At 38.0% G+C, this 288,358-nt stretch overlaps 10 protein-coding genes across 23 annotated transcripts; 5 read left to right on the top strand and 5 right to left on the bottom strand.

Moving 5' to 3' along the window:
• Positions 1 to 9,518: 9,518 nt before the first annotated feature.
• Positions 9,519 to 12,030, top strand: sox11b (SRY-box transcription factor 11b). The gene has a single exon (XM_079433755.1). It carries the CDS (start codon positions 9,575 to 9,577, stop codon positions 10,670 to 10,672), a length of 1,098 nt encoding a protein of 365 aa, XP_079289881.1. The 5' UTR covers positions 9,519 to 9,574; the 3' UTR covers positions 10,673 to 12,030.
• Positions 12,031 to 120,279: 108,249 nt separating this feature from the next.
• Positions 120,280 to 139,187, top strand: LOC306880705 (putative E3 ubiquitin-protein ligase RNF144A-B). 6 transcript variants are annotated; one of them, XR_013785098.1, is made up of 10 exons: positions 120,280 to 120,567; positions 133,108 to 133,261; positions 133,781 to 133,885; positions 134,003 to 134,063; positions 134,602 to 134,812; positions 135,115 to 135,262; positions 136,911 to 137,000; positions 137,788 to 138,107; positions 138,524 to 138,690; positions 138,784 to 139,183. XR_013785098.1 is itself a non-coding variant. In XM_079434428.1 (8 exons), the coding sequence occupies exons 2-8, from the start codon at positions 133,127 to 133,129 to the stop codon at positions 137,917 to 137,919; spliced, it is 882 nt and encodes a 293-aa protein (XP_079290554.1). In that variant the 5' UTR covers positions 120,336 to 120,567; positions 133,108 to 133,126; the 3' UTR covers positions 137,920 to 139,187. The 6 variants fall into 6 exon arrangements, 2 of the variants coding, with proteins under 2 accessions (XP_079290554.1, XP_079290555.1); XR_013785099.1 differs by lacking the exon at positions 120,280 to 120,567 and adding an exon at positions 130,900 to 130,980; XR_013785100.1 differs by lacking the exon at positions 120,280 to 120,567 and adding an exon at positions 130,900 to 130,980 and having other exon boundaries at positions 138,524 to 139,183.
• A 26,034-nt stretch (positions 139,188 to 165,221) lies between these two features.
• id2b (inhibitor of DNA binding 2b) lies at positions 165,222 to 168,795 on the top strand. Its single transcript, XM_079434037.1, has 3 exons — positions 165,222 to 165,974; positions 166,262 to 166,322; positions 166,944 to 168,795. Exons 1-2 carry the CDS (start codon positions 165,639 to 165,641, stop codon positions 166,316 to 166,318), a joined length of 393 nt encoding a protein of 130 aa, XP_079290163.1. The 5' UTR covers positions 165,222 to 165,638; the 3' UTR covers positions 166,319 to 166,322; positions 166,944 to 168,795.
• A 699-nt stretch (positions 168,796 to 169,494) lies between these two features.
• On the bottom strand, positions 169,495 to 193,212 carry LOC306880480 (kinase D-interacting substrate of 220 kDa B). Of its 4 annotated transcripts, none has more exons than XM_079434013.1 (30): positions 193,056 to 193,212; positions 191,022 to 191,175; positions 190,828 to 190,926; positions 188,708 to 188,806; positions 188,489 to 188,587; positions 188,261 to 188,362; positions 187,840 to 187,938; positions 187,055 to 187,252; positions 186,844 to 186,942; positions 186,548 to 186,646; positions 186,366 to 186,464; positions 186,097 to 186,274; positions 185,403 to 185,567; positions 185,025 to 185,204; positions 184,691 to 184,856; positions 182,589 to 182,740; positions 182,199 to 182,488; positions 181,955 to 182,095; positions 180,202 to 180,439; positions 179,378 to 179,472; positions 178,903 to 179,047; positions 177,791 to 177,953; positions 176,525 to 176,703; positions 175,634 to 175,854; positions 174,626 to 174,748; positions 173,593 to 173,622; positions 172,413 to 172,550; positions 172,221 to 172,319; positions 171,318 to 171,548; positions 169,495 to 171,229 (listed from the first exon to the last, which is right to left on the bottom strand). In XM_079434013.1, exons 2-30 carry the CDS (start codon positions 191,151 to 191,153, stop codon positions 170,099 to 170,101), a joined length of 5,190 nt encoding a protein of 1,729 aa, XP_079290139.1. In that variant the 5' UTR covers positions 191,154 to 191,175; positions 193,056 to 193,212; the 3' UTR covers positions 169,495 to 170,098. The 4 variants fall into 4 exon arrangements, with proteins under 4 accessions (XP_079290139.1, XP_079290140.1, XP_079290141.1 ...); XM_079434012.1 differs by having other exon boundaries at positions 169,498 to 171,229; positions 173,593 to 173,625; positions 193,056 to 193,201; XM_079434014.1 differs by lacking the exon at positions 173,593 to 173,622 and having other exon boundaries at positions 188,471 to 188,587; positions 193,056 to 193,201.
• Positions 193,213 to 194,043: 831 nt separating this feature from the next.
• On the bottom strand, positions 194,044 to 227,681 carry mboat2b (membrane bound O-acyltransferase domain containing 2b). Its single transcript, XM_079434177.1, has 13 exons — positions 227,399 to 227,681; positions 214,433 to 214,578; positions 212,717 to 212,794; positions 210,113 to 210,208; positions 209,971 to 210,026; positions 207,148 to 207,202; positions 206,739 to 206,922; positions 205,477 to 205,669; positions 202,527 to 202,630; positions 202,377 to 202,441; positions 201,269 to 201,401; positions 195,393 to 195,544; positions 194,044 to 195,295 (listed from the first exon to the last, which is right to left on the bottom strand). Exons 1-13 carry the CDS (start codon positions 227,480 to 227,482, stop codon positions 195,139 to 195,141), a joined length of 1,503 nt encoding a protein of 500 aa, XP_079290303.1. The 5' UTR covers positions 227,483 to 227,681; the 3' UTR covers positions 194,044 to 195,138.
• Positions 227,682 to 228,491: 810 nt separating this feature from the next.
• Positions 228,492 to 234,126, top strand: e2f6 (E2F transcription factor 6). Of its 4 annotated transcripts, none has more exons than XM_079433946.1 (8): positions 228,492 to 228,926; positions 229,967 to 230,106; positions 230,200 to 230,261; positions 230,362 to 230,563; positions 230,708 to 230,851; positions 230,937 to 231,051; positions 231,778 to 231,952; positions 232,632 to 234,126. In XM_079433946.1, the coding sequence occupies exons 1-8, from the start codon at positions 228,555 to 228,557 to the stop codon at positions 233,084 to 233,086; spliced, it is 1,665 nt and encodes a 554-aa protein (XP_079290072.1). In that variant the 5' UTR covers positions 228,492 to 228,554; the 3' UTR covers positions 233,087 to 234,126. The 4 variants fall into 4 exon arrangements, with proteins under 4 accessions (XP_079290072.1, XP_079290075.1, XP_079290073.1 ...); XM_079433949.1 differs by having other exon boundaries at positions 228,496 to 228,926; positions 233,123 to 234,126; XM_079433947.1 differs by having other exon boundaries at positions 228,501 to 228,926; positions 232,767 to 234,028.
• Positions 234,120 to 254,349, bottom strand: LOC306880445 (arf-GAP with SH3 domain, ANK repeat and PH domain-containing protein 2-like). The gene is made up of 29 exons (XM_079433945.1): positions 254,306 to 254,349; positions 253,942 to 254,076; positions 247,822 to 247,894; positions 246,344 to 246,489; positions 246,085 to 246,159; positions 244,261 to 244,310; positions 243,633 to 243,762; positions 243,134 to 243,219; positions 242,969 to 243,044; positions 242,795 to 242,881; positions 242,598 to 242,701; positions 242,436 to 242,505; positions 241,902 to 241,989; positions 241,737 to 241,785; positions 241,439 to 241,605; positions 240,858 to 240,991; positions 240,688 to 240,779; positions 240,352 to 240,541; positions 240,016 to 240,101; positions 239,808 to 239,923; positions 239,489 to 239,556; positions 239,228 to 239,335; positions 238,634 to 238,859; positions 238,415 to 238,507; positions 237,674 to 237,932; positions 237,453 to 237,532; positions 235,658 to 235,725; positions 234,713 to 234,832; positions 234,120 to 234,619 (listed from the first exon to the last, which is right to left on the bottom strand). Exons 1-29 carry the CDS (start codon positions 254,315 to 254,317, stop codon positions 234,545 to 234,547), a joined length of 3,063 nt encoding a protein of 1,020 aa, XP_079290071.1. The 5' UTR covers positions 254,318 to 254,349; the 3' UTR covers positions 234,120 to 234,544.
• Positions 254,350 to 254,718: 369 nt separating this feature from the next.
• Positions 254,719 to 261,436, top strand: LOC306880469 (cleavage and polyadenylation specificity factor subunit 3-like). The gene is made up of 18 exons (XM_079433992.1): positions 254,719 to 254,922; positions 255,137 to 255,200; positions 255,278 to 255,375; positions 255,450 to 255,578; positions 255,683 to 255,860; positions 255,942 to 256,031; positions 256,168 to 256,318; positions 256,397 to 256,572; positions 257,230 to 257,388; positions 257,489 to 257,635; positions 257,710 to 257,862; positions 259,105 to 259,213; positions 259,301 to 259,399; positions 259,472 to 259,566; positions 259,649 to 259,736; positions 260,691 to 260,757; positions 260,835 to 260,931; positions 261,022 to 261,436. Exons 1-18 carry the CDS (start codon positions 254,852 to 254,854, stop codon positions 261,121 to 261,123), a joined length of 2,073 nt encoding a protein of 690 aa, XP_079290118.1. The 5' UTR covers positions 254,719 to 254,851; the 3' UTR covers positions 261,124 to 261,436.
• Positions 261,437 to 261,440: 4 nt separating this feature from the next.
• adam17b (ADAM metallopeptidase domain 17b) lies at positions 261,441 to 272,683 on the bottom strand. Of its 2 annotated transcripts, none has more exons than XM_079433990.1 (19): positions 272,275 to 272,683; positions 270,875 to 271,007; positions 270,651 to 270,784; positions 270,476 to 270,564; positions 270,214 to 270,400; positions 269,878 to 270,005; positions 268,775 to 268,861; positions 268,577 to 268,687; positions 268,156 to 268,300; positions 267,984 to 268,075; positions 267,759 to 267,911; positions 267,476 to 267,675; positions 267,161 to 267,264; positions 266,046 to 266,180; positions 265,802 to 265,932; positions 265,590 to 265,668; positions 265,424 to 265,512; positions 264,464 to 264,520; positions 261,441 to 264,392 (listed from the first exon to the last, which is right to left on the bottom strand). In XM_079433990.1, the coding sequence occupies exons 1-19, from the start codon at positions 272,357 to 272,359 to the stop codon at positions 264,003 to 264,005; spliced, it is 2,529 nt and encodes an 842-aa protein (XP_079290116.1). In that variant the 5' UTR covers positions 272,360 to 272,683; the 3' UTR covers positions 261,441 to 264,002. The 2 variants fall into 2 exon arrangements, with proteins under 2 accessions (XP_079290116.1, XP_079290117.1); XM_079433991.1 differs by having other exon boundaries at positions 261,447 to 264,392; positions 267,786 to 267,911; positions 272,275 to 272,506.
• An 860-nt stretch (positions 272,684 to 273,543) lies between these two features.
• ywhaqa (tyrosine 3-monooxygenase/tryptophan 5-monooxygenase activation protein, theta polypeptide a) lies at positions 273,544 to 283,612 on the bottom strand. Of its 2 annotated transcripts, none has more exons than XM_079433988.1 (6): positions 283,357 to 283,612; positions 282,292 to 282,700; positions 277,440 to 277,563; positions 276,508 to 276,671; positions 274,799 to 274,894; positions 273,544 to 274,617 (listed from the first exon to the last, which is right to left on the bottom strand). In XM_079433988.1, the coding sequence occupies exons 2-6, from the start codon at positions 282,583 to 282,585 to the stop codon at positions 274,558 to 274,560; spliced, it is 738 nt and encodes a 245-aa protein (XP_079290114.1). In that variant the 5' UTR covers positions 282,586 to 282,700; positions 283,357 to 283,612; the 3' UTR covers positions 273,544 to 274,557. The 2 variants fall into 2 exon arrangements, with proteins under 2 accessions (XP_079290114.1, XP_079290115.1); XM_079433989.1 differs by having other exon boundaries at positions 273,557 to 274,617; positions 283,193 to 283,385.
• Between the last annotated feature and the right edge of the window lie 4,746 nt (positions 283,613 to 288,358).

The raw sequence follows: 288,358 nt of genomic DNA, 5'->3' as shown, positions 1-288,358 counted from the left end.
TAATGGTTATGCCTTTTTTATTTCTTATGAATTAAGAACTTAATTATTTGATATTTTAAAGGTGGAGTAGGGTAAAAAAAAAATATCGCCTTACCCAGTTTGTTTGATTACATTGATAATTGCAAACATTTTTGTATTGCAAGTTGTTAGGTTAAAATATTTAATGAAAATATTTAATGAAATATGCGCTAATTTGCATACATATCTAGTACAAAAATGTAAACACTGGATGAAGTCAGTTTCAAAATTCTGTTGTTTTTTTTGTTTTGTTTGGTTTTTTAGAGGAAATACTGAGGGAATTTTGGGTATCTCATTTTTGTCACTCCATAATTCAGAAATACTTAGAACAGACTGAAAACAATAAAACATACAAATAAACAATAAAAATATACAATACAACATTGTATATAATAAGCAAATTATATATGAACAAATCCCTCTGTAAAAACCTTCAGGATACAGACGGGAATAGAAATGCAAGTTTGGTGTGTGTAAGTGCTACTAAAGTGGAGATTTATTGCTATAGGAGAAAAAAACTCATTTTAAGAAAACGGCCTTTAAAAATATGTACTGTAATTGAAATCTATTGACACAAATAGATCGAGTGCTATAAAAGAAATACTTAACAGTGTCTTTTGGATGTTTTCTTTCCATTAGTCTGAAAAACCAAAAAGCCCAAAATCTCAAACTTGACAGGTGCATGAAAAAACAGTGTTAATCTAAACTGTGATCATTGGGAAAGTACTTTATATAAGTATTATATAAACATCAACAAAATATAGTTTTTTCTAACTGTTTTCCCCACTGAAGAAACATTGTTGTAGAAACAATTTTCACTCAAAAATTTCCAATTAAAAAATGACAACGATCTGACATGAATGATTCATGGATGTAAATTACGACTTCAAATAACTAAACAAAATTTCTGTATTTTCCTTAATCAAATTAAGGCACAAGTCATATAGACACCTTTTCTGGTGCTTTTGTGTTATTTTTAAAGCTTGAAAGCTCCAGTCCCTGCGCACTGTAATTGCAAGGCAAACAGTCTTAGAAACGTCTCCTTTTGTGTTCCACAGAGCCAATGATGACAAGAATGTAATTTTTGAGTGAACTCTTCTTTTAGAGTAATTGCATGCTCAACACCATGGGAAAGCCGTTCAGCTTGTAAATCTGTAAAACTAGGTCAAACATTCTCTCCACACAATTTAACAGCACAAACTAGTGGTTTGGTTTCAATAAAACACCTGAGGCACAACACAAAATGATCAGCATGAGTATGTTTATTATTTATACACCTTACCCATTTTTGTAGCAAGATAATAAAGCAACATTGTCTGATTGATGCCTTTCATCTTGCCCTTTGCCACCACATATGCATGAGGCCTGTAGCTATGACATGAAATCGGCTCCAGTAATCGATAGTTTGAAAAGGGCACACACACACGCACAGAAATCTATGTCCACCCTCACCTTGTCGAGCCTTCCTGTGATGTCAAGAAAGAAAAAAAAAACTCTCCCTCAGGCAGTGCAATCCATCAACACAGGGCCTGGCCTTCAGACTAAACACACTCTCATTATAGTGGGTCAGGGCCCCACGAGAACCTCTGAATACATGTTTACTATTGCTGTAAAAAAACAGCAAGCAAGTGCGCCGTACACAACAGTGCTCAGTTTTATGCTGCTGCTTTTAGGGATGGTTCATCAACGGCCCAACAGCCAACTAGTTGATTAGTCAGCTCGAGTAGTTTATTTACATTTCCCTTGTATAAATTTTTTGTAGTTTTGGTGCTTTAATTAACACGCTGACATGTTTTTAAAAAACACATCTGCATTCTGTTCCACTTCATTGCACACAGTCAAGCTGTTTTTTAATGCAAAAATGCATTTTGTATAAATGCCCCCTAAGAATGTGTTCAATCGGTGTCAGATGGGCCTAAAACCAGTCCATTTATGCAGCTCTAACTTTAACCCTATAAAGCCTACTGTATCATATTTGATACACAAATTAAAAACATGATCAAAACTTTTCTGATTAAACTTTTGTACAAAATGGTACATACCTTTTAATTAATAGTTAATACTTTTTAGCAAGAAAAAGTACTGTTAATATAATTCTACAAATGTCCACTTTCAGGTTGTGGTACACACGTCTTTTTAGTAACATAAGAATAGCTTTTATACTGTTACTATTTAAAGATGAACAGACTGAGGCAACTTAGGTTTACTTGATTATCCATAAATCATTTATTATGAAAACATGTTAAAACTTGAGTATTAAATATGATACATCAGGCTTTTGAGGAACATTTATTTCCCTCAATCATCATTGTATTGCATTGCATTATAAATATGTTTTTCCCTCCACAATGATCTTGATTTGATCTATGATTTGATCTTAAAATTAAGCACTTAAATATTGTCTTTCTAAGACATAATATTTGAAGATATAGGGAGTGACAACTGATATTTATATCCATTTTATGTAAGCAGACTACTATAGTATTATTAAAAAATAAGAATTTCATCTTAAATTTTGGCCATATAAATGAAATGCATGTTTTTGCTTAGCTTGGGCCTCTGAATAAAAGTGAGGTGTTTTTCAAGTATGAGCGCCATATTACCCTATATCATATTATATGAGCCATAAAAGCCTTATCAAATTTGACTTTTTTGTCATTTATTATCATTTATATTATTATTGTTAGTTATATTTGTATGTAGGTCAAATAATCTGTTCCCAAAACAAAACAAAAAATATATTTTCTTACTTTTATTTTATATGTCGTCCTTTATAGGGTTAAAACTGACTAGTTGCCTTCTCTTTCAGGTGACCCACCAACTAGTTGACTTTGAGCACATGTAGTTTTGCACATTCTTTGCTTGTTTATGCATTATTATAAAACAAGTTTTGTTAGACGACTGATGGCAACTGCTTGATTTTACGCTGCTTGACAATACAACACCATATACATGCAGGTTTTAACATAAATTGAGCTGGTAACTTTTTTCAAAGTCAATAGTACTGTAACTTGAGAATTGTAAGTTGTTTTTGGTATTTATCTTAGTACTTTCATCATTTTGACAAGGAGGCACTGAAGAGAATGTTGTGAAATCCTGTAAATAACTTCAACAGCCACCTCCAATTCACATAAAGATGTTTTTGTAAGAATACGAGAACAAGGTTACGGTGTTGGAGTGTAATCTGCCATTGCATTTGCTACATTGACAACGTCTAACACAAGCACACACCAGCGTGTTAAGTATTCTCTGTTTATCTTCTTGTGAAGTCACTCATGTCTGCCAAGCATCAGACCTTGAAAGTGTGGAGACATGGGGTCAATTGCATTACAGTATGTATTCCACTTCAGAGGCTCCTTATCTAACCCTGATAACAAAATCCTTTACTCTCCCCAAATCACAGTGGTATTTTCACTAGAGGATGGGGAAAATGTTTCGGAAACAACAGAATTAGATCAAATATCATGCATGGTGAATTGAGGAAATTTAATGTCCATAAAATAAAGAGCAAAATGACAGAAAAAGGGCTTCCTCTAGACATCTTTGAAAATCATTTCATACAACATTTTTTGTGTGCAGGCTACTGCTGACTTCCATATCTTGTTAACAGCTTGAAAGTAAAGACCTGTTTAGTTTCTAAACTAAACGGAGAGAATTGTGTAACCAGGGGTTTTCAAACTGGGGCCTGCAAGATTGCTGGAGTTCTGTGAAAAATGTATACTATTATTCTAACATTAATGGTTGACAGAAAAAATACACTGTGTACTTAAATATTGCATTTACTGTATAGTATCGCACAATATTATGTATTATATTCATAGATTAATGGATACATGAAAATATATAGAAGGGGATTCCTTGAAAAGTAATTTATTTGAGGGAAATTTGAAATGTAATAAGTATGTGGGATAAATAAAAAAATAAAAAGTGTGATAGTGTTGTGTGTTTCATGTTTATTGTTAAGAGTTAAATGTTCATGAGCTGGATTGCCTGAGGGAAGAAACTGTTTCTATGTCTGGTCGTTCTGGTGCTCAGAGCTCTGTAGCGTCAACCAGACAGTAACAGTTCAAAGAGGGAGTGTGCTGGGTGTGAGGGGTCCAGAATGATTTTACTCGCTCTGGTTAAATACAGTTCTTGGAGAGTGGGGAGGGTTGTACCAGCGATCGCTCAGTAGTCCGGACTACCCTCCGTAGTCTTCTGAGGTCAGATTTGGTAGCTGAGCTGAACCAGACAGTTAATGAAGTGCAGAGGACAGATTTACTGATGGCAGAGTTTAACTGTTTCAGCAGCTCCTGTGGCAGGTTGAACTTCCTCAGCTGGCGAAGGAAGTACAACCTCTGCTGAACCTTTTTAACAATAGAGTCAATGTGAATGTCCCACTTCAGGTCCTGAGAGATGGTGCTACCCAGGAATCTGAATGACTCCACTGTTGTTACAGTGCTGTTCATGATGGTGAGTGGGGGGAGAGCAGGGGGGTTTCTCCTGAAGTCCACGATCATCTCCACACTTTTGAGCGTGTTGAGCTCCAGGTTGTTAAGACTGCACCAGACAGCTAGCTTCTTAACCTCCTGTCTGTAAGCTATGGCTGTAGTCAAGTCCACCTTTGTCGAGTCCAAGACAAGTCCAAGACCAGCACTATCGAGTCCGAGTCAAGACCGAGTCCAAAGAGATTCGAGTCCAAGTCAAGTCCAAGTCCAAACAGAGAAAGAAAATAAAAGCATCTTCTTCAAAACCACATACTATTGATAATTAATGTGACACGAGAGACAGCATATCTTCTATTCTAAGATAATAATTTTGCATTATTATTTGTAATTATCTAAAAGCATGTGCAGCAACACTGTAGGATCAAATTAGGCTATTTTATTTACTTTAGATTTAGCAATTTCACTTAGCAAAGTCACATAAGCTGAAGTGCAACTTCACATTTTCAGCATTTTTATTATAGTGTAACAATCACATTCTGGGCTGCCAATGGAAAATATTACAAAGAACAAGCAGCATAAGTCTAAAAAATAAATCAACATGTTCCCATTCTTGAACTTGTTACTTGTTCTAAAGCAGGGTGTCCAAACTCAGTCCTGGAGGGCCGGTGTCCTGCAGAGTTTAGCTCCAACTTGCCTCAAAACACCTGCCTGAAAGTTTCTAGTATGCTTAGATTAGCTGTTTTAGGTGTGTTTGATAAGAGTTGGAGCTGAATTCTGCAGGACACCAGCCCTCCAGGACCAAGTTTTGAGACCCCTGTCCTAAAGAAACCATAGTACAATGTAACCCTCCCAAGCAAGGCTGTGTGGCATATAAACACCTTCAGCTCTGTGTGTCTGTGTGTGGCCGTGTATGCATTTGTTTGCTGTTTACCTTAGGCCACCGACAGACGGAGGTGGGGACGGAGAGCTGAGTTAGTTTGGGCAGGAGGAGGTTTGGAATGATAGTGTTAAAGGCCGAGCTGAAGTCCACAAACAGGATCCTCACATAAGTCCCTGGTATGTCCAGGTGTTGCAGTATGTAATGCAGTCCCATGTTGACTGCATCATCCACAGACCTGTTTGCTCTGTAGGCAAACTGCAGGGGGCCCATTAAGGGTCCAGTAATATCCTTCAGATAAGCCAAAACCAGTTTTTCAAATGACTTCATGACTACAGATGTTAGAGCCACAGGTCTGTAGTCATTAAGTCCTGTTATCTTGGGTTTCTTTGGGACGGGGATGATGGTGGAGCATTTGAAACATGAAGGGACTTGCTTCAAAGAGCTGAAAAAATGTAAAAACTGTAACTTGAATGCAATGTAAGTCGCTTTGGATAAAAGTGTCTGCTAAATGCATAAATGTAAATGTAAATGTAAGGGACTTCACACAGCTCCAGTGATCTGTTGAAGATCTGTGTGAAGATGGGAGCCAGCTGGTCAGCACAGGATTTCAGACAGGCTGGTGTCACACCATCTGGGCCTGGTGCCTTCCTTCTCTTGTTCTTTTTGAAGACCTGGCGCACGTTATCTTCTCTTATCTGCAGTTCAGGTGTGGGGGAGAGGGGGGTTGCAATGGTGTTTTTTCAAACCTGCAGTAGAACTCATTCAGATCGTCTGCCAGTTGTTGATTCTCTACAGTGCTGGTGGATGGTGTCTTATAATTGGTGATGTCTTTCAGACCTTTCCACACTGAAGCCGTGTCACTGGAAGAGAATTGGATCCTTAGCTTATTGGAATAATTCCTCTTTGCCACTCTGATCTCCTTTTCCAGTGTGTATTTGGCCTGTTTATACAAGACTCTGTCCCCATTCCTGTAAGCATCTTCTTTGGCCTGACGAAGCTGTCTGAGTTTTGCAGTGAACCATGGTTTGTCATTGTTGTAAGTTAAATGAGTCTTGGTAGGAATGCACATATCCTCACAGAAACTGATATATGATGTTACAGTCTCTGTGAGCTCGTCCAGATTGTTTGCAGCAGCTTCAAAAACACTCCAATCAGTAAAACTAACAAAACCACTAAAACAACTGAAGAGCCAAGCACAATGGCTGCCATGCGCGGCACCATCTTGAGAAAGAGATTTATGATTTTTTTAGGGATTTATGTGAATGTGGCACTCCACCCATTGCAAGTGTCCCTCCAACCCTACAGTCACCTAATCTGACTTTGGCCTTTTGTGTGCTGTTGAGATTGAAGGCGTATTGAACTAGCCCTTCCAGGGACCATTCAAAAGGTATACGTCCCTGCATCTTCAATATCAGATAGCTCCTAGTCAGGACTGCCTATCGATCCATTGCTTTAGCACTTCTCTAGTGGGAGAGTGGCAGCTCCTAGTCTAAGGAAGATAAACGCCATGGAGGAGATGAGTCATTCCTGTCTGGTGTGCTCTTCTCTGTCTCTCTATCATCTTCTCTTCACCTCTTCTCTCCACCAGGTCCATTTTACCACTGTACAAGCTTCATCTAATTTACTGTAATGCACCACTGCTCTGAGAGCAGGAGGGTGTTATTATAAAAATAAAATGGGAAATGGGTGCAGCAAGAATTGTTGAATGTTCCTGGCTTGAAGCTTAAAGGAATATTCAAGATTATACTCATTTGACACCATTTGTAGCATAATGTTGATTATCACAGAAAATAATTTCACTTCATCCCTCATTTTCTTCACAAAAAAAATTTTCTTCACAAAAAAAAAGGCTAAAATTGAGGTTACAGTGGCGCGCATATAATGGAAGTGAATGAGGCCAATTTTTGGAGGATTTAAAAGCTGAAATGTGAAGCGTATCATTTTATAAAACCACTTACAATAAAACGTGAACTATAACGCTGTTCTAGTAATTTTTTAGTAGTTTTAAGGTTTATGGTGTTGCATTGTCAAGGCAAAGTTGTAAAATTGGATATAATTTTGCACAGAAATGGTTAGTAAGCAATTTTCACACTATAATCATGTTAACGTGCATTTTGTACACGTCTTGTTTCTATACTGAGCAATTTAATGTTAACCGATTGGCCCCATTCACTTCCATTGTAAGTGCATTACTGGAACACAGATTTATTTTTCTTTTTTTTTAAGAAAACATGAAACAAGTGGAAATTATTGTTCGCAAGATGGATGAAGTAGATAATAAGCTAATTTTGTTCCTTTCGTACATTGTCAGCGTGTCAACTTTTGGTAACTCCAGGTCTTGGGGCGACATTGTCAGATTTAAATTAGACTATACAAAGTAGCAGAAAAGGCAGCATAATATTATGATGCATGGCTCAGAGTTGGAAAGACATGTGGCTTGTGGCAGACAGCCCTCGGAAGCAGCCAGTCTCAGCAGGAAGACGTGACAGGAGGGAAGGTGGTGGTCTGGTCTGTAGGAGACGCTGCCCGTGAAAATTAATCTTAGGCTGTATCTCAATATCTCAATGCAAAACTGCCCAACAAAATCCTCTCACTGCATTTCTAATGTGTCACCGCTTGAGTCTGAGGTGGGGGAGGAAGTGATGCGTGGGGGCAGGGCAGGACTGATTCAAAGGGGTAAATGATTGCCCTCTAGGGGAAGGAGAAATGAGAGAACGGCAGAGGTTTATCAGAGAAGGAGCTGGCTGTCAGCCAGAGCTGTGGTATAGGGTGACCTACAGAGAAAGAGAGAGAGAGTCACTCACCTCCTTGACACAGCAAATCTTTGCACTCTGTCTCCTGTCTGCTGTCTGGACACATCATATTATACAGAGAAATATGCAAGGTAAATATGTAGGTCAAGACGACCGAGTTGTATATAACATCATTATTCTATTATGAGCTCAGGCTTCAGAGTAACAACCTACATACATTTTCCTTGCATAATATAAAGTAAGTGGGACAGGGGGTATAATCAACATTAGCATTGACATTACATTGTCAAAATGTGAATCATTGAATAAAGTCAGCACGGATGTTGAGAAGTGTGCCTCCAACATATTTTTCTAATTACAAAAAGGAAAGAAAAAATGAGAAATTAGTTTTACTGACCCTAAATTTTTGTGTATTAATCTGAATATTTTCAACCAACCTGCACATGTGTTGCAACACATTGTCAAGATGTGAATGTAAATGTAGTGTTGAAAAAATCTTAACTGAGGGAGTCCCATTTTATTGCATTAAAAAAAAAAAAAAATTTCCCCAAAGTCTGATTAGTGATCTAAAATTTATTTTCTGTGGGAAAATATTAAGCACTGTGAAGTTTGCAGATTGTCATCTTAAAAAACTGATAAAAAAATTGTTTTTCAGATTATTATTATTATTCTATACTAGTTGCACTAGTTATAATTATTAACAGGTATTTTATAAGTAATGCTTAAGTAGCTTAAGACATGCTCTGATCTTTTAAATGCAGATACACTAAATGTTTATCCTCTCACTTTATCTCTGTCCCCTGGTGTGTCGCACTGAACGAACCCGGTGTTCATTCAATATGCCTGTCTCGCACACGTAATGAAAATCCCTCCCACAGGCGTGCACACGAATGCAATCTTGGGCTGTGTACAGAGGCAGGATGGCAACAAGGCATGTCCGAATCCAGTGTCTGCATAGCATGCTGTCTAGTAAGATGCATTCATCTGGTTAGTTTTTGATAGCAGCATCATTCACTATTATATATCACAATCCTGTATGTGCAGGAAAGAATGAAAAAGCATTAGATGGAGCATTCAGTTCATTTATAAATGCACATTGTTTATTTTTTTTAACTCACAACTCAATTTGTACTGAGAACACAAGCAAATAAGCATAGTCTTCACTTATTTGTTTGGTTAATTGACTTGAATTTGTTTTAGATCAGTAAATATGACATTGTAATGCAATAGTAGGACGTCTGTTCTCTTAACAGGCAGCATTTTGGTTATGAAGGCACGATTTAAATCACTGCCTAGGCAAGGTCTGGTTGGACGCGAAGGGTTAATGTCTAGGCTTGTGGGCGGAGCCGCGGCACGCTATTGGATAATTATTCGTGACGCAATCGACATGATAAACCTAGGAACTAGTTAAGAAGGCAGTCGGTAACTTTGAAAAGAGGTTTGTCTTAGAGTGTGGCAGCTAGTGAGTCTATCAAGGGAGAAAAGTATCTTTGACCATGGTGCAGCAGACGGAGCACAGCGAGACAGAGAGCAGCATGTCGCGAGAGACCACAGACACCGAGGAGAACGAACTGATGGCGTGCAGCCCGGTGCCACCGAAACCGGACTGGTGCAAGACAGCCACTGGCCACATTAAACGACCCATGAATGCCTTTATGGTGTGGTCCAAGATCGAGAGGAGAAAAATCATGGAACAGTCACCGGATATGCACAATGCCGAGATTTCCAAAAGACTGGGGAAGCGGTGGAAGATGCTGAAGGACAGTGAAAAGATTCCCTTTATCCGCGAAGCCGAGCGGCTCAGACTCCAACACATGGCTGACTACCCCGACTACAAATACAGACCCAAGAAAAAACCAAAGCTTGACACAAGTTCTTCGAAACCAGCGGTGCAGTCGCCGGAGAAAATCGGCAAAAGTGTCAAAGCTGCAGGGAAGAAGTGCGCGAAACTCAAGCCGAGCAAACCGGGGAACATTACCGCGAGAGCTTCTTCGCAAGACTGCAGGTTCAACTATGTTTTCACAAACTTAAAAGTGACCAAGTCTATCAAAAGGGAACTTACTGACGACGAAGATGACGATGACGACGACGACGACGAGGAGGAGGATGACTACGAGGAAGAGGAGCACGTCAGGCTGCACAACGTCCCCGCGAGCCCCACGCTGAGCTCCGCCGCGGAGTCCGAGGGCGCCAGCATGTATGAGGAGTCCGGGCACGCGAGCGCGATTCCTGGCAGCAGACTGTTTTACAACTTCAAGAACATTACCAAGCAGAGCGCAGCTTACCCTGCCTCGGTGTCACCAGCATCCTCTTTCAGGTCCGTCTCTTCTTCGTCCAGCAGCTCCAGCGAGGACTCAGATGACTTGCTGGTGGACTTCAGTTTGAACTTAGCGGCGGGCTCTCATACGATGGACTTGGGCAACACTTCAGGAAACCTTTGTCTCTCTCTGGTGGATAAAGATTTGGACTCTTTCAGCGAGGGCAGCCTCGGTTCTCACTTTGAGTTCCCGGACTATTGCACTCCCGAGCTCAGTGAGATGATTGCGGGAGACTGGCTGGAGGCGAACTTTTCAGACCTGGTTTTCACTTACTGACTCTCAAACTCCTCCAGAACCAAGGAGGCATCTCGCATCTTCAGGTTATTTTTTGACTCGGCCTCGGCGGTTGGCCCGGTTAAGACGGCGGAACCTGCGTTTCGAGATTTCTAACGTAGAAAAAGTGACAACATGGTCAACATTGACAGGGCTGTATGTGTATGGCAAGCGCTTTTAACATGTATTCCTTAAAACTCCATAGCTTCTACTTTTATCTGACAAGCAGTTGTTTTTATCCATGTAAGCCATTAGTTGGTATTTTTTCAGTTCACTGTGAATTGTCTTTGCTGCTAGTCACAATGCCAGTAGTAACAATGTGCTATTCCATTCCAAAAGTTACTAGTATAGGATAATAACTAGTAGGAAAAAATGTGCATATAAATGATTGATTGCTTGAGAAACTGAGATGCTAACCACTATTGAATCACTTACTAGTAATTAAAATAACTACTAGTCACGTGGAAATAGAGACCAGTTAGTTTAAAGCAATAAATGTTAAAGTAGCTTGCCATAGTGTGTGGTTATTCTGTGGGGTTGCAGTGAAACTGCTTAAACTGTGGTGGAGCACAAAATGTAAAATCTGAACTATGCATTCCCATCCCACCCATATCTCTACAGGGAGCTGGACCGAATTGAGGCAATTCTGAAACGCTGTTCAGGATGGAACTTTTTCTGTGGTCTTATGTAATTTATGCCACAAATGTTTCTTTTTTTTTGTGTGTAACCGGTTCCATTTGCCTCCAAGTATGGGAATATTCGAGCAGATAACCACTCTAGAACGCACAGGTATGGCAGGAAGCATTTTGATACATGACCAACATACCTCATCTTTTAAAAAAAAAAAAAGAAAAAAAAGTAAAATATTTTCTGGCATATTTTTGTACAGTTAAAGGGAATGTTCTTACTGTGCTTTAAGTGAGGTTTATTCAGGCACTTCAACCTGGTTTCATTTGTAAAAGCATGCAAGAATTAAACTGAGAAGTCAACTTGCATTTAAATGCCTGGTTATTATTTTACTCCAGGCAAATGTACAGCTGTAGATCTGAAGCGTTTCTATAGGGAAGTGTACAATGGAATTGGGGGAACACATGAGCCTCATTTCTGGTACTAGATTGAAGATTGTATATGTTCTGTAATATAGTAAAGTTAGGAGTTTATGTATATCTGTGTGAATGGGTCCCAAATAGCAGGTGTAAAACTGGATTTTGTTTTGCTTTTTTTTTTCATCACGGCACATTTGTTTTTCATTATTTTGTGCAATATACTCTCAAAATGGACCATCTGCGTTTTGTAGCAAAGGAAATGAGTTACATGTCGTCATGCTGAAGTCTGTATCTGACACAAATAAATCAGCTGGAACTGATAAGAAAATGTATGTCTGGTTAATGGCATGTGTGTTTGAGTGATCAAAGCAAGAATATTTGTGATCTTTCCATTGGGCTCCTTCAGAAGGGTTGGTGTTTCCAGATGCAAGCAAACATGTTCCCACCCCACCTTTCAAATTGAGTATAATGCCTTTATCTTTTCCTTTTCCACTGGACCGGAAAAAAATCTGCTTCTTTAAGAAATCAAATCTCACGCTACCGGATGAGGCTCATTTTGATTGGTGTAACCATGACCAACACCCCACCCCCCAAAGCTTCCAAAAGGGCTGCCCCTCTTTCTCTTCTGAACTGCATTCATTCAGCAAGCCTCTCACTCTCTAGAGTCTAGACTAACTTGCCCAGCCTGATAAGAAGAATTTAGCTCTGGAAGTGCATAAAAACTTGCAATCATTTAACACAACTTTGTTACAAACTGCATTTTGTACTGATATTGCACAAAACAGTTTTTTTTACACGTTTTCTGAACTAATAATATTCAAATGGAGAGCCTCCTACTTGGATAGATAATAGGCCTGTTCCATCACTGCATGTTATTAATGATTGTGCCATTGCAATCTGGCTTTGTATGATGCAATATTACCTCAGCTTTTATTTTAGTGAGTGGCAGAGGATCTACTAATAGGCTGTAGGAACGGTCATGCTTCTGGCACTCAGTATCTATTTCTGCATAACTCATGGGTTGTGCCACCCAGCCCAAACTGATGGTACGTGGGTTGCAAGATTAGTTTACAGTCAAGGTAATGATGAAATCATTGTCACTGTTAGCATGTGAAGAAAACTCAGCTCTAAAAAAAACAATTCAGCATGTGCATGACTCCATTTTGATTTATTTATAGCCATATAATATCCATAAAATATGCATGCTTGTATTTTTCAGTTTGTCACATTAGGTCTTGACTTTGGTATTATTTTAACACCAGGTCTTTCCAGGGCCTTCAGTCTGAGCAATTATCCCTTCTCCATGCTCATAATTAAATATAATGATTTATACTTGGATTATTATCTCTGGAAAGGGATCTTATGGAAGCAATTCTGAGTCTCCCTGCTTTGAGGGGAGGGAACAAGCTTGTGGGATAGTACTCCACAGCGCACTTATTTGGCCCATATGTTAATCTACAGGAGGAAAGTCATTCACGAGACGGCTGCCAAGATACATGGGTTTGATTATACATTCTCATGTTCTGTTCAGGGAGGTGTGTTACCATTTTGACCTAAAAGCACTTTTCTTCTCCTCCTTTCTCTAAGTCTACCAGGCCCATCGACTTTATAAGAGTTATATATCCTCTTTGAGGATTCTGTTCTGATTTAGCATTAAATAATAAGGAATACACATCTACGTTGTTCACCTAATCAATGTTTTTGAAAACTGGCTTAGATATTCAGTTTTTCTTTTTCCACTAGTATATTTTCAATCCTGTAGTTTGGCTACATATACTGTATATTCTCACTGTTGGTCAGGAAGTGCTGTCAGTCGGGCAAATATGAAAGTTTTTCCGACATCTGGCCTGTTGCTTGATTCAAACAGGAAGATTAATTATGGCAAGTTTTGAGTTGAATTTCTGTGTGCCACATAATACCTATAATAGGAATCTCTGCAAAAAAATCTCATGTTAAATCACAGATGGATTTTCTATTCTTATCTATTAAAGAACTGAAAATGAGCATTCCAGATATTAATTATTGTGTTTGATGTATAATCTTACCACAGTGAATATCACCAGAAGGTGTGACTACATTAAGAGGTAGAATACCTACATGTGACTAATTATGGCATAACAAAGATGAGAAGAGACTTCCTGAATTAGAATCTTTAAAGGTTAATGAATATGAACAGTCATTTGTGTATTAAGCAGAGGATCCATCATAGCAAATCTTAGTTGCGAACCTGATTAATTCACTGTATTCATATGTATAACATTATTAAATAGCAGTGATTGATTTTTAGTATATTTTTGTTAAGTTTTGTCTGTGTAATCTAATGTATTTAGGTTGATTTAGTGATGTTAAGTAACATATTTGTATATTTATAACACAATTGTTTTTTTTTTTAGGTGCATGGTGTTGGTCACTTAATGGCTAGTGTAAAATCTGTTGAGAAGCATTGAGGTAGAGTTCAGTTCATCCCTCAGCTGGGTGTCCCCACCATCTCCTCCCCTCAGATCTTTATTTATGCTTGTGGTTTTCTTAGTCTTACTCAGTTGCTTTTGAGCTGTATCTCTGAAAGAGAATAACAAGCAAAGCAGCTTAGACATACTCATACAACACAAAGTATGTGTCTGTCAATGTGCTCACCTCCCACTATCACAGATGGCGGTCTGGTGTGAGGATATACTGTCGTTTATGTCTCTGCCATTAATTAAAGCCAAATAGGGAGACAAACTGGATTTGCAGCTTAAACCGTGTGCCGCTGCGCTTTATTGATTAAACTTGGGATCTGCACACACTGTGCTACTACAGTACATGTTTAGTCTGGACTAGTTGAAAGAACTCTGTGGTATCAGTTATGAGCTCATAAACTATATGAATGGAAGTTAGAGTATTATTATAAAAGTTTATGTATATTCACAGTGGGAGGCTTCTGAAAAGCCTAAAATTAAATGCACACTCTTGAGTGCTAATTTGACAATCTGCATAAATGAATGAAAGCATTAAAGTTTAAACTTTTCAGCTGCTCAAATGATCATAGCTGGTTTAACGGGTATCATGAATTTATCACAAAGAACTTGAGGACTTTCTGAAGCTTTAGGTCTTTACAAGGAAATTTCCACAGAGTCACAAAGTCATTTTATGGTACAGATATGATCTAAACAGATCATGGTAGTTTTCATTAAGCCTCACGAAGATGAGCAATATTAATTAGGAGATTCTGTTTTTGTTCAATAATCTTAGAAACAATTCTAACCACATTTTCATTAGTCAGTTAAAAAGAGTTTAAACCTTGCAATTCTGACATACTTGTACAACTCACAATTGTATTGTTTTTCTGCCACAGAATAAAAATGAAAAAAGGTAACTTTTCACAATTCTTATTTTTTTCTTGAAATTGTGGTGTACATTTCACAGTTCTGACTTTTCTTCATAGAATTACAAGAAAAAAGGTCAGAGTTGTAATATATAAACTCGCAATTGCAAGAAAAAAACTGAGAATTGTGAGATTATTATTTTAATTTTTTTGTATTTGTGTTTAATTTAATTTTACCATCTAATTCACTGTGGTGAATTCTGGACCATGTGAATTTTGCAACACTGGATGTCTATTAGCATGGGTCATTTGCACCTCTGACCAGTACCATAATATGTAAATGTAAATATGAGAATGGCAAGGCGCCCAGACTTTACCTCCATTAAGTCCCATTCTGAACATGTTAAAATACCTTTTGGTGGAAATCGGGAGTTGTCATGCAATCGAATAAGCTGAAGACTAATCTGATTTCCCCCCCTTTTTGCTCTTTCCGTTGACGCCACACAGTGTCTGCACACAATTTGCTTACACATGAGTAATTTATACACTTCAATGTAATAGTGTGTAATAGTATTTGATACCTGAAACATGCTTTTTACTTGTATATTGGTTTATTCGAAGATGCTTTCATCTGAAGATAGATGACATCATCAATTTTAGATGAAGGTCCAGAGTGTGTTTATCCATGTTTCTCCTTAATAAATCTTCTGATTGACACTTGCGCCTGAGACACATACCGTTGGACTTTATTTTTGTAAGCACACAGACATCCTGGCCTGTCATTGGTCACATATGTGGGATGAATGTTCAAAGAAAGGTCCCTCAAATAAATGTAACACAACTGGAAGAGCAAGACCACATGCTATCAGACTATTTATTAGTCCTATGATCTTTTCTTTCTGAGAGATTGTTTTTTTGTTCAGCCAGAAAGCCTTCAGAAGTCATTCCATTAGTTACTAACCAGCGCAGCCCTCATCTGTACGTCTGCATGTCTTGGATTTTCTCTAACTGACTCAGCAATTTCTGTTATCCTCAATTTCCTGTAATTGAGCTTGTCATGTTTGTGCAGAGAGATGTCACATCAGATCACATAGTGCTTTTTGAGTAGTCTGAAAGAAAGAAGGTCATTGGTCTTTCCAACTTGAGGATCTGCCTCATGTGCAGTTTTTGGCCCAGTTTTCTAATTGCAAATTTTGCATAGCATTTCGTACGTCCTGTTTGTCCCTCACTCTACCATGTCTCAAGACGTTTCTTTTGTTTACAGATCCTCTGTCATGTCAAGGCAATTGGCAAATTCTTGCTAAGTTTTAACAAAATCGAAACTTTTTTTCTTTATTTTTTAAATAGTGGCCTTATATATTGAGTTGGGTAATCAGTGGTTTGAGCACATCTGAATCAAGCCTAGAGAAGTCGTGTTCATGTGATATTACATAACATCATGTTAAAAATTGGACTTTTCATAAGGTCATCTTTTATTTTATTTATTTATATTTTTAAGAAGTCTCTCATGCTAACCAAGGCTGCATTTATTTGGTCAAAAATACAGTAAATACAGTATTTTCAATATAATTTCTTCCTTTGATGGCAAAGCTGAATTTTCAGCAGCATTACTCATATATGCTGATTTGGTGTTTAGTAAACTTTTCTTTTTATTAGAGTTGAAAATGGTGGTGCTGCTTAATAATTTTGTGAATACATTTTGTCTTTGGATTCTTTGATGAATAGAAAGTTCAGCACAACATAATTTGAAATAAAAAATCTTTTGTAACATTATTAATGTCTTCACTGTCACTTTTGTTTAATTTTTTCTGGATAAAAGTCTGGATAAAATATTGTTACAATTTAAAATAACCCATGCAAATAAAATTTTTTACTTAAAATTCATATTAATTATAAAGTTTGTCATCTACTTTTGTTGCAGTGTAGACAAAGTATTGTAGTCAGTAGCGATCAATATGTGACCCTGAACCACAAAACCAGTCTTAAGTCGCTGGGGTATATTTTTAGCAACAGTTTAGCAATCAAAATTATCAATTTTTCTTTGATGCCAAAAATCATTAGGATATTAAGTAAAGATCATGTTCCATGAAGATTTTTTTGTAAATTTCCTACTGTAAATATATACAAACTAAATTTTTGGTTAGTAATATGCATTGCTAAGAACTTAATTTAGACAAATTTAAAGGTGATTTTCTCAGTATTTTTTATTTTTTTGCACCCTCAGATTCCAGATTTTCAAATAGTTGTACCTCGGACAAATATTGTCCTATCATAACAGATGTTATTCAGCTTTCAGATGATGTAGAAATCTAAATTTTGAAAAATTTACACTTATGACTGGTTTTGTGGTCCAAGGTCACATATGTGCTTTTTAAAGAAACCTAGTGAAATAGCAACTGTACATGGTTATATTTTAAGTACTGAGGTGTAGTAATTAAGAGATTAGATGAACTATTGATTATCCATTGCATTGTACTTGATCAACAAATTGTTTTTGATGAAAGTGGCATACAGAACTAAGAAGTGCCGTAAATATTGTGTAACCTGTATCACATATAAGGATCCACTTTCATTAATTTAAGAAAAAAATAATCTGCAAATAATTCCCATTTTTACAAAAAATAAATATCAGTGATCGGATTATGTATTTTTTATGCAACTGCATGTTAGTTATGTAATGCCATTACTAGTATTAATTTACTCTGCAAGCCTTGCGTCCTGTGGCATGTTTTCACCCCAAACAGGACGACTAACTCTAAACCTCCTCCTCATCGCCTCCTCAGCCCTTCCCCCAAATCTCCAGACCAAAACACAGATAAGCCTGGCTTTCTGTTACTTCCTGCTGATCCCGTAGACTGATAAGTATTCAGTGCTGCTGCAAAAGCACTAAGCCACTGAGGAAGATGTCATTACCTTTATTGGCCAAAGCTATCGCTGTCAATCACTTAGGTGTGCTTTTCCTTCTCACACTGTTGCAGTGAATAGCTCTTGTATATCTTAGAATTCTGAAAGAGAGCAGAGGTCTCTTCTTTTCAAAACAAGGCCTTCAAAGCAAGATGTCAAGATGTCAGTTTCTGGCCTCAAAATATATCTTGCAAAACTCATTTTTCTGATAGATGGTTGTTCTCAAATACACATTTCTGTATTTGAATGGGTTTATAGTGACGGTGACACCAAGCTTTCAAAGATGCCAAGACATCTAACCTAGATGTGTGTGCTTAAGTGCGGCCCTCAAGTCAATCTATTCTTGGAAATACGATGGGCTGGTGTGCCTTAGATATAACAGCTCTGCGTTTTCATGCTCAGCATGCCTTTTTAAATGTAAATACTTACGTAAATATTCCCCTCACAGAGCCGTTCTTAAGCCTTTATAGGTTTTTGATACATCTGGTGTTGTGTTTACCATGCAAGTCACACAAGATAATGGCCGAATGCTCTTAAATGAGTACATGTATTACCCAGCTAAAGTTTTCAGGCACTTATGGATTCTGGTTATTTGTTTTCTCTGCTCTCATATCTGACAACATAATTGAACAATCTATATTTCCTCTACTCTCCCCTGCCAGAGAGCCATTGTGGTCCGGTGGATTGATTAGATTGATTCTGCTGGAATATATGCTTCGTTCTCCCGCAATGTAAACTTTCTCTAGGTTCTCACTGGAGCCGCACTGCCACGAGTTTGCAGATAAATGCACTGTAAGAGCAGTCATTTTTCTTGTAGCACTGTACGTTGTATTTTTCTGGGTGCAACAGGAGCTGATAGCTGGGGAATTTGCAAAGAACGAAGCGGATCTGCTGATAGCATTGTTTATTTGAATGTAATGTGTGAGTTGTTTTAGTAATTGAAATTAGTTAAACACTTAATTTAGTATGCAAATCACCAAATTCAGTATGCAAATGAAATATTGGTGCAAAACACCTCACAATTTTGCACTTGATGCAGCTTGCACGAGGCAGTTCTAATGTAGTGGGTTATTCTCGGCAGACTATTGCAGTCTTGTGTACTTTGCTGTTTGAGTTGTATTAGCAATTAAAATTAATTGTGCATAAATTAAAAATACAAATCACTAAATTCATTATGCAAAAAAGGTATTGGTGCAAAACACCCCAAAATTTAGCACTTTAAACTATTTGCACGAGGTGATTCTCAGCAGTATACTGTCATCTTGAGCACTTTGCTGTATAAGTTGTTTTAGTACTCTAAATTAATTTTGCACAAAAATATATATTAAAATCACCAAGTTTATTATGCAAAATAAATATTGGTGCTGAACACCCCAAAATTTAACACTAGTTTGGCCAGGACAGTTCTCATGTCCAAGCAATCCTCAGAAGACTACTGTGATCTTGTTTACTTCACTGTTTGAGTTGATTTAATACTTGAAATTAATAATGCACAAAATTATATGCAACTCAAGCTTGCAAAAGAAGTATTGGTGCAAACATCCCAAAAATTTGCACAAGATGTGATTTGCATGGGGCAGTTCTCATGTTGTGATTGATTTTCAGCAGACTACTGCAATATTGTGTACTTTACTGTGATCATTGTTTGATTAATTACTGCTGCCATGATAACTAAAAAAATGTACACAAATGTCTCTTTTAAGTCAAATTCAGTTTACCGCTTTTTGGAACGTTAATTGGGCTAGGCAATCAGTGGTGAATTTTGTGAATAAGGTGCCATCTATAATGAGCCTCATTTGCATAGAAAAGAGCTGTGTGACTTAATTTAAATAGGCTATTTTAGTGCACTTAGAGCCTGATTAAACTGGATCGCGAGCAGTTAGTGAAAAAGACAGGTTTTTGCGGTGAAGTAGGCCTACTGTCTGTACCTTCATGTGTTGCCTGAGCTACCTAAAAAATAAAATAAGAGTTTAGTTTTTATTCCTATGCTGTTTACTCTCGTTAATGTAACAATATAGCAGAGAGAACTCTCCATGTTTTGATTCACCATGACAGTAAGTCAGAGCTTAGAGTTAATTAGATTCCTGCACATGCACACATATAGGAACATACAGAGACAGGCCCGAACATACAAATGGTTATGCAGAACTGCATCACAAAATCCCTGCATACAGATCACCAGATTCCCTGTCAAATTAGGAGAAGTTGAGAATTTACTTGCTGTCAAATCCTTGTTGAAGCTCTGCTAACAAGAGCAAACAGAGAGGCAATGAAGGACATTCAAAGCTGAAGAAAAGCCTGTCAATTTTTTGGGTGAAATATGCGGTGACAGAGGAGGAGAAATAATAAAGAGGGGTTGGAAATCAGTGAATTGCAATTCTGCTATAATTAAAGCATCAGTCTCTCTTTCTCACTCTCTCTCCACATCACCAGCTTCCACTTTTCCTGCTTATTTCTCAAATGAATGTGTGACCTGCACAATGCTCCCAATGTGTGAAATGACTAATTGGCTGGTTTAAAGTCCAATCTTGTGAAAGGAGCTGTCTGCCATGTTCCCCCTTTCCCCCGTATGCTCCGTCTTCTTCCTGCGCTACAAATCATCATGTGCACACATGCTAATGGCTGAAGTTTTCCAGAGGTCTTTCGATAAGTGGCCCAAATGCTCTGCCTGCTTCTCGAGCGAAGATTGGCTCCTAATGGGGACTGTTATAAACAGCCGTGACTGGTGAGTGAGTCAGGGTCACATGCACTTACGAGGCCTCAGTGAAGAGGTGTTTTAGTGGGCTATATAATGTTCTTATTGCACTGCAATTTTTAATTATGGATGATTGACAGAGCTTTTGTCATTGTGAATGTTCATGAACTTTCACAATAGATGCTTTACATAGGTGTAGATTGTGTCCCCCTCAGTGCTCTTAATTGAAGGAGTATACCCTCAATCATGCCTGTCTTGATTGTAATCATATTCTACATATTTTTTAATATAATTTTTTTAGTCAATGCAGGATGGGGGACTGAAAATATGTAAATGGTGTAACATCACATTAAGGGCCAGTTTTACTAAACAGGGCAAATTAGCACGAGAGCGCAATTCCAAAACAGCACCGATGGGAGGGGAAATTTCTGCGGGTGATTTACTTTCAATGCACAAATTAGAGAATTTACATATCAACCAACGCAATATACCAAGCACAGCACAAATTAGCATAGTCGCAAATAAGAATAAAGAAATAAAGAAGCCACAGTATGTTGAAAAGTGAAAGTGACGTGACATACGGCCAAGTATGGTGACCCATACGCGGAATTTGTGCTCTGCATTTAACCCAACCAAAGTGCGCACACACACACACACAGCAGTGAACACACACACACACCGTGAACACACCCGGAGCAGTGGGCAGCCATTTATGCTGCGGCACCCAGGGAGCAGCTGGGGGTTCGGTGCCTTGCTCAAGGGCACCTCATTCGGGGTATTGAGGGTGAAGAGAGCGCTGTACATTCACTCCCCCCACCTACAATCCCTGCCGGCCCGAGACTCAAATCCACAACCTTTGGATTACGAGTCCAACTCTCTAACCATTAGGCCACAACTTCCCACCGGAGGCCAAAAAATTAAGGTTTTTCAAAATCAGCATGGCTTGGCAAACGATATGATATGCAAACGAAATGTGTTCTGGTATTCAAAATAAATTAATACGTGTAGAAACAATCCTCTCCCTTCTACCACGCGCTCTCTGTTCTCTGCGGTGCCTCCTCCTAGCAACAATAATTGCAGCCATTTCAAGCACAAAGTAGTTTAAGCTTTGCTTAAACATGCTTTTTTGGGTGTTAAATAATGGTGCAAATGCCAGTAATTTGACGAGCGCAAACGTTAGTAAAACACGTCGCGTGATTCATTTGACAACTCTCCTCCCATAAATTTTGCGTCTTAAAGGGAAACTCCTACAAATGCATATTCAATAAGGTCAGGTGCAAAAATAACTGTGTCCATGACTTTTCAGCACCAATTCGTCACTGCGCGTCTTTAGTAAAACCTGACAGTACAATTTTAACGACAAAAGACGGTTTGCGCTGGCCCAAGCTGTTAGTAAAACTGGCCCTAAATATAATTTTAATGTAAAATGCGGTCAAATGTATGATTTTTGCAAGTAGAGACTATGAATTAGCTTATAATTTGTCGTGAAAAACAAAGTAAATGCCCTAAAGTTCCTGTTATCAAATGTGATTAGATTTTATATAAATTGCTTTGTTTGTTTTGTTTTTTTCTGTTATCAATAATGTATATTAGGGTATTTTGTGTCACTTTTTCCATCTTACCCTAAATAAAATAGTCACTGAAATTGCATTTGCATTGAACTAAATATTACCATACAGTTATCCAATGTGTAAATATTGGGACACAGTTTATCACAACATGTTAACTGCACAAGCAAATGTCAGCATTACTGCGAATAACATTTCAATTTCGGCTTTATTGACAGTGTGGCATTGGTTTGAGATTATTGATTTGCATATACATATGTGTGTGTCTGTCTGTGAATTTTTTAAATGAAAGCTGGTGAGTGATTGTGTGTGTGGGTCATTGTGTGGTCGTCTGAATGAGTGGCAGCATTCATGCATGTGCATGTCTACATGCGCGTCTGTCCCAATCTTACGTCAGCTTCTCTGCCAGTGCGCACTCCCCAAGTCATCGTCAGTCTTCTTTATCATATCTTTCATTGTCATCCAATTAGCTAGAATAAAGGGAAAAACAATAAACATTATACCGAGGCAGGAGATTACAGGCTCTTATGTTTCGTTTAGTGGTGAATACTTTCCATTCCAGAGGCTTCTCAGATGTAGGCCCTCTCCGATCCCTTTCCTATGATGCCATCTCATTATGACACGATCGTAGCCCATATCAAAGCCAGCAGACATGTTCGGACCAAGGAACGAGATGTCATAATAAGATACTTCACCAGCATAATTCGAACTATAAAGGCACCGAGGGAGAGCATTCCTCATTTGATCATGCAGCAAAGATGACCCCGGTGAACTAGCATTACGTTGCCCAAAAAAACATGGTGCTTCTTGTTTCCCAATCACAAATGCATTCTTTTTCATGTGTGCGTAGGGGCTTTGACTTCTTAGCCAAATTGTTTTTCAAAACTGTTTGGAAGGGCGAGGTCAAACTGGAATCAAGGAGGCCAGTGCCTGCCTGGAAATCAACGGATGCATTATTTTAAAAGCCTTTTTTGTTGTGTGTTTTTGCAGCATCTGTGTTCTGAGAAATCCGATCCAGAGAAAAAAATGAGCTGCAGGCTGTAATACATGGTTCTGCGACCAGCGTACAATAGCAAAGTGTGAGAGAGGGTAGAAGAGACAGACAGGAAAAGAAGGCAGACTATTGAACGAGTCTGCCTTCTCTCTCACACACACATACACATTTTTCTCAGTGGATCTTAAGAACTGGTCTTAAACACAACAGCTTTGCTATCCTTCACACAGTAGCTCATGTATGAAGGGATTAAGCATCTCAAGTTCCTGACCGCATCTGCGGGGTCAAAAAGAGACTGAAAAGGCCACTTTTCCTCCAGGTGTTACAAACACTCAGCCATCAGAACAAATTTCGGAGGGGTTACTTATGAAGGTGACAGCTGACGTATGTGAAAATTGATGAACTTCACTAATTTATGTTACTCTGTAATGTGTTGTAATGGTTTTTCCTTAAGTTTAATGTCCAATCCTATGTATGTTAGGGTTATCCATAAAAATATTTTTCTCATTTATAATAAAATCAACCTTAATTATAAGAAACTATTGTAAAATGAACTATTGTAACTGTTATTATATTATATTATTCTTTATTAAATGAAAAAAATATTTCATTATAAATTCATATGTTACATTTTGGAGTTCCAGCCAGGTCAATTTTAGTAGCTTTAAACATATTTAATATATTTCTCTTAATTATACTCATACACATAATAAGATTTATGATATTCATATACATGAAAAAAAATCTATATATTTAAATTTGTAACTTAATAGTTTTTACAAATAAAAATTTTTTATAATAATTTGCTTTAATCGCCCTCCATATAAAGGTTTAATGTCTGTGTTCACATTAAATATTGCAATTAAATAATGTAAATATGTCATTTAAGTCTCTGGGACCTCAAACATAAAAATAGTTAAGTCTCAACAGAACATGAGTGTTTTGTCTGTCCTGAGGGGCCATGGTTCTTTCACTTCCTCTCATTCTGGTGTCAAAGCATTGAAAAATTAGTGTACTTTGACTGTAGAGGTTTCTGGGCATGTTTAGAAACAAAGAACACAAAGTTTTTCATCCCTTTTGATCTTCTCAGCACCTGTGGTCTCCTAACCACCTACACAAAACACAAACAGACCAAAGGAAAACGGCATGTTTCTCTGTGTGCCAACTCAGAAAAAGGTTGATGAGTGCAACCTGTTTCTGTCTTAAGAGTACACGTTGCCCGTTAGTGCATGTCACCATCATGGCGAAGTATGTGTGAGTGATGCCCCCAATGTCTCATCTGCTGACTCATGGAGCTTATGTGTTTTTTGCTTGCTCAGGTTTTGGGGGCATGAGGAGGGAGGGAGGGACCCTTCCCTGTCATACCAGTCCTGTGTTTATCCACAGGCAGACTGTGGCTTTTTCAGATCTGTAATGGTGTTGCATTTATGTTTGGGAAAGGAAAAGTTACTGGAATACTGAGTTGATAGAGGTAGAAAGAAAGAAAGAAAGAAAGAAAGAAAGAAAGAAAGAAAGAAAGAAAGAAAGAAAGAAAGAAAGAAAGAAAGAAAGAACAGTTTCAGCAGTAATATGAGGGTAGGTCCATTACTTCTCAGAGATAAACATGTTTTGTACTGCAAAAGCTGGAGAAAGTTTGTCAACCCTCACAGGCAATCCAGCAGATGTCAATGATCAAGGTTTGCGTGTATGTGTGTGTGTTTGTGTGTTCCTGTAGCAGGAAGCTAAACGATCCACCTCACAGACAAATTAAACCGAAAGGAACCTAGAGATTATAGGCCACCAGTACAGAAACCACAGTTCAAATGAAAAGACTACGGTGCAGGGTTTAACACGCTTAAACATGACAAGGAGACATTCTTCAACTCACTTCCAGTAAAGTCTCTTGTGCTTTTCCATGCACAAGATTTTTCTGGTCACATATCAGTTATTTTGTGTAAAACATCTCTTATTGCCAATCAATTCAGATTACTTATCTCAAGAGATTTTTCACAGGTTTTCTCCTTTTATAACCTTCATATAGACTGATAGGTGCTGCAGAATGCTGAGATACTGTGGCTGTTTGTCTGTGGTTGTGGTTGTGCAGAGGTTTTATCTTATCACCACATATCACATCCCTGTTTTATCAGATTGTGGCTTCTGGTGCATTCTTGGCATTGGGCCATTTGAATGTGCTGTAGCACTGATGAGACATTTTTATGTCAGATTGATATGAACATTCTTTGGTGTATATTTTATATAAATGAAGAAAATGTGTTATCATCTTTATCAGAGTTCTGCTGGATGACGGTCTCCTCCTCTGCTTGTTTTGATAAATAATACTGATGTGGAGAATCAGGTACGTCATGCACCAATCTTTTGAGGCACGATAACATCTTAGTATTTTATTATTGATAAGTCAGATATTTTAGTAAAACACGTTTCAATTAGTGTGCAAGGGGACCTGGCTTCAAATCCTAATCTTGTTTATAATTTTCTTAATAAAACCAAGCAAAATTGCAACTGAACTGGAAAATAGCAGCTTTGACAAGCAGGTTTTTTTTTTTTTTTTAGTAACTGGAAACATTTTTAAAAAAACAAATTAAAAAGCCATACAGGTTTTGAATGGTGTGATGATACAATTTTCAGTTTAAAGCAATTTATCTGCAAAGATGCGACTTGATTGGATTGATCAAATGTAGAAAACAAAGTGCGATTTAGACTGTTTTTTATCTACAATAATCATAATTTAAATCATCATCATAAAGATATGAATCAGTGTGAATATGCTAAAGGCTTTGGGGCCGCTGACAGTATGATTATTTATTTATTTATTGACTTCAGTCTCAGCTTTTAGTATGCGCCTACAAATCTAAAACGCATTTTAGCACTTCAACACTAATCAATTCACATAGCATATCAAGCACACTTTTTTAACAATAAAATTGAGTTTAGAACTGTTTAGAAGCGTGGATAGGATTGATTTGTTGTGATTATAACACACATGATGCATAAATCAACTAAACAATTGCAAAATTAGTTGATTCATACCAAGGTTAAAGCAGATCATTCCCCCATGGACACAGCTTTCCTTCCTGTTCTCTTGTCATCAGATGAGGAGAAGTGAGCTGTGGATGTGCCAATGGCTGTCTCTGTGTGCTTGGATTTCCATACAGACTTGTTGTGAGGCAAACTAGCATGTTCCTAAAGGTCAATGGGTACAGAGGCATTACTGTCAGTGTGGATAGATTGTGATGATCATCTTCATTAGCTTTATGTATTGGACCTGCAGAGAGAGAGGAGGAAAGATCTCGCTTGCTGACTCTTTATGGATTTCCAGACGTGCTTTGTTCTAGAGGAGAAATATATTGCACTTTACAATATGCTTGTATGTTGACATTCATTAAATGCATTAGTTAACATGCATGAGCTAACAAAACATACAATAAAATAGTGCAGGGTTTAACATAACAGGCTATTTCTAGTTGTAATCTTTCCCTTGAAATGATTGTTATTAGTCAAGTAGATTCAGTCATAACAGGAAAAAAACAAATGTTTGGGGTCTGTAAATTTGTCAATCTGTATTTTTTTTTTGTTTTATGGCTGCATTTATTTGACAAAAAGTAAAAAATAAACTGTGTGTGTGTGTGTGTGTGTGTGTATATATATATATATATATTAGTGCTGTCAGGCGATTAATCGCGATTACTATAATAATATAAATTATATAAGTATAAATACCAAAACCAAAAAGTAGCATACTTCAAGTTTATTTTAAGTATACTTAAGTAAAGTTCAAGTATATTTTTAAGTATACTTCATGTAGTAAGTATACAAATATCAGTGTACTAGTAGTATACTTGTAAGTGTACTATATCAATACTCCTTGGGACTAAATTGGCCCACTTTCTAGTACATAAAAGTATACATTTAAGTATACTTTGAGTATAAAAGTAGTAAACTTTGAGTACACAACTAGTTTACATCAATGTTTTTAGCTTGTACTACAATTATACTAAAAGTGAACTTATAGGTATACTGATTTTAGGTTTACTAATTAAATACTTTTATTAGCATTGTATTAGCATAGTATAGTCTCAGTAAACTACTAGTTTAGTAGTTTTATACTGAAAGTATACTCGTAGTTATTATTTTAAGTGAACTTTATGTCATACTTTAAGTATACTGTCCCTATTAGGTATTAATTTATATATATATATATATATATATATATATATATATATATATATATATATATATATATATATATATATATATATATATATATTGTTATATGTATATCTGAACATACAAAACATCAAATGAAAGAACAGAGTATCTGCTTGTAAACAAAAACATTTTATTCTAGCTTCATGCATTCTTTTTTAAACACTTGAATGTGGGTTTCATAAATAAAAAATAAAGAAATAAACAACATTTTGAACAAAAAGCTGAAAAAAGACTATGAATTGGATTCAGAATGATAATCATGACATAGATGGAGTCAATCAACACCCCAAAGCTTGACAGTCATTATTACCTCTTCATTGGTGATATTTTATTCCATAACGTTACACAACGTTTGATGCTGTTTTATGTCTATTGATCATGTTAGATTACATGTGGAAGCATCTGTTGTTTTGGTTTCTTCTTCACTTGTGTTGTTTTGGAAATTCTGTACAGAAGATGTGTACTAACACCCCCTATCAAATAACAATGAAAACAGGGGTTCTAGGAGCACAAGTTTTTCTATGTCAAGTATAATTAAATGTCATTTTAAGTATATTTCTGAGAAGTACATAAAGCCCATCTCTGAGAAATACATAAAAAGTAGACTAAACGTATACTTTCCTATTTTTAGTTTAAAAGAAGTAATAGCACACTTGAATAAATTATATATATATATATATATATATATATATATATATATATATATATATATATATATATATATATATATATATATATATATATATATATTAGGGGTGTAACGATACGCGTATTCGTATTGAACCGTTCGGTACGAGGCTTTCGGTTTGCAATACAAGCTGAACGATTCGTTGGACTAATCCTATAAAAATATTAACACTGCAGTCATCATTAAAAATAAATGAAATAAAAAGCTTTTATTTCAATCACCGACTTTCAAAAACAGCCTGTTTAACACGAAATATGTTTCTTCTCTCTCTTTTTTTTTTTCACTATGTACGGGCCTGAAGAGAAATATTAAGGAAATAAATGAAAACAGCTATAGGCTATAATGTTATCAGCATGTTGAAGTAGATTCGTCTCTTTGTCTCTGAGAGAATAAGCGGGGTCAGATGCCGAATGCTCCGTCATTACTCCATCATTCCGTTTTTACTTTCACTTTCTGCTTATAGTGAATTGACTGAGATTAAGATGTTCACCAGCATAAATCTTGTGCAAACCCTGTTGCAAATGCGTGCTTTTGTGATATCCATTGGCTCGCCTTCATGGTGTAATACAAAAGTATTTCCAACATTGCACATAACCAATTGCCCCCCCCCCCCCCGTATCGAAAGCGTACCGAACCGTGACACCACTGTGTCGTATCGAACCGAACCGTGAATTTTGTGAACCGTTACACCCCAAATATACAGTATCTCACGGAAGTGAGTACACCCCTCACATGAGCAGGTGTGTTAAATTTGGTATTATCGCTGTCACTCTCTCATACTGGTCACTGGAAGTTCAACATGGCACCTCATGGCAAAGAACTCTCTGAGGATCTGAAAAAAAGAATTGTTGCTCTACATAAAGATGGCGTAGGCTATAAGAAGATTGCCAAGACCCTAAAACTGAGCTGCAGCTTGGTGGCCAAGACCATACAGCGGTTTAACAGGACAGGTTCCACTAAGAATGGTCGACCAAAGAAGTTGAGTGCATGTGCTCAGCGTCATATCCAGAGGTTGTGTTTGGGAAATAGTCGTATGAGTGCTGCCAGCATTGCTGCAGAGGTTGAAGGAGTGGGGGGTCAGCCTGTCAGTGCTCAGACCATACGCCGCACACTGCATCAAATTTGTCTGCATGGCTGTCGTCCCAGAAGGAAGTCTCTTCTAAAGATGATGCACAAGAAAGCCCCCAAACAGTTTGCTGAAGACAACCAGACTAAGGACATGGATTACTGGAACCATATCCTGTGGTCTGATGAGACCAAGATAAACTTATTTGGTTTAAATGGTGTCAAGCGTGTGTGGCAGCAACCAGGTGAGGAGTACAAAGACAAGTGTGTTTTGCCTACAGTCAAGCATGGTGGTGGGTGGGAGTGTCATGGTCTGGAGCTGCATGAGTGCTGCCGGCACTGGGGAGCTACAGTTCATTGAGGGAACCATGAATGCCAACATGTACTGTGACATACTGAAGCAGAGACTGGGCCGCAGGGCAGTATTCCAACATGATAACGATCCCAAACACACCTCCAAGATGACCACTGCCTTGCTAAAGAAGCTGAGGGTAAAGGTGATGGACTGGCCTCAAACGGAAGGTGGAGGAGTGCAAGGTCTCTAACATCCACCAGCTCCGTTATGTCGTCATGGAGTGGAAGAGGACTCCAGTGGCAACATGTGAAGCTCTGGTGAACTCCATGCCCAAGAGGGTTAAAGCAGTGCTGGAAAATAATGGTGGCCACACAAAATATTGACACTTTGGGCCCAATTTGGACATTTTCACTTAGGGGTGTACTCACTTTTGTGGCCAGCGGTTTAGACATTAATGGCTGTGTGTTAGTTATTTTGAGGGGACAGCAAATTAACACTGTTATACAAGCTGTACACTCACTACTTTACATTGTAGCAAAGTGTTATTTCTCCAATGTTGTCACGTGAAAAGATATAATAAAATATTTACAAAAATGTGAGGGATCTGTGAGATACTCTATGTATATATATATATATATATATATATATATATATATGTATATGTGTTATGAGTCTGTCTGTCCTTCTCCCTCTCCAATCACAACGCACGCCCTCACCTGGTTTCACCTAATTATTGATTGAACACACCTGCACGTCATCGGATCCTCATCACCAACCACTACAAAGTCACACACCTCACAGCACTCCAGCGTCTGATCTTGTTTGGTTTATGCTTATGTTTCATTTCAACGAAGTGGACTCCTTAAATTATCCCAGTGACTTACCTGTTTGTTTACCTACCTCCTGTGTCCTTTCCAGCGTCTTGTCCTCCTATCTCCTGCATCAGTCTCCTCCAGCAATCTCCAGCCTGGATCCCAAGTCATCCAGTGAGGTGTGTGCTTCTCCCTGCTTCCACAAGTTCCTGGCTAGGCAAAGACATTCTCTCACGTTCTGCTGTTCAATAAACGCTTCTGTGATTTATATTAATCCCTTGTGAGTCTGCTTCCCGTAACAATATGTAATATATATATATATATATATACACTGACCCTACATTTACTGACTATATATATAACATTTATTATTACTGTATCAACTTGTTTAAAGGTTGTCAACAAAAAACATTTTAATGGTCAGTTTCAGATTAGAACTAGAAATATGTAACCATAAAATGAAAGGGTAACTCACTTCAGGACAGGAAGAGATGCAGAAAAAATGAGCGAGAGAGAGCATCCTTTACCCAACCCCCCATCGTGCTATTTTTTCCTCTGCTGGTTGTGCCCTCTGCAGTGGCATTAACCACAAATGGTGATGTCAGCATGTCTCAGGTGTTATCAGAGACTCAGACAGACAGAGAGGAAGATGGGCTGGAGAGAAAGCCAAAGGATCAGAAGTCTGACTCTCCCACCAGCGTATCGGATAACTTAACACTCACACATACACAAGGCTGAATCATGATGCGATACTGACTCCCAATCGTAATACCCATTTCTATGAAATATTTTCCATGATGTAGCAGACTCGTTTTACATTTTCAGCACTACGGTCAATACCCACAGACTGGCATTCCTGCAAATTTAAATGATCAAAGACAGATGAGAAAAATGCTCCAGCTTTAGGCCTGAGATCTGTGCTTGGTTTACCTTAAGCTAAAGCAGTTGCTGTAGTTTAGCGAAGCTAATTCCACACTACAAGACTGAAGCTCATCACCCTTTGATGTTTGAAATCTGCGACTTGCTTGCAACAAAAAGCAAGTGCGTGCTGTGCGAGCACTTTTACAGAAAGATCAGCATATCCACATGACCACTTACAGATATTTACTTTGCATGATAACAGTGGTGTTGGTTGCTTATGCCGATGCAGGTCAGGTCAAAGGGTGCTTTCATCGGCACCGAAAACATGATCAATAAAAGCGGTTAGGTCAATAGAAACAGTGGGGAAGATATCTTTGTTCAGGGAGTGTTGAAAGAGAGAAAGAGAAAGAAAGAGAAGCTCATTCAGTACAATCAATATTGTAGTCAGAATCCCCTACTGATCTGTATCTAGATGCTTTTTTTTAAACTTGTGTTTGCATTTGTGTTCCTTTTTCTCTTTTTATCAAATGTAGGTCTAATTTTTTTCCCTTTCTCTCTTTTCTTGACCTCTACATCAACAACTCTCTCTCTTTCTGTAGCATGACGTATGACCTTCAATGCACCATGGGAGACTGTAGCAAGTCAGAGGTTATTTTGCACTTAATTGCCGTGGTGACAGTGCTGCTGAAGGGTAGTCTTTAAGATTCTGCTGTAACATCATAGGTCAGTGACATGGCATTTCATGTCTCCTAAAGCTGTCATATTACTACAGCAGGCTGCTTAAGCCTCCAAACCACAATTCCTAGCAATTCTCTGAGGAAAAACAAGGCCATAGCATGCCTTTCCTGAGATAACCCAACATTAGTTATGTAGCGCCTCTCTATATCGTTTCACTATAATGAGAGGTGGCTATCCTGAGTTCTTTAAATTTCTTTTCAATACCAATATGTGAGTTTCACTAATAAATGTATCAGTATTAAACTTGTGTGTGTGTGTGTATTATCACAGTGTATGAAATACTCTTTTCCGTCTAAATCACTATTTAAGCAGTAGTATTTACACTTTAAACAGAAATGCAATGTCTTTCAAATACTTTTATCTTATAAATACTCTCACATTTAACTCAAAAATCACCCTTTTCCCTTAGTCAACTTAAAATATCAGTCAGTGACCACAACAGTTTTATAAAAATGACAGATTTAGTTAGAAAAGGTGTATCAGAAAGTAAAAAGGTATTAATAATCTCACTTGTCAAATCACAAAGGTATTTAACTTCACATTCAAACAATGGGGCCCAAGAAAATAAAATAGCCGGCAAAACTCTATTTTAAATGGAAAATACCCTTCAAATGTTCAAATGATGCAGGCCTGAATGTAGCTTGAGTGCGTTGTAGCCTTAAACGAAATGGCTGCTTCACCACACAGGCCAAACAAAAAGTGGTACCTTATATACTTAAAGCCGATGTAAGCGCACGCGGACAGGATCAAAAGGCATCAGAACAGGAACCAGGATGAAGAGAGTTGAAGAGAAGAAGATTGATGAGGAAAGTCACATGGTCCACGATACAGCAAAGTCCACACTCGGTAACACTATCCGGCTCCGTCGGGGTCTTTGATTAACGTCACTCTGACAGTTCCACACAGACTTAACTACTCGAGATCGCTGGCCGCTAGCTTGATAGCAAAGTTCATGCAAAACACTAAGCACTAATTTCAGTCTTCGCGTGCGGAGTATGCCACTCACACTGACAGAAATATCACCATTAAAGTGAATAAAAGAGTCCTTGTTGAACACTTTCACTAAAACAGGTGCATTAGCTACATTAACTTTAACCACATTTTTCTTCTCTCCGTACACACACACTCACGTCTCTCTCGCGTCTCTCTCTCCTCCTCTCTTGTACTTTGACCTCAACCGTGATAGGCTCATTACAAAACTTTCAGAAATACAAGAAATTCGAAAAACATTTCTGTAACCCTTTCTTTCTATTCTTACCGACATCATTAAAGCATCTTCACAAATATTATTAACCAAAAAATATTTAACCTTTTAAATGTAAAACATGAACATAACACAATAGGCTTTTTTCTTATTTCTTATTCTCATTACTGGTCAAGGATTCTTAACTTTTTTAACCTCAAATTCCCTTTATCAAACTAGGAAATTATTAATCCCAATTTATATAACTTATACTAATGATAATGATTTCAACAGGGTTACACCCTCCCCCTTTTAAATGTCTGTGTGTCCTCATCAGACACTAATAAACAAAACAAAAAGAGTCATAAGGGTATAATAACTACGGTGTCAAGTGTTTTCCTATTTTAATGACTATCCCTCTGTGTACAATAGTCAAAGGCTCATCCCTTGATCTACCAGGCTCATCATAGGTAAGTCTAATAGTTGGCTTGGCAGTTCTCTTGGGTCTAGGCTCAGATCGGGGTTGCGCTCTATCCTCTTGGACCTCAGATACTGCTTCTTGCTCAGACTCCGATTCAGCTTCACTAGTTCCTTCCAGAGCTACTTCTGGATCACACTCTTCAGCTTCAGGTCCTGGTTCATAGTTCTGTTCAAACTCTTCTGAGCCTGAATCATTTTCATGTTCTGTTTCAGGATCATCTTCTAATTCAATTACTGGCCTAGCATTATGTAGCACCCTCTGGTCAGGCTCTCTCCGATTGCAACGGTGAGTGACATAATATTCCATGTCAGAGGACGAATCAGAAAACTCCTGTAACTCTTGAATCTCTGGTCTGGAGTCCCTTTGACTTCTCTTACGAGTGTCCGCTCTAGTCTTGGGTTTCTCAGGCGAATCAACATCCTGGTCAGTGAACGGCATTCTCACCAGCTGTCCAATCGGAAGAAGGTGATCCCTGTGTATAGTCTTTGTCCCTAACCTTCCATCCTCCCGCTTGATCTTGAACACAGGTAGGTTTGCCATCTTTCCAACGACAACATACGGGTCAGGACTCCACTTGCTTTCCAGTTTGTGCTTGCCTTTTAAACCTAGATTCCGGAGCAGTACTCTGTCGCCGATGTCTATGGACTGAAAGGTAACTCGACGATCATACAACCTTTTGTTTCTCTGATGACGTTTGTTTGCAGCATCAGAGGCTAACTTGTAAGCTTGCTTCAAGTCTTCCTTCAGCTTTGTGACATATCGGGTGTGAGACGCTTCTTCTATGCCATCTGGGGACGTTCCAAAGCACAGGTCAACAGGAAGTCTTGCCTCTCTGCCAAACATTAGATGGTAAGGTGAGTACCCTGTGGCATCACACTTAGTACTGTTGTACGCGTGGACCAGGTAAGGCACATGTTGACTCCACGTACGCTTCTTCTCCCGGCCTAACGTACCAAGCATAGAGAGCAGAGTTCGATTGAACCTTTCTGGCTGCGGGTCTCCTTGCGGATGATACGGCGTTGTCCGCGACTTGCGTATCCCCAGTAAGGTCAACAGCTCTCGTATCAGACGGCTCTCGAAATCTCTTCCTTGATCCGAATGGATCCTAGAAGGCAGTCCATAATGTATGAAATATTTCTCCATCAGAACCTTTGCCACAACATGGGCCTTCTGGCTTTTAGTTGGGAAAGCCTGGGCGTATCTCGTGAAATGATCCGTGACCACTAACACATTACTTATGCCTTTGGAGTCAGGCTCCATGGAAAGAAAGTCCATACACACTAAATCCATAGGCCCCTGACTCACAATCTGGTGCAATGGAGCAGCTTTCTGTATGGGGGTCTTGTGAGTGACACACTCCCCACAGTTCTTAATGTATTCTTCCACATGCTTCGACATCCTAGGCCAAAAGAATCTACCTCGGAGCAAGTCAACAGTTCTTTCTTGTCCAAGGTGCCCCACGTCATCATGCATGGCCTGCATAACCATCTCCCGGAACTCTCTTGGCAGAATGAGTTGACTGACCACTTCTCCGGATGGTCTCTTAGTGTAACGGTACAGCAATCCATCGTTCATGGACAGCTTCCCAGCTTCTCTTTTCAATATGGACAACTCAGGACTCGTGTCCCCCTTCTCTGGCCAGTGTCCACTCTTGATGGCTTGGATGGCCGGTCCAATGGCTTCATCCTCTTCTTGAGCCTTTCTGAGACTCATTTTGGACATGAGTTCCAGGGACTTTAACTCCATGTGTGTTGGAAACGCATATAGGTCAGGAACACAGTGGGGAGATGCTCCAAGCTGAGCAACACAAACTGGAAAGCTACGTGCAGACTCTGGGATGCAGACTCTCTGGCAGATAGTTTTCACTCCAGACTGAGGTATAGTCACCCAGCCATTGTCATCCTCCTCTGACATGTTCCTGGACAACAGGTCGGCATCAATGTTCTGTCGGCCTGGGCGATACTGCACCTCAAACTCGTACGTTGATAGGGCAGCTAGCCATCGATGCCCCACCGCATTGAGCTTGGCTGTGGACAGCACGTACGTCAGGGGGTTGTTGTCAGTACGTACGGTGAATCTTGCCCCATACAAATAGTCGTGGAATTTGTCAACTACTGCCCACTTGAGAGACAAGAATTCCAGCTGATGTATGGGGTAGTTTCTCTCTGCAGAGCTGACTTTTCTGCTTGCAAAGGCAACTGGTCTCAAGCCTCCAGGGTGTTCTTGGTAAAGAACAGCACCCAGACCCTTCAAGCTTGCATCCACATGCAGGATGTATGGACGTTCTGGATTAGCAAATGCCAGAACAGGCGCATGTGTCAGGCAGTGAATTATGTGATGAAACGCATCCTTACAGGATTTGTCCCATCTTTCCCCGAACGGTTCTGATTCTTTCAAGTAGACTTTGTTCACATCTGGGTCATACTTCTTTTTCTTCTGAGTTGGAGCATATCCCTTTGTGAGCTCAGTCAGTGGTCTTACAATTTCAGAATAGTTCTGGATGAATCGACGGTAATAACCGCAAAATCCTAGAAAAGATTGCAACGTCTTCAAGTTTGTTGGCATCGGCCATGCAGTGACGGCCTCAATCTTGTTTGGATCTGGGGCAACTCCATCTGCAGATACAATGTGCCCCAGGTACTTGACCCTTGGCAGACAGATCTGGCACTTGTCCACTGAGAGCTTCAGCCCAACTTCACCGAGACGATCTAGGACCTTGAGCAGTCTCTCTTCGTGTTCCTCAAGAGTTTTTCCAAACACGATCACGTCATCCAGGTATACCAGCACTTGTAAGAGGTTCATGTCACCGACAGCCTTTTCCATCAACCTTTGAAAGGTTGCTGGTGCCCCAGTGATGCCTTGAGGCATTCGTTCGAACTGAAAAAATCCTAACGGGCAAATGAATGCCGTCTTCTCTTTGTCCTCTTCAGACATGGCTATCTGGTAGTAGCCTGAACGCAAATCCAGTACAGAGAACCACTGACTTCCGGTTAAAGCATTCAGCGCATCTTCAATGCATGGTGTAGTGTACTGGTCGGGTATGGTTCGGCTATTCAATAGTCTGTAATCTATGCACATCCTAATAGCCCCAGTCTTCTTTCTAACTACAACTATAGGGGATGCATAGGGGCTCCGCGACTCTGTTATGATCTCAGCCCGCAGCAGTTCTTGTAAATGCTTTCTCACGTCTTCGATATCTGCTGGGGCTAGCCGGCGTGATCGTTGACGGAAAGGTCGGGAATCAGAAAGTCGGATTCTGTGCTCTACTCCTCTTGCTAATCCCACGTCCCACTCGTGCATTGAGAAAACATGAGACTTTTGGGCTAGTTTCTTACGTAATCTGTTCCTCCACTGTTCAGAGATGGGGGAATCTCCAAAATTGATCATGCTCTCATCAAAGTCAGAGGAAGCAGTCTCCTTAGGGGGAATCGTCGCCACTGAATCAATGTGGTACACACATCCAATCACTGTTCCCACAGGTATGGAAGTTTCTCTTGAAGATTCGTTTTTGAGTAGTATTCTCAAACTGTTGACATCCAATGCCCCACTGGGCACAACCATGGGATGAAAAATCACATCAGCAGGTAAGGCAGCTGCGGGTGAGGAGTCAATCATCAGGATTTCTTGAGCAACAGGCTCCCTCAGCTCGACTTTGCACACAACCTGAGTGTCACCATCTGGGGGTAAGACCAAGGGGCCTGGACCCATCCATCTGACACGGCCCGCCTCCTCCTCTTGGACCGGGACTGCAACACCCTTTAGAGTAGGTTGATCTTCCTCCACATGAACACGAAGACCTAGTGTTCGGGTGACATCAATGCCATTGACTTTGCATTGATTCACCAAGCGTCTAACATGGCTCGCGTTGGTGCCCACAATGACAGACGTCTTATCTTCACTCCTGGGGTTAGGACATATGAGAGCTAGGACAGTTACAGTCTGACTGGTTCCTAATACCTCAGCTGGATACTCCATATCAACTACCACGTAGCCATGGTACGGGTAGCTAGCTCCAGACTCACTTAAACCCCACAGGGAAAGACCAGCTACTGGCTGAATGGGGATATCAGACAAGTACTTCTGGTACCAGTGTTCAAAAATTATCGTCACCTGAGAGCCACTATCTAATAGAGCAGTACAGGGTTGTCCATTAACCTTCAGCGGCACCAGGCTAGGCGGCCCAACTAACCCATCAGGAACATGCACACTCTCAAACATGTCAGCTGTACTTTCCTTAACGGAACAGTTAACTGCATTTGTGGTGGCATCACTTGACGACTGGTTGTTCTTGGACAACTTCAGAGCTTGGATAAGTCTCTTGATAACTTTAGCCTGGTTTTCTGGGCTTTGACACTTCCTGGCGAAATGCCCACTCTCACCACATCGATAGCAGAAGTGTTCCTCCGATACTTTGAATGATCGTTGTGGGGAGCTGGCTACTGGTTTGGAGGTATTCACAGCTGAAACGGCAGCTTGAGGTTCGGCTACTTTATTTGTGACTTTCTGTTGCAAGCGCTTCATTTGTTTCTTCAAAGCTGCTATCTCACTGTCCGAACTGCACTCACTGTACACTACATTTGGGGGAATTTGTTCACTGCTAACTGACGTGTCTTGAGCTGGCTTAGACACAACAGCAGCAACCAAGGCCTTTAGTTCTTTGATCTCCGACTTCAAGTTCTGAATTTCAGTCTGTTTCACATCAGCATTCTGCCTTCGATCTCCACCTTGCAGGACAGGAGTTATCTTCTTTCGTGAGGCCTCATATTCCTCTTCTGTGCGTATCTCCTTCAACAGCTGGAGAAAGGTGGGGGGCTTTGCTCTTCTCTCTCTCAGACGAAGGTTAACTAACATCAGATCAGAGGCTATCGCACCACGCAACAACTGGTCCAGTCTTGCTTTATCTGCACATCCAAGGGGGAGACCATCTCTCTGCACCACCCTATTTAACGACTGTTCAAGACGTCTGAGGAAGTCAGACAGCTTCTCACCTGGTTGTTGCTGCAGTAGACGAAATGCAAAATACAACTCTTCTCCTGACTCTGCTGTCCCAAAAGCATGCTCTAGTGCCTCTAAGCAGTCTTCAGGGCTCACTTCAGGATCACTGGCTCGTATTGCTTTTACAATGTCAAGCGCCGGGCCTCTAAGACTTTCCATCAGTCTCCTCCTCTTCTCTTTGTGAGAGCAGTCACACTCTTCCACCATGAGTCGTGCTTGACCCAACCAGTGGTCAAACTGCTCTTCTCCAGCGGGGGTGGGCAACATACCAGAGAAAGTTCGAAGACGGCGATAGCTTCCGTGCTCACTTGATGACTTGGACGTCTTGTCCAGTAAATCACTCACAGCTCGCAGAATGGCCTCTGTTGACTTAGCAGCAGCCCCATCTTCAGGGAACAATGTGCGAAGGTCTTCAACATGTTTACCTGGAGCTTGTTGCATTCCGGACATATCAACTTGTGTATTGGCTCGCGCTGCATCCGCTATGATGACAGGCCACGGCCCTCCACCATCAATAGGAAGCACTTCAACGGGAACGATTTTGCCTTTTACTACTTCCTTGCATTCACACAAAACCAAGTATCGGTTTAGTTGTCTGTTGAAAGTTCGCCCTCTGACTCGCACACGTCCCAAACACTTCACTGTTTGCATTGTCTCTTCTATTGCACTTATGTCTACTTCTTCTCGAATGAGCACCATGACTGCATGAGCCTCATCTAATGCCTCGCCACGGCACCATCCCTTTAAGTCTGATACTAGCTCTTCCATACTGTCCATTTTAGCTTAGTAGTTAGCACTATTTAAAGCTTCAGAATGCTAATTTTCAATGTAAAAGGTACAACAACAAGAAACCCACATTAAGGATCCCAGCGGTGCCTCCAATTTATGTAGCGCCTCTCTATATCGTTTCACTATAATGAGAGGTGGCTATCCTGAGTTCTTTAAATTTCTTTTCAATACCAATATGTGAGTTTCACTAATAAATGTATCAGTATTAAACTTGTGTGTGTGTGTGTATTATCACAGTGTATGAAATACTCTTTTCCGTCTAAATCACTATTTAAGCAGTAGTATTTACACTTTAAACAGAAATGCAATGTCTTTCAAATACTTTTATCTTATAAATACTCTCACATTTAACTCAAAAATCACCCTTTTCCCTTAGTCAACTTAAAATATCAGTCAGTGACCACAACAGTTTTATAAAAATGACAGATTTAGTTAGAAAAGGTGTATCAGAAAGTAAAAAGGTATTAATAATCTCACTTGTCAAATCACAAAGGTATTTAACTTCACATTCAAACAATGGGGCCCAAGAAAATAAAATAGCCGGCAAAACTCTATTTTAAATGGAAAATACCCTTCAAATGTTCAAATGATGCAGGCCTGAATGTAGCTTGAGTGCGTTGTAGCCTTAAACGAAATGGCTGCTTCACCACACAGGCCAAACAAAAAGTGGTACCTTATATACTTAAAGCCGATGTAAGCGCACGCGGACAGGATCAAAAGGCATCAGAACAGGAACCAGGATGAAGAGAGTTGAAGAGAAGAAGATTGATGAGGAAAGTCACATGGTCCACGATACAGCAAAGTCCACACTCGGTAACACTATCCGGCTCCGTCGGGGTCTTTGATTAACGTCACTCTGACAGTTCCACACAGACTTAACTACTCGAGATCGCTGGCCGCTAGCTTGATAGCAAAGTTCATGCAAAACACTAAGCACTAATTTCAGTCTTCGCGTGCGGAGTATGCCACTCACACTGACAGAAATATCACCATTAAAGTGAATAAAAGAGTCCTTGTTGAACACTTTCACTAAAACAGGTGCATTAGCTACATTAACTTTAACCACATTTTTCTTCTCTCCGTACACACACACTCACGTCTCTCTCGCGTCTCTCTCTCCTCCTCTCTTGTACTTTGACCTCAACCGTGATAGGCTCATTACAAAACTTTCAGAAATACAAGAAATTCGAAAAACATTTCTGTAACCCTTTCTTTCTATTCTTACCGACATCATTAAAGCATCTTCACAAATATTATTAACCAAAAAATATTTAACCTTTTAAATGTAAAACATGAACATAACACAATAGGCTTTTTTCTTATTTCTTATTCTCATTACTGGTCAAGGATTCTTAACTTTTTTAACCTCAAATTCCCTTTATCAAACTAGGAAATTATTAATCCCAATTTATATAACTTATACTAATGATAATGATTTCAACAGGGTTACAGTTAGTTTTTTAATTCACACATCTTTGATTCTGGTGTCTCTTTTCGAAGCAAACAATTTGTTTGCTGTTAAGCAAGGAATAGTTCTTCTAATAACAGTAATAATAGCTGAAACTTTCCTCAGGCTGTCCAAGATGAAGATGAGTTTGTTTCTTCATCAGAACAGATTTGGAGGAATTTAGCATCACTTACAGTCACTCTGCAGTGAATGGGTGCCGTTTGAATGAGAGTCTAAATAGCTGATAAAGACATCACAGCAAACCACAAGTAATCCACAAGTGCATAGCATCAATTAACGTATTGTGAAGTGAAAGTAAATCCATCATTTAGGCATTTTAACTTTAAACCATATTGCTTCTGGCCAAAATAGGAGTCCATAATCCATAATAATGCTTCCTCCAGTGAAAAAGTCCATGCCCTGTTGGCCTCCCACATCACAATCCATCAACACATTTTCTGTTTTCGCTTGTAAATGGTGCTTTATCTGTGTGTATTTCTCTCCTGATTCAGACATGATTATATTGGTGAGCAGGTGATGTAATGCTAAATTGATCTAAATCTGTTTCAATAGAAACAATTAAATTCATCTATATTGTGGACGAATCCACTTGCACTTTCAAAACAATCTTCAGATTATGATTCATCATTTGTTGCCATTGCCTTTTGACCACACACAGAAGATATGTTATGGAGGCTATCACATATACAATTAAAGAGGCAATTCTCCTAAAATTCTGTCATCTTACTTACCCTCATGTTGTATCAAATATGTATGACTGACTTTGTTCTGTGAAACACAACCATTTTTCATGCAATGAAAGTCAATGTTTCAAAACAACACTGGACCCCGCAGACTTATTTTATGGACCAAAAAAAAATGCATACAGGTTTCGAACGACATGGGAGTATGTAAATGATTACAGAACTGTCATTTTCAGGTGAGCTATATTCTTTTAATACAACAACATAACATCAAAACAGCTATTTAGTGCAAAAGATGTAGATGTAGAGGTAATTATGAGGTTTATATTAATGACTGATATCAGTAGAGAGGCTTATTGTCATTCATTCCTGCTGAACAACCTTGATCTTAAATCTCGATTCTCCTTGAAATCTTGGAAATGACAACTCATTACAGAAAGCATTAGACTCTCAGTAATGGTTCAGTTCAATTTCTATGCTTTATGTTCAGTAGAAAAACAGCTGTTTCCACTGCTAGTCTCTTGTATTGAAACTCAGATGAATTATGCAGCATACCTTAGAGCCAACTGAACCGTGCTGTGCCTCTAATTGGGCTGATTTTCACTGAGAGGTTATCAATAGAGGTATTTCATGCACATTTGTTAGCAACTCAGTGAGACAGTCTGAATATTATTGCCTTATACATTTGCCAAAAATAGAGTCTGGAGTTGAAGTTTTTATTATTAGTAGTATTATTATTATTAAAGTTATTGGTTTGTTATGGTTTTATCAGACATTATTATCGCAAAATATTATTTCATATCTCTAAATGAATTTGGAATTTGTTGATAACATATGCTTGATACAATGCACAAGTTTGCAAGTCAAAAAGTTATATTTATATACAGGAAATATGCAAACTTGTTGGCCGGTCTTCACTCTTTGCAGGCTGAGTTGGTGAGAGTTGCTTATGCAAAAGAAACCTGAACCTGAACTGAATTAGTATTTATAAGTAGTTACATTGTTTATACATACATTTTTGTATTTTAAGATTTGCACTGAAACATACAATATGGACGCATTAAGTCATTTACTAATACACATTTGCAGACACAAATATTTCTAAATTATTTTTTTATTATAAATATACTTAAATTTATAGTTAAATTTTATAGTTTTATAGTATAGTTAAATTTTGCTGTTAAAAAAAATGTATAATTAAAAAAATAAAGGATTAAATATCAATCCATTTAATTTTAACATTTTAAGATTTAGAGTTTGGAATACAGCACCAGAAACAGAAAGAAACTGTAATAATGTCAAATGAGATAAATGCACTTTATTTTAAGGTGTCTTTGTTACATGTTACATGTACTTGTTATTATAATAACAATAAATTATGCATAATTACATGCAAGTAACCCTAATCCTAGCCCTAACCATATAGTAAATACATGTCGTTAATTAACATTACTCAGTACTTAAATGTATAATTACACTGTAACAAGGATACCTTAAAATAAAGTGTAACCAATGCATTAAATACATGTGATGGAATTTAACATTTTTATTAATATCATTGATTACATAAAATGAAATCAGCCTATTAATTGCATAGCAAGCATACAAAAATGTATGTGTAGGCCTACTAGAAAAATTTAATCTAAAATATGTTTCTTGTCTTTTCAGTTTTAAAGTATTAGTTCACCCAAAAATGAAAAGTTGTATCATACAGAATGGAATGGCATGATGTTGAGAAAATTCTGACATGTTTTTGTGTGAACTGTCCCTTTAATGATTCTTCCCTCTATAGTGACCATAAAATACTTGACTAATGACTGTTCGCAGAAGTAAATCAGCTATTGTGATAGATGAAAGTAGCTCTTATATGCACAGTTGCTTCACAAGTACAACCTCGGATGTCACAGAAAGAACAGACTAAAAGCACTCCAGACAAACACTGAAAGAGAGAGAGACACTGGTAGAGAACCAGCCAGCCATGAGTCTGTGGATTGAAGGAAATTGAGAGACATAAAAGGCTAAAGGAAGGAAGGGGAAGAACGCTGGGTTTGATTCTGTTTCAGAGGGGCATGTGGTGCCACTGACTGGTGGGCCGGCGATTAATGAGAGTTTGATTTAAGGGCTGTTCTCAGAGCAGCCGTCCCCGGCACAGACTCTGGCTTTGGTGTGGTTGCTCTTGCAGACATGTTAATCATGGCTACAGATGATTCTACCATACACTTCCAGCAGGGCTGCAGTCTGCACGTTGCTCGGCCCATTAATAACCTCAGAAGGCACGGCTGCCTGACTGCATGCTGGCGCAGGAGTCGACTGATGCCCTGTAAGTGAATGAGTGAGCGAGTGAGTGCGCTTGAGGCCTCACATGAGCAGTTGCTGCCGCTGTCTCCACAGATGAGATTTTTAAATCAGATTTTCACATGGTTTCATTTCGGTTGCTGTGTTTCATTTTGAATTTGGATTTGATTTTAAAAGATAGGTTATTGCAATATACAGTATATAGATAAGTCCAAACGTCTGATAAGACCAGTGAAAATGATTTTGTTTTGCTTTTTTTTTTTTTTTTTTTATTATAATAACAGTTATTGAAAATTTACGTTCAAAAAAAAAAATTATGAAAGTCTTCGTTTTTGATTGTTTTCCTTAGTCAAAACGTTTTTACTTTTAATTTCCATGTTTAAATTTATTTTAATGTGGTCTCAAATATTTGGACCACAGTCTAAATCAGGCCTTAATGTTTGCAGCAATACTGAAGCTTTAGAAAATAACTTTGCCAGGAATTTATTTATTTATTAGTACAGTATCAATTTAAAGGGATAGTTTACCCCAAAATTTTTATTTTGTCTTTATTTACATTCCAAACCTGTATGAGTTTCTTTCTTATGTTGAACATAAAAGACGATAATTTGAAGAATGCTGGTAATCAAACAGTTAATCTTTCCCTACAATGGAAGTCAATGGGGAGCAACAACTGTTTGGTTCTTCAAAATTCTTCAAGTATCTTCTTTTGTGTTCAGCAAATAAAAAAGAAACCAGGTTTGGAACAAAATGAGGGTGAGTAAATAATGACAAAATTTTCCTTTTGGGGTGAACTATTCCTTTAACAAATGTATTGTTAAACTATCAACAGTTTTGAAATATATATTTTTTATATGCATCAAACAATATATATTACGCTCTGTCTGCCTGTCTCTTTGTCTATCTGTCTGTCTAAGGTTTATGTTTAGAGTACAAAGACTGAACATTCAGCCCTCTCCATTTACCCATATCCCAGTGTAAGTAGAATAAATGTTTAGAAGGATGTTTAGAAGTCAAACTTTAGAAGTTTGACTGCCTTGAGACTTTCCATTTTCCTGAAGGCCAATGAGCTAACCTGCTGGGCTCTGTACGGTTTGTGATATCCGTTTTAGGCCGAGCCTATATAAATTGCTCATGTACTTACTAGCAGGGGACACTCAGATGTCTTCCATCCAGTGGAACGAGTGAAATATACTGTGTGAATGCTGTTGTGATCTGTCTGTCTGCACGCTGGGCTAAGTATACCAGAAGGCCAGGCCTGAAAGCTTACACTGCAACACCCACAGCTCTGTCATCATGAAAAAACATACTTTGCCGTGTTTGGCTCGGCTGTTTTAGTGTTCACACAAACAACATGAGACCAAAACAGCGGTCTCAAGGGCATCAGGGGAGTCCTGCGCTCCCCTTACGCTTTCCTTAGCGGGAATGCAGGTCGTGTAACAGCTCATCAGGGCTGGCATGCAGTCAAAGAAAGAGTCTTAGCAGAGCAAAACACACAGAGGGGAGAAATCAGCCAAGGTCAGACAGGGCCAAATGCCTGCTTCCTGAACACCTCCCACCCCACCACCCGACACCCTTCCTCCCTGCTCCCTGCTCGCCTGCCTAACATTACGACCAGCTCGCTGATGGCTGACCTCATCTGAGAGAGCAAGGGTTCGGCAGGGTCATGTGCATGGCTACAGACAGCCCAGCGTGATCCCTTCGGCCCAGGGGCCCTGGCCCTCTGGACCCAGTCGGCAATAGCACAAACAACTCAGTGTTATGACGCTTCTCAAGCTTCCAAGCACTTAATGTAGGACACATTTACTGATGAATGCGGTGAGGTGGGATGGGTTCAGATGAGGCAGATTCTGCTTGTCTGATGTGATCGAATACTCCGCTCCCAAGGGAAATCTCCCCACAGGATGATCAGCACCCCATGCAAACCACCTTTCTCAAAACAAATGGACTTGCTTGTAGATGGGGAGCGGGGCGTCTCTCTGGCCCAAACATCCTGGAGTACTTCGGTCTCTAATCCCAGACTGTTTGGATGTTTTTATTAGCTGTTTATACTTGTCGATGTATCACTATGTTTGGTAGTTCACTTAATTATTTATCATATACTTTCAGCTTGCAGTAGAACCACAGTGTTCGGGCTCTCAGATTCTACCCTGAGTTTTATTCAACCTAGGCTTGCAAAAATACATGCCTGTACATTTTTGAAAAACTCCAAATACATACCCATACATATAATTCACTGCAGCTGAAATGCCCACTAGTAAAAGTAAAACACCAGCAACTTTTATTCCTTTTCACACAAATCATGAATACAGGGGCGGATTATTAATTAATAAAGACTATTGATCATTGATTAATATTTTTACACAGTTCCTCAATACCACAAAACATTTTTCCCATAATGCATGATTTGTAAACTAATGATACATTTGAAGTTTGCATCATAACCAGCTCCACATGAATGGCTTTTCTGACATTCTGTAAACTTGCTTGGTAGCTCACCTGGTGCAATATTACACTTGCAATGCAAAAGATCTCAAAGGCTTGTAAAGCAAGCTAAAATTGCATGGTTGCTTCAGAAAATGCATTTTATCTCACATTTGCTTTTGTTCAGTCAGTCAGTTTTAGGGTAGTGTTTAGTGTAGGTGGTACGTTATATTTAAAAGCAATAGAGCATTAATCATTTTGCACCACTAGCTGGACATTAAATTTCAGAGCTGCCACAATAAAAACAAACAGTGGAATAAAATGTTGCCAAACTTACATTCCTCTGTTTCAGAGAAAACTGAATATGCATTTATCGCCACTACTGACCATTTAACTTTGAAAGTGCATTTAACTTTGAAAAAATGCAAGAAACAATGTAATATCACTTTGCAGAAATGTTGCCACGGGCACGTTTTTCCAATGAGACTGGGTTGGTTTTATTTTAACGTCACTGCCAAGGTTTTAAACACCTTTTCATGAAAGAGATTCATGATGTTGTTAATGAATTTTTGTTATGGCACAAACATGGATCACTTGACGCAAAGTCTATTTAGCCACTGATTTTTGAGACGTATTAGCAGGCTCTGTGAAGCCCGTTTCTGGCAAGCGCTCACAGACTTAATCCCCAATTTTTTAAAGTCTCATTAATATAGTGCTGACAGCCCAGGGGAAGCCCAAAACACACTTTTTTGTGTGTATTATAAATGAGGATCTGAAAAGGAAGGTCTCCTTTTTTGAGTAGACACTGTTTTCTGAATTTAGCATTTGCTATCTTTCCTATCCTTTGAAAACTAGAGCCCATCTGCTACCCAGTGCAGAAAGATCTCGGTCATTAGCTGTACTTAAGCTATTGGGTAGAGAGAGAAAAAAAGGTCCAGCAGGAAAATTTAACATCTCCCATATGCTTTCTAAAATCAGCCATTTGCGCTCTGAGCCAAATGGTGGGTTGCACTATTTGTTCATGTGCTTAGCCTCTGCTGCTGGAGTCATTTTTCCAATCTGTGTTGAGCGTCTCCTGCTGAACTTTCCTTCACACAATAACGTAGCGGCACAGAGGCCACAGAAGAGAGCTGGAAAGCCCCACCCTAACCTCTGAAGCTAATGACAGGGTTGAAAAAGCACTCTGTCAACCCCAAACTAGCACTATGCTAACAACTGATGATATGAATGTTCATGTTTCCTGTTTATGACACAAAATTATAAAAAGCTGTGTAGTGTTTTGAATGGTAGGCTATGGAAATCATCTCCACCTCAGAGAATTTGGTTTTTTTTTTTTAAATGAGATAAAGTTTAAAATAGGCATATTGGGAATGATAAAGTTGCAATTATGAAAAATAAAGTTTCATTTTTGAGATATTAAGTGGCACACATTTTTGTTGCGCTTTGTTTCCCTTATTTCAATTCAACAACTGATTGAGAATTGGTACATAGCAGCTTGTTTAGTTTATAAAATATGCTGCTTTCTGAACCACATTTATGTGGGGAGCACGGAGTTAAATAAGCCATTTATTTGCTCAATCAAGCAGGGAAATTGAAATGGTTGACGCGTTTTAACTGCAGGGCTGATTGCTGTATATTTTGATCTTCTTTTACAGTTTACTTTGTGAATTGCTCTCACCCTCCCTTCGCTCCTCGCTAATTGAAAGTGAGTGATTACCATGGACTGCTGGATGTGATGACATCCCCCTTTTCAGTGGAGGAAAGTAGCCTTCTGTTTTGCATTTGTTAAATTGATAAATTATTCAAATCTCAATGACGAGGAACCAATCAGGACGGAATACTGAAAGCTCTTATTTCATCAGTGCACAAAACAAAACAAGATTAAATCAGAAGTACTCTGAATGATGCCCAGAGGCCTCGGGCTGAACATTTTATTTTCTGAGAACAAAGTACATAACTCATATTTGATGCAGTTCCTATGCTTGCAAATGTTGCCATTATTTACTCACCGTTACATTGTTCCAAATTCATATGACCTTTTGGATCAAACACAGAAGGTGATTTTTCACAGAAGAATGTTTTAAGATTTGGAGTATAGTGTACAAGTCAGATGGGCTGCTTTTCTGAACATTTTCTGTCTTGTTGAAGTGTGAAAACTTTAGACACTTTACTGCTTTTGTCTCATTATCATTTTAGTATTATTTATATACCATTATAGTATTTCTTAATATTTTAAATGAATTTTATTACATTTTACTTCAGTTTAGAACGTAGACAATTTATGTTAAATGAACGAAAGACAAGTCTTAATAGTTTTAGTTAATAATAAAAACCCTGCTTTGTGTCAGTACAGGTTTGGAACAACATGATGATGAGTAAATTATGACAGAATTTGTATATTTTTAATGAACTCTGTTTTTAAATTCCCTTAAAAGCTGTGTCTAATTTCCTGTGAAAATCCTGTTTATTTCAGTGTCTTTACTGCTTTACTACAGGCTGGCTAGATCTTCTTTTTTTTCTAAAAGTATTTAGTTGTGAAGAGATGAGAAAAAATAGTCAGTGGTGCAGACTGGAGGTGGACTTGAATAATTCATCGGTCTGGCCGTGTTCCTGCTCTTCTCTGTGTGATAATGAAAGGGACCCTCTGGGACCTCAGTATCTGCCGGTCAGTGATTCACATAACACCCGGCAGACAGATAACCTGCACACAGAGGCAGGCCTTTGATTGTTTCTACAGTTTTATATTTTCTGCACTCTATTAAATATTTATCCCAGGCAGTTGCTCGAAAATTATCAGTTGTGGCCATTGCCGGCTCTCGCTCCTGCCCGTGGCATTCGGAAAAAGGTTACATTTGTAGCTTCTTGCTCCGAGAGAGTGTTGTTTGGGTTTTTTCCCTCGTTTTGCCGCAAGCCTGGGGTTTGATGTCGGCATTGGCTTTGACTGTTAGGTGCCTTGTGTCAGAGCACACAGTAATTCCTCCTCTCAGGCACTTCAATCACCAGCACGGTCAATCTGCACTCCAGAGATGAGTCTGCAACAGCTTCCAGATATGGAGTGCAGATTTTCTCCCTCCTCTTTTCCCTACATAAATACTGTGTTCCTTGTCTGCACTTGAGGTATGTGGGGTTGTTTTGGTCGTTTTCCATACTGACTTGTTTGGCAGTCTCGCCTTCTCTGTTAGTGGAGCTGAGTGGGCCTTTACCCCCACCACTTGGTTTTCTGTGTGAATGTGAAAGCCACACAGTCCTGCCTGTGGTAATTAAACCTCTTGGGCAGCAGGAGGTGAACTAAGGCTCAAATCCACACAGTGTGTCTGCCAATGACCCCCTGCAATCTTCGGTAATTCAACCACCCCCTCTGGCTGTGAGAGTCCTGTTTGGATACACATCACCGGCTGGATAAACAAAACTGTATACGAAGATGAGAAAGGAGGAGCAGTGGAAACACGAGGGAGGCAGTCTTATTAAAGGGCACCAGAATGTGGCTACAGCAAACATAATGTAAAATTCCTGTGCACCTCAGTGAAACATCAGAAACTTTTGCATATCGCTGTTTAATGTGGTTATCAGACAGTGAAAATAAACTCAGGAACTTTTAATTGAATGAAGGCAGTTGGTATGTTTGCCTTGTGGCTTGACTGCTTGCTCACTTCCTGTTAATGAAAAGAGTCCCAGACACACTAAACACTACAACTGCTGAAGATTCCGTTTTGCCATCACAGAAATAAGCTAAATAAAAAATAAATTAAAAAGTGATATAGAAAGTAGTTATTCTGCATTGCAATAATATTTCACAATATTACAGTTTTACTATTTTTGATCAAATAAATGCATACTCAGTGAGCATAAGAGACCTTTTGCAAAAACATTTAAAGGCTTATAGACCCCAAACCTTTTGAACAGTATATGTAATAATTTTTTTTTTTTTAATCTATCGTCCACTTTGCATGTTTATATTTGTAGCTCTAACCAAACTATACAGCAGGTTTTGTGGATTGGAGCAACAGTCTTCATGTGTCTGTCAAGTATACATGACAAAACGCATAATCAAATATTTTAAAGAACACAAACATATTGTGTATACATGCGAGAAGCCAGAATTATCCAGGTCTGTTATTCTGACTTTGCAAAACTGGTACAAGTTCAATAAGACAAATTATTGCTGTAGTCCGATCATCAAACCATTAAAGTGCACTTACTGTGGAGCAAAGAAGAGAAAAACACAGTATCTTGAAAATAGTGTGTTCTGTGAAGGTTTATGGCCAGTGTTGTAATAGACACACTCTGGAATCGTTCATCCTTACCATTCAGCACTCAAGCAATCAATACAATGTCCTGTGCAGTACATTTTTACGTATTGTATATCTTTAAAAATACAGACTTGTTTTAAGCGATCCTGTTCCTGTTTCCTCTCTACCAGCATTTGTCAACGAAATGAAGAGGTCACACTTGCTCACCCTACAATTGTACCAGGATGTTAGCAGTAAAACTCAGGGAGTTAACACAATCTCCATGATTTAACTATAACCCCTGCTATCTTTCTGTTTTTAAATTAAACAAGCAACAAACTCTGTGAACTGCCTCATGTAAGCAGCTGTTTAATGGATGTATTGTTTATGTGATGCTTGTGTGCTGTTGTCTTTCTAACTTGCTTAACCAACAAGACTTACTTGGTCAATGGAAAAGCATGACCTTTTTCAAATCTTGCTAGTTAAGCTAGTTAAAGGGGTCATATGATGCTTTTTTAAAGATCATTATTTTGTGTATTTGGTAAAAAAGAAAAAGATTCTCTATGGGGTTCAGGTGAGCGAGTTTGCTGGCCAATCAAGCACAGTAACACAATGGTTATTGAACCAGCTTTTGGTACCTTTGGCAGTGCGGGCAGGTGCCAAGTCCTGCTGGAAAATGGAATCAGCATCTCCATAAAGTTTGTCAGCAGAAGGAAGCAAGAAGTGCTCTAAAATTTCCTGGTAGATGGCTGCGTTGACTGTGGACTTCAGAAAACACAGTGGACCAACACCAGCAGATGACATGGCAGCCCAAATCATCACTGACTGTGGAAACTTCACACTGGACTTCACGCAACATGGATTCTGTGCCTCTCCACTCTTCCTCCAGACTCTGGGACCTTGATTTCCAAATGAAATGCAAAATGTACTTTCATCTGAAAGAGGACTTTGGACCACTGAGCAACAGTCCAGTTCTTTTTCTCCACAGCCCAGGTAAGATGCTTCTGACGTTGTCTCTGGTTCAGAAGTGGCTTGGTAGCCCTTTTCCTGAAGACGTCTGAGCGTGGTGACTCTTGATGCACTGACTCCAGATTCAGTCCACTCCTTGTGAAGCTCTCACAAGTGTTTGAATCAGCTTTGCTTGACAGTATTCTCAAGCTTGCGGTCATCCCTGTTGCTTGTGCACCTTTTCCTACCCAAATTCTTCCTTCCAGTCAACTTTGCATTTAATATGCTTTGATACAGCACTCTGTAAACAGCCACACCTTTCAGTAATGACCCTCTGTGACTTACCCTCTTTGTGGAAGGCGTCAATGTTCGTCTTCTGGATCATTGCCAAGTCAGCAGTCTTCCCCATTATTGTGGTTTCAAAGAACAAGAGATACCCAGAATTTATACTGTAGGGATGGTCATTAATTGAAACTCAAATATAAATATTCTAATATTTTGAGATACTGATATTTGACTTTCATGAGCTGTAAGCTTTAATCATCAAAATTAAAACAAAAAAACTTTTGAAATGTTTTACTTTACATGTAATGAATCTAAAATATATAAAAGTTTCACTTTTTGAAATAAGTTACAAGAAAAAATTAACTTTTTCACTGTATTCAACTGTATTATGGAGTGGTATTTTGGCCAGAAGCAATATTTTAAAGTTAGAATGCCTTAATAATGGATTTGTTCCTTACAAACATACAGCTTTTCACACAGTTTTTAGGACATTAACTGATACTTGTGGATTATTGTGATGTTTTTATCAGCTGTTTGAACTCTCGTTCTGACGGCACCCATTCACTGCATAGGATCCATTGGTGAGCGAGTGATGTAATGGTAAATTTCTCCAAATCTATTCCAATGAACAAACAAACTTATCCAAATCTTGGATGGCCTGAGAGGAAATTTCATTTAGTTTCCATTTTTGGGTGAACTATTCCTTTAAAGGTGTATTTCACCACACAGTCATTTACTTACCATCATGTCATCACGTTCTTTCTGTGAAACATAAGAGAAAATATTTTTAAAGATTTCTAGACAGTGAAATACTTTCATTAAATAGATAAAAATGGTTCCTCAAAATATCTTATAAAGTTGAGTAAATGATGACAGAATTTTCATTTTTGGGTGAACTATCACAGCTAGACCAGAACTAAAGCAGCATAAACCAGTCTAGAGTATGGAAACACATACAGGTCTAAGCTTATTATTATTAATAAACTCATATTCATGAAAAATCTTAGTGCTAAGACTTGCTCCTAGTAACAAAATTCTAAGAAACTTATTAGAAATGTGGGTGTTTCCTCTTAGAATTAAAGAAAAGATCATAGTAAAGGAAAAAAAAAGTAATTCAGAAAGCATCTTAACCCTTAAAGGAGGTCTTATGGTCCAAAATTGTTAGGAGTACAGATGAGGACTTTTAAGAGGCTTAAGAGTTTCTTTAGCAGTGGAGAAAATGGACGAAACATGAAGAGGGAGAAGAAATGTGTTGCACACAATGCATAACAGTGAGTTAATAAAATGCTACACATCGTGCAGGGATCATGTTTGTGACGATCTTATTAGAGACACGCTAACATCTCCGACACCGTGCTGAAATGCCATAGCGCCAGAAATGAAAGTACTCACTACATTAACTACATTAACATACTTGGCAACTAGAAAAATGCAGCTAAAAAGTAAAGTAAACCGTGACGTATTGTCAAGTATGGTGACCCATACTCGAAATTGGTGCTCTGCGTTTAACCCATCCAAGTGCACACACACAGCAGTGAGTAGTGAACAAATGCACACACACACACACACCGTGAACACACACCCGGAGCAGTGGGCAGCCATGCTGCAGCGCCCGGGGAGCAGTTGGGGGTTCGGTGCCTTGCTCAAGGGCACCTCAGTCGTGGTATTGAGGGTGGAGAGAGAGCGCTGTACATTCACTCCCCCCACCTACAATCCCTGCCGGCCGGGGACTCGAACCCGCAACCTTTCAATTACGAGTCCGACTCTCTAACCATTAGGCCACGACTTCCCCACAGCTATGCAGCAGTGATGATTTGGGCCTGTCACAACCTTCTATAAGCAAAGTGATCACACAAACAATTACAGCACTTTCAGAACCTTATTGTGTCACTGTTCATTTCCTATAAAATATGTTAAGCATGACAACATGGTAAATAAAAAGAGAGAGAGAGTACGTTAAAACTTTAAAAACAAACAAATTATTCCTGTAATTTCAAAGTGAAAGCTTATGGGGAAGTCGTGGCCTAATGGTTAGAGAGTCGGACTCGTAATCCAAAGGTTGCAGGTTCGAGTCTCGGGCCGGCAGGGATTGTAGGTGGGGGGAGTGAATGTCCAGCGCTCTCTCCACCCTCAATACCACGACTGAGGTGCCCTTGAGCAAGGCACCGAACCCCCAACTGCTCCCCGGGCGCTGCAGCATAAATGGCTGCCCACTGCTCTGGGTGTGTGTTCACGGTGTGTGTGTGTTCACTGCTGTGTGTGTGCACGTTGGATGGGTTAAATGCAGAGCACGAATTCTGAATATGGGTCACCATACTTGGCAGTATGTCACTTACATAATAGACCCTACTCTTAAAAGTGCTCTTTTATTTCCTTCTTGGACAACCAACCAATCACAGTCTTCAAAAGACTGTCATAGCTAGCAACGGGGTCAGCCCCGCCTCCTTACTAAGATAAAAGTTTTTGTCTTTTCCTCGCTCAGTTGCTCTCAGATTGGTCTTGAATCACTTTTAAGCTAAGACCCCTAGTTAGAAATTTTTAAGCTAAATTAGGAGCTCTCTCAGAGGATTCTTAGAATCTTTAAGAATACGGGCCCTGGTCATTACACATTCCTGATGCCACAATCCAAATGTGCCACATGCCAGTCTTATTCCCTCTTCTGATAGGCACAGCTGCAAATATCACATGGATATGATGAAAGTTGCATGTTCGGTCTCTTGTCCAATGAAATATTTAAACAGAGAATCCTCTATTCTTTATTTCTTGTTTTCTTTCCTATTCTCCACTCATGCCCATGGATATAGCTATCGCATTACAGGATGGAAACATCCGAGAAGGTCTCTGAGGGCCTCATCACATCTCTCTCTTTGTCTCCACATTGAATCTCAACTCTAATCAATATTCTGCAGCCATGGTCCTGGAGCTGGAATGAATACCCTGAGATCATTTCTTATGAGAGACCACAGGTGTCAGTTAAGCTTGTTCAGTCTCTCTCGGTCTATGCATATCTCAGCAGATGGCCAGTGCTATTTACCTGTAACTCCTTATTTGCACACAGAAATTTTAAAGCAACAGGTTTTAAAATTTCTGGTCTGTTCGATTTATATTTCAGTTCAGTTTAATCACGTGGCTCAAATTTCCCATTCACTTCAGTTGATATTTCCAAAGTAGTCACCATATTAAAGTGGCATCCAAATCAACACAAAAAAAATGTAGATTTCTCTTTCTCATGAGCGCTGTGATTCGCTCCACATTGACTTGCTAATGTGGCTGAGAGGAAGGGCACCAGGCACGGCACAGCAGATGGAAGACTGCAGCAGCAGGGGCCCTGCTGGGCCACAGAAACACAGGCGCAAGTGGCATGGGGCTGTGGAGGAGGGGATACAAGGGATGTAGGAGGACTCAGAGAGACCCTAGGTTCAGGGTTCCTGCTAGCAGCCACTGCTTAAGACCGCAGGGGGTTAAGGTGGGAGTAGGACCTTGCCCCATGCTGAAGATGAGTGTGATATTGCAACCACCAGATCAATAGAAACCATGTTGAGAGAGAGGGAGGGCGCACGGCTACAGATGTGGCCTCAGGGTTTTGTCATTCAGGAGGGCCTGTTGGAGTTGTATAATATAATGGAGAAAAAGGGGCTGGAGCATTTTTTTTTTTCTTCACTAAACATTTATTATTTATGTATACTGAGTATATACATTTTTATTTAGCTCTGATCAGTCAGCGTTTTTGCTTTTGCTTTCAGTAAGGCCAAATGCTGAAATGCAAAAGTTACAATATGGTAAATGGTTTAATTTGCTTGAGAAAACATTCTGAGATGGTGAGATACTTCGGGGGACCAACAAATTGCGCTTGTAAATGCACATCTTTTCTCCTGGAGGCCAGATTTGGAGCACAGGCAAATTCAGACAGCTTTACGGCTCAATTTGTGATAGGTTATTGCCCAATAAATATGTTTTACAGCGTTGTGTTTCTCTGTTTGTGACCGTTTATATGTTGTGTAGCTTATTAATCTGATACTTCTGATTCAAAGTGACATGCTTTGAATCGATTTTCTATTGTGGGCAGACGTGGCCTAATGTTTAGAGAGTCGAATAGTTCGAATCTCAGGTCCGGCAGGAATTGTTGGTGGGGGGAGTGTATGTACAGTATGTACACGACTGAGGTGCTCTTCCAAATTCCAAGTATGGGTAACCATACTTGGCCACATGTCACGTCACTTTCACTTTCGCTTTGTTGTAGTTCTGTGGGATAATGTTATTAAAATGAGGAAGGTTTTACTGGCCACACACATCAAATGTTAATTCAGGTTTTTAAATGGTTCTCTTTCACTGACCATGTGTACACACTTATTTGTGTGTAAAACCTGTGTGGGAGCGTTTTCAAATCATGGTTCATTAATAAGTTCATATATTCAATCATTTTATTAAGTGTTTTCAAAACTGATGATAATAACAAATGTTTTGTTCAAATCAGCAAGTCAATAATTTCTGAATGATTTCTAAAAATTCAGTTTTGTCATCACAGTAACAAATTACATTAAAATATAAAAATGTAGCTTTAATGCATTAATTATGCCATATAATTCACCTTATAATCCACTGTACAATTTCATGAATAAATGTAATCACAATTAATACATTATAACACTTATCAGTGTTGCACTATGCATTTTAAATTCAGCATAAAAATAAGAATAATAAGATTGTTTTAACTTACATTTTTATTTCAGTTAACAAAAAAGACTCAATATTTTATATGTCCTGCACAAATAAGTATGCAACTTCAACTTGGTTTACTAAATGAGACCCTTTTTTCATTTAATTGATAGAAAAAAAATGTTCTCGGATATATTCTTTTATCACATACTTGGCTTGTGTTTTTTTATAACATGGCTGTTTTTTACAAAATCTTTTAAAACATATGTATATCAGAAGAATCAGAATCAGAATGAGCTTTATTGGCCAAGTATGTTTACACATACAAGGAATTTGTTGTAGTGACAGAAGCTCCACAGTGCAACAGAAGGACAGTAACAGGACAGGACACAGGTAATGAAACAAAATAACAGGAAATAGCCAATGACCAATGTACAAAGCAGCAAAAAAAAAAAAAAAAAAAAAAAAAAAAAAAAATATATAATATATAATATAGGCGACTATGTATGTACAGGTCAAGTATGTGCAAATTAGAAATGAGAAAATAAAATAAGTGAGTGTGGTGAATGGATAATGTATTAGTTGTGTGTTTTACGTTTATTTATTGAGTGTTCATGAGATGTATTGACTGAGGGAAGAAACTGTTCCTGTGTCTGGTCGTTCTGGTGCTCAGAGCTCTGTAGCGTCGACCAGATGGTAAAAGTTCAAAGAGGTTGTGTGCTGGATGTGAGGGGTCCAGAGTGATTTTACCAGCCTTTTTGCTCACTCTGGATAAGTACAGTTCTTGGAGAGTGGGGAGGGTTGTACCAATGATTCGCTCAGCAGTCCGGACTACCCTCCGTAGTCTTCTGAGGTCAGATTTGGTAGCTGAGCTGAACCAGACAGTTATTGAGGTGCAGAGGATGGATTCAATGATGGCAGAGTAGAACTGTTTCAGTAAGTCCTGTGGCAGGTTGAACTTCCTCAGCTGGCGAAGAAAGTACAACCTCTGCTGGGCCTTCCTGACAATGGAGTCAATGTGAATATCCCACTTCAGGTCCTGAGAGATGGTGGTGCCCAGGAATCTGAATGACTCCACTGCAGTCACGGTGCTGTTCATGATGGTGAGAGGGGGGAGAGCAGGGGGGTTTCTCCTGAAGTCCACGATCATCTCCACCGTTTTGAGTGTGTTAAGCTCCAGGTTGTTGAGACTGCACCAGACAGCCAGCTCCTTAACCTCCTGTCTGTAAGCAGACTCGTCACCGTCCTGGATGAGGCCGATCAGTGTGGTGTCGTCTGCGAACTTCAGGAGCTTGACAGAGGGGTCTTTAGATGTGCAGTCGTTGGTGTAGAGGGAGAAGAGCAGTGGGGAGAGTACGCAGCCCTGAGGAGCTCCAGTGCTGATGGTTCGAGTGCTGGATGTGAATTTGCCAAGCTTTACTAACTGCTGTCTGTCTGTCAGGAAGCTGTTGATCCACTGGCAGACGGAGGTGGGGACGGAGAGCTGAGTTAGTTTATTTTGAAGGGTTTCCGGGATAATGGTGTTAAAAGCAGAGCTGAAGTCCACAAACAGGATCCTCACATAAGTCCCTGGTCTGTCCAGATGCTGCAGGGTGAAGTGTAGTTCCATGTTGACTGCATCATCCACAGACCTGTTTGCTCTGTAGGCAAACTGCAGGGGGTCCAGTAAGGGTCCAGTGATGTCCTTCAGATGAGCCAGCACCAGTCTTTCGAATGATTTCATGGCTACAGACGTTAGTGCCACAGGTCTGTAGTCATTAAGTCCAGTAATTTTGTGTTTCTTTGGGACGGGGATGATGGTGGAGCGTTTGAAGCATGAGGGGACTTCACACAGCTCCAGTGATCTATTGAAGATCTGTGTGAAGATGGGGGCCAGCTGCTCAGCACAGATTTTTAGGCAGGCTGGTGACACACCATCTGGACCAGGTGCTTTCCTTCTTTTGTTTTTCCTGAAGACCTGGCACACATCGTCTTCGCTGATTTGAATTGTAGGTGTGGGGGAGAGAGGGGTTGCTGGAGGTGTGAATGGTTGTGTGAAGAGGTGTTCTGGGCGGGTGTGGGGTGATCGTTCAAAACGACAAAAGAACTCGTTTAAGTCGTCTGCCAGGTGTTGATTCTCCAGAGTGCTGGGGGGTGGTGTTTTGTAGCTGGTGATGTCCTTTAATCCTAGCCACACTGAAGCCGGATCGCTGGAAGAGAATTTGTTCCTGAGCTTGTCAGAATAATTCCTCTTTGCCACTCTGATCTCCTTTTCCAGTGTGTATTTGGCCTGTTTGTACAAGACTTTATCCCCCTTTCTGTGAGCATCTTCTTTGGCCTGACGGAGCTGTCTGAGTTTGGCAGTGAACCATGGTTTGTCATTGTTGTAGAATAGATGAGTCCTGGTAGGAATGCACATGTCCTCACAGAAACTGATATAAGATGTTACAGTCTCTGTGAGCTCGTCCAGGTCATTTGCCGCAGCTTCAAAAACAGTCCAATCAGTCAGGTCGAAACAGGCTTGTAAATCCCGCTCTGTTTCGTTAGTCCATCTTTTAACAGATCTTAATACAGGCTTCGCAGACTTAAGTTTCTGCCTGTAGGATGGAATAAGATGAACCAAACAGTGATCAGAGAGTCCTAAAGCTGCTCGTGGAACCGAGTGATATGCGTCCTTTATTGTTGTGTAACAGTGATCCAATATATTACTGTCTCTGGTGGGACATGTAACATGCTGTCTGTATTTTGGCAGTTCACGGGAGAGATTTGCTTTATTAAAGTCCCCGAGAATGATTAAAACAGAGTCCGGGTGTTGTTGTTCACTCTCTGTGATCAGATCAGCGAGTTTCTGTAGAGCTGTGCTCACGTGCGCTTGCGGTGGAATGTAAACACTCACGAGAATGAACGAACAGAACTCCCGCGGCGAATAGAACGGCTTGCAGTTAATGAAGAGCGTTTCTAGATCTGAACAGCACATCTTCTTTAACAAAGTTACATCTGTACACCACCTCTCATTGATGTAAAAGCATGTCCCGCCGCCGCGCGATTTCCCCGTTGATTCTGTGTCCCGATCTGCTCTTATCAGCTGGTAATTAGGCAGATGGATCGCGCTGTCCGGTATGTCGCCATTCAACCAGGTTTCCGTGAAACATAGAGCAGCAGAGTTAGAAAAGTCCTTGTTTGTCCGGGAGAGCAGAAGGAGTTCGTCCGTTTTGTTGGGTAGAGAGCGGAGATTCGCCAGATGGATGCTAGGCAACGCCGTTCTAAATCCGCGCTGACGAAGTTTCACGAGCGCGCCGGCTCGCTTTCCACGTCTGCGCCTCCTGTAGCGTTTGACCAGAGCTATGGCTCCGCCAACTACAATGTCCAGCAAAACGTCCGAAAAATCAAAAACCGGTAGAAGATTTTGTGGTGTGTTCTGCCGAATGTTCAGCAGATCATCCCTGGTAAAGCTGATCTTATTTGAAAAACAAAAAACAGGAAAAACAAACAAAAACAATACAAACACGGAGGAGCAACGCACAATAGCTGCCATCAGCGGCGCCATTTTGTAGAGTTTTTATTTAAAAGTATTTAAGTATTTAAGAGTATATATTTTTATTTAAAAATTTTTTTAATGTAATTTATTCTTGTCATGGCAAAACTATATATATTTGCAGTGAAATTCAAACAACAAACTCACTGGGTAATCACAACCAAAGCATGGAAAGTGGTGGTTGAAATCTAGTCGGAAAAGCTAGGGGAGCTTTTGTTTCAAATTGCCCATATTTTACTTCCCCTTCCTCGCTCTCCTCCAAGCTTTGATAAAACACAGGCTTGATTCACTAAAGACTAGATGGAGAAAAATCGCTTGCTCCCAATTCCCCCTTCCACAATCCATCCAACCCCAGATGTGGGTTGACCCCTGTGCCTCCACCTGCACCAAATCTGAAATGAAGGCCACGCTGAACAAATACATCGATGTGCATTAAAGCAGCACCTTAAATGCATGCCCTCTGTCTCTGAAGACCCCAACCTCATTATTTCCTTCCAACCTGCCCCTTCTGCTTTGAACTGCTCAGCAGTTGTTCTATGATTTTACAGCAAATCAGCCATCAATGAAGTCAGAGACCATATATTGTTTAATTGACCTTGTCTTTAATAGGCTCTCTCGCTTTTAATGGAAAGTCTTGTAGCATTGTTGTAACAGCTCTAGTGGCCATAAGTCACACAGGAAACCGTATTGCCATAAAGGCCGCATAGGATAAAACCTTGCGGCCTTTATAAAACCTCCCTTTTTTTCAGTCACCGGCTTGTCAATAACCTTCTGACAGCCATTAAAATTTGTTGACCTTCCGAATCGGTGAACCGGCTATAATTTATTTGCATTGCAGTGATGGTGACTGTCGGGACGCTGCTTGTGTTTGATCCTTCTGCCACTCTGTAAAGAATGGGTCATTCATATACAAGGCTATCGTGATTCCTGTGGGCCATAAGGTAAAAAAAAAATATATGGAAGGAGGAAGAAGAAAATCCAGGGAACGGCTATAAATTTTCAGCCCGACAGCTTAGTTTGTATGAACTTGGCATTGATTAATCAAAATCTCCTGAGGCTACTCCATAACTCAGGGATGCAGTTGTGCAGAGAGGATAAGACTGTTACACGGACCATCATGGCTCCCCAGCCTCCTCAACAATGCACCTTCGTCCAAAAGCACAACTCTGGAATGGCACTTCAGGCAGGATTGTGTGTTCCTGGAAAACTATGCAAGGTTTTATAGATATTTAACTTTTAACTCTGGGTTTGGCTTTATGATCAAAGTGTGAAATTTGTACTATTTAGAATATATAAATAAAATATAATTATATTTATGCCCAAGCTTGTTTATCAAAGTCTGGACTGGAGGACTGACCTTTTCCTGTTTTGTTGCATTTAATATTAACCTGTTACAAAAACAAACACATCTTTAACTGTTTAAAAATGCGCTGGCTCCAGCTGTTGAGGCTCACATAAAAATCCTTTCCAGCCAAAAAGTGTCCTGCCTTATAGAAAAACAGCCAAAGCTATTTTTGTTCGATTGTTTGTTTTGGGGGGAAAACATAATAACATTTATCCAGCAGTTCACATCTACCCACTTGAGGGCACTTGTCCAGCTAGTTAAACAGTCACAACTGATGTAGACCATAGATGGGAAATATTTGTTTCCATTGTCCTTATGTGCATTTGTCTGATGAACAGGGCATCCTGTCTATAATTAGAGTCACCCCATCCTGCTCCATTTCTGTCTGTCTGCTGGGTCAGAGGTCAGCGCTTATAATTATAGTCTAGAGGTCAGGGGCCAGTATAGGTTGAAGTTGAGACTAGATCCCTCCAAAAGGCCATTGTCTGTTGTAGAGTCACATACATATTGCCAAAAGTATTGGGACACCCCATTCTTTAGAACAGAAGGCGGCACTTCCAAAACTGTGGCAACAAAGATGGAAGCATAATTCACGTATTTAAAAACTGTATTTTCATCTCTGTTGCAACAGTTTTGAAAGTGTCTAAAATGACTGTACCCATATACAAGTCATTGGTGTTTGGTGATGAGTTTTCGGCTCAAGGTCTGCATTTAAAGTCACACCAGAGGTGTTCAGCTGAGGTTAGGACTTTGCTTTAAGCAGACCAGTCAAGTTCTTCCACACTGACTGAATCAATCATTTCTTTTTGAACCTTGCCTTATACACAGAGGCACTGTCATGTTAGACTAGAAAATGGTTCTGTCCAAACTGTTGCTATAAAATTAGAAGCACACAATTCCCTAGAATATCATTATATGCTTAAACATTAAGATTTGTACTCATGGAAATTACTAAAGTAGTCAAACCTGTTCATTAGAATACCCAATACTTTTGGCAATATAGTGTGGCTGTTTGTTAATGGCTGTGATCATTTGCTAAAATAATGTAAATATTACTATATATTAGGGGTGTCCCCGACTAAGGATTGTCATAGTCGAATTGGAAATTTCGAATCTTGCCGATAGTCAACTGATAGTCGAATCATATGTTTGGCGGCGGGGACAAAATACATCACATTCCACAGTCATAAATACTGACGTTAACACACAGAGAAAAGGTGTAACGGACGCCTCGCAGATAATGTTTTATGTTTTGATTAAAAGATAGTTAACATTAAACGTAAGCGAAACCCTAAGAATTCACAACATTTTTTACAATAGTGCTCTCATTATAACGCTAGCCTATGTAAATGACAGTAGTTATTAATCTTCTGTTTTGAGCTGCGCGTGCTGAAGATGACCTGGGGTGTATTCCAGAAAGCAGGTTGTGTGACATACCCGGGTAAGTTTGATGAAGCGAGCGGATAAACTCGGCTTTCGGTTCCAACATTGGAGGTTACTTTTAAGGTATGTACAGTAAGTAACCATAGTAACTTGCTCTCTGAAGATAACCTGCTCCGGAGCAGGTTATGTTCAGGGTTAGTTCACTTATGTTCACACGCGTGACACTGAGCAGCCTTCAGTGGGCCTGACAGATATATGTATATATATATAAAGCGCTAATATAAGTAATAAATAAGGTAATATATTATTCTAATATGGTTATTTTATTTATTTTATTGGCATATATAACCGTTATCTGTATAAATTATAAAGCACTATGACCAGGTAATGTTTAATTTATTATATTATATATTTATTACATTTTCTACATTATCATCTCACACATGGACTGGCATTTTCTATAGTGTATTTCTATAATAAAAATACATATCTGATATGACTTAATATATAATTAGCATCAAACTAAAAATATAAGTCATATTCTCAAGGATTACATTTACATTTATTCATTTAGCTGACGCTTTTATCCAAAGCGACTTACAATTGCTATATATGTCAGAGGTCGCACGCCTCTGGAGCAACTAGGGGGTTAAGTGTCTTGCTCAGGGACACATTGGTGTCTCACAGTGGATTCGAACCCGGGTCTCTCACACCAAAGGCATGTGTCTTATCCACTGCGCCATCGCCACCCCTATTAAAGATTAAACATGAAAAAAATTATTACACAACCATCAATTAGGTGGCAATATGCACTGAGCATGTAAATGACCATTGAATAAAAGAAAGAAACAGCATGGTGCGCTTTTTCTTAGCGTCCGTTTCCATAGTGACTCGTCGATTCGTCGCTCTGTTGAGAATGTCTTGAGTCTTAACCAGGAACATACTCTGTGTTGAATGAACTTACTCCCGGACGCGTTTTTGGAGCCACATCCCTCGAGTAAGCAAGGTTTGGGCTTAATCAACCCGAAGTTCAGGGTTTAGCTGAAGGTAAGTTAACCGTGCTTTCTGGAATACACCCCAGTAGAGTGAAGCATTTGATAGCATGTTTTTAATATAAATACTCCTGTCTTGTTCAGACTCAGTTCTGGTTTCGTGTTGGGGTACGGACACTCACGCTCCAGGTTTGTTCTTGCTGTAGGAGTGTGCGGTCTCGAGTTCTCTCAGGCCGTGCGCCCCTCTGTGGCTGTGTGTGTTTGTTTTGTTCGGCACGCGGTTCAGTTTCGGCCGCGTGCTTTTTCGTTGTGTTGCACGCAGCTCGTTCTTTGGCTGCTGCTTTCTCTTGTTTTGTCTTGTTCTGTGTTGCACGCAGCTAGTGTTTTTTTCACTGGCTGCGTGCTTTCATGTTTGTCATGTTTTGTGAACGCGCAGCTTATAAGTCTCCTCAATAGCTGTGTGTTCGTGTCCTGTTTTGCACATGGCTAGTGATTTTTGTTTTGCTGGCCATGTGCTTGTGTTTTTGTTTTGTGTGAGCACATGGCTTGTCTTGTTTGGTTCTATGTGCCATGTGCTCTCATGTCAATTGTCTTGACCCCACCCACCTTGTTTCCTGATTATTGGTTAATTTGCCCCACCTGTGTTTACTTGTTACCCTCCTCATTTGCTCCCTTTATAATCTCCTTGTGTTTGCAGTCCTGTGCCGGTTCGTCGTCGCTGTTACCCTGTGTGAAGGCCTGTCCTGCCTTGTCAGTCTGTTTTCCCCTACGGGGTAGTTTTTGTTTGTTTATTTTAGTTTTAATAAAGCCCTATTTCCTCCTGCAAGTGAGTCCTCGCTCTCATCCCTTCACCCACACCTGACAGTTCTCATTATAATGTTATGTATATGACAGTCCCAGTCATAGATATTAACATTATGCATTGTTATTTGTAGTGTGCGCGCTGCGCACTGAAGAGATAATCACCGTTTAGTAGGCTACAATGAAGCGCTTACTGCAGTTTATACTTGTACTCTTATACGAGATAAATAATATATACACAATATATAAACCGGCTAAAATGTTTCTGATGTGTCTGAAATCACTTGTACCCTACCTGATCGAAAAAATCCAATCTTGGATTTGAGTCTTGTTAAAGATTTAAATCCCTACCGCCAAGATGCTCCTCTGTCGGTCACGCATGGAAAGTGAAACTTACGGTGCTTTCACATCTGTAGTTCGGTTCATTTGGTCTGGACCAAAGGCAAAAAATTATACATTGTAGCTATTTTTAGCCATTTCGGTTCCTTTTCACACCACACTGTTTGCTCTGGTCCGAACCAGCTGAAACAAACCAAAATGCAGTCACGTGACAACATCCGCTTCACTTGTTGGCTAGATGTGTCTCAAGATTCAAGATTCAAGAGTTTTATTTGTCACATACACAATTATACAGAGTATAACCAGCAGTGAAATGTAGGTCAGGTCCGCTCCAAGGACAGTGCAATTATAAAGTATACAAATATTAAGAGAAGAAAAAATAAAAAAAAATAAAATAAAATAAAAGAATAAAATAAAATAAAAAGATAGATAAAAAATATAAATATAAATGTGCAGGTCAGTATGTTGTTGACTTAAATAGTACTAAGAGGAATGTGCAAAATAATGTGCAAAAAAGTTGTACAGGGTATATAATAGCAGCAATATGAGGTAGAGAAAAAATATGAATAGCTTATTGATATGGTGATATTTACATGGAGTCAAGTGATGTTATGACACAGAGTTAGAGTTTAGGAGCCTGATGGCCTGGGGGAAGAAGCTCCTCCTCCATCTTTGAACGCGTTCCCTAAACTGCTTTTCGATTGGTCAGAAAGAGCGTGCGGAAAAATTTATATGGTCATCAGATCAAATTTCTATGAGCCTCCGCACCTCCTCACAACCCCAAGTTTGTCCGCGACCTGCCATGTTAAACTGCAAACTATCAACAAACACTTCCTCATCCTATAATGCACAGCGCAGCTGACTACGGCAGCTGGTTTAGTCCAAAAATGCGCAGTTCTTTTTGCAGTTTGGTCTGTTTGAGGTCAGATCGCGTTCTCACCACAAATGAACTGCTCCAGGGTTCGTTTGAAAACGTGCCGAGACCACCTCTTCAAGGAGGTCTCGGCACGCTTGTTTGGTCCACGCTTGTTAGTGCGCACACGAGTGCAATTGCTGCATTCTCACCTGCCCAAACGAACTGCACCAAGAGGGAAAAAGAAACCTAATGCGATTCAACCGAACTAAATGAGGCAGGTGTGAAAGCATCCTTAAATCTATAGGGGTGATTGGATTTATTCACGCACGTTAAAATATTTATTTAAAGCTTCCTTGTTTTCAGATTCTTATTTACAGCATTATCTTAATAGACTGTATATTAAATTATTGGGAGAAAACAGGTAGTTCTATGTGAAATTAGACATCTGAGCAGCCCCATATAGCCAAAATGGCATGATCATAACACCCCGCGAATATTCGACTGTGAGACTGGGAGTCGAATCAGTCTCCTCTTATCGAAGCATCGAATCGTTGACTATTAGGGGTCACCCCTACTATATATTATTCTTTATCAAATAAATCAATAAATCAATGCAGCCATTTTGGTTCTATTGATTACATTTTATGTGGGTCATGTCGTAATTGGAAGGTGAGAAGACGAGGCTGATTTGCTCCATATGTTTCTTATCAAAGCTCTCACAATAGAACTTGGCACTGTGAAGTAGAGATCCTGTTGCTGGTCCCACAAACAGCTTTCTGAGGATGTTCTCTGTTTATGCAGCTGGGTCTTAACTGCCAGATCACTGTGATTATCATCATTAACATCACTTACCTTCAACCCTTATCCTCAACCCAGAACCATGTGCTTCACTAGGACAGCGTGTTCTTCTAAGTTCAGATATCCTTACCCAGACAAGGTGGTCCAGACATTTGGCCTTTGGATGTTCCTTTGGTAAGTAGTTATTCTTCTTTCAGATAAGCAGATTAAATTGTTACTGCTAGCAGGTTAAATATGTCTTTAGTGGAGTGCTGTGGAGGGACAAGAAATCCCCAGGACACCCTGACATTTCATTCAATGTCATTTCTTATTAGATTTACCCACACATTTACGTGCCATAATGACTCTCGCTTTTAATGCAATGCGGTAAATATGTTTAGCATGCAGATGTCCATGGACTTGTGGGTAAAAAAAAAAAGTTTTGGAAAAGAAAAACATGCAGTCCTTGCTCCTTTGAAAAAAAAAAAAAAAAAAACCAGCTGAGGTTGCTAGAACTTGCATTTTAGGTTTTACAGATTTAACTTAAATATAAAAAAGTATATTGCACTAACTGAATTTTAAAATCTGTTTTACCTTTATAATATACTGACAACCACTTTCTAAACACAAGTGATAAAGTGAAAGTCAAATGATGATCACAGCCTTTCCATGAGATATATAGATATTATATAGATATTAATATATAAACGGTGAGCCGTGTCACAAACACAAAACACTGTCATGGTAACACACATAAAACCCGAATTTACATTGCTGATAGGAACAAACGAATGCCTAGTTCACACTGCACGATTTTCAAAGTCATCGGATCACCGTTGTTTTCACACTGCATGATTATCTGGGGTAGCATTCAGTCGCTGCTGTGTTCAAATTGCACAATGGCTCGGCGACAGGAGGTTGCAAACTGCATGACTTTACTTAACGCGTCTTTGATAATTCACACTGCGCGATTGTCACTCGCGTGAACGCACCGATTTGCCTCTGATTTCTGGCATTTGTCAGCAATTTATCAAAACCTGTCGGTGAGTGAAAAATCGGGCTATGCAGTGTGAACTTGGCATAAGAAGAAACGCAAAGTTATGTCATAAAACTCTAGATAGCACAGGCCGATAGGGCCTAACTATGATATAATCACATCGTCATTTACATGGCGCAGCTCATTGGTTACTTTTCACATAAGCAGCCAATGAGTTTACTGCTCAACATTCAAATACTTGGCTAGTACTTACTTTAACAGTTGCAGTGTGCTTCAGAAACCCTCCACCTGTATAGATCTGCTATACAGACATTTCATGTATGTTATATGGAGGTTATTATATGTTTTATGTACAGCAGCAATATTTCTTACATGCTCACAGCAGCTTGTCTGTGGATGTATTGGCAGTAGCAAGTCTCGCTAGTTCCTCTACCGCAACATTGCCTTGTTTATTAGCATGCTAAACTCTCAGAGAGGTGTCATGACAGAAAGATAGTTGTTTGAATGAAAAAAATAAATAAATCAAATGTGATGAGTCACAGAGAGAAATCTGTGTATGCAAGTGTATGGTTTTTCACTGTAAATTATAAGATGACTTCTTTTTCACTTATATAAATTGTATATTTAACAGTATATTACTGTGAAATTGCATGAAGTGTCCCTTTCGATCTATTACAGTTTTTTCATAGAGTAAGAGAACTTACCTTTAACCAATTAACAGGCTTTTACCAAAAAAATTTTACAATCTTTTTCCATTAAAATTATGAACATTTCTTAATCTTACTCCAAAAAAACAGATAATGAATGTGAATATTGAGAGATAATTTATTAAAAACATTAAAATGGGCAGGCATAACAAACCCCCAGATATTGATGCAAACAGCTCTGACAGCATTTATCTGTGTAAAAGCACTTGAAGGTATGACCGAAATTACTGAAATGCTTTCAAGCGATTATCTGTTCATTTCCACTTGGCTATTTACATGTTTGCTGTTTTTCTACATTGAAAGGCTATTTACAGTGTGAGTCTTGCCACATGTTCATGCTTACATTGTGGGTCACATGATGCAGGCCACATGATAATGGGCTAAAAATGGTTTACAAAATCCCATGTTGTAGCTGCATGTGTGGAAACAATCCAAGGGCCAACAAGAGAGAAACGGGAATGGATGACAAATGAAGAATGTGTGATCGGTGCTTTTTATAACAGCATATAAATGAATAGCTCTCACTTACTGGTGAGTACCTTGGTTGCTTTTTCGTCATTCCCCACTACAATCAACATTAAGGATCCTTAGCAGCCAAAATGACAATAGCTGGACTGATTACTCTACTTGGACAGCCAAGTGAACATAATCATAGCTACATTTGTCTTTTCTGTTTCCTTTTTCATTTCACTTATAGACTACCTGAAAGCTATTTTTTCTTGTAAAATGCTCTCTATTTCTCTAGAAACAACTACAAGTAAGATATTTATTATGTTGATTTATTATATTATGTGTAAACACTGTGGCTCTATCAAAATATTATTCTGTTTAAGAATCTCGACCAGCTCGATAATGTAGCATGGAGCCCCATTTGTTTGATCCAGCCAATCATTCTTTTTTTTTCATTTGTGTTTCATTTTCTTTAACATTACTTTAGTGGTGGTCACATTTTTCACTCACAGATTCTCATTTTCCTCTCACTTTTCAATCTCAAGTAGCCATCGCTCATTTACTGTGGGGTCTGTTCTGACCTCTTAAAGTTTTTGTGATGTTATGTGCTCAAATGAAAATGTCTTCATAGAGGAGACCCTGGACTTGTTGCTAAGGAACAGGTCTTTGATTAGCAGAGGCCCGACAAGTCTTTCGTGACTGGACCTTCCATTAATTGACAGCTTCCTGCCCTCAGGGTCTCAACGCATCACCCAGAACTCTCCTGGAAAAGGTAGCTGCCAGGTTAAGAAAGAATAAGAGGACATGTGTGTGTACTCTGCTAAGCTGACTATAAAAGTTTTTAACAGAATATACAGTCTTGGTATGTATCTTATCAGTCGCTCCAGTGGACCACCACTGAGCTGAATGATTGCTTTACATAGCTCTATTCATGATTCTTTTAGTACTTTTAAAGAATAAAAGGAAATAAAAAGGAAAAAAAGGAAATCCACTTCCAATGCCAAATGATGACAGTTTCATTAACTGATACACAGTTTACACAGATCTGTCATTACTTTTTTTATAGTGTTTTAGATGCAATACAATAAAGCATAAACTATATAATAAATATCAATACTAAACAAATAATCCACCCCTATGTCCAACTGTCTTGAGCGCATTCACAACAGCCGGCGCATGACGGTGTAAACAATGAGTGACATATACACACGACAGATTGCTTCCTACTATGCCAGAGCACATTGACGCAACATGTGCCGGCTGTTGTGAATGTGCTCAGGACAGTTGGACATTGTGGTGGATCAGAGGTAAAAAATTATATAAATACTGTTCAGATTCTTGAACAGACCAATCGTTTCGTGTCTTAAGACCTCAATGTATCGTCACGAGCCGAAGGGTTTAATTTGGTTTTGTCGGTGTATGTTTTTTTTGTACTCTCAGAGCCGTGGGTCCCATTGACTGCCATTATATGACTGACAGACTGCAACGGTTTGAGTTAAAAATCTTCGTTTGTGTTCTACTGAAGTAACAAAGTCACCTACATCTTGGATGCCCTGGGGGTAAACGGATAAACATCACATTTTCATTTTTGTTTGCATTATCCCTTTAATTAAGAAAAAGTGGCTCATAAGAGTCATTTATTCAGAAATCAGAGTATACTGATTGCGTTTTTGATTCACAAAAAATATCCAACTCATAATCATTCATTCGGGGCTAGTTGGGCAATCCGTTTTGCTCAGTTTCATGCTTTGTAACGGTGTTGCATTGATGTTGAAAAAGTAAAAAGTAAATCCTTTAAAAGAACCGAACGTCATTCAGTTCCAGTGTTTTTTGTTTGTTTTTGTTTTTTTAATGGAAATGGTTCTAAATAAGAACCTGTCTTTGTAGCATGGCCTGTCTACAGCAAATCATTACGGGGTAGATACAAGGATTTCAGTCAGTGAAGAGCATTGATAGAGGGCAGCCCAGTGGGACTCTAGTACAGGAGTGAGATATGATATAAGTCTAGCAAGTGATTTCAAACAGGGCAGCAGGGCAAATGGTCCCTATTTCTGCTGCTGCTGTGTTTGAGGAGCAATTTTTCATTTGACCCACATAAGAAAGCAATTTGTTGCAATACTATCAAACTTACACAGCATGCTTTTGATGGGCTATATTAAATAGCCTGTCCATCTGTGTTTGATATGTTGGTCTGTGCTTTGCTTCCTCTGTGGGATTGTGTGAAGTCAAATCAAATCAGTATCATGCTCAGAGTAAGCATAGCCAGTGTTTTGTACATATCCTGGCTTATTATTTGTGAAGTTTGACAAAATGCTTTTTTAAATAAAGAAATAAAATGGGATGCGTGTTGTGAATAATATTTTGAATAGACACTGAAGGCTCACAAGAAGGCCTTCGCAAAATACATTTGAAATTACGTGACCCCATTTAAAAATGTTGTCACATTTTCAGTCTGAATGAAATTACATTTCTGTGCATGGCTGCGATAAAACCATGACATTTCCAAGTAATTATCTCCACATTACTGCTGAATGTTTGCTAAAAGGATTATGTTCACCCCGTGAGCTGCCCTAAGCCTGAGCGTTCTCTCTCTCGGTTAGTCATTTCCAATGTGTTGTCACCGAGTTTGACATTGTCATGAGCTTGGCGCTTGTCCTGCATACAAATACATCCTGCCTCTCTCCCCGTCGCAATAGCCTAGGTCATTTAAAATGGTAATGCTTCATTTCCTGACAGTGAAGATTGGTTCTTGTTAAATGCGAAGTGTGCGATTGGGGGAAAACCATATACAGATGACTGCCTCCAACCCTCACCTCTCTTTTTCAAGCTCTAATTAGAATTGGAGAAGTGGCTACTTACTCCCATTGAATACTTTATCAGTTACATGATTCAAAATCAAGGACAACGGGTATAAAGGACTTTATAAAGGATTCATTTGCACTGTAATTAATTGGGCTAGTGGACACCCTGTGTGAAATTAAAAGCAATTAGGCTCTGATCGCCCTCAATAACCTATTTAAAAGCCTCTGTCTCCACATTTCAGTTAATTGGTACCGTCAGTTTCTGGCAGGATTCTTTTGATTTCATCTTTTTTGAAGGGACAAATTTTAAAGGGACAAACATTAATATAACAGAAAAACATAAATAAAATATAAAAATATTGTATTGTGTATTATATTGACCAATGGTGTTGAGATAAATAGTATAGATAGTATATTTTCGAATATTTTAGGTTTATATATTAAGGTACTTATTTTTCAAATCTGAATTACAAACTTTTAAAAAAATATTATATATTCTGTAATATATTGGCCGAGCTTCCCATGATTATTGTCAAATTTGTTGTTTCCATATAGTATCAGAATACTTTTAAAAATTTTATTTTATTATTTGTTACTTTGTTTAAATAATATAAATATACTGTATATTTATATATACTGTGGTGTGAAAAAGTGTTGGCCCCCTTCCTGATTTTGTTTTTTTGCATGTTTGTCACACTTTAATGTTTCAGATAATCAAACAAATTTAAATATTAATCAAAGATAACACAAGTAAACACAACATGCAGTTTTTAAATGAAGGGTTTTTTTTCTGAAGGGAAAAAAAATCCAAACCCACATGGCCCTGTGTGAAAAAGTGTTTGCCATGGAACAGTGGTGAACCTTCCCAGGAGTGGCCGGCCGACCAAAATTACCCCAAGAGCGCAGTAACAACTCATCCAAGAGGTCACAAAACACCCCACAACAACATCTAAAGAACTGCAGGCCTCACTTGCCTCAGTTAAGGTCAGTGTTCATGACTCCACCATAAGAAAGAGACCGGGCAAAAATGGCCTGCATGGCAGAGTTCCAATACGAAAACCGCTGCTGAGCAAAAAGAACAAAGGCTCATCTCAGTTTTGCCAGAAAACATCTTGATGATCCCCAAGACTTTTGGGAAAATACTCTGTAGACTGACGAGACAAAAGTTGAACTTTTTGGAAGGTGTGTGTCCCATTACATCTGGCGTAAAAGTAACACAGCATTTCAGAAAAAGAACATCATACCAACAGTAAAATATGGTGGTGGTAGTGTGATGGTCTGGGGCTGTTTTGCTGCTTCAGGACCTGGAAGACTTGCTGTGATAAATGGAACCATGAATTCAGCTGTCTACCAAAAAATCCTGAAGGACAATGTCCGGCCATCTGTTCGTGACCTCAAGCTGAAGTGAACTTGGGTTCTGCAGCAGGACAATGATCCAAAACACACCAGCAAATCCACCTCTGAATGGCTGAAGAAAAACAAAATGAAGACTTTGGAGGGGCCTAGTCAAAGTCCTGACCTGAATCCTATTGAGATGCTGTGGCATGACCTTAAAAAGGCGGTTCATGCTGGAAAACCCTCCAATGTGGTTGAATTACAACAATTCTGCCAAGATGAGTGGGCCAAAATTCCTCCACAGCGCTGTAACAGACTCATTGCAAGTTATCGCAAACGCTTGATTGCAGTTGTTGCTGCTAAGGGTGGCCCAACCAGTTATTAGGTTTAGGGGGCAAGCACTTTTTCACACAGGGCCATGTGGGTTTGGATTTTGTTTTCCCTTCATAATAAAAAACTTCATTCAAAAAACTGCATTACTTGTTCTATCTTTGATTAATATTTAAATTTGTTTGATGATCTGAAACATTAAAGTGTGACAAACATGCAAAAAAATAAAAAATCAGGAAGGGGGCCAACACTTTTTCACACCACTGTATATACAGTGTATATATATATATATATATATATAGAGAGAGAGAGAGACTAAATAAACTATATATCAATATTATTTATAATTTTAAATTGTTTATATACTGTATTACAAACATTAAAAATAAAATGTTAAAAAAAATATTATTATTATATAATATATTGGCCAAGCTTTCCAAGATTGAAGACAAATTTGTTGTTTCCATATACAGTAGTATCAGAATACAGTATGTTTGTGTGTATAGTTTGTTTGTCTACTTTATAAATTTTCCATAGCAAATGTTTTACAATAATATATTTTTTTATAATAATTTTACATAATTGTATTATTTATTTATAGCAAATATTTCACAAAGATATTTTTAAATGGTTTATTACAAGCTTTTTTCTTTTCTTTTTTCTTCTACTTTACAAAACAGCTAAGAACAAGAAAGTAAGGAGTGTCGTTCCTTTCCTCGATACATATCCCACATTAGCAAGTCTGTGGCCTGTGTGTGTCGCTTGGCTAAGATGAAATGACATGGAAGCAGTGCAGTCCTCATTCAGTGTGGAGGTGATTCATGGGCCTGGCGTCGAGGAGCAGCACATGTGATTTTCTGCCCAGGTGCACCAGATCTGTCTCATCCAGAGCAACTCTCTCTTCCCATCATCCATAATCCAGGTCTCCACCACACTGATGCATTACTTGTTAGTGTTAGCTTGCTGTCTGATTAATTATTGTGCCACACAAGGCTATCTGTATCTGCCCCTGCGTGACGCTTCTCTGCATTTTCCAGGCCCACACTGCTCTCTCAATGCCCCGGAGAGTCTACCATCTCACTAGTCTGTTGTACTGTCTGAACTGTAAAAAGAAAAAAAAGTTGAGCCAATTAAAAATTAAGGTAACCAGCTTCAGCAGACTTTTGAGTTTTCTCAACTTGTTGTTTTAAGTTTATACAACAAAAAGTTGAGAATCTCCTACAAAAATAAGTTGAGAGAAGTCAAAAATCTGCTCAAGCTGGTTGCCTTAAATTTTTAAGTTGGCTCAACTTTGGGGTTTTTTTTACAGTGTGTTTGTACTGAGAAGTTGCAGAAGGGTTCAGTTGTGATGTGTTACTCTGACTTTAACAATGGCTGTAGGCTAAACATTAAATCATGCCTAAAGAGAGCATTTAGAAGTTATGTTTTTATAGCAGCAGAAAAGAACATAAGGTGGAGCCTATACTGTCACAAAAGAAGACTTTTGTTCTTGAAAAACTTTAAAAGTTGAGCATTACCATATGCTAAAAGCCAGTCAGAACAGATTGCATGTTAAAATGAGGAAAATATTGCTTTACATCTGATACAACTCCATAACCATCCATCTTATTATGTTTGATGTTTAGCAGAACACATTTCTGGAGTTGGAAAGTGACATCACTGTTCATCTTACTGTATTTGAGCAGCCAGGATGAAGATACAGACATACACTGTGGATCTTTTTTGCATTTTGATCTGTAAGACAGCATTCAGTCTGTATTGGGAAGTATCCAGGAATCCAGGTAGGCCTGTCCACACTGATCTTAGCACACCAGCAGTTTGTTAGTTCAGTTTTCTGACATGCTAGCCCTGCTTCTCCATGCTTTGATCTTGAAAAGTGAATCTGAAGCTTTCAGCTCGTACCAGAAAGGAGATCTGGCTGAAGAGCATGGGCAAGGCCTGGGGTGGTAATGAACATCACACACACACCCACACAGGAGGGAGAGCGAGAGGAAAAAGGAGAAAGAGAGCATGGCCGCAGGGGCTTTGATCTCAAGCGGCAAATGCTGATAGAAAGGGCCAATGCATCAGCTAACTTTCATTTCTTTTTTTATGCAGACCTCTTCACTGAAAAGGTGCCCGACTGAAAAGAGCGAGTGTTTGCTTGTGTATGTGGGAGGGGACAAGGACAAAACAATAATCTGATATACCTACACACCTCTCTCTTACTCTATTTCAGGCTCTTTCTGACCTCTCTTTTACTCTTATTTCACTCACTTTATTTGTACAGGTATGACTGGTTGTTTCAATGTTTCCATGAGGTATACACAAAAAGAATCGTAGAAATTCACAGAAAATTCAAGCACTTCCTGCGTTTATTCACCTCTTTATGATAAATCGCTTATTTTATTCCTCAATTGTAAGTCTTTTTGAATAAAAGCGTCTGCTAAATGAATAATTGTAAATGTCAATGTAAAATTATTTTACAGGAATATAAACTGTGAATTATTTTAATAATAATAATAAATATTTTACTTTAATTCTATTTATGTTTGCACACAGAAATATAATTGAAGCAAAAATAAAGAAAACACTATTAATGCTAGTAAAAAAATATATATATTTATAAATAATTGGTATAATAATTAGACCATTAATGTATACATGTTATTCATATATACATATCCAGATAGATAGGGATAATAGATCATATATTTTTAACTGTTTATTTTATTTCAGTAATAACCAAGATATGTTGATCATTTTAAATCACATGTAGAATTTTATACATATGGCTTATGCATAAAAATATTTGGATTCTTAAGCCATATACAGTATATATATATATATATATATATTTAAAAAGTATGAATATTGTGTATATATTGCATCCAAAATATCAAACCAAGTGACATTTACTGTACAGATATATAGCACACTTTAAGAAAAAATAGTTTTTTTAGCCCTGAAACAGCATTGTAATTTAATTATTTTTTTTTACAATGTTTAAATTTTCATATTTTTTACAATGTTTGTTAATCATACTTTTGTTGCTTCAGTGGTAACATGAAATTGTCATGACAGGCACACAAACTTTCTGTTCAGTAAATAACTGATTCTGAATTTTTCAATCTGAAACTGAATTTTTCTGAACTGAATTTTAAGCAGTTTACAGCTACACTTTGGTGTTAGGGTTCTGCTGTGTGTAGATTTATGACTATTGGGATATTGCCTGACCACATGTAAATAAGAATTCATGATGATCAACTGTGTAATTTTAAATGTAATATTTCAATTTATAGTTCATGGCAGTTATTAATAAAGTTAATCACCATATTATGTATATTATTTTGGATACATATAAAGCCAAAAAAAACACACTGAGCCCTTACGACTGTAAGAAGTAAACTTATGCATGCCTGGTCAGCATTTTACGGTCTGTCTATGCTGTTCTACTTAACTCTGTCTGTTCACACAATCCAGAAGGATATAGCCGTCTCTCTGCACAGACGTGCACCTGTTGTCTGGTGTAACGGCTTTGCCGTTTCCTGCCTGTCTCACTTGGGACCATTTAGTACATCATAACATTTCATCCCTGTAGAATAAGGTACATATAAAAGACTCCACCTGTCTTCCAGTGCTGAAGACTTTCTTTCTGTTACAGATCTAGTCTCATCATTAACAAGCTGCAGGTGCTCTGAGAGACCAAGCACAGGGAGCGAGGGAAGCTGCTAGCGTGGCATAGAGTTACAGAGCCATCTGTGGAAGTGGCACCATTACATCAGTTTTGGGCACGGACCTGCCGTACTGCAAGAGTGTTCTCTGGCAGAGATGGGCGGTAGCTCATCACTGATTTTTGGCAGAAGCGAGTCTCTCCGGTTGAGATGGGCTGTTCGAGCGGCGCCGGGTTCTGCACTGGGCAGTTCTGTACTGCATGTGCCTGTTATTCAACCATCTTGGGAGAAAGCCTTGCCCGTGGCAAAGGCTAATATGTGTTCCTCTCATATCAACTCAGTTACTTTTGCCCAGGATGAGTTAATATCACAGACGGAAATGGCTTTAGAGGATGCAGGCTTGCAGCAAATAATGAGAAGAAAAAAAAAAAAAAACTCATTATTGGCATTATTGGAAAGGGAAGAACTGTGGTTTTGCACTAAAAAGCACAACCTTATTTTATTTTTACTTTTTATTTTTGCACAAAAAAATTAATTGAAGCAAAGCAAAGAGAAAGAATACAATGTTAATATTAGTAAATATTTATAGAAATTGATCTATATTATATGCGTACATTTAAAATTTATATAAATTATTATTATAGAAAGTTCTTTCCCACAAATCACAATTAAGAAATGTTTCATTCATAATTTAAATGTAAAACAAAAACTTACTGTCACGGTACACACAGCAGGGAGGAACAAGGAACACGCATACGAGGACGTAACTCAAATAATAACCTTCTTTAATTAAGCTAGGGCAGAGCAGACATCAAACACCGGGGATAACGAGTAGACCAGACCACATCTCACGACACAGACAGGACTTAAATACCAGGATAATTAACGAAACACACCTGGAACAGAATAAACTACTAATTACATTAAACGAGGACACGAAACAAACCAAATATGGGCACGGAAACACAGGGAGCACGTGGAAACACAAGACACACACAGAGGTCTGACACTTACATATTTACATGTGTAATACTTATTTTGGTAACACTTCACAATAATGTTCCATCAGGTAATGTTGGTTAATGCGTTAGCTAACATTAACTTACAACAAGCAATGCATTATTAATCTATGTTATTATTAATCTTTGTCAAATTTAACTGTTCATTGTTAGTTCATGTTTGTTCAGGTCCATTTATTAATATTAACACATACAACAGATACAGCTTTTAATAACTTATTAGTAAATGTTGATATTAACATTAGCTAACTAAAACTGCTAACTAACTGTTTGAAAGATTAATAAATGCTTTAGAAGTATTTATCGTTGATAGTTCAAGTTAACTAATGTTAATAAATGAAACATTGTAAAGTGTTAAGCATGTTTTATACAGAAAAGCAGTGCACAAATATATAAATAAATAGTTGGTGATTAAAAAGATAAAATGTTTATCACATTTTTATTACAAAAAAAAAGGATTGAAGGACAATTGTTTAAGTAAAACGGCGGGCCATTCCAAGAAAATGTTTAAATGGAATGGTTTAAGATATATTAGTTAATAAAGTCTTCACTTTATCTTCTCTTAACACTAGCTTTATATCAGAGGGAGGATAGAGGGGTTTCCTCCTGAGACCAGAGAGGAACAGATTGTGGAATTACTATTGGGCTACAGGAGTACCGGACCTGCAGGCTTCTGGCACATGAAGAATCACTGGAGCATATGTCTCCAGCATGATTCATTCATTTAAATTTATGGAGTGGACGTGGGCCAGGTAGCGCACCGCGGTGACTGTCAACAGCACCTCCATCTTCACACACTTCACATACACCTGTCCCACCATCCTACCATATGTCCCGCGAAACACAATTTCTAATGGACAAGGACAGCTGTATCAGGTCAGTCCTGCTTTGCACAGACAACACAATGGGAACCTTTGGTGTGGAAATTAATTAGGCAGGTGTGAACACCCACTAGCTCTGCTCTGATTGGCTGGGCCTTTCAGACAGACTTTTTATCCTTCATTTCTGCTGATTCTATTTATATTTAGGATTTCTGAGTTATCACATAACGAAGTCTGAGGCGGTGAAATTCTGGCATTTTAAATGACCTGTGAGTTGACATTATGATGAAAGTGGGTGGAAAGCTTTTGATGTAAGTTATATTTATTAACTTATCATTTTATCACTTTTAAAAGGCCAAACCAACAGTCTTTGTTGCTGTTTAATTTATTTGTGGAGAAACATACTTTTTTCCTATCCTATCTGCTTTGGACAGTCTATGTCAACATTTAAATGTAATTTCCATGTATATAATTTATTATTTATACACTACTGTTCAAAAGTTTGGGTTGTGTGATTTTTTTTTTTTATTATTATTGTTTTTGAAAGAATTCTTATATTCTTACCATGGCTAAATCATTCATGGCTTGATAAATAAAAGTATTAAGCTTTAAAAATAAAAAATCTTCAAGACTCTTAATTTGTAAATATGTATTCTGTATGTTTTGGGTTGCTCATACAGTGGATTACAGGCCTAAAATCATTCCCACCTCTCGCCCCACTAAAGCTGGCCCTGCAGACACAATGGGTCAGAGTATTATTTCAGAAGGTTGTCACTCAGGTATGTCTAGCTCATTGAGCAGTGCCTGGGCATGTTTCCAGAAATAAGCCATTTGTGAGCACTATTTGATATTCCCTCCACTGTTTGGACTGCAACCTCGACCCAACAGCAACACTTCAGCATAAATCCATTATCCTTTTATAACTTAATGGACCTGAACTTATAACTATGGGCAGCTCCTGAAATGAAATATTGCACATTAACTTAAGAGGCTTTATTGATTTCTCTTTCACAGATAAAACATCTCAGGGCGTAATACCACTGGGCAGTTGTTTGTTTGAAAACTTCTCTTAGTGGTGAATCACTTGAATTCTAAATGAATTTTAAACTCTTACCATACTTCATTACAAAGTGCCTCTGACAGATAGGGCAGACCATACTGTCTTGTTTGTAAACATTCAATCTGGTGTAAACTTTGGGTTTACACCAGATTGAATATCTGTAGTCATCAACATCGGGGTATGGAGCAAAGCCATATATCTGTATGTGCTAGAATAACAAAATGATCTGTTCCTGTTTCTATATTAGAATAGAATCGGGAATAGACCGGCTTTAAACTGTAAGTTTGATTAATAAAACTACATTAAAAACCTATTTTTGCATAGCCTATAACAAATCTGAAGTGTGTAACTCATGAGATATTCTATTTTATAATATTATGTAAAATAGAGATTTTGTTTAATCTCTGTCACTTTCTTTTGAATCCATTCACTAAAAAGATTTGAGATCTGTTCACTAACCCTTTCTGCAGGTTACATCATTACAAGTGATTTAATGTGTGAATGAGTCATTTGAATCATTCACTCAAGCGAGTCTTTTAGAAAAGAGTCGTTCACGACCGAAACGAGTCTAAATTTGCGATTTGTGTACAAATCTGCTAAGAGACTCCAGAAAGAGCCAGTTGTGCTTTGTGTAACAAAAAAGAGATACCGTTTTTGCTCTTTTTTTTTCACGATTCATTCACTTAAAAGATTTTTCACAAAAGAAACCACTGTGTGCTGCAGCCTGCTTGAGACACAGAAATATGTTGTCATATACACTACGTCAAAAATTTTTGAACTGTAAGTTTTTAATGTTTTTAAAGAAGTCTCTTCTGCTCACCAAGCCTGCATTTATTTGATCCAAAATGCAACAAAAACTGTAAAATCTTGAAATATTTTTACTATTTAAAATAACTTTTTTATTTGAAAAATGTATTTTATTACTGTGATTTCAAATCTTAATTTTCAGCATCATTACTCCAGTCATATGATCCTTTAGAAATCATTCTATTATTTTGATTTGCTGCTCAAAAAACCTTTATTATTATTATTATTATGTTGAAAACAGTTGAGTATAATTGATGATGAATAGAAAGTTCAGAAGAACAGCATTTATCTGAAACAGAAATTAAATTATACTGACTCCAAGCTTTTGAATGTATAATGTTACTAAAGCTTAGATCAATACTGATCTTTCTATTCATCAAAAGAAATCCTGGAAAAAAATGTACTCAACTGTTTTAAATATTGATAATAATAATAATAATAGTGTTTCTTGAACAGCAAATCAGCATATTAGAATGATTTCTGAAGGATCGTGTGACTGATGCTGAAAATTTAATGTAAATAACATTTTAAAATATATTCAAATAGAAAGCAGTATAAAATATTTCACAATATTACTGCTTTTGCTGTATTTTGGATCAAATAACTGTTCAAAAACGTTTGACTGGTAGTGTATCACACTCTGAAGCCTTAAAACTTAAAATTAAGCATTTTAACACCTGAAAAATAAAACTTTTGGATTTCTGAGATGGACTCAAAAAGGAGATAAAACGCAAAGCGACATGGATCACACTGTAAGCATTTGGTCATCTTGGCTGCACAGACTCACCACTGCGCTGTAATTTAAAATGTTCATTAAAATGACATTTTATACTGACTTTGTTCACTGTAAAAAAGAAAAAGAAAAAGTTGAGCCAATTAAAAATTTTAAGGCAACCAGCTTCAGCAGATTTTTTAGTTCTCTCAACTTATTTTTGTAGGAGATTCTCGACTTTTTGTTGTATAAACTTAAAACAAACAAAATCTGCTGAAGCTGGTTACCTTAAATTTTTAAGTTGGCTCAACTTTTTTTTTTTTACAGTGTATTTTTTTGCATTATCTGGAAAAATTCATCATTCATTTTATTTTTTGTGCTTTTCCGTGTAAGGTATTCAGTTTCGCTAATCAAGTGGGACCTCCACTGAACGCCGATCACTCTCAGTGAGTCCTAGTGAGCAGCACTAGCCATCCTTCCCCTGAGTATTACATCATTCTGAGGGACAGCCGAGACAATCAACAGCCTGGCAGGATTACACAGCATATGGGCATGTCCTCGCTGTGAGGAAGAGATAAACAGTTATGTTCAGAAGAAAACATGGCATTTATGTATATGGTACGTCAGAATGGTTAAAGACATAGATGTTCATCAGAGAAGAGTTCTTCTGCTCCTTCAGATATCTCCTGTGTGAGAAAGAAAAATTGTTCACACCATAACAGGCACTCTGGATCATTGCCATGGAGAGGTGTGATTCTCAGCTGGCTTGCTAAGCTCTTGTTTAGCCAGACTGTATATCACATTTGTGCTATACTGCTTAATACTCAAAATTTCCACTCAATTTGTGACACATAATAAACATTTGACTGTAGTACAGATAGTAATTAGATGTCACCAGATTTATAATGCATGTTACAGTTTTTGTTCGCCAAAGCAATATGATTTTTTGATTAATAATTATAAGATAATAACTTTTTAAGAGCGGGCTTGGCCATTTGTAACTTTTCTGCAGCCAAAAGTTTACTGTTTATACAGAAATACTCACTGGAGTGTAACAGAATATATTTTATTTCATCCATTGTATGCCTTCAAATAATATTGCAAAATTCATTATACATTTTCTTATACACATCCTTCTTATACATTTTTAGAAACATGCATGGTCTGAGCAACATGCACTCACAGAGAAAATTGTTAGTACCCATACTGCCAGTGCCTTGAGAAAAGAAGACACTTCTTTTAGTCTGTGCTGGCACAGTAGTTGATGCCTTTAGATGTGGAGCAGGAAGCAGGTACCAGAATGATGCAGCACACGGCTCTGAATCATTTGATTAGTTAGCAGAAAATGACGTCTGTTCATCCCTGCAGTCTCCCTCATCTATCCCACTCTGGCATGCAAACGGCTCTGATCCGCTGTGTTACCAGCCGGTGTTGTTTGGACAGAGATCACAGGACTCGGTGGTAACGGCCTGCTCTGAGTGCACCAAGACTGAAATCAGTGGAAATGAGGCTTGCAAGTAGGGCCCCGTTCATAAGTTATGGGTCATTTTAGTCTTGCAGAGCTTTTATGGTAGGTTGTTCGACTAGAAAAAGTGTAAAACATTCAAGCTCCTATCTGGTCTCCAGCAATAAGAATCAATGCAGATAGTAAGCTAACATTCAGTACACACTCTTAAAAATAAAAGGAGGGATTCATAGCAATGTCATAAAAGAAAAATGTTGAGTTCCCCAAGGAACCTTTCAGTAAATATTTATTAATAGAACCATTTTATTGTGAAGAATATTTTAATAACTATAACCATAATTTTATATTGGAATCTTTTACCAATATAAAGAACCTTTTGCAATGGAAAGGCTCCATGTTGGAAGTGAAGGCCCAAAGCGAAGAAATTGTTAAATATCTAGCTTGCATAGGCTATTGGGTTGTCATCAGAATATGCTTTGTTTGATCTCTACAAAGCTATTTCTGGCTTCTACAGCCAGTCAGAGTTCTCAAGGAAGACACCCACACACGATTTTACATACAAATGCAGCACATAAACACTATTGAGAAAGTCAAACAGGCCCTGTTCTCATGGTCTTTGATCTTTGAATTCTATAGATGTAATGTGGCCTATGGTCTGAGTCATTGCATAACTCAAAGTTTATTTGATTTCTGTAAAGATCTTCTCTCCCGCTCTTCACTTTTGAATAAATTGTGATATTTATTTGTAGACCCACATACAGTCTCTCAAAATCAGTTTTAGTTAAAGAGATAGTTTACCCCAACAGTAATATTTTATTGTTTTACTCACCTTCATTTTGTTCTAAAAATCTGTATCGGCCGCTGTCAAGCTCCAAAAATGGCAAAAAAAAAAAAAAAAGCACCATAGATGTAAGTTTATATTGCAAGTCTTCTGAAATCATATGATTTATTTTTTAATTTTTTTGTATGGTTAAAGAGCAGCGTGAACATTTTGCCTAAAATCTCTTTTTTCCCCTACAAGTCATACCAGTTTGAAATAACATGAGGGTGAGTAAATGATGACAGGGTCAACTATTCTTTTTATAAATGTTTCAGAGAGGCGTTATTTATCTATGCTACTTGTCTGTGCAATAATGTTTGAGTAAATTGGAACTTTTTGTCTCTTTCTGTCTGACTATGCACTTGTGCCCTCAAACCATCATGGAGAAAGTTGTCAAACCGAGCTGAACTTGAAAGCTGTGGCAGAATTACATAATTGCAGAGAAATGTAGTACAAGCGAGAGAGCTGGAGATCAGAACGTGTTTAAATATTTAAGCCTCATCAGTGAGAGCCTAAAGGCTTTGATAGACCCTCTAGAGCTCCGACCTATGAGAAGAATACATTTTTCCTTGCTTTTCAAATGCAGTTTTTTGCCTTGTCAGAAAGAGAAACAAGAACCATATCTTGTTTTGAACTTTCTGAGACATTACATGGCAGTTTTATAAAAGAGAACTGTTAAATGCAGCTGTGAATTGTACAAGCTGATCCCATTTGACAGTTTTCCACACAGTAATCCATCCATGCAGATTCACTCAGCAGTTTGTCCTACAGCGCCTGTACCAGACGTTCATCCTCCATCTTTCCTGTGGCGAGACATCGAGAGGGCCACAGGTATTTATAGCTTGTTAAGCTAACGGGGAGGAGAAATAGGTCAAAAGTAGCTCATTTAACTTGTTGTCACTAAACCTCTGGTGGCAGCATGACCCTGGGCCTCCTACGCATCATCACTCAGTGACAGCCGCCCACCATGCCCAGCCAGCTATAAAATCAGAAGGAGCGAAATCTCTCCAGAGTGCTAGATATGTCATCGTGCCTGCCCACCCTCCCTCAGACAGAGCTAAATAATGAACAAGCTAGGGTTCATAGAAGTGCTTTGTGCTTTACAGTGCCCTTGTTTATTGCATTAAGCTTACTTGCCATTTGCCAAATGCTTTTGGATTGGGTTATCATTCTCACAGACATATCTAACCCGGTGCTGTTCTGCCACATAGAAGAGGTGTCCCTTATGAAGATGCTAGAAACACTTTTGTGTCATGTAACAGTAGTATATTTTACAATGGCAAAATCCATTTAATTTTGTTGAAAGCTTGATCATGTTCTGTAATCATAGCTAATTAATAAATTAATAATAATGTTTAAATTCATATAATCAATGATTTTATCGATGATAATTGTATGAATTTAAAAGTAAATGATTTATTAATAAAATAATTAATAAGAATGTTAAATAATTTATCTATTTATGTCAAATATATTTATATATTAAGTATGATTAATTGATTATACATTGATATTATTATTATTATTATTTGAGAATTTAGTGTTATAGATGTATCAATGTCTGTTTATGTCAAATAGTTTTGTCCGATACATTTAGAAATATTTACATTAAAACATAATTATATATGTATTTACGAATGTACTTTTAAGTGCGATTAGTCATATAGAACTTTGTCGGTAATTTGTTAATCATATATACATATACATATCCATATACAATAGATAGATAGATAGATAGTGTCACGAATTCAGTCTGTGTGGCTCCCTCCGGTCGTCACCAGAGGGAACCGTCACCTGAGTATTAACAGTCATTAACTCCAATTCCCATAATACCCCGTACCTGTGGCTGATTACCTTCACAGGTGTTTCATATTGACTCAGGTTCTCCCAGTCACCTCATTGCAAAGTCTTGTCTTGCCATGCAAACATTTCCGAGCGTTTCTCCCGTGTATGACCTGGGCTTCGGTTGCATTAAATTCACCACTGAAAATCTCCAATTGAGTACCGGATTCCTCCACACTGAAAGCATCCGCCTGTTTGTGTTCCAATCTCCACAAAACCCCATCGTCCTCGGCCTTCCATGGCTGGAGCAGCATAACACTCTATCTCATGGACTAAGAAACAAATCATTTAATGGTCAGACTTCTGCCTTCATAAATGTCTCCGCAGCATGCCCGTCAAGAGGAGGAGTGAGACTTCCTTGAAAGGCCCGTTACCCGGTGACTATCAAGATTTAGCTGAGGCCTTCAGCAAAGTTAAAGCATCGTACTTACCTCCTCACTGAGCCAGCGAATGTGTCACAGATCTCCTCCCAGGATCACAACCTCCCAAGGGCAGAGTCTTTCCGCTGTCACCACCCGAGGCAGAGGCTATGAAATCTTACATTGAGGAGGAGCTCGCCAAAGGTTTCATCCGTCCCTCCACGTCACCCGCGTCGGCAGGGTTCTTCTTTGTCAAGAAGAAAGATGGAGGTCTTCGTCCCTGTATCGACTACCGGTCTCTCAACGACATCACCAGCAAGTTCCGTTACCCTCTACCACTCATTCCCGCAGCCCTCGAACAACTCAGACGAGCTAGATATTTCACCAAACTGGACCTTCGTTGTGCCTAGAAAGGGGACGAATGAAAAACGACATTTTCCACCACAACGGGGCACTCTGAGTATTATGTCATGACGTTCGGCTTGTCCAATAGTCCTTCAGTGTTCCAGGCATTCGTTAACAAAGTTTTCATAGACATACAGAACCAATGGGTAATTGTCTACATCAAAGACATCCTGATTTACTCCGAAACCTATGAGGACCATGTCAGAACAGTCCTGAAATGTCTCATACAACACCAACTGTACGCCAAGGCAGAGAAATGTGAGTTCCATCAAGAGACCATCTCCATCCTCTGGTATGTGATCAGTTCAGGAGGGGTCGCCATGGACGAACAGAAGGTGCGGACAGTAGTCAACTGGCCCCAGCCTACCACTCTCAAAGAACTACAACGCTTCTTAGGATTCGCTAACTTGTATCGACGGTTCATCCGTAACTTCAGTACGATCGCTGCCCCCATGACGTCCATGATCAAAAAGGGAACCCAACGTCTCACCTGGTCTTCGGCGGCAATAGCAGCCTTCCGGTCACTGAAGGAGAGATTCACGATCGCTCCTATCCTGCATCATCCCAACCCAGATCTCAAATTCATTGTGGAAGTAGACCCTTCCAGTACAGGCATTGGGGCAGTGCTCTCGCAATGCCAGGGTGATCCTCCCAAACTATACCCCATGCGTTCTTCTCCCGCAAACTGAACCCGACAGAGCAGAATTATGACATTGGCAACCGCAAACTCCTCGCTATGAAGGCAGCATTCGAGGAGTGGCGTCACTGGCTGGAGGGGGCAAAATATTCATTCACTGTTCTCACTGACCACCGTAACCTAGAATATCTGAAATCTGCCAAGAGACTCAACCACCAACAAGCAAGATGGTCACTCTTCTTCACCAGATTCGACTTCAAAGTTACTTACCATCCCAGCTCTCAAAATACCAAGGTTGATGCTCTCTCTCGACTCCATGAGTCTGACTCCCAATCCCCAGATCAAGAACCCATTATTCCATCCACCATCATTCTCGCACCCGTGCAGTGGGACATAATGATCAAAATCACTGAAGCTCAGGTCACTGATCCACCATCGGCTCAATCTCCACACAACCTCACGTACGTTCCGCAGGTCTTAAGACAGAGAGTGATGCAACTGGTCCACTCGAATCCCCAAGGCCTGCAGGCTGATACCACTTCCCAAACTTCCCACTGCCCTAGAAACCGCAGAAGTTCTCTGCAACTATGTATTTAGGTTCTACGGTCTACCAGAGGATGTAGTTTCTGATCTGGGTCCGCAGTTCACCTCCTGCGTCTGGTCAGCCTTCTGTCGCCAACTAAACATAAATGTGAGCCTCACTCCCGGGTACCATCCTCAAGCCAACGGACAAGTGGAACGGCTGAACCAAGAACTCACCCGCTTCCTTCGTTCATACTGCCATAAGAATCAGTCCGACTGGAGTCGCTATCTGCTATGGGCAGAGTATGCCCAAAATTCACTCCGCAAACCATCTGCAGTTATCACTCCCTTCCAATGCGTCCTAAGCTTCCATCCCCCATTGTTTCCATGGTCTGGAGAACCCTCAGACTTACCTGCAGTCAACTCATGGTTACAACGCAGTGAGGAGACGTGGAACGATGCTCACATCCATCTGCAAAGAGCAGTTTGTCGCACCAGAGAACAGGCCAATCGTCATCGGCGTGCCAACCCCAACTGCCATCCGGGGCAATGGGTTTGGTTGTCCACCCGTGACATAAAGCTCCGGTTACCTTGCAAAAAGCTCAATCCCAGGTACGTGGGTCCCTTCAAAATCATCAGACAAATCACTCCAGTTGCATTCAGATTAGCCTTACCTGCTCATTACTGCATCTCACCCACCTTTCATGTCTCTTTGCTCAAGCCCGCTGGTGGTCCGAGAGGAGTGGAGGTCCTAGACAAGACTGGTGACCAGAGGGCCCCTCCCATCGTCGTTGATGGCCAGGAGGCATACCATGTCCGAGAAATCCTGAACTCTCGTCGTCGAGGCAGATTCCTCCAGTATCTCGCGGACTGGGAGGGGTATGGTCCAGAGGAACGGTCCTGGGTCAATGCTGATGATATCCTAGACCCTTCACTCACCACAGACTTCCATAGAGACCACCCGGTCAGACCTGCCTGCCTCCTCGCGTCAGCAGCCGCTCACAGGGGAGGGGCTCTGTCACGAATTCAGCCTCTGTGGCTCCCTCCGATCGTCACCAGAGGGAACCGTCACCTGAGTATTAACAGTCATTAACTCCAGTTCCCATAATACCCCGTACCTGTGGCTGATTACCTTCACAGGTGTTTCATATTGACTCTGGTCCATTTAGGCCCCGTCCACACGAAGACGGGTTTCTCTGTATACGCATACATTTTTTACCGTATAGGCGTTTCGTCCACACGAAACCGGCGTTTTCGAAGAGTGAAACCGATCATTTTTGAAACCGGGTCCCAGGGTGGATAAATTTGAAAACGCCGGTTTCATGTTTTCGTGTGGACGGCGAATCCGTATATTTTCTGAAACGATGACGTCATCAGCCCACGTCTCGCCCCTAATCAGACACCGCTACGTCACATAACAGCGACAACAACAACAACAATGTCAGACTACGTGCCTGTGTTCGTGCTGCAGAACCTACTGAGCTCATTAGTTTTATTAAAGCAAAATCTTCTGCTTTGTGTGTTAGTTTATATTCAGCGCGCAAGATTTACGCACATGGTCCAAGTGTTCTTCTCTGTTTTTTTGTGTATCTCTGTGGCAGAATTACAGCGCCACATATTGGTCTGGCTACTACATCGTTTTCAGTCGGTTTCAGTGATTCCGTGTGGACGCAGATATTTCCTGAGACGACTCCGTGTTTACGGAATTTGAGGCAAAAAAAAATATTGGATACGGAGAAACCCGTCTTCGTGTGGACGTAGCCTTAGGCTGTTCTCCCAGTCACCTCATTGCGAAGTCTTGTCTTGACATGCAAACATTTTCGAGCGTTTCCGAGCGTTTCTCCCGTGTATGACTCCCCGTGTATGACCTGGACTATTTACTGGACTATGATTCTCTGCCGTGTGCCTACTCTGATTCAACCTGCCTTGTTATTTGATTATCCTGGGTGTTTGCCGCCAGCCCTGATCCTCAGCCCGAACTCTGACTTTGATTCTGCCCTGTCTACGTTGTGTTTGAAGCTTGTGATTGAATTCTGCCTGTTTAATTAGCATTCTGTTTTAATAAAGCTGCACATGTATCCTAACATCACTGACTCCTCGTTATAGATAGATAGATAGATAGATAGATAGATAGATAGATAGATAGATAGATAGATAGATAGATAGATAGATAGATAGATAGATAGATAGATAGATAGATAGATAGATAGATAGATAATATTATATTAATAGATTATAAAGCACTGTATACAAGCAACTTTATGTACACACATTTTTGGGCATTCTATTCAAAAAGAGAATGAGGTGGCACTTATGACATTTCTGTGCAAATCTTTCAAAGTTCAGGAGTATTGTGTGCTAAATCATCATGATCCATTTTAAATCAAACAAATTGACACGATGTCTTCTTTTCTTCTTTGTACAGAGTAGACAATGTGGTTATAAAATTGACATTTATATCTCTCTCTCTGGTAGGTTGCTTTAGCACTCAGGATTGTCCATCTCTGTAATTCGATGAGAGCAGCCATTTAAAGCAGCCTGGGCTTCTTATACAGCCTTTGCAGGAGCACCACAGGGACTATGAGTATTGATCCAGTGCCATAAGTAGGTCAGAGAAATAGCGACTAAGAAACAGGGTTTAGTCTGACACAGTTCCTCTCAACCTCCGTCTTTGACACTGTGAGGCCATTTGCGTTCATGAATGAGTGAGGCCATCTCAGTCAAGAAGGCACATTCTGTCACCCCGAGTCGACTGAGGCACAGTACATCCTGTTTAGAGCATCAGGCATCAGTCTGCTCCCACTGGCAGTTCCATGTTCTGCTTCAGGAAACCCTGCAGTGAAAAGGTCAATGGGTTTACAGCATTTTTCTCCTCCGTTTTTTACATTCTTACAGAAGACAAGGCATAAATTAGTCCTGTTTGTCTAACGGATCAAAGACATGATCATCTTTGCAACTCAATCTCCAGACGTCAGCGCAGCGCACAAATGCTAATCATAAATACACCAACATTAAAGATCCAAGGACTCGGCTGACCCCAGGTTAGTTTTAAAAAACCCGCTACGGTCATTTATGCTGACCTAAAGTCTTGGAAAATGAAAGAGTTCCAGCACTTTGAGTGATTAGAAATGACTAATCAGCCATCCCTAATGACAGCACTCTAATTACAGTGCTCTGTGAGTGCAAGCTTTGCTTTCGGCTCTTATCTACCATCACAGGCAGTTTGCATATTTGCAGTGTACCTGAAAGAGTCCGGCAGGAGTTTTTCCTTATCTCTGCCTGCCTGGGATGTAAAAACAGCTCTCTGTTTGCAAAAGAGATGGGCTTGTTTTTGTGTGTGAGTGAGTGTTTGTGTATGTGTGGATGTTTATGTAAAAGCCAGTCACACCATAATTCGCTACAGTGGGCTTTTGTATTTAGTCTTGACATGGGTATCCACGCTTTCATATGTGTACAATACATCTTTAGTCATAATATTTACCTATTTCAGGCCTCTAGCAAAGTCAGGTGAAACCCAGTAACTTATCATTACATAAGTACATTACAGACATCCATTAACTCATTATATTCCTATTCAAACAATCGCTGATGGTGAGTTAATGTTTCGCTCAATAAGCGAAACCTAACCTGAAATGAAATATGATACACTGAATATCTTGCACATAAACTGTTGACACAGTTATCATTAACCACGGTTACACTTATTATTTTTCATAAGTTACTATTAAAGAGCCGTAGGCCTTTGGATCATTGGCTGGCTGTATCCAACCAATGGGCTGTGACTCATATAATTTATTCAGATCAGAATCAACTAGCATTATCTTCAGGGTAAAAACAAATGTTGAGAGAGCCTGGGAATAATTACTTGAATATCTTTTGTGGACTTTGATGAGTGATTTGTAATCTGATTCAGATATTCCTTATTTAAGGAGTATGAGAACCATATTATGGGAAGGAACAATGTGATAGTTCCAGAGATTTCCTCTGATCTCTCAGATATGATTGTTCTTGCTCAGACAAACCTCTGGTGGAGGACTAAGAGATTTGGCTATTTGCACTGGACATTCCTCTGGTTCTCTAGTCCAACCATTTTAGAGTAGACATATTGGTTAAGCACATATAAGCTGTGACTGCTTTGTAGCTGTTGGGCTTAAAGGGATAGTTCTCCCAAAAAAATCATAATTTGCTTACCCTTATTTCATTTGTCATTTTTAAACTCATAAATGTTTTTCTGAGGAACACAAAAGGAGATGTTTAGGAAAATGTTCATGCTGCTGCTTTCCATATAATGATGTTGACCATGTGGCTGGAGTCTAAAAATTACAAGTCTTCTGAAGTCATACAAAAAGTTTTGTATGAGGAAATTTAAGTCAATGCTCTCCAATAATCTATTTTATTACAGCTCTCAAAAGGTGCATCAAGATGTTTTATTTTAAGTTTTATGTCAATCATGTCAAACAAAATTTGTTCTTGTGTGCTTGTGTGTCTCAGAACCAGTTACGATTCACCAAATCTAATATCCACATTTTAAAATTGTATAAATGACTATTTAATAAATGACATTTCTTATTATTATCGATGTTGAAAACACTTCTGCTGCTTAATGTTTCTGTAGAAACCATGATAATTTTTCAAAAACAGCATCTATGTGAATTCAGTTTTTTGTTACTTTTGATCAAATGCATCCTTGCAGAATAAAATTATTAGTTTCTTTAAAAAAAAGAAAAAATCCTACTGACCCAAAACTTTTAAAAGATAGATACTGTGTATATATGTATTACATTGGCTGATCTGTCTTAAAGACTATGAATGCTTTATGACCAAGAAATTGAGAGCATGTTGAATTGTGACGCACAGTACTGTACCAGATGACGATGACACATACTTCATCAGAAGCCGTCATATCACAATGACACATATTGTGATATGTGATATATAATCAGGCCACTGATTGTGCTTGGATCCAGATTAGATAACTCATTATGATTAAATAAGGTTGCCTCAAGTTGTCTTGATAACTTTGTTTTTATCATGCTACTTGCCATTATCACTTATGAATCCATACCTGGATTTACTTGATGCTCCACAATGCACTTGTATCAGTGGATGATGGTCAATAAAATGCTCAGATGAAAGAGAATGAGAGCAAGTGCCGAGGTCATGACAAGAATCCAGTCGGTACATTGATGACATCTCTGTCAATAGTACTGAGTACAAGCGCCCACCTTTGGATACAGCTCTGTCTGTGGGCTCCAGCATGTTGTGAGAGTCTGTGTATGTGTGTAGGTTCTGTTCTGTTCATGCTGTTCTGTTCATCAGTACATCATCTCCTCTCCTCAGAGGGACTGTCAGTGGTGAAATGGTGTGTGGGTGTCCGACACAGTAATGGGTCAATCACTCCGAAAATAAGATTTTTTCTTCTGGCTGAGCAAGGAGATCTGTTCTCACCTAATTTTGTGAAGGTAATGATACACTCTGCACTTCAATGATGGTACTAGGTTACATAATGATACAATAATGATAATGACTATTCAGAAGCTCAAAGAAACCAGGTTGAATAGAGAAACACGTCTTCAGTAAACTTAAAAAGGCAGAGCTGAATGGAGACCTTATTTTAAAGAAAGGATTGTTATATCATAACAGCACAATTCTTTGAAGAAAATAAGACGGTGACACAAAAGGTGACTGTTGTTATAAAGTAATCTTCCACCAATCGTGATGTAGAAGCTGAAATGAACCAATCAGACAAACTTTTAATAAAACAAGCTTCCAGAACTGACGTTATCAGTGTTATATTTTTCATGGCGCTCCACTGGCACGATTTTGTGATTTATATAACACTCGTAGCACTTATGTTCTCTGTGATTTATCCGTGAGTTTTGCTGTCCTCACAGAACGTTATTTGGGGGCTGGTGTTTCACGTGTTCAGAACAGCGTGTGTATTATGGTTATTTATTTATTATTTTTCTTTGGAGCTGACAGGCAGAGATAGATTATGAATCATGTTCGGCCTACTCTCAGACAGCAGTGATAATATCGGCGTGCTGATGCAAAGTGACCGGCAAGCACATAGCACTTTCACACCATCATTCATGTTCCCGTAGCAACATGATAACGCAGGAATAACATTGAACAAACAATGTTGGAACTGTGTGTTGGCGTGGGAGGGCAGGGGCTAAAAAAAGTCCCCACAAGAGAGCTGTTGATTATGCGTGGAAATGTGAGGGAAATTAGTCAAGTCGTGTAATGACTTTACTTCTTATATATTGATCAAATTTTTAGCAATGTGCCATTGTTTCGGTTTCCAGATGTTTCACTTATAATGTACGAAATTGGTAAAAATATATAAAATTGCACAGTACAGAAATCTTTACAGTATACAGTATACTGTATGTAACTATGTAACTGGAGGTGATGCTTAAAAACCCATATCATTAAAATAATTATTATTGATGTACAGAGTCATATATTTGTTTATTAAGGTTATATTTAACTTAGTATATAATATATAGTATTAATATATAGTATATTAGTATATAATATATAGTATAGTGTCAGTAAAGACATTTAAAATGTCTTTAAAAAAATTAAATTCTGTTCTTTTGAACACGATAATCCTTTCAGATAATCCTGAAAAAAAAGTATCTCAGTATCTACAAAAACACTAAGCAGCACAGTTGTTTTCAAAATAGATAATATTAAGAAATGTGTCTTGAGCACCAAATCATAATAGCATATTAGAATGATTTCCGAAGGATCATGTGACACTGAAGACTGGAGTAATGATACTGAAAATTCAGCTTTGCCATCACAGGAATAAATAAAATTTTACAATATATAAAAAATAAAGAAGTTATTTTAAATTGTAATATTATTGCATTACTGATTTTACTGTATTTTTCATCAAATAAATGCAGCAATAATCTTCTTTCAAAAACATTTAAAAAACTTAAAAAAAAAATGTATGTATAATTTTAATGTAGCAGGGCCCATAAAAGTTCAGCGTCTTAACTTTAGTTTTGGTTGAAGTTCACATAATAATTTATTTTTGTTCAATGCATGTTTCATTTTTTTTTAGATCAGACAATAATTGGCAGACCTCCTGCAGTACCACCACAGACCCCCTGTTGAAGACTCCTGATGTGGTATATGAATATGGTAATCATTTAGCACAAAGATATGAATCATAGTACTATGATCTGATACGATACCGCAGAAGTACTTTTGTAAGGGTTATTTGTTTGTTTTAACCAACATGATTTAGTCACAATAGCAGTGTCAGCTCGATCAATACAGTTTAGATCACTGTGTGTGTCTGTTTGGAGCCTGAGCTTAAGGGAGGTGGAAGTGAGCGCTGAATCAGGTCCTTGTGGCGCCTGTGGCTGGGGAAATAGGAGAAGTAGGTTACTCTCCAGACATTTGAACTTGAAACACTTGGCCAACTGCCTGTGGAGCTGCAATCCCAGTGAATATATCCTGGATTACTTTACTGCCACCTGCTGGCTGTGGAGGTTCAAGATCACATGGCATTTAATTGCTATATGAAATTTATTCTCCCTGATTATGCTTTCATTCATGCAGTCGCATTCGCTCCATCAGTCCCTCGCACACAACGGGACACTTACTGTTGTGTTCTCTCATTGATATGCATAGTAAGATCCGTGGGCTGAAGGTGGTAGTGTTTGTGTATTACAAGAGGAAATTCCTTCTGCTGTGGTGGTCTGCTTTATCATGGGCTGACAGAAGACTGCACCCTGGTGTTACTGCACACAGACTACCCACCGTCCCCCATTTCTCTCTTATTCACCTTTTTCATTAAGGTGAAGTGTGTAATTTTTGGGCCACATGTGGGCAGCACTCTGACATATCGCACGGCAGTAAGTCGGACAACCCAAGTGCGACTCACTACTCAAGGTTCTGTCTCTTCTTTTATCATGTTCCGTTTCACATTAAAACTGTCTAATAAAGGTACAAAAATGCCTAAATAAAATTCTATCGTGACAACTCTCTGAAAATTTAAGCATGGTAATGGATATGACAATATTAATGTATTTGGTCTTGGCGGAATAGATCTGCCACGTTGCTGAATTGCTTCTGCTGTTGGTTATTGCTGTTGTTGTAGATTATTGTTGCTGCTGCTGCAAAGCAAGTACAGAAACTTGCTACTGCCAATACATACACCGATACAGTGCTGTGAGTGTTTAAGACAAGCCCGTAGCAGATCTGTACAGGTGGAGCTGGGGAAGGTGGAGGATTTCAGAGGAACTCTGAAAGCACGCTGCGAAATGCTCTAGTGAATGCTAACCAGTCATTTAAATGTAAAGCAGTAATCTCTTTGGCTGTGTATACAACATGAACCAATCAGCTTGTGCCCAGTAGTTTAACGCTGTGAATATCATCAGTGTGCGCCATTTAGATTTTCATGACAGAACTTGCCATTAATGATTGTTTTCAAACTAGTTTCTAACATTGGTTGTTTACAACAGATAGTCCCTCCCCCAACTCACCAAACTGATTGAGCCGATGTTGTTGTTGTTGTTTTTTTGTTTTTTTTTTGATGGATCCGTGAAATCAAACTAAGATTAATCTTCTTTAAACAAGATACATTTATGAAGCAACAGCCCATGAGATATTAAGACTTGATTTTATATATAAAATCTTGAACACGTGAATTTTGTCCGATAGATTTTTACATTTAAAAAAAGTGAGAAAATCTGCCAGTGCAGTAAGACAAAATACATTCATATTAAAGATATGCTGTTTCAAAACCAGCCTTAATATCTGTTGGTGTGTTGCTTCTCAAGTAAATTGATCTTGTTTTTAGGATTTTTAGATATTTCACTAAAAAATTGACTAAAGTACTCATACACTGCCAAAAAAAAAGTCTTATTCAGTATTTTTGTCTTGTTTTCCAGTATAAATATATTAATATTCTTAAATCATGATCAACAAATTTTGATAAATATTTTAATAGACCATTACTATTTTAATGTAGTTTTGCTTATCAAATAAATGTATCTTGATCTACGACTGTTTAGATATTTGTACTGGAAAACCAAAAGTAAGAAAATATTTTTTTTACAGTGTAAAGAAACTGGAATAAAACCAAAACATATATAATTCCTTGCGTCTCTCTGAAATCATTCCAGAGTTTTAGAGATTGATGGATTAAGTGAACGAGATCGTAATGATGATGTTGTATGTGTTTGTGTACTTTATGTACAGAATGAGGTGCCACTCTGTTCTTCCTGATGTTTCCCTGTTGTGTCCATAAAAGAGATTGGTGCAGGTTTATCACAGTCCCGCAGACCTCTGCTCCTCTCTTCTTCTTCTCTCTACCTCTCTGCAACCTCCCCTGGTAGACGCACCCCTAGTCCAAACAGTAGTCCCTGTTATCTGGGGCTCCGGTGTTGCCTGGTACAGTAGGGCCTTGGAGGACCCTCCACCCTCTCTGAACAGAGCAGCTCCCCAGCGTTAGAGGCTGCATTGGCTGGCTTATCTCCTCGCCTTTTGGTACCAAAAGGATTGTGCCCCATTCTTCTGTGTCTATTGTACAGCCACCGCTCCTGCTGCTTCAGCAGCACTGGCACACTGGAAATGAAGCATGCAAAGAGCATTTCCAGAACTGATATTCACAAACATTTCAGAGCGGAAATACAGTCTCTGAGTCTGTTTATTCACTAGTTTATTATTTATACTTAATAAAATAAAGCACAAATCACTTGAATGAGATATAGCAGCAGGGTGTATTGTCTTCTCATCACCGGATTTATGTTTGATATGAGAGAATGAGTGAGAGGTCTGAACAGCCATCCTTAGAGAGTAGATGAGGAAATGACCTCATGCAGTATGTGCGGAGGCGCTCCCTAATCAGTGGCTCATTTCTGCTCTCTGCCTCCAGGCAGCTCTCTCTAAAACGTACTTCAGTTTAGATACTGGATATCCAACGTTCCTGTTCGTGTTTTTAGGGGCCAAGCGCAGAAGTTTCACCAGAGGTGCATAGCCCCTATTGTTTTTGTAAGAGAAATGCTACCCCTGCAATGGGTGTCTGTGGCAACCCGTTTGGAGGAAGGATGTCAAATTTGGCACACTGATTGAGAGGGGTCTTTCCTAGTCAAACCATCTAGCCGTTAGCTTAAAACTATTTCTTATGACTTTTAAACCCCTTAGTTTAGAAAACAGTTCCTTCTTCATTTGCTTTAGCTAATCATCTTCAGTTGGTGTTTCTGATTTCTGCCATCTTTGTCATTTGAAATTATTTTTATACCACATTGTGTTTACTCCATCACGTTACTGTATCTCGGAAGTAAAATTGTGTAGGTTTGGTCGTGACTGTGATTGTAATTAAATACTATATAATCTCTGATCACCTCCTAATGGTCAGAAAATCATAAAATTGGATTAAAATGCTTGCAAATTTGCTATAATTTGTTGTTGCAATACTAGATTTCTAGGGCTGCCATATTGCTAATGCTAACTGCTAATCATGAAATCAAAATTTCAGTTGAAATTATGTCAAAACTGAATAACACCATGCATTTTAAGGCACTTCACTGGGACTTTTAATGTAAATTGTCCAACCATCACTTTAGTGCACTGTAACGAAACACAGTAAATGTCATGGGCGCTATTCCCTGAGGGTATCTGAGCAATTTGAAGACAGTGCCACCTTGAGTTCAAAATAAGTGTAATGTAGATAAGTTGGTAACACTTTACAATAAGGTTCATTAGTTAACATTAGTTAACTACATCAGTTAACATGAACTAAGAATGAACAAGACTTCTACAGCATTTATTAATCTTAGTTAAAGTTGATTTCAGCATTTACTAATGCATTATTAAGTTTGTGCATCATTAGTTAATTCACTGTAAACTAACATGAACATGAACGACTGTATATGTATTAACTAACATTAACAGAGATTAATAAGTGATGTAATAAATGTTTTTTGTTCATGTTAGTTAATACATTAATTTTGACAAACGACACCTTGTTGTAAAGTGTTACTGATAAGTTTAAGTTTACTTTTGAATTATTTGGTCTAAAGTCATTCATTGGGTTCTTCTTATTCTTTGGGTCTTTAGATTACTTGTCAAACAGATTTCAAATTTAATCAAAAGGCACTTTTCATCTCATCAACAGAAATCTCCATCCAGAAATCCTCCACAGTTACTGAGATTAAAACTGCAATTAAATAGAATTTATGAGTTATTTAATCATTAAAACCATTAAGTCACTCTAAAATCATCAGAGATCTTCCAAAATCTTTTTATCAAACTTTCCACAACAGATAATTAAAAGCTCAAAACCCATGTCATGTAGAAAGTAAGACCTGCACATCAGCATTACACAATTTTAAATTAGCGGTGTGTTAATGGTTTGGTCCCAGCTGCAGATGCCTGTAAAATGCATTTAGATAATGGATCTGGGTCTGTAACCAAGCTATCATTAGCATGTCCAGCGCTCATTAAGACACATACATTAATGCAGATTGAATGAGACCAGGGGCCCTTTGCGTTTCACAAATGACTAGACAGCTGTTCCATAAGACTGAGACATAACATTTTAACACACTGTGCCACTGTGTAACCTATGCGGTGATTAAGGAGACACTGCCCTATAGCCAGACTGAAAAATTCACCTAATTGCAATTCCCCTTCAGGGGACTTGGCCTCTTATTCCCAATGATTTCATGTGTGCAATCTATGAATGCACGGTCCACATTAACAGACATTGTCCTTTAGGTTTATAAGCTTTATGGGATTAATAAATAAGCTGTCTGCTTAGTGCTTCCATCCCCTCTGTCTTGACTCTGTGGTTTGCATGTGTGTGTGTGTGTGTCTGTGTCCTAAATGAACTCATGGGAGTTGCTGTCCAAATTCTCGGCTAGTTAGGGTTTATTTAGTGAATGCAAGAGGCATGGGCTAAAAATCTGGCAGGCTAAATATTTGGTGTGAGGTCCTACTGTCACCGTTGTGAAAATAGTCCCTCCTGGTCTATCATCACTATGTAAGTCATGTTAATTATTCTACTATAAAAGTTTATTGCATTATGAATCATAAAATAAATTGGGCAATAATCAAAACCGCTCCCATCACCATGTGGCCTATGGGAGTCTGTCCTCACCATGCTGCTACTTCCTGACAAATGCACGGTGTTGTATACTTGTGTACAATAAATAAATAAACCAACTCACTGTAAGTCCTATTTCTGAAAACATACAGTATGTGAGCCATCATTTTAAAAGCTGATTTGAATGGTGTATACAGTATGAAAGGATTGCCTTTTTGCATTGCACTACTCTGCTTTTCCATAGTTTTTCTATGTAAACATGCGCTAAGCAGACGGATGCACTTATATCTTGCATCTTTTGCAGCATCTGGTGCATGACACAGCATTCAGCATTGCGAAAAACATTCGCAAATGTTTTTAAAAATTCATTTTCAGACCTTGCAATGTTCCCATTTCACCGCCACGCATGTCACTGTTTTTAACCGCAAAACTGATTACTTATCAACTGGACCTTGGGGTTCGTTCACAGAACCCGTTTTTGCATTTTACTGCTCCAATGGAAGTAACTGTGTCACACAAATGTGTTTGACCATGGCGCTTACATATTATTATTTTATTTTTTTTAATTATTATTATTTATTTTTTTGTGCAAAACATGCATCACTCAATTGAAAATCAATGCAACTTTCTTTTTTTTCTTTTTTTTACGTATTTTTGGAACGTTTTTTTTTTTTTTCACTGCCATGCATCTTGTGTTTTTAAAGGGGTCATATGACATTGCTAAAAAGAACATTCACGAGTTCACACTTACATATATTTAGCACGAGTAAGGTAATACGTATTTGGCAAGTATAGTAATGCGTAGTTGGCGTGCTGTCCTGGGGAAGGGCTCCTGGCTCAGGAATTGCCCGAACCCATAGTACCCCCCATAGTGTGGTGAGAACTCTAGTGATACCTCTTGAGTGGAGAAGGGGTGGTGGAGGGTTGCTAATTATCCGTCAAGTGAATAGAGGTATGTCAGTTGTATTTATATCCATGCATTGATTAACTTGAGTGAGAACCTGCTGTGTTAATTAGGCTAAGTATCTGGCGCGCTCCTCCCGAACTTTGTTAATAAAACACCATTTATTTTTTGTATTTGGTGTAATGCAATGTGTTTATGCGGTTTAAGGTTCAAAAAACACATTATTTTCCACATACTGTACATTATTTTTGCTCCTCTATGCCCTGCCTTTCTGAAACACGTCGATTTTTACAAAGCTCATCGTTCTGAGAAGCGAGGCGTGCTCTGATTGGCCAGCAATCCAGTGCGCTGTGATTGGCCGAATACCTCAAGTCTGAGACGGAAATTTTACACCCCTCACCTTGTGATACCGTGTCCCGGCTCAACGACACAAAAACAATAAAACCCATTATAAACGAGGCATTTGTTGCATCCAGTGGGGACATAATTACTGATTGTAATGATTTATAATGTCTTTTTACACAGTGCGATGCAACCGCCAGCATTTTAGCCTACTCTTCCAGCACTGTGAAAAAAATAAAAAGTTGAGCCAACTTCAAATCTTAGGGCATCCAGCTTCAGCAGATTTTTGAGTTTACTCAACTTGTTGTTTTAAGTTTATACAACAAAAAGTTGAGAATCTCCTACAAAATTAAGTTGAGAGAACTCAAAAATCTGCTGAAGCTGGTTGCCTTAAAATTTTAAGTTGGCTCTCAACTTTTGTTTTTTTTTTTATGGTGAGGTCCAGGAAATAGTCCCCCGTAAAATGCGCTGCACAGTGTACACACTCTAATATTTGGGTTTAACTGTTCAGGAACAGTGTTGTAAATACAACGTAACAACTGAAATCGCATCATATGACCCCTTTAAATGAATGCATTATGCGAGACTGACCCCTTAAAATGTGATGGCTAATTGTTTGCCAACAACCAACCAATCATAAACTGAACAGCCTCATTAAATATTCACACGCTTTGTACTGTCACAGAAACTTTGATGCATTGTGTTTTGTTTCAGCTGGAAAAATCAAAGCGTCAAACAGTTATGGAAAGCATGTTAATTGAAGAAGAGACTGTTTTATCCGTAAAGGTGTGCTCCAAAAGTCAGTTCTATTATGTATGAGCCAAATTGATATGTAAGAGCCAGTAAGGCCGTAATTTAAACAGATTGAATGCTGCATTCGTCCATTCAATGATACTGACGTCGCAAATAAAAATGTAAACCTGGGATTTAAGAAAGTAAAACCTTGAAACCTGGATGTCCAAGATTAATCTATGAGATTAAGTGTGGTTTATTGTGTTGACCTTTTGTTTCTTTTAGTATTTTTATTGCAAGTCACAGTTTCTGACAGCAAACCTTAATACCCACTGGAACCTGCTTATGTAAAATTAAAGGTTAAATGTACCTCTGGTTGGAGATCACTCCTGAAGATAGTAGAAATATATTCACAATTTTATCATAAATGTTTAGATTACTGTGAATCTTGGTTTATAGAAAAAAAGTATTATTATTTCTCTCCAGATCATTAGTACTACGGCTGTGGACACCAACATTCCAAATTTGTTCTTAGGGCTGCAGGAGAACGTCTGCTAAACCAATTACTTGACATTAAATATTCCTGCTCCAATGTACCACATATGTCAGCATGCTGGATGCCTTTTTCTCATTAACACAACTGTGGAGAAATAAGATACCTAAAGATGAATGTGACTGCTCTCATTACTGCCTTTAAGCACACGGCTCCCTCCCTTTGCATAACTTAGATCTCAGTGACAAATTGCTTCAAATTGTCTCTGCTCTGTATTAAATCAGTGGCTCAAAAAAAAAAAAAAAAACTTGGAGAGTTTGGCAGTGCGATGCACATGAGCTCCAGGCCTCCCACGGCGAGATTATTAAAGTGAGTCTGTAGCTATTCATCACCCCCAATAGAGACCTGCAGGCAACAAATGAGTGTATCGTCACCCAGTGACTTATCGTAATATGCCAGCAGACAACAAGCCACACATATTGCCCTTAATGACTTTGCACTACATCGTGGGTCATCCTGCGGTGGATTATAGAAAATAACAGTAAATTAACATCACGCGACATTCATCTATTTATCTGTGTCATCCAAATGCACAGTCACTGTAATGCCTGTCCCATGAATCTCCAGAGCACATCAGTTAAAGAATCAGTGAGAGAATAACAATGACAATGTATTCAAAATTCATTTTTTGCCCACTCTTGCTTTTACAAAAGAAAACGGCATGTATTAATGGCCATTATCTTTATTTGCTAAGTAAATTTTTGTGTATGTGGTTAACATGCCTTTTAAGTTAAATCAGCTCAGACTGCGTTTCTTTAAAGTCATGGCTGGTGTTTCTGTCTGTGAAAATGTGGACTGTGTTCTCTGGTTTCCCTGATCAATAGATAAGCATAAAATTCCCTGAAACCAGGCCCCTTCTTCCCTCTCAACATCCAAAAGACACAATAACAGCTTGATGATTTCGATTGTGGGAGGAAGACCATTAGCTTAGCTGAGCGATCTGTTGCATTTTGGGGTTGGTTGCCTTGACTTAATATATTATATTTATTTGATCAAAATACAGTTATATTGTGATATATTATTACAAATTAAAATAACTGTTTTCTATTTTAATATATTTTAAAATATATTTTTATTCCTGTGTTGGCAAGGCTGAATTTTCAGAAGCTTCCATCTTCAGTGTCACATGATCCTTAAGAAACTATTATTTTATGCTGATTTGGTGCTCAAGAAACATTTATTATTATAATTAGAAATGTTGAAAACAGTTGTGCTGCTTTCATTTTTTGTGAAAATGATAAAGTATTTTTCAGGATTCTTTAATGAATAGAAAGTTCTACACATATACACATATAATGTTTACATTAAAGTTAACACGAAATAAATGTTTTTTGATGCTCCATAATAATGTTGCATGTCAGCTGTGATCATGAGACACTGAGGCAGGCATATCCATTCAAATACATTTTTAAACATATTCTAATGTATTCACAGGTCTGTAGACATGTTCCCAGAAATACGTCTTACCTTTTCTGAACCGCACTGTGTGCTGTAGTTTATAACCCTGCTGTTTACATCAATTCCTCAAATGCATCTTGGTGAGGGCATGTAAATGTAGAACATGAATATTTAATCATGAAATGTGTCTAATCACATAGGTTTGCATTACTGAACACATGCAATAACATATGCAATTTGAAAACATTCTCCATACAGTTCTAGCTATTAATGCACAGCTAATGTCATCTGTGTGTAACGGATGGGCACTGCATTAATGATTCAGCACAGATGCAAACTCCATAGAGTCTCATTCACGGTCCATAGGGCTTGTTTTTACTGATCTCTATAGAGTGGCACTGCATCTGAGGAGCCACGTGGGGAAACGGGGAACACAGCTCCTCTTCGGGCATGCAACGTCTGTCTTGCTTGCCCTTAGTAATCTTTTGCGACGTCGTGAAACCACTGGCCTGAATGACTGTTGTCATGAAGCGAGAGCGTATGGATGGTTCCTGTGTGTGTGTGTGTGTGTGTGTGTCTGCTAACTTACCTGAGGGCATACAGGAGGACTGTGTGGTTCAGTGCTTAATGGCGCTTACCACCGCCGTTGGCATAGACATGGGGATACACACTGACATGGTCACGCAACAACTGTGCCCCAGGTCACATGCCTTCCATGCAAACCTCCAGTGGATAATGCAGGGTAACTGTCACATATTGTAACTAAAAGCATGATTCTCTTCTTTCTGACGTTGCAGGTGCAGGGATTTGTATGAGTGTATGTCTGCGAGGTCAGTTGCAGTTAATGTTAGAATGGGCTCGGTTTGGGGCTAAATCACTTTGAAACATTCCCGATCATTGGAAGAAGTCTCGCTGAAGAACCTGCAGTCTTCTTTTCTGCCTCTTGGCCAACAAACCAAAACAGCACTCTCATACAGTATTTATAAATAATTGTGTATTGTATTACTTTACCTAAGGCTAAACTTAAAAATGTTTAAATGAATGACAGTGGCGTCATCATTTACTTTTTAAAATATTTTTGAATGCCTAAGCTGAAGTTTCAAACATGACTGAACTACCATGAAAGTATTATAATAATCTTATCAATATTAATTTATATTTCAGTTCTTCTGAAGCCAAACAATATCTTGGTGTGACAAACAGTTCAAAATATAAATTTAATTTATTCATTGTTTCCTTTTTTTTTTTTTTTATGTGGCAGAAATGAGTTTCCAAGCTTGTGTAGTACTGTACTTTGCCATTGTGGTGTTGTGAGTATTGTTGGGTTTGGTTGATAAATTGCATCTGTATAATAGTATAATGTATATTTAGAATGTAAAAGTACACCATGTGAAAAAATACTGAGGTCAGAATATCATTCAAAGTTTGGGGTCAGTAAAAAAAAATAATTCAGCAAAGATGCTATAATTTAATCAAAAGTGAGTTTGTTTGTTTGTTTGTTTTTTTAAAAATCATATTTTAAATAAATGCTGTTCGACTTTCAATTAGTCAAAAAAAATCTATTTTAGTGGAAATTTTTAGTGGAGATATTCCACTAAATTATTAAGCAACACAATTGATAATAATGTTTTTGAGCACCAAATCAGCATATTAGAATGATTTCTGAAGTATCATGTGACACTGACAACTGTCAAATGATCCTTCAGAAATCAAATAATGGCTGCTGAAAATTCAACTTTGTCATCACAGAAATAAATTCCATTGTAAAATATTTTAAGATAAAAAAAAAACTATTTTAAATTTGTTTTACAGTATTTCTGATCAAATAAATCAGCCTTGGTTTGCATTTTGACCCTAAACCTTTGAACAGTAGAGTGTATGCAATTTAAGTTATGGACTGACTTTTGTTTTTGAAATAGTCTTGTAGACCCTAATGAGATATCAGTCTTCAGTTTAACCTTGCGTTTAATTTATGACTCTGAGCCAGAAGCTTTTTACGCTGACACAAACGCTCTTGATAGCGTAATGTTTTCTTTTTTTTGCTTCTTTTTTTCTGTTCCACATTTGTATCATGTTGCTGAGTTGAATGGGCCAAGCCCTGGAGTGACTACTTTGTATAGAGAGAGATAGTGCGAGACAGAGGAGGGAGTTGAAGGTGAGCTCCACTTCCTTCACACACTCCTCAGTCTCAGAAACAGGATCTCGCCCAGCCCAATCATGGCTTTGAAGAGATGACTGCCATTGTAAATGGCAGCAGTGGCCAGGGGCTGTGCGTGAATAATTGAATAGAAGAAACTCCACAATGCCACATTTCCGTTTCTTAAGAGCTCAGTGGGGCTGTCTCAGTTACTGGTTATGTGCAGAGAAAATGGAGCTCCTTTGAGTCGATGCCTTGGTTTTTTGCAGCACTGAGGGCTACGGGTGAGGGGACAAAGACAGGGAGGCAGCCCCGAGATAAAGTTTGGCCAGCCATTATGTATGTTTTTCCAGGCTTTTAGCCTAAGCCTCAGGCTAGACTGAGCACAAGCCTTTGTGTGAGACTGATGACATTGATCTCAGAGAGGTGTTTCAGCATTCCTCACTCTCCTTCTCATTACCTGACTCATCCGCTTTCTGATGCCTCTGACCACAGCCTGCACACACACATACACACACAGAGTCTGGCGCTAGCCTGATGACCTTCAAAATTTGTGACGCTAGCAGGCATAAGATATTATGACCAATAGGTAAGATTGCAATGTGCCTTTTCTTCCATTATTGTTATAGGACCTCCTGAGACCACAATAAAAATATGGGATTATACATTTTGTTTATACCTTGAAATGAACCGGAAGACAGTTTTCCTGAGAGTGTATAAAATAAAAAGGTAATTTATTTCTCATAATTGTGACTTTGTCTTATATTTCCAATTTATTTCTCACAATAGTGATTTTATATCTGATTTCATTATTTTCCCAAACACTTTTTTTAAACTTTAATATTTCCGTTTGTCCTGCTGTTATTAAAGCAAAAGTGAAACAAACCTAAAATAATACTAAGAATTCAAAAAATTTAAGTTTTCACTCAAATTGTTGTCACAATTAATAATGTAGTTTTATTCAGAATCCATTACATTGATAAAAATAGACAGATAGTTTTGTAACCTTCTATTCTTCAAATAATCATAAAAAACACAAAAAAAATATATTCAGCAGCACAACTGATTTCAACACTGATAAGTAGAAATGTTTCATGAGCACCAAATCAGTAATTAGAAGGATCATGAGACACTGAAGACTGAAAAAATTGAAAAATTACATTACATAAATAAATTATATATTAAAATAGAAAACAGTTTTTTAACAACTGTAATAATTTTTCACAATGTTGATGTTTTTACTGTATTTTCGATCAAATAACTACAGTTTTGTTGAGCAAACAAGATCTTATGGCATGTATCATAGTTTCACTTTATTTCAGGCAGGACCTGACTGTTCCTGCAGGATCTGTTATGTTTTACTAGCTGTAAGGTTGTCAGAAATCTCCACAGAAGTGATGGATGTGTGCAATGAACTTGTCATATGCAGGAAGCTTGAAGCATTTTGACTGGCAGATCTTTCAAGTCTTGTAACAGAGAAACAGTTCAATGGTCCTGTGGTCTTTATGTAATGTGGGAGAACAAGGACAAAAGCTCAGCTGTATCAACTCAAACAGAAGAGGATTAAGATCTATATGCAGAGAGTTAATGCCATAAGACAGAGAAAAAACCTTTGAATCGGGTTTCAAAAATGGCTGGGTCTAAAACAGACAGTAATGATAAACCTGCAAATGTTCAAAATTACAATCAGTCTTTGATGCGATTTAATTAAGGTTTTATCATTTAAAACTTTGCTTGAATGCTAATAAAACAAAATATTTGTTATTTTGAAATTATTAGAAATTAGTAAGTAGCCTTACTTCTCTGTGGTGAAATTTGGCTGCGTTAGTGTTAGAGAATATACATATATCTTATTATCATATATGAAACTTGCATTGTTTAGTTAATATATTATAATTACTGAATAATCTGGTGTCTCTGAAACATTTAAAAGGCATTAATCGAGAACTGGAAAATGAGTCAATTAATTGTATGTAATTTTTATCGAGGTTCTTTTTCTTGATTGAGGTTGTAGTAAAAATTGAAAGCCAACAGAAGAAAATTTCACTGTTTTTATACCAGTTACAACGTCCTAAACTTTCTATCAAAGTGTAGAACTCTAAAGGTTGGTAAACTAATGTATAAAATGTTTGTAATTCGACTCATTTAATACAGGTGATGGAAATAAGCAATGTAAAAATGTCTTGGGACATATCTAGTGGTGGGAGGTAAAGCTGCTGACTCGGATATTAGTATTCAGCAATTACATAAGTTCAAGGAAAGAGCTTTAGGGGAGAAATATTTTTTCTACATTGATTAGTAATGTTTTGATATCCTTCATAAAAAATTAAAGGCATTCTTGTTCCTGCTACGTTTTTAATTAATCTGTCTATCTATTCCCCCACTTACAGCATACATAAAGGAAAGAGAGGCCTAACATGACCTGTCCTGATCTACATCCCCATCTATTCACAAAGTGGTCCACGAGCCTGCGATGCAATGCGAAGCAAAGCGACAATGGGATCAGTCCGCATTTGCATTATGAGCACACAATGCATGACACAAGCTTGCCCAGAGAGATATTTCTGCTCAGAAAATATCTGGCTTCAGAAGGATCTATCTGCAGTGCTCAGCGTCACTCCACTGACTCTGTCTCTTGCTTATTAACAAACCAGCCTGTCGCTTTATAAACCCTGTTTCAGCTTTCCCTCAGCCGTACACACATACACATCATGAAATACACTTAGACAATGGCAAACACACAAATTGTCCAGTCAGTTTAAGTGAAACTGTCACCGTGCACATGCCATGTTAGTCCCACAGAGCATGTTGAGGTTATAATACAGTAATGCATATTAGAAATTTTGGGGAATTCTATCGACAAAAAGACAAAAATCGATGTATTGTGCTTCAGTTCAGCTTGAAATATTATAGTAAAACTGGCCTAGGAATAATTCTCATCATCCTTTAAATAACATAACACACAGTTTTTTAAAATTCTATAGTAATCATTATATATATGTAGTGATTTGTTTTGATTAATTGCCTGCATTATATCCCTAGATGAGCTACAAATTAGATGAGAGTATGTTTTTATTCTGCCAGAGGTGCTATTAAGAAGATGGGAATGATGATAACAAATTTTTCTGGGGGTTTCCAAATACTTTTATATCCACAATTGCCCACGATTCAGCTATAATTCTGAAAAATGTGTCCTCCATCTTATATTTGTCAAAATAATGTAACCCAGTGGTAAGAGGACAACTCATGAACGATGACATTTAATGATAAAGACCTGGCATGGTGTTAAAAAGTGAATAAATTAATAAATACAAATAATGATAAAGAGATTGAAGAACAGATTGGACTGCACTGAATAAATATCTTGACCCTCTTCACTTCATCCTCAACGTCAAAGCCTGCAATGTTTCTCACAAAAGGAGCAAAGAGAGAAGAAAACTATGTTCGAACATTATAATATGTCTTCCAGGAAATCGTCTCAGGTTACGTAAGTAACCATGGTTCCCTGAAGGGAACGAGACGCTGCGTCGAAACGCATATGAAGGCTCTGAATATGATGTGTAATCAGTCAAACAAGGGCGAGGCGTCACGGGTGGGGTGACGTCACGACCAGGAAGCATATAAGCACGTGCGGCGGAGCCAGCTTCAGCTTCAAGTCATGAAGCAAGCGCTGGCAGGGAGGCCGGAAGTGTGGCAACGCGACGCAGTGTCTCGTTCCCTTCAGGGAACCATGGTTACATACGTAACCTGAGACGTTCCCTTCCAGGAACTTCGAGCTGCGTCGAAACGCATATGGGAACGAGATACCAACGCCGCCAGACTGACAAGTCCCTGCCTGGTGTCAGGACGAAAGGACAGAGGAGCCGGGAGTGGCTCGAATGTCAAGGTCATAGAACCTAACGAAAGTCAGGGGCGTGGACCACCCAGCTGCGTTGCAGATGTCCTGCATGGAACACCTGCCCAGAAGGCCTTGGAGGCCGCCACACCTCGGGTTGAGTGCGCTCTGACTCCCACCGGCGGGGGGAGCTCAGAGGCCTCGTATGCCAAAGCCATGGCACCCACAATCCACCTACTAAGAGGAGGACTTTCATAGCACACAGGCAGCTGGTCCGACTTTCTCCACAGGGAGGACCTGTGGATGTATGCGTCTAGTGCTTGCACTGGACACATACGGTTGTGCTTCTCCTGGTCTGGCTCCCCGAAGGGAGGAGGACAGAAGGCCTGCTGTACAACCGGCTGTGGAACGACCGATGGGACCTTCGGAACATACCCCACGCGGCGGTAGAGGAATACTTTCGCCGAACCGGGCGCAAAGTGAATAGAGGCCGTAGTCAGGGCCTGAAGGTCACTCACCCTCCTCAGAGAGGTGATAGCCAATAAGAAAGCGGTCTTGATAGTGAGGAGTCTCTCAGTTATCTCCTGAATGGGCTCGAAAGGTGCATTGCACAGAGCCTCCAGAACCACAGCCAGATCCCACATAGGGACGAGATCGTACCGGAGGCCTCAGCCTCAGCGCACCGCGGAGGAAACGTGTAACCAGGGGGTGTCTACCCACTGACTGGCCACCGGTAAGGGCGTGGTATGACGAAATAGTTGCCACGTAGACCTTAACAGTGTAATGGGTTACCCCTGCGGAGAAACGGGCCTGCAGGAACTCCAGTACTGCACCAACAGGGCAGTTGACTGGGTCGAGCTGGCGGTCCCCGCACCAAGAAGTGAAGAGCCTCCACTTCAAGGCGTACAGTTTCCTCGTAGAGGGAGCTCTGGATTGGAGGATGGTCTCGACAACCTCGGTTGACAGACCGGAAGCTATGAGCTGTACCCCCTCAGGGGTCACACCAACAGCTTCCATCACTCCGGGCGAGGGTGCACCTCGGTGCCCCCGGCCTGTGAGAGGAGGTCCCTCCTGACGGGCACTTCCCACGGAGTGCCGTCGAGGAGAGATATCAGGTCCGAGAACCATACTCGGCCCGGCCAGAACGGTGCTACTAACAGTAGACTGACCTCGTCCCGGCGCACTCTCGCCAGAACTCCAGGGAGCAGAGCGATCGGGGGGGAAGGCGTACAGACGGAGCCTTGGCCACGTCTGTACCATAGCGTCCAGTCCCAGAGGAGCTGGAGGGGTCAGCGAGAACCAGAGAGGACATTGTGCTGACTCTTGAGTCGCAAAGAGGTCCACCTGGGCCTGGCCGAAAATACCCCAAATCTGCTTCACCACCTCGAGGTGAAGCCTCCATTCCCCGGGCCTCAGCCCCTGCCTCGACAGGATGTCTGCTCCCACATTGAGATGCCCAGGTATGTGCATAGCTCTCAGAGATAAGAGCTTGCCCTGGGACCACACAAGGATCTGGTGTGCCAGCTTGTACAAGGGGTGCGACCACAGACCTCCTTGGTGGTTGATGTAAGAGACCACTGCCGTGCTGTCGGTGCGCACCAGCACGTGGTGATCTCTCAGGTCTGGGAGGAAGTGCTTGAGTGCACGGAACACCGCTAACATCTCTAGCCGATTGATATGCCACATCAGGTGGCAACCTCTCCACAGACCGCGGGCAGGGTGGCCACTCATGACCGCACCCCAACCGGTGAGGGAAGCGTCCGTCGCTAGCGAGACGCGGCGACAAGGAGCTCCCAACACCGGGCCCTGGGACAAGAACCAAGGATTCCTCCACATGTCGAAGGCACGGACACGACGGTGTGACACTTTGACAGCGCGGAGTGAGTTTCCCCTCAGGGAGACCCCCTTGGTCTTGAGCCACCACTGTAGGGGTCTCATGTACAGCAGGCCAGAAGGTATCACGCTGGACGCAGCTGCCATGAGCCCCAGCAGTCTCTGAAACTGCTTGACAGTGAGTGACTGGCCTTCTCGCACTCTCCTGACTGTAGTAAGGATCGACTCGATCCGAGCAGGGGACAATCGTGCCTGCATCGTGGTCGAATCCCACACCACGCCTAGATAAGTGATTCTCAGAACCGGAGAAAGCACACTTTTCTTGGCGTTCAGTCTCAACCCCAGTTCTTTCATGTGGGCGAGAACGACATCTCGATGCCGAACCGCCAACCGCTCTGATTGAGCGAGGATCAACCAATCGTCGATATAATTGAGTATGCGGATGCCCTGAAGCCGTAACGGGGCCAGTGCCGCATCCACACACTTGGTGAAAGTGCGGGGTGAAAGTGCTAGGCCGAAGGGAATAACCCGATATTGGTACGCTTTGCCCCCAAAGGCGAACCTCAGGAACTTCCTGTGAGAAGGAAGGATGGAAACATGGAAATATGCATCTTTGAGATCTATCGTGACAAACCAGTCCTCGGACCTGATTTGAGTCACGACCTGCTTGATAGTAAGCATCCTGAACGTCAGCTTTCTGACTGAGCGGTTCAGTAGACGCAGATCCAGTATGGGCCTCAGCCCTCCATCCTTCTTCGGAACAATGAAGTACCGGCTGTAGAAACCGGACTGGGTCTCGTGAGGAGGAACCAACTCGATGGCTTCCTTCCTCAGCAGAGTACCAACTTCCTGTTCCAAAACCAGAGCCTGCCCGGGGCGGACCGCAGTCATAACAACCCCGCAGAACGGCGGGGGTGGCCCGCCGAACTGAATACGATAGCCTCGCGCTACGGTCTGCAGGACCCAAGGAGACACATTCGGCAGCCGCTGCCAGGCTGTCAAATGCTCTACTAAGGGAATCAGTCTCTCGAGACTGACCTCTGGTGCAGCCAGACCGCTGTCTCGAAGCGGCGCACCGGAAGGAGGCACGTGGCCTGGCTGCTGGGGCGAGTTTCTCGGCTCCGCGCTGCCGGGCGGACAAACCTGAGAAATATACTCGCTGGGACCGGCTGTGCCCTGGAACAGCGGCAGGGTCAGCAGACAAGTCCCTGGAGGGCACCGAGGGGAGACGGTCACCGTGTGCCGCGGTGTAAGCCGCTCCACCCCAGTAGGGGTCGTCCTCCGTAGTCCTGGGGCTCACCCGTCAGGACCTCTGAACTAACCAGACCCTGCAAGGCAGGACCCAAAGAGACCCATTCGGCAGCTCGCTGCCCAATGATCTTCTAAGGGAATCAGTCTCTCGAGACTGACCTCTGGGTTCAGAGAAGCGGCCAGACCGCTGTCGCGATGCGGCGCACCGGAATGAGACGCGTAATCTGGCGGCTGAGGCGAGTTTCTCGGCTCCGCGCTGCCGGGCGGACAAACCTGAGAAATATACTCGCTGGGACCGGCTGTGCCCTGGAACAGCGGCAGGGTCAGCAGACAAGTCCCTGGAGGGCACCGAGGTGAAGTGGTCACCGAGTGCCGCGGTGCAAGCCACTCCACCCCAGTAGGGGTCGCCCTCCGCGGTCCTGGGGCTCGCCCGTCAGAACCTTTTGCGCGAGGAGCTGGTATGCAGAGGAGGCTGCGCCCGCCCAGCAGCCACCTGAGTTTAGAGAGCGCGCATACCCTCTGCCCACCAAAGATGTTGTAAGCAGAGCAGGAGCCTTCAAAGGCGATGCCGTAGAGGGAGACAGATAGCTCGCAAGCGTCTGTTCAACCCGCGGCATCGCCGCATACCCGCGCTCATTCAGTTCCCGTGGGAACGAATGGCCGGGACGAAAAGATTTCACCCGCGATCTCGACACCTCGGTGAGGAGATCGGGGAAAACGGAAGGCTCCTGTGTAGAAGTAGCTCTCTGGGGCGAGAGAGGCGGCGAAACCTCGTCAACGCTCGTCACATCAACCTCCTCGGAGGACGCAGCATCAAGCCCTCGTCTCGGGGGAAGAGACCGCTTCCGAACCGAGAGACGGGGCGCCAGATCAGGCGCAGGAGGAGATAGGGAATGCCCGTCTGACTCTCGCCAGCCAGAACAGCCTTTTTCTCTTTTTTTTCTCTCTGCAAGCCCCGCGAGCGCAGCCGCCGCTCTGCCTTTTTTTCTTTCTGATTTAAAGGCAGAAGCGGGACCGGCTTTATTCATTTTATGCTTGTGCAAACACTGCAGCTTACAAAGCTCATAGTTATATCATATTGGGGTGACAGAGGCGGCGAAACCTCGTGAACGCTCGTCACATCAACCTCCTCAGAGGAAGAGAGACGAAGCATTGAGCCCTCGTCTCGGGGGAAGAGACAGCTTCCACACCGAGAGACGGGGTGCCAGATCTGGCGGATACGGGAGGAGATAAGGACATGCCCGTCTCACACTCGCCAGCCAGATCAGCCTGCGAGCCCCACGAGTGCACCGCCGCTCTGCCTCGGCAGCAGCGAGACCGGCACCGCGTGGGGAGCTCGCGAAGGCTCCCTTCTCGAAGAGAGCCCTCCGGGTGCGGAGACCGATTCTGCGTGCTCCGCACCCAGGCAGACCACGCAAAAATCGTGTGTGTCCTCGCTCGTGATATAGCGAGGGCAAGGATGCACACACGACTCAAAACATGGTCTGAAGGCTTCACCCCTGAGCTTGCCCTTGGCTTTGGCATGATACTGAATGCTTTCCACTTAAAACTAGGACAAACAACAGTAAATAAGACTGACACACACAGAGCGCTTCGCTGAATGACAAAAAGCTGAAGCCGGCTCCGCCGCACGTGCTTATATGCTTCCTGGTCGTGACGTCACCCCGCCCGTGACGCCTCGCCCTTGTTTGACTGATTACACATCATATTCAGAGCCTGGTCACGCTGAAGGCGTTCCCATATGCGTTTCGACGCAGCTCGAAGTTCCTGGAAGGGAACTGGAAATGTGAATATACAAAAATAACCGAAGTAATGACAAAACAAGAGAATGACACCTACTCTGAAAATCGCACATACTGTAACAGAGATGTGGAAATGATCTATGCAGGGATTTGGCAAGGTTCTGTTTTTGGATTCAGCTCCACCATGGATAGCGAGCGGCCTGAACTGATGTCTGAGCGTTATTTATTTATTTACAGCACATGGACAATATTTCTTCTTCCTCTACAGACACTGACTTCACTTTCCTAATCTAATGCCTGAAGCAAACCTGATAAATTGGGCCTGTGTACATTTACATTAAAATATTAAATACTCTATAACACTTTACAATAAGATTAATTTATTAGTTCATGCATTATGTATTTTTACAAATTTTATTCATCTTTGTTAATGTTAGTTAACACAAATGTGGCCTTTGTTTCTTAAATCCATTCACTATTTTGTGTGTATTGTGTAAGCCACTCCCCTTGGAGTCTAGACTTTTCTGATAGGTCCAGATTCTGGTGTTTAAAGGATCTCCGGGGCCTGCGGGAGCTGATGTAGGGCTCTTATACAACACCACCAGTCTGCGGGGAGAACAAGGCATTAGCCTTACAGCTGCTAATGGAATCACTTCCACCTGAAGTGATGGACACAGTCCGGTTGGTTTCCGCTGGGAAAAGAACTGCAGCTGGACCGAGGAAAGAAGCGTTACGGCTTGTAACAAATCCACACATACCGGTCTTCTCATTCCCTCCCCTGGAGTCTGTCGCCGGCCCTGTTCATCTAGTAAATAACAAGGCTGCTCCTGGTTATGTCATTAATTATTCCAGGAAATAAAGGCTTGGGGCTTTGGGTATAAACTCCGATGAAAACCGCAGCCAGATGAAGTGAAGTCACACAACTGCCTGAGCTCGAATGAAACTCGTATTATGACAACAATGATGAGGTAATGCCACCTAGTTTAATCAAGGTGCACTAGGACAAAAATAAGAGGGGGAAATGATAGAGGGATAATCTGGACATTGTCTGAATGACAACAGTGCCCCAACCATCACCCTTGACCTCAGGAGTTCATTAGTTCAAACCAGGTGGAGAAAGAAGGGAGGAGAGATGTATGGTTATGGTGCAGGAAAGAGGAGAGGGACGCTGGGATCGAATGGCCTGCGGTGGTCCGATGTCAGACAGGGTGATGGATAACAGATCCAAGCTGCCGGTCTCTGCCCTACTGCAGTCCTGTAATCAGGACTTTTCAGATGAAAAGAGACATCTTGTGTTGGATTTGGCACAGCGATTCACCCTCAGGTCCTACTTCAGTTGGAAACTTTCACAAATACTGTATGTGTGATCAAAAATCAGTTCCTATTTTCTCTAATGACCATAACATAAGGAGGTCACATGGCTTTCCAGTAATTCAATTAGTGTCAAAGGGGTTCATTGGACTGCGCCGAGAACGGCCCTACTCACACAACCCCAGAGGTTAAAGCAGGAGCAGAGAAGACAGCTAGATGGATCAGTCCCTCCGGTTAGCTCAAGCATGAAGATTTAATCAAGATTTTAAAAAAGATGAATTGACTTCATGTAATGAAATTGTAATGGGCATTGTGGGCCTAACAAAACAAAGGGGTCAGCAGGTATATGACATGGATGTTCTGCGTCTCCAGCCCTTATGTAACCCTCTTCCATCTTCTTTGAGAAAATATATCAGAGTCAGGAGGACTGAAGAATCCAGCCAGTGTTGAATAAAGGTATGAATGTTTGAAATCCTGACATAAGTGAGGGTTATGTCATTAGTGCTAAAGAAATCAGGACATGGTGATCAGGACCATGATTTATACAAATAAATATGAAATATAGCATGAAATATTGATTTGGGTTATAAATATTGATTGAATTATAATTTTACCGCTAATAGGTTTCTGCTTAGAAAAAAATTCCATTACAATGTACGGAACAATCTGTCTAGCATCAAGACGACGATTGCATTATTACAGTAGCATTAAAAGTCTTCTGAGGTCATTTTCACCAAGTACCAAGTATTCCACAGAGCCATGTAGGCGAATAATTAGACCACAGTCTCACTTTCTATTGTTTCGTACAAACACAACTGGCACTAATTATGTTGTCAGTTGTAGTCCAAGTTTATTATTAATAATAATAATAATACTAGAAATTAAATTTGTGGTAAAAATAGGAGAATGAGGTAAATGAGGAAGACCTATGCAAAGATTTTCATTCGAAAAATGGATGCTGCTGAACAGACTACAAATCTTCCTTTTCGGTATTGAAGATCGATATCTCACCTTGTTCGTTCACTGCAGGTTCACCTTCTCCCAAGGTTTTTTTTTCTCAATTTCTGCCACCTGATGGAGTTTGGGTCACTGTTGCCTTCTGGCTTGCTTGGCTAGGGTCTGAAGCATTGACTGTCATCCTCAGATGATGGCACGATTGTTTTCTGTAGAGCTGCTTTACAGCTGAACAGCATCTTGCAACATTGACACTGGTATTGAACTGAATTGAATCAACAATGAACTCGAACTGAATAACAATATTGCTGCCTTTTCTATAGTGCAGAAACTTAACTGACTCCATTGCTGAGTTTCTATAATTGATTCTTCTACTGCCTGTTTATCTCTGTGAAACTGCTTTGACAATCTGTATTGCATAAAGCACTATAGAAATAAAGGTGGCTTGACTTGATTTGATAAAGTTATCCTGCTGTCCTGTAAAATGCATTCACGGGTAAAAAATGCCAGCTGTTTTTGACAGTAATGTAGCGATGTATAAAGTGCAGCTCATACAGAATCACCATCAAATCAAGCAGCTTTCTGTTGGCCAATAATGGCAAATTCACATGACCAAGAATGTGAAGTGTGGTGGGATCTGTAGATTTTACAGATTCGCTACATTGACTAACAGACACCTGCTTGGCTAGAAAGTGACTTCTGTTTGAGCTGTGCTTGGTACATCAGTGGACCTTTTTTGTCCCCATAATTTCACAAATATGACTGCACCTTTACACAAAATACCGGATTGTGTGGATCTCTATTGAAACGACTGGTCTCACCCATAAACATTTGCCAAACAATTTTCTAAGAACAGCTTCAGACGTCAGTGATCTTTCACACTTACTGTTTTTGGAAGTGGATTTCTGTGATATCGAGCCTGTGCTTTTCACAGCTTTATCACATGCAATTTAACATTTCCTTCAGAAGATACCACCCAAATGTAGGCAGGAAAAAAGCTGACAGATTAAAGTGATCCTTCATAGCAGAAACATTAAAAAAGATGAGAATTTATCTCCAAGCCATACTGGAGCCGAAGAGGGAAAATGCAGCTTCTTAAAAAAATGATATATGACTTGGACTAATGAACAAAATCCCATATGTGTCTTCTCGTGGTATAAAACATGGCAGCTTTCAGTGTTCCAAATCCACTGATTTGCAACACATGATCACAGAAACCCACCGCAGGAACCAGGTCGATATGTGACTGTTTTCCTTAGTCGGACAGATTGCAGTATCTGAATGAGAGGCACAAAACTATCACCTTCAACAAGGCACACCATCCATTTGGAATTCTGAACTGCAATTATTCCCTTCCTGGTGCAAGGAAGTTGCCATAGTGACTTGGCCCAGGGCTATATGGAGTGCAAAAGTAAACACCAAACCACAAGGCAATATCTGACCTGCTGTGCTTTCCAACATTTTTCACTAAGAAAGCTGCACACTTGATATTTTCTCTCTCCTAACAGCTCATTTCTTCCACTGCTGTTTAGTCAGTAACTTATACCCAATAATAATAAACGAAAGAATTTAGAGGTTTAGGTTATTTTACATGTTTTACAAAATGTTATTTCACAGATGTTTAGTAAATCTGTATATCTCTGTTTGATATTAAAAAGGCCTTTATATGGTAGCCTAAATACTTAGATGTATCCAGTTCGACAATCTAATCACATTATCAATTAGTTTGCATTAAAATTGAATGCATTCATAATTACATAGTGTGTAATTAGATTCTGTCTTCAGCACTATCCTGCAAATTACAGTAGCCTATGAATGCTTTGCAGGAAATCATTTCCAAACATCGGATTAGCATGTTGATTATTACGCAGAGTTCCAAAACAACAAACATCTCGAAATATAACATGCTGTAACATGTCCTGACATGTTCCGCGGTGCAGACAAGTGCACTTTTTTATTGCAGCATGAATTAAATCTTTTGTGACGTTGCCATATGCGGTAATGTCATCTTGTAAGCCTCACACTGACACCTAGTGGCCAGCAATGGTACTGACAAGACACAAGCATAGAAGCATTAAAAATTATATATATATATATATATATATATATATATATATATATGTGCGTGTGTGTGTGTGTGTGTGTGTGTGTGTGTGTGTGTGTGTGTGTGTGTGTGTGTATATATGTATATATATATATATATATATATATATATATATATAAGACTCTGTAAAAAGGTTTCTTTTCTTAACTGTGGCCCTAATTGTTGACTGCCTGCACACTCTAAGTGACTTAAGGGCTGATTCATAAGTGCATGTGCAATAATTGTTTAATTGTTTATGGTTCAGTGAACATAGCATGAACAAGCATGAAAAAAAAAAGTAAAGCTTATTTGGATTAAACATGTAATAATTCATATTTTGAACAAATCCTATACATAAATGCTTTTTATAAGCAGAATAAATAATGAAGAAGACATGATGTAATTCAGCACAGGTTTAATATGACCATCATATATCAACAATCAAAGTCTGGAATTGGACGTGTCAATAATTAAAGAAACAGATAAAACTATAACATTTCATATTTACATACAAAATTGCATAGTTTATTTCAGTTCACAGTAAATTCAGTGCTGACATTGTGTGGTTTTTTATTTTATTTATTTATTTATTTATTTATTTTAGTGCTGTCAAACGATTAATCAAATCCAAAATAAAAGTTGTTGTGTACATAATATATGTGTACATACTGTGTATATTTAATATGTATATATAAATACACACATGCATGTATATAATTTGAAAATGTTTACATGCATATATGTTTATTCATATAATTTATATCATTTGTAAATATATTTAATATATAAATATTACATGTTTTCTTAAATATATACATGCATGTGTGTGTACATAATAAATATACACAGTACACACACATGTATTATTTAAACAAAAACCTTTATTTTGAATGTGATTAATTGCGATTAATTGTTTGACAGCACTGCTTTATTTATTTATTTATTATTAATTCTAAAACAGTAGGGGTTTGTCTCATACTTTGATACATTCAGTCATTGCAATTTCAATATGACCTGGATCAAACTCCACTCAAAGTCTTTTTTTTTTTGTAATAAATAGACAGATGCTCTAAAATAAGACCGTTTTTTTTTTTTTTTTGGGATGAATTATAACTTTAATTATTTAAATACTTATTTAATGCACAAAGAAATTTGGTGCCGTTATAATGCCTCATGCACAGGTCAAATTAGGACAGCTGTATGCCAGATGCTGCTAACAAACTATGGCAAGCTGTTTTGACTTTTATTCTTTCACGGGATATGAATTCTTGAAATCAACAATCAATTTTTACTAGTTAAAATGCTAATTCTTGATATGAGGAATTAGATTTCTACTAGTAACAATAGCTGTTTTTGATATCAGCAGTTCAACTTTCAATATTAAAATGCTCATTCTTGATATCAATAATTAAATTGTTGATATCTATAATTGTATTTTCACTAGTTAAATGTCACCTAGGCTGCCATTCAAAATCAATTGTTGATATCAATAATTAATTTGCTACTAGTTGAAATTCCAATTTCACATCAGAAATACAATTCTTACTAGCAAAAATCTATTCTTGATATCAACAATTTAATTGGCACAAGTGACAATGTTAATTTTTGATATGAAGAACTAAATTGTTGATATCATAAGTTACCCTCCCAATTGTTGATATCAGAAATATATTTTCAGATATCAGAAATGAACATTGTCACTCATGACAATTAAATTGTTGATATCATCAATTAAATTTTGATATCAACTATTTAATTTTTGATATCAAGAATAGACATTTTTTACTAATAAGAATTGTATTTCTGATATGTGAAATTGGAATTTGAACTAGTCAGAAATTAATTATTGATATCAACAATTGATTTTGAATGGCAGCCTATAGGTGACATTTAACTAGTTAAAATACAATTATAGATATCAACAATTATAGTTTTTACTAGTTGAAATTTAATTTGTGATATCAAGAATTTGTGAAAATTGAATTGTTGATTTCAAGAATTCATATCCTGTGAAGGAATAAAAGTCAAAACGGCTTGCCATAGACAACCACCAGCAGATGGCAGTTCCCGCTTGTCTCAAGTACTCCTAGGCACTGTCCGCGTCGCGTTAGCAGAGGGCGCCCGCGAGCGTCGCGTCGCAACCGCACGCCTCCATGCGCAGTCAAATGGCGCTTCTCCAGAGAGACACAGCGACCAGTCCGACCAGCTGATGTTAATTAGGGCAGAAAGCGTTTCTCTGATATATTAGTCTCTTTCTGTGAGCGATTATTTTTTTGTTTTCCTTTTTATCGGTGACAAATGTGGACGAATAGGAATACATTGTGCTTAGTTGTGCTTGGAGCTGATGATATTCTTATAACGGATTGACAACTAATTGATTCATCCTAAGGTAAGCGATGCATGTATTGTTGTTATTATTACAATGAGTAAAGCGGCGTATTCATCGTTAGGTCGAACCATTCTGATATGAAAGCAGTGATTTGTTTTGGTTGCATGCCACCTTTCATGTTGTGTTTGAAAATGTAACCGCTGTTGACGCTGTCTCTTTGAAGCAATTAATATGCTGTATTTATTATCTGAGTACACTGGTGTTTTGGGAAATCTCAGCATGTTGTCAGACTGAACCGATTCACATAATCCAGGGAAACTCCATTATATTTATATATATATATATATATATATATATATATATGTATATATGTATATGTATATATGTATATGTGTGTGTCATTTAGGAGGTTGCTCATACAACAACAGGTTTCCCTATAGGGCTTTCCCTCTAAAGATGGTCACCACCAGTGGCTTTAATGTACTGCAATAAGAACCGTGGCATCTGCATGGATGCTATTTTACTTTAGAAATGTACTTTTAGGAAATCACTCAGAAAACAGATGAGATCATGTGCCCCTCTTTCCCAGAATATAGCTCAGTCAAAACATGACCTTTTACAATGTTTGTGGGAGTTGTTCTTAATAGTTTATGCCTGACAGTCTACTGTTGATTCATTGCAAAAATATACTTCCGACATTGGTTGTTTATTCAGGATGTTTAATGCAAAAGGAAATTTAGAAAGAAAGAAAAATCAGTCAAAATGGTAGTTTGCATGCCTGTATTTTAGTAGTTTTATATGCTTTATAGTTTATTCGTATTTTGAATTAGATTTTATTTTTGTATTTTCAGTTTTTAATTTTATTTAAATTTTTAGTAATTAGCTTTGTCATTTTTATTGGTTTTAGATTTGTTTTTAAATATAACTGTATAGGTTTGATGTATTTTTATTTCAGGTTTAGTTTTTTTTTTTAGTTAGTAACTATAACTTAAACTTATAATCTTCAACTTATTTCTTTTAGTTGCCAACTGGCAACATTTCTCATTTTCATTTATTTAGTTTTTTTCAATATTTTCTAATATTTATATTTTATTTTATCTCATTTGTTTTCATTAACAAAAATGTTTTAAATAGTTTTGGTCTTAGTTAATGATAATAACCCTACCTGTAATCACAAGTGTGGTTCACATCTAGCTTGCACAAACACAATATATTTCAGATTTTATCAGTCTGACGAAAAAAAATTCTGTTCCTCAGTGCATTGTAAAAGAGCAGGGCCGAGTTGGACATGTGCCTTGTTCATGCAGACTCCTGCAAAGTCTCTCAGCTTAGTTTGACTTGACTAGCAGCCACAGCCTTGGCATTTTCTGTGGTCAATCTGAGAGTGACCCAGATCATACTTGATTCGAGTATTGAACTCTGGATATATCTTTTGATTGGCAGCCAATTATGAGTTATGAAATTAATTATGAAGTTAACTGCACTTTGACAGGAATAAGTCTAACCTGTAGTGTGTAGAAACGTATTATTAAAAGCAATTGGAGACTTCATTGTGCATTCACTTGGTTTACATGAAGATTGGTGCCTTTAACCTAAATTGGGATGTTCAGACATAAATATTAAAAGAGTGGAAGATGATTGGGCCGAGTGTGACGTTGCAGAAGAGGACTGAGCATGAAAGAGGGGTATTAGTGTCTGTCGTAGTACAGCTGGTCAGCTCTGAATGTCCCTTTCATGAAATGCACAGGGACTACCCATGTCCGGAACAAACTGCCTGCCAGCTTTCAGTCTTCCTGCTATAGCCTATACGTACAAACACTTTAACTATTACGTCAAGGATTTGTTGATGTCTCAGCACAGCTAGGTGAATTGTTATTGAGGCCAGACCAAATAAATTAGCCTATTAATGTGTTCTTTATTAATTTTCAGACCTGTGATCAGGGAGCTGTGTAGCATATCTTCAGTGTAGTGAGGACAAGAGGCTGAGGTGACTCACTGCATGCTGATCACCAACTTTACAGAATGAGAGAATTTACCTCTTCAGCTGGGTCTCGGTGCGGTTGTTTGGTCCGCACCAGAGTGCGATTGCTGTATTCACACCTGCCCAAAAGATCCGCACCAAGAGGGGAAACGAACGAGTTTGTTTCAATCGAGCCAAACAAGACGGGTGTGAATACACCCTTGGACGCTTATGAGAACAGAAACTACATATTTCTCTGTATTCCTCAGTCATGTTTATAGTTTCTCCGACATTGTTGAATGAGAGATGACGGGTGTGCATTTTGAACTGCTACAAATCCTTTGATCCCAGCCATTCACATAATCTGTTAAATCCTCTTTAGATCATGTTGTCTACACTGAAATGGAACAAGCCCTCTAGAGATTCATCTGGTTGATTTCTGGTGCACAGTGCGATTTGTCACTTTACCAACACTTGCTAATCACAACTTCTCCACAACTTGCTAACCACATCTTCTCATTAAATGATTCAATTATACTGTGGTATAAACTATTTTATTATTTGAATAATGCATGGCTGTTGGTGTCTACATATTTTGATCAAGATTTCCTTTGTGTCAACAGTATAATTCCCTTAATCATTTGAGAGAAAAGATAAAATGTCTCATTCTGAACTTTCTGCAGATTAACAGAAAAATAAATATTATAATCACAATCATAATTTTGCACATTTCGGTGTAGAAAAGCTTTTTTGGCATACAAACTAAAACTTATTCTGCATGTACTTATACTGTTACACCAGTTACACCAGAGCATAAGTCTGGGCTCCTAGTCATACATATGCTGGCATGCGTATGGCAAAAACAGGAAGTGTTGCTGTTTCCTTGGGCAGAGCTCACATCCTGTGCTTGGCAGGAACACTGTCAGCTCCCTCTGACCTGCACATTGCCTTGCAGAGTTTTTCAGACCACACTGTTCTAAATGAGGATATATGTGCTTTTGTGAATCTTTTTTCCTCAGTGTGGCCATTTGGGAATAGACAGCAGGAAAATTCTGTTTTGTGCAAAACCTTTTATTATTTTATCATTAGCTATTATTAGGGGCCAAGCACCGAAGGTGCTTAGGCACCTATTGAAACCGTTAGCGTTATTATTATTCTCCTTCTTCCGCCGCAAATGAATGGCAGCCCATATAAGCGATTGCGGGAAAGTTGTAAAATTTGGCACACTGACAGATGATAGTGTCAGCAGTAACCACAGCAAATTTGGAGTCTCTAACTCAAAATCTCTAGCGCCACCAATTGTCCAAAAATTCAATTTTGAAATGCTAATAACGTTTGAACAGTAAGCCACAAAATGAAAATTATTTAATCCTCTGAATCCTTGGCTCAAGCCGAGTCGAATCAAGTCCAAAATTCAAAAATCGCAAGGTTTAGTTTTTTCGCAATCTTCAATTGTTCATAAAACCTACTTTGTCGAACTCGTCCTAGAATATTCGTCCGATTCTCACCAAAATTGGCTCAGATCATCTACAGACCATGTAGGCAAAAAGTTATGGAATTCAAGTTGATTCCTCCAAGCGTTCTCGAATACCACACTAAGGAATTTGCCGAAAAGCACGCAACAATGTATCTGAGGCTATATCTCCGCAAGGGTTTGGCGTATTGACACGAAACTTGGTGTATGTTATAACAAGCATGACCTGAGGCTACCTGCAGTGTTACGGCGCTGTGCCCCCTGGTGGTCAGGAGATATAAATTGCATATTTTTGCTCATAACTTCTGAATGCTCTCACCAAAAATCACAAAACTGGTGTCTTTAGATTCAGTACATCATGCCGAGTCAAACGATAACCAATTTTCCCAATTCAGCCATTTTGGGCGTCGGCCATTTTGAATTTACCTTTAAATTGCTGTATCTTAAGAACGCATTAGCGTATCGTTTCGCAAATAATTACAAAAATGTTCGGTACCAGGCCCTGAATGTACACAAAAAATGTGGGGGCAGCGCCACCTTGTGGTCAAAAGTTATAACGAAATTTCGAAAAATGCTAATAACTTTTGCGTACATTAGCCTATTGTTATCAAACTGGTATTGCTAGATTCCTTGGTTCGTGCCGAGAACATTGATACCAATTCTGCCATAATTGACTGAGCTTCCTGTCCGCCATTTTGATTCATGTTGAAAACCTACTTTTTCGAACTCCTCCTAGACCGTTCGTCGGATTTTCACCAAATTTGACTCCGATCATCTTCAGACCATGCTGGCAAAAAGTTATGGATTTCGTGACGATACACAAAACGGTTTTCGTTTAACGTATCAACAAATTTGCTGGAAAGATGCCAAACTGCATCTGAGGCTGTATCTCTGCAAAGCTTTGAGATATTTACACCAAACTTTGCATGTGTCATTGTCACCTCACTCTGACCAAGCCACGTCATTTTGGTCACAGCGCCACCTATTGGTCAAGAGTAATAGATCATTCAGTAACCATTGAATATTGAAGTTACAGAAATGCTAATAACTTTTGATTGCATCAGCCTATTGTCATGAAACTGGTCTCAAAATATTCCTTGGGTCATGCCGACAACATACATACCAATTATTCTATAATAAGCCGATCTTCCTGTCCGCCATATTGATTCATGTTGAAAACCTACTTTTTCAAACTCCTCCTAGACCGTTCGTCCGATTTTCACCAAAATTGAATGGGATCATCTTCAGACCACGCTGACAAAAAGTTATGGATTTCATGTCGACAGATAAAACCGTTTTTGTATAGTACTGCTACAAATTTTAGGCATGTTGCCAAAATGAGTCTGAGACTATATCTATGCAAAGCTTTGACGTAATTACACCAAACTTTGTGTGTGCCATTGTCAACTCACACAGAACGCAACAAAGTGCTTTGATTAGAGCGTCACCTATTGGCCAAAAGTGATAAGCCATTTAATCATATTACTGGTGGTTTTATTTATAATTTTCAGCCATTTCAATTACAATCATGCAATTATTGCTTTTGTTACTCATTGTTGCATTTGGTCTGATGCTCCATGCCACGTTTAGCTCCTGACTTTGCCATATAGTCAGTTATCTGGTTTTCACATACCACAACAACGAATTTGAGGTATGAGGCCAAAATGACACTTGAGGCCGTATCTCTACAATGCTTTGGCATATTGATACCAAACTTTGTGTGTGTCATTGTCACATCACACAGAACACATCACATTGATTTGTTGACGTTGCCACCTGTTGGTCAAAACTAAAAAGTCAATCAATCCTATTACTGCTAGTTTTGAATGATTTTTCAGCCATTTTTACTACAATAATCTTAAAATGCCTTCAATTACTAATTTTTGCAGTTGTTCTGATGCTCCATGCTATGCTTTGCTTCTCGTTTTGCCGCTGGTGTGCTTGGCCCCGTCATTGCTGCTTGCAGCTATATTTTTATTTGTTATTATTTATATATTATTTAACAATTTAAAGCGATAAACTGTTCATGATTATTCACAAAAAATGTATGGTTTGATTCAGATTTCATCAGTGAATCGTTTGACCCTGTTCACAAAAGCAGTCTGGATGATTTAATTTAAACATGATAGTGAGTCAAGAGTGATCACTTTGGAGGGAACTGTAGAAAACTGCTCCAAATACAGTGACTGAGAACATTAGCTATATATATATATATATATATATATATATATTTTTTTTTTTTTTTGTCAGGAACAGGTTTCATGTCAGCAAAGTTCATGAAAGACCTTATTTTTATCGTTATCAAATTACTGTGAATCACTGTCTTTCTCTTAGCAGCAGTCTGACTGGCACAGTTATACTTAAGTATTCGCATACTCCTCCTTCGTAATGTAATCCAATTAAGCAATTAGGTTGCTCAGGGATTTCAGTATTGTTGCTGACACTAATTGGAAGACCTGCCAAAAGCATGTGTCTGGCTTATTTAAAGACCAGTGTTGCTGTAAATGGTTTCAGCACCTTTCAAAAGTATGATATGAAAACTGAGTGAGTTAGTGTAAAATATGCTTTTAAAATACTTCTAGAACATTATAATTTGTCTTCATTAATAAGCAATACTGATGCTTTGAGTTTATCCTTACATTGTCTTCATTAATGGAGGATAATGTGTTTTAATGTTTCTATCAAAGGTCTTGATAGCCAAACTGTTTTCACCCTGCTTGCAAGAGACAGTTGGAGCGACAATTGAGAACAGCTTAATTTGGCTTTAACCTAGATAGATTAAAAATAGATCTTTCGTAAGACCTTTATCATTATATATTTTTACTCATACTTGTGCTAAAACTTAGATGAAAGCTATATTGGCTTCTCCGGAGCCCCAATGTTTTTTGCAAAACTGAGTGAAACCAGTTTCTTTAAGTGATCTGTTAGCGCTTTTAAATGTGCATTCACTACAAGAAAATGTACTTAACAGCTGTCAGCTAGTTCAACTATTAACCTCCGTCTGCAGATAGAAAAGTTCAATTACATTGCCAAACTGTTGGCCACTCTTTGTCCTCATCTTGGACCCTATGAGGGTTTCATTGTGCCAAACCGCTGTGTGTGACCCAGATACATAGGGTATTTCCTGACCTTCCCTTCCTGACTCATGGAGGAAGGGCTCCAGATGTGGTTAGTCTAGATGAATGCACAATTGAGGTTTATAGGCCTTATTTCATGCTTGCGATTTAAAAAAAAAATTGATTTTGCGTGTGGTGGACTTCTTTGTTTCTGGTCATTTATTCCTTTTAATATAATTTGTTCTAGTTGTTTGTATTTGAATTTGCTGTTTGAGAGGTTAGATCTTAGGTAGAGTGCTTTCTCAGAGGCATATTGTTTAGTTGACAGACATTGGGCCTCATTCATGAAACATTCGTAAATTTAGGAGTAAATTCAGAGTAATTTGCACGTAAAACGGACCTTCCCGAAAACTCTCCTCCAGATTCACAAATGCTTCGTAAACGTCCGATTTGATAGTTAAACATGCGTATGTTAATGAATTCCAATCATTCGTAAATAGGGCGCTCGTGCACGCTCCTTCACAATTAGCATAATCCCCGCCTTCAGCTACGCAAATTTCATGTCCAGGAATGCAGTGGAATATTCTGGTCTACTTTCTCAAGTTTGGCTCCAGTATATTGCATAAATGCAAAAAAGACTAATAATAAGTGGCTAACTATATATATGGCTAACAATAAGTGTTCAATAACGTAACGTGTCCACCAAAGCGTTTTTAGCCACCTGAAAAATGACAGGTGCTCTTCTGAAAATGGCCAGCTGGTGGCGCTTGAAAACGCTTTGGTGGCACAGCATTTTTCCCATAGACTGTAAAAAAAAAAAAGTTTTTCCAGCTGTCGATTTGGTTGCTATGATGTGGAATATCCACGGCAGTAACGTATTACTAGTATCTCATTTAGAAGAATATTACCGAATATAAAAATGCAGTAACCAGTAATATTAACTTCTTTATTGTTGTACAAGCAGGATGATTGGTCAGTTTGGTATGTCCTGCCATTCCTCCATTGATTGGATGGCTGGCTAAAAAGTAATCTCGCGTAGCCAGACCTTCAGACTGACGGCTGAAGGTCTGGAATGTATGGTAGCTTTTATTGGCCAAGGCCCGCCCATGAGGCCGTTTGAGCGACATGTCAAACAACCAATCACAGTTCATTTTGTTCAGCATCAAGTTTCGGGGCGTGGAAATGTCGCCACAATAACAGACCAGTGTGTAAATCTCTCGGACGCATTTTAAAGATGCTATGCCGCGAACTTTCAATATTTCACATACTTTTGAAAATCCAGCGTTTAGTTGACCCTGATACACAGTTGTAAACACGACAGCTTTCTTCTTTCGTAAGGGGGTTTGGCATCACGGCATCTTTGTTTCCAGGCGGAACATTAAAGAACGCAACACACACGTCTCCCGGAAATCCTGTATTATTCAACAAATGAGAGGACGACTTCGAAGCTCCTGAAGTGTTTCCACTTTTGTGTACCATATGCATCAGACATTCAGCCAATGTTCCGTGGTTTGTAGTTCTACAGTGTAACTGCTCTTATGTCAACTGTCTAATGAAGAACCAATTAGGTGCACAAGTGGTGACGTTTGATGCAGTGTGTTTGTCAGAGAAAGAAGTCTTAAATTGTGTTCCCTTCACGTTATAAACACTGCCTCGTCAATGATAGACCTCATATATTCTACAAAATTTAATTTTCTTCATTTGTGTGGTACCATTTCAAGGTGAAGATGTCAGAAAGAGCAGTGATTACCACATCAGCACTGTCCAAGATGTACATCATACAATCAGTCCGACATAAAACACTGTTGATGTCTCACAGTCTGCCTTGGCTTTTACTCAAGGTCTCACCAGGAATGTGTCTGACAGCCGACAATCATAAAGAACAGAATAATCTCATCCCGTACACGTGGTTTTACATATGGCATGTGAGTTACTGTGTCTTGTTAAGGCTGTGTGGGTGTGTGACGGAGGTGAGAGGCTCAAACAGAGACGCACAGCCTGCTGAGAGCCCATTGCTGTTTGGGCTGTCGACTATTCCCACCACAACACAATGAGAGCGTGCAGGCGCAAGCACATGAGTCTCCATCTGTCTCCACCTACACAGATATCTGCTGTGGGGAAGCATGCTAACTAGACCATCTGAATGTTCCTCAACAATTAATTCTTTCAGCACATGATGGTGTGTAGTGCGTGATGAGGTGGTGTGGTGAAGCACATTACTTTTTTAGTGCAAAAGTTTTGCTGTAGCATATTGTGAAGGTACTTTTGATAGTTCAAGCATACAGTGTGTTTTGCAGAAGTCTGTTTGTTTTTAGCAGGCTGCGCTGTGTTGCTTGTACTCTCTGAGGGAGTCTGTTCTGTACGGCTCTCCAGCAGAGACAGTCATTAGTTTTCTTTGGGTTGCCTGGCAGCAGTACTGAGGAATATTGACATACTTGCCATTGACTGATTAGACAAGCCCTTGGCAAACAGCAGAAGCTCTCTGAAGGGAAAACTCTTGTGGCAGACCAAACATTTTAATAGATAAGGAGTGAGATACCTCAAATGTTTGTAGGGGAGAGCAGGGCACAAAGTAACACTTTTTGACTTTCTCAAATTGTGTGAATCCACTTCGTGTTCAGAGTATAACTTTTTTTATCCACAGTAATTTTACACTTGTCTAGTACAAATATGTCGCTTTGTTTCATAAATACAGTGTATATGTTTTTCTTTATTTACCCTCAAAAATTGGAAGTGAAATGTGACAACATGCCCCCTAGGTGGGGTACATTGTAACAGCTGAGGGGCATGTTGTAACATGACCATATGACATCCTAAAATGTTATCTGATCTGATGAAAAAAATATACAAGACAAACTAAAATATTTTGTCAATAAAATAAAATATTTATTTTAAATAATGGCGTTTTTTAATAATTAAAAGTAATCTGATTTTTGAGTTTGACAATGAACATATTGCAACCATGCCTGGGACGGCCCATATAACCGAGCCAAAATGCTTTCCATATCTTGAAATAATATTTTCTGAACATTAAACAATGATTGTCAGTCTTTGTTCACCTGTTTCTCATTTGTTCACCTGTTGCACAACTTTAATTTAAAACCGGTTAGTGTCTTCTGCTAGTTATCGAAGCATTACAAAACTAAACTGATAAATAACAGATTGGAGATTAAAATAACAGCTGATTTCTCTCATTTTAAATTAGTAATAAAAACTGAGATGAAAAATTTACTTAAGCCAGAAGTATAATTTTCCTATGGTAAAATAAATGTTCAGCGATATCTTCAAAAGACTTTTGAATTTTGGCGCACTTTTTTTTTCTCTATATAATGTTGATATGGTAACTAGTAAATACTGTAAATTTGGATATGCTAGCATGTGCGGAAATATAAAAAAAAAAAAGCGTTACAACTAACCCTGCTTTACTTTGTGCTAGGGGTGTGCGATATGACGATTTTTGATCGTGGACGATAAAAATGTCTCCACGATCTGCTTTTGAAGAAATATCGCGCTACAGCGCACGTTATGTCAAATACAGTTCTGGCGCTTCCATCTCTATATACTGTACAACACGACATATAGCAGTAGAGTTACTCTGACAGGACACTACACTTATTCGCGATCGCAAAAGTACATTATTTGCACACAAGCCTTGCTGGTTAAATGTTTCATTCGCGCGCTGGTCTGACGTGTGCTTTTTCTGAGCACATACACCTGAAGCACGCACACTAAAAAGCCTGTCTAACAGCGCCTGATTACTCAACTAACTTATCTTTTGCGCTAATACTGTCAAAACACACAAGTTTTACATACAGACTCAGTTGGTTATCTCTAACATGAAAGTAAATAGTTAAGAGAGAAACGGATGCGTGCCTGTATATTAGATCTAAAGTATGTACTCCATCTCTGCATGCTGTTGTGAGTTCGGGTTTATTAAAGTTCATCTGGGAACGCAACGCGCACCATTTCATCAGATTTGTAAGGTAAATCATTTATAAATCTACACAAACAGGACAATATATCGCGATTTCAAAATAAAAGCTCAAATCCTCACTCTGAGTTTACACGGTTTGATGTCCACATATTCATATAATTACAGTGGCTATAGCATTTCTGTCCTAAAGAAATGGCCAAATATTAAAGATTAAGTGTACGTTTGAATTAAATGATGCTTGGTCAATATTAAACAGTAATGTGTAAAAACAATCATTAGGCTGTCGGCGCCCCTGCAGGTCTTTGTTGTAATGCGTAATCTACATTAGCTCTTTTGTTTATAATACATTATGTATTTTAGTTTTGTTCAATAAAACCATATGATTTCTTGCTTTTGATACTTTATGTGAACTAATTATTATTGCACCATTGCTATTATATATGTACTTTAAGTCATTTTAAAAGCTATTGTTCACTTAAATCCATTTTTATTACCACAAAAAAAATATATATATATAATTATAGGGCCCTATGAAATCCGTTTTATTTCCAAATTCAGTTTTGTTAAATTTTATTAATCAAAAAGCCTGTCTAATTAATTGAGTTTTACAGTTTTATCTTTACCAAATTCGGTTTTCCATTATTTTCTGGATTCCATTTTAATTGTTCCATTAAATTTTAATAATAAAAAGCAAATCCAATTAATTGATTTTATATTAAAAGTATTTTTTTCAGAAATACTGCATTTACATTTTTCACCTAAATAAATTCTGGTAAATAATATTTCTGGTAAATACTTCTTTAAAAAGTGTTTTTTGATTATAATTTTATTATTATTAGACTAGAACATGTGGATATGTTGTCATTCTTACACTGCAATACTGAACTTTGATTTCAGTGATTTGGACTATGAGATGGACACTTGCTTCTTGCACTCTGTTGCACTTCACTTTTGCTTTAAAAAAAGGAGTTCATAGACATTTAGATTTCATTTGGTTTAATAAAATATTTTTAAGTAAAATTGTTGATTTTTGTGCGGGAAATTAGTCGTTTAGATTAATCAATTAATCGAAAAATTAGTCGTCAGATTAATCGAAATAAAAAGTCGTTAGTGGCAGCCCTAATTCTGTCATTAATAACTCCACCCTCATGTCGTTACAGACCTCCGTTCATCTTCAGAACACAAATTAAGATATTTTTCATCCACCCACGTCACACGGATACATTGTTTAAGTTGTTTGTGCTTTGATTTGAATGTATATGCCTGACGTATCTGACACAGAACAGCATAGGTTGTGTACGTTCAGTGGATATTCTCCAAAATGGCACCAGGGTGACACGGAGTAGACGAATTGTTGAATAAAGTCGATATTTTTGTTTTCTTTTGCGCACAAAGTATTGTCGTAGCTTCGTAAAATTATGGTTGAACCACTGATGTCACATGGATTATTTTAACGATCTCCTTGCTATGTTTCTGGACCTTGATCGTGAAAGGATCCTTGATGTCTGTGAGAGGGTCAGAGAGCTCTCGGAATTTATCAAAAATATTTTAATTTGTGTTCCAAAGATGAACGAAGGTCTTACAGGTTTGGAAAAACAAGGGGGTGAGTAATTAATGACAGAATTTTCATTTTTGGCAGTTTTTAAATGCTGTTTTCAGATATTTTTAGCAGATGTCAGAATTAATATTTATTTTCCTTACTGTTCATTATATTGCTGCGATTAGTGTTGTTGTTGTTGTTTTAAATTGAAATAAACTTATTAAATGTGTTCAGTAATTGAAATAAAGCTGAAGTAAAATAAAATAGGCCTATAAATATTAGATGGAAAACGTTAAACTTGGCAAATTCCCTTGGCAGCTAACTGAAATAAGTTTGAAGAAATAAAATGACTAAACCTGAAATAAAAACCAATTAAAGCTAGTGGAAATATTAAAAATAAATGTTATATACAAAAAAACAACTAATAACGAATGCACAAAATTGACAGTGATTAAAATTATTATTAAATACTGTAGAAGTATATTATTGTACTAAAATTACACTGGTAATGTTGTCTAAATTCAATAGTTTCATTTTAAAATTATTGATTATATTTTGCAATGTTCTGTTTTAATTTATTTAGATAAAATGACATGGTATTTATTGATTGCATCAGCTGTTTTTATTATCTTTTAGTGTCCCAGATCCGTGTACCATGAGCAGCTCTCGCTACGAACCCAGCTGGGACGTGGACCTGGCGCCCCTTCTGTCTTGTAAACTGTGCCTGGGAGAGTTTCCCCTGGAACAGATGACCACCATCTCCCAGTGCCAGTGCATATTTTGCAGTCTGGTAAGGACTGTCTTCAGAGTCCACTTTAGTGTGTTTTTCTGCTGTGTGCATTCCAGTCTAACAAAACAAATTGTAAGACAGCCTTTTCACAAGTGGGAATACAGCAGTAATGTAACTGCTCTAAATATACAGGAGCTGGAGCTCCTATGCCTCTAAATACACGACCTGTCTGAGTTCTATTTTTCATCAGATAGATAGATGGATGGATAGATAGATACTGTTTTTTTTTTTTATTCTAGATATAGAATATATATTTGAGTATGTGTACATAGAATTCTATACTAATGCTTTGACAGTTGTTTTTGCCATGTGTTAGTTTCTTGAATTTTGATATTGGCCAAACCGGCCTGTTCTCTACAAGCAGCTCTTGAATGTTGTCTCAGCAGAATGCTGTGACGACGGTCTGATGTTGGCTTGACTACAATGAACAGAGCGTTTGTGGGTGGAAACATAACCACAGGCAACAGTTGTCTCGTTATTTTTTTCAAAGATTAAAAACTAAGAATCTGTTTCTTACAGTGTTTGAAGCAATATGTTGAACTCCTCATTAAAGAGGGCCTTGAAATCGCTATTAGCTGTCCAGACTCTGCCTGCCCAAAACAGGGACATTTGCTGGAAAACGAGGTAAGCTCACTTAAAATTAAGAGACTAGAAATAATTGTGCTATATTCAAAGTGCTAAGACAGTCTCTTGCTCAGTCGCTTATGCCTGTCTTGCTCATATACTCTTTTTCTGATGTAGATTGAGTTTATGGTGGCTAGCGAAGTCATGCAACGTTATAAGAGACTCCAGTTCGAGCGAGGTGAGTTTTCCTGAGAGATTCATGAAGTGCATTAATATAGTTTAGCTTTTTAAACCCATTTCATCATTTTTATGACCCCCCTTGACATGAGTCTGTTTTGAGTGTTTGTTTTTTTTGCTACTGTGCCTTTTAAGAAATGCATTGTATTTAGAATTAATAACACTTTGTTCCTCTAAAATATAGGGCTGAGTTTTGTCGAGTCTAATATATAATGTATATCTTTTAACAACAGCCTCTTTGAAAAAGCCTGCATCAAAATTTTACACATTCATAAAACATTTTTACACAATTGTGCAACATAAAGTGATCAGGACATTGTTAAATGTTTCATTCAGCTTTTTTGCAGCTTAGTCTTTTTGACTGGGGAGGAAGTTCTTACATCATACAGACTAAGAGTATGTGTTTGTACATCAGCCTCTTTTATTTCAAAACAAAATTTGATTCCAAATGTCAAACCGGGAATGTAGATGTCTGAAGCTGTTGTAGATCAAATCAAATGGGTCATAATTTCAAATACGCTGTTTGTTTTTCCTTGCAGAGGTGCTTCTGGATCCTTGTCAGACCTGGTGCCCATCGTCCTCATGCCAAGCTGTGTGCCAGCTGAATGAATCAGAGGTGCAGCTGCCGCAGTCGGTGCAGTGCCCTCAGTGCAGTCTGCGTTTCTGCTCCGCCTGCAGGGCAGACTGCCACAGCGGCCAGGCATGTCAGGAGAGCCTGCCGATTACCACCTTCCTGCCGGGGGAAAACGGGTACTTGCACTAGTGTACTTTTTAAATCATCAGCATCAAATCATGTAGCATTCACAGCAGAAATCTTGCAACTTTGGGTGCCCCTTATTTTGTCAAATCTATCTTTTCAAATTCTTTTAATAGGGTTCTCTCCCCTATTTTAAAGTTCAAGTTGAAATTTTATTTCTAATCATATTTCATAACATTAGATAAAATCAGTTCTTCCAAACCTAACACTTCAATGTCAGAGATATTCAAATAGCCTTGATGAAAACATGACACTCGTGACCTGTTCTGTTGCATGTTCATCTCCCCACTTTCAGCTCCAGCCTCAAGAGTGAGGAGGATGAGGCTCCGATCAAACGCTGTCCTAAATGTAAAGTTTTCATTGAGAGAGATGAAGGCTGTGCCCAGATGATGTGCAAGAACTGCAAGCACGCCTTCTGCTGGTACTGCCTGGAGTCATTAGATGTAAGATGTTCATGTAGTATGACCTGTTTAACTATTTTTTTTTATTTTTTATTGTTATTATTATTGAAAAAATGTCTACAGGTGCATCTCAGAAAATTAGAATATGGTGAAAGTTTTTATTTTTTCTTGTAACTTATTTCAAAAAGTGAAACTTTCATATATTTTAGATTCGTTAAATTTAAAGTAAAACACTTCAAAAGTTTTTTGTTTTAATTTTGATGATTACTGCTTACAGCTCATGAAAGTCAAAAATCAGTATCTCAAAATATTAGAATATTTACATTTGAGTTTCAATTAATGACCATCCCTACAGTATAAATTCCGGGTAACTCTTGTTCTTTGAAACCACAATAATGGAGAAGACTGCTGACTTGGCAATGATCCAGAAGACAATCATTGACACCCTCCACAAAGAGGGTAAGTCACAGAGGGTCATTACTGAAAGGGTTGGCTGTTCACAGAGTGCTGTATCAAAGCATATTAAATGCAAAGTTGACTGGAAAGAAGAAATTGGGTAGGAAAATGTGCACAAGCAACAGGGATGACCGCAAGCTTGAGAATACTGTCAAGCAAAGCTGATTCAAACACTTGGGAGAGCTTCACAAGGAGTGGACTGAAGCTGGAGTCAGTGCATCAAGAGTCACCACGCTCAGACGTCTTCAGGAAAAGGGCTACCAAGCCACTTCTGAACCAGAGACAACATCAGAAGCGTCTTACCTGGGCTGTGGAGAAAAAGAACTGGACTGTTGCTCAGTGGTCCAAAGTCCTCTTTTCAGATAAAAGTAAATTTTGCATTTCATTTGGAAATCAAGGTCTGGAGTCTGGAAGAAGACTGGAGAGGCACAGAATCCAAGCTGCTTGAAGTCCAGTGTGATGTTTCTGAAGTCGGTGATGATTTGGCGTGCCGTGACGTCTGCTGGTGTTAGTCCATTGCGTTTTATCAAGTCCAAAGTCAATGCAGCTGTCTACCAGGAGATTTTAGAGCCCTTCATGCTTCCATCTGCTGACAAGCTTTATGGAGATGCTGATTTCCTTTTCCAGCAGGACTTCAGCACCTGCCCACACTGCCAAAACCACTTCCAAGTGGTTTGCTGACCATGATATTACTGTGCTTGATTGGCCAGCCAACATGCCTGACCTGAACCCCATATGGAATCTATGGGATATTTTCAAGAGAAAGTCAACTCACTGATCCTGGAATTTGTGCTAAAGGAGCCCCGATCAAGTATTGAGTGCATAAATGAACATACTTTAAAGAACTTGAACTTTTCTGTTTTGCAAATCCTTTTTTTGATATATCTTAGGAAATATTCTAATATTTTGAGATACTGATTTTTGACTTTCATTAGCTGTAAGCTCTAATCATCAAAATTAAAGTCTTGTCTTACTTTACATGTAATGAATCTAAAATATATGAAAGTTTAACTTTTTGAAATGTTACAAGAAAAAATTAACTTTTTCACCATATTCTAATTTTCTGAGATGCACCTGTATACTAATTATTTACTCTAAAAGCATAACTTTTATTGGGATGTCCTATTACATGTCTTATTCCCTCAGTACAGTTATGCTTGGTTAGACCAATATGTTGTGGGAGTTTCTAAGTGCTGCTTCTCCTTGTAACTCCTATTCATCTTCGCCTCCTCAGGATGACTTTTTACTGATCCACTATGATAAAGGACCCTGCCGGAATAAACTGGGTCATTCCAGAGCCTCCGTCATCTGGCATAGGACGCAGGTATGTACCACATGAGCATATCCCTCTAGACTGCAGATCTGAAGTGCTAAAGACAAGGCCCACACAATTCACCTGAAATAACCCCTCATTTTATAAAAGCCATCAGGGTAGGATTTATTTTTCAATAGTAGGGAGATATTGTGTGTTTATTATTACAAGAGTGGCTTATGTCACACGTGTTAATGTGTACTTTACAGTGCCAGGAGATTTGAGCTTTTTTGTTACTTTATTATATCGGGAATAAAAAGAGAGAGGGAGAGATATGGCTGATCCTCAAAAGCATCATAGGAGGAATATTAATAAAACCATGTTGATATTTTTTATGTAAAAACATCAATTTGACACTATAATACTACATTAAACTATTAGGCTATTCAAAAATAATACAATTTGTTTATTTATTTATTATATATATATATATATATATATATATATATATATATATATATATATATATATATATATATATATATATATATATATATATATATATATGCTAGCATGTTTGCTTGTTGACAGTTCTTAGTTTTTTTTAGAACTGGAAATGTAGAGTTTTATCATCCTTTTACTCTCTTTACTAAATCCCTACAAGTAGCACTAGGACAGACACCAAGATACGATCGCAAAACCATTACTGCCCCCCTGTGGCTGAATGTCATCTGATTTGACATGTCAAAGTATCACAGACTACCTATAGTGTCTGATCTATACTGGTTTATAAACAGCAGGTTATTTATCTTTTGCTGCTTTTCTTATTTCTTAATTTTCTCCCTGGATCTGTGCACAGGTTGTTGGGATTTTTGCTGGCTTCGGTCTGCTGTTACTAGTGGCCTCCCCTTTCCTTTTGCTGGCCACTCCTTTCGTGCTTTGCTGCAAGTGCAAGTGTAAACGTGGTGACGACGACCCTCTTCCCACCTAGAACTTAATTTCCGCTTCAGGAGGTGATTTTTCACTCATTTGATAGAGGATCGGCTGCGATCCCATCTTGTTGTCCTGAGCACACTTTCCAGCTGCATTGGTAAAAGACTCATCTGTTCGTGAGACTGCTCTTCTGAATATGTTGACTTGCATTGAAAGGTGTTATGGAGGAGCAGAGAAGCTGATTGGGTGAGCCATTGGAGTTAAACAGATCTGCTTCCAAACACTTTTTTTCCTGTCCTTTTGTTACACATTGTCTTGTATCTTTTCTCAGCATCACTGTTTCTTCACTTTATGTGGTATTAAGGTTAACTAAGCTATTTTTTGATGTTGTTTATCCTGAGATGTAACACACACTTGACAGGAATACATTTCTTAGCAGTGCTTTCATAATTTTCTTGTAGCATAGTCTCTCAACCTCAATATCTCAGCCAGTTGGTTTCAGTTTAATTACATATGCATGCTGGTGGCTGAGGATGTTTCACTTTCGTACCTCGCACACAGGGGCTCTAATGAGCCGTAGACTACCACTTGCTTTTATATGCTTCCTATACGCTCTTTCGTAGGAACCGTAAAACCTTGTTCTTCCATTTGAATCTTCTCAGATACTGTACACGACGCACCATAGACGTAGCAGACATGTCACCTGATGCCTTCTCGAAGCTTGTAGGCTTGGGTGTTGCTGAGAGATTTTATTGTTATCCTGGTATCAGACAGTTGGTCACATATCAATCACAGATTATAACCAAGCTTTCACAAACGTATCATTAAAGTAAGCTAATATTTTATACACGTAAATGTCATCTACTGATACATTTTGTTGACATAACACACATGTTGGCCTTTGTTTGTGTTTCCAACCCAGAAGGGTCTTATCCACAACCTGTTGAAGATGCAAATGCAACCTGCATTACCATGGGCCTCCCAATTTAGGTCAGAGTAATCAGGCCAGTGAGGCTTAACTTCTTACTTTTCAGGTCACTCTAGGAGTTGTGTATTTATTTATTTTTTTGGAGTAATACTTTTGGGAACAATTTGCCAAATGTGATGTGTAAGCCCACATGTACACTGTCTAGCACATTTAAAAACTGGTTGACGACTAGAGTACACCTAGTTTTTGTTCTTGTACTTTGTTAAATACAGTATGCCTTTAATTTTTTTTTGTCATTTTTTTTTTGTGCGTGTTGAAACACTTTGTAGCTAACTGTATATAATGTGTATTTACATGTACATGTTTTTCACGTTTAAATATATTATTATGCTGCAATGCAGTTGTTTGGCTTTTCTTGTACATTAGAACAACTCTTTAAAAACTACACTAAGAAGTTACCTTTTGGGCAGAACAATATAAGTTTTATCTTTTCTCTGTCATACTTCAAAATTTTGAAGTTGAATTTCATTTAGATTCAGTGTTTTTTAGATTTAGCATTTAGCATTACATTCTGTTTTTAAACTTCAAGTCCTGGGAAGTATTCTGGCAAATCGGTATTTAAAAGTTGGGAAGTCATAATTGCAAAATCAGGTGCATTCAAATCAGTTTCAGTCAAGCTGGAGCAAAATTGCTAATTGCTAATGCTAATGTTTACTAAACTAATAAATACTAATCCACCCAGCAATGTTGAGATCATTCCGCACGAGCCTGAGTGACTTCGCGAGTTTCAGAGACAACAGCCGCCATTTTGACAAGTTCACGCGTCAGTTAAGTGCCACTAATACATTTTATTTTTTAGACCAAATTTATCGACAAAATCTAGCAATATTCAATGTTTTTGAGTGGATATTTAGAAGTAGGCTAATATGTCTGAAGAAAATAGTATTTATTAAAAGTATTTATTAAAAACGTGTAAACATTTTCTTCAAAACGTATATATTTATATACACAAACATTCACTGCCATTATAGAGCCATGACATTTTTTTTTAATGTCTGTTTAATTTAATGTATTAAGGGTGAGTAAATCATTGGGTAATTTTATTTTTTGGGTGAACTATCCCTTGAATGATGAAATTCTTTTATAAATTCTTAAAATTGTTGGACCATAAAGGTAAATGTCATCTTTTGACATTTTTCAACTCAAACGCTGAAACTACTGTTTAAACATGTAGTGTTTCTGTGACTGTCCATGTAAATATGAGGCCATTGGGTGTCTATTGCTAAACATCTAAACGTATTATTGTAACACTGCACAAGTTTGACAGAACAGGGTTTCATAACCCCGGATAAAAAGTAAAAATGAAAATTGGCCCATGTTTTACTCCCTGAAGGCATAGGTATAAATGAATTTCTTCTTTCAGACGAATCCAATATAAAACACAAAATCCTTGCTCTTCCAAGCTTTATAATGGGATTTGGCAGGTGTTTTTTTTCAACAGTCCAAAAGAAGTCAAATAAAGCGCATCCATCCATAAAACGTGCCTCACAAGGCTCCAGGGAGTGAATAAGCTAGCACATTGTTTTGCTCTCTCTCCACTGCGCTTCTGCGTTTGTCACTTTTCACTGGAGCTTACGCTACGTCCTACGTCATCTGCCCGGATTGGTTTACACACAGGACAGTTAGCGGAAGTGAGAGAAAAGTGTTTATAACATTATAAGTATGGATATTTTTCTTACAAAAATTCATCGATTCACTATAGGAGGCCTTTATTCACCCTCCGGAGCCGTGTGAGGCATGTTTTAATATGGATGGATGCACTTTAACTAATTTTGGACTGTTGGAAAAAATAAAAAACACCCACCCAATGCCATTATAAAGCTTGGAAGAGCAAGGACAAATTTACAACAATACAACTCCGATTGGATTCATCTGAAAGAAGAAAATCATATACACCTAGGTGGCATGAGGGTAAGTAAAACATGAGCTAAATAAAATTGTGAACTAACCCTTTAAGCCCAGTGTTACCGCTTCTCAAATGTCTTACAATAAATCCATGTGAAGTCTCACACGAAGGCCCATAGTTTTCCATCCATCCTAAATACTCTATCAAACAAGTCAACGTCCATCTTTTGAAGAGTGTGAGAGGTTTTGCTGGGGTTCTGCAGCATCTGGTGGGAAGCCGAAGGGCCGTGGCTGACCGAGCAGAGGGGCTCTCGCGGGGTCAGTGGGCATCTGCCTCGACCCGCTACACTTCACCCTCCAGCATCATGTATTCATGCACTGCTCCCCCCGCACCATCTGTGTCCACGCTCACCAGCGGTTCACACACGAGCTCTGGTGACACGCAGGACAGGCAGAGCAGGGGTAGGGCATGGCTGCGCTAGAGCAGAATGCAGAGCACGCCGTGCCAACACGTAGGAAAGCGGGAGACAGGAGCACAGCTGTCTTCCTATCACTACACTCGCTTGGATGTTAAATTAGAGTTGTGAGCATGTGTCAGGAATGCTCGTTTTTGAGTTTCAAGTAAAAGCTTAACACGCTGCTTGTGCTTTTATTCAGTTGCACTGCATGTATTCAGCCACAAGATGGTATGACTGGCTGACTTTTTTACCTTTTACGTGAAGTCAGCAGTCTAAAGCCACTCACTCCAAACTTACTTGAGTTTTGTAATAAAGCTAAAACACCCTGCTAGTCTTGGTTTTCTGCATGTGACCCACTGCTTCCACCATCTCTGACCAGACCTCGCTTTCCTCCATCGTGTGCCCCATCCGAGCAGCTGAGACCCAGCGGCTCGCTGGCAGGTGTTGGTCCTCCTGTCGGACGCAGCTAAGGGAACTTCACAGGGCCTTTGTGCCTGCTTCAGCCTGGCTCTGCCGTCCCGCTGGCAGATGGCATCAAGCTGCGGGCGCCTCTCCCAACTATAATTACCAGCTTCAGCTACAGATGGAGACAAGCAGGCGCGATGGTCCCTGTATCCTCTGTGGCCTTCACCAACCTCCGCAGTCTGCCCTGAAAAGTCTAAACAGGCCTGCTGCTAGGACAAACCACCCCACACTTCACCAACTGCTAAAGTGTCTGTGAGCTTCCTGCAGATTAAATACTGTAGATGTCCATCGTTAGTGTAATATCAGATATACACTAGCTTATTATTGTTAATAACACAAATTAATGTAAGCTCTAAGATGTAAGTAGCACTATTTTATCAGCTTCTCATCTAGTTTAAACTGTAGGCATTCATTCATTATTGTCCACTATTGCATCTTACATTGCATCAAATTACTTTTTGTTGTTGATGTTGTGGAAAACAAATTCAGACAGATATAGATAGATGTATCTTTTTTTGTTTAACTAATACATCTAAGATTCTAAAATCAAGTTGAACCATGTTTATTTAGAAATATTATGTCAGAAATCTGTAGTTTTGCTGGTCTTATATAGGTAGGCTGAACTGATCTGTTTGAAATAAGTGACATTGTCTAAATTTTGTTTTGATTATGTACTACTTTTGATTTTGAAGTTACTTGAAGTTAGATGAAAAACGTATTTTAGTTAGATGCCAAGTTGTTTTTGTTAGCTTATGTTGAAGTATTAAATTTACTAAAAACCAAAGCTGAATAAATACTATAATAGTATATTAAAAAGCACAACTAAAATTTAAAGGAAAACTGAAAAAGTAATTCAAAATATTAATACTATAAAAGTATGTCATCAGTGCTTTGGTGTTTACATTCTTCTCTTCTTTTTCTGGTCTCCACCAAAGAAAGGTTATCAGGCATCCATTAATGTCTGAGCTACTCCTCCAAACCCCACTCCGTCTACTTCAGTTTCTGTTGAAGGTCACACAGTCATCGGCTCCTGGTGCAATGAAAGCATGAGATCTGTCCTTGATGACCAACTGGCCTTCACTGATCACACTGCAACAACTGCCCAGTCCTGCTACTTCACGCTGTAACACAGCAGAAGGCATTTCCAGTTCCTCTGAAACCTTATCCCATCTGACTCATTTACAGTAAAAAAAAAAAAAAAAAGTTGAGAAAACAAAAATGTCTAAGGCTACCAGCTTCAGCAGATTGTCGACTTGTTGTATTCAATTTATTCAACAAAAATAAGTTGAGAACTCAAATCTGGTTGCCTTAAACTTTTACGTTTTCTCAACTTTATTTTATTTTTTTTAAGGTGTTGTTGAGACTTTTATGTCGTGACTAGCCGGTTATTAACTTTTCACTGTCTGCATGTTTGTTCAATCCCTTACATGGATTCAAACCACAAGGTTGCATCCCAATTCTAATACACTAAAAAAAATTAAACTGCTAATGGGGAAATCCTGTACTTTTGAGTAAGTTGAAAGTATGAAGTATATTATGTCACAAAATAATGTCTTGATGCCACATATTGTCTTTCATATTAGCAATCCAAAAGCCAGTTCACAAGTAGAACAATAATGACAACTACATTATCGTCGACACTTGCGGAAACTAATGTTTTGTGTTTATTATCAAAGTGGGGTGCAGTTATGCTATCTGCCACTTTAAATGCTCAAATTCTTTAAGTCTGGGAAATTCTGATTTCCTCAATGTTTTTATCGTTCATCAGCTGGAGAAAAAAAAAACTGTCTGAAAGTAATTCCAACAATATTGTTCCTCTGTGTTATTGTTATTGATGATGTGTGGATGTTTTTCTAATCATAGCGTTAGAACTATTGTTAAAGGGATATTTCACTCAAAACTGAAAATTGTCATTTACCCTCATGTGTGTCGTTCCAAACCTGTATAGGTTTCTTTCATATGTTGAACACAAAAGAAGATATTTTGAGGAACCAGACAGTTGTTGGTCCCTATTGACTTGCATAGTAGGGAAATAAATACTATGGAAGTCAATGGGGACCATTAACTGTTTCATTCTTCAAAATATCTTCTGTATGTTCAACATAAGACAGAAACACATTCAGGTTTGTAACGACAAGAGGGTGAGAAATTATGAAAGAAATTACATTTTTGGGTGAGCTATCCCTTTTAAACCTTGTAGTTGTCATTATAGCTATTGATATAATAACTATATCCTTGCTGAACTGAATGTAGCTTGCCAAAATGTTTTCTATGGTTTTGGGTCACACTAATTCTAATCTCATATACAATTCAGGATGCATACATTATGTGAATTAGGCACATGCTTTTTCTTGGATCTCACCGTGAGCTTCCTGTTGTGGCCAGAATCAGATTCAAGATTGTTTTTGTTTTTTTTCTGGCCTACAATGGAGCTAATGAAATGGAACTAACAGTTATCTACAAGCAATATAGCAGCCATAGACCCCAGCTGGACCACACCAATCAGCTAATTCTGGTAAGAGCAGCATTTTATTTCACCCACATGAAAAACTATCACTAACCATGCTTGTTAACCAAATCTGGTGGAACTGGGTCCTTTTTGGTTGTTTCCGACTGTGGCTACGTACTTTATTTTTAATCTTGCAAAATTCTTATTCAAGTTCTTTTACCTGGTAGTTGTGTGAGTACAAGCTCTCTGAAATGCATCTGCGTGTATGGGAAAGTGTTTTAAAGTGTGCCTAGACTAGCGGGAGTTGGGTTAGTTCTCATGCCCAGCTGGCTCTTCTCTGAATCAGACATGGCTCTGCAGTAACAGATGGGTACTCTGGGGAGACTTAGAGAGAAGCACGCCTCACATATCAGACACTCTCTGCTCTAGATCCACACTACTCTCAAGATTGCCCCTCAGTCCTTGAGGGAAACTGCTATTCAACATTACTCCATTAATTCATTTAATATATTAAATATGACATTAACTAGATAGTTGTGGCAGCACTCTGGGGAAATTGCAGGTGGAATGACTTTTATTGGGCCGCTGCATGCAACTGCGCATCTACAGTATAAACACCATCCCAGAGCGGTGTTAGTCACGCCAACATAATTACGAACACAAATGTTCATTAACAAAGGTTTTTTCAAATTTGTCAACTATGACGACAAAAAAATGTGTCGTTTTTTTGTTTAATTAAAACAAACTATTGACGCACATGACTAGAAAAAATGGTGCAGGATATAACAATGTTTTTTTGAAATCATAAGATTTGTTCAGATAATCCAATCATGCCTAGTAATTTTATGGACTAAGTTGTGCTGTACAGTGAATGAACAATGGTAAACTGTTGAACAAGGAATAAACACTAATTATCTGAAGTACTTTGCTAGCAGTTTTGGCAAGTTACCTTAACTCACCGAAAATGCATCCTATCTGTGATTAAAGGGATTGTTCACCCAAAAATGAAAATTATGTCATTAATCCTCATTTGTAAATCGCTTTGGATAAAAGCATCTGCTAAATGACTAAATAATAATAAATAATTACTCCCCTTCAAGTCGTTCCAAACCCATCAGACCTGATTGACTGGCACAGAAGAGAAAAATTTAATAAAATTAATTATTGTTTTCTTTGCGCTCAAAGTATTTTTGTCACTACATAACATTATGGTTAAACGTCTGATGTCACATGGACTATTTTAATTTTAATGTCCTTTATTACCTTTCTGGGCCTTGAACTTGCCAGTTGCATTGCTGTCTATGCAGGGTCAGAAAGCTCTCAGATTTCATCAAAAATATCTTCATTTGGAATTCTAGATGACACGAGTTGCTAAGTTGTGACGGTGGAAGGGGAATGTTGACTGAAACCTGGCGGAAACACTCATCCTATAATGCGTCACGTTTTGAAGGTTGTGTTGAATATGAGATGTTAAAATATCCAAAGTTCATTAAAAATTGTAGAAACTTGGTGGCGTGTCTGATCAAAACACTGGAAGAAACACCATGTCCTTTGCTCTTTTTTTATTCCACTGAAGTGAAGGATCACAAATCTTTAGCAGTTGACATGACATGCAGTTCACAATTCATATGGAGTAGGACTACCATGATGGACATGATGAACAAGATGCACAGGATGGTTTTAGGTCACTACAAACAATATAAAAAATAAATCAAACTCATACAAACAACTCATCAATAAACATCAATATTGTACTCAATCCAAATAAGGATTAAATATATAAACAATTCAAATAAACAAATTCAAACTATACAATTGGCAAACAAACTTAATGCATCTTAAGGAAAGGACATGGTTGGGTGCCCATTCAAACACCCACACCTCACCAATGCAAAAGGGACAAAGGAAGGAAGTGAGGTCTATTTATAGACCTTATCCAGGGGACTATGGGTAATGTAGTGCACCATATATGGAGTTCACCCTAAATGTAGTTTACTAGGAATTGTGGGAGATGTAGTACAAAGGAAATAAATGAGTCAAATTCACAACAGGTTGCACCCTCTGGAGGTCACATTTGTCTGCCACATACGTCATCAAGGCCTCCGGAGGACACAGCCTTCAAAATGACACAATCTATACACATTTGTAATATAATGTATCTATGATATATTCGTTGATATACACACATATATATATATATATATATATATATATATATATATATATATATATATCACTCTGCTTTCACGGTTTGCTTTATGTAACAAATATTTAGTTGTGATACCATGTATAAATATAAGTTATAGAAAATTTTAATTTATAGAAATATAAGTTATAGATAATTTTAAATTCAAACGTAATCATTTGGTTTTACGGTTCACAATATAAATCTTTTGTGGCGTTTAGACTACTTTCCTGTTATGTTTCTGAGTTGAATACATGACACACTGTAATAAGAAACGCCCGACTCGAGTTTCCCAGGTGCACATGAAGGCAGCAGAAGTTATGTGCTAGTCAGAATGTGTGAGTCATGTGAATATGCTCTTTCCGTAACAACGCACAAAAACACATCAAGTAAAGCATAAAGAATTCACAAAATTGTATTGCAATAATATACTCAGTGTTATTTCAAAGACAGTTCGCATATTGTTATAAATAAAATATTCAATGTTTGATTTAATTTTGCACTTTCACCCAAAAAAAAGTCAAAATGTTAGATCAAAGTAAATTTTCTGAAATGTAATGAATATAATAAAAAAAAAAACTGACTAAATTTAAAGAATGTTTTCATAGAAAGGCAAAAACTATGACCAAACAAAAACAGTGAAAAGACATTTCAACATTGCTCCTGAGGGAGTTTTCCCATCCATCCTATCTGTCACACTAGCCGCTCAGTGAGGCAACAGTGCTGGGACGGCCATGGCTAATGGGGGCTGCAGCAGGTCAGGTCAGTTTGGAGAAGGAAACGGGGGAAGAGAGGTAGAGGTGACCTTCTTACTGTACCATTTTAGCCTGTCCAGGCCGGTGTGGTAGAAGGGATGTGTCCGTGGGGAAAGTCAGACAGATGCTGTTTCTCTCACTCTCTCTCTTTTTCGCCCTGTGGGTGAGACAGAGTGCAGTCTGGCCCGTGCAGCTGCCACCCGCACCATCAGGAGCCTCTTCTGCCTGCTTCTCCTCAATGACCTACACACTAAACTTCACTTTTGCCGGGACCACACCAGTTCAGGCAAGAACAGCTTTTGGAATGTAACCAGAGCTTCAAAAAAGCATCTTTATTGACAGATCGTGTATTGACATCTGTGTGTGCTTGTGTGGGTGTCAATGATGAGTGAACGAATGTATGGGCGAAGGGGGTTGGGAGAAAGAGCCAAAAGGGAGGGGAGGCTTCATACCAGCTGCTAAACATGACATTTCCTGGCTGGGCCTTCGGTCCCCAGCAGGGGCGACATCTGTGTGCCTGCCTTTCATCCCCCTCTGCTCCTCAGGCAAGATGGCTGAACTACCTGCAACAGGGCACAGGCCCCAGAGACAGCCAGCACTCTCTGCTCCAGCCAGCCAAAGCCTCTCCCAGCTGGGCTCCTGTTGCCTGGGGCCTGAAGCCCAGGCACCCAGCTGCAGTGTCTACCCTTCCCCTGACCCTGTTTGATCCTCCGCCCGCAGTCCCTCTGTACACACACCAGTCACCTCCAGCCCTCAGAGGAAAGATCATGCTGGCTTCACACCTCTGAGCTGTTCACGTTGGAATTAGAGGTTTTTGGTCTTGAGGTAGCTATATTTGTACATAGAATGCTTTCTTCGTTGCTTTTGCACATACTTGACCTGTACATACATAGTCGCCTATATTGTGTATTTTTTATTTTTTTGCTGCTTTGTACATTGGTTATTGGCTATTTCTTGTTATCTTGTTATTTTGTTTTATTACCTGTGTCCTGTCCTGTTGCTGTCTTTCTGTTGCACTGTGGAGCTTCTGTCACTACAACAAATTCCTTGTATGTGTAAACATACTTGGCCAATAAAGCTCATTCTGATTCTGATTCTGATTCAAAATTAGCCTTCCCATTACAAGGTAATATTTGACTCAAAGTGATTTACAGGGGCTTTGTTTTGTTTTTTGTAATGGCATTTTTTTTCTAATTTTATTAAAAGTATGTTATTGTCAAATTCAAAAATCTATATTTATAAGCTTTTAAAAAAAAAAAAACAGGTACAGGTAGAATTAGAAGAATAAGCTACCAATCAAAAGAAATCAATATTAACAAAATAATTGTTCACTACAACGGTGGCACAGAAGAACACAAAAGTGGCATATAGGTCCATTTAAAAGGCATTTACAGAGGCTCAGGGGTGGGATGGATGTTTTAAATTGATAATGTTGTGAGATTAATGTTTTAAATATAGAATGTTGAATATAGAACTATTGTTTGATTGAAATTATTTAAATAACTGAAATGACATTTTAAAAATAAAAATAAAACTGCCAGCAGGTGGCGGCAAGTCACTGATTTTATCACTGAATCATTCACTCAATTGATTCGTTTGAACGGCTGATTCATTCAGGAACGAAGCAAGTGACTGTCTTTATGAATGGGTAATTGAATCACTGACTCACTAGATTCATTTAAAAACTAAACGAAACAACGCTGTGTTTGAATGGAGATTCGCAGCGGCTCGGCTGTGACTATTTGAAACTATTTTCCTTGACGAAATCAGGCAATATTGTTAAAGTCATACAATGTACATCACTTAATATCAACTTGTTTATTGAACTGTTGTATTAATTTAATATCACATTAGCAAACTCCCTTAATAATCTTTAAAAGCTGTCACTCACTTCAGTTCTTTGCGATCTCACAAAGCTCCATTATAATCAACGAAGCTCTCTACACTGCACAACAAATCTCTTATTTACACCCGGTCTACACTTTATGCCTAACTCAGCAATGAACAAAACTCCAGTATTTTGAGCAGTGAGTGGATTCTGATTAACATTGCATTCAAGGAATCAATATATATCTGCAATACATAGTTGCACTGGTGCTCCTAAATGTTTTTTTATAGATGCACCCAGTACTTTTCAGTCGCACCCTGGCTATGTGTTGTGATATTTTCTCTCTCTATATTTAATATAATATATTATTTTGAAGAGATGCAGATGTCCCCACTGACTTTGGAAAAAAAACTTTGGTTACCCACATTCTTCAAAATATCTTCTTTTGTGTTCAGGACAAGAATAAAAATTAATGCATTCTTCAAAATAAGTTTTATGTTTAACAGAAGAAACTTATTCAGGTTAAAAAACAACTTGAGAGTAAGTAAATGATGTCAATTTTCATTTATGGGTGAACACAAAGAGAAAAATAACTCCCTGCTCCTGACTGAAGAGCTTTAATACAGTTGCACAAGTTCTGCAGTAATAAAATAGCTTGAAATTTTCAACAACTTTTCACATCATATCTTTTTGCACCAAATAGTATCGATAACAGTATCGGTATCGATAAAATGTTAACGATACCCATCTCTATTTGTCGCTGAACAGTTTGTAATCAAATGTTGTTCAAAATAATGAAATGAAGATCAAAAAAGCTCTTGCTGATATGAAGCGTTAGAAAGTCTGATTCATTTCAGGAAACTCAGACTGTCAGAGTACTGCATTTAATAATGTACTTCTCAAGTGTTCTCAACTGTTGGGTCATTATTATTTAATTATATATATATTATTATTTAATTATATTATATATATATATATATTATAAAATGATATCAATTATGACATTTATACAACCGTTCTAAAGTTGGGTGTCTGTAAGATTTTTAAAAATGTTTTTAAAAGAACTGTCATATGCTCACCAAGGCTGCTTTTATTAGATCAAAAATACAGTAAAAACTGTAATATTGTGAAATATTATTACAATTTAAAATAACTTTTTTTTCTATTTTAATATATTTTGAAATGTCATGTATTCCTGAAAGCTGAATTTTCAGCATCATTACTCCAGTCTTCATTGTCACATGATCTTTCAGAAATCATTCTAATATGTTAATTTGGTACTAAAAAAAAAAAAAAAATCTTCAAGTTATCAGTGTTGAAAACAGTTGTGCTGCTTAATTTTTGTGCAAACCATGATACATTTTTTTTCAAGATTCTTTGACTTGTTAGCTTTGTAGTTTGAACCATTTTAAATTGTGTAGCTCGTATCTTGGCAATCCACAATTTTAAACTAGTTACCTCAACCACTGACGTTCATTGTAACATTCATTGTTTGACCAAAAACATTCTTCAAAATGCCTTCTTTTGTGTCCCACAGAAAGGCTTGGAATCACACAAAGTTTAGTTAATTACAACAGAATGTTCATTTTTGGGTGAACTACCCCTTTAAGTCAATGCAGAAATTGCTGCTTACAGGAAAATACTGCATGTCTTGCCATTTCCAAAGTTCCTGTAACTGTGTACTTTCAAAACCAGCCGGTCTTGGTTTCATGAGAAGATTTAATGACTTTGGAGAGAATGGTGCAGCCCAGTTATAAATGGGAAAAGATTTGTGATCTTTCACCTCAGTTCACTGATGCTAAGTTTCTCACGGAAAATATTGTCCATGCAGATTTTCCTCACAGATCCCAAAACTCCAGTTTAGATTGCAAAACTCCAGGAGCCACAGACTTATCAAAGCCACATGTTGAGTAGAGGACTCTGGTTTGCCACAGTGAACGCCTGGACAGTGTGGTTTTGGACAGTTCTAATTTCTCATATGTTTGCTGCAAGGTTTCTACACAGAAAAAAATTAAAAAAGGGAAATGTGTTCCGGGAAGGATGACAGCCATGATTATGTTATTGTGTTGTACGTCATTTTCTAAGCAGCATATACAAAGAATGTAAATGTAGAAGCAGAAAGAAAGTTACTGCCTTGGTAGCAATTGTTGAGTAAAGCATAGCTGGAAATTTAAGAAGTCACCATAATGGTTATGATGCTCTGAGCATATTTAACATAGTGAGCATTTGGAAACTTGAAAAACACCAACACTCTCTTATGACTTTTAAATGATTCCCAAATTGATTTCAAACTATCAAAGAATGAACTCTGAATCCAGGAAACCCGATTTATTTCTAGGAATTTGCATACTCATTAGCCGCTCCTGTTCTGTCACCATTTTCTGAGAAATATTCAAGCGCATCTGCTTTGAGTTCCTCAGCAATAGCTAAAATCTTTCTCTCTTCCACTTTGTTGACCGAGTAAGTTATCAGCAAATTTCCTAATGGAGGTGTTGGGATGTCTTTCCCTTGGGTTAATGATTTCCTTTTCTGTGCCGGGCCATTTATTCATTTTCTTAAGAGAATTTGGTCCCGCCCTTCACTAAGAGACAATCAGTCCTCTGTGAAAGCGATGGGGCAGTTTGTCAAGGAATGGATTTCCTCATGTCATCTCTCAAGGAAAAAGTGTGCTTGGCTCAGAATAACAAAATATAACACTGTCACAACGTAAGGCAAACCCACAGCCTGTGAAGAGCAGGCGCCTAGCCAAGCACTTTTATGAGAGTGGAGGACATATTTATGCAGTACTTACACTAATGGAAACACATTTAAGAGGTGGAGGCAGGGAGAGACATTTATGCATTTTGTTTTCTCCTTAAAGTTTCTTCTAAGAAAAGTTTCAAAGAGAACTGAAATTAAGTTTAAATGGGCCAAAATCTTACTTTAAAATGATAATTCCTCTTGAGATTTAGTAAAAGGCCTATAACACCATGTTGTAAACAAATGTTCCACAACTAATTGCCAATAATCTGTGCTTGCAAGTAAATACAACTTGGCCTACAACAATTAAATTCCAAAAAAATCAGGTAGCAACTGAATTTACATTAGATACTGTAGATACTGAGTATGAGAAAGGTATCACACCATGCACCTATAGGCAAAGAAGTTCAAACATTTACCTAGTAAACGTGTTGCTCAACAATAGAAGCTCACTAATAATCCTGGGCGGTTTGCATGTTATCCTCTATCTGCCCTTTCAGCCGACTTGCCAACCACACTCTATCGGCAGATTGCACGCACACATGCAAAATACTATTGGGGGTCATCGTGCAGCTGTACAGCTCTGGGCATCCGCATACGCATAGACAGAAACAGAAACACACACAGGCTGTGAAATATTCAAATGCTGAGTTGGGAGTGTTGTCCGTGGTGCAGTGCATTACTGTCAAGTGCTACAAAAGAGTTATTCTTATTTTGCACGCTCAACAGTCACCACCACACCCTTACTCAATAACAGGTTAGAGAATAACTGTTTGTCTTGCATAAGCTAGACAAACAGCATCAGCTTCATTAAATGAAAGAAGATTGGCTTATTAAATCAAGTTCTCAGAGGGATAGTTCCCCAAAATGAAAATTCTGTGATATACTCACCCTTATGTCACTCCAAACCTGTAATAATAGCTTTTTTTCTGTAGAATACAAGAGCAAAAAATTACTAAAACAATATTGGTTGATGTTTTCCATGTAATGAATGAACCTTCAAGCTTCAAAAGCCTCAAAAACAAAACACCATAAAAGTATCAAAATGTAATACTTCAAACTTGTACACTATATTCTGATTCTTCTGAAGTCGTGCAGTTAGTCAGTAAATTGAATGTTTAGAATCATTGATCAAATTATTCTGAATCGTTCATTTTGGAAACTAGATCACAAATTTGTTTAAAATATCTGGCTCAAACGCAATATTCATTGACAAATCAGACATCTCTACCTCTCTCATGAACTCGCAAGCGAGTTTAAATAACATTTAAACTGCAATATAACATAATTGTTAAACTACCTTTATGATGCTTTTTGGTGCTTTTGTATCCTTTATGAAACTTGAAAGCCTTAGTCTCCATTCAATCTAAGTGCAAGGAAAAGAGCAACCAGTAAAATGCTGCTTATGTGTTACACAGAAGAAAATCAGTCATAAGTTTGGAACAGCATAAGGGTGAGTAAATGATGGCAGAATTTTCATTTTTGTGTGAACTATCCCTTTAACCTGAATCAGAATGAAATCACACACAGAACGCTTTCAAGACATGTCTTTTCAGACTTGTCAGGCCTCAATTTGACACTGATGGAAATGTGAGGCTGATTCCTGTGGTACACCAGAGAGCTGTAAACTTTCAGAGATGGATGATAACCAGAATCCCTGAGGGACAGCGAAACATTTTCTACAAAGGGCTCCCAAAGCACAATACACTGGCATTCAGCAGACAGTAAGTCTGAATCCTTTCCATGTTCCCTCGTTGTGTTGTTGCTGTTGTTGTCAATTTGTTTTGGCATATTTTCTGAAGCCTTGCGTTCTGTAATTTAAGATAATTAGAGAACTGTGTTGACGTTTTGCCAAAATTTGAGACATAATACACAAGTAAATTTATTTTACTTATAACATTTTATATTACATGAACTGCTTTCCAAGTTATTTCTATAGATCCAAGTAAACACACTTGCTAACAAGGAATGTGGTTATTTAGTAGTGGGCATCTTGTAAGAGAAATGTGAAACTGCAGAATTGAATCAGTTTTTGCTTCCGCCAGGAATGATTCATTGTTCTGGCATTAAAATCCAATAACCCAGTGGTAAATGAACCCTTATCTATATCTTTCTCGGAACATTGTTCATTGACATGGATGCCAGTGGAAACCCATGTATGTCCTGCTTTTGTAACTTGGAACATGTAGAAGGTAGAGACAGTTTTCAGTCTAATGGATCAGGGACCGTTAGGTGACCTGACTGCACTTGTGCTGGAGGAGGTTCATTACTCTGCGATGAAATACAGAGCTGGAGCACCTCTTCTGCTCGGGATGAATCTGCTGATGGCAGCACTTGATGTGCCAGGTATCCGATTAGAAAAGTAAAGTTTCAAAATGCTTATCAGCACAATGCAATTCATTGATACTGCAATGTGTGGTAGATGTCTGTTTTATAAATTTTAAAAATTCAAACGATGACACCAGAAAATTCAATTTCATGAACAAACATATTAATTTACATTATTCTGTTTGTTTGTTTGATTGATTGTTTTGTTTTTTTGCATCCGAACCAGCTTCAGTTTTCATGTTAAGTTTACGTTTTAGTAATTTTATGATTTAGTTTTTTTTTATATATCTGTATAGCTTTAATTCATTTTTATTTGAGTTTTAGTTTTAGTAATTTTAGTATTTTAACTTAAACTTATTTTGTTTCAGAAAGTTCCCAAGGCAACATTTCAATTTTTATTCAGTTTTTTTTTTAAGTTTAAGTTTTTATTTGAATGTTTATATTTTATTCTATTTCAGCTTTATTTAAATTAACATTACTGTTTTAATTGTTCTAATTAACAAAAACAACACTGATGGCAAGGACAACTTACTGAATGATTATTCGTACAATTCTATTTGGTGACACTAGTGGTGCAGAAAGTACACATGAAATAATTTTCTAGCTTTAAAAAATCCAACCATTTCTTATAACAACTTCTGTGAAACAGTTGACTGTTCTCTTTCAGAGTACACAGAAAAGAGGGAAGTACTCTTGCAACTGACAGTAGAAACAAAACATAAGACACTTAACATGAAAAATGTCTTGTTAGGCAATAAAAGATTTGTTTTGTGGCTGGGCTTAAAGCCAGTGAAAAATACCCACATTTACTGCGTTTATCAGATCTGCAATTCATTACAGCTCATTAAAGGCCATTAAAAGAAGTCTTTCTTAAATAGGACTTTATTTAAGGGAAATCTGCAAATGAGGTAAAGTGTTCTCTCGTGAATTAGATATGGAGGAACCTGTTCTTCACCAATTAACACGTAATGCGATCAGATTCTCTGAGACTGCTGTTCATATCAGGTTTAAACAGGGCCACAGGTGTCCCAAAAGCATTACCAAAACCGTACCCTTGACAATTTGAAGAAGAAAAGTACCCCATACTCCTTAGCACTGCAGGAAGACTAATCCTAACCAGCCATTTCCTCACTTTGTTCGCTTCCCTCCAGCCGCAGATAAGAGCCACATGCCCGCCGAAACGTGCAGTTCTTCGACATCCACCGTGCCTGTGCTAACTCTCAGGAATGTGAGAGACAGTCTGTGGACGATAAGCAGACAGCGGACAGGAGATTATACAACATCCGAGGGAGGAAAAGAGAGGACAGCGACTGTTTTCAAAACCCCTGAGCAAACAGAGAAGTGAGAAGGTACGATTGTGGTATGTTAATAAAGAATAATGTGTCGTTTGCCACATCCATATGGGTTTGAACACTGTAAAACTAGAGGACGGCAGAACTTTAATAAAAACCCTGTCTGGGATGGGGACCTCCCTCCTTGTGCTCAGTGGCAGATTAGATTATCTGTCTCAATGCCTTCTGCACACACATTTGCGGATGTCCTTGCCCAGGGAAATGAACACACCATTCCAGGGTGGAGACCAAATCATCCTGGAAATAAAAACAGATTGGAGATAAGCACTCTGTCCATCTTTAGAGTCAGCTGGACTCTGTTTAAATCTATTATGTAGATGCTAAACTGTATTTATAATCACCTCACCACCCTAAAGACGTTAATTAGAAGCAATTTTCTTCAGAGCCCAAAATGACCTTATAGAGATCCAGGATGCCTCAAAATGACCATCTCCAGCGCTTGAGATGATTACTGCTCTGTCCTGACATAATAGTGAGGGTTCTCTGAGCTATTGTCTCATGATTCAGTGTCTCCAGTGTCTTTGCAAGGTCTTGCCCACAATACTCGCTCCTATAATCCACAATTATTAAAGCAACTTCCAGTTTCTACCCTAGCTATATCTTACAAAGAAAATGTTTAATTTGTTAGACTTTTAATTCATTATTTTCTGATTCAACGCAAGCTGTTATGAGATGGTCTGCCAAGAGAAGGGTTCACACATGACTTCTGAGGTGACCTTGTTGCATGAAACGGAGATGCCAGACAGCAGAACCTGAAGCTTTGAGCTAAAATTATTCATGTACTTCTAATCCTGATGTAGTATAAAAATATTAATTATTTTTAAAGTTCACTTTAGATCTGCACATTTAGTTAGGTTTTATTCCAGATATTGTATGTGATTGTAAACATAAATAATAGCAATAATTGTCTAGATTTAAAATGTGAATGAAAGAAATTTGAATTAAAACGCAACGATATTAAAGTCCTACTGCACCTATAGTCGTACATAAGTTATAATGGCTTATACGCCTTTTCAGCCATAAGCAATAAAATGGCATTTTGTAGCTTATATGTGGCACTTAAATTTTTATTCTGTGTAAGCACAGCACATTGCCATTGATATCATCTGGCAGTGAAGTGGATTTCAAACAGTCCTATGATTTTTGGAGAGCTATGACAGACGCTCTATGGCATAAGGACAGAGGAACCTCACAGATGGCTTCTAATGGCACTTACTAAGGAAGCGAGAAGCTTCTGCTTTCACTGTCATTGCAAGACCATTAACTAATTATGACAATGGTGAATCACAGGTGCAGAATATGACCTCCTGTCAGTGTAAATCTCTAAAATAGCACTACACCAAGCACAAATCGTGGAATATAATTGAAAATATAATGGCTATATGATGCTAAAAACAAAGGTAACTGCTTAGGGATGAGGCCATTAACCGCAAGAATTTAAGTCTATGATGTGTTTAAGGACTGATGTAATACTGCAAACTGCCCCCCCCCCCCCCAAAAAAACAAATTAAATTATTAATAAATACAAAGAAAATGTAATACAGTGTATATGTATACAGTACCATTTAAGTTTGTTTCAATACGTTACGACATCTACAGAAATTAGCTTTGTTTTGTTTTCCATCAGATGAACTACAGTCTGGCAACATTTCAACAGCTTTATTGCTTTCTCAGAGACACATTCAGCCATCCAAGTTGGTGGCTGGACTGTGTGCAATATTAGTTTTTTATTGTTTCCAGCTGCCTAAATGATGACTGCATGTCAGAGAGATGCCACATATCTGGGAGAGTTTGACATTAATTTCATCTCTCCGCAATCATCTCTGCTTACAAACTTCCAGCGGCCCATACTCTAGCCAATTTTATTACATTTCATTCACACCAAGTTGAAGAGCTCTGGTCCTGCTGGTGTAGAGTGAGTGACACTGCTGCATTTCATTCCTCCTTGTTAATACACAACATCTTTAGATGTGAAATCTTAATGCTGGAATGTTGCATATTGTGAGTAGTGCTGGTGTGTGAATGAAACTTTTTCTGGAGCAGTGTGACAGTGACATCAGAGAACGCACACTGCAGAGCACAGACTTCAAAACCACAAGAGTTACAATTCAAGGTTGGTGACCATCTGTTAGATGACCTCTACTGTAAATGCTGGAGGAGAACAAAGGTGTGTGTGTGTGTGTGTGTGTGTGTGTGTGTGTGTGCGTACATGTATGAGAGAAAGAAAGGAGAGGTTTGTTGTGGTGTAAAGAGCAATATAAAACATGTTCTTGTTGCAGGCTCTAATATCATATTTTTGGCCTGTATTGGTATCAGTTGTGAGGATGGCCATAAAGATGCCCATTATCTGCCAGCTCAATTCCACAGAAGCCACCTACATCAAAACCAGCACTGTCTGACATCCAAAGGGAATAACTAGTGCTTAACCACTCACTAATACAGAACTTGTTTTCTCAGTTTTTTTATATGAAATAATTCAGATTTATACCATTCATATTTGAATGTGGGAACATAGGTTCAAAATGAACTGAAATTCAACTCTATATAGTCAGTACACAGAGTTGTAACTTTTTGTATTTTTGTCCAATTTTCAAATACCTTTTTGCTTCAAATCAAAGATTTTAATGTTGTGATTCACCTAGTATCTGGTTGGTTTGGTTCATAGCTTAACTCTAAAGTCATTTTAAAAAATCCCTATGGGAAAAAAACTGAACCATGGCTGCTGAAAAAGAGAACACGCACTGTTGCACTCTATTGGAATTCAGTAAATTCCAGCTTCCTGTAATTCCAATTCTAATTCAACTTCCTGTGGGTGTGGTCAATTCAAATCATATCTAATTAAATGAAAGGGAGCACTCTTTTTTTAATTTTGCCCAAACCTGCTACAGTCTGGATTTAATGCCAATTCTTGAATTAAAATGATCAGTAACATTGCTGAAACTTCACTTCACCTCGATGAAGGACAAAGTAGGCGATCCTACAGCATGCAGAACTTAAGACTGATGAAAGACATAGACTCACAGTGGACATACTGGTGAGTTGAAGACAGGACAGATAAATTAGGTCAAGCCTTTGTGGTGAGCAGCCAGCAATGGAGTGACAGCTCCATTACCCAGAGGTGGGCAGATGCCCGCAGCATGCAGCTGGGGCAGGTGGGGGGAGGGGCGATAGCAGGGCAGGGTAAGCAGGTGTTCTCCCTGTGGGCAACACCCTCCCCATCCTCAACAACCACCAGCACCCCCCATCCTCCCCTCCCCATGACACCCACATATGGGCTCCCCACCTGGACACTCAACCTACCCAACTCAGCTGAACACCAGGGGAGGAGAACTTCATGAGCAAGCTCACATAGAAAAAGACATGTACTGAATGAGGGGTTGTGTTCAAAGATAATCAGTCAAAAGGTACAGCTAAGACCTTTGGAAGGGTAACAGTTATGCAGCAAGCAATGTGGTTTTATCATAATGGTTAAGTATTTGTGCAGTCAGGAGTTTCTGGTTTGTGTTGATGACACGGGTGGAAGAGCCTTAGGTGAAACTGGCACACGTTTGAAACACCTGCAGAGTTTGTTTGTGCGCATCAGTGCTGGAAGTAGATAACTATACTGTCTCTAACTTTACTAGATTTTTCTGTAGCATGACAGTAAAAGCTGCTTTTAAAATAATGTTGCTTTTCTAGTAACGACCTACTTTTCCAACGAGTCGGACTCGGGTCGCTACATCGCTGTTTTTAATGTCTGAGTGAATAATCATACGCACACACTGAATCGGTTCATCATAAAAGAATCTTCTCTGTCATATGTTGCCTTGTAAAGACATTGTCTGTAGTGAGTCGGCTCGTCGTCTCCTCCAAACAAGTCATTTTTGAACAGTCCAATTCATTTTGGTGAATTAGTTTTTGCTCTCTCTCTCTCATATATATAGCGTTAAAAAGTCGAATTCATTCTAGTGAGTCAGTTCGTCTTTAACAGATCCTTTCTTTCACACATAGCGTTAGACACTCCAGTTCATTCTAGTGAACCGGTTCATCCTCAACAGTCTTCTCGCACTCAAATGTAACGTTGGAAAGTCCAATTCATTATAGTGAGTCAGGTTGTCGGAAACACAGGATCCTATCCTCATGGCGTTGAATCATCCAATTCATTCTAGCAAGTCGGTTCCAAAGCCGTCTTCTCTCCCTCTCACTCTTATGCAACATTGAGAAGTCTGATTGATTCTTGTGAATTGGTTCATCTAGATGGCTTTCTCACATACGGTATTGGATTCATCCGTTATAGAGAACTGGTTCATTCAGACGAGCAGATTACAAAATGATTAATCGATTCAAGTTCCAGTACTATGTTTAAGTTATTTTTGGGGGGGTTTGGTTTGGTTTATCTTAAAACAGGCAAATTTATACACTGTTTTAAGATACGGCTGATGGATTGTTAATTTGTTTAAAACCATATTTTATATATAATAATATTTGCATAGCATTTTTGTATAAAAATGTTCCCTCCCTTAAGTAAGTTAAGTGTAGTTGAGCACCAATTCATATTTTTATTTGCTGTCATTTGGAGGTCAGCACTAGATCTTGGTATAGAAAGAGATGGTAGCCACAGCTCAATCCATCATCAGTGATGAAAGCCACAGCTACATTAGCTTCCTCTTGCATTCTTTACCAACAGTCAGGTGTGACCTCTCTCCTAAAGTGTGAAAATATATTTCCACATCAGTCTATTTGAGCAAAACCTTCCCTGTCTTTCTTCACGTGGCATATACGTATTTTAAGCACATGGTTAGCCTGACACAGGTCTGAGGTCAATTCAGAGGTAGTATCTAAACTTCTACTTCAATGATCCTTCTGATTCCCACCTTTGATGTTTCAGCACAGTTCTGGGGCAGCAGGGAAAACAGCACCTGTCCTGTGAAGTCATGCCTGAGGCATCTCGCAGACTCAAACTAAAAGAGCATGTAAACGACTGCACCCGAGGGCATCACCATTGGCTGGATCTGACGTGATAGATGTAGAAACATGCATCTGCTGCTTCTGGAAATCTTTGCTGAAACACATTATCAGGTAACAAATACATGTTGATATGGGTACAGGCACAAAACATCCTGTTAAAGGTGCATTAATCTGTGGTTGCCATATAATCAGTGGGGGAAAAAACAGTGATATACAGTATCTCACAGAAGTGAGTACACCCCTCACATTTTTGTAAATATTTTATATCTTTTCACGTGACAACACTAAAGAAATGACACTTTGCTACAATGTAAAGTAGTGAGTGTACAGCTTGCATAACAGTGTAAATTTGCTGTCCCCTCAAAATAACTCAACACACAGCCATTAATGTCTAAACCACTGGCCACAAAAGTGAGTACACCCCTAAGTGAAAATGTCCAAATTGGGCCCAAAGTGTCAATATTTTGTGTGGCCACCATTTATTATTTTCCAACACTGCCTTAACCCTCTTGGGCATGGAGTTCACCAGAGCTTCACAGGTTGCCACTGGAGTCCTCTTCCACTCCTCCATGACGACATCACGGAGCTGGTGGATGTTAGAGACCTTGCGCTCCACCTTCTGTTTGAGGATGCCCCACAGATGCTCAATAGGGTTTAGGTCTGGAGACATGCTTGGCCAGTCCATCACCTTTACCCTCAGCTTCTTTAGCAAGGCAGTGGTCATCTTGGAGGTGTGTTTGGGGTCGTTATCATGTTGGAATACTGCCCTGCGGCCCAGTCTCTGCTTCAGTATGTCACAGTACATGTTGGCATTCATGGTTCCCTCAATGAACTGTAATCTCACTCATGCAGCCCCAGACCATGACACTCCCACCACCATGCTTGACGGTAGGCAAGACACACTTGTCTTTGTACTCCTCACCTGGTTGCCGCCACACACGCTTGACACCATCTGAACCAAATAAGTTTATCTTGGTCTCATCAGACCACAGGGCATGGTTCCAGTAATCCATGTCCTTAGTCTGCTTGTCTTCAGTAAACTGTTTGTGGGCTTTCTTGTGCATCATCTTTAGAAGAGGCTTCCTTCTAGGACGACAGACATTCAGACTGATTTGATGCAGTGTGCGGAGTATGGTCAGGCTGACAGGCTGACCCCTTCAACCTATGCAGCAATGCTGGCAGCACTCATACGTCTATTTCCCAAACACAACCTCTGGATATGATGCTGAGCAGGCACGTGCAGAAGGGGGGGCTTTGGGGGCTCAAGCCCCTGCCCTTTTCCAAAATGATTCAAAAGTGCCCTCTCAGACAATTAGCAAAGATATTGTAGTCAATAAAACAAAATGCATTTGAATTATAAATAACATGACAATGTGTACAAAACGGTAACTAATCGCTCAAAAGTCGGAAAATTCCTGTTTATCTGTCAATCTGAGGCGTTGCTATGGGATGCGTGCTGTGTGCGTTTTGCTTGACTGCTACCACAGTCTGTTCGGAAACCTAGGCTCTCAAATATGGTTCATTCAGTGAGTGGGTCACGGAAGGAAAAAATAAATCAATGTTTAAAAAAAACCCCATCAATAATCAAAGCTAGTGTGTCGATTTAATTACAAATCCATATATCATATATTTTAGAATATTACATAATTCATCAATGCCTGTTCATCACGTATAATACACCAACCAATCATGATCTGGCACAAGTTCAAATTTCATTTGGACAATAAAGTGAAGTGGAGCGGTCATTTTCTGTTCTTATTCATAAATCGGTTGAAAATTGAATGGGACAGACGAGTTTATTTGTGGAGCGATCTGGATCTGCAGTTTGTCGTTTTATAAATAAAATTACATCGCTGAGAAAATGGAAGCTAAATAACTACAAAAGCACAGCACAAAACCGTGCAGCGCCAAAAGTCGCAATAATGGTGATCTGTATTCAATTCACTTCCATTTAGCCTGTATGATGCACTGTTTACTATTTCATGAAACTATCATAGTAATGAAGCCCAAGTGCCACCTACAGGCGTATTATGTGAAGTGTAGGCTGGTGAAATGGTAACATGAAAGGATTTTATTACAGTATATTACCATTTTGATAATTATGCAGCATTATGAAAGTGTCTTATGCTCATCAAGCCTGCATTTATTTGATAAAAAATACAGAAAAACTATAATATTGTGAAATATTATTACAATTTAAAAGAATGTTTATCTATTTTAATATTTTTAAAATATAATTTTAAATGATGCAAAGCTGAATTTTCAGCATAATTGCTCCAGTCTTCAATGGATGTTCCTTCAGAAATCATTCTAATGCTGATTTATCAATATTGTAAACAGTTGTGCTGCTAATTTTTATTGTTATTTATTCATTTATTTATTATTATTTTTATTTTATTTTTTTGGAACCCTTGATACTTTTTTAGGGTTCATTGATAAAAAAATAAAAAGAATGGTATTTATCAAAAAATGAGATGTTTTCTAACAATAACAATCTTTACTATCACTGTCTATATCAATTTAGCAAATCTTTGCTGAATGAAAACTAATTTCTTTCAAAAAACAAAACAAAAAACACTAACCTCAAGCTTTTCAACATACATTGTTACAAAAGTTATATTTTAAATAAATGCAGTGCTTTTTTAACTTTTTATTAATCAAAGAATCCTGAAAAAAGTACAGTATCACAGGTTTCCAACATTGATAATAAATCAGAATTGCATAAAATGTATATTAAAAATTTGATCAAATAAATGCAAGCTTGATGACCATAAGTGACTTCTTGCAAAAATATAAAGTAGTAAAGTATCCAAACTTTTGACCTATATTTTTTATAAAAAAATTTTGCATTGCCCCTGTTTTACATTTGAGCCCCTGCCCCTGAGGAACTCTCTGAACGTCCCTGAAGCTGAGCATGTGCACTCAACTTCATTGGTCGACCATGGCGAGGCCTGTTCTGAGTGGAACCTGTCCTGTTAAACCACTGTATGGTCTTGGCCACCGTGCTGGAGCTCAGTTTCAGGGTCTTGGCAATCTTCTTATAGCCTACGCCATCTTTATGTAGAGCAACAATTCTTTTTTTCAGATCCTCAGAGAGAGTTCTTTGCCATGAGGTGCCATGTTGAACTTCCAGTGACCAGTATGAGAGAGTGAGAGCGATAACACACATTCACACCTGAGACCCTGTAACACTTACGAGTCACATGACACCAGGGAGAGAAAATGGCTAATTGCCCAATTTGGACATTTTCACTTAGGGGTGTACTCACTTTTGTGGCCATCAGTTTAGACATTAATGGCTGTGTGTTGAGTTATTTTGAGGGGACAACAAATTGACACTGTTATGCAAGCTGTACACTCACTACTTTACATTGTAGCAAAGTGTCATTTCTTCAGTGTTGTCACATGAAAAGATATTAAAAAATATTTACAAAAATGTGAGGGGTGTACTCACTTCTGTGAGATACTGTATATTTATTTTTTAAGAGTATACAGTCACTTGCTGAGTATATTAATCTAAGTAGAAATAACATTTTTTATTTTAATGTTTTTAATTACATAATGAGGCCTATCTTCCCAAATACTGAACTGGGTTTACAAATAATCACAAAATATTATTTTACACTGTTAATACTGCAGCATTTTGTACAGTGATAACTTATTGACACTCAACCTCATCCTACAAATACACACAAACAAACAGAGGGCAGAGCCAAAATGTGGGGCCATAAGTTTATATGGGAAATGACTGTTTCTCAGAATACACACTGACTGAAAATTGGCATGACTTCAGGAGCACTCTGGATTGAGAAAACATGTTCTTCTGCTCATATTTCCTTGAAACAGCTGAGAAAAGAACATTATCCTGAAACTCTATTCTTTTTGGCCTGTGTACTTCAGTAATGGGCACAGAGAGAGCCAGAAAGGCTAGCTCTTAGTTCTGTGTGATGCTCCAAGGGATGCCATTCAGTCAAGTAAAGTTAGACACATTCCTTTGTGTTTGCACCACTGATAGTCTCAGGAGGAAAAGGTCAAAAAACATTCACCGCTGTGTAATTTTAAGATACTAGTACATAATGATGGCTCGCAGACTCTTCCTTTGCATAATAAAACCAGTAAACATTTCCCATTCTACCACTACAGAAATATTTTACATTTTTAAACATTTGCCAGTTAGGTCACTGTGACGTACATAGGAAACATTCTATCACACGTATAACATTTCAAAATGTAGCATGTCACTTTCGCTTTAAAAGAATCTTATGAAGCCTAATGGACACTGTTTACAGGTTCAGCCTCAGGTAGGGGTGACCCAGAGACTAGACAACCGCTGATCCTGCTTTATCAGGATTGTGTCCCTAAGGATTGCACTTGACCTGCAAATAGTGTACTGCTGTCAATTACTGTGAATGAAAAAGTGAGTGCATAATACCAAGCCAGGTAAACAATGTGTATTTGACTTTGTGTGTTGATAAATCTGTCATATAGTCACGTTTTTATTTGTAAACATTTCGACTCATCACTCCAGTCTTCAGTTCACCTCACACATGATCTGACCAGTTCACGGGCTCTCTTAGACAAGTCGTGTATTTTTAAGTAGCCTACGTTAAAAAAATAGTAAATTATTTGTATAGCACTTTTAACAATGCACATGGTTTCAAATCTGCTTTACAGAAAATATTATGTTAAAGTTAATTTAACATATATAAACATTCAACCGAGATTTGCAGTAGTATAGGTTTTGCGATTAGTTGTAGCCAGGCTATGTCCCAAAGATCAAGAAAAGCACTTACTGCTTCAGTTCGGTAATGAGTGATTATTATTGGGTAATGAGTCTTACATTTCGGATCCGAATCAGACCAATAGCCTTAATAAATGACTTAAAAAGTTACGACTGTCTATGACTAACTTGTAAGACTAGTCTAAAGCCACATTTCCACAGTATATGGCTTGTTGTAACAGTTACAAAAAAAAAAAAAGTTCTGCATACCAACTCGTTTACATAAAGTGCACGCAATGGGGATGGAGAGATGGGCAACTATATAAACTTGCAAGAAAATAACGTTTAACATATTACTTGTTTGTTGATGCTGTGAGATGTTGCAAATGGAAATCCCTTGCAAATATCATCCCGTTCCATTATGTATGCATCATGCATGTGATGTTATGTTATCTGTGCACGCAGTTGCTCAGATACTCTTCAGCACGAGGAAAGAATGCAGAGGATGTGGGAGGTGCTCACGTGCTGCGAATTTGGCCAATGTTGATGCCCCGGTTCACAGAATGACGCAAGGTCTCATCGACCAATCCGCTTAATTCTTTATGCCTTATAACAAACCCAGTTGGGTTGCTATATAAACGCATTGACAACAAGCTTCCAGCGCAGATCTGTGGGAGAGTCGCATGCCCTGAAATTAACCACAACATCGTTATCCACTATGAAGGCAGTCAGTCCGGTGAGGTCCATAAGGAAACCCGCCTTGTATTTTTCGGAGCATAATCTCGGCATTTTACGGAGCAAGAGCTCCTCGGACGACCCGCTCAGCCTCCTGTACAACATGAATGACTGCTACAGTAGATTGAAGGAGCTCGTGCCGAGTTTGCCGCAGAACAAGAGCGTGAGTAAGATGGAGATCTTGCAGCATGTCATAGACTACATTCTGGATCTTCAGATCGCACTGGACCAGAACCCGCAACAGCAGATAATCGGACAGAGCCCTCCAAAGAAGTCTGTCAGATCACTCGGAGCTGATATCAGCATCATCTCCTTCCAGGTAAGGCAAGTTTGGAGAACATTTCATACTGATTTATCGTGCTGGCAAGTCAGAGTCATTTATTTTAGCTTAGCCTAATGATAAATCGTGCATCGCAATTATATAAGAAATGAATGAAGTGTGAAATGACAACAGTATGTAGTGTTATTTCAGCATCGATACAAAAGAAAGAAGTGAACAATATGCAATGCAATCAGCATTAATTTAAAAAAGCATAATGTATAACACCAACAGCTACTTGCTGGCAGCTACACTGAAAATCATTGTTTACCTCTGTTAATTAACAGCCCAGTAACCCTCAAAGAGAGATCAACTCAGATGACCTCATAGCCCTGTCTCGTTGAAATGGTAAGTTAGATGCTCTTTGAAATTGATGGTTTCAGGTGAGAAGCTGTAACAAAGTTAAACTTTTGCACGTGAGGCAGTTGGGTGCAGCGCACCTGTGCATATTTATTATGCCTTATGTACGGATTTGTTAAAACAGAGAGAAATTTTATTAATTTATTAAGTCATTTAAACATGGTATAATGCTTAATAGAACACGTCGTTTTATTACAGTTGGTAGAAATGTCATTAAACTTTGATTCTCAAAACTGAAGTTGATGCTCAAAACACTCTAAATGTTTTCTGTGACGCACAAAAAGGGAAAAACATGCTTTTGTGGTGCACAGAAGAAAGTCGTACAAGATGAGTGTGACTCAATCTTCATTTTTGGATTGTTCGATAATAGGTATAATAGCCTACGTTTGCTTGTACATTATTTTAAAGTACTATCAAATAGGCGGCCTATATTTCAGACGCTCGTGTAGACTCCTCCATCTGGAGCTGTATGGGATTGCCCGGTATTTCACTAGTGTTTGGTTAAAAGTCCGAAAAAAAGTCCCGTGGCTTCCTCCCTGGCGCCAGTCTGTCCGGATCTCTGTCCTTTTGCCTTCTCTAAACACGCCTCTCTCCCACAATCTTTTGCAGGTGTTTCGGTCGTGGAGCAAAAACAGGGGCTTTTTGTGTTTTTTGTCCCGTGTCATTCGCCTGGACTTCGTCTTGAATGACAAAGGATTTCCCTCGAACGGACATAAAAAGAGTTAGTTATATACGGACTTTCAAACTCTTTCTTCCAAAGGAAGATTCAAAAAGACTGGAGAGATTTGAAAGGAAAACAGTAATTAAGCAAGCAATCTCACAAAGCAGGATTTTTCTCTCTTTTTTCCCCTCCTCACTTTTAAGTTGTCAAAATGTTGCGCAAAACGAGCGCGCATTTGAACAGCTCTAATCCAGTTCAAAGGCTGCGGACTCTGTAAAAATGTACTTTTGTTTTCTCTTTATGCTGAAAATGTGATGTTTATAATATTACAGATAATTTTATAATTATAACGTAAATGGCACTTTTATACTGTACATAATTAAATGCTAAGTATGAAGTCAGTGTCCTTGTCTGAGCTATAGTTACAAATGCATTGTTTTTGTTGTATTTTTCATTTTTGCAAATGCATAAAGCTTATTACCGTTCAGGCTGTGAAACTACTAACTTACTTGTATTGTAAAGGCTGCAAGGTTCAGATGTTCCGATTATGAGGGGTTTGGGTCGGTCGGGGGTGGGGGGTATAGGATGTTCTATTTCTTTCACCCATATATACGTTTTGTCTGAGCTTCCAAATGTTTAATTAACCACAAAAGTAAAAAAAAAAGTAGTCAAAGCACACTAAATAAACGTTCGAAAATAGAAGTACCCTTTGCACTTGCGTTTGGTAACCATATGCTGCTCCAGCTCATAGCAGTCAGGCTCTGTATGGGACGGTAAATAAAGAAGCGTGATTTTCTTTGTCCCAACCCAATTCAGCGAAAACTCATAGGCGGAGTTTGGGGGGGGCCGGGGGGGCACTGCCCCCCCAGATCAGAGCCAATCGATTTTGTCAGATCTATGAATACAAAAATATTTTCAGATTGTCTCATTTTATTTGCATTATCTTATTTTAATGAGTATGTTAAGGCTAAATTATTTGTAATTTATGTTAAAAAAAAAACCCAAAAAACCTACTCTCACAACTCGCGAATCTCAAAGTATCGCGTGAGTGGACTCTCTTCTCGTTCTCTTCCCGCTTTCTGCAAAGATACGCTAAATGAGCAAAATGTATATTGGTCGTTTTTTTAATAAACCCACAATAAAACGCGTGGAGGTCTCTAACTTTGACACTTCTCAAAAGAGGCGGATTCTTCTACATTAGGTAAGACATAAGTTTTTATTCCACTCTTTGTATAGCCAACCAGTCGTTGTTGTAAATGTATTTTAAAGGGGCTATGTGTAGGTTTTTACTTAAAAAAATCTTTAAGATATAGTTTTCATTTGTCCATTTATAAGCCAAGCATAATGTAATAGGAAGAATGACACCTTGACTGTCCACCACGGTTGCCTCTATCAGCCTGTAGGCTCAGTTGTGTCTGGAGGAGTCGGGTCCAGATTGGCGCGAAAATTCACAAAATGTGACGTCATGCGCGTTCTCGTCTACAGTGGCAATCGCTAGCGGTAGTGTTTGAAATGGACTCTGTGGACGGAAAGAAGCGACCAGCCTCCAGCACAACCCAGACACCCACAAAAGCTCATCGTAAGCTTAAAACAAAAAACAAACAAACAAACAAACAAAAAAAAGCCTAATTTAGTGCGCACCGAGAACGAGCATGAGACTGGCTGCAGTTCCTCTAACGGCCACTGGTGTCAGTAACTGTTAGAAATTTCAGAACTTACACAGTGCTCCTTTAAATGAAGAAGAAAATATATAGGCTATAAATAATTGAAAATGTAGAAAATATGGTCTATGCAGTGTGCAAAAAAAAAAAGGTATATACGGCGTGCAAAAAAAAAAAAAAAAGGTATATACGGTGTGTAAAAAAAAAAAAAAATCAGAGCTCATGGTCTACCGGTAGGTGCCCCCCCAGGCAAAAATGTGAAACTCCGCCTATGCGAAAACTTCGCCCCGCAGCTGATTCTAAATATTTCATTGGTCATGTCAATCACAGTGATGGATGCCTACACCAAACACAACCCCTAACCACACCCCTCATCCGAACCGTAACCAATGAAATTAGCTGCTGGGCGGGATTTTCGCTGAAGTGGTTTCGGAAAAATAAATTGCGCAAAAAATAAGTACTAAATACTGTGATTATGAAATCAAAGTATACCACCAAAAGAGGTGTTTTATTAAAAAGTTTGTATAACGGACGCAGAAAATTATTAATTTGCTCAAGATGAATGTTACAGCGAAAAGTATTGATAGAAATTCCTTTAAAAAGAGTCAAGTAATTCACACACTGGATGGCCACTGGTAAGTGTTAAGGGTGTGGGATAATTGTAATGCATGAACTACTGGTGCCACCCATCTGTAATTCACGGTACTAAAATAAGTTTGCTCTATGTTTGCTCTTACCAAATCGTTTAGTGGGAACACATTTCTGCACGAGTGAGTACAGAACAGCATAATGTTTATGAGTAATTTTTCTTCCTCATACAAAGACTCCAGAAAAGATGGATACTGTCAGTGCAGGTTTATTTCATTCCACGTTGAAGATGAGCATCACCAAACACGTTTTACTTTTCAGGACAGCTGCCAACAGTACAGTCAACTGCTAAATACTAGCATCACAGGGCATGCAGTTTTTACTGGCTAATTTAGGACTGCAGTCTGACACATGCTTGTCACTGCTTATATACTACTGTAACTACAGCACAAAGAGGGCGTGCAGGACAACGCAATACAACACCAAGCCAGATTGAATCTTCATATTCATACTTTTTAAGGGGTTTACACAAAGTTTGGGTGCTTTACTATGACAAGGTACGACAATATTTTCCTTTGGGAAACACTACTGAATATTCTTCTACAGCTGTGATTCCAAAATGCTTTATAGCTATACAACTGGTGATATTAATACGTGATTAAGCTACTAATACTGTACGGAAACACCACATGTAACTATATGATGGTGAATGATGAGTAAATGGACAGATCTGAATGAAGCCCACTTCAACTACACTTAACATTTAGAAATGTCACAATCACTGTTACGTGTATTTAGGCATGCGTCACCACAAAACATTTATTAGCTAAGACTGCTGTAGATCCAGACGTCACCTACAGGATACTTTCACGCTCTTCTCCGAAGGTGACTGTGTCAGAAGACACTTTGAAGATCTTAGGAGGGTCTCCAGGGTTAAGCCCCCTCTTCAGATGCACCACACGGACGTTCTCATTTTGGGTGGTGGTGGTGCTGGAACCAGGAGTCATGATGACGTCACTTCCAGTGGAGGTGGTGTTGGAGCTATCTGTGGGTTGGCGAATGTTGTTTCCTTGTTGGGCGTTTGTGTTGTTATTGAGGGTGGTGTTGCTGGGTGTACGGTTGAGGTTGTAGCTCTTGGAGGAAGGCCAGCTCTCTTCGGGGCTGCTGGCCAGAAGACTGCACTGGTCTTCAGAGCAGATGGACATGCGGGTGATAACTGGGTCTTGGAGGCCACTCAGACTACTCGGCAGCCCTCGCTTTCGAGCTGAGTTCTCCTCATCCAGGTCAATCAGGTTAGCCCTCTCAGACTGAGACAGGTCGGCCTCTTCGTCTTGCAAGGAATGGTTGGGAGAGCTTTCGTTGGAGCGGACGCCCGAGTCAGAAGAATCTTTCTTATCTGAAAGGTAATCCTTACCTTTGGCCAAAGATCGATCTCCAGCATCTGAGGCTTTGGGCTCGGGTTTCTTTCCATCCTTGAGCAGAGGGGCGTTATCCGACTCTTCCGACTCTTCGTCATCACTGGTTAGTTTCTGGTAGCGTAAACCACCTCCAGGCTTCAGCTTCAGATCAGCACCCTGGAAGAGGCTCACCTTCTCTCCAGATGTCTTGCGTCCCAGAAGGGACTTTGATGACCCATGGTCAACCTTCTCATCCTCTTCTGTTATGGGATCTAAAGTGGGCGTGTCTGCCGAAGCGTAGTCGGTATTATCGGTCCCGGACTTGCTGCTTCCTCGTTTTGAAACTGATTTGCGCCCATCTTGGTCACCTCCATCCTTTTTCTTGTCCTCAGAGCTGGAGTGCATTAGCTGGCCAACAAAAGGTGGCACAGGTTTCTCCATTCCTACCTCAATCTGAGCCATGGAGGCGATGTATTCCTGGTAGGCATTGTGGTACTCGGCCTGCTGCTTGTCTGTTAGCTTGCAAATTTCATTGGAGGACTCTTGAGAGTTGAGGCTGGACATACTAGGTGTACGGTGAGTGGTGGCCTACAGAAGGCAAGAGATGTTGAGATAAATGTCTAAATATGGAATGGCTTGGAAAAAAGCGTTCAAGAACCTAGGAAGAAATGCTTACCGTCCACGTAGGGTTGGAATGCCTAGGAGGCTCATCCAAGCCCACGTTACTGAGCTCCTCAAAGCTCAGGTTGAAGTTGTACATTGGTGAGGTGTCCGTGTTACCGACTCCTCCATGAACGGGAGCACCAGTGTGCCTGCAAGACTCCACATGGCCAACCATGCTGCTGCCCTGCTCACTAGGAGCCTCCTCATGCAGGATCTGGCTCTCCACATGACGGAGCTCAATCACCTGCACAACATCGACTTCATTACACCAGAATTTAGGGCCAGTGTGAGAGACTTTCAGGCCAATTAACTGTAGTATCACTTGCACTATTGGGTCAATCTTACATTTGTTGATAATGTACAACTTCAACATTTGGCTTTCTGTGAGATTTAGTTATTTTTTCTGTTAGGTAGAAATATTGAACTGGCTAAAATATTGAACTGGCTTTATTTTTCCAAGAATAAAATGTGACTAAGTAGCAACAAGTGTGTAAAAACGTGGTTTAAAAATTACATAATCTGCCACAAATGTCATTATTTTTTAGCAAAATAGTTAATGAACTTAATATCCTGTATTATTTTAAGATATTATTGCATTTATTTATATTTTTATAAAGCACTTGGTGAAAGAAACTAAATGCTTGTAAACATTTATAACAATTAATTTAAACAAATATAATAAATATGAATATTAAATATATTAGATATAATTATTAAATAAATATAAAACTTTTAAAATACATATATATATTCATATAATACATAGAATGCTACATTAAATTAGAAATTTTGAATTTATAAATTTAAACAAGCACACATTTAAATTCATAGGCATTTTAAATTAAATATTTTTTGTATGCTAGCAAGGCATAAAAATCTGACCAGCTCATTATATTACTGATAGAAAGCTACTCACTGTTGTCCTGAAAAGCTGCCAATCGCCGAAATTCATGCTCATCTCTTTCTTCAGCTCGTCAATGTTACAATGAGACAGAACCCGGCCATTTATGTTAGCCTGAAAAAAAAAAAAAAAAATCACAAAATCAGAACGTAGTCCAAAACAGTTTTTCTTCTCAGTTAATAATTTTTTGGGTTCACAAATACACACCTTCTTAATGGTGGCTGTATACTGAGAAAGCATGTTCTGGTCCATGCCGTCGATAAGTTTGACACGCTCACAGACAACATCTGTGCTCATTGAGCTGAGCAGCATCGATGGAGTGCCTGAGACCACAGAGGCAGAGCCCTGGTACACACGACACAGAACCATTAGTGCCACTCAATTACATCAGAACAGTGTGCATATGAAAGATCTCTGAAGCCTTCAGACTGCTACCACAAGAGATAGACCATGCAGATTTTTAGAAAACAGTCCAAAGGGGATGCAAAAGGTCTTGAATTAAAATTCAAGGAAGAGAGGGATCAAAAAGAGGTACTGCGGAGGAAAGTATGCAATACACTTTGAACATATTGCTGTCAGCAGGATTTCAAAGAAGCTAGTGCAAATCTAGAGTGATATATGATAGTAAGAAAAAGTTAGGGATACAAACAGTTGTACTCAGAATTTGTTAGTGCTGAAGGGTCACATCTACCACCACACTTAACATTAAGTATTATGTAGCTTTCAAATAGCTATGTCTAATTATAACAAAACCAAAAATTGTGACCTACACATGGACTATAAATACAGACCTCTGTTAAGGAAAGGTTAAAGTGGCACCTGGGTTCTATACTTTTAAAGTTTTCTGAGAGAACACTTTAAAAGTTCAGCATCCAGGCCACGCTGTGTGAGAAGCTGATTATTTCAATGGCTTTTGTGTAAATTGGCATCATTGAAACTACTGCATCGTCACAATTGAAAGGGTGTAGAAACAGATAGGATTTCTTTATTTTTGAAGGATTTTTTAAGGACAGAAGCTTGAAAGATTTAGGGGAAAGTGAGAATTCTGAGGAAGGAGAAGGACTTAAGTTTAATGTGATCAAGTAAACAATGCTCCATGTTAGCTTGTCACTTAGGTGGGTATGAGTATTAATGCAGTGACCCTTTTATTAGTACAGTTGACTGACATATTTGAATTTGAACCTTATATTAGGCATCTAACCTCAACTTAAGCACTTTTACTCCTCCTTCCCCACTGTGAGGGAATTTTTTTTGTCCCATAGTGCATGCCGGGGGTGTAAGTGTTTAGAGCTCTGGAGAGTGTTAGCGTGTGTTTGTGAAGGCATGTGAGGAAGGGAAGCGTAAGCAGAGCAGCAGGACTTAAGCCAAGTCTAGAAGGATTCAGTACCTGCTTATTTTTGAAAGACGGTACCTTACCCTGCTTGAGGAGAGAGGAGAGGAGGGAAGAGACAAAGGAGGTGGAAATTGTGAGGGAACTACATTCATGTTGATGAAAGAAAGATGGAGAGAGTTTAAACACGGAGCAAATGGGTCTTTCTCTACGGCATGTGGGAACTGGTGGACTGTGAAAGCCTCCGGTGAACATTAAGGCAGCTGGTGCTTGACGTCACTAGTGCAGTGCCTGTTTGAACACTGGCATCTTGCTTCTGTTCTCACACAAATGAAGCTTAAAATGTACCAAATGTCAAACACTAGGTATAAGGCACCTTTCACAAATAGGGTACAAAACAGGGACTGAACATTTATTTTAAAAATCTTGAATGTTGTTTTCTAGAAACAAAATGTAATGAGAAAAAAAATGCTAAATTAAGCCTAAATAAGCTATCATTTTTGGGACCTAGTTGTGGGATCAAAAATCAGTTTGTAATTAGTGAAAAACTCAAAAATGAAAGGAAAAAAACTATTTTTTTGAACAGTCAACATTAATTTGTGATATAAATAAAAAAATGTAAAGAGAATTTTTAGCAAATAATATTATTTAATTAAAAATACTTTTACAATTAATTTAAAAACAATTAAATAGACCGTCAAAAATATGTATGTTTTAATGTTGGACACAGTCGAGACTGTCAAGATTTGGAACAGGCCAAAGCCTCAATTTAAAGGGTACAAAGTGCCACAAAGAATATGACAGACTTTCATATCACACATTACACTCTAAGAAAAAGCATAAAGTATATCTGGAGCAACACCATGAAAACAGCGAAAATAAAATGATACTGACATATAAGACAAGAGGGAAGAAGAAACTTTATATTCATGTTTATAAAAGGAAACACCTGCAGAGCAAAAATTAAACATTATCTGTAAAAGAAAAGTATGTCAGCAAGTGAAACCCTAGCAAGAATGTCTAACACTAGCGCTATGCTGTTATCCATAAGCACAAGGTCTGGCAGCTTTTGTTCATGACTAGTACTTACAAGTCCACTGCAATGGTCCTTTGGATAGCCGGTTTTAATGAATGGACGTGGAAGAACATGAGCAGGGAAGGAGCTGCCAGCATACTGCCGTGGCAGCTGGTATAGATGTTGGGGGAAATATGGCTGGGAGATCAAGTTTGGAGGAGAAAAACAATTTAAGGAATGAAAATATAACAGAAAAACATGAATAAATACATGCAGGAATGTTCAAGTTCAATGCAAGGTAAACCAATAAACAATTTTCTTCTTTTTGTATTATTATTTACTAATAATTTAGACTTGCCCTTCCATTTTTGGACTATTATTGTAACTAGGTTTTCTTCTCTTAAAGAAAATGTTTGGTATTCAACCTTATGCCACAAACACGGTCAACTGAGCTTAATTGTATTGAACCTGAAAGATTCCTTTAAATCCAAACATATGAAATAACACTCAATCTCTCTCTCACACACACACACACACACACACATTCTCTCTCTAACGCGAACAAATGATAAAAAAATAAATAATTAGGAGGGATACAATGTGTACAAACATGTAGCCTCATGAACACCTCATTTTTTACATGATGGGGCTGAACTTAAGAAAACAAGGCAAACGCAAATATAAATGATGCTAAAATGAAGAAAAATAATCACTGAAACATGAGCACAGGGGAATGAATGAAAAATTGTCTGGGTGGGCATGTGGAAATGTTTGGAACTGAGGCTGGAATACTTTGAGAGGTGTGTGCTCATCCAAGGGACTTCCCTCATCTATTAATTGAGCCGATGTGCCTAGTAGAGCTCCCTGAGGAAAGTTAAATCTAAAACACAGCTGAGTCATCAATCTACACTTGACACTATTTATCAGTTTTAACTGGACCCATTTCACCTCAAATGCCTCCCAAAGAGATGGCAATAATCTAATGCTAGATTGCAACAAAAACACAGTTTCTGATTCAGTTTAATCTATCATATTTTGTAATTCAAGTGATCTTTTGTGCGTTATCCGTGCAATGACACTCACCCTGTTGTAGAACGGGTGTTGTGGCCCGGCCATGCCGCTGAAGTAAGCGCTGTGGGGCTGAGGAGACACACCCGGCAGATTATACGGGCCGTTGTAGGAGGCAGTAGGGGAGCAGGCAGAGGACTGCTGACTGTAGACTGATATTGGACGGCCCTCCTGTAAAGGTAGTGCGGGATAGGTGACACCACCCATGTTCACTTGCTCCCGGGCAGCACGCACATCTGAGAAAATACAGAGATAAAAACTTGGAAAATATGCTTGTCAACAGGGTATGACTAAGGTCAACAGAAACTTTTTTATCAAATTTTGGGACATATATATATGTGTGTGTGTGTGTGTGTTTTTAATATACATTTATTAATATTACACTTAATAAAAAATTTAAAATGAGTAATAAATTGAGTTTGCAAACTTAGCATAAATTAAGCTGTGAATATGCAATAAACATTAAATAAAAAAACAATAACATACAATTAAAAATAATTTATATTTTATTAAATTAAATCCAAGCCAGAATGAGTGACAGCATTGCCAATTTAGCATGAATTAAGCTGTCAATATGCAATAAACATAAAATTAAGAAATAAAAACAATAACATATTAAAAATAATTACTATTTTAATAAAAAAAAATTATAAAATACAAGACAGAATAAGTGACAGCATTGCAAAATTAACCCTAAATTAAGCTGTCAATATGCAACATACATTAAATTAAAATCTATTCACATATTATAAAAAAAAAAAATTACTATTAATAAAATGATAAAAAAAATCGAGAATTACTAACAGAACGGCATATGTTGTCTAAATTAAGCTGTCACTTAAGCTTTCAGCTAGTGGCTAGCTAGTTTGGGTTGAAATGTGATTTGTTTTAAAAAGAGACATTTACCTGCAATAATCTCTCTGAGTTTGGGATCTAAATTAACAGTGCAGGGGAGAAAGGTGCGGATGTCTCGAGCCGCAAGCACTGGAGTTCGGGAAGAAAGGAAAACCTCAAAGCTACGGACATCACCATCTATCTCCAGCAAAGGCTCCACATCTTTAGTGGTTGGAATGTTCTTGGAGATCCTGTCAGGCAGTACATGAAAGATACAAGTTGAGAAATATGAGACAATACTAATATTTTAAGGTTTGTAAAAGTTACTTTTGCATGTGTAAAGCGTCCATCACGTTTTTATTAAAACAATGCAGGTCTTGTGAGAATGACTGGTTTTAGCATACCCTGGCATAAATTACACTGAGCCTTGCCAGATAAAACAAAGTCATGATGGTTTTACTGAAATGAAAATGATGCTGATATAACTCAGCATTAGCAGCACAATATCTTCATTTCATTTTGTGTTTCTGGGGCATGGGCCGCTTTAAGAGTGGAAGGAGTGTGCAGACAGCCAGTATCAACACAATACAGCAATATTACTGATGTTCTGGATGCCAAACCTCTTCATAAAACCACAAACTTCATATGTTTCCACTTAAACAGACCTAAGGGTTTTCAGAAATGCTCTATAAACCCCTCAAAATGTCAGAATACACCCAGAATGCATTCATTTCTCTCTTTATATTTGTGTACAACAAGAACTGCACAGTGATGGTATACCGCATGTGTAAAGATATAAACATCATGAGTGCAGTCAGTATATTCCATAATCATTTCATATCTGATGACATATCTATGCAGTGACACAAGTCTTACATGAATAGCATCATCTGACTAATCACCGTAGGGAAGCCTATCTAATGATCTGAACCTGCTTTCTTTGGCTTCATCTGACATTCTGTGGCCTCCCATTATTTGTTTCCAGGAAGATTCCCAAAGGAGACATTTTTCTCTAGGACCCTAATGGGCTAACGAACAAACTACACGCAAAAAAAAACCCAGCAGGACAAATACATTACATAAGATTACTCTGATAAAAAAAAAACTTTTTGTACAGATTAGCTATGATCTGAGTTGTTGATCTCAACTTTAAAACAACAGTGTGTTTCTGGCAATCTGATGAGCTACAAAACTACTGTGATAATAAAGCATGTGGTGAAATTGAAACATCAGGAATTGTGTTAGTTCAAATGCACTTTTCTAGAGATCTACATTACAACATCATAATGACATTATAAAACATAAATAGTGTCATGTGGTTTCTTTAAAAGCCCTCACCTGTCATAGATGGTTTTAAAAGTTGCCTGATCAGGGATGCCATCTGTCTCTTCTAGGTACAGTATGAGCCAGGATGTGCGATACGGCCACTGCTCAGTCAAGTTGATCCAAGATGCAAGCCGATCCCAGTTAAAACTTATCTGATTGGCCCTCAACAAGCGGCCTAAACAAGAGGAGTTCTGAATGTTCAGACTTTTAGATTTCATATCTGAAAGTTCATATTCCATTATAGTTACTACATACAATATGGTAAAAAAAATTGGGGTTGGTATGATTTTTTTTTTTTTTTTTTAAAGTCTCAACGAGGCTGCATTTATTTGATCAAAATCACAGAAAAAACTTTAAAAAAAGAAAGAAAAGAAACAACTGTTTTCTATCTAAATATATTTTAAAATGTAATTTATTACTGTGATGGCAAAGCTGAATTACCAGCAGCCATTACTCCAGTCTTCAGCTTCACATGATCCATCAAAAATCATACTAATATGGAAATTTGGTTCGAATCATCATTTTTTTATTATTATCAAACTTTAAAATAGTTAATGCTTAACATTTTTGTAGAATGGGTAATACATTTTAAGGGATTCTTTAATAAAAAAAGAAAGTTCAAAATAACATTTATTTGAAAAATAAATCTTTTGTAACATTATAAATGTCTGTACTGCCATTTGATTATTTAATATGCCTATGCTGAATAAATAGTATTAATTTCTTTCTTAAAACAATATCTGACTGTAAACTTTCATATGGTAGTATCCTTCTGCAACTCAGCTATAATTCACATGTTTTGCAACCTGTCTTACTTCCATAAGGTGACATATTTCAGAGAAAAACAGGATACTCAAAATAAAAAAAAATGGGTCAATTAGAAAGCATCATGTTTCATTTGGATTACAAAAGGTGGCCATTACTAACCAGACTAAGCCCGTTTGCCTATTGGTAAACATTACCTAATAGCTGAAGTGATGTCATTGGAAAAGAAAAGTTGTTTCAGAGTAAGAGCAAGTTACTGCATTTTGATTAAAGATTACACAGATAATTTTTTCCTTTGAAATAACATGCAGTGATAAATCATTTTAGGAACATGTTGACCTTAAAGATTGAATGCTGACCTGTCACTGATACAATGTTGAGGAGTCTCCTCATAGTCTGAGGGCTGATGTCACTGAACCAGTCCTCGGTGACAAGAAGTTTTGTGAGGTCAAAGGACATCTGACGCGTGACTGACCTCTGCATCTGTCGACGGCGATAAGTATCCTGAGGAGAGATCAGCCAGATTTAAATCACACTTATTCTAAATCAATAGCATTAAGGAATACAGGGAAGGAAAATGTCAAGGGAGAAATTTGGAAACATTTTGTGATATGAGCATATCATGTGGTAACATTACTGTCATTGGATTAGTCAGACAAACTGCACAAACACAAGCCATGGGACTGCCAGACAAGACAAACAATTCCGTTCATCTTTGGAGTTCAAATCATCATGCTATTGAAAACATCACATAACTATTTGTCCTATTCATAATCGCTAATCATTATAATGTAAGTAGCCTTCTGACATAAAGCAGCATATTTATCAACTTACCCTGCGGTTAAGAGTCGTCTTACTGCCAAACTTGGTCTGGTCACCCAGGCTGTTCTGGGACAACTTTCTGTCCAACTCCTCATGCCAACCTGAACCTACAGCATAAGAAAATTATAAGAAATTTGCTTTGCGGGCATTTTTGTCATGCAGCATTTGATTTACAACAAAGATTTAAAAGCTAATATGAAATGTTGGTCAGAGTAGGGTTAGAGGAATGTGGTTTGGACACTATGTTGGCATAAAATACAAGATATGTCTGGCTACATTTTGTAACCCACCATACAAATATTCAAAGTCAGTAATTTATTATTATTTAGCAAGAAAGCATTTGAATCAGAAGCGAAAGTGAAGACAATTATAATTTCCATGCTAAATAAATGCTGTTCTTTTGAACTTTCTAGTCATCGAAGAATTAAAAAAAACTGTATCATGGTTTCCACAAAAATAATAAGCAGCACAACTGTTTTCCACTGTGATAATAATAACAAATATTTCTTGAGCACCAAATCAGAATACTGGAATGGGTTTTTTAAGAAAGACTTTTTTTTAAGATTTTAGTAGTGGCTGCTCAAAATTCAGCTTTGCCATCACAGGAATCAATCAATTATTTTAAAATATGTTAAAACAGAAAACAGTTATTTTGTTGTAATATTACTGTTTACTATATTTTTGATCAAATAAAAGCAACATTATACAATTCTTACTGATCCCAAACTTTTGAATGGTGGTGTATATTGAAACACAAGGAAGACTACTACCCAACAGTCACTCATTATTTGAAACACGAGACATCCTACTGTATTTTAACCCATGTTGATACAAACCCTCAGAGTTCCCAGTGTCTCCGTTAGCAGGAGTGGGTGCACACATCTTCTTAGCACTGCTGAGGCCACGGCTGTTGAGGAAGACAGGAAGGTGGACGATGTTGCGCATATAGTCATGGCCGTTGATGTTGGAGTCACGCAGCACGCTGTTTAGATTCTGATTTATAGCTTTGATGATGATGTGAGGATCACTGGCGAAGACAGAGATGAATGGACCCTTGGAGAACAGCACTCTCACCTAATCAGCAATACAGTTTTGACAAGTTTTTTATATAGGCCTCAAAAGTGGTGATTTAAACAACACAAAAAAAAAACATTTTATAGAAATTAAGGGTGACATTTAAAGGATTTGATCAAGCTAACACTCACTTCACATGCACTAGATCCTCTGTCAGTACATTAAAAGTCAGCATCCAAGTATTTCTTTAAATGTATGATAAAATAATATTATTTAGAATAGGACCAATGACTCTTTTCAGGGACTTAATACAATTGACTAAATAGATTAAGGATGCTGTTGGTTATCACTAAAACAACGGGTCTGTTCAGTGTTTCTTAGACTAGCAGAAAAGCCAGTGCTAGGAGACCACTGTCTTTTCAAATTATTTAATCAGCTTGAAGGCATCATTGCACATGACAGCGCAGACTTAAAGGGATAGTTCACCTTCAGTAGCTGGTCCCCACTGACTTCCATAGTATGAAAAAGAAAAAAAAAAACACTATGCAAGTCAGTAGGAGCTTTCGGCCCGAAGAAACATTTTCATAGTTCCTAGAAATTAGCTCCTTCTTCAGAGTAGGATCTAAAACAGTTCTATAGGAAAGTATATGCTGATTGGCCAAATGTGTACGAAACACTGGCTCCCTGGCTTTTTTAAAAAGCTGTGTAAAAAAATTTACTCCACGAACAAGGAAAACAACATTTAGCTACCTGTTATCTGCAGCTTTGTGTTCTTTGGAGATTTAGTCAGATTTTTGTGCTCTTTTAATTGCATAAATTGTGCCTTTACATTCCATCTCCTTTATCACGAAACCCAAGACACACATCAAAAACAGCTCTGAGCACGGCATCCTCCATTCACCAGTAGTTTATTTTTGTAAATGGCGCGAATAAAGATGTCGCTGTCGGTGCCTGTACAAATACAAGCAGGAAACGGCCCAAGGGAGAAATTGGTTCTCTAGGAACTACCCTGCTGGCAAGTTCCAAGAACTACGCGGTGCCAAAGTGTCTAGTGGGGACCAACTGAAGGTGAACTATCCCTGGTTTTAAGAGATTTCATGGTTGATGGCAATTTAAGAGGGAGACTTGTCAAGAAATAGATGGATGATATTTTCAGGCATGACATTTTAGGCCGAGACTTCTGTGCACCAGTGTTATTTAAGTATTATTTATATACTATTATAGAAGCTATTGATGTTTTGAATTACCTTTTATTTGTATATTTTCAGTTATCATTATAATTGTAGTTATTTTGTTTTAACATTTTCATCTTCATTGTTTTTAATAATTTCTATTCAGCCTTCATTTATTTATATTTAAATTATTTTCTTTTATGATTTTAATAAATTTAGTATTTAAAAGATAATTTACTAGAAATGTTGCTTTGTCAACTAACAGTTTTTTTAAGTAAATTTTTTTTCCATCTAATAATGATATTTTATTTTATTGGAGCTTTATTTTAATGAATGGAAATTATATTTAGTTGTTTTAGTTAGCATTAAAAACACTGGTGTTCTCACAACTGCTGGTGCTCACCGTGTCAAGCATCTGTAGCACTTTATCCTGTTCACAGGAGTCCAGACCATCAATGATGACAACTAGACGAGTCTGGTTCTGGGTGAAGCCGTCTATAGTTTTGGCCATCTTAGCCATGAGCTCCACTTCATTCTTCATGACCTGTGAAAAAAAGTTGACCATCTGTGACACTGTATACAAATATTACTTGTGTGTGACTCTATGTAGCTCTTTGTATAAGTTACTCAGAAGCCTGTCAACGAACCTTCATAAAGCCTTCACTCTTCAGCTTGTGCATCTTATTGGCGGCACTGTGCAGCCTCTTCCTCTGGGAGTTCAGCACTGAGTCTGTCACCTGCCACCAGGTGCGACAATTAAGCAACAGCGCCAAACCAACAACACTCGCCATGGAAACCAGCACTGCGTTCACTGTCTGGTTTTGCCCATCCACCTTGAAGACCGCCAACAGGGCCATTCCCATGATCAAGCAGCCCAGGATGAAGAGGAAGATAACAAAGGATGGGATGCAACATGTCTTCTTCCACTTCTTTTTACCTGAGGGTAGACATGGTTACAATAAATATACTGTAGCAAATATAGGCTATATTTACTAACATAGTCCCTGAAGAATCAAGAATGGTTAAGTGGCCTTTACCTTGAGTGTCCTCAGTTTTAAAGACTCTGAAAAGTCTGGTGGCCAAAAAGCCAAACTCCCTCTCACAGGCATCCGAGAGAGTAGCAATCATTTCAGCCATGGACGTCTCCCCACCCACACTGGATAACCTGTTATAGTCTGTGAACAGAAACCTGAAAGAAAAAATTATTTTAGCTTTCACTTACCAAAGAGTCACATTCAAACCAGACCTCTGTTTTTTTTTTTTTTGGCTTTCTTCTGCAAGAATATAAAAAAACTAGCCACTACAAAAAAAACAAAAAACTAATTTTAATCAAATTTAATCAATATACATCAAAATCATAGTTAAAAAGTTCCAAAGACATCTTTAATACTTTTTAATGTTTTTGAAGGCTCACAAATGAACCAGGATGCATTTATTTGATCAAAAATACTGTAAAAACAGCAACATTGTGAAATATTGTTACAATGTAAAAAAACTAGTTCCTATTTTAATATATTTTAAAATGGAGAGCCATTTTGGAGAGCACCCAAGAACGTATTTGACGTAATCAGCGTTGTTTACGTTCGGGGGAAAGCACACGCATGTACGAAAGCTGCGTATGAAGCGTTGTTTACGCTTAGGCGAAAGCGTGCGCATGAATAGAGTGGTGGAACTATGATGTCACTTTGTAGGCGAAAACCCGGAAGCGAGTTAGCATTTTAGCACTTCTGGTTCCATCATCCCAGAGTCAATGGGTTTTTTGAATGGGATTTTGGTTAAATCCCTTAAATAAGGTCCGTGGTTTACACAGGCTCAAGATACTTTCACGTTTTATTCTACGACATAAAACACATAAATTACACCCCACTCGTGATTTTTTAAAGCTGTTACGTTTCTTTAAAAAGACGGTTGCTAACAAGTTGCTAAATGGGACTACAGGCGCTGTCGGAGACATTCAACGTCATCACGCCAAACAGGAACTCATTCTAACCCGCTTTTACAGTCTCGTGCTCTTTTGGATTAAAATTCATCCAGAGTAAATAATTATCATGGAAAATGTTTCTAAAAATAAGTTTAAAAGTGGTCGGAAACATGGTGGTGGTGACGTTGAAGGAGAGCGACCGTGGTGCTGTAGTTCGTTTATAGCCTAATGTTAGCTTTTTAGTTCTGGCACTTGTATTTAGGCTTCAAAATTCATAAAATTTGTATTACTTTGTAAAGATTATCTCGATGGTCAAAACGTGTAAGTTTCATGAACTATGATTGAACACAGAGCTTATTTTATGCGATTATCCAAAAAGCCTATGGGAAAATCCTATAGGGTTTTTGTCGAGGGACCAGTTTCAGGCTAACAGCCGATCCGCCTACAGAGTGACGTCATAGTTCCCCCACTCTATTGTGATACTCTCTAAAATGGCGGACGACGTAACTCGGGGGAGAAGAATGGTTGAGTAAATAGTTATTTTTGTTTTCTTTGCGCAAAAAAAAAGGATTCTCGTAGCGTCGCAAAACTGAAGTTGAGCCACTGATGTCACATGGACAGTTTTCCCGGTGTATTTACTACGTTTCTGGACCTGGGAATATTACAGTTGCGTTGCTGTCTATGGAGGGTCAGATAGCTCTCCGATTGAATCAAAAATATCTTAATTTGTGTTCCGAAGATGAACGAAGGTCTTACGGGTTTGGAACAACATGAGGGTGAGTAATTAATGACATAATTTTCATTTTGGGATGAACTAACCCTTCAATTTAAATTCAATTTCTTAAAATTGACCCCAAATTTTGGAATGGTAGTGCCTAATATATACTTATTACATTACAATAATAATACCTTGTTTTTAATATATCTTTATTATTATACTTGTAAATAATAATACATAAACTGTAAAATTATACATAGAGTTTTAAGTCTAATATTACAGTTGGGAAAACCTTACAGACAGCACTTATACTACTGCACTGAAGCTGCTCTTCACATTAACGTTGCAGTGACTATTGGCTAATAAGTCAAGTCAACACCACGTCAACAGCTCATCATGGGTGTTTTTGAGAATAAAATGACAAATGGGAAAATGGAAAAAGTCCACATCCATCATTTATATTAATGGATAAATGGTTTATGTAGAGTATAGGTAATTACCTGACAGGCAGTGCACGGGTGGTCTGTTCTGGCAGCTCTGGTGGGTTGACGAACATGAGTTTGAGCAGAAGCTGCAGGTATCCGATGTGTCGGGCCAGACGGGTGCTAATGACCCACGCCCAGTTCCAGCTCTCACCCTCACGCCTGCTCCCAAAGTACACAACCACTGTGTAGAGATGGAGAGTACGTTATATATGTTCATTCACTATACCTTAAAGGGATATTGATTGAGTTTGGCTTGATAACTCCTAACTCAATTATGACCAAAAAGTATGGATTTTTACCATGAATAAAGAACTTAGTCTGGCAAAATAAAAAAAACTGTTTTTCTTACCAAAGAATACATAAAGCAGAGCCAGAATGCTGAGAGAGACGGCGATAGCCAGCTTGGTATCCACAGTGAAGCCGAGCACTAGTGCGACAGAGCTGCACAGCAGGAACGATAATAACACAACCAGCCAGGAAAACTGGAACAAAGGCTCCACCTGCTGACCTGCAAATGTCTTCATCTCATCTGAGAAAGAAATATGAAGATTCATCCACCAATAAATATACACCAGATGCAGCGTATTGAGCTCGATTAAACATTTCAAGCTCAGAAATAGCTAAAAAGCTAGGTAGGTACGTGCTGTACATGAGTAAACTGTGCTTTAAAATATGTTTTTCAGGTCACTTTCCTAGTTTAAGCCGAGCGACTCTAAATAATGCTCACCCTCTAGTTTCTTGAGCAGGAAGGACTTGCCGCTCCCCCACTGGGCATACAGACCCACACAGATGGGCGGCTGCATGGTGGGCTCACTCAGGATGTCTGCCAAAGCACTGCTGTACAGGTCATAGCCCAGCATATCCCCATCTGACTCTGTGGGGGACAGATGTCCTAAAGGGGACAACACAGAGAGGGGCAAAAATACACACAGGTCATGCATAACCTACAGAAAATACAATATAATTTAGTGCTGAAATGCAACTACAGCAATTCAAAACATATGTTTACTTAAAAAAAATGTTAGGTTCTTTTTGTAGATCATTAAGACTATATACCACAAAGTTCACAATAAAGAAACAATCAGTCTAATCTGATTTGTGAACAAATGACTCTTCTGAGTCAGTTCTTTTAATAAACAATTCCAAAAGAGTTACTGATTTAAAACCATCTGAAACACTATCCTGTATAATTTACAGTATTTGCAGAGATATAACTATTTTCATAGGTAATAAAAATAGACATAATAACTAAAATAAACCCAAATGAATCATTTGAATCAAATGGAATCGAAATCAGAACTGAATCAAAAGCTTGTGAATCAGAATCTAATTACATCAGGAAATCTGTATCAATATCCAGCCCTAATAACGAGTGTTAATCAATATTTAAGCTCATGATGGAGATCTAGTCTCAGACTTACGGGCTCCAAAAATCTGGGTGAGGATGCTCTTCTGGTGGCTGCAGTCAATGTTATAGGGTGTCTCTCCAGCTTTGTTGGGCCGGTAAAGCAGGCGGCCATCTTTAGGGTTACGGAGAAGGAGCTCAGCCAGCCTGCGGCTCCGTCCACGAATGGCAATATGAAGAGGGGTGTCCCCTTTCTGTAGCCAAAGAGAGCAGATATTTAAAGTGCGGTATAGTCTCATCATGTGAGTGCGAATAATGCGCAAGAAACTGTGACTGAAGTTTTACCTTGTCGACTGCAGACACTTTGGCTCCTTTGTCCAGCAGCAGCTCCACTATTTCTATGTTCCTCATCTTGGTGGCTTTGATTAGTGGAGTCTCAGAATCCTACATATACAGACAAATACAGACTCAAGACTGGCTCAAAACAGTGAAACAATCTCTTTGACGGAAGTCTTGCTGTTCTTTACCTTAGTGGTGGTCTCTGTGTCAGGATTGCACTGCAATATGTCTCTAACCATGGTTGCATTGCCTTTCTCTACAGCCCAGTAGAGAGCAGTCTTATTTTCCTGTAACAAACAAACAGCAGAATTGATTTGTGCTTACGTAAAAGTGAAATAATTCTGATTAAATGTAAAAACAGACTGTGAGTAATAACTATACTTTATAAATAATAATGTGATTATCAGTTTAACCATAATTCTGAAACCCTAGTTTAAAGTATATATGATATGATATAACATATATGATATAACAGGCATGTTACCTGTCCTCTTATGTCGATGTCTGCATACTTATGCAGTAGTGCCCTCACAATCTCAACATGCCCACCTCTCACAGCTCCAATCAGCACAGTGTCGCCACTCTACAGGTTTAAAACACAACATGCAATAAATAATATCACAGGTCATTTTTATCCATTATATCAGCTTTATAATTTCTGTTTGTTTACAGGTTTGTTGCGAGATTCAACCCACCCTGTCTGGGATGTTGACGTATGTTCCTGCATCAAGCAGGTCCTGCACAATCTCAGTGTAGCCCTCTTTAGCTGCAATCATCAGCGCTGTGTTTCCGTCCTTATCAGTCATGTTTACATTAGGGTTCCTCTTCAGAAGCTCTTTAACCACCTCTGTATATCCTCCCTTCACAGCCACGATCAGTGCCGTCATGGAGTTCTGAGTGGGTGAAATAATAAAATATGACTGACAGGCCCTCAGGTTTCTGATGGAATACTGCTAAATAAGTGGTCCTCAACCAGGGGGCCAGGGCCCACCAGGAGGCCTCAGCTAACATTCATGGGACAACAAGATGACAAAGCAATTTAAAAACAACTAACAATCAAAATATGTCTAACATATAAGAATTAGAATTATAATGAACAAAAAAGGTAGGTAAAATAAGCTTCCGCTTATACATTTTTCAGTTAATATGTAAAGTTATGTATATTTGTGTATGAGGACTGACATTCTTCTTGAGGAATGATGCTTATATAAACTTTAAAAGTGTGATTTCTAGACCTGTAAAAGTCACATAAATTAATCAAATCTTAGGTACAACTCCATGAGTATTTTTTAAATAATACATTTTTGATAGTTATGCCAAGCTCTAAAATATTTTTTCCATGTAGAAATCATGAGTTAAAAATACTAATAAATCCTTATCCAGCAAATCACAATCTGGGCCTTCGAAAATTGTTGAAGACATTGGGGGGCCTTAAATTCAAAAAGGTTGAGAACCACTATGCTATATAATGAGCTCATACCGCCCCCTCTTGGTCAACATCGGCTCCGTTCTCCAAGAGGTGCATCACACAGTCGTAGTGACCCTTCCTAGCAGCCCAGATCAGTGGCGTGGTGCCGTACTAAAAGAATAAAATGACACATTTCAAAGTTAAACATAAACAAGTGTTTACCTTAAATATATCTCACAGTAAAATCATTAAAGGAATATTTCCTGCTCATTACAAATTAAGATCAATCAACAACAACTGTGGCATGCTGTTGATTACCAAGGAAAATAATGTTGACTGGTTTGTAGAAACAGAACTAAAAAAAAAAAAAAAAACACTCAATACAAGTGCAACGATTGCTCATTAAATGATTAACCCTTTCCATTGCAACATTATTATTCATTTATTATGAATAATTATTTAATCATAGTGAGGAAGGATTGTTTTAGCTCACCTTATCAGAGCAGTTGACTTTAGCTCCATGCTCCAGCAAGAGTTTCACAATCTCTGCCTGGCCTCTACCGGCTGCCCAGATAATGGGGTAGACGCTGTATTGCTGTGCATGACATGTGAAATGCATGACGAATATTAGTCAATGAATGCATATATTAAACTGGCATTGCTTGGATTCATTATAGATTTAATATGATTTGTATGTGCTTACACCATATGCAAGTTTTACCTGTCCAGTGGTGTTTGGGTTTGCCCCAGCCTCAAGCAGGACCGTGGCCACCTCAACTCTACCTTTATATGAAGCCCAAGTAAGGGCAGTCCAACCCCCCTGCATGACACAAAGCCACCTCACTGAGTTTTGATAATTAAATAAGATTTTTTTTTTTATTGTACAAAATAAAGGACACATATTGCTTTTGATGCAAACTTTGCTATTAGATTTTCTCACCATGTCTCTGTGCTCAATGTAAGCACTGTTTTCCAGCAGCTCTTTCACTACATCCACATGCCCCTCCTTAGCTGCAGAGATCAGAGCGGACCAGCAGTCCTATCAGGGAAAAGCACAGAGATGGGTCGCTATGGAAACCACTGAACCACTGGCTAATGTCACCATGGGAACAGTGATGGAGTGTGCAGGAGCTGTACTAGAAAGAAAAGCCCTACGGTCAGCAACAGGCGGCCTGCGGGCCAAAAGTGGCCCGCGCCCGTAGCCAGATTATTTAGATTTTCTGGTTCTGAAATAGATCTTTCATGACAGAAAGATCTAAACGGTGTGATTTTGAATGGAGCGAGGAGCGGATTTTTTAAAAGTCAAGAGCGTTGTGGCTTTTCACTCGCTCCAAAAGCGCTCCATCACTGCTCCATCACGAGTACAATTCATGCCAACGACCCGTAATATAACTGCATATTTAGAAAGAATTCACATGTTAAACATATTGAGCTAGCTAGATAGAAAAGGATCACTTAAATCAGAAAGAATGTGAAGGCTATGACTTTTTTTCTCAGAATTGCATGATATAAACTCGCAATTGCATAATTCTGAGATATAAACTCACAATTCTGAGAACATATCAGTCTTTTTCCCCCTTATAACTCGCAATTGCGAGTTTATCTCACAATTCTGTGAAAAAAAAGTCAGAATTGTGAGATAAAAAGTCGCAATAACCTTTTTTTTTTTTCTCTCGGAAACAGGTATAGAACTGTGATATTTCAAACATACTGAAATACTTTAGACGCAGAGCGGTGTTTCTGATATCAGTAACCGGGTTTCCATCCAATGTTGCGAATTTAACTTGTGTGCAAAATTTGAATATCGCATAAAATATTTGCGAACGAGCACCGTTTCCATCCAACGAGTCAAAGAGAACAAAATCGTCACTTCCTGGTAAACTGGCACTAAATAGCCTACTAGGACTAGGATAAGCTACTGAATATAAAAATGTTTATATATGAAAAATGAATTGCACCTCAGAGCAAGCAGACGAAACACAATAAATGCTGTCATTGCTTTCGGAGGTGAATGCTGCTGTTTGGGAACAAAGTCGTGTAAGACAGAAATACTTTGATGACAAACTTTGCTCAGGCATTTCAGAACGACCATCACATTTCAGATGCTGTGGAATGAGTTCAGTCCGCTTCTAGTCAAGTTATCCCGTATCATAGTGCAAAATCACGACCTTTTTGATGTGCTTGGAGGAAGTTATTCACAAAATGCGTTTCCATCTCCCTTTATTCGCATTAACTCTTTTTCGCACAGGTCAAAAACCACCTCAAGTGAGCGTAAACTTTTTTGTGAATTAAGGGATTTGTATTCGAAATTTGGCGTTTCCATCAAGCGTATCTCATGCGATACTTCAAAATGCGCATTAAAATAGGGTGATGGACACCCAGCTAGTGAGCTCGGAGTGGAGTCATCATTAAATGCTCGGAGCGTGGAGTGGAAATTGTTGATGCTCCACTCCACTCACATACTCTGTTCGGACACCGCCACACAAATGTGGCTTTTTGTTAATGACTGTCGCAGGCTTTTACACAGAGTAACAGTTCACTACCAGTTACAAAATACACTGTAACAGTATGTCACAGGCAATTCTGGTTGCCTTTTTTATCAATTAATATCTTAAATTATCCTTTGACTATGTTCTGGCCCACCATCTAGTGGTGAAATTGTTTTTTTGGCCCGATGCCAAACTTACTTGCCGACCCCTGTTGTACAGGTTTTAAATATATGGCAAAAATATTGCACAGCAATACAGAAGAGGTTTTACTGGGATTCAAATTCAAATTTTTGATTGTAAAATTTTTTTAATAATAATTTATAATTTAATTTCTAACAATAATTTTGGGGAAAAAAATAAATGCTTTATGTATGTGTGTCCGTATTTTCTTATAACAACATTGTAATAAGCTGCTGATAATAGCCATCCAAAAATTATATCAAGCATCATTGAGAATGTCTGCTCCACTTTTGGTTGGTAAATGTTATGTGAATATCTGCAGTGATTAAACAGAAATAAAAGCGACTACCTGCCAACTCTTTTTGTTAATCTAAAGTGGGCATTTTCTCACCACATCATCCAAGTTGACATCTGCTCCTCTTCTGATGAGCTCTTGAACAATCTCAAGACTGCCCTGCTCGGAGGCCAACATCAAAGGAGTCTGGCCATTCTGTCAAACACACAATGAGAAAGAGAGAGATATGATATTTCTACATTTTAACTGATCGTCTTAAATTGCGTTTGACTCTTTTAGATGTTACTTACATCGCTTCGGCCATCCACCTCTTTGAACTTGTCAAGATGGGTTTTGACAGCAGCCAGATTCTCTTCTTCCACATAGCTGAAGAGGTTCTGGATGGCCAGAGTGGTCATCTTGATGGAGGTTGTTGTGTCCATGATTGCCACTCACTGGGACACCCTGAACAGAAATATATGTATTAATTTTCAAAACATAGATTATGAACAGATATGGTCTAAGCTAATCTGAGTACTGCAGTAGGTTATTGGAGGATACAAATGTGAAATAAGTAACTGAATTGAAATTCTTTGAGAGATGGTAAATTGCTGAGTTAGCCTGACTGAGTGACAGGTGATATCAGAGAATTTGCTTCAGTGCAGGCCAAGAATAGCAATGGACTTTAAATGTCAGGAGAAAGGAGGCTGGCACAGATAAGCATAACACTGAGATAACTGTTCATTTTCTCCAAACACCTCCACAGACACTCTAATAGGTTTCCCAGCTAATTAGTGCAAATATTCAGCATAAATAGCCTATATATCAAAAAGACAATATCATACCTAACACTCTTTCGATTCCCCCCCCATTAATACATTTATTTATTTGTGTATTTCTATTGCCATACCAGCATCTATGGCTGTTTTCATGAAAACATCAATGTAAAAAAAAAACAAAAAAAAAACAACAACAACAAAAAAAAACAGGCTACTACATACAATAGTAATGAAAAACAACCAATATAACAAACATTATATAAATGTTTTCATTTGTAATTTGTCATTTAACACTTCATTAAAATAATTTAAATTCCTGGTGAAACAGTAAATAAACAGAACATGACAGGATGAACAATTGAATGCTCAATAGATCGATAGAAAGATAAATAAAAATATAAACACTATAACACGCAACACCCTATTCCACCCTGTGTGGCAAAACTCCAACCACAAATCAATTCAAATAAATGTTTAATATTAATATTTTACAGCATTTGACCCTTAATTTAACCTTCAGTACAGACTGTAAAACAGGAGGCACTCAACAAACAACTGGACAACAACCAATTGAACATGGCAGCTCACTCAGGAACCCAAGCAGCTCTTTAAGCTCTATCTGTGAAACACGACACCGAAGTTATTCTTATAAACCACTATGTGACACCATATATCCAGCACACTCAGTGTCACACTGTCCTCTGCTTTTGTGTGAATGCCTTTAGATTGCTGGCTGTGAATGCTGTCTGTCCGTCTGTCTGCTCTGGAATGGCATCATGCATTATTTATGGACACCAAGAGTGTTTCAGCCTAGAGTCTACAGCAAGATGCTGAAATGACTGACAGCCCTACAATTATAATGGTGAGGAGTGCTCTATATTATATGGATATTTATAAAGACTGGTGAGAAGCACACTGTATTACATAAAACAATAAAAATAACTAAACATTATGTATTATGTTTTGCTATATTTTTATATCAAAATATAACAAAATATAACAAATCAATAAATATAGTACTGTTTTCTGTTTGTTTTTGCATGCATGTTTGATGTGCTTCTCTCTATGACTGACAGACAGACAGACAGACAGACAGATAGATAGATAGATAGATAGATAGATAGATAGATAGATAGATAGATAGATAGATAGATAGATAGATAGATAGATATGGCTAAAAATAATGTCAAATGGAACCTGGGTGAGTAAGAGCACAATAAAAACCACAACACATGATCTTCCCGGTAATAAAGTGCTTGTTAATCCTGATATAGACTGTCTAAACATTATTGTAATTTGATATATAACAGGGCGGGCAGTGACTCGTCAACCAACTCACTATGAGAAACAAGGCAATTAATCACCATCAAAACAACCCTCAACTGATTAACCGTATCTTAGTACATTTACATAACAAACTACATCTTATTCGCTGTGAATGCTCAATTCTGCTTAATTCTACAGCTTGATGCTCGTGACAGTCCTTCAGGAGGCTGTCAATCATACGCGGCATCAACCGACAAACGCGATTTAAACCCTACATCTGCCTTCTGCTACGAGACGTACCTCACAGAAAAGAAACGTTGAAATGCTCTGCTGTCTGAAGGTCCGTTTGGAGAGGCGTATTTCTCTCTAGTTTGTTTTTAAGGCGCTTCTTTCTTCCTATTCACCATCTTCCACAGCCATTTTGACGAAGTCTTCCTGGCGAGTCCGGCGTGACGTCACGCCTCTCTCAGATCAGCACATGATGAATACATGTGATGGATAGATAGCTGGCAGTAAATATGGGAAGTGATAGCCTATTATATTACACAACATGTGTAGTCATTTTTTATTGTAGAATATTTCATCTTGTGTATTTCATCCTGTTGTTGCCTTTCCTAGGGCAACAGAACAGTCTATGAATGTTTCTTCAACTAGCATACAGTATTAAATGGAAACCTCGCCCTGTGGCCTTTTAGAAAATAAAATTAAATAAATAAACAGGCTACTTTTCACACTTTTACTAGTTTCAGAAGTGAACCAAACGCATGTTACTTCCACAAGATCGCGCGTCGTGTTTTAAATCATTCTGTGATGGATGTTTTGCTACTGTTCTGTATTTTATGTACCCTGAATACAGACATTTGCTTGTTTTTTCATAATCTGATGCAATTAAATGTTAAAAATCACACTACGAACAATCTTTACATCTCATATCAAGCGCTTCCCTCCTATCTCCAAAAAAAGTACACAAACTTCTGAAGAAACTTTTTTTATATTATAACAGAATCTAAAATTATTAACAATCAGCAATAATTATTTATTGTTAATATTAATAATTATCTAAATAAATGTGTATTTCTTGGAAAGAAAGAACCAAAGTGGTACAAAGTGCACAGTTTATGTCTGCAGAGCAAAGGGCAGATGTTCGTCCAGCTTGAGGCATGTGAGAATGCGGAAGGCTAAATTACCAATGCGTTTTCTACTGAGTAATGAATGTGTAATTGTACCGTCCGTGCACATTACCTTCACAAAATGGTTTATCAGAAGACAAACAGAGATTACAACAAAGTAGTAGTAAAAAGACCTTTTTTTAATCACATAATTTGCAAAAAACAAATGTTCCAGATCCACACAGAGAACAATGTTTCAAACAAATCCAGTAGCCATCCTCTACACTTTCGTACATCTTAAACACAAACATCAGCTTCATTTCCAACTCCAAGCAGGCCAAACCTTGAAGCTGACTGAGGCCATACAAAATATGCATTACTGTGCATACAGAATCACCACCTGCCTGACTCGCAGAAGTCATGCAGTTAACAGTACTATCCATTTTTTTTTTGCTGGATGTTACTCAAACATTCCACTACTTTCCAAAATTGGATTAGTCAAAGAAATCATTTTGTTTATGAGAAAATAATCTCTGGTCTTTAGATTGGAATGTATTATGTGTAACTTTCAGCATTTTATGTGAATACTACATGGACGAGACGCTACAACAGACCATAACAAACATAACATGACAAAGGGCCAAGAGCCCAGTTTTTAAATGGCACAGCCATGGAATCCAATCTTAATTCAGTATTTGTGACTTCAAAAAACAACTTGTCTTAATTATTTTGGACATTATTTAAAATGTATTTTGCAAAGAATTCCTCCGTCCTTTGATCTTCCTTTTTTCCAATAACGTTATTATTTTTCCTGTTAGTTTAGTTAGTCATATTGATTTTTACCCCTAACACATTAAACATTTTTGCTTTCACATATAATATTGCCAGCTTTCTGCAAGTGGTATTGGCCTTGTCCCTTGCAAGAAAATCCTATTTACAGCCCAATACAAGACCACCAGATTAGGGCACTAATACTTGCTGTGACAAGTTGAATTACAAAGGCAAGGTCAGATAATTCTATACAACAGTGTTTTCTTGGCGATAAAACTCCTCTTATTCCAGTCAGATTTGATTCCATCACCTCAAATCACTGTCCAATCCCAGTACCACTATACTGAGCCAAGGGATGACTTACTCTATCAGTCCAGACAGAGGCTGGTTGGTTGGTTTATTAGTGAGCTTTAGTTTATCTGACTCTCTTCATGTGTGGCTGGAGAATAGGTACATTTGCCCAGTCTGTGAGTGTATAGAAGATTGATAAGGTGTTCCAGGACTCATGTGGCTTTTTGTTTCTGGTTGCTGTTGCTGTCTGTGCTCTCCAGACTTGGTTGTACAGCAGGCTGTTGCTCTTTCAGCCGTAGGTGCCGTGGTTTCACAGGCAACGCGATGGCCAGCAGTATACAGCCTATGTGGATGCAGAAGTACCATGACCTACAAAGTGATGGAGACAGTAGAATGTCAATTTATGAATGAAGAAAAAAAAAAAGTTATGCATTTTCAAGTGTCTATTTTTGTTTGTCCTGCCCACCTGTAGAACTTGAGTGAGGGACCCACCGAAAGCAGAACAAAGGGAATCACTGTGTAACAAATGGCAATCTGTGTAGCCGCCCATGTGATGACATCATACACAAACTTGAGAGCTGGAGAACCCAAGAAGTACGGTCTTACATTGTGTCTCACCTGAAGGAGAATAGGGAACATGACATTAAAAAAGGGAGGAATAACAACTAGGGGTGCTCCGACTGATTGGATACCGATCATTATCGGTCTAAAAAGGCCGATCTCAAAAAAACAATTGGTTTGGCACGACATGCAGCGCACCATCTCAGTCTCTGTCTGGCACAGGTGAAATAATTATAATGCTGAAGGTGAGGTACAATTCATATTTATACATTAAATAACAAAGTAATTTGAAACTTTCTGTGAGACATAATTTCATAAACATCCTGTGTGAATCACCGCACGCGCTTTCCCTCTCAAAATCCACAAATGGCTTCAAATCACAGCTGCACACTGCATAGTTGACACAGGAATTGTCACTTGCCCGATAGAGGTAGTGTCGCATCGTTACTAAAGTTTATCAATTGCGTTTCTTGTTCGTTCTTGCCAATGTTTAACCATTCAGCGCTCGCGCGCTCTCCTGGACACAGTGCGCTCATGCACACTCGCAGCGCACATACATAATGCCAGGTTCACATTACTCCGTTCGCAGTGGGTATTGTGCGTATTTTTCCGCGCTCATGTTAACGGATCAGAGCGTTCTGCACGCGGTTGCGGTCCGGCAGTGTGTTCATGAGCGGTGTGTCTTCAGCAGTACAGAGATCGTTTCTGCACCGAGTCTATCTTTGCTGTACTGCACGCACTGAATTAAAGTGACAGCGCATTGTTTGCGGTAAATATGAACTTGGATTGACACGAAAATGTAGTAATTACACTATAAATGCATATAATTAAAGTCTACGGTGTTTCAGAGTCATCACATGTGGCTTTTTGGCTAGGTTTAAAGGAAAAGAGCACTTTTAGATAAACGAGGCACTAATAGAGGTATGGAAAGCAAAGTTATTTATGAACCGCAGGATTGCTTGTAATAAAGATTTAAAATGTAAAATAAAATTCAGTCGAGCTGACTGTTTCTGCCAGTCATAAGTTAATTTATAATGTTTGTGATAACATAAGAAAAGTAGTTTAAATGTTTTGCCACTTGCTTGAGCAACTTAATTTATAAATCTAGATGTAGCCTAAATACAAAAGTAAAAAGCATTGAATAATGTGAATAATGTTCTTATATTTATTGCATTTAAACAGGTCTATAACGATTGTATTACTGTAAAAGAAAAAAAAACCACATTGAAAAAGCATTTTCAGTAACAACGTTTGGATTTGAAATCAAAATAATGGATAAATGTTGTGGTTGTGGTAAACAGATGGATAGTGGACTCCTGTGTGAAATCAGGCTTGTGCTGTGTGTAAGCTTTTCTGCAACAATTGTAAAAACAAAAATGCACTGGATGATCAAACATTTAGGTGAGATAAATGTATATTTTGAAAAATGTCTAAAAAATGCACCCCTAATAACAACCCTCAGAATCCCAAGCATTGATATTCATGAAGTAGCCTATTATTCTTTCAGGGAGACATTACTGATTTTAAAAAATAAATAAAATTTAGGCAAAATTTTCATCAGGCTTTTGTAATGTAACAATATACATGTAAAAAAAAAAAAAAAAAAAAAAAAAAAAAAGTATATGTATATATATATATATATATATATATATATATATATATATATATATATATATATATATATTAGTGCTGTCAATCGATAAAAAAAAAAACTAATTAATCGCACATTTTTCTGAAATTAATCCTACCTAACATTAAACTTTTTAAATATACTTTTATATTGCAATAATTTCACATTCAATCTTCAAATGAATGTACAAACAACTTAAAGACAGTGAATTTTTAATATTTGTTTAATAGCATCTTTTTTATGACTGAAGACCAGTATCACTGATACCAATCAATACTGATTTCCCTATAAAAATGTTTCCCCCAAATATTTAACCATCTACTATATCCATTCAACTTTACATTATAATTAAGAGCTATCCATTTTAACATTTATTAGACTTTAAAAATAACTTCTAATTTAAGTGAACTTAAAACAATCTTCACATAATCTATTATAATAAATGTCATAGTTAGCTACCTGTGCCCCTCAGCAGAAATATACAGAAATTAAATAGTTATCAAACACCAAATTCTAAACAAAACACAGATGAATCCTTAAAACTTTAAAAGTAATTGATTTATATGGAGCGATTTTTGTGCCAATATTTATCAAACAAATCCAGTGTTTTGCAAATAAACACAATCTGCTTCGCAAATAAAAACTCGACTTTCAAACAAACGCAAAGTGATTTTCAAATACAAAACTCTATTTGAGAGAAAATGCAGAGGTATGGACAAATATATGTATTGTGTGTTACAACTGTGAGACTCATTTGCCTTTTTATGAGGAAACTTGGCTTGATTTTCTCACAAATGCAACAGGCTGATTTTCTCACACGAGTGCAGGCAGATTTTCTCACATGAGTGCAATTGAGCAACTTTCTTTTCCAAAACAGCAGATGGCGCTGTCGGTCAATTTACGCTAGTCTCCCGAGACCTGAAACACCTCTTTACCTTTTCAGAGCAATATGAGTGGGGAACAGGTGAGTTGCTGTCTTACTAGATCTATAATTAACCATTTAGATGTGTTCACAAAGCGACCCTACTACAGTGTCAGTGAAACAAGTGCTGTAAAGTTGTTAACATGATTGATTAGTTCAAAAATCAGAGGTGACATGGCTAAACATTTAACTAGGCTGTCTTTCCCTATAAAATCTGATCCATTCTCCGTACCTCTTATCCTCTGTTGGATCGCGGGATATAGAATAATATACAATTACATATATTGCATTTTCTCTCAAATAGAGTTTTGTATTTGAAAATCACTTTGCGTTTGTTTGAAAGTCGAGGTTTTTATTTGCAAAGCAGATTGTGTTTATTTGCAAAACACTGGATTTGTTTGATAAATATTGGCACAAAAATCGCTCCATAGATTTCCTCTTTTTTTTTGTCCTTGGATGAACAGACATCACAGCAGCTGGTTATTATGTTGTTTTGGCTGCTGTTTCTTTAAGAGATGTCACTGCTGAACGTGACGCGGATCTGACACGCATGGTATTTTCTCTCAACTCTCATCACCTTTTCTGACCCATTTCAGGTCGGAACCGTTGAATCGGGTGTGTTAGATGAGGGAGACAGTGCTAGGATGCTCCAGAACAGTTTTGAAAACCATTTCAGAAACATGATCTTAATGTAGCTCATATATAACATATTACATGCATGCACAGTTTTATGGCAGCTTTAATCGCCTTTTTGGTAACTTCATGACTTAACTGATCACGACATTGCATGCCCGTAGTTTCTTTTGCGATTCGATATGAAATTATACAGGCTATACGCGCGTATATTGAAGAGCACGCGCTGCGAGGACAGTACAGTTTCCGCGCTCGTCCACGCTGAAGTGAAGCTGGAGCGCGCGTCTGAAACGTCTCCTGTTTGATGTCCTCGTAAAGACGTTCTGCGACTGAATAAATGCACTTATTGTCAAGAAAAAAAGAGACAGAATTTAGCAGTTATGAGTGGGGAGGCCAACCGTAGGCTCCGCCCCTGCGTTAACGGCGTTAAATAATTTTAACGCGTTAACTGAAAACATTAATCGCCTGCGTTAACGCGCTAATTTTGACAGCACTAATATGTGTTTATATATTTATATACAGTGCCCTCCAAAAGTATTGGAACAGTAAGGCCAATTCCTTTATTTTTGCTGTAGACTGAAAACATTTGGGTTCTCTCAAAAGATGAGAGATTAACACTTTGCCTTTTATTTCCAGGTATTTTCATCTGGATCTGATACAAAACTTAGAAGATAGCACCTTTTGTTTGAACCCACCCATTTTTCATGTTACCAAAAGTATTGGAACAGATAGAATTAACATAGATTAAAGTGAAAAAGACAATATATAGTTGCAAATCCTTTGCTTTCAATAACTGCATCAAGCCTGTGACCCATTGACAACACCAAACTTTTGCATTCTTCTTTTGTGAGGCTTTTCCAGGCTTTCACCGCAGCCTCTTTCAGTTTTGGGGGGTTACTCCCTTCAGTGTCTTCTTTAGCAGGTAAAATGCATACTCTACAGGGTTTAAGTGTGGAGATTGACTTGGCCAGTCTAAAATCTTCCACTTCTTGCCCCTGATGAACTGTTTTGGGTCATTATCTTGCTGCATGATGAAGGATCTCCCACTCAGTTTGGTTGCATCTTTCTGTAAATTGTCAGACAAAATATTTCTGTAGACTTCTGAGTTAATTTTGCTGCTGCCATCATGTGTTACATCATTAATGAAGATTAATGAGCCTGTCCAGAAGAAGCGATGAAAGCCTAAGCCATTACATTACTTGTGTAATGTGTACTATAATGTACACCTGTGTACACTGTGTTTCAGATGAGCTTGTATGTTTGGGATCATGAGCAGATCCTTTCTTTCTCCAAACTTGAGCCTTTCCATCACTTTGGTCCATAAAACCTTGTCCCAGAATTTTTGAGGCTCGTCTCCTATTCTTCTTGCTAATGAGTGGTTTGCATCTTCTGGTGTAGCCTCTGTACTTTTGTTCATGAAGTCTTCTGCGAACAGTAGATTGTGATACCTTCACTCCTGCCCTCTGGAGGTTGTTGCTGATGTCACTAACAGTTGTTTTAGGGTCTTTCTTTACAGCTGTCACAATGTTTCTGTCATCAACTGCAGATGTTTTCCTTGATCTACCCGTTTGAGGTGTGTTACTTAGTAAACCAGTGGTTTCTTTCTTCCTCAAGAGATTCCAAATGGTTGTACTTGCTATTACCAGTGTTTGTGCAATGGTTTGATTGGTTTTTCATCTTCTCTCAGCTTCACAATTGCTCGTTTTTTCCCCATAAACACCTCTCTGGTTTTCATGTTGGTTACACGTCTAACTATAAATGCAGTCTGCACGGACCTGAAACTAAGCGCAGACATTCAGTGCTATTTATTGTTTGAATAATCAATAAATAGGACACACCAGGGCAACAAAACACACCTGTCAGTCACGTGTTCCCATACTTTTGGTAACATGAAAAATGTGTTCAAACAAAAGGTGCTATCTTCTAAGTTGTGTATCAGATCCAGATGAAAATACCTGTAAATAAAAGCTGAAATGTTAATCTTTTATCTCATATTCATCTTTTGATGTCAAACCCAGATGTTTACAGTCTACAGCAAAAATAAAGGAATTGGCCTTACTGTTCCAATACTTTTGGAGGGTACTGTATATATATATATATGTATAGAGAGAGAGAGAGAGAGAGAGAGAGATAGATAGGATAATTTCAATCGTTAATGATAAAGTCTTGAAAAGTAAATATTCCGCAATCTGACCATTTATTAAATATTTATCAAAGCACATTTTAAATCTAATGTATTTATTTTAATATAAATTATTTTAAAAATATATATTTTGCTATATAAATAATGACGAAAAAGTTCAGCAAACACCTGAGAAAAAGTCTCAGCTACTGTGTAATTTTTATAATTATAATTTTTTTATTCTCGTAAAAAGTAGGTGTTATTTAATTGCTTTATACAATTGCTTAATGTCATAAGTAGTATTTCATGTATTGTCTACCCTTCTTCTTTTGCCCTTTTTTTGATGGATGTCATTTACCAAAAAAAATCCCTGTGCTCTTTATGGCAAAGCAAATGGCAAGATTACATGAAAGGGATAGGAATATTCCCTATGTGAAGTGCACTTTATGTTTGGTAGAATCTGACGTCACTCACAGCTCTGGCTGCAAGAGTGATGACGATGCCAGTGAGGAAGGTGAGGTAGTAGCCTGGGTAAGCCCCATGCCACATGGCTGACAGCAGGAAGGTTGCAGCAGTGGGGTTGTAGGGACAACGTTCATAACACACCCTACAAGACAACACACAGTGTCACACATAATAAACAATAAACAACAATCATGCTAGCATAAAAATAAAAGATTCTTCATATTTTCATCAAATGCTTACACTTGGTATAAGTTGTTAGTCTGTTTGCTTATGATGACAACATTTTAAAGGGATAGTTCACCCAAAAATGAAAATTCTGTCATTACTCACCCTCATGTCGTACCAGATCCGTAAGACCTTCGACCTGAGAGTGAGTAATTAATGACAGAATTTTCAGTTTTGGGTGAACTATCCCTTTAATTATTGATAAACTGGACAAATGTGAAAAATCACCAATAGATGGAGCCATCTCACACAGAGATTACTGAGATCTGTGGTGGTGATACTCCTCATTCAATCTAGAACACGCATTATTTTAAACAAGCACAGCATTTGTCTAATTATGCAGGTAGAAGAGTGACAGGTACTGTAATTACGCAACCATTCAAAAAGTCTGGGGTCTGTAAGATTTTTTTTAGCAATTAGTATTTTATTCAGCAAGGATACATTAAATTAATTTACAAAAGGTTTCTATAGCAAATAAATGCTGTTCTGAACTTTCTATTCATCAAAGAATCCTGAAAAAAAATCATAGTTTCCACAAAAATATTAAGCAGCACAAATGATTTCAACATGACTATAAGAAGAAATGTTTCTTGAGAAGAAAATCAGCATATTAGAATGATTTCTGAAGGATCACGTGACACTGAAGACTGGACTGCTGAAATTCAGCTTTGTCATCACAGGAATAAACTACATTTTTAAACATGTTAGAGTGGAAAATTATTTTAAATGGTAATGATATCTCCCAATGTTATTGTTTTTACAGTAGTTTTGATTAAATACATGTAGCCTTGGCAAATACAAAAGACTGCTTTCAAAAGCATTAAAAATCTTACAGACCCCAAACATTTGAATGGTAGTGTACAATAGCAAAATGTGCTCTTCCTGTTCTTACCTTTTAAGCCAATGTGCTGTTTGAATGTTCCAGTTATCCAGGAATACCTTAAAGCTGGTGGCAAGCTGAAAATATAAGAGTTTACAGATTATAACACTTCTGATTCACTCAGAGGGGGAAAAAAAATAACGTAACAGCATCTGAACTGACCTCTATATTCATGATCCTGAGGTTGGAAATGAGATCCCATCGAGGCAAACCATTACTGTCGTAGCCATTAAATCCAAATCCTGCTGCGTTATTGATGGCATCAGCTATTTAGAAAGACAAGACAGCATGAGTGTCAAGATAGTCACATCAGACTATCTTGACATCACATCAGAAATGATAAATGTTATGAAACCCAGAACACACAGCATCCAGTTTGTTTCTACCTTTATAGGTGTAAAGTGTTATAATGGAGAGTATGTAATTTCACAACTGTCCCCACTATCAACTGTCCCCACTAACAACTGTCCCCACTAACAACTGTCCCCACTATCTTCAAAACCTCCACCATCGTACCAGTACCGAAACATTCCACTGCCTCGGTCCCTAACGACTTCCGTCCTGTTGCACTCACCCCCATCATTGCCAAGTGTTTTGAGAAACTGGTTGCATCCCACCTAAAATCCTGTCTCCCTGCTACACTGGACCCATTCCAATTTGCCTATCGCCACAATAGGTCAACAGAGGACGCCATCTCAACAGCGCTTCACTCTGCCCTCACCCACCTGGACAGTCAAAACACACATGTGAGAATGCTGTTCATGGACTTCAGTTCTGCATTTAATACAGTAATCCCCTCCAAGCTGATCTCCAAACTCAGCCAGCTTGGAATCAGCACACCCATCTGTAATTGGATTCTAGATTTTCTGACTAACAGACCTCAGTCCGTCAAGTTAGATAACCTCTCCTCCTCCATCATCACCCTGAACACCGGCGTGCCACAGGGCTGCGTACTGAGCCCTCTCCTGTACTCCCTCTTCACCCATGACTGTGTTCCTGTTTATGGCTCCAACACCATAATCAAATTTGCAGATGACACCACGGTGGTAGGTCTGATCAAGGATGACGATGAATCAGCCTACAGGGATGAGGTGCAGCACCTGGCTGTGTGGTGTGCCACCAACAATCTACAGCTAAACACCCAGAAGACAAAGGAGATCATTGTGGACTTCAGGCGGACTAGGAGTCATGCACACACACCCATCTACATCAACGGAGCTGAAGTGGAGCGTGTGTCGAGTTTCAAGTTCCTTGGCATCCACATCTCTGATGACCTTACCTGGTCCCATAACACCTCTACTCTGGTCAAAAAGGCACAGCAGCGCCTTTACTTCTTAAGGAGCCTTAAGAAAGTTCACCTGAATCCCAGGATCCTTGTGGAATTCTACCGCTGTACCATTGAGAGCATACTCACGAACTGCATCTCAGTATGGTACAGCAATTGCTCCGCATCTGACCGCAAAGCACTCCAGCGGGTGGTGAAAACTGCTCAACGGATCACCGGCACCCAGTTAACTTCCATTGAGAACATTTATTATAAGCGCTGTCTGGGCAGGGCAAGAAACATCATCAAGGATGCCTCTCACCCTAACCATGGACTTTTCACCCTCCTTCCATCCGGCAGGCGTTACAGGTGCCTACGCTCTCGCACCAGTAGGCTCAGGAAGAGCTTCTTCCCCGAAGCTGTGACACTTCTGAACGCCACACCACCAATCTAACCTGCACCTGCTTATTAATGCACTGGTCACAGTACTTTAAACACATGCATTTGCACTACTCATATTTTGCACAGACTGCACATCGTTCAAGTCATTACACTATAAACTGTTTAAAGTTGTTACTGTACAAGCACAGTAAACTATTTCTATAAAATATTGCACTACTGCTATTTTGCATAGAATACATTGTTCTATCAATACTTTGCACACTCATCCAGCTGTATTTATTTATTACCACTGTTCTCACGTTTCTGCTGTTCATAATGTGTATATATAATCTGTAATCTATATAATCTACATTGCTCTGTTCATAATGTACATACAATCCCTACATTGCATTCCTATTTTATATTCTGTATATACTCTGCTCAATACTGTATATAGCAATTCCACTGTATATTCTGTAAATCATATCTTCACTTACTCTGCACTTATATGTATATAAAACACTATATTCTTGCACTTCTGGTTAGATGCTAACTGCATTTCATTAGCTCTGTACTTGTACTCTGCATAAATGACAATAAAGTTGAATCTAATCTAATCTAATCTAATCTAATTGCCAAATTCGGAATTCAGTGAATTATGAAAATACTTGATGTAGTGTTTCATATTTCAAAGAAGCCTGTAATAAAATGTACAATAAATATTGGTAGAATTTTCTTCTTACTATGTCAAAACCTACTACATCAATTGAATACCTGCATACAACTATTGGTCTAAATTCCATCTTTTGTCTGATGAGGGCAGTAAAACACAAGCCATTTGGACCAAGTCTGTGTTGTGTAAGATGTTGATCCCAATTCAAATGGGTCATACAGCCAGTCCTCACAACAGGTGATGGATGATGCATCCTAATGTGTAATTAATCATGCCCGAGGTACAGCACAAACGATAATGATGGAACTTGAAAGACAAACTACTGCTCGTGCTTGATTGAATTATTCTTTCCAGTATGGTTCAACAGACACATATAGTATATAACACATTAGGGGGATAGAAAGGACAACTTGGGAACAGGAAAACAGACTGATAAAAGAAGTGTCATGCCTGTGTAAAATGAGGGGTCACTTATTTTTGAGGGGAATAAAACATGATCAATCTGCAAAAACACTTGACTAGCCTGAGATTTTATATATATACACATATACAAACATTTATCAGGCTAGTCAAGTCTTCTTTCTCAGATTGATCATGTCTTATTCCCCCTCAGACAAATGTGTGTATGACGTCCCTGCCAATGAACAAAGAAATAAAAACATGATATCCATCAATGGAACATAAACAAATAGAATATGAGACAAACCATTATCTTTCAATAAAGATCAAAACAAGAAAAGGAAAGAGAAATCTAGCCAGATGGGAAGAGAAGGAGAGGCAGGAAATCCACGCACCCAGAGTCCAAACAAAGTAGTATTTAGGCCGGGTGGTCAGCATGGACAAATACAGGTAGACCACCTGAGCATAGAAGGGCGTGGTGGCAATAAAATCATCATCAGCGTTACGCTCCACAGGACAGATTTTGCAGACGGAGAGGAAGACCAGCAGAGAGATGAAGCAGGTGGCCAGTTTCCGGATGACCTCTGTCTGTTGAGAAACAGAAATGCACAAACTGATATGAACTTGGAACAGGCCAGTCATATGCAACTTAATAATTTTGAATAAAACATAGATAAGATATTTTTGATGAATTCCAAGAGCTCTCTGACCCTCCCTCCCATAGACAGCAAGGATCCTTACACGATCAAAGCTCAGAAACGCAGCAAGGAGATTGTTAAAATAATCCATGTGACATCAGTGGTTCAACCATCATTTTACAAAGCTACAAGAATACTTTGTGCACAAAGAAAACAAAAATAATAACGTTATTCAACAATTCGTCTCCTCCGCGTCACCCTATAGTACCATTTTGGAGAGTGTCACATAAGTAAACAACGTGTGCTGTTCTGTGTCAGCAGCACCGTACGCGGATACGCCGAATGTAAACAGCGTATCTGCGTACAATCTCCTTGCTACGTTTCTGAGCCTTGATCGTGTAAGGATCCTTGTTGTCTATGGAGGGTCAGAGAGCTCTCGGAATGCATAAAAAAATATCTTAATTTGTGTTCCAAAGATGAATGAAGGTCTTACAGGTTTGGAACGACATGAGCTTGAGTAATTAATGACAGAAGTTTCATTCATTTAATGCTATTGTTCAACAAGGAGGCATTAAATTTATAAAATATGAGAGTAAAGATTTCTAAAAGAATTATATTGCACATAAATGTTCTTCTTCTGAATTTTACATTGATCAAAGTTTCCAGTAATAAATGTAAAAAAAATTAAATATATATATATATATATATATATATATATATATATATATATATATATATATATATCACAGTTTCCACAAGCATGTTGAGCAGTGCAATTGTGTTTTCAACATCAATAATAATAAAAAATAATTATTGCGCACCAAATAAACATTACTATGATTTCTGAAGTATCATGTGACAAGACTGGAGTAATGGCTGTATTTTTACTGTATTTTTTTATTAAATATATGCATAATATCTTACCCCAAATTTTTTAATGGTAAACATTTAAGCTACTTGTGACTTGAATTGGTGTGTAATGTGAAGTTATGAGAAAATACAAACAACTTCAAACAAACATTTGGTGAAGGGTCGTTCAGTCTGCTCTTCCCATTGACTTTTCCTTTGGTCTCAAGGTCTCTGTGGCGATAGGGGGTGCCCTCAATGAAGGCTATGTAATCGTTATAAGAGCAGGTGGGACCAGCCAAAATCCCCATGAAATTACAGTTGTAACTGAAGTACTCCAATAAACTGGGCATTCGTCTGAATAAAACACAAATACAGAGGAAAAGTAGATTTTAGAATTGCATTAGAACAAAAGTAACCATGTCTAGAAAAGAGACTTGAGATTGCAGTTTAAAATATAAAGGGCAAAGCAACTAGCTTACCACAATTACACACACTCAATCAAAAACTACATTCCTTCATTTAATTATTGTCTTTGTACTGCCAACATTTTAATAATAATAATCTTTTTAGTCTACATACCTTATGGCCAAAAGTTTTTGACTTTGGTTTAGTTGATCTTCTTTCCTTGCCATTCCTGTAAACATACACACCCACAATATATCAATACCAACACCATCAATCCATAAAAAACATCCCAGATTATAGATATAAATAGTAGATAAAGCTTCAGTCAACATTCAAGGTAACTGCATGGAAAAGATGGAGCAGTATATTATTCAAAATGTGTCGTTTTTCTGTTTTCCACATAAGAAACGAGTTATCCAGGTTTGGAATGATGGAACGATGATGACAGACTTGCAAGGTTTGGGTGAACTATTCCTTTAAATGCAATTTAGTGGGATATCATAATGTTTGCATTTGAGCACAGTGGATGTACCATACGTGCTCAAATTCTAAGCTTGTGAGTTTTTGGTCTAACACTCCCTGCCTTTCTCTGATTTACAGAAGTAATTAGAGAGGGAAGAAATGTGCTGTAAATTGACTTGGCTCAGAGTTCATGTGGTCGACTCATGAGTCTCCTCTGCCTCAGTTGTTTGTCTTCCTGCATGATAAAACAAGGTAGGGCGACCCAGGGTAAGTGGCTTGAATAATTTCTTGCTGTTTTATTGCCACCCTTATGCATATAACAAGACGAGCCACTTAAAATGTTTTCATTATGGTTTATGCCCGACTCAGTGAGCAGCAGTAGAGAGACAAGAGCTTCACCCATAGTAAGCATCAACATGTCCCAGAGCTAGTGATGGAGGTCAGCAATGACTTCTATGGGGGACTTTGTCCTTTTAGTGTGCTATGGACCATAGGGAATATCAATGACCGGTTATTTGGGGCAACAGGCGAGTGAAATCAGTTTTTAAGAGTCCTTGCAGACAGCTTACATATAATTTATATCACAAAACAAGGAATTTTATATCACAGTAACAGAATATTTCACAATATCCGTACTAGAAATCAATGAGAATTGCTTCATTTACCACATGGTAATGCCCATTTCTGGATAATCCACTGAATTAAATACTTCGCAAATGCAAGGGGCTTCATCTCATTTGATTATGTTCTATATTTATCTAGACCAGTGCTTCCCAAACATGTCCTGGAGACCCCTTGCCCTGCATCTTTTGCATGTCTCCCTTATCTAACACACCTGATTCCACTCATCAACTCGTTAGTAGAGACTGCAAGAACTAAATTGGGTGTGTCTGATTAGGGAGACATACAAAATGTGCAGGCCAGGGGGCCCTCCAGGACAGGTTTGGGAAGCACTGATCTAGACCAGGGTTCCTCAAATCTTTCCCTGGAAGTCCAATCTGCTGCAGAGTTTAGCTCCAACCCTGATCAAACTCACCTACCTGTGATTTTCTAATGATCTTGAAGACTCTGATTAGCATGCTCAGGTGTGTTTGATTGGGGTTAGAGCTAAACTCTGCAGGAATGGGCCAGATTTGAGGATCCTTGATCTAGACCATCGGTTCTCAATTCAAATCCTCGCGCCCCCACCCCTGCTCTGCATATTTTGCATGTCTCTCTTAGTCTCACACCGGATTCAGATAATCTGCTCATTAGAAGTGAGGTGCATGAACTGTGTTCCGATTGACATGGTCCCTACACAGTGTCCATTGCTTCTTACTCCCTGAGCAGGGGAAATCCGTTGAAGTTTACGTCACTTCGGAACATTCATTCATGGATTTGCGCTGCGCAGCCTCTTCACACACGGACGAGTGTGACATAATATACCTCTGTAAATATATACAATTTAAATTCACGTCTCGCACACTTCAATGCACTTTGAATGAAACCTATACGTTCCATATGTTCGAATAGAACAAACGTTTGAAGCGATAAGAGAAACATACAAAATGTGCAGAGCGTGGGGGGAGGGGGGTGCGTGAGGACTGGAATTGAGAACCGCTGATCTAGACTATGATGAAGATAAAAAGATACGATTATTGATAACAAATGAATGATATGTCCGACATCAGTGCAAAAAAGCATCGTGTTATTTAATATGAACTAAGAAACTCAAAGTAAAACTAATTTTTATATATATATATATATATATATATATATATATATATATATATATATATATATATATATATATATATATATAAAAATTAGTTTTCATATATATATAATTGCTACAAGTTTTAATAACACCCATTTATAACAAATTCTTCCAGCCTTGAATTTGTATTTTTGCATCACTCCATGGATATATCTAAAATGGCATGATGTCTGAATTAAATTACCACTAGACAGCAATAAAACTAGACTGTATTGAGAAAATTTATGTTAAACTTGCAACAAAAACTAAATAAAAATATTAAAGCAAAAAAAAAAACTAAAACTAACAAAGACAAATTGAAAATAAAATAAAATTTAAATTAAATTAATTAAAATAAATGAAAAATTCAACATAACTATGTGCGTCATTTCATCCAGACTTAATCTCATACTAGACATTCAGTGAGGATAAAACAGAGTAAATCTTGAGGGAATCCACTCTGTTTAGAAGAATCTCCATAACAAAGGTTTGCAGGCCAGCAGCTGAACTCAGCAGAGGACAAAGAAATGAATTAGTGATAACGGTAATATTAAAAAGTGCGGTGTGGGGAGCACACATCATAAGGGTAATCTGTCACCCTGTGGAACAATAGAGGGGTGAAGAGAAGGAGGGAGGCTTGTTTTCATTTGCTTTCATTTCATCCCTCTGCCTTCCATTTCATTAATTAGTTTCTCAGGCCTTTTGGCAGCACATTTGACAATCACAATAGCAGTCGCTTGGAACAGCATAATTTCTGTGTGTATTCTAAACTTTAACCAAACACACACAGATTCACTCACCATCATGGATCTCAAAAGCCAAACTGGTTATCTTCTGTGTGATGACCATCATCGGCCTGTCAGAGAGAAAAATGAGAGAAATATGAATAGAAAACACGGACAACGAAGCTCAGAAACTTCACACAGAAAGGCATATTCTTACCCCGTGAAATCTGCAGAGTACATTCCGTAATCAAAGACGTAAACCCGGGTGATTTGGCAGAAGCTTAGATAACCCAGGGCGACCACCAAACAGTATCTGCAATGTGAACCAAACAGCAGGTTTTAGATTGCAAGCCATTTCTGATGTATTAATGTACTTATGACCATTTTTCTTCAGATGTTACATATAAATTGTAGTTTTACAAGAGTGATATTATGAGGGCCTTGAGGATGCCATACGGAGAATTTTATGATCCATTAAAACCCAGAAACAAGCACAAACATCATTTTTAAAAATAAGCTAGCAAAGAGCTCAAAGATGTTTCCAGAAATGAACTCAGCGGTGATGAGGGCTTTTGATCTGCAGAGACTGAACAGCAGACTCTGTGTGTGTGTGTGTGTGTGTGTGTGTGTGTGTCTGTGTGTAAACACATTATTTTCTACACTGATGAATGACATTACTGCTCTCTATTCTTGTATGATGCAGAAAAAAGGATGTGGAAATTAAAATGAAGGTAGAAGATAGAAAAGGGCACATATATTCTCAAACACACACACACAGATTTGAAACTGCTAGTGCCATAGAGGCGTTTCATTATCACTGATTGAGGTAAAGGCTGCATGTGATTGCTCAGTCTGTATGGTATTTATTTTACACGGCTCTCTTGAACACTGGATTGGCCAATTGAGGCGCATATTTTAAATTATATAAATTATGTACATAAAATTATATTTAAAAAAAAGCATTAAATTAAGATAAACTACTAAAAATAAAGATATTTCTCTTTTTCCTTTGAAGAACCAGAGTGCCCACTGTCAAAATGTCAAAAATCTGGATATATGAGGAAGTCAAATTTTAGAAGTGTGATTTATTCTAAAATCATAACACTCCATGGTCAGTTTTTTAAAGAATACATTATTTTGTACTCCCATATGCAAATATGTTTGGAAAAATACATACAAATATATATATGTATGTATTTTTCCAAACATATTTTTAAAGTATTTTAGAGTTTGAAAATAGAATATTGTAGACAAATATATATATATACTTTTTCCTTAATTCTTTTCAGCAAATCTCAAACAACTAGAAAAGTTATGGGTGCTTCGAATAGTGTTGTGAACAGTGAGGGTGGCCTTGGTGCCTAATAAAAATCTGAACTGCAAATAATATTTCATGTCCATTTAATTATGTGCTATATGTATGCTACTCGTGTAAGTCATTATCACAACATAAACCGTCACAGAAATCCTCTGTGTCCTCTGATCATGCTTTTTGCCAGGTTACTGGTTTAGTTTGATAGATTAAGCAGTAAGTTAACTAGATATCTATAAGCTTAACTGTATATTCTGCTGTGTTTTCTGAGTCATGTCTAAGATGGTGGAAAAAAGCAGTGTGGACCAGATGCATAAAAAAATAAGTGGTTTTCTGCTGTCCATGCAAATGTACTGACTGAGAGTTTAGTATAAAATATCTGCCACAAACAACTTCTGTTGTGTTCTGTTCACTGCACATGACAACAGAAGGTCATTAGTCCAGTAATCGTGTGGTTTTAAAATGCAAGATCTTTTAATCTCACAGACAAAGGTAGGGAAAGGAAGATGAAACTAGCTAGCAGAGACTAGCATAACAGAAGCTCCTAGTCATTCTCATTATTTCTTATACACACACACTCGAGCTGTAGTGATGACACATTCAGCTCAGGTCCCCAGACACTGCAGGTGTGAGTACGAAGATAGACGAGGTGTGTGTGTGCTTTCCATTTAACAATGTGAGTGTGTTTTGCAGATCTGCAAAACAGTTTGCCCCCTAAAGAATGCCAAAAATAGAATGGTCTCAACCACTGTATGTTTTCCCAAAATGACACAACCAGCAACGTCAATAGCCTTTTTACACAACCCACCAATAGAAGACAGAAAAAGGAGGAGGAAGAATTGTCCACCTCAACAACTGCCCCTGAATCATCTTAAGACAGTAATATCACCTAATTTGAAACAAAATCTCCCTAAAGGGCCGTTTGGCAGAAGTCTGACATTGAGGCAGTTTTATATTTACCACCTAGTAAAAAGTTTCTGGCAGCTGGCAGGAGACGGCAGAGGGGAAATAATGGAAGATTTTATTACACCCGTGAGGAGGACAGTGACTGATGGTCAGCGGGTGAAGAGAATGATCTCTTTCTCATTATAATTATCTCTGGGTCAGTTTTCAAGTCTTTCATCAGAAGAGTCGGGCTGTAAGAGAGGGGACGACTTCTATCAGCATGGACCTCAGTTCACCTTACGAATGAAAAGGGGGCCATGAAGGATTCGCTCACATCTGGGTTCTACTGAATTTAAAGTAATGTAATGGTGTTCACAACCAGCTTTACTCCTGTGTTACGTATTTCCTAGTGAAACTGTTTTATAAGCTTTGAGGCCATTTTTATGCAGTCAACACAAGAAACGCTGCATTTGTCCAGCCAATTCATGAGCTCTTTAGTAGTAAACGGAGTCACTTTTGATTTAATGTTGCATATAATGCTATGAAAGTAAAAAAAAAAAAGGCAACTTTAAAGCACTTTTGAGTCCTTTCAATGTTGTTATAGTTATGAAATTAAGGACTCACTTGTGCATGTGCTCGACTCCGGTCAGAATCATTATTCCATAAGTAATGCCACTCTGGAGCAGGAAATGAAGAGCATACCTGAAGAAGAGAGGGAAAATGTTGTTTCTATTAATACAGCACATTTTTGCTTCAGGATGACTATACAAGAATGACTATTTAAATGATACTTACAAAGTGCATAAGTACTTATTGAAAATGAAAGGGGGGACTCTAACTCTTAATATGGCAGGAACAGAGTTCCACCTTGCAGAACAGCCTATAGCCTTTCTGATAGAGGTAAAGGCTGGATGTAAATGCACATTACCTGGATCAGCATAAAACGTTTTTAGTGTTATCTAAGCTAAAGAAGCAAAATACCTTTTATTTGGCTTTTGTTGCTGATTTTAAATCTTACTGAAACATTGTCTTGACAAACAGTTTTTGAGATTTTGACTTGTCCTCATTCAAGTAGAAAAGCTGAATTTGTATGCCTATTACCCACACTCAACAAAGGAAACTGCCTTTATGTAAAGAAAAGAAACTTTACGGAGGCTTATCTGTAAGACACACTTAAACACACACGTACACAAACAGAGACAATTTAATAAGGGTTTGAAAAGATGCCACTAATTAGCAGCCAGCCAGACATTTATCTATCCTTTATTATCATGAGTGTGGCCTATTGATCTGTTTGTCTTATTAAATTAGATGTTAATGAGTTCCTGATTTTAGTCGTCACGACACATCGATACAAGCTTGTGTGTGCCGACAGTCACAACACAGACACTAATGTTCCTAAAACGATGTTAGTATCGACAAGACTTTTTCTAACGTTACTCTCTTAATAAAATTAAAACACCAGCTGTTTCCTGCAAAGGTTTTCGCAAAGTATACGGGAATTGAAAAATATAATTTTATCATTTTTTACTCACATTTTATTATAATTATTATTATTAAATGTCATTACATTTAGCTATATTAAATTACACGATTAGACAAAAAATAATATAAGGATCTGAAGTATAATATGAATATGCAATATTGTGGGGAAAAAAGTGCAGCATTAAATAAGCGAAGTGAAGTATGGTGTCCCATACTTGGAATGTGTGCTCTGCATTTAACCCATCCAAGTGCACACACACAGTAGTGAACACACACCCGGAGCAGTGTGTGTGTGCATAACCTTTAAACCTTCTTAAAAATGAATGAATAAAAACATGTTTAGTACTATTATTGTAAATTCCAAAAATATATTATATGACTCACAATCCAAAAATGGGACCCACCACTCAACAAAATTCATTGTAACCATGAAACCTCGTATTTCTGTTTTCCATTTTTCAAATCCTTTTTTGGTTTGAATCAAATGTTGTGATGGTGTCCTTCATCTCACAGATGACTTTCCGAACAAAGGCTCAAAATAATGTCCAGTCACTGTTGCTCTGAGCCGAGGGAGTCATACAGGTGTATTTACAACTGAAACAGACCACAAAATTTGATACTTGACACTGTACTACAGACGTCAGCTTCAGCTCTTTTTATTGTCCTATAAAACGTTTGTTTATTCTGTATCCGATATCTGTTGTTTCACAGACTGCTACATTTTCTATTGATTGGCGTCTGTTGTATCTTTCTGGAATGTCACACCAGCACAAATCCTGCAGTCCAGCAGCAGGGAGTACAATCAAAAACTCGTTTCAGTTTCAATGTGGACACGGAGAGGGATGCGATACTCACCAGCCAAAGCAGAAGAGTGCAAAGTAGATGCCCAGCAGTGTGGCCACCACATGCCTCACAAAAGGACTGGTCTTGCTGGGGTGCAGATAGAGCCTGAACCACACGGCCGTGAGCAGGGCACAGAGCTGACATACTACAAAGTTCACCTAAAAACAAAGAAACATACAAAAATACAACTGATCATCAACTGAAATTATGCCATCATGGCCAAAAGGCTGATACTTAGATGAGATGTATAACTTTTCAGATAGGTTTGTCACTTCTGAGGAAGAGCTATTTTAATAAATATTTATTTAAATGCATTTTAAATTACATTAAAATATTTTCTTTCAGCTGTAAACATGCAACTTTTTGCTTCACAAGCTGTTGTTGTTATGTTTTTATCAGCAGTTTGAACTCTTATTCTGGCGGCACCCATTCACTGCAGAGGATCCATTGGAGAGTAAGTGATATAATGCTAAATTTCTCCAGTTCCAGAATTTCAATTTCTCCAGTTTCTCCAACTGGTGAAGAAACAAACTCATCTTCATCTTTTTTGGTCTGAGAGCGAGTACATTGTCAGCAAGTTTTCATTTTTGGGTGAACGAAGTTTTCATTTTTTTCCTTATTTTTAAGTAATCAGTTATTAATTTTTACGTCCAGTAATCAACTAGAAAATTTCACAAAATGCCCATCCTAAGCACAATATAATAAAGTGAAAAGCATCAAGCATTATTTTGTTGTCATTTGGTTTGCATTTGGTAGCCCCGCCCACACTGAAACCCCATTGGTCCAAATACTGCTCCAGCTGTACATTTAACATCAAATAGGCCATATTCTGATACTCATATTCAGTGTATAGACTACAGTATTTGACACTGGAAACATGTCACTTGCCCCAGATGTGAAGATAATTATTTAAAGGGGTCATCGGAGGCCCATTTTGCACAAGTTGATATGATTCTTTAGGGTCTTAATGAAAAGTCTATAAAATACTTTGGTTAAGATTTCTCAATGGTAGTGTAAAAACACCTTCTTTACCCTGTCAAAATCAGCTCTGTTTTCAGCAAGCCGTTTTTTGGTCCGTGTTGCTATAAATGCAAATGACTCTGCTGACCCCGCCCCTCTCTTCCGTGGGGTGACGACAAGTACTGTTTACTTTAGCCGCAAAACTGGCTAACTAGCACGTTATTAGGAAAGTTGATTTGCAAAGATTCATAAAAAAAACCCTTATAATCACTTCTTCTGTAGATGAAGCTGGATCACGAATGATTCGCACGAACATAGACACATAGATCGGGGATCAGCACATTCACTTCAAAGCGAAAGTAACCTTAATCCTCTGTGTCTTCAGCGGCTCAGATGTCAGGAGTAAATGACGACTGCTGTATTCATTATTACATCCAACAACAAAACACCTCAGTCGCTTAATCTGAGACATCTTGTCTTCCCCTGCACCGGAGTCGACACAATGGCGGTCGGACTGTTTACAGCTCACTCAGCTCACTCAGGGCGGGTCTAAGGTAAGACGGCCTTGTCAATCAACTATTGTGGGAGGGGCCTGTAAAGAACCACGTCATTCTGACAGAAACCTCAGAACAGCCTGATTTGAGAAGATATTAAAAAAACAGGAATTAAAAAAAATAAAAATAAAACACTGGGTGGATTTTTATCATTATAGGATGGATGTGTACACACACTTCCAACACACATTTATGTTCAAACAACTTGTAAAGTGAATTTTGCATCTGATGACCCCTTTAGAGACAATGGAATTTAGAAGAAATAATAAGCAGTCGAAATCACAACAAACCACGACTAACAGGGTCAGAGAACAATGATTCAACACTGTTCCAGGAGAACGTCAGAAGGTTGGCAGGACTCAGTGAGGTTTCTGCAGTATTTCAGGACCCTGCAAGCCTTGTGACCTACTTAAAAGACAATGCCTTGAGCGTCACACTGACATGCTTCTCATGAAAGACATCCACAGCATGAGACTTGACTGGAAACAGCTGTGAAATTTCTACTGCAAATCATCTGAAGGCAGATTTATATCTTCAACCAAATTCAAAAATTTTAACATCTGTAAAGAGCTTTATTCCTATGCTTTATACATATAACAATCATCATAAGTCTGCAGAATAGCTACTTTTTTGGCATGTGTGGCACATTAAAGGGATAATAGATTCTATGTACTGCAGACAAGGGTGGTCATCAAAACTCTAAATTGAATCTGTTAACAAAATGAACAGGGCCCTAACCACCAGGAATACACTGATATTAAAATTCAGGTCAATAAAATAAGCTGAAAAAATGGCCTTTAAAAGATTACATTCAAAACATTATAATAATATTATATAACAAAATATCTACACATAAAACCCAAAACTAAACTCAATTTTAGAAACTTCAAGTTTTTTTTATTAGTATTTTGTTAACTGCAAACAAAGACAAAATTCACACACCACACAATAAACTGTATTTCTGTCCTCATCAACTACATCTGCATTCAACGCCTGTAGAATAGCACTTCAGAAATCCACCACAACAAGGACACTGCTTGTTTTTGCGACACCCAGTACATCTGTCAAGAGACCCAGTGTGGTCTGCAGACCAGACCAAGGGGATTATGGGAGTTTCTTGGCAGCATGCTTTAACTTGTATGTATGTAGCACAAGCAATGCTGTATTGTAGACTCATCAAAAGACATCAAGCTCCAAGTAATCAATAAATCAAAAATCATGCTAAAGCCATATGTCTTTGAGATTACCTGAGCTTGGATGTAACAAAAATCTGAACTGAAACCATGTCCCTTTGAATTAGGTTTACTATTTTTAAGTATCGAAACACTTAACCCCAACTGCACTGACAGCATAGAACTGTCCATTATAAACAACTGCTCATTAATGGCAAGGACACTGTTTGATGTTGAGACTAAATAATGCTGGTAAGAAATTGAGTTAGTTATAATTATGAAGGCTTACATGTCTCAGACCCAACATAAAATAATCCTTGACAGATGATTATCAGTAGATTTTGATAGAGGCTTGTTTGCCAGCTTCTGTCACTTTCTTTGCAGACTTCTTGTTGTTCTCTCACTCAATTTCATCTGTCCATCTGTCACATTTGCAGCAAGCACACACAATACACTAAGCCAGTTAGTTAGTTAGTTATAGGAAATCACACAGCTAAAAGGTCAAAATCAGTCATAAATGTGCCATAAATAAAGAATGGCCTTGTAATATCTCCACAAAATTAAATAAATCATAAATAAACGACACCAGCACGTTCATGCTGGCCCAACAACATAACAGTCTTGAGCTATAGCCACAGTGCCAAACATTTCACCACAAAGCCACAAGTCACACAAAAGCATTTTAGCTGCATTGTGATAAGACAAATCATACTAATAATTCATAGAATAGTTAGTGTCTCCAAAAGAAAGCTCAACTTCATTTCACTTTGCAGTGGCAGATTGCTTTCTGATTCTCAGCACCCAGTAAACAGAGAGCACATCCTGCTTAGATTCAGACTTTCAGAGATTCAGAGAAAAGGTGCCATGAAAGATGACACCAACTCAATATATCAATACACAATATAAAGCATGGTCTCATATAAGCGCTCAACGTTAAGGGCAGTCAAGGAGAGAGGAGAGGGCAGAGGGGCTCGAGCAAACATTTTTACAGAAGAACATTAAAAAGGCTCATTCACAAGCTCTGCCTTAACAGCCAGTTGTAAATGAAAGAGGCTGGAAAACAAAAACCCTGGAAAAACAGGCCAAGTTACTGAACTCGATAACACCCATCTGAAGTAGATGCTGATAAACTTTTGACATTTTGACACAACAACATGAGCCCATTTCTGTGTAATTACTGCTTTATCATTTTGCAAAAAGGTCTTGATAAAAGGACTTCGAATGAAACTATTAAACTTATATTGGGGTGATTTAATGCAATCATAAAAGCGGAGTAATTTTCTAGAACATAAGGGAATTTCTGGAAACTCTTTTGCTCTTATTCCATAAATTATGAGACGGCCATTTTAATCACCATATTAACTGAGAAGTACTGTTGAAAACCTTTATCTTTTAAAAAAATGCCTTTTTTTCATTTTTAAAAATGAAGTGTGCTCAGCTTGTAGTAGTAAGTGTTAGATATTGTGGACTGCAGAACATACATTATAAGTTTACTCTGTAAAACAGTATTGAGTGATATTCATTTTTATTTGCTGATGTAAGGTTTTTAATTGAATTTGATATTTTAACAATGTTCAAAACACTATATACACTGTTTTAAATAGTTCAAGTATTATTCTGAGTGAGTCCATCATATAAACTAGGTGTTTTCATTATTTTGGTTTTTTTGTGTGTGTTTTTTTCTCTCTCCGTGAAGCCTGTAAACAGCTTTATGTAAAGGTGAATACATTCATCTGAAAAGGATGTGTGGTGACACTTTAGAATTAGGGAACACATTCCATATATTAACTAAGAGTTTCCCTCAATAAAATTAATAGTAAGGTTTTTGGTAAGTTTACAACAGCGCCTATTTGAAAATGTGCTTCGCCGGTTTCGGAGCCGTGAGCTCCACGCAATCACCGGGCGCTCAGTGCTCATGTATCCCGAAAAGAGGAGCATAACCTCGGCTAGTCCTTCTGACATTTGCCCCTGGCTCTGATGTCTCTGTAGTGGATAAACATAAGACATAATTCGTTTTGGGTAAATCTAACAGGTAATCTTTGGTCTTTATTCTATTGTTCTATTAATATGTTTAAATGAAAATGCACTTTAGACCGCGATGGAAATGCAGACAGCAACAGGTCTGGGGAATAAAAGTTCCTGGGAAAACAGTTCCTGGGACATATTGTTCCAGGTAATTTCGGGGGGAAAGCGGCTTATGTTTCACAGAACTAATCGTTGCCTGTGTTGCGTAGGCTACATTTATATGGGGCGGATCTATCAAAATAGGGGCAAGACCCTTTTGGGGTAGGGGCGTGTTTGTTTTGGTGATTTCAAATATCAACATTGCTTTCCAGAAATCGCTTACCCTGCCTTTAAAACTATAGTTTGTAAATTTAAAAAAAAATTTGTTGCCATTACTTAAGAGTTTAAGTTGGAAACATGTCAAGTCTAATAGAACAAACAAGAATAAAAGGAGTTCAAAATACTTAAAAGGCTGATGCAAATAGTTGCCTCAATTTTATTGAGTAAAACGGGCACAATATTTTTTTGTTTTTTTGTTTTTGTTCCTATGAAGCAAGCTAGCCAGAAAAGTTGGACCTCTCTTTGATTCTGTCTCTCTCTATCTTCTTTAATTAATGATCCTTGATGCGTCTCATTACATTCCTAGTCTCCATTATGTCCAGGTTACCTGGTGCCTGATCTCCAGTGTCACTGCAGAGGAACCGGAGCACAGGTCCTCTCCACCTCAGAGCACAGGCTAAAGCTGTCTGCACCCCGCTGGAGATAAAACTACATCCGAGAATCTGCCAAACCTACAAATTCTGTAGAATTTGGAAAATGGAAATTTAGCGCTGATTACAGAACCGGCTTTACTGACAAGATGCGCATTAAATATCGCATGCAATATATCGTGCAGCCCTAATGGAGATCAAAGCAAAGTAACCTTTTTCATATCTCTTGCAGTGAAATGCAACTGAAACCCAATTACATTTTTATTCTGCATGGGATATAATGTGATATAGAGGAATATTTTCCCTCTTAGTACTGTAGATCACATTGATCTGGTTTAACTTCAAGACCCAGATTTTGAACATCACTAAGCAAACCACACGCAACAAAAATTACAAAAGTGAACAAAAATTCCCTTAAAATTAAATAAATAAATACATTTATTATTGGTTTATATATATATATATATATATATATATATATATATATATATATATATATATATAGAATGTTTTAATTAGAGGTCAACCGATATGGATGGCTGATGATGATAAAGCCAATATACGATTATATAATAGAGCAATATTTAATTTAAAGTTAGTAAATGCACAATAATTGCTGAAATGAAATTTATATTTATTTTACATAATTACAAAATAATTAATTAGAATTAATTAGATATAAATAATTCAAAAAAATGAATAAATTAAAAATCCTATTTTCACACACAAAAAAAAAATGTCTAAATAACGCTAATTTAGTTATGCAGTGAAAATGACATTAATACATGATATGTTACACAAAAACAGTAAACTAATGAAAATAGGAAATGGGAGCACTAGCGTCTAAGATCAGGCAGTGATGTCAAAATAAAAGTCACAATTCCGACAAGTATTGGCCAAAATGAAAAACGTATGGGCTAATGATGACAATTAAAAAATGCCAAATATTGGCCGATAATATTGGTTGACAGATTGATAGTTTGATGACTCAGCTAACTGTTGACTAAAATGTGCTCATTAATACAACATTATTGCTTCCAAATATAATTATTAAATATAAATATAACAGAGTACCTGCATTTTTCTTTGTGCTTTCAAATGTAATTTCATACTCCCATTTTCCTTCCAGCGCCCAGTCACAGATCAAACATCTCAAATCAAACCTTTTATCAATCCTTCTTCGTAGCCATGAGGGTCCATCATAACATTTAAGCAAGAAGAATTTGTGGTAGGGTAAGCTCTACTACACTTAACCCATTAATCTCCCTAACCAAATGCCTGACCTTGGCTATGGTATTGGAATTACATGGCAAGCAGTTAGCCGATGATTAAATCGCTCTTGAGCACTAAGTGCTCCCACCAAACAGTATATTAGATACTCGATTATTTATCGGTGCTGTTAATGCACATGGTGCACTTATGCTACCATCAAATGAGCAGGTAAGGATAACCATTACATAACACTAAGCCCTTTGACGCTACAGTGAAATCTGGAGGAGATGGACCACTCCAATAAGAGCTTCCAAAGCAACGTATGATGGATATTAAGATTGAATGAGCTTTTGTCTTTGGTATGCAAAGGCAAAAATTGGTTAATTTATCTTAGAAATGGACTGGAATTGGAGTGGAATGGATAACAGTTATCCTTGCTTGAACTTAGCATCAGTTATAGATCCAAATGATCTAATTATTACATTTCGATGGATTCTACAGCTCTTCAAGCCACAGGATTGGCCACAACAACATTTCACAAAATACTTCAAGATAAAATGTCATTACTAATCATTTTTATCAATTGCAAAAAGCTTAAAGGACTAAAAGATAAAACAATTAGAAGTCCTTTTCAGGATCTTTATGCATTAGGGATGCACAATATTAAAATGAGTATTTTGATGCTAATAAGTGATAAACAACAGATACATAACATTTTGTTTAAACTAATTTAATATCTATTAAAAATGATTATTCCACTTTTGAAAGTGTGTTCCATTCTGCTGTGCTCCATCTGCTGTTTATGAAGGCAAGAATCACATGTAAATGCCTGATTTTTAAAATGTGTAGCTTTTCACAAAAAAGATCTTTAGAATAATCACTCTGTACATGTCTGTATTTGATTTTCAAGTATTTTAAGTGTTTTTAAATGTCTCTTAGTTAAAAGATTTAGAAGGCCAACCTTCGGCTGCACACATAATTCTTGGATAGGCCTTGGTTGTTATGTAATCCACAAAATAGCAATGTGGCAACGTGAGGATTTGCTTTTCTCCAGCACATGAGTGAAAATGCTGAGTTACAGAGTAAACCGCAGTATCTAAAACACTTTCACGCTAGGATTCTTATCCCCTGGAAACCTGCTAAATTAATCTGCATCTTCTGAGAGACTCACTGCTCCACATTACTCAATAAAGAAAAATGATCAAGCAGTTTCCAAATTAAGTGAGCATCATGCCAATTTAGGAACCAAAGAAACATGTGACTCACTGAATAGTCTAAACATCCAGAATGAGTTAGAGATTATTTTTAGAGTGTGAATTATTGTTTCCTCAACTACATTTAAATAACACCCAAATCAACCTCTAAATCAGCTCGCTTATTTAAATCAATTATTGAACTCCATTGTTCCCATCAGGATCCCCATGGGAATAATGGTCTCTCCTTGAGCAATTAGAAAAGAGCACTGAGGCTTCCTCTTCCAGTGGGAGACCAGAAGATCAGGGCTCAGAATCAAAATCAGCTCAAAACTACAAGTTTTACTTAAGTTGTTAGTTGCTATAAAGATGCACATGTAGCGAGCAAATGCTCTGAGATCAGCACTTCATATGATTTATTAGCGTAAGCCTTAAACTCAATCAAACCGGCGAAGGCTCCACAGATCAGGTACACAAGAGCTGACTAATGAATTTGGAGGCCTGCACAACAATACACACGGGTGTTATTTGCATCAATGAGGCATGGGGTCTTTGTTAAGCAAAGTTCAGTTATTGTGGCATTGTTAGATAACTTCACCTATTCATTCAGCCAAAGAAACCAACACCTTTCACAGTCAAATGGTTAAGCAGAGCATAAAATGTTAACACGCCACTTCTTGATTCACTAAAGGTCTCAGCAATCCATCCGTGTTCCCGGAGCACTGAATACACCAGGGATGCACCGATATGGAAATTCTGGCCAATACCAACAATCATTTTGATGTCATGGCAGATAATCAAAAATGGTAGATAAAAAATACTATGTCATCATGGTTAAAAAAAATATATATATATTTTTTTTAAATGCTATAGCTAAATGAATAGATTTCTGAATACACCAGGGATGCACGAATATAGAAATGTTGGCTGACACCAATAATTATTTTGGTCACACTTTAGAATAGGTAACACTTGTTAACTATTAACTATGACTTTCCCCTCAATAAATTCTTAATTTCCCCTCAATAAATTCTTAATTAATAGTTAGTAAGGTAGTTGTTAAGTTTAGGTATTGGGTAGGATTAGGGATGTAGAATAAGGTCATGTGGAATAAGGCATTAATATGTGCTTAATTAGCACTAATACATGGCTAATATTCTAGTAATATGCATGCTAATAAGTAACTAATAGATACCGTAAAATAAAGTGTTACCATTATTTTAATGTCAATATACTATATATATATATATATTAGGGATGCAACAATACAGTTAGCCTACGGTTCAATACATACCTCGGTTTTTTAACACGGTTTTCGGTTCGGTTCGGTTCTGATGGCTTGACACATAAGTGTTTTTTTTGTTATTCTATGCTTAGGCAATAGGAACAGTAAGAGGTTAAGGAGAAAAAAATAAAAACGATTTATTGCAATGCTCCTTTATTTTACTTAAAAGCCAAGAACAGTAGCCTACACTAGTTCCTAGTGTATTGTATAATAAATAAAAAATTAACGCTGAAATCTTAGAGCTGCTGGTAGCCCATGTACAAACTGGGGAACACATAAATTTGTTGTTTCTTTTGCTCAAATAGCGTTATAAAAAGCTTATTTCTCAGGCTAGATCAGCCAGTGCGCATGCGCAGTCCTGAGCGCGAGTCTCAGAGCGCTGACTGTTTCTATAGCAACCGGGACTTCTAACGGCAGCTGCAGTGACGCGCTGACTTTACTGATTAACGATTGGTTCTTTCATTCAGAAGGCGGGGCTTCCTGCGATTGAGCGGCCAAGCGTTGCATTTTTCCCCATTTAAAACAATACGAGTGACATGTCTTAGGTATTTATGTATTATTTGATTATACTCAACGGCAAAACCGAAATGTATCCACATCGCGGATTTGAAAGACGCCGGCGCTTCCTCGTACTGTTGCCTCACTTCACCGCCGCTCGCCATGTTAAAGTGTGGAATGATGGTTAAGCGCCCCCTAACTTTAGAGCGTAGTGATTGAATTTTCACTCGAGGGAAGGAGTTTCCTCATCTCAGCTCATAGACTTACAGGCACACACAAACAGTCAATTCGGAGAGAAATAAAACGCACATAAATTATTTAAACGTAAAACCGAAAAAACCGCAATTCACAAGCGCGTATTGAACCGTGGATGTCGTACCGAACGGTTCAATATTATATTGAGAATTGTGGCATCCCTAATATATATATATATATATATATATTATATATATATAATATATATTCAATATTTTTGGGTATAAAAAAAAATTAAAATAAAAAATTACAGTTTCAAAACTAATTATAGTTTCAAAAGCTTTAATTGAACGTATAACTGAAAACCAATATGGACATTTTGACTGATACCAAGATGATATTGTATTGGCTTCTATTAGATATAAATCTACATTTTGTTACAAGCAAAACAAAACAAGCAGTCCAGATTTCTGCACATACCACAAATTACACCAAGCATCAAATAAAGTGGGAAACTTAAAACAAATACAGAACAACTTTTTCTTTTATTTTTGGTTTATATGAAAAAATACAAATAATTATTATTATTATATTGCACATACATATACACACACATATACATATACATATATATATATATATATATATATACACATTCATTCGTGTTTAACAAAAGATGGGACGGATGCCTCGGGTACCACTAACAAATCACATATTGGCCGATACAAATACAACCACAACCACAACCCCAGAATACACTTTACATATTACTATTAGTGTGATTTAATAAAAATAAATAAATAAATAAATAAATAAAAGGTTTCCCCAAACACTTCCCCCGCCACTGGTCAAACAGACAGTTCTGCCACCCCCATTTATATCAGCGGTCACATTAATAGTAATAATATTAATACAAATATTAATAATAATAATAATAAAACTGTTCTGAAGCCATAGATCACAAAATTCTACTGAAGAGATTTTTGCTTTAGGCCTTGACCTTTTGACCCAACCATGCACGGCTGTAAAATGGCATGTTCTTGATGTGAATATTAAAAGCCCTGAAGCTGGTGACCTGCTGTGACCTCAGAATAACACTGATAAAAATGTGCTGTCATTTGATGAATGCGGCTGTAATGTGTACAAAACAGAACAGAACAAGACATCCTGTTGTAGAGGGAACGAGGGAAATCGTCTGATCCAAACTAACCACAAACTGCACAAAAGGCATTAGACTTTCTCTCTTTTAGGCCCAAGTGTAACAGGAGTCCAGTGTCTGGCAGAGGGAGAGCAATGTTAGCCAAGTACTGCTCACATTACAGTCTGTTCTCACTTTAGAGTTATTCTCCATCAACACGACACCTTTGAGGCGGCAACTTTTACCTACATCTAAAGTGTCTATATATGGAACATACGCTGCCATTCCATAGTTTGGGGATTATTTTTGTATTTTATTTTTTTTAAATGGATACTTTAATTCAGTAATATGCAATCATAGTTTCCACAAAAACTGTTTGCAGCAGTGACGATAATAATGAATATTTCCAAATCACCAAATCAGGATTTTAGAATGATTTTTGAAGGATCATGTGACTTCAGCTTTGACATCACAGAAATATATATAACTATATTAAAACAGCTATTTGAAACTGTAGTAATTCTTCATGATATTATTGTTTTAGTTTATTTTTAATCATATAAATGCAGCCTTTGTGTGCATAAGAGATCTTATGAATAAAAAATCTTATTTGTAAAAAATCTCACTGACCCCAAACTTTTGAACAGAATGTTTGCCTTTTGTTTGCAGTAAAAATAAGTCCACAGACAGCTCCATCTCTTCAAATGTCTGTACTAAAATCCTCTCTGTACTAAATCAATATAGAAGCTTACATACATAAATGTAATAAATCACCACTCTTGCCCATTTTGGTGTTTGGTTTCATGGATTCATAAAACCAGTGTCTGAACAATCCACATAATCACCACAAAATGTTCAAGACATTTTTTACAAAGTTAGATATTGCATACAACTATGGCTGGCTTGTGTCTATCCTTCAATAAAATCTTGTCAATCATTTGGTCAGAGCTAAAGGTTTAAGGTTAAGATGCTTTTAAACAAAAAGCCCAAATTAACATCTATCAATTACCTCTCTGAAATATTTCAGTGAGAATGGTAATCAACACCATCAGCAACTATCTTCATAATATGACGTACACTCCCATAAGCCTCTGTCCCTGACCTTAGGTCATGGCTGTTGGTTTCTTTGGCATCTCATTTAAATATAGCTATACAATACACGCCAAGCTATTTACAAATCAATAAATGTAGACTTATAAAAATGGCCATTGCAGATGTAAATGCTTGCAATGTAGGCCTAATAGATTTTTTTCCATCTATCGTGATAGCAAATCTTTAATTCACCAGAAATGTTTTGATATGATATTTATCAATAAAGAGAAAGTCTAACACTCAAAGCACCCTGTTAAAATTGCTTCAGTATTTCCTGGTGAAAATGACCATGCAACGTGATTTCGCTGAATTTCTTTTAGTTTGTCAATGTCTTTTAGAGAACACAGATTCAAAACAAGGCAATTACCCAAGCTGCCATTCTCTATGGTACACACAGAGCCTATCATGGTCATCCCAAAATGCTGTCTACATAGACAACTTACTAGGCTATGAGCAGCATCCCATATGTAAACATTTTCCTGTGCAATATGTGTGTTAACTTTACGCAAACAGAAATGATAACCACAAAAAAAAAAAACACACCTTTAAAAAGACTCTCTTGGGAAGCACGACATCGTGACGCTTCCAAAAAAAAGTGCCTGACACTGACTAGTGTTTTTTCTCTCCTGTTTTTCATTAATATAGGTTGTATTATATGAATTAAATTCGCTAATGTCCACATTTACAAATCCTCGAGCAGTCCACCATCCATTTCATCACGCAAATGACACATTTCACGAGCACACATCAACTCCATCCGACGGGAAATAAGCGATTGCTCAGGGAGACGTCATGAATTTCGGGAGGAAACATTAAAAAGGCAACGTTTTCATTGTCCTTACCAAATGTTTTCGTGCACAGCCTGCAAAGGATTTGTAGAAGGATCTGGATGCCAATGAAAGCTGTGATGAGGGTTTTTGTGCCTCCAGTACTCATTTCACAAAATACAAATAACAGAAATGTACCTGATCTAACGGAAGGTTGGTTATCTCGCTTATTGGCTGGAGTAAGTTGGATCCGGTGCAGGCCGATATCGTCTCAGTAGCCATGTTTCGCTATTGTATTAGTCCTGTGCTGTTCTCTCTATGCCAGTGGCAGCCCAGCTCGCCCTGATTCAATCCCACACACATCCACATCCACATCCACCTCTGGAGAGACTGCTGCTGCTTGCTGCTGTCCACTGCTGGTAAAAAACGGCAGTACAACACCCCACAGTCCGCCAAACGCGTTTACAAATCCTACTACAGTGAAGGCTTGGCTCATGAATATTAATTACGCAACTTGGCGTTCGGCCGATCTGATTGGCTGACTCATTTCCGCGAAACACTTCCTTTAAATTAACTTCCTTTTTTCGTTTTTATGAACGGTTCTTAATGGTTGTTTTGTTTTAATGGACGATTCAGCTATTCTGTTTACAACTGTATATCTGTTTAAAAGGTACATTATTGTCTTGCTCCCTGACATGTGATACATTGTAATTATGTTACATCTGTTTATAATAATGATTAAAAAAAAATATATATATATATCAAATATAAAAGACGTTATTGTGTTCTATTTTCAAGTTTTGTTTATTAATGTACTTTTATTAGAATTATATTAATTTAATTATTTACATTTACGATTAAACCAAAATTATGTTTAATGTTTTTATTAATAAATTGCTATTTAGGCTATAAAAACAAACTCTGCTTCGTACATGTGTGGATGTAATCAAGTCGTAAACATGTTCAGTATCCAGTACGTGTTTTTGCAACCTTTTTGTTGTTTGGTTAGAATGTAAATTGTTAAATGAGTTGGTGAAACGGGAACATATAAATGTTATACTATATATGCATCTATAGTATAACATTTGCACATACATGTATGCAAATGAAATGTTGACACACGCCTATATCAAATATTAACACATCTACGTAAACAAAACAAGACAATGCAGACATTAAAAAGGATGCGGTGTAGTATAAAATAGTAGTACTTCTCCATTGCACTAGATGTCACTAGGTGCGCTTATCCAACAGAGAAAACAAGAGGCAGAAAATCAAATCATTTGATTGGTTCAGACGGGATCACGTGACATCGTGTTATGCGTTTCCTCTCGTGGTGTGTGTAATATTGCACATGCACGGTGATCTGATTGAATGTAGCGAAATAATCTGGCAGCGTGTTGCGACGATGGTGAAGTGTGTGGTTCAAGGATGCATAAACCACAGTGATCTCAGACCGGGACAGCAATCGAGCCGTCTGCGCAAGAGGTTTTTCAGTTTCCCCAAAGACAAGGCCCGAGTGAAAGTGTGGCTGGCCGCTTTACGGGAGACTGAGCGCGAAATCACAGATCGACATCAGATATGCGAGGATCATTTCCTGAGCCATCACATTACGCCGAACGGCATCAGCGCGGACGCCATCCCTATTATGCCCCCATTAGAGGGACCGGTCTCCGGCTGGAGCTCGTGTGATGAGCTGGAAGAGCACTCGGACCCAGTGGAGGAGGTTGGAAGGGTGCAATGCACATTCTGACAACCAACTGTATATATATATAGTTGGTTATATTTATTTATCTATCTATCTATCAGAAAGTCATTCAGTATTTTTGGCATGATGCATTGATCAAAGCTCCATAAAACAATACAGATACAGCTACCGTATTTTGGCCGTATAATAATGAAGTGGTTTATTATACTAATGTATTATTAAGATGCTCTTCCTCATAAATCATGATCATAATACACTTAAACATGTGATCATATTTTGAAACAGTGTGAAAGTCATTCTGAATAAAAACAAATGTATTCACATTATATTGTACATTTAAAAGTGTTATTATATTAAGTAGGGGGGAAAAACAAACCAAAAAAAAATGTGCATTTGTGACTACAAAACCAGTCAAGGGTACATTTTTTGAAACTGAGATTTATACATGTCTGAATAAATAAGCTTTTCAGTGATATATGGTTTGTTAGGATAGAACAATATTTGGCCGAGATACAACTATTTAAAAATCTGGAATCTGAGGGTGCAAAAAAATCAAAATATTGAGAAAATCGCCTTTAAAGTTGTCCAAATGAAGTCCTTAGCAATGCATATTACAAATCAAACATTAAGCTTTGATATATTTGCAGTAGAAAATATAAAAATATATTATATACCCATGTAATGCATTTTTGGCTATTGCTACAATATACCCGTGCATTTTATGACTGGTTTTGTGGTCTAGCGTCACATTTATTCTTGGATTAACATTACAGTTTTATCCAAAATAGTGTGATAAAATTAATATTAAACAATATTACCTCATTGTTTAAAGCTTTTATTTGGCCATTATTACCTTCTAAGCTCCATATTAACTCTATATTTGTACAGCTGCAAATAGAAATAAAATTCATGAAATAAAAATAAAATGATTGCATCTTGTTTAAGAGTTATCAAGAAGTAAAATACATGTGCTCAAATAGCTGGGGATTTTGATATTAAATACGTTGGATAACGCTATGCAGTATCAAGTGTTATAAACCTTAATTTTGTCTTGAAAGGGTGGGATTGCTGCAGAAGATGATCTTTATGATATGGAGTTTGAGGATTTTGAGGAAGAAGATGATGAAGACCATAGTCTTGCAGATGATGGTTCACATAGCATGAATAGTCAAGTACAAGGACAGTGTCTCACTGGAAGGTAACACTACATTACATTAAATAACTGCTACAAAAAGGAATAAAACAATATTGATTATTTTTCCCATTCATTATATAATGTCCTTTCTTTTAGTTTAATTAGCTATCCCAACATTAACTATATGAATCAAGCAATGGGGGAATCCACCAGTCAAGGTATGGGATGTTCTCAAAAGTTTTTAATTCATTCACTTTCTGCACAGAATTTGAATGTACTTTGACCAAAGGTTAAAAAAGCTCTCAATTTTTATTCCAGTTCTGAATCGCTCTGACGTTGCTCTTGGACGACTGACCAAACGCTTCATGCAGCTGCTTCACTCGGCACCGAATGGAGTCCTTGACCTCAATGAGGTTACTCGAAAACTGGGCACACGAAAGAGGCGGGTGTATGACATCACCAATGTGCTAGCCGGTATCCAGCTAATCAAAAAGACGTCCAAAAACAAGATCCAGTGGATGTAAGTTTAGACCGAACGTTACTTCCACAGTTCCACAACAAGATTTGGTAGTTTGTAAAAGTGAAATTTGTCCATTGAAATACATTAGTTGGAAGTGAGTCTAGAGGTTTGATTTACACAGTGATTTTTCTATATATGTTCAAGGAATCCATCACCAAACAGCAGCTGGTACGCCAAGACGAAAGCTGACCTACTTCATCTGAAGTCAACAGAGGAGGCCCTTGACTGGCTCATCAAAGACTGCGCCCAACAGCTCTTCGCCCTGACCGACCTCAAAGACAATGCTGAATATCCTCTCATATTTCTGTGATAGTATTTCTATCAAATGATATTGTAGTTCTTTCAGTTGTTTTGGTCTTAACTGCTGTTGTACCTCAGCTTATGTGACATATGAGGACATCTGTCAGATTGGTGTTTTCAAGGACCAGACTATAATAGCCATCAGGGCCCCTGAAGAGACCAAGCTAGAGGTGCCTACGCCCACTGAGGTAAGTCTGAGAGATATGTTGAAAGACTTTTGCGCCTTAGGTGTCATTTTAAAATGTAATATTTAAATTAGGGCTGGGCGCTTTGACAATATATATTGAATCCATGTGAAGCTTATATAAGAAGCCTATATTATATCATCTGCTGTTGTGATTTCCATTAAAGGGATAGTTCTTCCAAAAATAAATATTGACTCGGCCATCCAAGAAGTAAGATGAGCTTGTTTCTTCATCAGAACAGATTTGGAGAAATGTAGCATTAAATCACTTGCTCACCAATGGATCCTCTGCAGTGAATGGGTGCCGTCAGAATGAGAGTCCAAACGGCTGATAAAAAAATCACAGTAATCCACATGACTTCAGTCCATCGATTAATGTCCAGTGAAATAAAAAGCTGCATGTTTGTAATAAACAAATCTATCTTTAAGACGTTTTTAACTTTAAACCGTTGCTTACGGGTTAATACAAGTTCTCTATCCATTACATTGATTTCTCCAGTGGAAAAAATTGTCTCGTCGGATTTGGGAAGAAAATACGCACAGATCAAGCACAGTTTCCAAGCGAAAACCTTTCTAAACAAATATGTTGGTGGATTTTGATGTGAAAGGACATTTGCATTTAATTTTGGTCATCTTGCCCACCCCTAATTTGAATAATGATGAAAGGACACTCATCTGATAGCTGGAAGTAATTTGTGTAATATGAATTTATATTTACGCCCTGTTCTAGGAATCTATTCAGATCCACTTGAAAGGCTGCCGGGGGCCCATCCACATACTCACCTGTGAGACTGAGGGCCCAAATGAAGCTGTGGATCCAGCTAACACAGAAACAAAGCTTGTCAAACCAGCCTGCTTTCTAACACTAGAGGAGAGCCGGATACACACACAATCACTAATATCAGGTTAGCAGCATTTCACACTTAGATGCATTTTGACCACTTACAATACCGTTTAAAAGTTTGGGGTCAGTAAGATTTTTATTTTTTAAGAAATGAATACTTTTGTTCAGCAAGAAGGCCGTGAATAGCTCAAAAGTGACAGTAAAGATATTCATAATGTTACACAAGAATTTTATTTCAAATAAAAGCTGTTCTTCTGAATTTTCTACTCATCAATGAATTCTGAAATGTTTCTTGAATAGCAAATCAATATATTAGAATGCTTTCTGAAGGATCATGTCACATTGATGACTTGGAGTAATGGCTGCTGAAAATACAGCTTTGCTATCACAGGACATATATTTAATATTTTAATATATTAAAATAGAAGTTTAAGAATTAAATTTCACAATAAAACTGTTTTTACTGATCAAATAAATGCAGCCTTGGTAAGCGAAAGAGACTTTAAAAAAACTAAATCTTACTGACCCCAAACATTAAATGGTATTAGCTGTTAAAGAACAAAAATGTCCAGTCAACAAACAAATTTCAGTGCTTGTGGATAGTCATTTAGAAAAGTCCAGCATTTGAGACCTACATTATGCAATGCACAAGACGCAGCCTATATATCTCCGATTCAACAATGATTCATTTTTGAAGTATAGAGCTAAGAACTGTTACAATATGCGTTATCTCGTTGTAGTAAAGGCATCCAGAAAGTTTAAATTTCAACGGCGGGAAGACAGTAGTGCAGCCGAGCATTGTTGCGTCCCCTTGTGTTCGGCTTCCTCAAAGTTCAACTCTGTGCTGAGCTTTCACTCTTTCCCCACGGACGAAGAAAGATGCAAAAAGTGGATATGCAACATTCGACGCAAGGATTTAATCATCACTTCCCACATGAGAGTCTGCAGTCGTCATTTCAAGAGAGAAGATGTGAAAGAGCCGTCGAATCCGAAAGGCCGCCGCTTGCTGAAGAAAGGGGCTGTACCAACCTTATTCCAGTGGAACAACTACTCTGATCCAGCACCACTGCAGAGTAGAAAGGGTTCCACTCCAGCGGATGAAGATCCTGCTCCTGTGGACCTCTATAAACACGATAATTGTTCAGTTCCTGAACTTGCAGCAGTTGATATTGCATTGGATAGGGCTGCAGAATGATTGACTGAAACCGTTTTTTCCCATTTGTTTTTACAGATGTTTCAAATACCGTAGCAGCTGTACAGAGCGCTTAAGGACATAAAAGAAGAGCCTTTGCTTCTTTGAGACAAACTAGCCCATCTTAACAGCCTTTGTTGGCCTTTTTGGAGAGACCACTGTGCATATATTCACTCTGCTGGGGTTAAAGACATAATTTGGAGATTTTTGATTTGTAAATATGTGGATGAGTATTTTGAACAGTTTAAAGTATTTTTTCTATAACCATTATGAGGAAACTTGAAGGTTGTCTTTTGAAAAGGGTGAATTTTTTTTTTTTTTTCTTGGACCGTCAGACTATGTTGTAAATTAATAAAATCTGTGGTGGTTGAAGATGGACCTTGGACCCTGTTTAAATATGGCAAGATGTCCTTGTTTATGGGGGAGTGCTTTGTAAATGTATGCTACGGTTCAAAAGTTTGAGGTCTGTGAGATTTTTTTTTATTTTATTTTTTTATAATTTTGGAAGGAAATTAATACTTTTATTCAACAGGGACACATTAAATTAATCAAAAGTGACAAAGACATTTACAATGGTGCAAAAAAATGTATTTCAAATAAATGTTGTTCTTTTGAACTGTCTATTCATCAAAGAATCCTGAGAAAAAAAAATATTATGGTTTTCTTTAAAATATTAAGCAGCGCAGCTGTTTTCAACATGGATAATAACCAGAGATGTTTCCTGAGCACCAAATCAGCATAACAGAATGATTTCTGAAGGATCAAGTGGCACGGAAAACTGGAGTAATGCAGTCACGGGAATAAATTACGTTTTAAAATATATTAAAATTGTAATGATTTTTGACAGTATGGCTGTGTGCAGTCTTGGGAAGCATAAGAGATTTCAAAAAACATCTTACCCCAAACTTTTCAACTGTATTGTAACTATTAAAATGTATAACAATACTGTGATCTGTTGAGCCACTTCTTTGATATTCTGTCAGTTATTTTTGTAAAAATATATCTCTAGTGCAGAAAATAAAAGCAGTCTTTTAAATGTACAGAATAAAAAGTTTAATGGCTTGTTTGGTAACAGAACTCGGAGAACATGTATGCAAACTACATGTCACTTAACTGCACTTGCAAAATAAGAGTTGCTCTGCAACTGATATAGATAAAAAGCTCTATAAAGATGAGAGTAAGGATCCAACAATATTATGGTTTATAAAAAACAAATGGTCCCCATATAATGCATAGCACTCATCACAGTTCATACAGCATTTTTGCATTAAAGTTATGCAAAGGTAATTGCACTTGGAATAGGAATAATTGATAAAGTGAGTTATTTCCTGAGGTCTTCTGTTTGTGAATGTCCCGTGCGCCATCATCCAGCCATAAGGATGATGAGTAGTTAAATAATAAGTGGGCTCAGGTTTCTGTCACAAAAAGCCTGTGATCCTAGCAAGACAGCAATATATGACTTCAGTCAGTGATGAAGTGAACAAATGCGACAGGAAAAACGCCCTTCCTGTTCGGCTCCCCGTCAACGTGACCCACCTGCAGGACACACGAAAGAGCCATCAAGATCACATACAATTCAGCCAGCTGATGTGCGTATGTACTGCGTAAAAAGTATGACTTGTTACTCACCCACCACTCCTTGTCCTCCTCTCCATCCACTATTATCACCTCTCCCTCAGAGAAGGTCAGTTCATCTGGGTTATCAGCCTGACAGTTATATAGGGCCTTTACTCTCTTAGGTCTCTGTTTCTGAAACAAGTACAAATGTTTTAGATTTGCCACTGACATCACAATTAATATGTATAATAAAATATCAAGTGACATTTATTTTAAAGAAAAATAACACTTTTCATGTTTGCAGATGTCACTTGGTTTGATATTATGTAATGCAATTTCACATTTAATTGTGGCTTAAATCTCAAAATATTTTTGAAACAACCATATAAACATTTTTTAATCAGTTTGAAATTAATGAACTGAAAAAAATTAATGTAATTTCATTTAAAAGAAGAATTACGTATAAAATTGTGTTCAAAAATGTGAAGCAAGTTTCTTTTTTATTAATATTTTTAATAGAAATTCATATTTTTATTTAGCAAGGATGCATTAAATTGCTCAAGGTGACAGTAAAGACATTTTCATGTAATGTTCCTATTTCAAATAAATGCAGTTATTTTGACATTTCTATTCATCAAAGAATCCTGAAAAAATCTGTCACGCTTTTACAAATATACTAAGCAACAATTTCAACATTGATAATAATAAAAAATGTTTCTTGAGTACCAGATCAGTATATTTGAATGATTTCTGAAGACTGAAGGTAATGGCTGCTATAAATTCAGCTTTACCATTACAGGAATAAATTATATTTCAAAATATATTTAAATAGAAAACAGTTATTTTAAATTATGATAATTTTTTACAATATTTCAGTAATTACTTGTTATTCTGATAAAGTGTAAACAGGCTTGGTATGCATAAGCATACTTCTTTCAAAAACCATCATACCTACACCAAACTTTTTAATGGTAGTGTACTTTTGAGGGACAAAATGTTTTAATGGCTGTCACTTACAGGTGGGGCCATTCTGGGTTTAGGAACAGGAAGAGGAGCTGGTGCGGAGGCAGATGATGGCCCAGAATCTAGAGAAAAAAACATTTTGATAAAAATTACCATTTAGGCTTATTTCGACCTAAAATATACAGTGGTGTGAACAAGTTTTTGCCCTCTTCCTGTTTTTTTTTTTTTTTTTTTTTTTCTGCATATTTGTTACACTTGAATGATTCAGATCAACGAACAAAGATAACCCCGAGTAAATAGAAAATGAAGTTTTGAAATAATGATTTCATTTATTAAGGGAAAAAAGCTGTCCATAACCTGCCTGGCCCTATGTGAAAAAGTAATTGCCCCCTAAATCTAATAACTGGTTGTGCCACCCTTTGCAGCAAGAACTGCAATCAAGCGTTTGCGATAACTGGCAATGAGTCTTTCACATCGCTGTGGAGGAACTTTGTCTCACTCTTCTTTGCAGAATTGTTTTAATTCAGCCACATTGGAGGGTTTTCGAGCATGAAAGGACTGTTTAAGGTCATGCCACAGTATCTCAATCAGATTTAAGTCTGGGCTTTGATTTGGCCACTCCAAAACATTCATTTTGTTTTTCTTGAGTCATTCAGAGGTGGACTTGCTGGTGTGTTTGGGATCATTGTCCTGCTGCATAACCCAAGTGCGCTTGAGCTTGAGGTCACAAACTGACGGGCGGACATTCTCCTTCAGGATTTTCTATTAGAATGCAGAATTCATGGTTCCATCAATTATGGCAGGTCGTCCAGTTCCTTATGCTGCAAAGCAGCCCCAGACCATCACACCATCACCACCATGCTTGACTGTTGGTATGATGTTCTTTTTATGAAATGCTGTGTTGGTTTTACGCCAGATGTAACAGGTGTAACGTACCTTCCAAAAAGTTCAACTTTTTGTCTCATCAGTCCACAGAATATTTGCCCAAAAGTCTTGGGGATAATCAAGATATTTTTTGTGTTCTTTTTGGACAGCAGTGGCTTTTGCCTTGGAACTCTCCCATGGATGCTGTTTTTGCCCAGTCTCTTTCTTATTGTTGAATCATGAACACTGACCTTAATTGAGGCAAGTGAGGCCTGCAGTTCTTTAAATGTTGTTCTGGGTTCTTTTATGACCTCCTGGATAAGTCGTCATTGCGCTCTTGGAGTAATTTTGGTAGGCCGGCCACTCCTGGGAAGGTTCACCGCTGTTCCAAGTTTTCTCCATTTGTGGATAATGGCTCTGACCATGGTTCGCTGGAGTCCCAAAGCTTTAGAAATTGCTTTATAACTCTTTCCAGACTGATACATGTCAACAATTTTGTTTCTTATCATGTTCTTGAATTTCTTTAGATCTTGGCAGGATGTGTTGCTCTTTAAGCATGCTTTACTTTGTCAGACAGGTTCTATTTAAGTGATTTCTTGATTCAACAGGTCTGGCAGTAATCAGGCTTGGGTTTGGCTAGTGAAATTTTACTCAGCTTTCTAAAATATCTTTCTAAAATAAATCCTAGTTCTTTCATGATTTAACAGGAGGGGGCAATTCATTTTTCACACAAGGCCAGGTAGGCTTGGACAGCTTTTTTCCCTTAATAAATTAAATCATCATTTAAAAACTGCATTTTGTATTTACTTGCATTATCTTTGTGTAATATTAAAATTTGTTTGATGATCTAAATCTTTTAAGTTTGACAAATATGCAAAAAAAAAATTAAAAACAGGAAGGGGGCAAAAACCTTTTCATGGCAGTGTATCAAATTTTTGGGATTTAGAGCTGTATTCATTATGTATGTAAGCATCATTAAATTCACCTGTTTTGTCACTTGGTCGGGGGACAATGGGTGGAGCTTTATTTACATTTGCATCTTTACTAAAAGGACCAACAGGATCCCTGAGAAATACACATAACAGTGCAGATGATATAATGTAGCCAATGCTAAACAATGCAACAAAACCAACATCTGAAATCCCTATAAAAACACGGCATCAGGTAATCTGTTACTTGTAATGCAGCTTGGAGGTGACATCTTACCTAGTGAGGGATTTCACTGGTTTGGGAGCAGGGGCTTTTGGCTGTGGGGGTACAGAGGGAGGTGGGGGTTTATATGAAAATGACGTAGGCAACATTGGAGCAGGTGGTACTATGGGCGCTGGTCTAGCTGGGGCAGGTGGTATAACTGGGGGAGCAGAGGGTGCTGATGGAACCGGAGGCACTTGGGAAAGAGCTGCCTTTGGATCTGGAGGCGGTGGTCTCTTGGCCGCAGGAGGAGGTGGCGGAGCAGGGGGGAGCACTATAGGAGAGACAAGACCTGTTATGCATCTGCCTACAAGAAAAACCAATTTGATTTTTGGAACAAGATGCCTGGTTTATAGCTGTTCCATGGTAGTTTTAATTGGTCGACCAGCCGGTAGAGCATTATGGAACAACAAACCTGCTACCAACTATAAAAAACATCTTGACTGCTTTTCAAAAGTTACGATTTTTTAATTCAAAGAAACTAATACTTTTATTTAGCAAAGTTGCATTAAATTGATCAAAAGTGACGATACAGATATTTGTAATGTTACAAATGATTTCAAATAAATGTTGTTTTGAACTTTCTGTTTTAATTCTGAAAAAATAGATCATGGTTTTCACAAAAATAATAAGTAGCACAACTGTTTTTTACATTGATAATAAACATTTAGTGATCAAACTAGTTTTGTAGAATATATAACATTGAAATAATAATCTGTATGGAAATGGATATAAGACTACTGAGGTCAGACTCACCATACACTGAGATGTTTTTGTCTGGACTCTGAGGGTTTGAAGGGTCTGAGCAAGATCTCTGCCTCCCGACCATCTCCGCTGGAGGACTCCACCCTGATATCACAAACGCACATAAATGTGTTCAATATGTATGTTTATGACTTTACTGAATTTACATTTGTAAGAAAGCTTTCAGAATTTACTTCCAGAAGATCCTCAACATGCCTGAATGCTACTCACCCCTTCCCAAAGTACGAAACGGTAGAGGAGGAATACCCGGTGGTGGGCTAACATCAAGCATGGTGCCGTAAGTCTCGTTGCAGATCATGCTAGGAATAAAAGCCCTCTGCTTGTTATTGACCACATTAGCCACGTCCCGAGCCAGAGCGCTCATGTTGGGCATCATGGGGCCAGTGCCTGGAATAATACAGCTAAATGGACGCTCCTCACGCCTGTTGGGAATGGGCTGAAACACAAAATCAATGGCATAAGGATGAGCCAAAAGGTACCAATATTCAGTGCTCAATATTCTCTTTGTCCGAATACATTTTGATCTTTATGTAATAAACCATGTGACATTCACTATGTAGTAAACAGTGAATGAGGTTTGCATAAAATATATGCATGATTTTTTACAATATCACTTTTGTTCTCTCAGTGTTAACTAAGCTAACGAACAAAATACATTTATTTGAATCTTTGGTAACATTATAAATGTCTTCACTGTTACTTCTGATCAATTTAATGCATCCTTGCTGAATAATAGTATTAATTTATTGTAAAAAAAAAATTAAATGAATTAAATGGCATCTTTTGTATAAAAAGTATGTTAACCTTGTCCTCCATCTCATCCTCACTCTCGTCCAGGTCATCGTTATGCAGACGCCAGTCATACTCCACATGCACATGGACGTTGAACTTCCCTGTTTGCGCCTGAGTCAGCTGTCGATCACACAGCACAGAAGAACATATTGGAGGGGAATTTGCATGAACACAATCTCAGGAGAGGCAAAGAACTTACTCTCAAGAAAAGAAGAGAGCAAAAATCAACACTTCAGGATTTCTGCTGGCATTAAAGATAACAAATGTACCCACCAGCTCCTTGCATTTTGTGTGTCTGAGACGCTGTGCCAGATCTAGAGGAGTCTCTCCAGCATCATTAGCTGCAACAAAAACACATTTATTTTCCCCCTAAGTTTTTTTTTATTATTATTTCAGACATGACCAAAAGAAACAGTAGTTTATATCAAATATTAATAATAAATGACTTGCAATTTTGCTTGATTTATTTTAAAAAATAAAATAAAAAAACTGTCTCATTATTTTCAATAAAAATTATTTAGATTTTTGTAAATTCAGTTTTTTGTGTGTAGATTGAATTCCTGGAGTTAGAGCAAATTATATGAACTCTTACTAATGGTGACAGATGCTTTTCCCCGCAGTAGCAGCTTCATACATTCACTATTGTCAGTCAAGCAGCAGTAGTGCAGCGCCGTGCTTCCTTTGGCAGTCTGCTTGTCTAAATTCCCACTGCAAACACAAAAACATACACACACACGGCAATGTCTGAATATTATGAAAAAATCTTATTTTAGCTAAAATACAGAACATCAGTGGAGTACCTGTTCTGTACAAGGAAGTCCACAATATGCAGAGAGTTCCGGTCAACCATTCGTACTGCAAGATGTAGCGCTGTCTCACCTGGTTCCTGTCAGTGAAAAGTAAAGATTTATTTATTTTATATATATATATATATATATATATATATATATATATATTACATTATTAAAAACATTTATTAAAAAAAAGATATTGATGCAAAACACACTATATGTATTTGATTCACTAAAATCAACATTTGTTCAAGAATCGGACGACACAGGTGGTGTTAGATGCTGTTTTTGTGTGCAGCCTCAATAGAAAAAGAAAATGCATTAAGACTCCAACCTACAACTCACATGTTGGTTAGTTTGTTGAATGGTCTCCATCAGGTCCACTCCTTCAGCGTACACCTGGATCAAAGAGAAGATGTCCCGGGACTTCACCGCATCACACAGTGCATGCAGCCGGGCCGCATTATCTGCATACTTCTTCTGAACGAAGTGCTTCTCTGTGTATTTGGCTGTAATGAAGTCTTTTCGTATCTGCCTGAAGGACAATTGCGAGAGAAAACATTGTAATGAAATTTATGAAGTGAAGACTAAAAAAAATGAAAACGAAAAACAGCAGATCTTAATGTGAGACATATATAATGAATAAAAAATTAAAAGATGTCAATGAAACTGATCGCTCACATGTCACTAGAAGGGTTGGGTTTGGGGATCTCTGCTGACAGGTTTGCTTCCATGATTTCATTGAATCCCGCATTGCCCACACTGTAAGCAAGCTGCAACCCATTTAAAATCATCACAATCTGTATGTTTGCAATTTCTAATCAAGAGTTCAGACGTGAAGAGTTCTTTACCAAGAGTTCAGACGTGCCCAAGACATCCAGCGTCAGAGACTGTATTCTGGAGTAGTGGACTCCCATTTCCCGATGGATTCCAGAGCATTCGATGCAAATCAACACACCCAGGTTTGTGGAGAGCCATGTTGGATCTGCAGTGACAACAAGTGAACTGACGTATCATTTGAATTTCATGCAGGGTTCTCTTTTCTAAGAAAAACTTTGATCTAAACAATAAAACAAGTTCTGCTGGGATGACTAAGTTTCATACAATGTACAAAGAGAAGTGGAAAGGCCAGATGCAAAACAGGAAACACAGGGTGTAGATTTCATTTGTTTTTGTTTTTTTTAAACAGTAGGGTGAGCTGAGGCAAGAATCATGCTCTCCTAAAAGGTCTGTTAAGTTTGTGCAAATAATGCAGAAAACAACAACAAAAACGATTCAGTAGTTCATTTGATTCAGCCATTATTTACATCTTATTCCATTCCAATTACATTTACAACTCAGGGATCAAACCTTGTAGGATTCAAACTTGAAACATTTCAGTCCCCAGCCCAGATGCTTAACCACTAGGTTACATCAAACCTATATTGCTTACTGGAAGCTCCACAGTCACAGCACACGTCATTGCCACTCATCTTCTTCACCTCTCCCACTATAGCCTTGGTCAGCTCCCGCACGATGTTGTTCTCTCCCTCGTTTTGATCATCCTTAAAGGCGTTGTTCAGCGCCTCCTCTTTACAATTTTGGAGCACAGACACCCATCTGAAATAGAAAGATACACATGAACAGATGAAAAGACAGAAGTGTAGGACGTAATAATTACATTCTCACATGGTATTTATAAAATCATGCAAAATTTGTGTGAGCACACACACACTCACTTCCACACTCACATTTGACACTCTGCTTCGTCCTCTGCCTGGAAGTGATACGTTCTGTCGTCTAGAAGATGGAAGAGAACAGTAAGCAAATAAAAATGATCAATCAACCATATAAACCATGACTCTGAGAATGCTGGCTCTGAATTTATGAGAGTATTGGACTGTGCTTGTTGTTACGTGATATAAGATCAAAGCATTTTTTCTCATCTGGGTTACGCTTCACTTGGCAGGTTAAGAGGTTCAGGTTTGCTGGCGGTGTGTTGGCCTGCAAAAAAAGAGAGAAAGAGCAGAAAAAATGGGTACATTTAGGGGATTTATTACACATTAACAGCAAAACCTACTGAAATGGGCTATGTAGAATTTATTCTACATATATTAATATTAATATAAAGGATTATGTGTTATTTAAAAAAAGTCATACATTTATTTAATAAACATTTTCATATATATTTACAAATTATCCATTTAACAATTATTAATATATAAACTATATACATTATTATTATCTAACTCTCAGAATTTATTTTACATACATTTATTAATACATGAAGAAAACTACCGGTGTATTACATTATAAATGGTATTTTAACATTATATTCTTCCAAAATGTTGTTGCCCTCAAACTCTGTAAAACTGGTGGAGCCAACCTTTCAAAGCTAAAACATAATTCTGAAAGGAGTTACACACATAATGTTTGTTTTATTCCCCTACCGTTCCATGAGAAATTGTCAATAATCCATTTTTCACAGTGCACTTCCTTTTCTGCCAAACCTTCCTTAGTCTGTAAGGTGGAGAAAAGCCTTCATCATGCAAACTTTACAGAATATTCACTACTTTTAAAAAGTATATAATTGAAGTGCCAGACAAACTCACCCTTCGCTGCGTTTGAGGAGCATCCCAGAGCGCTCAGTGCCGTGAGCTTTATTGCCCTGCAGCTGGTGAAGACTATAGCCTGCATTCTGCTTTGACTGGAGGTCCTTTCACCACACAAACAAACAAAACAACAAGATTTACCAATAAGTTAAGCAATCGTCCTATCAATCATGGCCTCCAAATTGTTTTGTGCTCACCTCCTTACACTCTGACTGTAGGGCAGATTTGAGAATATCTCTCAGCTGCATTAGCTGCTTTCTTTCTGCATCTTGTGTCTGCTTGTTCTGCAATTTACACAGAAACAACAGCAAACATTAGAATATAAGAACTAAACTGCTTTGTCTAAATAATGTATCCTCAAAAGAACATACTGCAGTTAAGTCTGTGGCAAGTTTTTCCATGGCAGGTTTCAGGTTGTCCACAACTTTTAACCCATCCTGGAAGAAACTGTGTGGAAATAGGAAACCAATTATTTTAAAAGACTCGTTTAAAAATGAAACGTATTGTTACTAGGAGAGTATTATAAACCAACATACTTGCACTGGGCATGAAAGTATTTGATGAGGTTTTGAAGCAGGTCAACTCCCTTCTTGACTTTAATTTCATTCACCTTAATGAGATACTAGGAAAAAAAGTATGAAACAATCATTTCAGTTGCTCTCTTTTGCTTTCTATTTTCGTTAACTATTTGTTAACTATGTTTCAAAAGAGTCATGATCAAAATGTAAAAATTTCTCTAGTGAAAATGCATGATGATCACTGTCTGTGTCTGTGCGTGCGTGTGTGTGTGTGTGCGTGTGTGAGTGTGAGTGTGAGTGTGTGTGTGTGTGTGTGTGTGTGTGTGTGTGTGAGTGTGTGTGAAAAATGAGAGGATTTGAACTCAGGTCACCTTGCAAAATAAACAACAACTGTAATACCTGACTTTTCTTTAGTCATGCCTTATATTACCAAGGGCAAGAAGTGAACCAGGACCAGCACTGGTGCTCGCTCAAAAAATTCAAGAGATGCTGAATGTATGTGAACCACATTCCTTACTTCACACATATGAAGCTGAAAGAGGCGTCGCTCTTTCTCCATCTCTTCTGCAATCTCTCCTCCACTGATCTCTGTTCTGATCAGACCGTGCTGTTTGGCATGTTCCCGTTTTTCTTTCTCAATCTTGCCCCTGTAAATAAGTTTAGAGCATTGACATGAAAAGAAAATTACAGCGTATGTACTTAACCATGCACAAACATTAGGCTTTTATCAATGCCTCATAATAACGCACAAACACACCATATATGCCGGTGCTGTTGTTTACTTAAGGTATGGCCCCACATTATGATAAGCTCTTCATCTATGCTACAGGCCCAGGACTTAAAGGGATAGTTCACTTTTAAACTAAACCTTGAAATGACTAAACCTCCTACTATGTAGTGCAACCTCCCCTTCACCTGTATCCCAGATTCAAATAAACTAATCTACAGTTATTACAACTTTGCTCAGAATGTGTTTCCTGTTGTGCATCATGCTGTAAGGAACAGGAATATCCCAAAGATATCCAAACACTAAGGGCTTCATCATGAATGTCCAGTTTAAGTTTAATGTTCACTGATCAATCTGTAACTATTACTTTTTTATATATTTTTCTAAGATTGATATAAAGAGGTTAATAGGTGCTTACAGTTTGGTTTCGTAATCCTTCCATGCTTTATCAAAAGGCTTTTTCAGATCCTGATGAACAAATGAGAGCACAGTCAACATATGAAAAGACTTCAAATATAAAAAAAGAAAAGAAAAAACACAAACCACCATAATCATTGTATTTGTGAGACTTTGTTGAATTTGTAAATAAATAAATAATGAATAGTTTTTAACATTGATTTTTTTTTTCACATCAGCATATTAGAATGATTTATGAAAGAATCATGTGACACTGAAGACAAGAAAACAAATATTTTCTATTGTAATAAAATTTCTAAATATGACTATTCAACTGCATTTGTATTGGCCCCAAATGTTTGAAAGGTACATATTTGGTCACACTTTAGTTTAGGGACCAATTCTTACTATTAACTATGACTTTTGCCTCAATAAACTCCTCATCTGCTGCTTATTAATAGTTCAGGGCTCCAAACTGCGACTAAAATGGTCGCATTTGCGACCAAAAATATTAATTTGCGAGTGAAGTTTTTGCTGAGGTCGCCACTGGCGACTATATATAATTTGTATGAAAGGACTTTTTTCCCGATTGTTTTGCGCTCACATCTTTTGTTATGTTCACGTATTAAACTTACATAAGACGATGCGCATCAAAGTTATACTGGAAAAGAGTTTCAAACAGTCCTCGTCTCTGCCGCACACAGTCTGCTGAACGCAGTGAGAGAGACCTGAAAGGTGATAATATAAACACCAGTACCCCGCGTCCACACGGTCCGTGTATGCGTCCGGATCGCGCGAGCGGAGAGTATCGCACTTAATGCTCAGGCGCGATCTCTTTAGCACCTCAGTTAAAGCAGCAAGTGAACCCATTATATATTTCGATTTACTACTATAGTATGAAATGAACATGATCAAAAGGTAGGCAATAAGAAAGCCTATAGTAGCTACAACTTACTGAAATGTTTTATGTAAAAGCTCATTGTTTCAAACTGAGGAAATGTATAAAGCTTGTAAACGTTGCATTGTAATACATTTACCTCAGAATAACCACTCAGTGTCCATAAACTCATCAGTCAGCTAGAAAAATAACTATAAAGAGGAGCGTTTTGCTATATTTATGCGCTGTTGCATATTAATATTTTTACTTATTGTGTTGTACATGATTCAACTCCTCCTATAAAATTGCATTTTACTAATGAAGAAAAACAGACTGAATGTGTGAAAGATGTGACAACATTTATAGGATGCACTGCACTCAGTTGCCAAGTGATGCGTATGGTCCATGATATTGGTACAGATTCTGTGTAACGAACAATTCTTTGTGACTGTATATTTCAAGTTGTAAAAGACATTTAATTCACACTTTAAGTGAACCTTAGTCCCCCGGTCGACCTGATCATCTACAAGATGGATTAAAATGCTGATAAAGCCTAGAAAAGATAAGACATAAACACATGACAAAATGATTGAAATGTTAAAATAGGGGGGAAAAATAAAATGATAATAATAAAATAAACCACTTTTATTCTGTGGCACCTAAAAAAATAATTTGGCGCCTAAGTTTTTCTTTTATAGGAGCCAATGGCTCCTTACTCGATTTTTTTGTCTGGAGCCCTGTAGTTAGTAAGGTAGTTGTTAAGTTTAGGTATGTGGTAGGATTAAGGGATCTAAAATATGGTTTTGCAGAATAAAGCATTACTATATGCTTTATAAGTACTAATAAAAAGCCAATATGCTAGTAATATGCATGCTTATAAGCAACTAGTTAATAGTAAGAATCGGTCCCTAAACAAAAATACTTCCACATATTTTTATACAAATATTATATACAAATGTCATTGCATACCCCTTTGACTCCTTTAAGGTCTCCCTTCAGCAGACTGTCTAGTGGGAATGTGATGATGTTATTCATGTTCTGCAGCTGTGGGCACAAAAGAAGACATTAGGAGTTTCAAAACAAAGTGTATAGTTTGTGTAATTACAGCTGTGTGAAATCGCTCTACATGTAACTCGCAGTACTTCCCGAAGAGTGCAGTCAGCAAAGGCAAGACAAAAATACAGGTCTGAAATATTCTACAACAGATGGATGTCAGAGACGTGCTCACCAAGTTCTTAAAGAGACCAGTGAGCTCCTTAGTGAAACCAGCAAATCTGAGGAAGTAATCGGGCATCTCAGGGTCATCTTTGTACACAGTGTTATCCATAAACTTCTCCAGCGCCTGGATGTACTGCTCCTCATTCTCTACATGAGCTGAAAAAACACCGAAACAGTCTGTCAGTCATTATTATTATTATTTACAAAAACCTGTTTGGTGATCATGGATACTTCACGCATTGCCCAAAAGTTGCCTCCTGTCACATGGGCCTTTTCCATTCCTACCGCTTGCAAAAAATCATACTTCCTAGTTTATGAGTAGAGTGCTATAGAAAAGAGCTTCGTGACCACAGTGGTGTGCAGTACAGCAAAAGGCCAACAAGATCTGGCTTACTATAAAGAGGAAACAACATGCTAACAAAGTCTGCTTCCTTAACTGAAGGAAATTCAGAAGGAACTGCCACCGATTTAATCATTTAAAAAATTAATTTATTCTTTATTCAACTAGTTTTAACAACATAGGGCACTCATTCTGAAGTCAATGTTTGTGTAAACCACTGTTATTTTAGTATTATTTACATAATATTTTAGTATTTATTCATTTTCTTTTTTTTTTATTGTAATTTAAAAAAATTAAGGAAGCAGTTAAGGAAGCAGACTTTGTTAGCATGTTGTTTCCTCTTTATAGTAACCCTACATTTCACTGCTGGTTATACTCTGTATAATTGTGTATGTGACAAATAAAACTCTTGAATCTTGAATTTAAGTTTAAGTAATTTTTTTGATGGGCTTCAGTCATATTTATTAGTTTTTTCCCCCAAATATTTGTATGTATCTTCATTTTATTTAATAATGTTCTACTCAAACCATCAAACTAACATCATAAAAAGAGCACCATTCCAGACGGGAAGCAAATCTTCTCATTTTGAATGCAGATTATGAGGACAAACACATTTTTTCTCTAGATTAATTTGAATGGGTTAACTGTTCAACCACAAGTCTGTAAATATGCTCTATTTTGATTTCATGCAGATTTAATAATAACATCGCTGCAGTAAACTCTGAAAAACATTCCTGTACAGTATTACAGTGTGTGCACAGAACAGGTAAGATTACTCAAGGACTATAATAATCGCTCACAGCAATAGATTTAAAGAACAACTACAAATGTGACAATCTAGCTCTAAAGAGAGAGAAAAATAAGCAGGTTCTTGCTGGAACAGGTATCGGTGATTCTGGTAGGAATGAGAAGAATGTGTGAGGTAGAGCACAAAACCTGCTTGTTAGAGCAACAATGACTTGAATCGCACTGTATATGAAACCAAAATCTTTGTCCAGGCTATTCTTATATATCATTTGGCACTGTTTGAGTAAATGGGCTTAACAGAACAATTATACTATTACTTATACAGTCAAAAAACCTTACTTTCAAAACCGATGAGCTTTATTTAACACAAAATTAGCAAAATTAGTATTTGCAATACTCACTCAGACCAGAGCTGTTAATGGCCTTGACTGACTTCTTTACTTTGTGCAGCACACTGCGGTCCAGATCCAACGCCTGCAAAACAACATGATTCATATACTTAGAGGGATGTTTTGTGCTGTACAAACCAGTTCTGAATACACAGGATGATTTGAGAAAAAAGAAAAAGTAAGATAACAAACAGGAACAAATTGCACCAATAAGACCTGCATCTTTACTTAACTGACTTAAAATGCTTTACAATGGTGCATATTCTACACTCTCAGAAAAAAAGGTACAAAAGTTGTCACTGGGTTGGTTATTTTTCCAAAAGGTACACCTTGTTACCTTATTTACCCTTGAAGGTGCATATTGGTACCTTAAACATACATATTAGTATCTAAAGTGTATATATTATACCCTTTGAAAGGATACCGCCTCAGTGACAGCTATTCTTTTCTGAGAGTGTAATACATTTACATTTATGCATTTGGCAGATGTTTTTCCAAAGTGACTTACATTGCATTCTAGATACAGACTTTATCTGTTGTTTTACCTAGGCATCAAACCCATGACCTTGGCATTGCAAGTGCCATGCTCTACTGTTTAAGCTACAGGGTTGCCTAATAAACACAACCAACACCCTTTTGTGCATAAAGTAGGTCAAACTGTCAAACTACAATAACAACTATAAAAAGCATTTGTAACCCAGTTTTGTACAGCATTGTATGTATACTTCCCTCTCACACACGATTGAATTTACATCCAGACACACTCAGATAGCCTGTAATTTAGCCACCCATCACTCATGCTGAATCACACTCTGGGAATTTTGCACAAAAAGAGCCGAGTGAAGTAGACAGACCTGTGGCCTAAAATCTGTGTTTATCATGAGTCACGTCTGGTACGAGACCAAGACAAAAATCATCTGATGAGGGATAAGAATTGTGCCCGCCAGCTGACAACACTCATACATTTCAGGTTGTCACAGTCTGTCTGACATTAAGCACTAAGAGCATTATGATGAAATATGCACCATTCAAAGGTTTTTTTCTTTTTTTAAGAAATTAATATTTTTATTCAGTAATGATGCACTAAATGGACCAAAAGTGGCAAAGGTAAAACTTATAATGTTACAAAAGATTTATATTTCAAATAAACGTTGTGCTTTCGAAATTATCAAGGGGGGGTTATCAAGGTTTACACAAAAATTGAGCAACAGAATGATTTCTGAAGGATCACGTGACACTGAAAACAGAAGTAATGGCTGCTGTAAATTTAGCTTTGCCATCACAGGAGTATATAACATTTTTAAATAAAGGAAAAAATAAAGTTATTTTAAATTTTACTAATATTTCACAATATTTTGATCAAATTAGTGCAGCCTTGATGAGATGCAACAGAGCATTTCTTCTAAAACATCAAGTGAACTTCTGTTTATTATTACAGTTTTTTTCAACTGCTTAGACACAAAATTTTTACTTGTCACACAATTTGTGAAAAACCTGACACTCAAACAACAGAACCACACACCAAATCTGCAAAACCATACACTAATTCTCGGCCTTTGACTTTTCAATTTCATAAAACACTTTTTGCAAAACACAACACACAATATGTAACACAAAACTCTAACAGGAATTAATATTGTGGCAAAGGTGTTTGCAAATGTTTGCTTTTGAGAGTGTCTGTGATCTTTTGAATGCAATGCTTCATTTTGCAACACATGTAAGGCATTTTGTATTTTGTGTGCATGTGCAATTATTGGATTTGTGTTTAAAGTTTTGGAAAAATTAAAGAGGCAAAGTTTTGAAAATGTGTATAAGCAGTTGAAAAAATAAACTAGTAATAGTAAGTTTTCAATATGGAAACAACAAATATAAAGTTGAAAATATGGATGGATACTGTGTCAACATTTTCCTCACTGAAACATATCACGCTTATACTTCAGTCAAAATATATTAGAGTCAAAAAGAGCTTCCATGTTTAATTATATTTTAGTATTTTAAAATAAAAAGTAACTTTTTTATTAGCTTTAGGAATGGAATGACGTAATTAAGTAACATTCATACAAAACCTTTCTAAAGTAATCTGTTTAACCGCAGTTTTCTCAGTGTGGAGATTTGACCTTTTTACAATGAAGAATCACTGTAGTTATTTTCAAATAGTTCAAATTAAAGACGTTTTTCTAATTAAATCTATCATTTTTATAATGAAATAATCATTGGCTATATTATACAAGTTTATTTAGGACTTTAACTTCATCCACTTGTAAGCTCAGTACAATGGGCAGAAATAGGAAAGACTGTCAAGATGACCTGCAAAACAAATAAATAATCAATTTGATACTTTTAAAAGATACAATATTTAAAAGTACACTTTTTCAAGTAGGCCTACTTTACACATATATTTACATCTCTTGGCTGTTCAAATGCTATACTTGAAACTGGCCTTGTATAAAAGAACTGTACAATCTGAGCTCACTGGTTCACAAAAAAAATAAAAAATAACAGCGAGTGACCGAACAGGGCCCATAAAAAAAGCTGTGGAAAAACAGTGAGCAGACGTGTGTGTGCGAGAAGGAGATTAGCTGGGACAAGCTGGGACAAGAAGTGGGACAGCCATCCCGCCTTAGCCTTAAGGAATGAGAAAGATGAAGAGAGAACAGAAAGGGGTGAGAAAGAGATGAGAAATATTAACTGCACTGGGGTTTCCATCAAAGGCAAGTCTCAGCAGGACACCACGCACAGGGATGGAAGAACCGGAAACGACAGCAAAGAGTGTACCATCTGCCATTTTTATGGCATCTGTGGGTGTGTGCAACCCTCGTGCTACAGAAAGAGCATATCCAAATTTAAGAGGTTTGACAAAAACAACCACATCACTTTACAGATAAGCAAACTTATGCATAAAGACACATGCACAAGATCCAGCTCCAGCCTTTACATAAACCATGAACATCTGTTTACCTCAGCATCTTCCTCCATTGAGGCTAAATGCAAATGAGGTAGTGCCAAAGAGCAACTCATAAAGAGTGTTTCCCTCTGTGTATCCCAGTCACACGAAAACACCAGTTACTCCAAGAGCCTGAGGCAGTGGATTTAACTCATGCCTGCTTTCCAAAATCACCTTGTCCTTGACACACTATGTCTGTTTACACTTGTAGATCAGTTCTCTTGGTTCTTTTGGTCAGGACCAAAAAAGTAAATGATAGATTTAGTCCTGTTTCGCTAAGCATTCACTGTCATTTTTAACATTGAACCTTCTATTACGTATATTTTGCAAACTTACTGAACATCTAAAACAATGCTGGATGCTGGAATAAATGAATGTGTGTACATATGGTGGTATTTTCCAGCTTATAAATCAGAAAGAGCTTACAAAATGTCTAAGAGTCAGAACAGCGCCAGGAATTCCTCTTTTGTACAAACGGAGAGCTGCTGGTTCTGACGCCTGTACTGAACCATACTGGGCAACACAGCTTCTGTGACGAGAAGAACCAGATATTTTATCCCACCTTCTGAAATCACATTCTGTTTTTGGTTTGTTTGGCCTATTGTTTGCCCGCTCCAAGGTTCGGACGGCAGTGTTCACACTTACTTATATGGACCTCACTAACAGTGCAGTCACAACAGAGTTCATTTTAATCAAACCAAACCTGCCAAGTGTGAACACATCCTATGAAGTGTTTGGGCTGCTTCTTTGTCATCATTCAGAAATCACTGATACTTTTCCTGTTCATCAGAAGTCAACATTTTTAGTTCAAGCTCTGAGTCAAAGTGTAAAAGAGGTAAAAGAGGAAGAGCTGCGGAGCTTCTTTTGATTAACAGCACAGAATACAGGGTCATTCTTAGACATGAGTAAAGTTTAACTAGATCTGCTATTCTGATGGTGAAACAGGCTGACAGAGTTCCGAAGTGTTTGCACAAACAAAGCACTTTCCATCGAAGAAGTCACTGCAATTTTGAAACTAATGCAAAACTTTAGAAGAACTACAGAACATATATAGTTGTTCCTATAAGCACAGTTTTTTGTTAAGAAACAAATATCTGTTATTCAGAATTAATCTATGTTTTAGCTTTTCCATTATATTTTGTTATAAATGTTGTGTTATGTTTCAGTTAGTGTTCTCTACTGTTGCTTTTCTTCCATTTCAGTGAGTATGTGTTGGTGTGTAAGTAACTCTACAGGGGTGTGAAAAAGTGTTGTCCCCCTTCCTGATTTTTTATTTTTTTGCACGTTTGTCACACTTTAATGTTTCAGATCATCAAACAAATTTAAATATTAATCAAAGATAACACACGTAAACACAACATGCAGTTTTTAAATGAAGGGTTTTTTTTATGAAGGGAAAACAAAATCCAAACCCACATGGCCCTGTGTGAACAACTGTTTGGGTCAGTGTTCATGACTCCACCAGAAGAAAGAGACTGGGCAAAAATGGCCTGCATGGCAGAGTTCCAAGACGAAAACCGCTGCTGAGCAAAAAGAACATAAAGGCTCGTCTCAGTTTTGCCAGAAAACATCTTGATGATCCCCAAGACTTTTGGGAAAATACTCTGTGGACTGACGAGACAAAAGTTGAACTTTTTGGAAGGTGTGTGTCCCATTACATCTGGCGTAAAAGTAACACAGCATTTCAGAAAAAAGAACATCATACCAACAGTAAAATATGGTGGTGGTAGTGTGATGGTCTGGGGCTGTTTTGCTGCTTCAGGACCTGGAAGACTCGCTGTGATAAATGGAACCATGAATTCAGCTGTCTACCAAAAAATCCTGAAGGACAATGTCCGGCCATCTGTTCGTGACAGCAAGCTGAAGCGAACTTGGGTTCTCCAGCAGGACAATGATCCAAAACACACCAGCAAATCCACCTCTGAATGACTGAAGAAAAACAAAATGAAGGCTTTGGAGTGGCCTAGTCAAAGTCCTGACCTGAATCCTATTGAGATGCTGTGGCATGACCTTAAAAAGGCGGTTCATGCTGGAAAACCCTCCAATGTGGCTGAATTACAACAATTCTGCCAAGATGAATGGGCCAAAATTCCTCCACAGCGCTGTAACAGACTCATTGCAAGTTATCGCAAACGCTTGATTGCAGTTGTTGCTGCTAAGGGTGGCCCAACCAGTTATTAGGTTTAGGGGGCAAGCACTTTTTCACACAGGGCCATGTGGGTTTGGATTTAGTTTTCCCTTCATAATAAAAAACTTCATTCAAAAACTGCATGTTGTGTTTACTTGTGCTATCTTTGATTAATATTTAAATTTGTTTGATGATCTGAAACATTAAAGTGTGACAAACATGCAAAAAAATAAAAAATCAGGAAGGGGCCAACACTTTTTCACACCCCTGTATATAACACAACAAACTGATACACAAGTTAGACAAAGTTCTACATCACAATTACTGTCTGTAAAGTTAATAATCAGCTTAACTTAAAATGCTTATTGAACTTAGATCCACAAGCAAAACACATTTTCAGTTAATAAAACTAATGTTTTTGACTTTTTACAGTATATTATGGCAGTACCATTGTAAAGTAAAAGTAAAAAATGGCACAACCACAGAATGTCACCAATGCATGACACTTCTTGATACTTTGTATTAGTTTGGGTCTTGTGAATAGTTTTAAATGTTTCTCTTTTAATGTTAGCCATCTTTTAATGTGTCTTATTTCTGTAATATCTGTAACAATTGTGTAATATTAGTAGCCTACCTCAGACAGGCACAGGCCTGTAAATCAGTCCATAAAATCTGCTGCATGCATTTATTAATAACAAATCACTGATAATGGTAAATGGATGTGATATCAGGTTCATTATGTGACTTTGAGACTTATAAAACACAAAAATTGCTAACAAGTTATGAGTGGCGTCAACATTACAGCGATAAGAAGTTACATGAACCCGTGAGAAACATGGGCGAGGTTCACTTCCAACACGGGATACATTGAGCTTTGGTGCTACAAGAAGGAAGTCATTTTCCAGACTCCTTTTGTAAAATAGACTAATTTATAGTATTTAATGAAGTTAGACAACACACTTTCTGTAATCCAATTATACAGCTACAGTTCATAATCATAACATCTGTAAATTGTGTTATACTGTATATCCGTATTATTGACATTGTAAAGGTGTTTTACCTCTTCCAGAGCGCCAACTGTGTTCCTACAGAGAGCCATGCGCGTACAGAACACTGATGTTGTAGGTGCTTTATAGTCCTCATGGGTAATGTCCATAAAATCCGGTACTGTCAGTTGATCAGGCATGATTATTCCCTTTAAATCAAGACGAGAAACATAAAATGTTTTAAATAATTGTACTTTAATAAAAGTCCGTTTCAAACTCAGTCCGTGTCAGTCATTCCTTAAAGTACTTGGTTTAAAATTTCCCGCATGGAGTCCAAACAGATCAAAAACAAAAAGAGGCAATGCGAAGTTGATTTGTTTTTGAACAGGAGAGTTGAACAGCTCCATCACACGCGTAACTGACCAGATCAACACTTACCCGTTCGTCCATGTACCTTACAGTAGAAGTTCATCTTATCGCCCGTCAATCATATCCTGTCCGCCAATAAGAGAGAAGTCCTAATCTGGCTGTCCAATCAGAGTTTAGGGGACGTAACAATACGCTTTTAACATAGCACAAGCACACATTTTGCTGTTGAATTTAATACAGTGGCAATATTAATTATTTGGCAACAATAACTCGTCTTGACTCATTCGTAAGTTTTTTAATCTATTAATATTTATATATATATATATATATATATATGTATTTATTTATTGCTATCCAAATTGAGCTTGTGTAATTTTACTTAAAGCTTTTTAATAGAATTTGATAACCTATTTAACGTTCCGCTTTTTAGTCCACTTTTTTTTTTTTTAATTCACGTTCACGTCGAACTTTTATTTTGACTCAGGACCACACCGGAAGTACTTGCCTCATGTGCATGTTGTGTGGCTCTCAGCGCTCATGATCGTTGTCTATTATTATTAGAAGGATCGATGGATATTGAATAATTCTTAGTTGAGTGTAAAATACACCACAAGCATGGCTACAAAACGTAAAGCGGATGTACCAGTGCCTGCAGAAGAGAGTGATCAACTCCTCATAAGACCACTGTGAGTTAAGTTCATTCATACTATGTTCAGTAACGTTACTAGTTCTATTCCGCGCCAAATGTTTTGATTATTTACTGTTTCACTTACAGTTTTCATACACTAAACGCTATGTCTAACTGGACAAAAGTGTCATTAAAGAAGTTTTGCCCCCGTGTTAATACTTTCTCTGAGTACTGTAACTAATAGATCTTGTTTACTGTGATGTTTCTAACAGAGGAGCTGGTCAAGAGGTGGGCAGGTCCTGTATCATCCTTGAGTTCAAGGGCCGTAAAATCATGGTAAGCAACATTTTTGTGCTCTATCCTGCTTTTGATGGATTTGACAGAAGTATTATTGACATGTAATGTCTTTGCAGCTGGACTGTGGCATCCACCCTGGATTGGAGGGCATGGATGCATTGCCTTATATTGATTTGATAGACCCAGCTGAGATTGACCTGCTCCTCATCAGCCAGTGAGTCCCTTTCTCTAAATGAAAGATATCATTGATGTTTAACTATCTGCTGACCTCCTCTCTTCCTCTGCCAGTTTTCATTTGGATCATTGCGGAGCCTTGCCATGGTTTTTACAGAAGACGAGTTTCAAAGGGAGGACTTTCATGACCCATGCCACCAAAGCCATTTACCGCTGGTTGCTTTCAGACTATGTGAAAGTCAGGTACACCAAAGCTCTTGTTTCAATAAAACAACACTTTCTATTTTTTTTTATTTTTTTATAAAGAACCAGCTCTAATCTATTGTATGATTTCCTGGATTCTGAAGCAACATCTCAGCGGATGATATGCTGTACACCGAGACTGATCTAGAAGAAAGCATGGACAAGATTGAGACCATCAACTTCCATGAAGTGAAAGAGGTGGCCGGCATCAAGTTCTGGTGCTACCACGCAGGTCATGTTTTGGGAGCAGCCATGTTCATGATTGAGATTGCAGGAGTGAAGGTAGGAGTAGTTATTTAATTCAGATGTTTTCAGTAACACTCACACTCAGTCTGTGCTAATGATCACGGTCATTCTCTTCAGCTACTGTACACAGGAGATTTCTCACGTCAAGAAGACCGACATCTCATGGCAGCTGAGATTCCCAGCGTCAAACCAGACATTCTTATCACAGTATGTACTAGATTTTATGCTGGCAACATAATTTCTTTTAATGTTTTTCTCTGGCCCCACCACAAACATTTTTTACTTGTTATTTACAAAATAAATACATTACAACATTTTATGACCGTCTTTTCTGTCCATGTAGGAGTCTACATATGGCACACACATCCATGAGAAGAGAGAGGAGAGAGAGGCACGTTTCTGTAACACGGTTCATGACATAGTGAACCGTGAGGGCCGCTGTCTCATCCCTGTGTTTGCTTTGGGTCGAGCCCAGGAGCTGCTGCTCATTCTAGGTAAACTCCAGCAGTTCAGACTCTCAGCTTCATCTTCAGCAATGGCTCACTGAAGTTCTGCATGTCCTCTTGTTTCAGATGAATACTGGCAGAATCACCCTGAACTCCATGATATTCCTATCTACTATGCCTCATCCCTGGCAAAGAAGTGCATGGCGGTGTACCAGACTTATGTGAACGCCATGAATGACAAGATCCGCAAGGCCATCAACATTAACAATCCGTTTGTGTTCAAGCATATCAGCAATCTTAAGGTTGGCATCTTCAGGATCTATGAATAGACCAGACAGAACTTAGATTTTAGTTTGGTTTAGTAATTGTTAGTTCCTAGTTTTTGTTTAAAATTTTGTACTTATTTCAGTTAGTTTCCAAGAAGTATTTATCTAATATTTATTTTCTTTTGAATAATTTTTTAGTTTTATATTTTCTATGTTCATTTTAGTGTTAGTAATTTTGTTAGTTGCTTTTTTGTTTTTAATTGTCTTATTTATTATTTCTATATATTTTACTTTATTTTTATTTGAGGTGTTTTGTTGTTTTTGTTTTTCACTTTTTGTAGTACTTCAACATTTCTTTCCAAGAAAAATTGTATCATTTTCATTTCAGTTTTTTTATTTAATATTTGTTTTATTTGATTTCAGCTTTAATTAATTTGCCAACAAATATTTTTTAATAGTTTTAGTTTGTTAACAATAACAAAACTGGTTCAGTAGAAAATAATTTAGTAGAAAATAATTGCATAATTATAATTGCATTGCCCTTGGAGCGGACCTGACCTACATTTCACTGCTGGTTATACTCTGTATAATTGTGTATGTGACAAATAAAACTCTTGAACTTGAACTTGAAATACAACTTTCATAATCCAAAAAAGTTATCATATTTGCATATGCTTGTGTCTTGTCCTCCAGAGTATGGACCATTTTGATGACATTGGCCCTAGTGTGGTGATGGCATCTCCAGGTATGATGCAGAGTGGTCTTTCCAGAGAACTTTTTGAGAGCTGGTGCACCGACAAGAGGAACGGTGTCATCATAGCGGGTTATTGTGTGGAAGGAACGCTCGCCAAGGTGAAGCTCCTTGATCTTCAGCAAGGATGTCACAACAGATCAGCATCTAATTTCTCATGAATGCTGAATTAAACCTGTCCTCACCCTGTTTTCTGTGCAGCATATCATGTCTGAGCCAGAGGAGATCACCACCATGTCAGGACAGAAGCTTCCGCTGAAGATGTCCGTGGACTATATCTCCTTCTCTGCTCATACAGACTACCAGCAGACCAGCGAGTTCATCCGAGCTCTGAAACCTCCTCATGTGGTAAGTGATAATGTCATAAGGCAGCAGGTCCTCAGGTTCTAGATCAGGTGTCATGTTCTTGCTGTGGTTTTCAGATCCTGGTTCATGGAGAGCAGAATGAGATGGCTCGACTGAAAGCTGCTCTGATAAGAGAGTATGAGGACAATGATGAGGTTCACATCGAGGTGCACAACCCTCGTAACACTGAGGCCGTCACGCTGAACTTCAGAGGAGAGAAACTGGCTAAGGTGAGACTGCAGCTGTCATTCACCCCCGTCTCTTTCCCTATTTTTCTCTATCATACCCCCAGTTAGAAACAGCTGCTTTAGTAGTTTGTTAAAAATGTCCAAATGCTCACCTATCATTCATTAACCTCAATATGGCTTATCATCTGAAATATGTAAGTATAAGCAACTTTACATGGCCGCTCAATCTAACGTTAACCTAGAGAAATGTGCGCTGTTCAATCGTCTATGGAGTGTGGAGGCTGAACGATAGCGATCACTGCAGGACAGAGGCGCAGGTGCGCTCACTTGTTCTTAAAATACTCCATCATTTTTGGTCATACAGATAAGAGTTATACATCTTTTAAATCTGTAAAAACTCTACGTTTATTTGTGTGCACTCACAATACCGCGCTTTTGTAAAATAATGAAAGCAAACATGATGCGTTCTGCCGTCTTGGTCTATATGTTTGCCTTACAGACATTAAAAATATATCTATAGAGAGGGAAATGTTTACTTTCAAATGGAAAACAAATATTCTCCGATAATGTAATCCGTATGAAACATGCATACAGGCACATCCACTACTGCGGAGATGACGACTTCATCTCTCTGAAAACAAAGATAGCACTAGTTTATCAAATTATTAAAATGTTCATGCACTCTCCTTACTGTTTTTCCCTGACAGATTTATAATCATTACTTCTGCTGGTGCGCTGTGGCAAGTTTATGCGTGTACTTGAGCGCATATTAGGCTATGTAGGCAATTAAAGGTTTGTGCAATTAGTCGACTAATGCTTTAAATGAACGACTACTAGTCAACCAGAAAAATCTTTAGTCGAGGGCAGCCCTAAAAATAATAATCACAAACTTCAGTTCTTTTGCCAAGTAAAATGATTGATTAGGTTCATCCAGAATACGACTCACATTTTTTTTCATTAAATTTAATAAATCCTTCATGAGACATCATAAACTTGCAAAAGATTTGTTTGAATTGAACTCACAAGTGTTTGAATCAGAACAACCAAACTAGTTTTTCTTTCTTGCTTTCTTTCTGTCTGTCTGTCTTTTTTCCTGTTTGTTCTTTGTTCCTTTGGCTTTCTTTCTTTCAGTTGATCTTTATTTTGTTCTGGTAATTTTGAATAAATCAGTCACAAATGTACTTGTTTAATAAATCACATTACAAACACTGCATAGTTATGTCCTTTTATGAATCTTTCATTTCTGTGGTGAATCCTTTCTTTCCTTTTCTTTGACCTTTTAAGGTGATGGGCTCTCTTGCGGATAAGAAGTGTATGCAGGATCAGCGAGTCTCAGGCATCCTGGTGAAAAAGAACTTCAGTTATCACATCCTCGCCCCCTCTGACCTCTCCAGTGAGATGGTGTTTGTGATCTCTTCTGGTGTTTTGTGTGTTTGAGTGTGCGCTTCTCACACCTGTTCTTTTTTTCTTAATGGTGCAGATTACACTGATCTGGCCATGAGCACAGTGAAACAGACTCAAGCCATTCCCTTCACTGGCCCTTTCCCCTTGCTTTTGAGTCAGCTGCGGCACCTGACGGGTGAGTATAGCTGTGTGTGTGTGTGTGCTATGTGTTTATATGTAGTGCTCATCATGTGTGTGTGTGTTCTAGGTGATGTGGAGGAGATTGAGATCTCAGAGAAGAGCACGCTGAGAGTCTTTAACAGCATCACAGTGGTTCATGATCAAAACGTGGTCTTGTTGGAGGTGAAGCAGCACACAGGTCATTTACATACCAGTGTAACTATGGCAACTGAAGTGACTCAGGTTGATTGTGTTCTTCCTCCAGTGGTTTGCCAATCCTCTGAATGACATGTACGCTGATGCCGTCACCACAGTGGTGCTGGAGGTGCAGTCCAACCCTAAAGCTCAGAAAGGTGAAGGCTTTCATCAGTTTCAATGAGTTCCCTCCTCTTTCCCTCTTTCCCTCCTTTTTCCTCTATTCTTCCTCTTCTTTTATTACTGTTTTTATCTTGCTTCATTCCTTTTTTTCCTTATGCTCTTTTGCTTTCCATTTTGCATTCTTTCTTTTTCTTTTTCTTTTCTTTCTCCCTTTGTTGCTTTTTCTTGATTTTTGTTTTTAATGGCTTCCTTTAATTGTTTCATCTCCCTTTCCTTCTTTTGAGGAATGCTTTATCTCGCATCCTTCATTTCTTCTATTCTTGTTCCTTCCTTTTCTCTTCCTTTTTATCTTTCTTTCACGGTTTCTTTCTTGCTTCCTTTCCCTTTTCCAACGTTTTGATCTCCTATATTTTCCACATTTTTTAATCTTTATTTCTTTCACCATTTATTCCTTTCATCCTTCCTTCTGCACATTCTTCCTATTTTATTACTGTCTTTATCTTGCTTCTTGATTTTCTTCCTTCTGTTCTTTTCTATCCTTGCTCTCTCTTTTACCTTTTTTCATCCTACTTTCCTTGCGGTTTCTTTGTGCTCTTCCTTCTCTCCTTCCTTCATTCCTTTTTCTGTTTCTTTCAATTTTCAAATTTTTTGCTCTAATGATGTCAAAAATATTAATACACTTTTTTCATTCTTATTTTTTGTCTCTTCTCTTCTTTTTACTTTCTCATTTGCTTTCTTTTATTATCCTTTATTTATTAATTTTTTGCTTGATTCTTTCCTTTTCTATATATTACTATTTATTACTTGCTCTTTTCTATTTGTTTTTTCCCTTCTCCTATTCTAACTTTTTGCTTGCTTCCTTTCTTTTCCTCACCTCCCTCCTGTCCTTCCTTCCTTCTTATTCCTTTTTTCCTTTCTCATGATGTGAAAATTGTTAATAACGAGTCATATTCACACCAACATTTTTGTTTTCTTTTTTATTTTTATAGTTCTTCAGCCCCAAGAAAAGAAGGTGGATGTGAATGTTTTCCAGAATAGATTACTGAAAATGTTCCAGTAAGTTCTCGCAGCCCTCTCCTAACTGTCAAGGATATTTATGATGAACTAAATTCTTCTTCTGTCCCAATCTGCAGAGACATGTTTGGAGAAGAGTGTGTCGACTTTAAAGACAAGAACTTTCTCGCTGTAAGTGTAGATGGGAAAACTACTTTCATCAACCTGGAAACCCGAGTAAGTATTATACTGCGTGAAGCATACACACAAAAGTTTTATAAGAAGAGAAGTCTTTTAATTCTTGTGTGTTTTTATCTTTGTGTTCAGACCGTGGTGTATGACGACGACAATCCTGAAGATGATTCTCTCAGAGAAATGGTGGAGCTCGCTGTACAGAGGCTGTATGAAGCCATGAACCCTGTCATGTGAGATGGGCTCTTAATTTCCTTCAAGAACTTATCAGAGTCCATCTAACTGGAACTACTTCAACCAGACTGAAGACACCAGATACTGGACTGGCCAAAGCACTTTGAAGCATTGAATTTTACATTAAAAACAGTTAAAGCTAGATGTTGATACATGTGTGCAGTCAGGACTTTTTTTATTATTTCTGCTACATAGAACATGTTGTTTTTGTCTTTTTTTTTTTTTTTGACATTTTTGTTAAAGGAGCTGTAATTTAAGATCCAATGTACTGATTTAATAAAGGTCTTTGATTAAAGTTGATCTTAAATTTCAGTGCAACTCGCATTAAAGCTGACACTTTATTTAAAAATGAAAGCTTGCAAAATATACCAAGTTACACAAATATTTAACACACTGATACAAAACACTTAATATTCTTATTATTCAATACTTTCTCTCTTGTCCCATCACAACATTGAGGAACCATGCAGTCGGAGTATTCATGAGCACATTTCTTAACATCAAAACAAATTTCACAGGGTTTGACACCAGATAATAAAACAAAGTACATTTTCAGGGCTGGGTCATGTAATAAGATCCAGTACTTGCTAGTCTGCTTGGTATTACAAGATCAATACCAATACATCCCCATTTTTTAATAAGATTCAGAAGAAGGTGACTGTTCAGCTACCTATAAATGACAGTCATATTCCCTTTTTTGAGATTTCCTATAGATTATATTACGAAACACGTGGAGTAAAATACCATTTCACAATACAAATAAAAAAACAAATACAAGGCACTTTGGATAATGATCTCAGAGCAGTGTTCATCAGTACATTCTTATGGCAGCAGCTGCAAGATGCATATTCTTGCATACAGTCATAAACATTGTGTTGCAGAAAAGTCGTAACAGCCTGATTGTCTGTCTTGATTTTTTTTTATCTAATGACTTTGGTGTTTCACATAAAGCCAATGAGCCAAAATCTCCCCATTTACCAAACATGTATAACATCTGCTGGTACAACTGTTTAAATTACTTATGCATGTTGTTTCAAGAACAGTACAAATTGAAGCAAAAAAATAATTCACAGACAATATTTGAAAATATCAGATTGTCTCTTGCAAACAATAAAAAGCAAAAACACAAGATTGTGTTCCATAGAGATTATAAAACAATTTGCTGGTGAGTGTCAGAGCACATACACATAAAAAATCTTCTAAAATATAACAGGTATTTTTGTAATATAACAGTTTTCAAGTTAGCATCTGTTCAATCTCTCAGACAAAAAAAGACCTGTAAACATCTTCCTTTAACAATGATGCTGGTCATGTTTAGATAACGCTGATGAGATCCGGTCCGTGTGTGTGTGTGTGTGTAATTATGTGTGGTAAGTATACTGCATAATCCTAACATAACTGACAACATTAAATTCCTATCTAATGCCTAGTCACTGAATGATTTGTGCCTTCTGTTTCTTTCTAAAAGTCCAGCGCTCTTAAAGGGATAGTTCACCCAAAAATGAAAACTCGTCCTCGTTTACTCTCCCTCATGTCATTCCAAAACTTATGACGTCCTTTTTTTCCAGCACCTTAAAAGTAGCATAAAAAGTGATCGACCCAACAAGTGCTGTAGTGTTTTAAAGCTATAAGACTGCTTTGTGGAGGAACAGAACAAAATTTAAGTCATTTGTCATTGATAATCTTCAATGAATCACCATTCTGAGTCTAAATGATTTGTTCATTAATCGGACTGAAGTTCAAATCAATTTAATGATCTGGTTGCAGCAATTGAAGTGGTGATGTAAGGGAAATAGCAACAAATTTTGGTAACACTTTATTTTGATAGTCCACTTTAGACATTCTACTAAGAGTAAGTATCTTTACATTCAACTACATGTCAACTAGCAGTCATTAGAGTATTAGTAGACTGTCTGCTTAATATCTTCTAACACTTTATTTTGATGGGTCCACAGCATACAACATACGGACTATGAGAAACTTTGCAAGTATATGCCAACTTATTCTACTAACCCTAAACCTACCCTACTGAGAGTTAGTAGACATGTAGTTGCAAATTAATGAGAATTAGCTGACATGTAGTTACAAAGTTACTTGTAATTAGTAGTATGTCTAAAGTGGACAATCAAAATAAAGTGGAACCCAAATTATATTTTGTATCGAGTGAAAAAGATTATTGAAAAGAAAAAACGTAGGATAGGGACTTGGTTCTATCCATCAGTTGTTGAATGGATAGAGGCAGATCTGAATGCAAGCTTGCAATCAATTATAAGAAAGCAGCAGGGTTTAAGCGGACTAAATGATCGCATACTTCATTGATCCAGCATATGTAACAGGAGAGATATGTGTTTCAAAAGCAAATGATATGGTGGTAAAAAAAAAAAGGGAACGGATATCAATAACATGCTTTTAGAAAATAGATTTCATACCTATTTTAACAGCTGAAAACAGTCTGTTCTTCACACAATCCTATCATGATTTTTCAAAATACTTGGAATATTGTACGTAAGTCTTACGAATCACTTCTGAGATACTTTAATGGTGCTTTTGCATCCTTATTTATAGTGAATTTCTTGGTATAAAGGCCAGCGAGAAATTTTGATTTTTTCCTTCAGAACGCCACAGAAGATAGAAAGTCATACAACTCTGAAACAACATGAGGGTGAATAAATCATAATGAGTAAACTATCCCTTTAACACATACTGCATTCTGGTTATTTTCAATACTGGAGCTGTGAGTACGCATTGTAGTTCAATGCTTATGTAATGTTCATTCTGCTCAGCTTTTGAGCATTTCCAATCATATTTTCTTTTAGTTCATTCATGGTCACATTTCTTTTTCCCATTAACTTCCTTTTTTTCCATATTATGCAATTACACTCTTAGCATTCAGTCTCCTTGCTGTTACTCCGTGCATGTCTATTTACCCTGAAGGACATGGCGTTCTCTCTGTTCTCCGTCAGATCATCAAACGAACGTGACACCGAGCCAGAGGTAGGGAAGTCTTCTCCCAGGGCTTGTTCATCCAGGTGGGAATCATAGCTGGGATCTTCTTGGATGGTGGCCATGCGTTGGGGCTCTATTGTAGGGAGAGGACACGGGGTTGGGGTTGGGGTTGGAGCTGGAGACACCTGAGAGATGGAGACAGGTGGTGTGCTGGTCTGAAGAGGTCCAGACGCCTGGAAGCGTGGTACTGCAGAGGAGCCTGAGGATGTGGGTGGTTTGAAGATCCGCACTGAAGCTGACTCTAGACTGCTCAGCAGCTCTGCATTCTGGGAAAGCACAGTCAATTGTTACACTTCGTAATATGTTAAAGAAAATAAGCTTTCTGATTAGTACTCACACTGGGGTAGAAGAGTGACTTTGTGTTCAATTCATACTGCTGGTCAAGTTTCTTATCCTAAAAACAAAGAGACAGTAATCTTGTAAAACACAAAACAAACTATTTTTTTGGGATGGGGCCTGTAATTATTGCAACTTAAAACTTATTTTGCATTTAAAGGCATAGTTCACCACAAATTCTATCATTAATTACTCACCCTCATGTCATTGCAAACCCGTAAGACCTTTGTTCATCTTCGGAACACAAAGTAAGACTTTTGATGAAATCTGAGAGCTTTAATCTAGTTGCGTTGCTGTCTATGCAATTTAAGAGAGCTCTCGGATTTCCTCAAAAATATCTTAATTTGTGTTCCAAAAATGAACGAAGGTCTTATGGGTTTGGAACGACATGAGGGCGAGTAATTAATGACACAATTTTCATTTTTAGGTGAGCTATCCTTTTAATATCCATTAATATAAGTGAATGAAATTGTCTGTGCTTTTTTGCTTTAAAATTAAAAATAATAATAATGTAAATTTACACATTTGAAATCAGCCAAATTTTGATGAAATTGATGTAAATGTGATTTACTTCATTTTTTCATTTTGCTCTTGGTTTAAACAGATATTTAGTTTGTGATTCATTTAACACTTGTTTTGCTCTTGGTGTGAAAAAAAGTTTCATTTGATTTATTCAATTTTTCATTTGCTCCTGGTGTAAGTAGACATTTCCTCTGGGATTTATTCAATTTTTTTGTTTTAGTCTTGGTGGAAGCAGACTATTCTTCTGAATGATTTCAAGTGTTCATTTATGCTCTTGGTGTAAATAGATCTTTTGTCTGCAATTTATTTCACTTCTTTGTTTCAGTATTAGCATAAATAGTCCTTCACACTGTAATACCACTCAAGCTCAGTCTATTAAAGTATCGTATATTTCCTCAGAGCTACAAGAAGCTGTAAGATGTTAGTGGAAATGACTCACCACACAATGGACCAGAATGCTGAGAGGGATCCAGAAAAGTAGTGAGAAGACCACCACTGAGCCAACAATGTTATCAGCCAGGAACTTCCCTGAGAACACACACACAGGTTTCATTCCTCCATTGGATTTCAAGTGAGATAAACTCACTGTGTTCACAGATACTTACCAAAAGTATTGATGTCCAACTTCTCAATGAAATCCCACAACCTCTCAATAACATCTTGGACCTGTTTCATGCATTTGCCCTGGGAATAAAAAAAGTTTAAATTATTGAATGCAAACCATTTTTAATTGTCTTGTGAACTACTGTAATTAATCTGTGACTAAAAACAACTTTCATATGTTTTTTCATATCTGTAACTGTACATTGGCACTCACCGCTCCATCACAAAAGCCCACAGTGCAGGGTTTGCCTTTCCGCAGATAGAGGTGGTTGCCTTTGTCATTGACATAAGGAGCACATACAGCGTTCTTATCTCTACAACACACTTTACAAGAGTTGTTCGTCTCTGAAAAATGAGATACAGGAAAAGTAAAAAAGTTAATGGTTGCTCAAGACAGACTTTAAAAACTGTAACTGCCATGTAGCAACAGTATTAGCATTATCAGCAGGTCAGCTTACCATTGCAAGCACACGACTGCAGGTTCTCCACAGCTTCACAGAACGGGATGCACTTTCCCTTCAGACACCGGCCGTTGTCCACACAGATGGTCTCATTGGGGAGGTTCTCTGGAGGAGGGCACTCACTGCTGTGTCCTGTAAGAAGCACAGAAGAATAGACTTTCAGACAAATGCAGTTAAATCTCATCAGTAAGGAATTTTGCATGTTTTTAGCAGAGGTTTTTGCATTGCAACACTGTTTTCATTACAATTATGAACATTTTCTTCCCAAATTCTCATTACCATAATGCACCTGGACATTCTATTTTCCATTTACCATAGTGATTCTCTTTAGTGTAGTGATTCTCATTATATTGTCATAAAATATCAATAAATGAAACGGAGTGCAGCAATTATTATCATGATACAAAAATATTTCATCATTTAAATATAATACAGCATAATTTATTTGCATATCATTAATGAGAATATTACTTTTTTTAAATCCTGTAAATAGCTAAAAAAAAATATGTACCATAAAAACCAAATATGATTAAAACGATGTCTTTAAAAATATTGTAAGAATCTCACAATGTAAAATATCTTAATAGTACCAAATCATTATTTTATTGATTATAAAAGATTATAATCTTATGTTCATACAGGGTTTAAATATGAAATATGATAAACTGCTATTCAGTAATAGAAACAATGCTAAAATTAAATCAAATACAAATATTAGATGAAACTTGAAGAAAACATAGAAATGTTGTCTTGGGAGGTGTTCAGTTTTGTGTGTGTATGTGTGTGTGTTCTTCTATTTGTGAAAATAATTTAAAAAAAATTGTCTTGGCTGAAATAAATTAAATTAGAGTTAAATTAAATTAAATTAAGGTATTTAAGTACTGAAATTATTAAAAGTAAAACTTAAAATAAATAAAGGCATATAGAAATATCAAAAACAACTAATAATAAAAAAACAATCCAAACTAAAATGACATTGAAACCACAATCTTAGTATATAAATAATACTAAAACTGTTCTTAATCTGAATTATTAAACATGTAAATCAGCTGTACTGTATAAAGAAGTACATTCGGTTATCTAAATTTGGAGTTTGTCAGTTTTTGCTTCACCTGTACAGTAAGATCTTCCCTTGCAAGTGGCATCCATTGGCTCCTGACACACCTTGCCCTGCTTCTCAAACATGCAGTGTTTGCAGCACGCACTGTTCCTGTCACTGGTGTCAATAAAAAATACAGAAGTTACAGGGGGAAAAAATGACATTAAGCCTAGAAGATTCAAATGAATAATTCACTATTTAGGGAAGATTTAAAAATGAACAATGTTAGGGTGAATAAATAATCAGATAATTTTTTTTTGTGTGAACGGTTTCTTTAATTCAGCATATCTGTGCATTTTTTTCATGAGGCCACATGGAGGAGCTGTACCTGCACTGCACATTGGGCCGCAGTTTGCAGCTTGACGTGCAGCAGCGGTCGCTGTTGAGGTGAAGCAGTCCAGGGTCACACTCCTCGCCTTCCTCCACCCGTGAGTTTCCACACACATTGCTGTTCCTTTCCCTGAAGCAGGTGGAGGCCTTGGCCCTCAGTCTCTTTGCTATTGAGATCTTACTGCAGTTTGAAAACAACTATAGGGAAGCACAAAAACAAAACGTCATGTGACATTCTGAACAATGACACCAAGCTGAACTCACATCACCAAAGGACGTACTTTATTGTTAGTGTGGTCCCCGCTCACCGCAATGGGGTACATTACGTATTTGCCCCCCTGGTCCTCTCTGGGCGCACAGTACGGCACATCATCTGGGTCATGAACAGCACCAAAGTTGTGGCCAAGCTCGTGGGTAGTAACCAAGTCCGTTTCCTGTTGGTATATGGTCAGAAAATCGGTTTACCAAATAATTATATCAAGTACATTTGTTTGGACTTCACCTGCCTTGGTAAGAATGGTTTTCCCATAATTTTTGGTGCTTGTTAGTCCAGTGTTTAGGTATATAGCACTGTTGTCGTTTCCTGAAGGTGGACACTCTAAAGAAAGACAAACAACAAAATATCCAAATATGGTGAAAACTTAATTTATTCATACATAATATGGTTTTGGCACTCACTCTCAGAGCAAAGACCTCCAGGAAAGCCTGGTTTGGAAGGAGCCACGTAAGCTAACCCAAGCGTGCCTTCATCAAAATCCTGATAGGTGAAGAGATGAGCCAAGCACACCTTGGATGCATTGTCTGCCATGTCAATGCTAAATTGCTGCAAGGGGAAGACAAAATGACTATTTATATAAACGATTTAATTTGTAATGATATTGCACAATATTCCTGTTTTTATTTCATTTTTAATAAAGTAAATGCAGTGACTGACAAACAATAAAAGAATTCCTCATACATGGATAGTGAAACACAATACACAAGTGTTCAATAATATTCCTCCCTTTCAAGTAGAAGCACCTCTCATTGTTTCAAATTAGTACAGAACGGAATACAGAGAAGATGCTCTCATTAACTCCTACAGCTCCAGCTCGCTCACCTCCAGGAGCTTCTTGACGTCCCAGACATCTTTGTTCTTCACAGGAGTCCCTTTCATGTTGAAGTGGGCACCTCCTGGCTGTACTTGTGTGGGTGTCTTGTTAATTATGATCTGAAACAGACAAATTCATATTACTGGCTCCAAAATAGCATTTCAGTGGAGCTTTTTACCACGTTCTCCTTAAAGAACCAAGCTTACCTGCTGAATCTGAACTCCATAACCTTTGTACTCCTCATCCCATGATGTATTACGGTAAATGTCGTCCACACGATCAATCAGCTCAATCTAAACACATGCAAAGCAAATTTGTTAGACATCAGCCAACAATTTTATACAGCCTTCTCAGATGACAGATTTTAAATAGATATGAAAGGTCTAATACAGTGGCTCTCAACCAGGAGGCCTCAGCAAACTTTTAAGAGGGCCACAATATTTAAAATTATTTTGCTAGTTAGACTACCAATTAAAAATCTGGGGTTGGAAATGTTTCATGTTTTAAAAAGAAGTCTCTAATAATCTGACCAAGGCTGCATTTATTCAATCAAAATAAGAGTGATATTCTGAAATATGACCAATTAAAATAACTTCTCTATTTTAATACATTTTATGCAATTTATTCCTGTGATGTAAAAGCTGACTTTTAGCAGTCATTTCTTCAGTCTTCAGAGTAACATGATCATTCAGAAATCATTATTCATTATTATCAATGTTGAGAACAGCTGCTTAATATTTTTGTTTAAACTGTGATACATTTTTTACAGGATTCTTTGATGAGTATAAAGTTCAAAAGGACAGCATTTATTTGAAATAGAAATTCACTTTTGATCAATTTAATGCATCTTTGCTGAACAAAAATCTAACAAACTTCAACTTTTGAACAGTAACGTATATCAAGCTGTAAAATATTTAATCAGGTAACAATTGCTATTTGTAAAGTAAAACATTATTGTAAATCACTAATGGCTAGAAATGTAAATTAACTGATGTAAAAGTGTAAACACTGAAGAACATTCAGTTGTTGAAAAATCATGGAATAATGGAATTATATATCATTTATTCATTATTTATTGAACTATTTTAATATATTGCTATTCCTAGTTTCCATAACTAAAGTTTTAAAATGAGCAGCATTGTAATTACAGCAGAGAGTCCATGGAGTAAAAAGGTTGAGAACCATTGGTCTAACAAGCACTGTCCAATTAAACGGAATGTGACTTTACATCAGAAAGATTTTAACACTTAATTTATGCAGAAACTTGTTTGTTTGTGTCAGGAATAAGGCCCATTGGGGTTTTTTTTACCAGGTAGTTCAGGGTGGTGCTCTCCTCCCTACGGCCCATGTGTCTGAAAAAGCGATAGTCGGCCACAAGCAGCAGAGGGCAGGTGTTCTTACTGTGGTCCAGTGTCTGCCTTCTCTCTCTTGGATGCCCTGTGGAAGAGACGCAATTGAGAGAAAAAGAAAGTGAAAATAGACAAAGGGTGAGAAGACGAGAAACTTTACACATGGTTGACAAAGCAACTATATAAAGTGGCGTCTAACAGTACAGATTTGGCTTCTCACATTACACTGTCTAGATTCGGCTGTAATGAGCAGAAGTGTTAGGTCTACTTTAAACCAAATGTGTAATTTGACTTACTATCCTCCTCTTCATCTTCATCTAGTGGGCTGGCTGCTTGCACACTTTCTGGAAGTATCTCACTGGCATCTGCACTGATGTAGCCGCACACTTTTGGAGCCGCCAGCCGGCTCAAGTTCCTGATGTCTTCTGAGCGATATACGAGCAGCCGATCGTCACGAGGGTTTTCGATAAACCTCCACAGTGGCTGAATGGGTTAAAAACCAATGTATTGTCTTTGTTGAGGGACATAAACTAAATCAGAAATATGACGCTATAATACCTCAATGTTGTATTCAGCTTCATCAGTAAGAATATGAGCAGTGAAGTCAGTGTCACCAATATGTGCTTGTACTCTGGAATTCTCCTCTCCTAGAAAGCAAGGGGAAAAAATCCAAAGTCTGCTAGATTTTAAACATTTAAAAGTACTTTAGATGTTAAAACAGAGATGTGGTTACCAATGACATGGCCTGTGAAGAAGTTTTCTCTCTGGACCTCGTATATCTCTTGAGCGCCATTCTCTCCTACCACCACAGCCTTAAAGTCATGAGTGAAGAGCTCTGTGTTGGTTGTCAGGTACAATCTGAAATGCCTGTGAAATATTTAGGAGAGTTTATCAAATGATTGAGCACTAATCTTGGCAGCGACTGTGTGTCATGGTATACAGGTGATGAGTATTCACCTCTGTAATGCAGTGAAACCAAGAAGTCTTTCTGCGTGTGTTTGCGACTGGACATCTCTCTTACGAAGCGAATGCTGTTGAAGACTGGACAGCTGAAGAACATCAAAGTCCGACAGCAATGAGCTGAGCTGGTCTGAAATAGTCACAGGGAACAACTTTGTACATGTCACTAAATGAGCATACATTTATTTTTAAAGTGAATTTACAAGTTTTTTGAATTTACAAGTTTTTTTTTTTTTGAAGGAGGACTAGTGGCATCTGGTCTCTTTTCTCCCTCCATTATTGCTCAGAACGAGTTTCTCTCAACTATGGCCACAGAATAGAAAATAAAAAAGGTAACTGCGACTTTTTATCTCACAATTCTGACTTTATTTCTTGCAACTGCGAGTTTATATCTGACAATTCAGATCTTCTCAGAATTGCGAGTTTATAACACAATAACTTTATTTTTCACAATTATGAGTTCATATCCACCTTGCTTTTCTTTTCTCTTAAAATTGCTAATTTTTTCTCAGAATTCTCTTTACATCTTGGAATTCTGACTTTATTTCTTGCAACTGAATTTGTTCGTAGAATTGTCGTTGACTTTTCTTTTGAGTTTACACCTTTCAATTCTAACTTTTATTTGTCGGAATTCTCCATTTCTCTTTTGAGGGGTTCTTAATTTATTTTAGTTGATGAAAGATCTGAAAATTCCGGAGTAGAGCATAAAAAAAGTGATTATTACAGACTCCCCTCCACTCATGCAGCGTTCCAGCACGTGTTTTGTTTTGTCGCAGGCAACCATTGAGGCTTTGAGAATGAATGTGCATTTTCAATAAGCCCATCTGCTGTTTTTGTTCAGAACAATGCGAATATCAACCCATATTTTGACACAACAAACATGCAGTTGTAAATGTGAACCAGTGGACTGATAAGAACCTAACAGCCTTCTAAAAAATCTAAACAACAAAGAAACTTCTATATTTTACTATATTTTACTATAATTTTAACCTAAAATTAATGTAAACTTTAATCATATAAAATGTAATTTCCCAACAACAATATTATGGCCAGTGAAAATACAGAGTGGCTAATAACTTTGAGAAACCACTATCCACAGTGGCTGGTGAGGTTAAGGTCAAGCCCTGTTTGTTTTATACAGTTTATAATAACATTAATTATATACATATAACTAAAAGTGTGGTATTTTGGTTTAAAGTCTGATTGCCATAGTAAACTCTTGAAGGAAAAATGCTCTTGCAGTTTAGTTCCTCTATAAACGACAAAATGAAAAAACATGAGATCTGAGATTACAGTAAGGGATTTCAAAATGTTATCACAGCGTCACCAAAACAACAGTCTTTCAAAATAAATGTATCCATAATGTTTTCAAAGTATTCCCATTCCCAATAACTCACCGTACTCGTCGTCTAGGACTTCCCTGGGTCTCCTTGAACACTCCGTCAAGAAAAAACACGCCAGAAAGAAAACGATGCGTTTCATGGCGAGTATGTTAAAGTACAGTACAGTACTTCACACAGCAGCAGCATTTAATCCCATGGATTACCAATCTGTTTGAGATCAACATCTGGACATGGCCAAACAAATGCACACGCTCACATCTGGCTGGATAAAACAAAGCCACAAAGTATCAATTGAGTATCAAAGAACAAAAAAAAAAACAACCGCTCACTTCAAGACGCTCTCGTCCATGTTGCTTTAAGTTATAAAGAAAAAAAGAGTTACTCAAACCCAAATCATGCGAACATCGGAGTGTAGTGAAATACCCGGAAGTATTTAATGTGGGATGGATAGATCAGATTCACCGCGCGCCAGGAAATCACTAGTAACTTTATCTGGAGATCGTGTTGAAGGCGTTTTCAAAAGACTGATTTAAAGGATTGATTTTATATTCACGAGTGACAGTACACGGGGTATTTCACGGGGGTTTTAAGCAGTATGAGTTACGTAAGAGGATAAACCCTCGGGCTGTGGTTCATAATCTAGTGAGTTGCCTATATAGACAGCATTTGTTTAGCGTGTGATCGTGTGTGTATGTAGAGAGCGCACTTGGTTTTGAGAATCGCCTCGGTCTCGTCCAGAGTCTATTTTTATATTCTTACCTCAAAGCCCATGAAATTCAGACCAGCGGCTCATTTGGAGGACAGTATGCAAGCAGCCGTAAATTTTCTATTTAGGAAGATAAGATCACAAACTTATATCATAAGTACTAATTATTTTCCAAGAACTGTTAACCATCTAATAATGGCGTCAAGAGGAAAAAAACACCCGAATTGTGGTGCAATATTTGTATTTCCCTGTCATTATATCTGGTTTTATTTAAAGAAATAAAAAAGTTTATGGCTTTTAATGCACGTCCATTAGTTGTTAGGTCGCCAATATGCTCGTGTACTGGTAACCGCTGACAATTTCATTCAGTTTTTCTTTTCTGGAAAATTGACCAAAACACTGATGACTCATCCTGCACTCGATCATTTTAACCAATCACTTGCTTTATAGAATAACAGAATTTGATTAGACACTTCTGTAAAGTGATGTAAACAAAACACTACTAGTATTAGTATACTAATCCCATTTCAGTAGGAAATACATCAATAAAAACCCAGTCACATTAACTCACAAAAAAAGTACCAGGACAGGCCGAGAGAAAACAATGAAACAAATTTCAAGACAAAACAGTATGGTTTATAAAATGGTCATTTTAATTCAGGTTACACAGCTGTTATGTAGGGCTTGTACATTTTCACAAGGCTTTGGGGGGACTACAGTCAATGATTAGCAAAAACACAAGTGGTCCAAATAACTATTGACATCACTTGACAAATCAAACATCCTCTCAACATGTGCATAAACCTGCAATGAAAAGTACTGTGGAACAAGTATGCAGTATTGGTTCCCATTCCAGTGTATATTGAAAAATGGGCATGCATGATATTTTTTCATCTTTTTTCTCTTCTTCTTTAATCATCACAAGCCATCGCAAGGTAACACATTATAGTGAAAACCATAACCAGGCAGGAGTGTTTTGTGACCTTCATGATAAAGACATGATTCAAATGGTCTATGAAAAGTGCATACTTGGCTGAGCAAAGCTAGCTGACTTGGTACATCAGACAACAGCCTTCCTGCTATCGATACTAAAGCACAGGCCCATTTTAAGCCAACACTATGACAGTCAACAAGACATTTATCTCATTCATGTGTACGTTCATCTCCCTAGAGAGGCATAATGGAAGGTGATATAGCAGGACAGGAACTAGCCATGCTTGAGGCAAAACTCTTTGCATTTTGTGACCCGACACTTCCAATGTTTAATTTCACCAGAATATGCACTAGTCGCTTTGTCACAATTATAGGACAATTGATTTTATGTGGGGCTAATACTTTTCTACAGCAGACACTGCACATATAGAAGGCCAAAGGACAAAAACACAAAACTGAGAAGTGGAAATGTTACTTTAACTTAATATTTACTTTCATTACAACCACAAGCCAGGTGGTGGAAAACGGAGAGGAAAAAAACAGACTGATTGGAATTCCCACACTCACAGCTCATTGGTAATGATCATGGGCTTACATGGCTAGAATAATCATAAGTGAAACAATAAGGAATGAAGAAATGTAAAAAGTTGTCTTTTTCCAGGATTCTTTTTCTTTTATTTGTGGATTGATGTGGGTGTTTAGTTCTCTCCTCCATCTCCTCCTTCACCCTCATCTGCAGCGTTGTCAGAGGTCCATAACTAATTAAAAAAAAAAAAAAAAAAAAAAGGGGCAAAAAGCTTTGCTTGAATACTGAACATTTACATTTTGAATACTCAATACAAATGAATGTAATATAACTTATCAAAAACACATTCCATAGTCTCAGAGATGATTATTTTTGATTTTCTGTAGGTCAATATGACCTCCATTGTAACTCACTGTGAGGTTGTCTCTAAGCAGCTGCATGATAAGTGTGCTGTCTTTGTACGAGTCTTCATTCAGTGTATCCAGCTCTGCAATGGCTTCATCAAAGGCCTGCAAGCACAAGGCCACAATAAGTTGAAGTATGTGAAGAACCACAAAAGCCCCTGGAATGCGAACCATGAAATTCAAAGCTTGAGGAAAAGCTAAAAATCCAGAAGGACAAGTGAGTAAAATTTCCATCGGAATTTCCCTGTTGAGCTAAAGGTCTTATTAAAGTTGAAGTGAGAATTTCTACTACTACCAACACCTAAAAGAATGAAAAATATGAGCCCCAACCCAATTTGCAATTGTTTTGAGAAAAACCTGTAAAATCCCTGCTCAACGGCTTATTACAGATAGTCCCTCCTCAAACTCATATTACTGGTCAAGCTAAAAGCTGAAATGTTGGGGAAAAAATTAATAAATTTGACTTTTAAAATGAAAATTCTGTCATTTACTCACCCTAACATCTTTCAAATATCTTTGAAACAAGATATTTTAATGAAACCTGAGAGGTTTCGGTTCCTCAAAATTAACAGATTTAATTTAGACTTTTGTGTTGTGTGCTCTATATATGCGCGTTGATCAATGTTAGATGTAAATAAAAGTGAAAAATAAAATTTGTTCATCAAATAAAGTGATTGTCTCTATTTACAGGATTTGGGAGTAAACCACATGATTCATCTGGATTAACTTGATGCTTTTATGATGTTTTTGGGTCTTCTAAATTTTGGTTACCTGGACTTTCAATGGGGTGGACAGCAATCTCTAAGGTTTCATTAAAAGGATCTTAATTTGTGTTTCAAAGGCTAACCAAAAATCTTATGGGTATGGAACGACATGATTTTCATTTTTGGGTGGAGCCTTATCCCCTTAAGGCATGAGACACACACTGTCAGAAATGTGTACAGTAATTAAACTAAGTTAGGTTAACAGGGTTTCTGCAGGATTTTTAAGCTCAAATAAAATCAATACCATATGATCGGGGGAGGGCAATGTCTATAGTACCATATTAAACAGTAAAATTAAAAACTGTAAAAAGCATAATTTACACTTCAGATAAAAGTTTTCACAAAGACAAAAAGTTGTATAAAATGATAAACTTTACATTTCAGCCTTTAAACCATTTTTAAGAAAATGGATGAGTCAAAAGTATTAAGTATTATATTAATTTAAACAATTATCATCAATAAATTACTACATCAATTAAATAACATAACCGTTTAGATTTTAATAATGCATTGTCTTCTTATTGATCCACCAGTTCACATTTAAAGCGCTGCGTGTTTGCAGGGTAAAAACATGGGTCGATTTTTGCATTAGTCTGAACTCTGAACAAAAAAAAAAAAACTGTTTTATTGAAAAGGCTCATTCATTTTCTGACAGCAGGTGGAGCGATTTGTAGAAATAACTGTTTTCCCGGTAACGGCAGTACACAAAGCACTTTGAACGTGCAGCGCTCATGTTTATTTAAAAAAAACATAGCCTTTTGAAGTTTAATCACATTCAGCCATATCACAATTCTGGTCTTTCCGTCCCCAAATTTAAGACCTCTTAAAATCATAATTTCAAGACTTGTATGACTTTTTAAGGCCTTAAACTTGATACAGCTAAATGTAAGACTTTAAGACCTGCGAAAACCCTGGTAAACAGCAACAAAGTGGTGTTGTCATCTAAAGACCTACTTGTTTGGCCAGAGCACAGGCCTGCTCGGGGGAGTTGAGGATCTCATAGAAGAAGACAGAGAAGTTGAGAGCCAGCCCGAGACGGATGGGGTGTGTGGGCTGCATCTCCTTCTTACTGATGTCAAAAGCATCCTGGTAGGCGCCTTGAGAGTTGGTTATCGTGTCTGTAGTGACACAAAAAAAGAAAGAAAAGTTCTGACAATATTAGTGATTGGTAAAATAATATCTTCCCATTAACGAGTCAGTGTTTTTCGTCCCAAAAACAAAACTCTAGGAATGTGGATGTCTTAATCCTTTTACTTGACTCCAAGGTCCCCTTTGTCCAAGACAATATTCAAAATATTATATGTTGATATCTACATCTGGTTGTAATAAAAATAAACTCAAAAATATTATGTCAGTTTGAATATAATGGTATAAGCATGAAAATACATAAGCATCGTCAATCACAGAATGCCTTAACACAATATCTAAAAGCATAACAGGCACTCAGGCAATCAGAGAACGTAAAACCTTAAGGTCTTTGACTAAAGGTCAAGATGGTGAAATATCCTCCAGCGTTAGATGCATGGAAATGTATCATGAGGCATATTCTATCTGGTTCTCCATGACTGCTCCTGTTCTGCCTGCCAGAAGGGGATTAAAATCCCCAGAAGACTGTCTTCCAGAAGGACAAGCAGCTGACTCAAGGAGGGTGCAGAAAACACCCCAAGGCACCTAAAAACTTGGCACAGAACCCGGACTCATTCATCCTAAACTTGAAGTCCAAAGACCCAATTTGGCCCAGAGCAAAGCACAAGATGCAGCCAAATGAGGTCTACCAAACACAGATCAAATTTGTGTAATTCACATCTGAGATGGAAACATTTGTGCTAAAATATGAGAAACAACATGCATATACAGCTCTTATTCATAGCAGAAATAACACTTACCCTTCTTGTCATCTCCTGAAGCAACCTCTGCAAGATATCTGTAGTAGTCACCCTTCATCTTTAAATAGAAAACTTTGCTCTCAGCATTTGTTGAGTTCTTGATCAAATATTTGTCCAGCAGTCCCTAATGGTGGGGAGAGAGAGGAAGTGTAAGGTTAGACAGATAAAGAGAGCTTGTTTATCTACCTTAAACAAAACGGTTACAACAGAAGCAATTAAGGTGGAAACGGTTGCAGTATTATGGCATTATAAACATGAAATATTAACTGAAAAAGCAAGCACAAAGTTGCTCGCATTTTATACCAAGAACCCAAATTCTCCTCCACTGCAGTTTGAGGCTACTACATTGACTGATATTTAGCATCTTCCCCAGTTTACCACATTCTGGGCGTTGGTGGTTCAGTAGGGCTGTTAGACAAACCATGCAAACACAAATAAACACAACTGAAAAGCAAAGAACGGTGCAGACTTCCTGTGTGACAGCCCAGCCTTTTCAATGCTCAGCCTGTCATTTTACATCTGCTGTGCCAAACGTGTACATTTCCCCACGGTCAAAGAAAAAATAAAAAAGGAAAAAAGCAAAAATGGAGGAGGAAACTAAAAAGAGAAGAAATTGAAAAAAAGAACAGAAGAGACAGACATGAAAAATGACATCAGCGCATTTAATCTAAAGAGGGCAGTCATGGTACTCTGGCCCCACATGACCCTGTGATTGCACAGTCTGAGCAGCAGCCACATCACATGTGCTTCCTAATGCCCGATTTAACAGCACGCCTGAGCACTGCAACACACACCCCTCATGACAACACAGACAAGGATGTGTCAGAACATAAAAGCCACTGCCAGCATCGAGGCAATAAAAATGAAACATTACAACGTTTATATTGAAGAAACCATAATGCTTTCTGGATTTCTTCCAAGTTTTTAAATCAAGCATAAAGCATGTCAAGTATGTGATCTGAAGAGTAACTGAACATTGATGGAATAAAGGTCACCTTGGGTGTTGTGGAACAGAAGAAAGGGAAACCGCATGCAAGCAATCTTGCGCAAACCAGAAACAGCTACTGTATCCTGAACCTAGAATTAGAGTGTCTCTTAAAAGGCCTTATATTGCCTAAAAGGTCCCGTTTCCTATTTATTACTATTAAAAAAAAGATATTCAGAGCAGTCGTTTTGCTTAAAAGTTGTGTAGAAACTGATACATTATTTCCAGGATTCTTTGATGAATTCACAAAATAGTTCACAAAAAAAGTTGCTAAATAGAAGTATAAAGAAAGAAAACAGTAGTATGTGTTTTATTTCAGACTACAACTGAGGAAAGAAAAGAGATTGAGTCCCCTGCAAAGTGTAGTCTGAGAGGTTTTGATGTATGAGCAATTTGTGGAAGTCTAATGGTAAAACTAGCTTTTAATCTGCACATGACTGTACAAAGTTGAATAACAGTAAACAATGTACATAAATGGAAACAAGTAGGTTTTAATTTCCTGAGGTTAAGTGCTTTCAAGAGCAAAATGGTGAAAGGTCATGTGCTTGTTATTTGTAGGGCTTGAACAGGCAAACTTAAGCATTTTAGCAACTACGCCATAAAACACATAGAAATCAGTCCCTCTGTTATTAATGTCTTTTAAGAATTTATTTTAGCATTATTTGTATACTATAATATTATTTCTAAATATTTTTAATTGGCTTATTCCAGTTTTAGTAAATTAGTGAATAGCAATAAACTTAAATTTATTGCTGTTATTTGCCAAGACAACATTTTCTAAAAACTTTTATCTTAGTGAGGAGGCTTAGCGGGGCTGACCCCGTTGCTAGGAATGACACATTCTTTTGAAGACTGTGATTGGTTGGTTGTCCAAGAAGGAAATAAGAGTGCTTTTAAGAGTAGGGTTTATTATAAGCCTTCACTTTGAAATTACAATATATATATTCTTTATTTTTTATTTACCATGCTGTCATACTTCACGTATTTTATAAGAAATGAACAGCGACATAAGTGCAGTAACAAACCCAAATCATCACTGCTGCATAGTTGCATTTTTCCAGTTGCCAAATATGTTAATGTAGTGATTACGTCCATTTCTGGCGCTATGGCATTTCAGCACGGTGTCGGAGATGTTAGCGTGTCTCTAATAAGATCGGTCACAAACACGATCCCTGCATGACCTAATGTGTAGCGTCTTATTAACTCACTGTCATGCATTGTGTGCAACATTTCTTCTCCCTCTTCATGTTTCGTCCATTTTCTCCGCTGCTAAAAAACTCTTAAGCCTCTTAAAAGTCCTCGTCCGTACTCCTAACAATTTTGGACCTTAAGACCTCTTTTAAGGGTTAAGATGCTTTCTGAATGACTTTTGTCTTTACTAGGATCTTTTCTTTAAATTTAAGAGGAAACACCCACATTTCTAAGAATTTTGTTACTAGGAGCAACTCTTAGCACTAAAATTCTTCATGAATACAGGCCCTGATCTTTTAGACTCACCAAATGGTCCAATGGAAGTTTTTTTTCTGCTCTCGCAATATGAAAGACAATAGACACTGAGCTCTTGTGATCTGGTCACCTGATATAATGAACAATAATCCATGAATTTTTCAACTGAAATAACTCTTGAAATCTCTCTCAAAGTCCTTATGTATCTTCTACTCCTATATTTCTAAAGTATGTCAATGCAACTATTTCAGATTTAGTTTTATTTATTTTATTTCAGTTCAAGTTAATTTCAAGAAGCAAATACTGTTTTTGATTCAAGTTCTCTTTTATCTATCTAAATGACAAAGCATTTCAAAGAATTTGGTCACCATAAAAAAAAGATACTTTGTCATTCTTTTTTCACCCTCATGTTGTTTTTAAACCTGTGTGACTGGCTGAGTATTAAGGATATATTTTGCATACATTATTTATATTTATACAACATATTGCATTTATCAAAATAGCTTCCTCTGTGTTCCTTATAAGAAAAAGTCATACAGGTTCAGAATGAGATGCATAAATATTGACAATTTTCATTTTTGAGTGAACTATCCCTTTAAATTATCTGTCAGTCCATCAACTTTCAGTCTTAATGCTCTTATTTACTACACTTGACAAGAATAGTCTTGTCTTTGCTGCAGCATAATTTCAACAAGTTTGATAAGCGTACCAAACAGATGACTGGGCTACCAGGGGAGTGACAGTGGGAATCCAATAGTGATGACACAGAACCTCACTGTCACTGCCTGTGGGAGGAGAGAGAGAAAGATGCTGTACTTCTGCCTGCAATACATATTGATTGTGAGAAGCTGAAGGCTTGGTTGTTGCTCTCTGCACCACTGCTCGGAGGAATCAATCCTATAATAGTTCCCCAAGAGCCTCTTACAACAAGAGCAATGCGATGAGGTGCCAATCTATACACTAGAACACTGTATGTGGCTGTTCCCCACCCCCAAGTGCCATGGCTTTATACAGCACTCTTTTTTGAGATAAATACAATTATTCCAGATACAATGAAGTTGTGGGAACCAGTGTACTGTCCGTGATGACACTGCTAACAGTGACAGATCCCTGCTGGTGCTCACAACCAATTCCTCATCATCGCTAAACCTTAAAGGCTCCATATGTATATGCGCGCGTATATATATATATATATATATATATATATATATATATATATATATATATATATATATATATATATATATATATGTATATATATATGTATGTATGTACTACTGACGCACAGAGGTCTGCCAGGACTTTCAGTACAGAAACAGAATATAAACTAGAAGTATATAATCAGTATTGAGCATGGTCAGTATAAAATAGCACTGAGTATAGCCAGTATATTGGCACTGTAGACTATAGATAGTACCAAAAAAGGACAGAGCAAAGCCAGTACAGATTTTTGCCAGCTTACAGCATGTACAAACTGTATTGAGTATCACAGCAAATATACTGCCAATAGAGTACAGCGTGTACATATAGCTACTTGAGTATAGACTAGATAGAATACAGTACACAAAGAACGATAACTATAATGATTGTAGAATCCACAACAGATGAGAAAACTTTGTTTATAAAAAGTGCATACTGCAGTTATGTTTCTGCCGCTTTAAATGCTTGAGCACTTTAAAGTCTGGTGGATTCTGACTGGTTCTCAAGGTTCAGCTGTATAAAAATAAAAAAAAAATCTGAAAATGATTCTAAAAGTGATTCCAACAATATTTTCCCTCTGTGTATCATTAGTTGTGGCGTGGACTTCCCTAGTGTCATAAAATTTTAAATGAATATCACCAGAGTTATCATCGGCCAGTAGTGTTATTGCAAAGCTGAAATAAAAACAAACCAAAATGAATGAATAATTAAATAAAATATTTAGATGAAATACAATGAAATGTAATAAATGTAAAAAAGTAGTATATTTTAAAAACAAATGACTAAAATTATAACTGAAATAAAAATGAAGCTACATAAAAAAAGACAAAAGCGCATACTAAAACAAAATGAAAATTAAAGTGAAAACTGAATATATAGAATTAAAAACTAACTCAAAATATAAAAAAAAAAAAAACACTACAATATCATATGAATACTACAAAACACTGTAACTGGCCTTAAGTGTGTAACAGCGTGTAGATATCTAGTATAGTCAGCATAGAGTGTAAGCGATATATATCCACATCAGCAAACATAGAGGCAGTATTATTGATTACAAGATGTATTGAGCCAGAACAGAAATCTAGTCAATACAGAGTCAGTGTTGGGTGTAGTTCGTATATAATCACTACAGTATAGCAAGTGTAGATCTAGTAGAGAATCAGTAGTTAGTACATAGTCAGAATATAGTATATACTGTAGTATAGAGTACAGCCTTACCAACACCTCGTTGCAAATATCGCGTAATTCCGCCTCCACCTTCTCCCTGTACTCCTTCACCATCTGAAGTTTCTTGTCGTTGCCCTCGGTTTTCTGTTCAATACTCGAGATAACCCTCCAGGCCGACCTCCGGGCCCCGACGACGTTCTTGTAGGCGACGGAGAGCAGGTTCCTCTCCTCGTTGGTGAGCTCGGCTCCCTGCTCCGTCACCTGCTTCATGCACGCGGCCATATCATCATAGCGCTCCGCCTGCTCCGCCAGCTTGGCTTTCTGAATCAGCTCCGTCTTATCCATGATTCAATCGTTTAAACTCCGGGAAATGGCGAGTCCGGCAAAGAGGGGAGGGAGAGAAAACAGTGTATAAAGGGGGAAAAGAAGAAGCTGGCTGGCCGAAGCGATCCAGGAGCACCTGAGGAGAAATAAAACCTCAGATATCACTGAAGCAAGTACGAGAATTAAGACCGTTTTAAATTAATTAACATATTCAGAGCGTGCAGATATAGAAATATGGTATTGTAGCATATTTTCCCGGCTTTCAGCTTGTCAAAGAAGAAGTGTAGTGTTACACAACACATGTTTTAAGATGTGCATTTAAATCACGTGAAGCGGTTTAGAGGCACACATCATCATACTGTCCTATTAACCTTATTTAAATCACAAAATAAATAGCATGGAGATTTTTTATATAAACCCTTAAATTTCTCCTGCTCGAGTTAATCTAATAACGTTACTGTCCATAAACCTGCCAATGGCTAACCTGCTACTAACTGACCACGACTAGCGCCACGTTCCCGGTCACTTCCAGCGAAGCTGTCCGTGAGTCATGTAACGTTAGATAAATTTTAAAGACTGTAAGTAAACGGGAAAATATCGCATAGGTTGTGAATAAAGCGTAGTTCACCTGGTAGCGCGTGCAATTGATTTGGTTAGCTTCTGACAGCTAGCTACTGCACTCCTGTCTTTTGCATTTTACGAAATAACGCGTGGCAGCGAATCATATTCATTATATAACTGAAGTACAGAATCATACACGACGAGAAAGAAGAGGTAAGAAAAATGTCCCACCTTGAAGAACGGTACCAATCAGCTACTCCGCGAAAGCTATATCCGCTTTGGGTTGGAGGGAGAAAAAGATTCGCCTTCACCTCAACCGAACTGAAAGGTGGGCGTGGCTTTTAGAACACAAGTCCAATCATGTCTTAAGATGTGCCTCGCTTTCTAACATCAGTCAGCTAAATTGACCAATAATCGATAAGATATTTAAACAAAGGCGGGGTTTGAGGAAGACCACATCCAAGACGGGTTTTACGCCAATTAGAGCAAGTGAGAGGACGTCATTATCACGATGGTTACAACCCCCCCCCCCCAGATTCTTGTGCACTCAGCGGGCGTGGTTGGATTATTAGACTTTTAAACATGGAAAATTGATTATGTGCAAACATATTATATCAACTTTTACTTTGTATTTGTGTCCTAATATTTGGAGAAGTCTAAACGTCCCACTCACGTGTAGCGCTGTCTGTAATTATGTTTGTGTTAAGATTTTTTACACTTTGATGCTGGCCTCTATTTAACTGTATTTCAATTAATTGCTTAGTATAAACACTACATGTACGATAAGACATGCTTTGATAAGAAGAATGTTCATAAATCCATATGCATCTATTAATCTTTTAAATAATGTTAAGTGGTAGTGCAATGTTAATGCTACACCTACAGGCCACAGCCCAACTCTCCATTAATTTAATCAATATTTAAGTTAGATCAATCATTATAAATAATATTACTTGTATTATTTGTACTAATGATGTACAAATTTACAGAGAACATAAAAGGTGAACATTGTTACATTTAATACATACAATGAGTGAATCAAACAAAGTCAAATAAGTATCACTTTGTGTTCATGCCAAAAATGTTGTTTTTAGTACATTTTATAGTGTCTCCATTAAGTTATAAATATTTTATTTCTGAATGTTGTCTGTATGTTCGAAATGTCCAGTTTTTAAAAAAATGTTATGTGAACGTTTCCTGTTATAGCTCTATTATTTATTGTGCTTGACTTAAGACGTTGTGAAAAGTTATAAGCAATAAGTTATGAGCTTTTTTTTCCTGTCTAAGACATTAAATGATTCTAGGTAAAGAAAAGAAACTCTCAAATTTGACTTTTAAATTGAAACACCCAAAATTTGAACCAACAAAAGGAATAAAATAGGGACTGGACTGAAAGTAGTGGACCTAGCTCCGGGTCAGACTCGGCTCTGGTCAGACTCCACAATAGGTCACATGGCCTGCTCTGAAACAGGAAAAACTGCAGATCAGTTACCGACAATGAGCTCTTACCCTGTAATCCCATCCTTTTGTTATGCCCCAAGTACTGGAAGGGTGTATGTTTTTTTATCACTGAATTAATCTTTTCTGATTCATGACATTGCATTCCTGAACTCTGCTGTGCAACATATAAATACTTTACATTTTTAAAGATCAACTTTCACTGGATCTTCCAACCAGCTCATATTTCACTGAATCACAGGAACATAAAGTGATAGAGATGCTAACAGGCCAGCTTTACCTTCTGTTTAAACCTTACACCACATTACAACACTGTCTTTCAAAATCTTCCACTTTCTCCATTTTATATCCTTCTATCAGGCTTAAAATGATATGGGATATTACGGTGATAGAGAGCAGTAACACACTGAGCCTCCTTCTCAGCACACATCCAGCCTACTTGACTTATCTAACACTCACATGGAGCCTGAGAGCTGTGGAGAATGTGTGAGAGTCTGCATATGATGAGTGCTGGGCATTTATGTGAAGTTTCTGAGCTGCTGCTCCCTCTCTGGCCTCAGGGCTGTAAAACATTCAAAGGGAGCAGAAGAGAAAGAAGGAGAGGGAAAGTGTTCCCTGATTAGAAAAGCCTAAAATAAGGAAGATGTTTCCAATGAGGTTGGTATATGGGACTATAAGTACCATTTGCAATCATCCAAAAATGTCTCATTAAGTAAAAATTGATCTTTTCATAGTGAACATTTATTCCTTTTACTATTCTTTCCCTTATTTCACAGCTACTGAAAAACTGAATCATGAAATAGGATTATGTATTACCTTCAACAAAACCATAATATATAATTCTTCTATGCTTTAACTATTTCTTTTTATCCCTCACTGTTCTATAGCTTATACTATTCTGGACTAAGTTTGAAACTTTGTATTGATAGCACTTGTTCTTGCCTCCTAAGATGAATCACTTGTTGTATTTCTTATTTGGAAGTTGCGTTGAAAAAAAAAAAAGTTTCTGTAAATGAATAAATGTAATAATATCATTTTTGTCTTTGTTACATTTAACATTATCAACATGTAGACAAAGTGTAGGTAAGTTAGAGATAAATGCAGTAGGTGTTCAAGTCTTCTCATGATCTATATAAACCTGTAACATTTAAAAAAGATTAAATATCTGATCAAGTTTTACAAATCAATCTTTTGTCATTGTCAGTCTTTTGGATCAGGAAAATTAGGCAATGCATAGTGAGATACACATCATACTGTACGTAATGAACTTCATTGTGAGCACAGAGCAAGATAAACCCTTCCAGGGAAATGCATATTGCATCGCTCACACCCTCTCCCATCTCTCCTCCACCACCTCCCAGCCCGTCTGCTGTCATGCGCGCTCGCAAACTGGATCAGTCAGGCTGTCGGCTCACACTTTCTGCACAGGCGAGCACTATTACGTAATGGGATCTTTTTCAGTGAATAAGAAGGAAAAATGTCCCAGGGCGTTGTCTCGTCTCTTGAAAACCTGCCTGCAAACAAAGCTTACTCAGACCTGTTATCATGGCCACATAAAATAGTTTCTATTTACATTTTCTCTCAACGCTTATTGCAGTCCAATGTTACAGCACCCAAAAAACAGCAAAACAAGCATCAGAAAGATTGTTCTGGGAGTGACCTGAGCAGTAATGAACTCAGTGGGGTATTTCATAGTGACTGTCTCAACTGTGCCTGAGCATGACTGTCCTCTGTGAACCTGTGATCCAATGCAGATGAATCTGAGGCTTTGATAGAATCACATATCTGTGGACTATTATCTTGTCATCCCTCTTCTTCTCCACTTTATCAAAACAGCAGCTGAAGTCTGCTTGCTCCTGTCCTCTATTATTTTTCTGGAATCAGCTTCTGATTATGTTGATATATTGTTGATATATTCAACAGTTATATATTTTAACATAAGATTAAGGTTAATAATTTAACATTTTGTTTATAATTATTATAAAAACATTCTATAGAATGGGATATTAAAAAAGCAAATGAAAATTCTTATAAATTTGTTAAACCAATTTTGGAAGTGGCATCTGCTGCTGAAAGAATAGTATATCTTAATTTTTTTACCACTGGCACCATCTCAATTTATTTAATCTCTCACTTCTCACACTTGTAGGTTCTCTTAGCTTGGCTGCATCTGAGCAGGCGGAAGATTGGAAAGCAATGGCTCTTTAAACACGATTTAAAGTGTTTCTGGTGTTATTGAAGAGAATGGCATAGCCCCATTCAATTTCTGGGATCTTCCAAGAGCAGGAGGCAGATGGAAACACTCTGAGGTGCTTTGATGTATAATGCTTGGGCACAAGTTATCGCCCTCAGTTCTGGCTCTGTCAATATGCTGCTGGCCGTCAGGGTTCATTTATCATTTTACAGAAGCTGTTAAAGTATTTAACACTGATGCTAAATATGGCTGCTGTGAATGTTCTTGAGCAGAATCTCCCATCTGTGCATGTATGGGGTTCTGTAAATCCCCCCAAAAATGCTGTGTGAATAAATTAAGAATGCATTAAATCTTGAAACTGCAGTTTCGAGTTTTGGGGAAGCTATACACACGTGGTCTGGTCAGAATTGTTGGTACCCTTGGTAAATATGATCAAAGAAGGCTGTGAAAATAAATGTGCATTGTTAATCCTTTTGATCTTTTATTTTAAAAAATCACAAAAATCTAACCTTTCATTGGAGAGAAAGAATTTAAAATGGGGGGAAATATCATTATGAAATAAATGTTTTTTTTCTCAAATACATGTTGGACACACAATTACTGGTACCCCTAGAAATTCTTATAAATTATATCTGAAATATATTCATATTCACAATTTTGAGCACAGCAGCGTTATTATGAACATGAAATTATCCAGCCATGGCTTCTTGTTTCACAGAAATATAAATAGGGGGGAAAACAAAGGCCAAATTCCAAATTAATCACCCATCACAATGAGAAAAACCAAAGAATATATTTCTAATGTGGAGCAAAAGATAATTGAGCTTCACAAATTAGAAAGTGGATTTAAGAAAAGAGCTAGAGTAGTGAAAATTCCCATTTCCACCATCAGGGCAATAATTAAGAATTTCCAATCAACATAAAATGTTATGAATCTGCCTGAAACAGGATATGAGTCTATATCGTCCTAATGCACGGTGAGAAGGAGAGTTTGAGTGGCCAAAGACTCTTCAAGGAACACAGTTTCGGGGTCAGAAAACCTTAAAAAGAAAATTATCAAACTGCCCCTACATCACCACATGTTGTTTGGGAGGGCTTCAAGAAAACAAATCAAGAAAAGAAAATGCTTTCACCAAAAAACAATCTCCAGCATATTCAGTTATCAGACACGACTGGAACTTCAAATGGGACTGGCTTCTATGGTCAGATGTAACTAAAAAATTAGCTTTTCAGCAGCAAACACTCAAGATGGGTTTGGTGAACACAGGGATAAAAAGTACCCCATGTGTACAATAAAATATATACTGCTGTATTTTTAATGTTGTGGGCCTATATTTCTGCTGGAGGTCCTAGACATCTTGTTTAGACGCATGGCATCCCTGTTTCTATCAAATACCAACAGATAAAAAAAAAAAAATGACTGACTCTGTTAGAAATCTTATAATGGGCCATGTTTGGATCTTCCAACCGGACAATAATCCAAAAACAACACAAATTACTGAGCACAAAAACAAGCTTCTGCTATGGCCATTCCAGTCCTCGGACCTGAACCCTGTAGAAAATGAGTGAGGTGAACTGAAG

This window comes from Barbus barbus (genome assembly GCF_936440315.1).
Source record: "Barbus barbus genome assembly, chromosome: 14".
Taxonomy (NCBI): domain Eukaryota; kingdom Metazoa; phylum Chordata; class Actinopteri; order Cypriniformes; family Cyprinidae; genus Barbus; species Barbus barbus.
The sequence above is the reverse complement of the archived record's forward strand: the minus strand, read 5'-3'. Positions and strand labels throughout refer to the sequence as shown.

Excerpts from the sequence above, each read along its gene's own strand:
- ywhaqa (XM_079433988.1), bottom strand. The coding sequence starts at position 282,585 with ATGGATAAGACGGAGCTGATTCAGAAAGCCAAGCTGGCGGAGCAGGCG. Across the intron at positions 277,564-282,291 it reads ATATTTGCAACGAGGTGTTG|GGACTGCTGGACAAATATTT; the intron begins GTAAGGCTGTAC and ends CCCCACCATTAG. Across the intron at positions 274,618-274,798 it reads TGCTTAGAGACAACCTCACA|TTATGGACCTCTGACAACGC; the intron begins GTGAGTTACAAT and ends TTTTTTAATTAG.
- e2f6 (XM_079433946.1), top strand. The coding sequence starts at position 228,555 with ATGCACGGTGATCTGATTGAATGTAGCGAAATAATCTGGCAGCGTGTT. Across the intron at positions 230,262-230,361 it reads GGGGGAATCCACCAGTCAAG|TTCTGAATCGCTCTGACGTT; the intron begins GTATGGGATGTT and ends TTTTTATTCCAG. Across the intron at positions 230,852-230,936 it reads GACCTCAAAGACAATGCTGA|CTCAGCTTATGTGACATATG; the intron begins ATATCCTCTCAT and ends CTGCTGTTGTAC.
- LOC306880469 (XM_079433992.1), top strand. The coding sequence starts at position 254,852 with ATGGCTACAAAACGTAAAGCGGATGTACCAGTGCCTGCAGAAGAGAGT. Across the intron at positions 259,400-259,471 it reads TCAGCTGCGGCACCTGACGG|GTGATGTGGAGGAGATTGAG; the intron begins GTGAGTATAGCT and ends TGTGTGTTCTAG. Across the intron at positions 260,758-260,834 it reads AGATTACTGAAAATGTTCCA|AGACATGTTTGGAGAAGAGT; the intron begins GTAAGTTCTCGC and ends CCCAATCTGCAG.
- LOC306880445 (XM_079433945.1), bottom strand. Across the intron at positions 246,490-247,821 it reads CATTAACAGCTCTGGTCTGA|CTCATGTAGAGAATGAGGAG; the intron begins GTGAGTATTGCA and ends GTGTTTTTTCAG. Across the intron at positions 237,933-238,414 it reads CAAAAACATCTCAGTGTATG|TGCTCCCCCCTGCTCCGCCA; the intron begins GTGAGTCTGACC and ends TCTCTCCTATAG.
- adam17b (XM_079433990.1), bottom strand. The coding sequence starts at position 272,359 with ATGAAACGCATCGTTTTCTTTCTGGCGTGTTTTTTCTTGACGGAGTGT. Across the intron at positions 268,076-268,155 it reads TGGAGGTCTTTGCTCTGAGA|AGTGTCCACCTTCAGGAAAC; the intron begins GTGAGTGCCAAA and ends GTCTTTCTTTAG. Across the intron at positions 264,521-265,423 it reads GCATTCTGGTCCATTGTGTG|GATAAGAAACTTGACCAGCA; the intron begins GTGAGTCATTTC and ends CTTTGTTTTTAG.
- LOC306880705 (XM_079434428.1), top strand. The coding sequence starts at position 133,127 with ATGAGCAGCTCTCGCTACGAACCCAGCTGGGACGTGGACCTGGCGCCC. Across the intron at positions 133,886-134,002 it reads GACATTTGCTGGAAAACGAG|ATTGAGTTTATGGTGGCTAG; the intron begins GTAAGCTCACTT and ends TTTCTGATGTAG. Across the intron at positions 134,064-134,601 it reads GAGACTCCAGTTCGAGCGAG|AGGTGCTTCTGGATCCTTGT; the intron begins GTGAGTTTTCCT and ends TTTTCCTTGCAG.
- mboat2b (XM_079434177.1), bottom strand. The coding sequence starts at position 227,482 with ATGGCTACTGAGACGATATCGGCCTGCACCGGATCCAACTTACTCCAG. Across the intron at positions 202,631-205,476 it reads CTACTTTGTTTGGACTCTGG|CTGATGCCATCAATAACGCA; the intron begins GTGCGTGGATTT and ends CTTTCTAAATAG. Across the intron at positions 195,545-201,268 it reads TCACTCTTGCAGCCAGAGCT|GTGAGACACAATGTAAGACC; the intron begins GTGAGTGACGTC and ends ATTCTCCTTCAG.
- id2b (XM_079434037.1), top strand. The coding sequence starts at position 165,639 with ATGAAGGCAGTCAGTCCGGTGAGGTCCATAAGGAAACCCGCCTTGTAT. Across the intron at positions 165,975-166,261 it reads TCAGCATCATCTCCTTCCAG|CCCAGTAACCCTCAAAGAGA; the intron begins GTAAGGCAAGTT and ends GTTAATTAACAG.
- sox11b (XM_079433755.1), top strand. The coding sequence starts at position 9,575 with ATGGTGCAGCAGACGGAGCACAGCGAGACAGAGAGCAGCATGTCGCGA.
- LOC306880480 (XM_079434012.1), bottom strand. The coding sequence starts at position 191,153 with ATGGACACAACAACCTCCATCAAGATGACCACTCTGGCCATCCAGAAC. Across the intron at positions 187,253-187,839 it reads ATGTTGACCAAGAGGGGGCG|AACTCCATGACGGCACTGAT; the intron begins GTATGAGCTCAT and ends TCACCCACTCAG. Across the intron at positions 175,855-176,524 it reads ACTCAGAGAGATTATTGCAG|ATGTGCGTGCTGCCCGGGAG; the intron begins GTAAATGTCTCT and ends GTATTTTCTCAG.